Genomic DNA, 237112 nt, shown 5'->3' on the forward strand with positions numbered 1-237112 from the left:
AACATTTAAAAAACGTAATTTTTATTAAAAATTGAATTTGAACCATAAAAATTTAGCCAAAAACCTCAAATTACTAAAGTATGTGTGTACGCTATCTCTAATAAATGTGCCTTAAAAAGCCTTAACTTTTAAATAATAAATTTCAATAAAATAAGTTTATTTGCAAATAGTAAACAGGAAAGTTACTCATACCTTTTTTCTCAAAATAAACTGTTTATCTGCACAACAATATTATGGAAATTAAATTTTTAAATTAAAAAAAATTAAACTACTTTAATTCAAAGTTTGCACAGCAAGCTAACAAAGCAAATATGTTTGTTTTTTGCCAAGTATTTTTTTGGAAGCACCACCCCTGATTTTACAGTGTATCACACTGCTCTTTCCTTACCGACCAGCAGGATCTCCAAAAGGCAGTTGAAAAAATGCATTTTTTGTGTGATTATAATTTATTAGAATTTTTATTGACTTAAGGTAAATATAAATAAAATATTATTCAAGTACAAAGTTATATATACTCATTAATATTATTTGATTCAAGTAAATATATTTCAAAGTGGCGGTGTTTTATTATATCATTTTTTCAATTAAGTACAATTTACTGTTCCTGCTCTATTTCTAAGGGTTCGCAGAGAGCCCAAAAGTACTCTTAACACTCGGTCTTGTAAGGTATATTTTGTGGGCAAGCCTATTTTCGATTGTTTAGCTTGTCCACAAAGTATTGCGAGTCGTTGACGCCGCACTTGCAAGTTTAGAACCTGGCTTTGGACTCGTGGTTTCCTCGTCTTAGAGACCCGGGGATCGAGTACTTGTGGGTACTTTGCAAACCCGGACTTTGCGTCAAACCTTGCCCATGCAACAATTGTTTCTTTGTGTAATTTACGTTTAATCAATGAATTTGGATCACAAACAGTAAATACGTCTTTAACGATAATTGCAGTTGAATTAAACATATTAAGATCAGGGGGTGTTGGGGTTGGGGTACCTTTTAATTATAAAAATATTGTATCTGCATTTTACATGTTTTGTTTTGCTACTATCGTTTTTTGCTCGAAATTACATAAGTCCAGCCTTAAACAAGTAATTTTCGTCACCAATCGCATTCGCGCACGCTCCATTATCCATAACACTCGGTTTCTTTCAATTCAATTTTGCATTTAAACGCTACGTTGCCTTAACTTCAGTCCTTTCGCAGAAAATCTAACCCTTAAATGTATTTAGCTCTTCGCCCGTCGATCTTTCCTTCACATCCCCCGCATGCTGCAGACACTAAACATAAATTCAATACGTACAGTTTCAAATTGGTTGTGGCATTAACTGGTTTAATATAAAAGGTGTATTGTTACGCGCCCGTCTGATCCCATCTGATCCTGGCTTTAAATGCCTTCCTCCCATTATTCCATCCACCTCTAACTACAATTTAACTTCATCTTTGGCCGCATAACCTCGCATTACTTATTTAGCTCCTGTAAATATTAACTGCTTGTGTTTTTCTTATTCTTTTGCCGTTTATAATTTATTTAAATGCACTAAAAGTTGCACGGACCGTCTGTCTATTAAGTCATTTGTTCGGCTCTGTGGTGATCTATCCAGTAATTGTCGATTTTATACCTTCGATAAGCCAATGAATTTGTGTGAAAAATATGTTTCTATTTCGTCATTTGTTTGTTCGTTTTTTTTTTATGCATTATTTGTTGATGGTTCGTATTGCGTTTATAAAATGCCAAAATTTGTGCAAATTTCTAAAACTTTTTATTTTGTCCTTCTCGTATTATACTAAAATATTTTTAACTTTAAAATGTACTTTCTCTTTAGATTAAATTTTTGTTTTCTTTTGTTTCCTTTTTTCTTTTTTTTTCATTTTGCTTCGTTTAAAATATTGCATTTTTATTTTATGTTTTTCTTTTGGAGGCTTTATCCCTGAGTGATTTAATTTCATTTGTTTGTCATTTATTGCAACTTTTTCTTTATAAACTTATTGTTTTATATTTTCTTATTCGATTTAGTGTGTCAAGAGAGAGAAAGAGACCAAGAAAATCGATGGCAAAATAATAACTCCTTGTTTGCTATGAAGGTTGCTTAATTATTTATAAGTTGTCACGTTATTGTTTACAAATTGTCTTTTGGGTTGCCAGCCCACTTCCTTTCGGGCCAACAAAACGCATTAATAATATGCTACCCTCTAGCGTAGTAACTGTATTTAGATTTGCTTAGTTTTGTTTCATTTTCCATTACTTTTTGGCTAATTCATCTCCGCGGTTTACTTTTCTATATGTAATTAGATCTTGTGTCGTGGGTGCTTCATCTCTTGTAGGTGTGTAGTTAAAATATTTGTACTTCACTGCAAGTGTTTCAATTACGTTCCGCACTGTAAACTACTGTAAATCCGAACTGGCTGGCACCGAATCGAAGAAATACACAAGTTTTCGGCACCAATCCGAGAGGTTACTATTCTGATTAAGTACATTTTTGTGAGAGATGATGTGCCGGAAAAAAATAGTTTAGAATGTGAAAAATTCATGGAAATGTCGCTCTGGCTCAAACTCTTTAGAAGTTGCGCTATAAAAAACATGTATTCGGTATTTTAATTGGTAAAAGTTCACATTTTTAGTGTTTTGCCTAGAACCAGAGGTAATTAATAGATGAATGGGGTCTTAGAGCATTAAAATGTGCCTTACTTTGGAATGTGAAACTAATATCCATTCCCATTTGATTAGGAATCAAAAAGAGACTTAAGTTCGAGCTCAGTGGGCCATTTGCGAATTAAGTGATCGAAACAAACAAGGAAAGAAACAAACAAGTTGTTCAGTGTTCGCTTTACAGTATCTGATTCTGATTCTGATTCTGCATCCGTATTTCTATATGTATCTGAGGGTTAGCGTATTTAGTTTGAAGCTTCGTATAACTATACAAGTGGTTGCAATATGCTGCATTGCTATGTATGCTTTTTGGATCTGTTTAATCGTTTACTTTATCGTTAATCTCAAAATGCTTTGTATTTGAACAGTAAATTACGTTGTCACTTGCTCGAAGTGTTTGCACTTTATTTCGGTTATTGTTTTATGCCTTTATTCCTATTCGGTTTTCATATGCTCTCTCTTTTGTATTTATATAAAAAAATATCCTTTTATACAGTTGTGTTTCCGGTTATTGTTGCTGTTGCATATGCAATGCATGTTAATGTTTAGCGGTTCTCTTCGATTGTTGACCCGTGCTATCTGTGATCCTGTGGCTTTTGCTGCTGTATATGTGGCTCTTAACGCTATTTGTGGTTATCAGTTATCATTATCGGTATTGATTGGTAAGCTGGATATAGGTGTACTGTTGGTTATTGCAGTTGCAAGCAATGACGATGGTTGGAAGTTGGGCATGCCAAGATGCAAGTTCGTATTGCGGCTTTCTGTCTAGTGTTTGGTGTGACTCGCGTCGAAGGTTTTCCTTTGAACATTCAAGTTTAAAAGCTTAAGATTACATGACCTCGATTCGGGTTTCCCTCTATGCCTATCGGTAAAATAAAATACAAGACTAGAAGTACAAATTTCGCTTGTAGAGCTTCTTACTTCCTTAAAATGTGCACAATTCAATAAGAATCTCCCCTGAGGTCTCAGGGGAAACACATTTATCATTTAATGTAGTGAACAAAAGCGCCGTGATGGCAACAAAAAGGCAAATCAAAAGGATTATAAATTGCACACATATATAGTAAATCGGTTGCAGGCATATTAACTTATTCTTAGAACAGCTTTCGACCGCCTACGATCGTCTCGTTTGCTTTTTTGTTTATGCAGCGACTACAGATCACAGATCCCCAAAAATAAACGAAAGCGACGTTCAAGCGGCGTTATCTTCCCTTAACATATGCGCATACTAAACTCGAATTTAAATCTGTCATTCTGCTGATTTGTACATTTCGATTGCTATACTTTGCTTGACTGTTTGTGCGAAAATCTCAACTGAAAGAACTAAAGCTAAAGAACTGAAAGTGTCGTGAACAAAATCGTACTAATACTTGCATCCAGTAAGTATAACTCGTGTTTATTGAGGGTTATTGTAATTGGAGTTGGGTGACGCTCAGCAGGACCCCCAGTAAGCTCCCAGCGAATTTCAAAGGCAGCTCGACTGCTCCCGGCCACAGGCAGTCCGATCCGTATACGGATCCCCGCCCACCGCCGCCAGCAGTCCAGCCGCCCCTTATGGCTTGAAATTCGTCTGGGAGTTTACCAGAAGTCCTTGTACGATCCTCAGGAGCCGTGCAGCGCGTTGCTCTGCGCACTGTTGCCGCCGCCACCACCGCCGCCACCTCCGGCGGATCCGTTCACAATTTGCGCCGACACCTCCGACTTGACCCGTCGGGCGATGTGGGAGCGTGTGTGCTTGCGCAAGTGATCCTTGCGATAGAAACCTGCGGATTAGAACAGTAATCGGTTAACAAGGAGCTAACAGGGATTTAATCACGGGCTACTAACCTTTTCCACACTCAATGCACACGTGCTTCTTCTCGCCGGAATGGATGACAATGTGCAGAGTAAGCTGCTCCTTGCGCTTGAAGGACTTCATGCAGATCTGTTGAGATAAATTCGTAGTTTATAACAAATTCAACTGAAAATCGCCCTATTTATTTGCTAACTCCAGTTTTAATAACTTGTTTTTTATGATTGGGTAAGGTACACCCATCGGTAATATTAAGCTTAACTCAATTATAGTTTTAATTGTTCTACAAAAACAAATATTTTTAAAGACATTTTTTAAAACCATTCTTTTAACAAGTTTTGCAAGTTTATCATGGTTTATCTGTTTTGACGACACTTTCATCATTAATCGTAAAATGTGTAAGTACAAATACAAAGAAAAATGGTTTAAACAGATAGAGATGCCAATTGATTTACCATGAAATCAATATCAAATTGGTGTTAATTAATGAAAATATTGATAACAAAATCTCGATCTAATTGAGATAATTTTATAAACAATTAAATTCGTGGAGATCTCTAGTCTGCTTGCTGCTGCACTCACATTGCAAACGTGCGGCCTGTCCGGTATGTGGGATAGCTTGTGCCTGGTCAGGTGGTCCTTCCTCTTCAGCGCCGCATTGCAGATGTCGCAGACGAAGCGCCGCTCCACGGCGTGCGAGATGACGTGCTGCTCGATGAGGCTGCGGTCCGGATAGGCCATCTGGCACTCCGGGCAGCAGTAGAGCGTCGAGCCGTCCAGCGCCTTCGTCTCGCGGATCTCGCCGGGCTTGGGGCGTGGCTTCTTCTCCTTTGGTGGTTTCTTCTTTTTGGTCTTCTTGCCGGTGGCCGTGCCCGTGCCGCCGCTGGCGTTCGTGGTGCCCACGGATCCGGAACTGGACACAGCGCCTGCGCCACCATTGGTTACCGCCCCGTTGGCGTTTCCGTTCACCCCATTGCTGGCGCCGCCGTTCGTTAGCGCCGCTCCGTTGGCGTCCGTCATGTTGGTCATGTGACCGCCGTGGTCCATGCCCACCAGTCCGTTGTGGTGGCCGCCGTTCGCCCCATTGTTGCTGGGCGTCAGGGCCACGCCCCCCAGCGCCAGGCTGGCCAGATTGGTGCCATTCTTGAGGACATCCCCGGTGGACTCCTTCTTAATGGTCTCCGAGTACTTGAGGAAGTGCTGTATGGAGATGGGCAGTGTGGCGGAGAGCAGGTGCGACGAGTAGTCCACCGTGTTGGCCGTGTTGGCGAGCGTCTGCCAGGATTGGTTCACATTCTGCAGGATCTGCTGGTTGAGAACTATGGATAGGGAAAAGAATACATACAAATTGTAGTTCGAAAAATAATTGGACTTACGCAGAGATTTAAAAACAATTTCATAATGGCCTATAGCTCTAATTGATATACAACTAAGTATTTTAAGTGTAAGCTTAAAGTTTCATTTAAATGTTTTTAAATCTCAGGATTTATTTTTAAAGTATCTAATGGCCTGCTCATATTGGTACTTAAATATCGCCCTTAAAATTAAAATTTAAAGAATTTCTCTTAACAAGTTATTGTAAATCTCAGATAGAGCATATAATCTAACATAACAATACATTCATAATTGTTTTTGCATTTTGTTCTTGAATAGTAGATTTGAATATATGACTTAAAGACTTTAAATCAAAAGAAAATCTTAGCTATGTCTACTGTCTTTTGCATAATTCTTTTCTGCCTCGAGAGGGCAAGTGAAAAAAATTATCCGACACAATTTGGGGGCGTGTCAGCTGCCCTACATACATGTGTATATGTGTGTACGTCTGGTTAGTAACACCTTTTTAAAGGTCTGCTCCGGCAGATGGATAGTAGTTTTCACAACACAAAAAATGGGTTATAATTTGATTGTAAGATTATCATATTTCCTTCATATAATTTTGTATCTTTTATATTCTTATACGTTTTACAGACTATTTAATCACTATTAAAAAATCACTAACCAAGCATTTGCTTTTGAAGGCAAATTCATTTATTTCATTTAATTAAGTTAATGTTATGGAAATTGTTTTAATATAATTAATAATTACCGGAGCAGCCAAACCTAACAAATATACGTATAAAATATCTCGAAACTTTGTGACCGGAAAGGGCTGTCTATTCTCAAAAATCCCAGGATAGTAACCATTTACTGCCAAGGACACATTGCCCCCACCCACTCGTTTTAGCGGTGAAAACTTTTCTCCTTTGCAGCGTGCGTAATCAGGATGAGAAAAGCAACATCCACTTGTTTAAGGTGGCTCGGCGTAAAACTGGATGAAAAAGTATGCTATGGTGCCATTATAGCACCCGACCCACCCATACCAGCATGGGGGACAGCAGACAGGCCCAAAAACATTTATAAATAACGAAGCCGAAGGGAGACGCACGACGAGTGATGACTGCGTCCTTGAAATACACATATACCAACCAAACCGAGAGCGCTGTACATACAGCTCAGCTTCCCCGAGCTTCCCACTTTCTAGCCGCCCGCCCCAGCCACGGAACCACCCACCATCCACCACCCGCTACCCACTATTCGCCCACTCAGTCCCCTACTTGCGGGTCGGCGACTCACCTTCTTCCCGGTCACGTTCGATTTTTGGATGGATTTTACCCTTATGATCGGCCGCAGCGGCTGCATTTAGAAAATTCAGATCACCCTGCGGCTGTGAGTACGGTATGGATATATTCTGGCCATATTGCATGTTGTTGGCAGCCGAAACTGAAAAGAGAGAAACTTTTTAAATTAATCTAGGCTTAGATGTGGTGTGGGGGAAAGTGTGGACTTAGGGATAAAAGAGTTTTAGACATTTACACATCGTGAGCACAGCCTTTGGTATAAATTGTGTATATATATATTATATATAGTTTTTGACTTAGGATTAGCTTTTTCACTGCGAATTAATTCGCTTTCAACACAATTCGGCCGCCGCTCTCGCACAACGCACTCTGGCCGACTAACTACAAGCGACTGGGCCTGGCCTGGCCGGAGTTTCCCGATTTGGCGGCTCCGGCTCCTCGTTCCGGCCAATGTCTCCGGCCGGCTCCGAATCGAATCCCATGGCTCAGCTGGCGAGCCGAATAAAGATCGGGTGCCGGCACAAAAACAACACACGGCCGACAAAGTAACGACGCTATGGCACGACATATGTACCTACTATATATGTATATATACAACTGAATAGATATATATATATATACGTCTGTATCTAGGGCCAGTAACGCTGTGCTTGTGTGTACGTAGCAACATTTTCTGCATGTACAAATATTGGGGCGGACTTTGGTTGTGTGTGAACCCCAAATACCGATATAAGCAAGTTAACAGAAATTGGATTTAATGTCTGCTGAAGATTATCACTCATACGCAGGCTATTACACATACGCAGTGTTGGCGTAGTTTTTAACACTACTTATCAAAGTGTTTAATCTATTTATCGCTATCGAAACTAATTTATGCATTTACTGTATGACTATAAACATTAAATTTGTATCTAGTCTTTCTTATATAATAAATGACCGAAACGTAAAAAGGGTTTATTAATAAAAGAACGTATTTGTAAAAACCAAATAAAAGATTTTGTATCGATAAATTTGTATATTTTAAGATATTATTTAAAAAACGTTGTTTTTTTTAAAATAAAAAAACCCAAAATATTTCATATTTAAAGGACTTTTACAAAAGGAAATGAAAAGTAGTTCAAATCAATTATAAACAAATCAGTATGATTCAAATACCCATGTAATATATGTAGTCAATTAATTTTATTTAAAACCCATTGATAAAATTAAATAAATATTTTTTATTTATCATATGAATTTAAAAAAAATTAAATGGTTTGCGGTATGCAATAAGTGTTGTCCAGGCCGTTTGGCAATATCAAATTATTTGTGTTAAATAGTTATAATTTAGAACATAAAAGTTCCACCCTAAGGCCCATAAATATGTATCGGCACCGTAAAGTTAACCACGTTGTTCCTACTCGCCGAACGTGCGTGTGCCTACGAACTGTTGTTGTCTGCTGGCTGTCGTCGCCCCCCCAACCGCCCATCCCCGCCCCTTGCCCACACGCTGCCGTCTGCCAAGGCCAAATTTTCACACACACAAACTCACAAGCACACACAGAGGCACACACGTGTTTTCGGGACCCGACAACGCATACATAGGAAAAAGGAAATTAAAACTGAAACTGAAAATGCCGGCCGCGCACACGCCCGAATGTATGCCATAGGAAAAGCGTTCCCCACTTTTTCGGGCCTTTTCGGCGGGTGTGCACTTTTCCCCCAGATTTCCCGATCCCCCTTCCATACCCTTGAATTTTCCCTGCTTCTTGGTGTTTTCTTAGCCGGGTGCTCAGTTTTATAAATAACATTCTCGGGCTGTTGCCAATTGCCTGTTTTTTTCAGAATGCTCCTGCTTCCTTGAGAAAATACATGGCCCGATTTTCGAATGGAAGGATTCAGGAAGCTGTACTTTATATTTTTTTATATTATTCAAAAAAAAATAGAGTAAGAGTTTTTTTTCTTCGTTTCTTTTTGGTTGACGTGGTGAAATTTATGTGTCCCGGTGCGTGTGGTCTGTGTTAGTCTTAGTCGCTGTATAAATTACCATTCGACCTTGGCCACAACTTAACATATTTTCAAATGCTTTAATTTTTTCGCATAGGCCTTAACCTTTTTGTGGTAGAAAAGCTTCCTAAAATGGTACTTTAATAAATTCGTTGAAGCATGACTGATTTAAATTGAAAACATATGCTTATGTAAATGATTATGCGTAAATGTATAAACAAATTAAAGCCAACCAATAAAAAATTGAGCTTTTTTTTGGTTTTTGCTTATTAATGCAAATATTTTGTACACATAACGTCAATAAATATGACATAAAGCTGCAGATACGCTTGAGTCAGATTGTAGCAAAAGTAGGCTATATCTTTTGTGTCATCCCTTTTTCTATGTAAACTGACATGCCTTATAAAATATTACAACCAAGAAATGCTGGATTTTTAAAATTTTTTTTGAATTTTAAATATTTAAGAAAATTGATTAGAATGAAATTCATGATTTTAAAAATAGTCGCTGAGTTATGACTTAAAAGTCTTGGGAATTTGAGTGTACTTAAAATACAAATAAAATCGTTAATAAAAATTTATATTTTTGGAAATCATAATTAAATTAATAAAACTATACAAATTAAATTGGTTTTAGTGGATTTGTTAAAGCATCACCATCTGAAAACCCCCTTTTGCATCTCATGAATAATTGAAAATTAATCGGTAATCATAGAAAGGGTTCAAAGGCAGCCGGAAAAATCGGCCGAAATGGCCAAAAATACGGAGCCATGGCAACAACAAAGGCGGGTGGTGTGCGTGGATGGCAACCGGCATTCGTGGCATTTCACTTTTCACTTCACTTTCCCATGAACGGGATGACGACAACGACAGGGAAAACAACGTACGGCGTGGAGGAGACGAATATATCGCCGGAATCGGAGCCGGAGTAGCGAGTCAAAGTCGGTGAAGTCGGAAACACGGCCAAACGAGAGTGAGAGAGCGTAGAGAGTGGAGAGAGTTACGGAGAGAGTGGCGGAGAGTGAGAGAGCAAAGTGGGGTTCTGGGCGGATCGTTCGTTCAGCAAAGTGGAACAAAATGGAAAGGAATGCGCCTGGCAGCGATTTGAAAAACATGGCGTTTATCTGTTCCTGTCCATGTCTATGTGTGTCGCTCGGCTCTGTGTGCGTGTGAGAGGGAGAGGCAGTGAAAGCGGTGAGAGCGCCCGCGCAGGAGAGGGAGAGAGTGTCAGAGAGTGAGAGAGCGTGGCGTAGTTGGGAAAACTGCAACCCCTAACGGAGTTGGGCGAAACTTGACCCCAAGTATGAGAGTGAGTGGAAAAGAGAGTGGGGGTGGGAAGTTTAAAGGGTGAGAGAAGTTTTACATCTAAACAAATTTTCGTTTCATTTAGATTAATAAAATAAATCATTGAAATTTGACTTATCCTTATTTGACAAAATAAATCAAAGTAATAGTTATTTATGTTTATTGGATACATCAAATCTCTGTATTTGGTGGGTAATAAACAATTTAAAAAGCACTTTAAGCAAGGCAAATTTCAACCATTCGAACTAAGTAGACAACACAATTTTATATAATTGAGTGATCGATCAAAGTAAATAACATAAAACTATATATTAACGGTAGACATTTTCTTAATGGCAAAATGTTACAGAATGTTTGAGAAACGAATATAGGCACAAAAGTCTCATTTTTGTCAGTGTAGTTATACGAGAGAGAAATTAGGCAAAAGAGAGGGGTACAAAGCCAACGGCGCCATCGGCAGAGTTTAAGTCATCAGCGCCAGAAGGATGAAAAAGAAAAACTCGGAAGCTCAACGGCCGCTTTAAGCCTTAAAGTCAATGGGGGAAACAATGAAATAAATAATCAATGACGGCTAATATTTATTTATCTATACCCATTTAAATGAAAGGGCTTGCTTTTGGGGGTTGGGGTTTGTGTGCCCATCGTAATTGCTTTATCATGCGCACTTTTTTAGTGTTGCATACATCCAGGCAACGATTTGGGGGTGTAACCAGTTATTCACACCCATGAAGCACATACATCTATGTGTTGTGCACATAGGTACATAAGTACGTTCATATGTACATAAAAAATGCAAATGGTTTACGGCTGGGGTGTCTGCTGAACATTAGGGGGACGTTAATAAAGGGCAGAGGAGTGTGTCCTCGACAACAAGATACCCGGTGTCCGCTGAAACTCATAATATTACAGGCTGAAGGGTTAAAGGCATGCAATTAAATGTTAAATGTATATTAAATAATACAGCAAATTGGAGAAATGATACCTATAAAATACTAAAATTTCTTAATCGCATAATATTTATAAATTTGTATTACATATACACAATACAAAATAAAAATGCAAAAGCAGAACTAAAGGTGGTTTCCAGTAAAATGGGATTTAGTTATTTAAATGTTCATATACAGAAAAATAGTTTTTAGAAATCAATTTATTTTTATTTGTTTTCGATCAACTTTTAGAATTTATTTTTTAAATACATTAAACCAATGGGTAAACAACCTAGGAACATGAGCCTTTTAGATATGAAAATTCATCTTGAAAGCTTGTTTGCATAAATTTTTAAAATCTACGTTAAACCATAGCTTAAAATTATAAAAGTGTAGAACAAACGAACATTTGTAGTTAGTTGGTACTCATGGAACGTCTTTCATTTGGATATATTTTCAAATCATTTTTATTTCTGCTTGTTAATTATGTGCTGTTCCGGTTTTTCCAACATCTGAACTCCTTGTAACCATTTCCTCAATATTATCCAGGTATTGATCTGTTTACATTTTAAAACCCATACCCCGAGGGCAACATTGAGGGTCCAGCGATATCTACACCTACTGCTGCATATTTCCTGGTAACCCAATAATGATTTATACAAGCAAACCGACAGAGCAAATTATCGGGTAGGTATCGAAAGATAAACCTCGAGCAGGTCACAGAGTCGCAGGGCAGCGATAATGCAGCTAATAAGCGAGAAAACCAGGAGAATGCAGTAGCTCGAGTACGTGGGACATTTTACCTGGCTGGGATCAGCCGCACACAGTCCACCGAATACCCAGACCCATAGATTACATCCAATCGTATGTATGTGTTGGGAGAGATAAAACACACACACTGGCCAACGCATTTTCCTGTTATAGCAGGTAAAAAATATAAAACGCTAAACTGGAAATATAATGCGTAGCTCCAAAGCTGGGATCAATGAACCTAGCCAATGGAGAGGAGTTTGGGTCTGGGCTTGGTTCTCCACTTTCCAATAAATGCAAGTGGAAAATATCTGTGCAGTTGCCAGGGCAAAAATAAATTATGAAATGCAATTCAAAGGTTTGGGGGTTGCCCTGGGAATCTAATTATGCAAGCAAATGCAACTAATTAGAATTGATAAGAAGAAGGAGCCTGCGGTTAGGGGTAAGTATAGGGGTTATGTATTATATATATCGGGGGTGGGACCGGTCACACCCTGCCACTAAAAAAAAGTTGCAACTTGGCAGGAAGTCAGTGCAATTAAAAAGGCAAAGGCAGGCTCTTGGGGGTTGGGGGTTGTAAACTCACACACACACTCACTCAGCGCACACTCACACACATATATGTATTTAATTGTATTTCTATGTATGTGCTTAAGTAGCTGAAGAGAGCAGCGAAACCCACCCCTACAAAAAAAACAAAGTGAAATGCAGCAAATTCAAAAGTTATTTGAGTTCATTGCATTTTCAAGCCACGCAAAACAACAACAGCCATGGCTCACTTGCACACACACACAATTGCACCCACTTGGGGGTGGGTGGTAATGACTCAAAACATAGAGCGGAATATACTCGTATAAAAAAGAGCGCAAAACAAAAACAACTACGAAAAAATCGTTAAATTCAGCTTTGATGACAGGGTATACTCGTACTCGTACTAAGTCGCTCCACCCCGCCAACCACCAACCCCCAAAAAATTGTAGTGCGGTTTACAAATTGCCTGAAGAAGACGTCTTCGCTGGCCAGAAAGCGAGAATATCATGGATGGGGGTGGAAAACCCGCTTACGCTCACACATGTCTTTATGCGAATGCCAGTAAGTAGATCCAGATGGAAGCCACCTTTCGCTAGCAATTCATGGAAAGTATTGTCAAGTTTCAAGTGGTCGGTTATATGAGAAAATCGAAAATTTCGTTTTTATCCCAAATATTAAACACTAAAATATATGATTATTAATAGGAGCCAGAAAAAAAGCTGTTAGCTTTTAAGAATTCTAAATATACTAGATTTTTATTTGTAATAACAAAAATGACAAATAGAAAAATGCATTGTTTGTTACATTTAAGAGGCGATACTACACTGCTGATTAAATGCTTGTGTATAATTAACAGCTTTGGGTTACTTCTAGTATGTGCATGGTTATTTTTGCTTACTCTTCAAGTAAACATAATCGATTTTTTGGTTTTCGAACGAAGTTTTATTGATTTCCTGCTTTAATTAATGTCATAAACATTGGTTAGGTGTTTGGCAGATGCTCTATATAAAGCAATTGGACAATCAAACATGGGTATATCAACAAACCCCTTGCTGATCTCATAAAAATGTTTTAAGTTGTTTAGGAAGAAATATAACTGTTTTTTTTTTTACAAAGATTATCTTGAGGATGTACCTGTATTTACTCTATAAGACGAATTATTATTTAGCTAGGTGTTTTTTCAGTAATACTTTAGCTCCATCTATTTTATTTACAAATAGGAGAGGCAGATGAAGAAGTAAAAAACTATAGGGTTTGTTTACGTTTATAAATCTTCGCCAGAATATTTACTTTTCAAGCTAAAATTAAGTGTTTAGAAAACAAAGGTTGACAAGGCCAGTAATATAACCATCAAAATAGTGCGTTTTTCCCCAAAACAAGAATCCTGTGTAGGGCATTAGGCGGGGCACAGCCCGACCCCCTCAGCCGCTGCCTCTGCCACCGCCTCTGCCTCTGTCGCTGCTTGAGTGAGAGTGTATACCCCCTGACGCTATGACGCCGGCGTCGCTGCCCGCAGCGGGCGAAAATAAATCGATAAAAATAAAATAAATTTTTAGTGATTATGTTATACAGACACATGTGCATGCATGTGCATGTTTGTGCATGTGGTCGAGATGGTGTGGTGCTGTATGTAGTCTATGGTGTATTGTCTATGGCAGATGCACTTACCGTTGGGCACATTCTGATTAAAGTGATTGCCATTGGTCTGATAGCGCTGCACATGGTTATCGGTGCCGGCCGCTGCCGCTGCGGCTGCTGCATTCGCCGCGGCCGAGGGGGGCGTGCCGAAGGCGCCGGGCGTCTGGGCGTCGAATTTAGCGGCAAACTGGTGGATGCCGGAGAAGGGGCCGCCGAACGCGGAGAAGTTCATCATGTCAGGATCGGGATCGGGGGGTTGCGGCTGTTACTGGAGGGCCTCGAGGGGCCCTTTTTTGTTTGGAAAGATAATCCTCAAAGTCGGTTTTAGCACTATACTCGATCGTTTTTTTGTATTTCTGCACACCGCGAAACGATGACGAAGAGTGGGTGGTGGTGATGGTACTGGTGGTGTGCTTTCTGTTGTTGTTTTCCTGTTCTTCGCCGCCGCTGGTGGGGGTTGGTTTTCTTTTCTTTGCCTCCTTTTTCCCTTGCCACTCTCACACACTAGCACTCGCCATAAACACACACACACACTGGCGCGCGTACGAGCGCACAGTTTTATGCTGTGCTTTGCTTTTTCGGGGGTAGAAAAGCAGAAAAGCGGGCCCAAACACAACACACTCACTCACACTCGCACACGCGGAGAACCACTTTCGGTTTCGATTCTCGATTCTCGCCGCTGGATTCTGATGATTCTCGAACTAAACTCGCAACACAAACACGCACACACACCCCGGCGGAACGGAGCGGAATCGCACTAAAGTCTCGCTTACGATTTCGCTTACGACCGGCTCGTCGAGGCTCCGACATCAAACTAAAAGTAACATTACAACGAGGCGAAAGAAAGCGGAAACACTGGGCCAGGCAAAGCGACGCGGACGCGGACAGCGGCAGCGCTGCGACGCAAATGACAGTGACAGTGCCCAGGGGCAGTGCAGGGTATATCGGTTGGGAGGCCACGACACCCCCTCTCTTCACTTTTTTTAAGGTTTATAGTTTATAGTTTGTCCGGGGGTTAACACTATTCTCACTTTTTACTGTCTCTCCTGTTTAGTTTAACCTGTAGTAAGTAAGTTGTTTATCATATCAGATCAGATAACATCTTAAATTTGTATACATATATCTCAATAAAAAATCTTTTACATTATGAAATAAAAGGTAAAAAGTTGAGTGCAAGTAGTTAACAAAGCTCTTCCAAGTAAAACATCTAAAATGTTGGTAAGAAACGTTTTAAAAATAAATTTAAAATAAAAAAATAATGAAAGATGTAATTTCAATTTATAAATAGTACTCTTTTTTATGTCTACATATGTATCTAAAGGATGTGCGATCTTAGTGAGTCTATTTTTTCTTTTTTTAAGCTTTTTACCATTAATATTGTAATTCATTTACATTAATTGGTTTCAGATAATAAGATTATTCGACAGATCGAATTAAGAGTGATAGCCTGATACCCTTCATTTACTGGGTAGCAACTGGTCGCATACCATCCAACTGCACGACTGCAGCATTCTTACATGTTTGTATTAGTTCGCTGTGTGTTTGTACGATTGTCTGTATGTGCGCCTGTGTGCCGCTTTGAGGGTGGAAGTTTTTCTACTTCTCTGGAAAATGCGCGTTTATTTGTACGTTGTACGTTCCTTACATTTCGCTGCACCGAGCGCCGGGCATATGACACTGGCCCCAGGCCCCTGCTGCCTGCTCCCTAGATTGGCTTGGTCACTTGGCCAGATTGCTGGGCAGAACGTTTATGCGCGATCCGTGCAGGCGAAGTGCAATTTATGCTGGAACTGAGGCCGAGCCTCACAGCCAGACACGCAGCGAGACACGAAATTCGCTGTAAGTTATCAGGATGAAAACCGGTTGGGAGCAAAGCATAAAAACTGGTTTCCAGCGAGAGATGAGCTACTTTTTGTGACCGCCGTCGAGGCAACAACAAATAAAATGACAACGCCAAGCAGGATGACTTTTCGAATATGTGGATTTGGTATTAATCACAAACCAAAAAGGCCATAAAGATTGCACTTTTTTAATGGTAAGAAATCAAATCAATGTAAAATGTTAATTCTAGATCATTTTTGGGCGTCCTGTACTATTTAATTATGGTAAAATTCAGGAGCGATCATACATTTTTATAAGTAAAATAAATTACCCTACAAAATTTGTGTTGTGTTTTCACTCACAAATTATTTCCAGAGATTTCAAAAAAATTGGAGAACTTGAGATAACATATTTACAATTGATACATATAATTGAAAACTATTATAAGTTCAATATTGATTTTGTAAAATGCTAAGAATAGTCCCAATATGCCCCATTAATTTGCAAGTAGTGTATGGACGGATCGGTGCTGACTGTCCACAAGAAAACGCACACACAATGCGCCTTGTATTTTTATTTGGTTTTCCAACTTTTTGGGGTTGTGTGGTATTGCTGTGCACTTATACGTTTACATGTGAATGTCCGTATGTGCTGGCGTATGTACGGTGTGTTTTCAAGTATCTATGTTTGGTTATATGCTTGTGTGCATGTATCTGGATCTGTTTGCCCACGGAGAAGGTAAGGAGAGGGAGAGACGGAGAGAGCGAGAGCGTTCTCGGGCACATTGCTCTCGTTGCATTCAATTCTGCTGTATGTTGTATTAATGAAAGTGAGTCCAGCAAAAGAAAGCAGGCCGTGGCTCAGCTGCATTACGACAAGTTCTGTTTCTGATTCTGATTCTGCCTCTGCTTCTGTTCTCCCCCCTTTGGTTTGCAAGTGTTTTCATGTTTTCCAGACCCATAGCAAAGGGTTCGAGATCGGTAAAAGAACGCCCCCTAAGATTTTCGACCCATTTTCGAAACATTGATCTTAAACTTGATGTTCTCCAACCGATTTTGGGGAATGATAATTATAACACACGCACACATGCATAGATAAAGATTATATATCAATAATGTTAATAAAATAAACTATAAAATAAACTAATTATAATGTATCAGTTTAATTTTTTTAATTTTTTACTGGAAGACTCAAATACTCTATAATTGAAAAATTCAGTTTTATTGATAGAATTTTTCTTGAAAATTAAAATTTTTATTCGAAATTGGACACCTCAAAACAATGCTTTTCATTCGCTACACTTCTACTTCAACTTAAATTATCTAAATTGAGCAAATTTAAGAAGAATCTGAAACATCATGTGCAGGGCACTTGCAAGTCGTTTCAACTGCAATTTAATTTTTATGTGTTAATGCACACATACACGAGCACTTGCATAAATGCCAGTGTGTGCATGTCTGTATGTCTTTCTCATTCTTGTTTTTTCCTGTTGCAGTCTTGTCTTCTACTCGTTTTATTAAGAGGGTTGGAGTTTTTTTACGTTCTCTCACATTCTCCTTGATTCGTCTCTCACTCTCTCGCTCGCTCTCTCTCTCTTTCTCGCCCTCTCTTTCTGCCGCGCTTGAACCTTTGAATGCAATGCTTTGTTTAGCTTGATTTTCGAGCAATTGCAACTGTTACATGTGTTTATCTAGAATTTATATGCACATTTTCCAATTATGAATTATGGCTCAAGCCCAGTGTCGGGGGAATATGCAAAATATCGGATAATGTTCCAAAAACTCGATCACCGGCATATCAAGTATTTAGATACATTGCCACACATACATACATATGAACCGAAAGTACCTGCAGATACATTGTATGTACATATGTACGTATCTATGTACATACATTTGTTAATGTTATGATGTCTGTATGTTTGTGCGTAACTCGTTTCCCCATTCAGCATCCTCCAAAGACCCCATTCCCATCTCACTCGCTCACATCCATCATAAGCATGCAAATCCCCTACTCCTTCAAATCTTCATCTAATACCCTTCTTAAGGCCACAAAAACTCTTTCCTATGTGGCCAAGATAAACCCTATTGCCACTCGCAATAATTGAAAATGTCAAGGACCATCTCTCAATGAGCTTAGGATAAAATAAAAATTCGTTTCTTAATGGCGTTTATTCATTTTATTAATTATCATGAGCTTTTAGTGGGCTGAAAGGCTTACGGCAAAATGTTGGGCGTTGGAAGGGGAATTTAATCTATGATAATTCAAAAGGATAGGCACAGCTTTGCAAAAAAATATTAAGTCCACCTTTCCTATTACACATTTATAAATGTTTATATATGTTCTGTTTATTTTATAAATAGCCATTGTTTTTTGTATACCAATATATTTATGATCCTTGGATCAGTAGAGCACCCCCAACACATAACATTACGGATTACATGTTCCATATTCATATAAGTTAGATTAGGTATGTATAATATTTTGTCCTTATTTTTCTGTGCAATATTTGTACACAATGTAGTTATAAAAGGTAAGAAATAATGACTGTAGAAAACAAGTAGAAACTAAATAACCTAAAAATAATCCATACCAAAGCGATTTTAAGGTTAATATCACAAAAATTATTCAAATGAGTTGTTACTAAGCGCAATCGAATGAATGAGTCAAGCGGAGGCAGGCATTGCAAAATCATAATACATAATACCGACTATATAAATATCAATACTTTCTGTTCTTTAGCTATTTTGAGTAATCAGGATAGAATATTTAACGTTTGAGTTATATGGAAATATAATTTTCTATTTGTAAATGGAGTATATATTGCTATAGCCACGTTAACCTAGCGCAGCCGATAGCAGAGGCTCCCAGGCCCTGTTAGTATCCATATAGAGTTGGTTACACTGCTCGGTCAGAGAGTCGCCGTCATCTAGTATGGTTATTGGAAATAGATCGTTCTGGGAAAGAAATATCCTGCATTAATTCGGAGCGATGAATTCGAAATAAGCAACCTACATTTTTAGACTGCCAAAGTTGCTCTAGCAACCGCAGAAAACGTTGCATTTCCATGCTGCTGGCAAAGAAGATCACCAAATCGTCCAGACTTTCTAAGGGGGCTTCTTGGCAGGAGAACTCTAATATGCACCACCAAGTCTCACTCCGCGAAGTTATCTTAATGCCCGTCATGGCTTTTATGTCCGCACAGGTGAGTATCGCCAAACCGGAGTTCTTTCCGTAAACACTGGTCATTCGTTGCGACTTTTTAGGTGAGGTAGCATCTTCCTTAGAAGCAGCAGGCTCATTTGTGTGTTTGGTGGGGGTGGAGCTTAGCGAGGAATACGATTGCTGAGTGCCACGAGTGGGAGTACTAATGGTGGAGCCCATCTAAAAACATTTTAAAATTTACAAACGATATTTGAATTACATTCATTATTTTAAACCCACAATCATCACTTACCAAGCTGCTGGTTTCAAAAACACTGAGCATTTCATCCTCGATCACCATTTCCTTGTTCTCTGGAACAGTTGCACTGTTATCCGCCTGTTGGCTTATTTGCCGTAAGGGCGCCGAAAAGTCTTCCCGCAGGGTTATCAAATGGTTTTCTGTAACGATCAAAGTGCAACCAAGGGTCTTGTGCTTCTCGTCTTGAACTACAAGCTGAAAGCCAAAAAACAGTTTTTTAAAAGTTTAATTTTAATACTAATTGCATACTTACACTAGTGGCAGATTGCAGAAGGGCCTGCAGCCATTCGGAGGCCACATATTCGTCGGGCGCTGCCATTTGAAGGAGCTCACCCTTCAGCATTATCTCGAAGCAGTGAGGGCGCTCCGATTTCACAGTTCGCTGGGCGCCTTGGCACTCGGCAAGAGCCATGGCCCAGCTGGGAAGCCTCTGGGTGGAATCGTTAAACATATACAATACGCCAGCCCTAAAAAATGTATACGTATTAAATTAAATTAATTTTCTTTGAGTGCTGTAGACTACGAACTTTAGTAGAAAGAATCCTGGTTGCCAATATATCCTTGTGGCTGCTGATGTGCTTGTTGTCTGCTTGAGTCGTCGGTGCATGAGGAACCCCTTGATGGACGGTCCCAGTAGTTCGCTAGGCGATTCGACTCGCATTGCACCACCAGCTGGTACATTAACCACTGCATAGAAGAGCCAGTGCTCAGCTACGCCCACACAACTGTTAGCGCGGACGAAGGCCTGCAATGGGGCCAAATGTTCTAAAGTAAGTTGACCCACTGCGGGCAGAGTGGAGCCACTGCGTCGTGCACACAGCTCCAAATTGGCCACCAGAGATCCGGCTGGATATGGTCCACCTGCCAGCAGAACTTGCTGCATATCTCGCGTGCTGTTGCTGAGCAGAACCGTGTTGCCGAAGGGTCCCATCTGAAATAATTTATAAAATTACGATCGTCTTAATGAAAAACATTAGGTCTCCCTTACCAGTATGACATCCAAGTCCTTGTAGGCTAAGACAAACTTAGCGCACAGATTGTTTCGATCCATACTTGCTACATACAGGGATTTGTCAGTGAGTAGAACAAGCACAGGAGTCATAATGCCATCAACACTGTAGCCCGTGTACAGTTTAAAAACCTATATTTTGAGGGATTAATTAGTTGACAATTACTGGACCTTTTCAAGGTTTTTAATTATAATCTACCTTCATAAGCTGCTCATTTGATTGCTGTAAATTGAGCAAAGATTTCCCCTTGAAAACATCAATAGAGATCTCTCCTATACCAAGTTCAAAATTGGACATGCTGCCTGGCAAATCGTTGTCCAGACTGATTGCGAGTTCCCGGCGCGGTGAATTCGTGCCGCACATCTCAATTTCCATGGCAATCTCTGCATTTAGATCATCTATCAACTCGTAGTTTTTTGGCCGTGCACCCTTTACATAGAGATCAGATCCCGTGTGCCTTTGTTCGGTTCGCAATTTGTCGGCAAAGAAATTATTCTTGCGTATGGAGGTCTCCATGATTTTCTTCTGCGTAACATTGCGAAGGAATCTATTTATCAGCGAGGTTTTGGCCGCCGGAGCTGGCGGCTTCAGCAAATGAGCATAGTCCACATCTGTGTAGTCTACAATGACCAAATCACTGTCCATTGAGCGCTTGTCGTTAGTAGTATCCGTGGTGGTAATGGTTAATATATCGTCAAATTCCTCGCTAAGAATGGTGCTCTTTGAGTCGCGTCCACTACCGCCGCGTCCCGCTTGCAAATAGGTGCTGGGACTGTGGAGGCTCCGGCTCTGGTGAGGATGCTGTTGGTCGTAGTAGCGCGGCGGCTGCAAGGGCTGTCCGCGCCTCTTGAGCGGAGAGGGAAGGTGACGCGAATTACGATCTGCATTGCCCAGCTGTGGGTTCATTGCGATCTGATGGTTGCTGCTTGTGTTGGTATTGGAACTGGGTTCCGATATGGTGGATGAGGAGCAATTCCGGTGAAGCTTACCGGTGGATGGTGCCTGCTGTTGCGGCTTGGGTATTTTTGAACCTGTAATGGGAGCATATTTAAAATTTTTAGTTGTTGGCAAGAATTTTAAAAATAGGTACAGGTACATGACTTTTAGCTTTGTCTGATGTAATTAATAACTTGTCAATCAAATATTTTAAGTGAACTTAGAATACTTGGGTCTTGTTATGCAGTTGTTATAAGTGAACTTAATTAAATGTAAATGTTTTATTGATGTACAATTTAAAAATAAAGCTCAAAATTTTTGATAAAATATCCAAATTTTCTTACCAAAATAATTATCTGTGACTAGCGGCTCGGTTTTTTCTACTGGTGTTCCAGCACTTGTGCTCTCCTTGAAGCTACGAAAGAAATTACTAAACGTCTTGGCAATGGGAGCGTCCAAAAACGATTTCTTGATGTGACTGGCTGCCGGCTCTGCGATGGGAGTGTTCTGCTCCAGCAAACTAGCCACGCTAGTGTGCTGGATGCCGGAGGAGAGTTCCGATTGCGGCTCACCCGTCTCGTAGGATACTCCGGTGTGCTCGAAGACTGTGCTCTCACAATTAATGATAAACTTGCTGCGAAACTCGCCCTGTGCGCTGCCCATTGGGACTGTTTCCTTATCGAATTCCTCTTGGCGGTGCAACATCTGTGACTGTTTTGACTCCATCGGAGAGGCCTCCGTGGAGCTAGCACCATCGTCGTCGTTTTTATGGCGCAATTGCTCGTCTACGTTGTGGACGAATTTCTTAACTGGTTGTGCCTGCTTGCTGCCATCGAGACTCTTGCTGAGGAATGGCTTGGCTTTGAGCGGTGGTGACTCGGCCACTGGCCGCGCTTTGTGCTCAGGAGTTTGCTCCAGCTCCGGGAAACACTCAACGACTGCCTGCAGGTCCTCGGAGCCCTCGGGCACTCCACGTTCTGGCAGCGGCATGGTGAAGATGCTTTTCAGCGAGCCAAAGATCATCTTGCTACTGTTGTCCAGCAACTGGTGCTTGATGTCGTGCACGTTGAACTTCTTCACACGCCCATTGAGATCTTGTTCGAGGATGACGTTCGTTTGCCGTTTAGTTTTCTTCAAGCAGCTCGACTTGGGCTTCTTCTCCTTGTTCCAAACAGACTTAATCTTGGGACTGTCGGCATCTCCAATGTTGGGCTCTGAATAGTAACAGTTGTCACCTAATTTTTGGGATAAATAATGGTGTTATTTTGAATGTTTTTAAAATACAATACATTTGTATTGTTAAGTTGAAAGTTACGTATTCTGTATTCTAATTGACCAGTAACTGATTTACATATTTTAGTTACGGGTTACCACTGGCTTATCTTACCGATTAGGTTGTTGTTGGCGTTGCTCATGCCGATGCAATCGCAGGAGCTGCTCTTAGCCTGCTCGTACTGCTTGCGATTGGCATTGGAGTTCTTGTCCTGCTCGTCGGAGTCCAGGCTGGAGTTGGAGCTGCTGCAGACGCACTTGTAGAGCCGCGGTGGCTCCTCCGGTTTCTCGCCCTTGGGTCCGTACTCAAAGACTCCCGAGGTGTCATAGTGAAGACCTGGTGCCTCGTCCGTGTCATAGATGTTATCGTAGTCCAGCACATCCGAGCAGGCATTCCGGTAGACGTAGTGTCTCTTTCGCCTGGCGCCACCCCCGCCACCAGCCTCGTCACAATCGTCCTCCCGTCCAGCGGCACTGATTTCATTGGGTCCCTCTGGACGCTCACGATCCGGACACCAGGAATATCGTCCTGGAGCGCCGGCCACGCCCGCCGAGTTGGCGAAAGCCAGCTTTCTGCCGTTCTTGTAGGTAATGAAGCCATGCTCAATGTGAATGTTGTCGGTGCGAGTGTTCTTCAATATGTCCTCGTGGAAGGATACTCTCTTCTTGGGGGTTTTGGAGGCGGATGAGGCTTTGTGCACCTTGCGTCGGTACACAATCTTCTCGGTGGTGTCGAATGTGGAGCACTCGCTAATGGTCATCGACTCCTCCGACGGCGCAGTCACATTGGAGTTGGGATCCACTGACACAAGTGGCAGGGGTCGCACGTTCTCCTCGTAGGAGCAGATGGACTCCACCATTATATCGCTGTTCTCCGAGTCCAGGAGTTGGACTCCCGAATCGCTGGGAGTGGTGTCCTCCATGGTGCTGCTATTCAAGCTGGAACTCATTTTGTCATTGCCCAGATTGTTGTTGGGCTTGGGATACAGTGGGGATTCCATGGTCGGTTCAATTTTCGGACTTGTCCAGCGTTAACTTAGCAGTAGTTTACCCTGTTTATTTATCTATGAAAATTTCAAAATTTCGTTATTTGTGTATCTCGGCGTTCTGGCTATTAATCAATATCCACAAGTTGCACAATGCGCCGCAGCAAAATCGCGTCACTGCACAAAGGGAAAATGACCCGTGACCCACCGCCACCCCCTTGTAAAATCGCACCGGAATAAGTTTAAAATTCGTTGTTTTGGTCACTCACCTGCGATTGTATCGCAGGATTCCATGTTACTTTCGGTTGTGATAATTTCTTTTGCCGTTTTTGCCTCTTTCGTGATTTTTCTAAATAGATATTTCGCCACTTTTACATTTTAAAATCGCCAAAAAAAAGACAAAACGCTGGGCAAGTGAAACAATCAATATTTTGACCTTATAGAGTTGCCAACCTTGCGAACAGCTGATTGTGTACCAGTGCTGCCAGACCTGCAAGTGGTTGGCAACGCCGACCGTTACATCGGAGAAAGTTCCGGTTTTCAAATATTTGCATATATTTTTGGCGCATAATAGGTCATTTTAATAAATAATTTTAGAAATTTTTAAAATAAACAAGTAATTAAAAAAACTATAAAAAACTAAATTAACTAATAGTAGTTAAGATATACAAAGATTTAATAGGTAAAAATTTTGCTTCAAAATATAAAAGCTTTAAACAGGAACACTTCGAAAATTACAACCGAAACGTTTGGGAAACCAAAATTCGGAACAACCGATAATACATTTTTTGACATCGGCCGTTGGCGCCCATTTTAGTTATTTCGCGCAGACAAGTTGCTTTTCATATTTCGCAGATATTATTCGCAAATACAGAGTGCACATTTAAATTAATGCCCTTGTCAGTCGGAACGCACATCATTTCCTCTTTGCCATTTCGCTTGCCGGGGTCAGTTGTCAATTTGAAAAGTAGTGTAGGCGAATGCCAATGAAAGCGAATGAAACCTTAGAAATTAATTTATCACACTTTGCAGCACATCACAATCGTCGCGATAACTCTGCCGTTTGTTTATTGGTTTTTGCAGCGGAACGAGTAAAATATAATTCCCGCACAGCACTCGTTAAGTAATCAAATCAAGTTCATTTCCATGCGGACCCAGAAATGAGCAAATTTGGGAAATGACATGGATTGCGGAGCAATGTGTCCCAGAAGAATATTTCTAAAGCCGAAGGTAGTGTGTTCATAATGCAAAGCCCAACTAGCAAAGTGGTTGAGTTCAGGTTCCTTATTGCGGTGGCAATATATTTGCAATCGATCCAGCAGTGCCATTGTGTTCATGGTTTCAGGTAGGTGCGAGTGCGTTTGCCCAGTTTCATCAGATTTACCCCACAAGGCTATTCCATGCTTGCAGAAACAACACGGAGAGCGCCGAGCTGGTCTCCCACTACGAGTCGAGCCTCTCGCTCCCGGACATTCTGCCCATTCCCTCGAAAACCTACGACAAGAACCGGGCTCCAAAGCTCTTGGGCCAGCCCACCGTAGTCTACTTCCATGTCACGGTCCTCTCGCTGGACTCCATCAACGAAGAGTCCATGGTAGGTCATTTTTTTTTCTTTAACGAAACTTTTTCTTACAGAACAAGAAAGGAAGCAAACTTCGGCAAGCCGAAGTTTATATACCCTTGCAGTTGTTACAAATTTACTACATTTCGATTTCTATGCCTATATTACTAAAAACAATGAAGCTGTATCAACTTTGCGCTGTATTTTGCCATCGTTTCTACGGCAGCTATATGATATTGTTGTCCGATTTTAATATAATGAACAAAGACCAAGAACAAAAAAAATAATTAAAAACAAAGTTATAATTTTTTTGAATTATTCTTTCCGATTATTCTTATGGGAGCTATATGATACAGTCGCCCGTTCCGACTTATATACTTTCTGCAATAGAATGACCACTTTTGACAAAGTTTCAAGCAGATAGCTTTAAAAACCTCAGCAAGGGTATAAAAATAGTTCAGACCAATAGATCTCGAAAACAGTGTAATATCAGAAGAGTTCATAGTTCTATTTATAATAACTTACAAAAAAAGTCAAGTGATTTAAATAGTTATGTCCAATAACGTATTTATTATTAAGTTGTATGTATATCAGCACTCATTTTTTTTTTTTAACTTTAACTACAGGCGATTAAAACTGAATTGCTGATTTGTTCAGTTTCGGAACAATATTCACTTGAAACTTTAACCAACTATGACATTAATATTCTAGTCTTTGGCCATCGAAGCTGGTCTACATTCCACGTTATATTACATACCTTTTAATGGGTTTTCCTTTTCCCATAGACCTATGTGACGGACATCTTCCTTGCACAAAGCTGGCGTGATCCTCGCCTGCGGCTGCCGGAGAACATGAGCGAGCAGTATCGCATCCTGGATGTGGACTGGCTGCACAGCATCTGGCGGCCCGATTGCTTCTTCAAGAACGCGAAAAAGGTCACCTTCCATGAGATGAGCATTCCGAATCACTATCTCTGGTTGTATCACGACAAAACGCTGCTCTACATGTCCAAGCTCACTTTGGTCCTGTCGTGCGCCATGAAGTTTGAGTCCTATCCACATGACACTCAAATCTGCTCCATGATGATCGAGAGTTGTAGGTGGAAAAGTGATGTTTCCCTTGTCCTTACCCTGCTAGTCCTTTATTGCTTGAATGTTTCCATTACGCTTCTAGGAAAATACCTATTATGATGGTCGTCATACTAGACTTATAGAGCTTTGATTGACAGTATCCCATACAGTGGAGGATTTGGTATTCATTTGGAACATGACCGATCCACTGGTGGTCAATGCGGAGATTGAGTTGCCACAACTGGACATATCAAATAACTACACGACCGATTGCACCATAGAGTACTCAACTGGTGAGAACAAAATGAAATATTTCATAACAAAATTAAGTCATATTAATGTGCAAGTCAGTTAACAGGACAGTTATAGAGAAAGGAATCACTAACTTTTAAAGGTGTACTATCTAAATTCATTATTTCTACTAATTTTAGGCAACTTCACCTGCCTGGCCATTGTGTTCAATTTGCGACGTCGCCTTGGCTACCATTTGTTCCACACCTATATTCCATCGGCTCTGATCGTGGTCATGTCGTGGATATCGTTTTGGATAAAGCCGGAGGCGATACCAGCCCGCGTTACCCTGGGAGTGACCTCCCTGCTGACCCTGGCCACCCAGAACACGCAGTCGCAACAGTCCCTGCCGCCTGTGTCGTATGTGAAGGCGATAGACGTCTGGATGTCGTCCTGCTCGGTGTTCGTCTTCCTCTCGCTGATGGAGTTTGCGGTGGTCAACAACTTTATGGGACCGGTGGCCACGAAGGCCATGAAGGGCTACTCGGACGAGAACATCAGTGACCTGGACGATCTAAAGGTGAGCTTTGAGAAATGAATAGAGCTATTCCACCGGCTGACGCCTCTTAGTCTGCCCTACAGCATCATCGGGAATCGATTATTGAGCCCCAGTACGACACTTTCTGCCATGGCCATGCCACAGCCATTTATATAGACAAATTCTCGCGCTTTTTCTTCCCGTTTTCGTTCTTTATACTCAATATTGTCTACTGGACAACGTTCCTATGATAGATGGAAAAGTTTCAACGAAGGAATAGAACGTAAACAATAATAATACCAAGCGCATTTGTTTAAAAATGTATATTATCGTTTGTAAGCCACAAATAATTGCATTAAAGTATGTATTGTATTGATTATCATGTAGTGTATAAATAAAGGAAAGCGTTTAATATTATGGTTTAGTTTAAAGGAAGCAATCAAGAAATGCATTTGAATTGCGCAACAAAGGTGGAATAATCTTTGGTAAATTCGCTATAAGCCTATGTGGTTTAGGCTGAAGAATTATATATATAATATATATAAAAAATTATATCAAAAACTTGCGGGCGTGGCTTTTTTCCATTTCATCGTTAATTTATCATATAGTCTGATTTTTGTTTGTTTATATAATCACAAAATTTTATAGTTTCTTTACATTCACATTTACAGATGGATTTCATTCTTTAACTAACGTTTCGCTTGTTGCTTGGCATAATTGTTGCTAACATTTATGTTTATGGGTGCGTGCGATTTCTCAAATCAACTAAGGAAATTCTAAGGTGATAGTTTAGCTATGATATGATGGCAGAGCCACAGATTGAAAATATTAATACGTAGAACTGGAAATATACTGATTTATCCTAAAACACAACTTCTGATAGGCGTACAGAAAAGAATGAAAAGGAAAGATAACGAAGTTCAGCTGTTGAAGAAGAAAGATTTTCGCCAAATTTTCTATTGCAAACAAGCCTGCAACTTTTCAATCCATTCTTGTGCCAGTATTGCATTGATCGCGTAGAAATTATAGGTGCGCTTTGATGTTTTAAGCTAAAATTGAATGAGAAAATATTTATTTTTACTGTGGACTTTAATTTCCCAATTTAGCTTACATCAAAAAATCCCTTGTCATCTACGCCTTTTGCGCCAATTTGTGCAGGTTGTGCGGCAGCTACTGATTGTACCTCAGCCAGTTCTGAAAATGTATTTAACAATTACTTTAGCCTTATCAATGAGTTAATATTTGTAACTACCAATGATGCCCTTGGGAGCGGTATCCTCTGATGTGTCATAGTAACGAAGCTGATGCTTAATCGAGTCCAGGACGAACCAGCGCTGTTTCCATCCTTTGAGCAAGGCGCCACGTTTGTACAAATGTCTATATACATAAGATAAAATAAAGAAACATTAAAATCAGCACCTATATATTTACTAATTGTTTGGATTTTCAAGTTAGGTATCTAGCTTACCTTAATTGAGTGAATAATTATTTAGTTTTATAAACAAAAAAAAAACATTCTAAATAATCAATGATTTAATTTTTTTTACTTATATGTACAAAACTGGTTTTGGTATATTTTTTTCTTGTCGGTGGAATTTTCCTAAGTGACTGTTAATTTCGGTTGAAGCACTTTAAAATAAAAACTCACCCCTCGTGCGTGCGATTTTCGGCAACGTTACTGCTAAACTGGTTGTAGAAGTGATGGCTGGAGGTGCGCGCCGTCGTGGCGGCACTGGAAGCGATGCTGGCCGTGTCGCCCTGCGACATGTTCACATTCGGCGGCCCCACTGCTCCATCGATGGCCTTGTATTTTGTGCAATTCTTCATGGAGTGCTCCGTGCACTTCTCGTGATAGGAGTTTCCGCAGTCCATGCACCGGTAGCCAACTGGCCCCCAGAGCAGCTTGGTGCAGTGGTTGCAATTGGTGGGCGTGGTGTAGGGATGCTTCTCAAATCGATGCGGATGGAAGTACTTGTCCTGGTATCCCGCCAGCCGGCCTTTCATGATAATCTCTAGCGTGGAACGTTTGTGCTGATGCGTCTGCACGAAGATGTTTCCCAACGATGCGTTGCGAGCAGCTGGCTCCAGTTGAGGCACCTCCAGGCTGTTCCACACCTGCAGCCATTTTTGGGGAAGATGACCTCGCTCCGTCTCCGCTTGCTTTACCTCGCTGAGCAGGCAGACGTAAGCATTGGGATTGCACTTCTCCATGTTGTCATAGCCGGCGGTAATGACCATCCGTTTGCCCTTCATCTCGGATAGATCGATTTCGTCATCCACGGTGGTCACCTCCAGATCGTAAGGCGCTCCTTGGGCTAGCTCTTCGTTGGTATAGTAGCTCCATAGATCCAAGGCGGCAACATTATTCTGCGGGCGCAGAGTTATGCCCTTGTCACCCGAATACAGGAAATTATAGAATATAGGCGTCTTGTTGTGCTGTCTTTCGATATAATCGAAGATGGAGTGACCAATGCGATTCAGAGGCGCTGGTGTCCTTTGGCTCCTGATATCTAGCGGATATACATTGCACTCATCGTCGGAGCCGTTGGTTTGCATGCCACCAGCTGAAAAAATATGCTTGGCATTGAGAGATCCCCGCTTGTCCTCCATCGCAGCGATGCCAGAATCCGAGCGCTCAAGTTCGCAATCAAAAAGGAAGGTCCGAAAGCGGCAGGACACAGAATGGTATGCCAGGAATCTCAAATAAAAATCATTAAATTCGAAAGCCATTGGAAATTGGCGCAGCAGCTGGTGAACCACATCCAGAAATTGCAGGAAAGTAGGGGCAAACGCAATATTTGTGTTCGCATGCGAGGGCTTCAGATTACTGCGATGCGCAAATCGATGGCCAAAGGCCAACCACTCTTTCTCTATCAGCACACGAAAACCGTCCAGGGTTCGGTAGTAGGGGTCCAAGCACAGCTGTGCTATTGAACTAAGCTGGGCGGTCACATCGGAGCCATCCTCCAGGGACAACATAACACTGCTCTCCTGCAGATCAATAAGATCCACCACCGCCCCGGACAACTGCATTAGCGAAGAGATCTGCTGCAGCCAATCTGACTGCTCCACCATCTTTGCGAAGCTCTGGCCATCCGCCTCGTTAGTGTTGTGCGATGGCATGCATGCGCGAATCAGCTTCTTAAAGGCGGGCCTCGATTGCCTGATGTCCGGATAGTCCACGGCAATGAAGTCCGCGCAAAAGTCCACATTCATGTTCGACTTGGCCTGAGATTTTTCGCCTGTAAAAATAAATTAAATTATTGGAAGCTTTAAAGCATATGTAGATTAATGATTCAAATAATCGATCCTAGCTCACCCAATGCGTAAAGCCGCATCTTGCGGAAGGCATGTGCCGATGAGTTCTTGGGATTGCCCTTCATTGTTCCGCCCTTGCCTCCTTGACTGGACTTGCTGCCATCACTCACATCTAGATTGTTTTTGTGCTTACGCGACAGTTCCGGCGTAAGCGGCTGTCGATCGTCGGAGGAGCCATGGGTCATCAACGAGCTCATCGAGAGATTCATGCCCGAGTACTGATTGATAGCCAATGGCGTTAGCTTTGGCATCGTGTTGATCAGGGCTAGGAAGTATTTATCCTGCTCGGGATAATGTGTGACATCGTGATGGGCGTTCGTATTGCTTCCAGTGGTGTTTCTTCAGCATTCCGATTACTGATTTGCTGTTGGGCTGGCCACCCCGGATGAGCAGGGCGCCATTCGCATGCCGCCACGTGGGCAATGGTATACGCTGGCCCTTGAAACACCGACCCAGATGCATTATCGCCGCGTCGCTGCACTGCACGGGGGCCACAATTATCGCCGGATAGGAGCGACAGGTCGCATAGCTGGTGTTAACATTGCTAATGCGGAATCCACGCTGAGACTCTGCATCGAAACCGAGTCGCTTCCAGTCCTGTACATAGCTCCTCTCCCGCATTCGTTCGACATCTTTAGTCGTTAGCAATCTGGGCATGGTATTGTTTTGAGTTTCAAACTCGTCCAAATCCTCCAGCTCATCATCGATGGACTGCGTCTCCTGGGCATCTGCTCCACTCCCGTAATCGTAGTCAGGAACCAATTTGCGTTTGGTCGTCTGCTTTTGCTTAAATCCTGCCTTCTTTGCCCCGCGGAGCAGCGTCTTTTTGGCAAAGCCTTTCAGCGTGGAGTATTTTTCCTTCGTTTTCAGCGGTACCACGCCCTGGAGCATTGTGCCGTACGATTGAAATGCGAAGTAATCAAACTCATCGAATGGATGGCGAGCCTTACTTAATATCTTTCTGAAGCTTTCGATCTGCTCAGGGGTAACTTCCGGGTCGAAGGCGACCTTGATCAATTGGAAGCTGCTTGAGCGCAGCTGTAGTCCCTCTGTCAGCGTTTGATCCAGATGGGCCAGGTACAGCACCGATATCTTCTTCTCCTTCAGCATAGAGGCAATCGGAAAGGTGCGCACGATGACCTGCTCGCAGAAGAGTGGATCGCACGGTGATCCCTTGAATACAACACGGTAGTTGGTGAGAAACAGAGCTCCCTCGGCGGGTATCAGGCACTGTGTTTCGTCTTCGCGTCCATCCGGCATGAGGAAACAGCGCAGGTGGTCGGTGACAAGATCCTCCCCTGGTAGAAGACATGGTGTCTGAATCTTAGGCTTCTGTACATGTGGATGACGCTTGGCTTCCAGATAAACCGGTTCCAGGGATTCTATGTGCATGTGCACCACACCAGGCACCATGTCGTGCAGGTTGCGTATGTGTTCGGAGGTAACTCCACCCTCGATACAAACGCAATCAATGAAGCGGGAAATTGTTTTTTCAACCATGACGCCAATTTTCAGTGCATTGTTCTCCTCGAATCCTTCGTCGGAATGTTCACTCAGGCTGTGTGAGCCCATAATACTGTAATTATAAAATTGTTATTCCGAAACATGTTAAGTGGGTGCTTATTTTTAAAGCAATCTTACCTATTGGAAACACTCTGATTTTCCTCCAGACGAAATGCAGGCTTCGGCTTACTGGCGGCATCCACATTTACGTCAAGCGGAATCAGCAGGGAGACCATACGGTTGGCAAAGTGAATCGCCTGGCTGTACAACGTAGACTCCTCCGATTTGGCTAACTCGGTCTTCTTCTCCTCTTCAATGGTGGGACTTTTTCGAAGCTGTTCAGCTGTAATCTCAAGCGCCGTGGGTTCCTCTAGCGGAACCTCGTCCAGCACACAGTTGGCCTCCTTTTGATGCTCGTTCTGACGACGGTGTAGGAGATACAGAGCCTTAATCTGACCCTGGACATCTTGGAAGAATGTGGACTCCCAAAACTGCAGGTTCTTCCATATGGGGTGATCCTGAATCTCTGTGTAGGCGAACTGCACCACTCCAGTGGACAGCTTGCGGCAAAATATTGTGGACATGGGCAGTAGAGCCGCAGCCACTGTGTACTCATCGACTCCAGAGGATTTACGCAACGCCTTGTTCATGAATCGCACAACCAACTCGAACTGCTGATGGTCCAGCACCGCCTTGTTACCATGCACATACCCGAAAAACTCGCGGCAGAGAATCAACCTAGCATCCCTGTGCATTAGGGTGCGCAACACAGCCGGCAGCAGTTTCCTGGCATCTGTAATGCGGTTCTCGAAGATGTACGACACACAGATGCGCAGTACCTCCAGTCGGCGAGCAGAGTTTTGGACATTAGGTCGTACATCTAGGGCATCGGGCAACCTCGGCCCCATCGGAATGATCCGGTGCTGGTTACGCGTCACATGAAAGCGCTGTGGCACTCCGTTCTTGCGTATTCCCTCCTGGATGATTAGTTCCACCTTTTCCGAGCTGATTCGCGGAAAGGCGGGCTGGTGAATTCGTTGGAATGCACCCTCCGGCGGACGTAGGACCTTCTGCGCATAGCTGGTGTGGGCCAGGGTTCCCTCGTTCTCGTACAGAACGCGTCCCAACTCCTGGATATGTGTCAGTATCTGAAAGGTATAAGAAAAATTAATACCAAGATCTTTATTTTAAATGCAAGTTTTACTTACGAGATTCCGATTCTGCGCCTCCGACTTAAGCAGCTCGTTCATCGAGCTGTAAAGCTCGTCCCAGGCATCGGAGGCTCGCCAGGGAGGTCCTCGCTCGTTAACGAATGAGGTGAAGAACATGCTATCCAGCACACGGATAAGAAATTCGCTTTCGATCAGGTCCCGGGCGCCGAGGAAGCCAGCCTTATGGAAGGTGATCACCGGTTTGGGATGAATTCGAATGATAGTCAGGCAGGAGCGATAGCCCTGCAATAGCTGGGCAAAAAGTCGCATGAATATGGCGCGAAGTTCCTTGTCGATCTGGGCGTCAGTCTTGGCCAGAGAAGATGGCCGCTCCGGTATAGGAAATGCCAGATCCGCTTGTGCCAGATTCGGGAACAGGATCATGCTGAGCAGTTCCTGCGTCTGCTCCCACAGAGGTGAGGGGAGTATAGGAACAGGTGGAGTTAGTGACTCGGGAATGGTAACCAGACCGCCATCCAAATCCACAACAATGACGTCCAGCAGATCCGTAATCTCAGTTTGCAGCGAGCTGTGTATGCCCATGATGAACGGAGTCGGTGTGGACAACACTTCCGTAAGTGGGGCTGGCAGAATGGGTATATAAACATGAGTATACCGGAAGGGATACATCAGAGCCACCAAAGCCCTGCAGCTGTCCGTCAAATGCCAATAGCACTTGGACAGAAACAGTATCTTGTTCTCCGTCATCACAGCGCAGAGCAGGATCAGTACATTCTTGATGCCCAGCTGCTTGAAGAGGAAGTGCACACCACTTCCTGTTGTGGGCAGCGATGAGCTCTGCGGCGGCTGAAGTGACTGCTTGTCTCCTGCTCCAATGGAGAAGCGGACCTGCGGGCCTCCCGCTGGAGGAACTTGGATGCAGCCCAGAATATTTCCAATTAGTGTCTCCAAGCCATACGCCAGGTTCTCAATGTACACCGTGTATATGGTACCGAGACAATTCTGTGATTAAGGGAATTTTATAAATCATTGGACTAAGCTTTAAGTTTTTGTCTCACTTTGAAGGTGTCGGCACAGTCCAATCGCGATATAAGCACCAGGCATTTGGGCGCATACATGACGCTGTGGTGGGTAATGGGAGCCGGTGTGGAAGCGATGCCATCCGTGGAGGAGGGGGTGGCCCCCAACAACCTGCTGCTCCCGATGGTCTCATCCTCGTCGTCCACGCTGCGCGTCTGCGTAATAGCCACCGCCTCGTGGAAGCTGAGGCAGGCACAGTAATGCTTATTAGCATCTATGTCCGTCAGCACGGATACAAAGAACTTGGGCTCCTGCTTCTCGTACGATAAACTCCACCCGAGCGGCTGGCAAAACTGGGAAACGATAAGGTAAAGTCAGATATGCGCGTGTGTGGAATGTTGCTGAACGCACCCATTCAATGCCCTCGATAAACGGAGTGTCGGGCCAATCTTTCTCGGGAAAACGTTGCACGATCTTGCCGCAAGTCGGCTGTCCGCACACATTGCTGGCGGTCTCTGTGGGAAAAGTGGAAACAGTCAGGGGAATACTAATTATTACTTAGCATCCTGCAAGTACTCACTCTCTTTATCGTTGTCGTAGCCAACTATGACGAAGTAATCGGCAAGCCGGGACATCTTGCCCAGCACATCGCCGGCCCGACGTCCACGGTCTTATGGAAACTTACTGGCCAAATCTGAGGAATAAGGAATTCAACATGTTTTATTTTGCTTTTTTTTTGTAGCATGGGCCAGCTGCAGATGGCGACTATATGCCAGTGCCGTCATCCAATTTGATATGCTAATTAGGCTCTGTCTTCGTGTTCGGCATAAATGATTAGCTATACGGTCGATCGACGGGCCGAATTGTTTTTGTATTGTCTATAGCTCCGGAGGCGTTTTTCAGGCTTTACGAGTCTACGTCTTTACTCTTTTTTTTTAACCACACCCCGCCACGCAAAGTGGCATAAGTGCGCCGGGAATAAGTCTGGCCAATCTATATATATTCGCACACGCACCTCGCAGCCGCCTGCAGCCAAAATTCCCGCTCACTGTCTACAAATCTAAAGGAATTCGGGCTATAATTATTATTTTTAAGTTTGCATAGAAAAAGATAGATGCAATACACAATAATTGTCACGAATTGTGCAACACTGTTTGCATCAGCTGACGAAAGGTGGCGATAGTTTATTAGCGCTTTATTGAAAGTATCGATAGTTTTTGTCTTCGTGAACGTACTATCGGCGCGTCTTTAAAAGCTTAATCGAAGAATGCAACGAAAAACTTAAGAGATATTTGTTGTAAATATCAAAATTGACTTCTCTACCATTGTTTGCCGAAAGGAGTTAAAAAAGATTAATCTGTTAAATAAAGTAGAAATCCTGAAAATTTTGATCCTTCTTTTATACTCACAAATCTGTAATTTACTTGTTTCCATAAAATTTATTTTGTTAAAATTTTTCGATCTGTACGGTTCCAATGATATTAAAATCAAAAAGAGTTAAATGTGTTTTTAGGATCACAAGAGATATTACCCAATCAATAAAACTAAAAGAAGACTTTGTTGGTGACTTGATTTTCTTTTCAACTTATATATAAATCACGATATCTTTGACATTATGAACTAACGAGATATAAATACATAATAACATTGATGACTAACTCGTGTAAGACGTAACTTATGATAGGTGTTTAGCTGATCTTTACAAACATATTACGTATACGTATCGTATGTACTATTCTGATAGCCGATCATCTTGTATCAAGCATGATTGCCGTTTTCTGTGATATTTGTGTCCGCCGATGGGTTTTGATTGGATTCCTGTGGCGGCATGGTGAGCGAAACTGTGCCCTTATCCGTGTGCTTTATGTGCTCCATTTCGATGTCCGAGCAGTTCTCGGAATTGGATAGTGCTGAGTCCATTGAGGTCACAGTCATGTCCACGGCCTTATCGCTAGTGTTTGTTGACAGCAGTGGCTTCTCAACCGCCGGCTTGTCCTCCGCATCTTCATCGCGTGTGGGGGGCACAAAGCTATTGCTGTTGATATCCTCAATGGCCTTGCGCAACTGTTGAAAAACATAATTTATAAAGTATAATCTTTAAAGTTATCCAACAAATCTTACTTCTTTCAGTCCCACAACGCCCACAAGCCTTCCGATCTTGGTGACATAGGCGTGGTTGATGCCCACCATCGAGAACAGCGAGTGAACCTTGAGTATGGAGGTGCGTTCCACAAGCTGGAACGGCGAGGGATCGATGTGCACATTGGCCTTTTGGAGATCGATGGGTTTCATCATCTCCTCGAGCTCCCATTGCTTCTGATCCTCCGGCGACATGTCAATTACACGTTCCCTGGGCTAGAAGTAAGTTAAAACAATATATATTATCAAGAAGGTTGAAGCCATTATTTATAAGATCTATTCTAGACGTACCAACTGCACCGATTTCGTCTTTTGAATGCTCTTGTTTGAGTTAATTAAGATAGTTACAAAACAGATAGAAAAGAAATTTGTTTTGTTAGGTTAATGGTTAATGGCATAATGATTAGTTGGCGTACTAGTACTGCATATATTTCATTCTCATCTTTTCTATTCCTTCATCATTTACCTACCTCAACTTCCGTTTCTGGACCTGCTGCTTCATCGACATCCTCTATAGAATAGCCAATTTCACTTGATTCTTTGATTTTTATTTTAGTTCGAGTAGGCGAATCTTTTACTCCAACTTCGTTGGCAAACCTTATTTTCGAGCACCTTTTTGGCTCTTGAGGAGATCTATTTACATCTCCAACTTTATTTGTTTTAAATTTAATGCTCGGTGATGGGCTCGAATTATCCCCACTATTTGATATTGCTATTTCCGTGCTTTCCTTTTCGGCAGGCTTATTGTTCAGATTAAAAGATTACTCTTGATAAAAAACATTATTCTTGGCTAAATTACTAGCAACATTTTAGAACTACTTTCAATTGGGATATCATACATTTGCAGAGGGTGTTATAATTTCAGTCAAGCCCATAAGAAATCTGATTTAAAAGTGGTATACCTCTTAAAGATTTTGGTTTAATTCTCTAAAAATCTTTGTTTTAAAAAAAAAAGTGATCAACTAAATAACTTATTTTTGGCGATATTCTAGTAATAATTATATAGTTACTATTCTACTTTTATTTGATCTTTAAGTATCTACAAGTATTTCTTTGTCTTATTCCTTACCAATGTGGTTGCTTCCGTTGAAATAGGGTTTACTTGCTTGCAGATATTAGAGTGGTTTAAGCATATGTAAACATTTCACAAGTTTATGAATGTATGATATGAAAATTGTTAGTAGCTACTTACCAGCATAATTTGATCGGTTACAAAATCCCAATTACTTTGTGCAGACTTGAAATGAGATATTGTACCTCCCGGTTTACATGGTCAACTCGAAAACCAACCCAATTTCTAAGAAGTAGGAAAGACTAATTCACTTACCAGCTGAACCTTTTTGGAAACGCCCGGAGTGCTGGGAGTGCGCGGCACCTCCACCTCAGTGTGGCTGGCGGCCGGGGAGAGGGAGCCCGTTTCCGGATCCGGCTGGACATCCTGGAGCGTGGTGGACTTCTTGAATATGGCCTCGAAGGCCGAGCGGATGCGGAACTCGGAGTTGCCGGTGATCGTGGTGTACGGCGTGATGCTGGGACTGTGGCCCATGGGCTGGGCGTAGGTCTTCAGGTTGAAGGAGTTCGTCTTCTTCAGAATGGACTTCCTTGGCGCCAGCGAACCGTGCATCGTTTCCGCCCGCTTCTTCGGTGGCAGCATTTCATCGTTTGCAATTTGTCGCAGACTGAGAATATCCGGAGCCGGTAGGACCTCGAACCGCGATGGACGTCGCATTTTCAGCTCCACCTCCTGCTTTTTCTTCTCCTCCTCGAGCGCCCGCTCCTGGGCCTCCTTCTGCCACTTCTGGGCCACCTCCATTCGCTTCTCGCGCCCAATGTGCTTCTCGATCATCTTGATCAGCTCGTAACGCTGCACGGATCCCAGCAGGATCATGTTATCCGGACTGTCCACCAGTGGCAGCGATCTCAGCGTCTTGTTCAGCTTGAGGACTTCTTTGAGCTTCTGGTAGGAGATGCCGTGCCATATGTACTTCACATCCCGCACCATAAAGTCCTCCACGAATATGCTGTACATACCGGAACTGGAGGGCAGCAGATCGGGCAGGTACGGCAGCTTCTTAATCAATATAATACTGTCGTATATCGACGGTTGGAGCAACGCCGCCACGGCATTGGCCACCAGCACGGCAATCATCACGGGCACCACATGCGTGATCTGGCCGGTCATCTCGAAAATGATCACGGCCACGGACACCGTGTGCGTCACGGATCCGGAGAAGGCGGCCGCCCCGACGACGGCATAGCCACCGGGCATGATGGGCGACAGTCGGCCGCCGTAGCGGACGCCATGGGGAAATGTCACCGCCATGAACTCGCCCACCAGCCGACCGAAGCCAGCCCCGATCTTGAAAACCGGAATAAACATGCCCGACGGAACTGGTATCGTGGAGGCTATTATGGAGAACATAAACTGCAAAAGGAAGGCGTCTTTAGTGAGTTCGATCTTAGTATATATCATAGTACTTACCGTAAAGAGGGTGTAGATGACCAGGTTTCCAAACACACTGGTGTAGCTGGTTATCCAATGGGTCACCACCGCCGCCTGCTCCACGGTCAGATCATCCCGTGACCACGTGAAGTTGCTGAAGAGCTGCGTCACCTGCTCGTGGGTGCTCAGTTCGCCAGCCAGGAACTGGCCAGTGCCCAGGGGAAACGATATGCTGGAGACCAACAGGGCCAGGAATCCCGGATACAAAAACCGACTAAAAGAAAGAAAATATGAAAGTTTAATATTAAAATTAATATGAGTTATAAATAATAGATAAATTAAACTAAAATACATAAGTACATGATTTGTTGTGCTATTTTAAATAGCCTTTAACCATATTTATTGATCTGTGAATTCTGATCAGAAATGAAGAGACCTTAAGTTATTTTTTAAGTATAAAGACCTTTTCCATCTCAAGAACTCACTTCTTCTGCAGAAACTTATTCATCCGCTTGTTGGATCGCATGAACAGGACGTACCGCCGATGGACCCACACATAAGAGGCGCCACCCAAGCCGCAGACAAGTCTGGAACAGAGTCAAACGATTAAATAATTAAATGACTAATAGACCAGTAACTTACCCAATCAAGGCGAAGACAAAGAGCTCCTGGGGATCGAAGGGGAACTCGGTGGTGAAGTTCGTGAGGAAGAGGGCTCGAACGGTGTCGGCATTTTGGAACCACACGGCCAGCAGTCGAAAGACGGTGGCGCCACAAACCGCCGCGAAGAAGCCACGCCAGTAGTTGCGCACCGCGAAATAGGTGGTGGTGACCTCAATGCTGAAGAGCACACCTGCGGGCGGAGAAGGTCAGAGGTCAGGATTCGCGGAGATCTATTACGAGATACTCACCACCCACAGGTGCTGCAAAACAGGCGCCCACACCCACGGCACAGGCGGCCGCTAACATTTCAGAGTTTCGCGACTCATTCTCATATATGCCTTGGAATGATGTGACAAGTTTACTTAATAATTGTGCTACAATACTTGCTATATGTACGAAAGGACCCTGGGAACATACACGGAGATACAGATGCGGAATGTTATTGATTTTCCAAATTGCACTCAATTTCGCCTCAGCGGCATGTTTGCATGCAGTGTGAGATCAATTCTTATACTTACTTCCTTTCCTAATGGCATACCGCTGCCCAGAGTTGCCGTTAAACCAATTACCTTGGCCACTAGTGTCTTAAATGTGAGATACTCTTTCAATTGAACGCCGCGCAGTATGGTCTTCATTTCGGGTATACCGGAACCTAGACACAGTTTGGTTATGTAGATTTGCATTGATCATACTCGCAGTGGTTTATACTGTATATTTAGTGGTTAGTTTCTGAGGTGTGCAGATAGCAGAATTGCTGGGAGTGTTAGTTGTGGTTCGAGTATTTAACATGTAGACACATGGGGTTCACAGATTGGAGGTGCCAAGTGTGCTTGGAGTGGGCAGCTGCCAGAGTGCAGTGGTACTATGAGTACGTTTAAATCAAAATTAAATAGAAGGACCCTAAGAGTTCTCGTGAAGAAATAGAGTCTATTTCGTCATACAAAACAATCAAGTTTCGTTCATTTCCCTTGCCCTAATCAACCATAGAAGTAAAGTAAGTAAGCACAAAATTCATACAATTTCTACAATTTTGGAAAACCGACGTCAGCTCGAATGGAAGAGTGGCACAATTTAAGGCAATTATTTATTTATTTACTCAAGCAAGCTACGTTTAAAATATTTGTACTAAATAAAACAACTCTACTACATAAGTTAGACTAAGGAAAAGACAGTTATTAGGAGGAAGTGAGATGATGAGAGTGATGAGAAAATGACTTTATGAGGTGTATGATGTATGATAAGACGGACGCTTACCTATACTTTGCGGTGCGATGAGATGGACAAAGCCGGCTGAGAACAATATCAAACAGACCGGCAGTGAGACCCATGCTATGTACTGAACAAAAGGCTGTGACGTCAGATCGCGATACAGCCAAATTCGCGCTAGAGGAATAGAAACGAAACAATGGGTACTAAAAACGAGCTGAAAAATCGATTAATAGCACCATTACCGTTTGTACATATGGATATGCCTTTGTCCATGATGAATGAGAGCAGCGCCATGATGATGCCCAGTAGCGCCAGGAAGACCCAATCCTCGCCCAGCCGGGCCACCGTGTGCTTCCAGATCCATGATGACACTTTCTTCGCCCGGTTCGAGTGTTTGCCTAGCAGTTCCTGAAAATATTTCCCAGCACTGCTGCTTTATAAACCGATACGTTCAGGAGGATCTCAACGAATACATTTCGATCAAGATGAGGCTACAATTCTAATTTACTTAGCCAAATAGGCGTTGATGTTGTATATGGCTTTTCCGCACATACCTTAAACATTTAGTTTTCTCGTTTAGTTTGCATTTAAATAGATCACAAAACCATTATTAACATTGCATTCTATGTGAATGAGAACACGATGCTTTAACGTTCTATTTAATTTTACCTTATTCCTTTGTTTATCTTCCTGCTTTCGTCGCTTTTCGAGTATTTTGAGCTTTCTGGCTTCATCCTTGGCAAATTCTCCTAGATCTTTGGTATAACGACCATACATCTGGGAAGATAAATAGAAAATAAGTCAAGACCTGAACTTTAATATAAAATCGAAAAGGTCAAAATGTGTGTGTATATTTTCTAATTATAATTATGGAAAATGCATATCTTAAAAACCAAACAAAGAAGCTTTTTGTTCTACCTGTGTTGAAAACAAACAATTACATTTGCCTTGAGTATTCTAGACAAATGGTAAGAGAAAAAGAACTGATGACAGAGTAGGAAGTCTACAGACAGATACACTAAAAAAAATTTGAGACGAAATTTCTAAAATTCAACGTTTATATAAGTAGAGATTTACGATTTAGTAAAATATTATAAATTGGTTTTGTTAATAGGGACTTTCTTTGCTTTTCTTTTTGGTTAATATTATAAACAGTTTTATAATTTTTGTATTTAAAACTTATTCGAGTTTTTTTAAAAATAATTTATATGGATGTTTTTTATGTTTACCAGTAATATATTTCTTAAAGAAATTTGCTATTTACCGGTAAATGAGTGCTACCATTTGTCAAGGTGATCTGATATGTCTAACAGCTGAGACTATTTGTGAACCAAATTCTGAATACGTCATTTTCTTGGTCACGAAATAATTTGAGAAAGTGAAAATCTAGAAGTGAAATTTTATAAATTCCTATGCAGAATCTGATTTATTTATGAATTGAAGGGTAAGCCTCAGGGTGATTTTCTTTATGTGTTTGCTTTTGAGGGTCAATGCAAGAGGTTGGTCGTTGCAATGTAGGAAAATAAAAAAATAAATACTATATATTAGTATGGTTATTAAAGATCCTCAATTATTTTTGAACAATCGTTTTGGTTAAGTATTTTAGGAAATGAAACATATTTTCGTTACTTTTGGTTTTCATATTTTTGATTTTTAAGCCTTACGTACTTTTTAATCAAAACCTTAAAAAGTAAAAATAATTAATAATTATAAGATTAATATTTTTAATAACTTTAACTTAGCGTAGGGTTTTTGATTTTGCAAGGTTTTTGATTGAAGTTAGTTAAGGGCAGAGGTGATAAGGTGATACTCTGGCGGAAACCTTTTCGGATCATGATGAATGTGGTTCTAACTGAGAACAATATTTTAAATCAATTTTAGTTCCATTTAAGATTCTTAGGCTTTAATGACAGGTGCATTTTTCCTATTTAATTTCTCAATCGATGATAAAAGTTGAAGGGCCAACGTCAGGGTGAATTTCTTTCAGTGCTTTTGTGCCCCTGGGGGTCTACCGCTGCACCGATGGCCATGGATGCCTTAAGCAGGTGGCCCGTCGGCCACTCACATAGTAGAAGGCCTCGATTTCGATCTCGATCTGGTTCTTGTCTTCGCCGGGCGGATCGATGCTCTGCTTGCGGTGCTGCTCCTTCTGCTTGGCAATGACCTCATCCCAGCGCTGGCGGACGGGCGTGGAGGCGGTGGACTTTTGGGAGCGCTCCTCCTTGCGCTGGTAGTCCTCGCGATTGATCAGCAGCTCCGGCTCGAAGGCGTATTCGCGAATGTACTCATCCTGGTGCGAGTGGCTGTTGTTAAACATGAAGCAAGCGATGCACACGGACGAGTTCCCGTACTCAAAGTCACGATCAAAGTCGCAGACGCAGTTGCAATCACAATCAAATAATCACAATTCGTAGTCACAGTCACAGACACAGTCACAGTCAAACGGATCTGGGTGGCGGCCTTTGACATGCCCGCGGGTGTTGGCCGAATATTTGTGTCGCATCTTGTTTTGCCAATTATTTTTAGTTTTTCGGTTATCTCGGATGCAGTACAAGTTTTCGGATCTCACTGCCAGACGTAATTAGAGGTGGATGCCACTGCCCTTGAGCCCCGTCTCGGGAACACGGCGATTGTAAAATGCATTGCCATTTATTTTTAACATTTCACTCTGGGCCGTGGTCGGTTTACGGTTCGGCCGTTCATATAAATTTGATTTATCGCCTTGATCGAGACCCGGAAAATCTTTACAAATCACCTTAGAACTTTCCCATATATTATCCAATAGTTTGCACTTTTTAATGATTTTCCATTATCTATTGATTTTTGAAATTGCCTGTTTTTCCGACTGCCACCGAGCGTTCTTGTATTGGCGTAAACTTTTTTGAAACTAAACTGACTTGTCGAGCTTTCGGCGCTCTGTGTGGAAAATTATTGAAATTTCTTTTGGCTAGACGCTGCGGCAGGGTAGCACGCTGTGCCGATATTAAAAAATGGCCAACAAGAAAATGAAAAAGTGGCTGAGGGATGTGTAAACAAAATATGAATCTTAAAATTGTTTTTAAGTTCTGACCGTTCGGCAATCAAAAGCAAATACTTTGGTATTTCAAAATGGATCGTAAATTTAATTGCACGATAATGGATTATCAATTTAGGATGTGTTCTTGAAATAACTACATGTGTGTGATTTAAGTGCTTTGTAGGTTTTTTTAATACAGATAATTCTCACCTACGAGTTCCCGGTACGGTCACTCTTTTCCGGCACCCTACTACCTTTAGCAATGGAATATTCGTTGCTTTCTTTAAATATAATAAACACTTTTCGTTATAATCGGATTAAAAATAGCTAATGTCTTTGCTTGTTTTGTCATTCGTACACTGTTTTTGCATTGCTTTTACAAAGGCCCAGATGCGAATAGAAGTGGGAAAATCGCCAGAGACAACTGGCAAGAAAAGCGGCGAGCGAAAGCTTGGAAAACCATTCAGAAATCATAAAAAGTTTTTGTTTTGATCGATGGTTTCACGGCAGATGTTCATTCCAAACGTGTGTGACGAACAAAGTTCAAATAAAACAGTGGATGCTACATTTCGGTGTTATTAAATTTAAAAAAATAAACAATACAAATATCAATTTGATTTTCATCGCCATGTCCACAGTGCGAATGATTGATTTTGAAAATGGTCGAAGTGAATTTTTAAATATTTCACCGGGCTCGTTTTCAATTTATTATTGTTTTTAGCAAATCTTAACAGCTTGTTAAAAACATATGTAACTTAAATATTTTATGACTGCCTCTACGTGAGCAGTTATAAAAATTTTGAAGCTCTTTGCGTCATGAAAAGGGGTAATAATAATAAGAAAGTCGGATAATCAGACTTATTGGTAGTATAATCACGACGATTCGCAGACGTATGCTTATATAAATTACACTCGCGGTTAAGAAATAAGGCCACATAAGCCATAACAATAAAATATATTATGTAATAAGTAAAATTATAAATTTTCAAAATCATAAAAGTCATTTTTACATAATGTTTGTGCTTTTATTTTTTCAACAGCAAAGAAAGAAACATTTGGCCAAAACAATTTTTTGTTTTATGTTTCGTTTTTTATATTTTAACAAAAGTCTATTAAACTTTGACCTTGCAAATGTTATATAAATGAAAAAACTATTTAAGACCAGTAACTAATTACTATTTTTTTCGACCGTTGCTATACAAGTGCCAAAGGAAACGTATGCAAGTGTCTGGGACAGACCTACAGATAAGAATTGTTTGAATTGCGTTACCAACCAGAAAAATGGATTTGCCAATAATAATCATATTCTACTATATATCAGATCTCCAGGTTTGCTTACAAGAGTGTCGATGTATCCGATGGGGTCATCCTCGTCCGAGGAGTCCGAGTCGCGTGCATTCTCGGCTGGCGGCGGACACGGGTAGAAGGCGTGGGACTTGATCTTCGGCTGCCGCTGCACGTGACGCAGCTCCTCCCCGATGGACATGTTGCTGTTGCGCCGCTTTCGCAACTGGCAAATGAACTTCTCGAAGTCCGCCCACTCCGAGTCCACCAGCTCGACGTTCTCCTCGCCAAACTCTTCATCGTGAATGATTCGCTCGACTTTCTGATTACTCCGATCGCGATTGCGATCGCGTTGCCTATCGCCGAAATAAACCATACTGCTGGTGTCAGTTCGAATGGGTTTTTAATGGGTTTATGGCAATTAAACGCGATCGATGGCGCACTATCAAAGATGGGACCGATACGGTTTCGTCACATCCATGCCACAGATATCGTTCATTTCCCGTATTTGAATTCCGTTTGCGAAATATGTGTGAGCCGAGCAGAGTCTTAAATCCAACTGAATAGTGTCATGAGAATAGACCGCTCTGGTCCCGCTTAAACTCAAGATTCCATTAAATTTAGTACACAGACACCGACGCACTCGTCTGGTCTTCCAGCAGTCTCAAGTTTGCGGACGCCTGTCGCCAGATATATAGTTCCCATGTACAACCAGTGACTCTCGAGCGGTCAAAGTTTGCGTGTAAACATCAATAGAATTTCATAAATTTAATAATCTGCGGTCTGGTCAACGGCAAAAAAGTGAAAATGCCAAGCGCTTGGATGACACGAAGTGCGGTGCACAGTGGTCTGGCTCTAGTTTTATTTGATAACACTTTTTCTAGGTACTTTCAACCTTTGACAACATAAAGAGGTACATAATTTGAATTGTCCTTGAAAATCATTTTTACATTTTTCAAATTACTATTATTACTCATTAAATGCATAATTTCGTCTTTTAAAGTTTTAACGAAAATATAGTTTTCCCTTATCTGATCGTCAACTGAGAGCTCATAAGATAATGCATAATTTCTTTCACAATTTTTGCATTGCTCAGCCCACTGTGTCGGATCACTTAAGCCGCATAAATTGCGATTACTTGCTTTAATAGTCTCAATGTGTAGACTAGGCATTGGGTCACATGTCTTCGAGCATCTGTTGGATTTATCACATTTAAGTGTACCGGTTCTTTTAGTCCGTCTGAACTATTTTATATTTGATTATTGTCTTAGTCAATCTACAAGTTGTACCCCCAATTTGCGATAATGATAACCCTAAATAGGTATAGATCGTTAGTCGGGGTGTAAACAGAGTACTCAGACCTTTATCTTAAACTTTCATAACTTTCAGAAAATTGATATGGGAATAGTCATTTAAGAGAGGACAATTTAAAGAGAGTGAAAGCTTATCACGTTCTGTTATATATCAGCGCACTGCTTGGCCAATTAAGCAGTGTTCGACAGAAATCGGGCATTATGTTTCTGTTAGGTTTAAATTTGTCAAAGCGGTTTTAATCTTTTTACTTATAAAAGTCCTTGAGTCCGAATTCAAGGAATAGAAGGGTAAAAAGGACTACTTCAGTGTTGATCTGTTTAAGGGTTAACTTGCAGTCATATAAATAAAGTAAACCTAAAAACATGTGTTCTTAGACTTGTGCATACTTTGCAGAGTTTATTAAAGAATGACTCTTAAAAATATTGAAAATTTGACTATGATGATGATACCATTCAACCATTTTAAATTCTTTGAAAATTTCAATGTGAAAAATAATAGCTCCGATGAATCATACAGTTAAAGGTACGTGCTGTTGCACTTTGTTCGTATAATTTCGTTTAAATCTGGTAAAATCATCGCCAGTTTAAATACAAATCTAAAGTTATGCACCAAGAATTCTATGTAATAAAACTCCTATGATGCCCTTGAATGGAAAGGAAATAATACCTGGAAATACGATCATGGATCATACTCCAATCAATTAACTTTCATATAATAATTCTACCTAAACTTAAGTTTATTCATGGCACAAACAGGTAAAGAGACCAAAATAAATGTGGATGATATGATAATTTACTTACTTTTTTGTGAAGCGACATTTTCGAACTCATATGATAGAAATTAGCAGGTTTGCGATAAAACAAAGTGATCTTGGCTAAAACTGTGTGGCGACTGGGGAGCCAGCATCTCAGACATTGCTAGAAACACCTCCAGAGCCACAAAAACCGCGATAAGGGTCCAAATAGCAACAACACCTGCAGCATTGTGAAAAACAATAAAGGATGGGGCACAAAAGCTACCGAACTTAATTAAAAATTGAATGAAATCTTTGAGCAAATATATCGCTTAGCATCTTGGTATATAAGTATGTGGGCTATTCGCTCATATCCATGGGGAAAAGATAAACACGCAGCGCGTGAGCGCAAATACCACGCTATAAAGATATATAATTTTAGCTAAATAACTTTATGACTTAAGCAGGAAGACATACTTCCATGGCCTATTAAAAATATAATAAAAAGCCAACACCGACATTGTTAAGCACATTTAATCGAGACGTTTTATTCTGGCAAATCCCCAAAACGGTTAACTAATTGAAAGTGATTATTAATAAGCAGTCGATTTTGATGGATGGATCAATATAACGCCGATAAGAAACAGTCAAATCCAGATGGATAATACTTCCTTTTCGGTTATCAGGTGATAAATCGATCGCCAGGTCATTGCCTGCTATAAAACTACAGTGTAATAAATTAAAATTTAAGCAATTCTGACATCTAATTGCAGGCTTAAGAATTTTGTTAAATACTGCTGTCAAAAGATAAGTTCACATATTTTAACATTATTTAGGAATTTAGAAAAGTTACATTCACTGTTGCAATTATCTCAAGGTGCTAATTATAGAGTCTCAACTAATTTTAGATGAAATGGGTTTGCGTTAGATTTATCTGGAAAGGAACGCTTCATCATCAAACATTTAGATATAAAGTACTTTTCAATCTTTAAGCTAGAGCCTTTACGCAGTGGCATTAAATGGCCACACATTATCCTTAAGGTCAATATTATTCCATTTGTATGTTGAGCAACATGTGTCACAGCACATGACAAAAATTAAAAAAAATAAAAGCAAATGAAGTAAAAACAAGCAAATAGTCACATGTTAATCACATGAGCGGAAAAAGTAAAACAAGAAACAAATGTGTAAAAGGCTTAGCGAACTCAATTATACCCTCACGAAAAGTCACTAAAAATCAGGTTCTATTCAGCAATGTTCTCTAAAATAATATCGAACCTATATTCATATATATTAATATATATATTAAATGTTATATTTAATGGATTACTCTTTATACATAGTTGAAGAGTATTTACTGATCAGAATAAGAATCTAAGTTAATCAACTCGGCTGCTGGTGAGGCACTAATACAAATACGATCGAGTAATCCCCCTTGTTAATGACACCAACTGTGACAAGGTTGGAATTGCCAAATCTAAGCGCCATACCGACGTGTTTATGTAAATAAATATTCAGTAGACGGCAATTTATTATCAACCCGGGATTTCCAGTCCACCAATTACGATAAAAAAAATTAATAACAAACAAGTTGGGTCGTTGTAGGTGTTCTAATGCAAACACAATTGTGGGCTTTAAATAGATAAATGTATTTTCCTATTAGCACGGGTATTTACGGCTCTGTTTATAATCGAATATTTGTTTTTTTTTTTTTAGAAAATTCGTTTGGGTGTTACCCCACTTAATAGATTAGCATCCGGCGCTACTTTCGGAAATTGCTGTGGTAAAATAGCAAAGCTTATGCTCATGAATCCGATTGACATTGTAAAACAATCAATCAATTCTCGATCAATAAAATTGTCGTGATAACTGGTAAGTTTTCACGCCACCCCCAATAAACTTTATGGACTAAATTTATAACTTGCGAACACAAGACGTATGAATCACAATAAATTTGAATAAGTGGTGCATCGGTATATTATATTTAAAAAAAATAAAAAATAAATGAAAAATATTCACTTTTCTTAAACGAAGAAACAATTTGCACATATTCATATCCGAAATTTTTTTTGCATTTCTCTAACTATATATATTTTTCCTTTTTCACTGAGTCACAAAAGAGTACCGCAATTCATGAGGTCACAGGGCAGAAATGATTCGTACAAATGAATTGTTTGGTTTTAGATTTTAGAAAATGAAAGATTCTAAAACACATCAATGTTTTTTATATTATTTAGCTTTGAAAATGTGTTTGATCATGCGGATATATATTAACGGCCCAATGCGTCTAACCACAAACAAACATGCCAATAGAGCAGTGAATATAAAACCTCAAAACGATATGGAATGACGGATGTACATTCTGAGACTAAATGAATCTGATAGTTATCTTTATGTAAAATTAGCTATTAACAATCTTAAGTAATGACAATTGAAATCTCTATGATGACTTATAATATCCACTGTATACTGAGTTTTCTTTTATTTAAAAGCTAATGATAAGCTAATATCTGAAAATTTTCAAATCTTTAGTTTTAGGAAATTCCTAATAAAATGAAGCTGTGTGCATAAATCAAACAGTGCTGATTTTTTAAAGAATGTCGATGCATATGCAACCTCATCTGTATTTTATTTAAAATGTTCATCATAAGAAATTCCTTCAGTGAAGTACGTTTCGTTTTAAATAGGGATCAAATTAGTATTAGTTTTAAAATGGACTTGTTTATATTTCGTAAAAATTAAATTTAATACAAATCTGGATTAGGATTAAAACATTTAAGAAGGGCTAAGACCTTAGACACTGAAAAATGGTTTCAGGACCTTCTCAGAATGGACTTCCAATTTCACTTACCAGGGTGTGGGTGTAGCCAAGACCGCCTTCCTCCACGTCTCCGTCCGGCAGAGGACTTCTGTCATGGTGGTGACCCAGGGAGGAGGCATTGGAGTACGTGCGCAGGGGCATTAGTCGGGCTGTGGGCGAGGGAGCGATGAGCAGCTGACCTCCGTTTCTGGTCGTCTTCATCTTTAAGCGGGAGTGATGTGCGACTCGGAAGTGAAATTTCTTGGCGATGGCAGACAATGCAAGCGGTGGGTTTGCATTCGTCACTTTATGAAAGCAAATTCCTTGGGCTCATTTGTGCATTAAATTCAATTATCAGCACCACGACGAAGTCACAAGACCGACTTCCTTTCAATGGCCAGTGGAGTGGAGTTGATCCGCCGATGTGGCCGCGACCAACGATTATTTATGAATATGCTGCTGCTTTTTTAGCAACTGCCGGCGGACTGCGACTTCGACTTGGACTTGGATTTGGACGACGACGTTGTCTGGGAAACTGCTACTGCTACTGCTTCTGATACTACTGATACCGAATCGGATTCCGCTCCCCGACGGCGTTATCTGTGAGATCACTTTTTACTTTTGTCTACTCCGTTGGCCGAATCCGGCTGGCGATAAGGCAGCGCTTAAGAGGTTTATACTTATATGTGTTCCGAACGTTCATTTCAAGTGGCACACTTAAGTGTGTGAAGGCTTAATTAACACCGGCAAAAGCGACGACCCCGACGAAAGGCAAATCGGGAAAATGTATTACAGTTTAATTATCTCCTTATCAAAATGAGTGTTGCCAGGGTGTGTCGGCGATCTGCAACGAATCGGGAATGAATATAAAATATAAACAAACAAAAATAATGGGTTGAGAGTGATATCAGCTAATGAATTTGGCATGGGAGCATGTGTTCCCAACCAGCTATGCAAGCATCTCAACTGATAAGTGGCGCAAAAACGGGCAAAATAATAACAGGTGTATAACAATGTTGTGAGCGGGCGAATAACAACAGCGGTTAATTCAAAGCGTCACGATATAGTAGTGAATGAACATAACAATTTACATATGACTAAGGCTCCATTTGCTATAAGGTTCGATTTTAAGGAAGGCACGTAAAATATTTATTCTAATAATATATATTACGTATTTAAAATGATCCAAATGAAACCGGCGTTACATTTAAACTCGATAAGAATATAAAGTATATTTCCAAGTAAATTCGTTGTAATATTTAATCTCATATATAGGAGGAATAAAATGTATGCAGGGCCTAAAAGCTGGTATTTCAATGTTTGTTTTGATTTCGACTGAACGATAGACCTTATTGTATAGCCTTATCATTGTGGCAAGCTGACACCAAATACTAGAGCAATGTGCAGGAGCATTCTACCGTAAAGTGGATTATGGCGGAATAATTTATGGTGGTTTTATTTTTATATGTACCAACGACCAACTTTTAAGATTTAAAGATTTATTACATTATTTTAATCTTTTGTCACTATTATGGCGCCTATTTTGGCAAATTTATGGGCTTGCGAATATGTAGTGCTTCCACAATCGTCTGGGTTTGGATGAAGGCCCTTAAAACCACAACAGCAAGTAAAAAGTGGACTGTGGCACAGATTTGGTCTTTTTACTTATTAAACAAAATAAATTTAAATAATTTTACTTATACATTGTTTGTTTCGATTGCTTTAACTTGGTTTTTATATTGATCGGCTAAAAGCCAGATAATATTTATTACCAATTTAAATGGGTCTCAAATTATTTAATAGCTTTGTGATTTTTTGATTGGATTTATTCATTGGGACTGTTGATTATAAACCAATTTGTGCTTTGAAAACTGTATAATGAAGTAAAAGCTTGGAATTCTTTTTGAACACTTTTAAGAGGAAGTGATTCGATCCTATTATTGTATTTTTAAACACATATCAATAGTTTAAAAAATTCTCAACATAGCTGAGATACTTTTATAATGGCAAATCTGAGTCAGGCCATTACGGCACGGATTTCGTATACCACTTGAAAAATATATAAACATGAGTGCACATATTTGTTCTAGCAGATAAGAAGAAACCTTATACTCTTAATGGGAAAGACAAATCTTGTTAAAAGCGGAATAGGGCAACCCAGATTGCCTGCTCAAGTTTTGGAATACTTTTTAATGGGACTTTAAGCCAGACCCTTAAAATTAAGCTGTAAGAATTACCATTTATAAGTGCACCCACTTAAGATACATAATTGCAGTGCTAACTGGTTGCTGTGGGCCAAAAATATATCACGGAAAATATTATTCCAAGTCCGTGCAAAAAACTCAAAGCTTGCCAAAAATATACTATTAAAATTATTTTTGCAAACACAACAAAGGCCGAGTAATTCGCCAAACAACAGCATTCGTTGTAGAGCATTTTTACTATATAATTATACATTTTGGACACCTTATATCACCAAAGTATTCCTCATATCGGGGATCTACATAACGTATCTTTGTCAATATTTGCATACAGTTATATATCTTTACTGTAGTAACACACAGGCTTATGTACTCGTTATAAAATCAATTAAAACGGCGCAAAGATGCAAAACAAAAACGTCATGAATGCGAATCCGAATCCAAATGAGAATAATGAGAACACAGATACCGCCCCGTCACCTTTTTTGCGATCCACCTGCTCACACCTGTGGCGCGTGTTTGGCTGCCTTAGTTAGTGTTGTTATTGTTACGGCGGCGATCGCCTGGTTCCACATACCAAGTGGAAGACTTGGGATTGATTGCACTCACTTTGGAACTGACTGATTTCCGATGTTTGCTGGCGTCTCATCGATCGAACTTGGAGCAGAAAGACAGCCCAGACAAACCAGACAACCCAGGCCGACCCAGTAGTAGTAGTCAACTCGGAACCGAATCGCGTATCACAGCGCAGCAATTAGCATGGGCGATATTAGCTGGTCTGGTCGCCGGAATAATATTGTATTGGAATTATTATTGGAGAGCAGCTACCGATGTCAACGCGACCGCTTCGCGCTCTGGCATTGACTGGCGTCGTCGTCGCCGTCGTCGTCGTCGTAGCCACCACTGCTCATTCTCGCTGAATAGGTGGAGGTGGTGTTGGAGCCACTGCTTATCACCCGCAGTCGCGGTCTCGGCCAAGATTAATGACGTCCATATAGTTACAGTATTTCCATATTCGCTCGCTCGCATCGATCAGCTGACTGGGCATCCACATCCAAAAGCACTGCCTGGATTATCCCCAAACGATTGACTTAATTTGGTGGAAAATTTGCCTTCCGTTGGGCACGCTACTAAAAAACAAAAAACAAAAAGAGAGTGGAACCGGGAGCTCTTTACGATTCCGATTCGAAATGCTTATCAGCAACAAGCTCTTTATGGAGCGAAATAAAAATCTGAGTTAGTAAGTCTCTAGATTTGACTCTCGGCGCGTTTATGAATGGGATTTGTTGAGTGTTATAAAAAATCTTCTGAGCTCAGACCACCAACCACCACAAATAAAAAGTAAATATTACTTGAAAATATAGTAAGCCTGAGATTTTTTGTAAACAAAAACATAGGCAACATACATAAGCAGAGGTTAGATCGAGCTATGCGAAAATGTACTGCAAAACCTAAGAATTTTCCTACCAATTTGTGCTAGCCTCAAAATCTCTTTAGATTTCTGTGAAACCCCAGATCAGGGGATTTCTTATTTGCAAGAAAATGAAACTTGCCAAACTTGTTCTTCTGTGTTTTCCCCTGTAAACCGAAAATTCTACTTTTATTAAATCGGCAATCTCTACGCTTGTTGCGTAAAATTAAAATCCGCCTCGCAATAAATAAATCAAGGAACGTGGTCTGTTTATTAGCACCTGGTATATGTATGTATGGAGACAACAGAAGGGTGGAAAATATGACGGGAATGTTCGAAAAACCACAGTATACAGCATTTCAAACATTAAATTATGAATAGAGGCGATAAAATACAACAGAAAAAGTAAATATTTTTAATCAGATTATTATATAAAAATTAGGCTAATAAGGTGGTCAAAAAACAATTATTTTCTACATCAGCAAAAAGGCAGCACTTTTTGCCGGAATAAATTATAGCGAAATTGTTTTATTTGTCTGACGAATTGACAGTTTTTTTTTAACGACACGCGCATCAAGGCCTATCAAATAGAAACAAGTGATTAGCATGATATCATTCCGGTATCTTAAATGGGAAAAAAGCCATAATTAAGTAAATATTTATCGCAAAAAGAAAAGCTGTGCCACAGCGCCTGTCAAAGAGCTGAAGTAACTTTGAAGCCGCCGTCTGCCAAAAACCCCTTTGAGTATAAGTAGGTATATTTAAATACGATTCCATTTTACGAGAACTCATAACTGGCCGCAAGGCAAATAGCTCGGTACTTCGTAATACGTTATCTATTTTCAGCATTCCGTTTATTGGTACAATTATGAGAAATGATCATTGGATCAAAATAGACACGCAAATTTATTGACAGTTCGTTATCTATCGCAACAGAGATACCGAACTGTCAACTGTGTCTTAAAGAAAGTGAAACGATAGATCTATACTATTTAATCTTTGCCCACTAGTAAGTAAGATATCTTTAAATGGAAGCACCGGAGACGAAAAAATACTGTAAAAGCCTAAAAAGTATACAAATTCTTATCCTATCAAGTTATCTTTAACAATCAGCTAAAAATTGTTATCCCCGGCTTTCACGGTATTTGTTCGTCTCCGGGCTATTTTAAGACTAAGAAAATTTTAAATCACTTTTTGCATTCTCTATTGATCCGGAAAAGACTTTAGAGATATCATTACCACACAGCTTGTGACGTGCTAGTGCTAGAAAAGCAAATATTTTGTTTATGCAATTTACAACTTACTTTTTATTGAAATTGTCAATTACTGTGGGCTGAAAATGGTACTATCAAAGGCTTTTAAACAGCTGTGTACTTATAGGAAAGTTAACATGTTCCTCATCTGTATCCACACAATATATTTTATTATTAAGGCCAGTAGCGATAAGTTCATATCCGGGAGCTTTAAACCTATATTCAAGTGAAAAATTTAAAATGATATAAACACACATAGGCAGTACTTTGTTTTATGTAAAAACAAAAGTTTATTTTAGAAAAAACCTAAATTAATAATTGAAACTTAAATATTAGGATTGAAATTTCTAAAGAATAAAGTACTTAAATAAGAGTGTGCTCTTTATTCTTGATGGTTCATTGGCTTACAATCAGAAATGTGGTTTCTAAGTCGGACCAATTGTCTCTGTCGGAAATCTGTTTGATAGTTAAGTGGTTTACGTGGTTGTAATGTTGCCATAGCGGTTTACAGTTTCGGCTTCATCATAAAATTATGAAATACTTGCGTCTACATTAATTTCAATGTAATCGGAACTATGGAAGTTTTCAGATACGTCGCGAAAAGTTACCGCCACCGTTGCCTCCGCCGCCGCCGCCATTGTTGCCCATTCCGCCGCCACCATTACCACCTCCGTTTCCGCCACTGTTGTTTCCATTGGCTCCACCCCGGGTCTTTCCGTCGTAGAACAGCTCAATGTAGCGCGAACCCATCTGCTCTCGGTGGCGCTTCATGGCCACCTGTGAATCCTCGTAGGTGTCGAAGTAGGCATCAGCAGTTCCACTGTGCAGACCCTTTTTGTTGTAGTTGATCCGCACATTAGCGGGCCGAATGGGTTCGAAGAACTGAAATGAAAAATTGGTTTTATTTAAGTGTTAATTGAAAATCTTCAAATCTTTTTCTTTACAACTTATAAAGAAAATACTTTAGTGAATGATATGCTTAATTTTGGTTTTCATTAAACTAAACGTACCTTGAAAACGTCATTTTCAAAGGAAGTGTAGGGAAGTCCTCGCATGTGGATGGTATAATGCTCGGCATCATTGCCCCGGCCTCCGCCGATGGGGCCAAAATTGCCACCGCCTCCAGCGGAGTTGCCACCGCCAAAGTTTGAGCCATTGTTAAAGCCACCACCGCCGCCATTGTTGCCACCCCCGAAGTTGGAGCCACCGTTTCCATTATTGTTGTTACCTCCAAAGTTTCCGAACCCAGAGTTTCCAAAGTTGCCGCTGTTGTTGTTGCGACCGCCACCGATAGGACCAAAATTGCCACCGCCAGTTGACGAGCCAAAGTTGCCTCCGTTATTGAAGCCTCCTCCGCTATTGTTGCCAAAATTGGAGCCGCCATTGTTTCCAAAATTATTATTGCCTCCTGGCGAATCAAAGTTGTTGCCACTGTTGAAGCCTCCGCCGCCGTTGTTGTTGCCGCCGAAGTTCCCGCCTCCGTTGTTGCCGAAGTTTCCAAAGTTTCCTCCGTTACCACCGCCATTATTTCCAAAGTTTCCGGAGTTTCCACCGCCGGCGTTGTTGTTGCCGCCACCAAAGTTGCCGAAATTGCTGGGCCCAGAATTATTTCCGAAATTTCCACTATTTCCTTGGTTGTTTCCAAAATTGCCGGAGTTCATCAAGCTTGGCAGGTTGTTGAAGCCCAGCATATTGTTGGCACCAACACCGAAGTTGCCATTGTTGCCCCAATCTGTTAAAATAAATAAATGAGATTATCTGTAGTAATATATATTCACGTTGTCTCTTTCGTAAGTTATTTATGACTTAACAGCAATCTTACCATTGCGTCCTCCGCCGAAATCATTACCACCTCGATTGGCTCCACGATCACGTATGTCATACGGTCCTGGGCGTCCTCCGACGCCACCGCCGGCGCCTGTGGCCCTTTTCATTTCAGCAATTGAGCTACGGAATATCTCAATATACCTATATGAATCAAAACAGAAAACATTAATTTTAAAAGTTGTAGTTTAAATATGCTAGGGTCGGTGGTGTTTTTCTTTTGATGTTTAACTATTACATATCACAAAATAAAAAAGGAATCCAAAATGAGACAATTGAAAAGATATTGGTTATAAAGACTAATGAAAACAACTCTGTTCAAGGTTATATTATGTTAGATTAAGCACATGCTGGCGCTTAAACAAGTATTAAGAGCCCCACCAGACCCATAGCTATTGGAAATTGTTGCTAATTGGTTTGTCGGTGACTGAAATAGAAATTAGGTATGATAAAAGTAGTTTTATATTTAGTGAATAATCTAAGGAAATTTTGTGTTGTATTTTGCCTTGTGTGTTTCAACAAGTTCACAATTGATTACCACTTTATGTTTTAATTTCAGCTGTTTTGTTGTAGAAGATATGATGAATTAGAAACCCACCTGTGCCCAATTTTTTCCCGATTTCGGCCCAAGGCTTGCTCAGTGTCGTCCTGGCTTTCGAACTGAACAAAAGCTTCCCCAGTTGCACGACCCCTTCTGTCCATAACAAAAAGTATGCCCTCCCGATCCGTTTTGATTTCCAACCCTGCCCATGACGATAACCAACAAAGATTTATACAAATATATAGATTTCATATATATACATTATGCAAGGTTAAGCTTAGATAGAGAAACAACAATACAGAGGTTGATAAATGGTATAGTTAGTTCTTGCATCGCAGAACTTTTGCAGGCTCACGGAGTCAGCAACAGTTGCTTAAATAAAAAATTTATTGCAGTCGAAACACGATCCGCAAAAAAGATGTCAATGTTACAATCGAGATTCCACGACCACAATGTATTACAAAACTCAGCTCCTGTAAATCGTTGAAGTGTGAAGCTCAGTTTAAAAAGGGTGAAATGATGGTAAACCAAGTAAACTGGGTTATATGACCAATGAAATAATGATTTATCGGACAAGCGGACGTGACCGCGTCAACTCTCAGCCGTTGACTTTGGAAGGAGCTGCGTACACCGCTGAACCCATTACACAAATGCAAGGGCCTGCAATTCGTTGCCCGAAAATATGTACTGTTTAGCATGTGTAATTGAATGAAAGGTGTAGATGAAGAGGGACCGTAGGCCATATCTCAAACGAAGTGCAAAAAGAAATACATGCGGTCAACCACTGTCTTTGCTCCTTGTGCCTACCAATACGAAATGGGGGTCGGGGGATGGACACTCACCAGAGAAGAACTCCTCGATCTGCTGCTCGGTGACGGCGTACGGCAGACCTCGAAGCTTAACAACGAAGGCAGTGCCGTGACCGCTGATCTTCCGCATGGCTTCCTTGGCCTCTTTGGGAGTGGCGGTGAAGACTGAAGAAAGAAAATATATATAAGTAAAATCGTAGAAGAAACAACTTTTATTTTGCCTACTGATTGTGTTTTCAGTTGAAAGCTCTAACATGCAAAAACAGTTTTAATGACAACTGCGAATAATAATGATCACAAATGGTCGATGTCAAATTGATAGTCCTCAAAAATACCTATTTTTGTTTATATTTTATTTACACCTGATTAGAAATTAATGGTATGACCAAAAGTAGAAACTATATATGTATTTAAAAAAAAAATTATTACTCTTGAAAGCGACCTTCCTGTTGTATATTCATTTCACCCTAACATTTTCCAAAATGATAAAGGCTTCTTACAAAGCATTATTCCCAATAATATATATAATAAAATAATATTATTTTACCTTCAGACCTCGAAAAAAATCAATTGGCAAAAAAATTATTATTTTTGGCTTTGACAAATTAACGATTGCCAAACTATTGTAAGTAATATCAGACAGACTATGGTGCTGATTGAGACAATAAAAATATATGCAGAGAGACGTAATACAAATCACTACTATCTTTAAACTACCCTACTGCTACGGCTAATTTCAAATACAGTCAGTTGTGTGGCAAACAAACCCTCAATGTAGCGGTGGCCCATGCTGGCCTTGTTCAGCTTCCGCGCCTCCTCGACGTCCTCCTGGGTGGCCACCTCCACGTAAGCCTCGCCGGTGTTCTTGCCGTCAACGCGACTGGTGACCAGGTGGATGCCCGCCGAGCCATTGGTCACGTTCACGTTCTCCAGGAAGTCGAGGATCTCCTTGTGCGTGGCGGACCACGGGAGACCGCGCAGGCGGACGAACTTGGGGCTCTCGCCCACATTCTCGATCTTCACGCTGCCGTCACCGTCGTACTGGTCGTCGTCGTCCTGCTGCTGGCTGCTGTCGTCGTTGAAGTTCTCGCCATTGCCCTGCTGGCCGTAGTTGAACTGCACGTCTGCGTTTGCCATTTTTCAGTCGCTCTTTGTCTGCAAATCGGGATTAACCGGTTGTATCAGTTATCGGATGTGAGTGGGAAAGAGTATGTTCGATCAGTTGACAAGTTCTGAGTAATATAAACTGTGTAAATGCGATTTTTTCAACCGGTGATTCTCAAGTGCGACGCTTGCTTCCTTTTTTTGCATTGCGTACGCCATTTTGATTTCTAGTCACCCCTAATCGCGCATGTCAATTTGCACGGCTTGTACGCAAAATATACGGTTGGAAAAACCACACTTGGTATCAATTTGATTGGTTTACCTTTTTCTGCACTTCCGCAACTTGCTATATCTTCTGTGCTTTATCCAGATAGGCTATTACACACGATTTTTCAGAGAGTTTGCTTTTAAAGAGCACGCGTCAAGATGGTAGAGATGGTGTATTAGCGATGGAACACTTCTTATCGATTGTTTTCTGCGACTATCGATGTCCTGTGTTTGTTATGCCAGTGCTGCCAGTCCCTGACAAATGATAGTTTCCCATCCCTGGCCCGCAGGCGCTGCCAACCGTCTCTCAGATCTGTCATACCCGTGTGAAAAGTAGCAAGAACAAGAAAAGTGAGTCGAGCTGTTACTTAACCAAATTTTTGCAATTAAACAGCATTTTTCTGTCCGAAAACGCAGCCATGTTGAGCATTACGGCCCGCAATCTGGCATGTGCCCTCCGCGGCAGCCTCGTCGGCACATCGTCGCGCGTGGCCGCCGTGCGCTGTCTGCACGGAACCGAGGAATCGGCAGAGGAGTTCGACAAGCGCTACGAGAAGTACTTCAGCCGCGATGGAATCGACGGCTGGGAGATCCGTAAGGGCATGAACGATCTGCTGGGCATGGATCTGGTGCCCAGCCCCAAGATCATCGAGGCCGGTCTACGCGCCACCCGTCGCGTCAACGACATCGCCTTGGCCATCAGGTGGCTGGAGGGATGCAAGGACAAGTGCGGCGACCAGAAGGCCACCCTCTACCCCTACTTGCTGGAGAAGATCACTCCCACGCTGCAGGAGCTGGGTATCCCAACCATCGAGGAGCTGGGCTACGACAAGCCCGAATTGGCCCTGAAGTCCGTGTACGATGCCTAAGCAGAGCACTCTGCTGGACTAGTTTAAATACACAACACACGATAATACACACAGTACAGCGACACTAGCTACCCATCCAATGTATGGTGCGGATGAACATGTTGTTGGATTATTAATAAATGGAGATTGGAGTAAGGCTACCACACCAGCACTTGGTTGTTTCCCTCTTGGTTGCATAACACCAAGGTTAGGGAACTGCAGTTCGGCAGAGATAAACAAAGCAATTGAAACAAATTCGTTTATTGTCCGGCGACTATTTCCACTTGCCGAGTAGCTCGGCCGCCTTGTCCAGGTTCTCCTGCTTCTTGATGAAGCAGTAGCGCACAAAGTCCTCGCCCAGATGCTTGTTGGGCTCGCTGTAGAAGGCGCTGGGCGGAATGCCCTGCAGGCCCATGTTCTTGGTCATCCACTTGGTGAACTTGTAGTCGCGGTGCTTGTCTGGCTCGGAGCTCAGATCGACTTTGTCCGTCAGAGGCGACCAGTCAGCCAGCATAAAGTAGCCGCCCTCGGGAATGGTGGGTCGCATACCGGCATCGGTCAAGAATTTGGCCATGTAGTCTCGTTTCTGCTTAAGTTCGCGCGGCAAGCTGAGGAAGTAGCTCTCCGGCTTGCCCAGACGAGCCAGTTCCACCTCGAAGCTTCGCGCCACGCCCTCCTGCAGGGGCGTGGGACAGGTGTATACCGAGTTTTGGTGCACCATCTGCAGGTTGCGGATCAACTGGGCTGGTCCGTAAGCCCATCCGATCTTCCAGCCGGTCACGGAGAAGGTCTTGCCCGCCGAACCCAAGGTGATGGTACGGTCCCACATGCCCGGCAGTGTGCAGATGCGGATGTGCTCCGCTCCGTCAAAGACAAGCCACTCGTACACCTCATCCGACACGCATAGTACGTTCCACTTGCGGCAAAGTTCGGCAATCCGCTCCAGCTCCTTACGGTTGAAGACCTTTCCAATTGGATTGTGGGGTGTATTCAGGATTATCATCTTGGTTTTCGAGTTAAACAGGCTCTCGAATTCGGCATCGTCCAGCACCCAGTCCGCCGAGCTGATGGGACCCTCCGTTTTGCTCTACAAATGGGGCTTTTAAATATGAGAACTATTCTAAGTTTTCCATGGCTTTTCTCACCAATTTGAGGGGAATAAAGCGGGGCACTCCGCCAGCCATCTTGACCATTGGCTCGTAGCAGTCGAAGAAGGGCTCAATGATTATCACCTCATCGCCAACGTCCACATGGCCCATGATGGTGGAGTAGAGCGCTTCGTAGGCGCCAGAGGTAATCAGGATATCATTGAGGGGATTCAGTTCCTTGTCGACAAGACCGCTGTACAGCTTCGAGAGCGCATTGACCAGCCGGACGTGCCCGTAGCCGCGAGTGTACTGATGCAGGAGAGGATTCTCGTCCTTGCCAATGTCCGCCAGCGCCTGAGTCACGTACTCGGGGGCGGCATCGTCGGGGAATCCCTGGCCCAGATTCAATGGCTTGTATTGCATGGCTAGGGCGATGTACTCGTTCCAGACGCTGGGCGTGCTGCCCTGCAATCTCTTGGGCAGATCGAACTTGTCCATGCTACAGGCGGTTTGCTGCTGGCGCTGGACTTGAAATTGGATCTGAGCCTGCAGGCTTCTCTTGGCGGCGGATAGGGTTAATCGGCAGCTGCGAAGCATCTGAAAGAAGGTGACTTTAGTGACTGATTGCTCCCTTTGCTCTTATCACCGCGTGTCGGTTTATTGAGCGATAAGCACGCACTTTGCCTGTCTGTGTGTCTAATGTTTGATCTTCAATGTAACAATAAAATATCACTGGTTAAATGCAATTGTTGGAATTAAACGCTGGAGCGCAGTGACGTTGCATAATGGCACTGAATTCTGATTAGACTAGCGGAATATCTATATGCGAATACGGGTTTGTTTAAGGCGCTCACACACACTTGCACAATGTAATATGCAAATAAACAAATACGTGGAAAGTACTACTGAAATTGCAAATTACATTGAAATTCACCTAAGAACAGCTGCAATAAACCATACATATCACTGCCAGCTGGTAGCTTGTGAAATAAATATTATTAGAAATTTAATGATAACTTATTCGAACGATAAGTTGAAATTTAACACGATCATTTTTAGTTGCCAGCCTGGACCTTGTCAATAAAGCACATTAATAAAGATTCAAATAGAAACAACAAAATTTGTACTCTAAAATATTTACTATAACTTTAAAACACCTTAGAATATATCTATAAAACTGGAACTCACAAAATAAACAATAGTTTTATTATTTTTTTAGACGGCGGGCAAAGAAGTGTTGGAAAATACACTGAATTTTGGGTACGCGGTTATCGATAGCTGAAACCAGGGGTGCCACTAAAATCACGAACTATCACATCGATAGCGGCTAACTGTCAAAATTCAAATCCAATAACCGTTTTATTAATATAAAAATACTTTTTAGTCAAAAAGGTGTCCTTCTTGAATAATTCTATAAATTAAAAAGACGTACACTTTCGTTTTTCAAAAGTTTATTTATAAAAAATGCTTGTTAATGGTAGTTAATCAAGGGCGAAATCATCGTATAGCTAGTATAATTGACAAATTAATTGATTAATAACATATTAAGCATCCAAACATTTTACATTTTTTTAAGAATAGAATAATCTGTTATGCTATAAAAGAATTAAAGTTTTTTTTTTTTTACCAATATCGATTTCAAATGTTCGTTCTGCAGAGTTTTAACAAAGTAAAGCTACTAAACTTAAATCACAGATAACACTAAAGTGTTTGTTACGATATATGCATGTATATAGATGTGTCTGTTTCTATATATATATATGTCACTATATATGTGTGGTCAAATCGGTTGTTACAGGCCCGCTTTGCCTTCTGATCTCGTACGATTCCTTTGTGTAGAAATCATAGAACGCATAACTGACTTAAGGTTAAGTTAGAAAACCGCTAAAACTAACGAAATTGTGTGTTTGTTGTCTGTGTAATATGGTTGTGTTGCAGTAATTTTTTCCATCTGTTGTAAATGCAACAATAGGCTTAAGTACTACGAAACAAGAGGATGGAGTCCTGATTCGGGTTAGGACTATAAAGTGATCCAATTGTTTCCTCCTTCTCATTCCCTTCTGCTGTGAATGGCACACGTTTTGCGTAACGCGAATGGCAAAAACGAAACTGAGGCTATAGGCCCGGTCTCGGGTTCAATTCCGATCAAGCTTTTTTAAAAATTGTTTACAAAGATTTTGTTCTATTAAAGAAATCTTTACAGCTCAAGGAAATTAAAATCGCATAAACTCTTGTGAATCCGAATAAATTTTTAGAATTCAAATGGCGTTACTTTTCATCGGATTTCAAAATGGAAACCGGGCTTTCTATCCTCTCCCTTTTCTTTTCTTATGTTGATCCTGTGAAGTATTCTTGTGTAGTCTCTAAACGTGCACCTCCGGGCAGTCCTCGTCCTTGATCGATGTGTACTGCACCTTCTTGGCCACGTTGTCAAACACCGGCGTGATCATGTACTTCAACTTGTCACGGCTGACGTAGACGAGCGCCACCAGAAGTCCCAGCAGGATCATGCTGAGCACGATCAGCAGGAAGATCAGAGTGGCCGTGTGTCCGCTGATGTGAGCCTGCGGCTGGATAGACGCCTCGGCTCCTCCGTAGAGCTTTTCCTCCTCGGCGGTGTTCAGGATCGTGGCAGCGGCGGCAATGGCGTCCGCACACTGAGCCATATCCATCTGCAGGAGGTGGGCGGGTGAGGAGTCCACGCGGCCCGGCGAGTGAAAGCACATCAGGCTGTCCTTGTTGCGCACCGTCACCTGGGTGCTGGTTATCCACGTGCGAAAGGGAGCGATGCGGCAGTCGCAGACGAAGGGGTTCAGGTTAAAGTCCACGATCAGGTTGGCCGTGCGGTTGGGGCGTTCCTCCAGCTCGTTGAGCACCCGCAGATCGCTGGGCTTGACGAAGCCGAACTTATTCCGCTCCAGATCGAGGAAGCGCAGGTTGTTCAGGCAACGCACCTCGAAGTTGACGTCACGCAGCTCGTTGTCGCCCAGGTGGAGGTCACGCAGCGAGGGCAGGTCGCAGAAGACATTGCGGTCCTTGAAGTGCGTGATCTCGTTCTGCTCCAGATGGAGCTTCTGCAGCTTCACAAGCTGGCTGTTGACGAAGATGTCGTGCAGATCCTCGCTCAGCTGCGGCGAACTGTTGTCCTCGAAGGCATCGGTAAGATGGAGACTCTGCAGGTTTATGAAGTTTGAGAAGACGCGCGGATGGTGATGGTTCACTTCATCGTCGAACCGCGAGATGCTTAGATTGTTGTGGTTGAGGATCAGACGTTCCACACGCGGCACATGATGGTAGCTCTTGCCGCGAATCTCGCGGATGTGGTTGCTGCTCATGTCCACGATGCGCAGCTGCTTGTAGTCGTTGATGCTGCCGAAGACGTTCCACGGCAACTCGGCAATCCGGTTGCCCGTGAAGATGAGCACCTCGACCTGCTCGGGCATGAACTCCAGCACACTGGTGTTCCGCAGTCCAGCGTTCGTGCAGTTCACAACGTACTGCTGTTCGCTCTCGTACAACTCCTTGCCGCAGCTGCATGCCGCAGGGAAGTTGGGTCCGCAGGTGGACGAACTCTCGCCCAGGACTCCTCCTGCTCCCAGCGCCAGGCCGATGGTCGCGATGACGACGCCCAGCACCAGTCTTCTCAGTTCGGTGGGATGCATGTCTCCGGGATTTGGTGTCTGCAATTAATACAACACATACAAAAATGTTATAAAATAATGCTCTATTTGATTTCATTTTATATCAAATAGATTAATTTGGTATTGCTTTTCAACAAGAAAAACGTATTTAGGTCTAAATAGTGTATTGGTTTTTCTTAAACGACAATTGTAAATTAATTTATTCCTCAAAGCATCGTAGAGGTTTTGCTTGTGTGCGATAGTAAAATGGTTTATTGGATTCTAATGCATTTTAAAGTGGCGCACAAGCCGCAGAGACCGACTAAATTTGTACAGCTACCTGCCAGCAATAGCCACGGTGTAGACCCCCTCTCTCCGAATTACTGAACGGGCAGCTTATTTATGCTCCACAAGTTGCAGATTTATGTGCTTATGAAAACCGGAGCACTGTGCCACACCTCAACGGCAAGGGTATCTCTCCTCGTTCTCCGCGCCCATCTTAATCATCGGCCCACGCGGTGTATGGGTAATTTCTGTTCAGTGGCCAACTTTTCGGCGTTGGGAGCACAACAAACGCCAGAAGGGCACTCCGGCGAGCTGGGGTAGTCATCCAACCGCAGCAGGAGCAGAAACTGAAGGAGCCGCCGTAAACCTGATTATTTTTCGGCTTTTATTGCTATTTGTTTAGTGCGAGCGAGTGTGTGTGTTTATGAGTGAGTTTATTAGAGAATTCGGGGGTGGTGTGCGAAATGCCCAAGACCGGAGTGGAAACACTTAGAGGAGACAGAGAACCAAATTTTAATTTGCCAATATTTACCCACACTAAAAAATAACTGATGCTTAAAATGAAATTGGTCTGTTAAAAACAGAGACTTAATTAAATGGTTTACTCTTAGTACCTATAAATTAAATGTCCGAAGACTACGTTTTTTGTTATATTAAATTCAAGACTAAATGACCGAAGACTAAGCATTTGTATAGATAAATAAACAATACAGAAAGTGTATTTACGGGAAAACAATAAAGGTCATCATCAATTAATCAATGTGTACACAAAAAAGTTTTGAAACCAATTAGTACCATTTACAACTAGTGTTGCTCCGAAATTTAAACCGGACTGTTTTTAAAGCCGATTTAATTGGTGCAGTTTGATTTGAAAAAGCTGATGGCTTGGCAACCCCGAAGGATCTGAAAGAGAATAGCCAAAATGGAGCCCCTATCCTGGCGTGAATGGGATCTCGCCATCTGCCCATTCATCTCCTTGTTAGGAGGGTGCTTCCAATTGGACTCTGCTGTTGTTGAACGAAGCGCCTGACCAAGGGTCACTCGATGCTAATGAGCGCATCAAATTCCAGCCAGGGAAAATTGAAAACTAACGGCGTTTTAATGGGCCCAGCTGGACGCCACCAACTCTGCTCCTCTGGAGTCCACTCAATTATCTCGACTGGCAATTACGTTGCCTGTTTCCGAGAGTATGTTTATGATGGTTAGGTAAATGCAAATTAACTTTACAAATTTTCAAATATTTATCCACCACAAATCAGAAATATTTACTAATTAGAGCAATATAAGTGGAGTGTGGAATTGGATAAGAATTCGGGTAATGTTTAGTTTTCCTCTTTGGATGCAAACAATTCAGCCACAAACATTTCAGCCTTCTCGTTTAGCCAAGGTAAAAGTGAGAAACAAAGGGCCTAAACAAAGCACAAAGCTGTACTACACTTGAATCTGCCGCTGAAAGTAAACGCTGGATGTATGAAAGTGTGCATGTGAGTCACTTCCGGTTTGTCGGACTAACAAGCGGCCACACTTTTCACCTCCTTCCCCTCTGCAGTTTTACTTTAATTTCAACTTTTATGTCTTTGTTGTTGTTTGCTTTGTGTGTTTACTGTTGCAATAACATACACCTCGAAGGAACCTCCCCACTTCCCCACCTACACCTTCACCACCCCCATCTCCAACCCATTCCAAGCCCCCCCCAACCGTAATTCCCCCGGCCATTCCACTGCAATAATAAGGCAACCAAACAACATTTGTTCTTTCTTTACTGCACTCGGTTCGCTTCTCGTTGGAATTTATGCATGCGCGTAAAATAATAATAATACAGAAAAGAAACAGCAGCAGCCAGCAACAACAAAGGCAAGCAACTACAATAATATAATATGTATGTAGCCAGCGCAAGCAAAATAATAACGGTGAACATTTTTGTGTGTGTCTTTATACTCTTACGAAAGGTATATTTTATTTACAAAAAAAGTGTTTGAACTGACAAAAAAATTATATAATGGGGACGGGAGATTGCTATTTTTAAAAGCAACAACATTCTGAATAGTTTTTATAGGTTAATTTCTACTTTATTAATATTAAACAGGTATATTCTGAAAGTGTCTGATAATATATACATATATATATGTACGTTAAAAAGCTTTTACTTATATTTATATCCATTATTTCTAATTAATTAGTTTCATTTTGTGAACAGTTCGACAATAAATTTAATTATAAACCTAGCCTTCACAAATTATGTTCCTAAAGATATATCAATTGTTTAAAAAATACATATAAAAATATATATTTTTTAAAATAATAAACCGAAATATTTATAGGGGAGCACTTTCTTTGCACGGATTCAGGCAACTATACTTTTGTACTTAACAATTATATTCCGCCGCAGTATGCCATTTTACGTTCTGAAATCAACATTTCTTGGAAATTCAAAGCAATCTGCAAAGGTATGCTATATTTCGGTTTGCGAAACCAACATTACCATTCTTGTTTGTTAATATTTTTCGAGTTTTTTTACGTGCTTTGCATTCGCATGACTCCCGCTCTAATTCCACCTCTGTCCCTCTCGTATTTTAATTCGTTAGTGGTGAAGTGCCAGGCACTTGGCAGTTGCAACACAAAGGAGGAGCAGGACGAACAGGAGGAGCAGGACATGGCCGGAGCAGGTGGAGTAGCAATGACGAATATGGGAGTGGAATTAAAGGTGGTCCCTCAATTGGCAATGCACGGTGCAAGCATTGCATGCTTTGTATGCGTTCATTTGTGGTTGACTTTGTGTACATGGATATGGTTGTATGGTCTAATTAGAGCATAACTGTATGGCGGTATATGAAGAGATGCGGACGCGGCGGAATGGTGTCAGAACATTCCAGAGGGAAGCTAAATGCAGCTTATGCCAACTAATGAAAGCCAATTAGGTCCACTTTCGACCATCCCCCTCCAATTTCCCCTATCACCATCATTTAACATTTGATGAACACAAATTGTATCTATGCGTTTTCACAGGTTTTGCTTTGTTCTGCCCTTGATTGAGAATTTAGTGTGCATTTCGGTGCTATTGAGGGAGGTTTGCCTAGCTGTATCTTTATTATTATTAAATTTAAGAGTCAAATTTATCATTTTATAAATTTTCCATCGGATTAAATTTAATTAATAAATAAAACCAACTAATTATGATGAAATATGGATCTAGTCAGTTGGATGTGTTCAAGTTCTTAACGTTTTTAATTATAGGTACAATTAAAACAGAATTTACTTTATGCAGGGAAGGGTAATACATTTGGTAGTTAGCTTTGTTACATTATAAAAACTGTGATTAATTAGGCTCCTGTCCCCCATAAGGTATTGTTGTAATTTGTAACGTCGTACAACTTAAATATAAAACTACTTTTTACAACCAGTTCTTAACTTTTCACCTTGAACATGCTAAACCATTTCTAGTTTAACTAAAATACTGCAACGCTCTGCTTAAGCTCCTCATTAAATAATCCCCCGACCGTTCAGGATCCCCTTAAAATTGTTGAGCAGATGTCTCCATTATCGCAGCTCTGCTCAATCGGATGCTGTGGCCAAGGCTCTTACCGTTTCTCGCACTGAAAGGCGACGCCACGCCCCCACTTTTGGGGTGGGGCGTGGTGTCCTTGGGAGTTTCGCCAGTCAAATTTCATTGTTGGCACAACTCGTTGCATACTTTCGGGCAACACTTGCGAATGAAAAGCTCTTCAGAGTGAATTTCGCAGCTGCAACTCGCATCCAACTGGGTAAATGGCAGGAGGACGAGGGGAGGAGCAGGAGGAGAAGAGGAGGCGGTGGTGAAGTGCTGCTCGCCCCGCTCTGCCAACTGCATTACGGAAATCCTAATGCGGCCAACAAGCGTTTAATGTCCTGCCCGGCAGTCATTAAGCGGCAGTGAGAAATGTTGAAATGTTTAAAAGCTTTTCGCCAACTCTAGCTCCAGCTCCAGGTCCTCTGCCAGCACCCGAAAATGGCCATCTAACTGTTCTTTGGCTGGCAATAAATTTTCGCGGGTTTGCCAGCAGTTTTTAAGTAGGCGACTGGTCTTCCAGTGAGCAAACACTAATCTAACATCAAGGTTGCGAGTCGTAGCTGCAAGAAACTTAAGTGAGCAGGGAAAATGTATTCAAAGAGTTTTTCGTTACACTTATTGTTTAGTGAAATATAGGATTTCAAAACGTATACCCTTAAACTAAAAAAAGGCTTTTAGTTCCTTACCCATTTAATCACTCTTAAAATGAAAATGTTGTGCTGGTTTAGTGATTCCATTAGTAAGTAATTAAAGTGTTAAAAGGGGGTTTAATTTGCATACACATCTAATTGTTATTACATCATTATAATTATCATTCATATTTTGATACAAACATATCAATCAGTGAGTGGTAGTGACAAACTTTTAACTAATTTGCTGATTTATTTCTCCCAGTGTGGTGCTGAATTACGGAAGAGACCGTGGTTTTCTTTCGGGGTTGTTTATGCCCCTATTGACTGCCCGCGGAGCGAGACGCGTGTAAGTAGGCAACACTTGTCGAGGTTCCGCCCTTGGCCATATCTCCCCACCTTAAGCTTCCCTTTTGGCCATGTTCATTGTCAACCTGCTGGCGGTTGCTCAGATGGTGGCACTCGCTTTTGAGGACCGCGCTCTCCTTGCCAATGCAATTAAACGCAACTGCAGTCCCGGCATGGTTTACTATCCTGTCCCGTCCTGTCCGCATGAAACTCAATTAGGAAAGTTCACCAGGAGCGGAAGAGCGGAAAAAGGAGGAGGATGGGCGGAGCAGAAAGGTCGAGGAAGAGTGCCCGCCACAATATGAAATTGGTGCACGTTGGCTTCATAATTTCATTATGAGTGCGCCGTGCGAGGTGCAAAATATACGAGTCTGGCAGAGCACGGGAGCCACAATGGAGGGGAACTCCATGAGCGTGGCAGGATCACCATTGCTTCTTGGTCAGAGCCTTCGCATCCGCTTGGACTATGTAATTAGCAGACAGCTAATTGCACTTCAATGGCCAAGTAAGTGGGAGCTCTCCCTCTTTCGGAGCTGGAAAGTCTGCGAAGTTTTTCACACGCCAAAACGGAAAGTTGCGGGGTAAATGTAAAGGAAATGTGAAAGTTGGCCAAGAGTGTGAATTGTGGCTTTGCGGTCTTTTAAAGACACACTCATGCACCACTGGCAATATGGCAATGGGGCATGTGGGCGGAGCAGACTCCAGGTTTATGATGTGGTTAACCAGGTGCAGGCGAGCGGCTTGGGGGCGTGAAAAGTAGGTGTACGATAGGTCATTAGGTGAGTGGGGTCAATAGCGGTGAAGCCGGGAGAATGGGGATAATGGCATAAACCTGTGGCCAGCACGTGTTTTGCAAGCTGCTATATAAAGTGCATTTCGGAGGAAGTTTCCCTTTGGCACTTAAAATGTTTTTTCTTGTGTATAAGTTTCTACTTGCTTTAACTATTATCCAGAATATCCAAAGGGTGCTCAGTTAGTTTGCATTTCAAGGTCCTGATTACAAAAATTAGCTTTACCTCGAAAATTCAAATTAAATTAATTGTTGCTGTTTTAAAAAATATTAACTTATAAAACTAACTCAAAGAATTCTTTACATCTCAATTGAAAGTTAAGAAGTTGCATTTGCCATTGGTCTGAGTTTAAAACTGAAATCCAATTCAAATTGGAAACTGGAATTAAGTGCAAGTAGAAAAGCACACACACGGCTACATCCATCGAACGCATAGAGATGCAGATGTACAAATATCCAAAACGAAACACGTTGACCAATACATATAACCAGGCAGAAAATTGCACGTGTTGCCAACAAGAGCTAAAGCCACAACAACAACAACAGCGAGGCAACAACATTTCAAGCGGCATTTGCAATCCGTTCTCGAACAGCATTTATAGCATCAGCAGCTCCGGTCCCTTTTTCGTCGTCCTAACAAGAATTGCTGTCAAAAATCCATTGAATGCAGCACTACACTTAAATTCAAATTTAGTATAGTCAAAAGTAAGCAACCTAAGTGGTTTTCCATAAGTTTTTTTGTAAGAATAAGGCAAAAACAATCTCGCTTAAAAACAATTATTAACCATTTTTAATGTTAATAAAAATTATTATACTTTAGCGCCATTTACAATAAGACAGAACACCATGGGAAATTATGTATAAAAATTAAATTTTACCAAAAACATATGTTTATTTAAGAAATGTTTATGTTGATATATATAATTTATATATATAATTTTGAAAAATGTTTTAATACAGAATGTGTATCAAAAATAATTGGTTACAAATTGGTTAAAGAAACTTTTTCTAAGAACTAGAAAACAAGTAATCGAAAGTATTTTGAGTGCATAAAGGGAATGTGGCAAGATAGAGTGAGAATGGGCATTCGACAATTACGAATTGCAGGGCTTGGCCAGATACCATCCACAGCCCTCCTAACATACCCCCTCCCCTTTGTTTTGCAAATTTATGCGACAAAAGCCGCGGCCAAGCCGCGCCCGAAACGCGTCCAAAACGCGCCCAACTAGCACGACACTTGCAAATTGCATTAAAAGCGGTCGCATTCAAATCGCACAGCGCCTACCGCCAAAGCCACACCCCTTTTCCGCCCCCAAAGCGTATGACGTATTTCTTTTCGCTTTTGTGTTTTTCCCTTGTTTTGTTTAAGCTTTTTTTTTAGCCCTTGTGCTACAAAGTTTTTGTTTGCATATATTTTGGGGCTGGTTTTTGTAATTTTGGTTTTTATTTGTCAAATGGAGGAGTGTCGTAAAAACCTCAGTTGGTAGTGTAAAGCACTGAATTCATAAAACTTTTTGTTCGACTTATTGCCTAGGATTCGAAGGCTTTGACTGTTCAAAACGACGTGAAAATGTGTTTAATAAAACCCAAATATCCAGGTTATTGTAATGTAAAATACAGCATAAATTCCTGTCCAACTGTAGTTTGTTGGAAACTGACTAGAAAATACAATCAAATTTCAGTAATAAGCTAATGAAGGCATTGCGAATTGATGTATTCCTGTTTCAAATATATAAATTATATATAAGAGTGTAAAATCGTATTCGACTTCCTTTTACAATACTCACGCATTAGCCTGTAAGCTAAGAAAATATACAGATTACTATATAGTTGTTTTGGTGATTCACAAAATATTAGTATTTGGAATCCGATTAAATATTTACGAATTATCGTATAAATAACATCAGTCTTATGCCCCAAGACATTCAAAGACCTAAATAATCAATGACCTAAAGCTTAATATGTTTAGGAAATATTTGTCAAAATCAAGCTAAATTCGATTCGCAAAATGTTTGCTTTAAGTATTAAAAAGCATAGCTTTTAACTTTGCGAATACAAACAATTTATTTTCATTGATAAACAAATTCTTGAGATTTATGCAGCTATTCAAATAATGTTCTTTAATCACTGCTAAGTACGTTTTTGCGGTTGCATCAACTTTCCACTTAACGTGCAAAAGTTGCTTTTGTTTTCGTTTTCCGCTTTCACTTTTGGGATCAATCCAATTTGTGAAACACTTTTCGCGTAAACAAAACCACGAATAAAGCTGCAAGGCACACGCTTTGCTTCATTGAATCTGTCCCTCCCGATTTTCCTCGCTTTTCTGACCATCACTTTCAACGGAAACTTTTCAACGCGCTCTTTGTCTCGTTTTCCTCGCTTTTTGGTCGATCAACTTTATGCTGTGGCCCAAACTGAAACCGAAAAAAGAAACCTAAAAATCTATAAACTGTTTTTCGACAGGCAATGGAATTGGGGGAAAGGGAGTTTGTGACATCGAGTTTGGCTTTCCAATTCAATATTTTCGATTTCATCGTTGACGGGAAATGTGTTTCGTTATTTTTCCTATATTTTTTTTTATTCCCACGTAAACTCAGACTTGGCCAACAATTTGGTGGCATAAAAACTGCGAATGAATGAATTTTAAATAAACGCAGGCTCGACCCAAAGCTAAAGCTTTTCTTATGGTCTGGGAATGTTTTGCATTGGAAATTCTATGGGACCTCCGTGAGGAGTTGGGGAAATGTAAATCTACAAAATTTGTTTTTTTATTCCGCCCCTTCAGTTTTTGCCTGCTTTCTTTGCCGCTGTTTTTGTTGCTCAACTTTTTACTGGCCTGGCTTTTGACTTGGACTCTTAGCGGTGTAGGCTGGGGGTGGTGGGATGGAGGTATGGAGGGGGGTTGGACGCAGACATGGCCAAGCTGTTTGTTTCCAATTAGAGTCGCCGGGCACCATGGCAGCACCTAGGGGCCGTATGATAATTGGATTGCCATGCATGGAGGACACACCCGTGTCCTTTTCTACACAGCAGAAAAAGTTATAATTAACAATCAAATTAATGGCTTTAATTAAAAAACATTAAAAACTTGTTCCTGCCTTTGCAACTGATTAGTTTGTCTTTGTATTTTTTTATTTGACTTTTAGTTTTACCAATTAGACTCAATTAGGCAACAAAAAAATCGTCTGTAATTCCAACGTTTTCTTTTACTAGTATTTCGGTAGACTGAGAAAAATAAAGTACATAAATGAAGACTTACAAATGATTAGGAAGATATAATAGATTTGTTATTATTTAATTCAACTAAGCATTAACCATCCCATTATTAACAGTAAACAAAAGATATTACCATAAAAATAATAATTTGGTAGATCCAGAGAATAAGTATCATATTTGTATATAATCAATAAAATTGAGATCAGTTGTTAAATTAATGAGGCTCCTAAAAATTCAGTAAAATAAAAACGGAGTAGGAGGTTTTCTAGAAAAATTCGATCCAACAATTTTAATTAAAAAATTGTTTATTTTAAATTTCACTTTTTTTTCATTGTGTAGAAAACTGAGGGAAAGAGAGATAGAGCTGTACAAGGCTGAATGGTTCCTGTTTTTCTGCTTCTCGCTTCTCAGCTGGTTCTCAGCTTACCGTTGGCTGTTGGCTGTTTGCTGTTTGCTGTTTGCTTGTGCTTTAACAGATAAATGGACAGCCCCGTGAGGCAGCAGACGGAGATGGCGAATAAACGGCAACAACTACATACATAGCTGCAAGGAGCCAGGGGGGAAAGGAGGGGCCAGGGGGAGAACCCGGCAGCAAGAGGCAGACAACAAAGAACCGTCAACAGTTGACAAGTGGCTGGCAAGGAGTGGCCAAAAGGGGCGGGGGCGGGGAAAGGGCAGAGAAGGGCTACAAAAACTGTAGCACGCTTTCGAGAGCAGCGGAAAGTGGGCAGCGAGCGGTAGAGATGAGTGGGGGCTATAAATAGTTGCAGGCGCCTTGGGACTAAGAACTATGCCAAAGGATCCAAGCGAGGGGGGAGGGGGTTGCGGAAGGGTTGGGACACAGGGTTAGAGAGGTCAGCGTTTGGGCTCAACAGTTGGTCGAGGTACAAAGTGGGAAGAAAAGCGAACAAATGTGAACGATAAATTAAAGTGCCTTGAATATTGAGATTATATTACCCAGAATACAAGAAGCTTGTAAAACCATAATTATTATTACAAAAACGTATTATTTTTGTATTACACCTTGTTTTACTTTTGGCTATTCAATAAAGTAGTCTTTATTTGATTGATAACAAGAAAGGAAAGCTAACTTCGGGCGGAGCCGAAGTTGATATACTCTTTCACAATATTCTGTAAATTATATTGGTTGACCATAAAACCCATAAAAAATCCCAACTTCCTAACTTTACAAACACTAAAGTTCCAATCGTTCAGTTATATTGCAGCTATAGGATATAGCCGGCCATAACTTTACCAAATATAATCCGATTTCTAAGTGGCATACCTCTAAAGACTTGTGGTTGGATTCTCTAAAAATCTGCATTCAAAATTTTCATTTTAGCGATGACCGACTTTTTGAGCCATTTTCATGTTGGTTATTTTTAAGTTTCCGATGAGTTGCCCAAAAGTGACCCACAATTGGACTCCTAGATTCCATAACTTTACCAAATATAATCCGATTTCAAAGTGGCATACCTCTAAAGACTTGTGGTTGGATTCTCTAAAAATCTACATTCAAAATTTTCATTTTAGCGAATACCGACTTTTTGACCCATTTTCATGTTGGTTATTTCTAAGTTTCAGATGAGTTGCCCAAAAGTGACCCACAATTGGACTCCTAGATTACATAACTTCACCAAATATAATCCGATTTCAAAGTGGCATACCTCTAAAGACTTGTGGTTGGATTCTCTAAAAATCTGCATTCAAAATTTTCATTTTAGCGAATACCGACTTTTTGACCCATTTTCATGCTGGTTATTTCTAAGTTTCCGATGAGTTACCCAAAATTGGACTCCTAGATTCCATAACTTTACCAAATATAATCCGATTTCAAAGTGGCGTACCTCTAAAGACTTGTGGTTGGATTCTCTAAAAATCTGCATTCAAAATTTTCATTTTAGCGTTGACCGACTTTTTGACCCATTTTCATGTTGGTTATGTCTAAGTTTCAGATGAGTTGCCCAAAGGTGACCCACAATTGGACTTCTAGATTCCATAACTTTACCAAATATAATCCGATTTCAAAGAGGCATACCTCTAAAGACTTGTGGTTGGATTCTCTAAAAATCTGCATTCAAAATTTTAATTTTAGCGACGACCGACTTTTTGACCCATTTTCATGTTGGTTATTTCTAAGTTTCCGATGAGTTACCCAAAATTGGACTCCTAGATTCCATAACTTTACCAAATATAATCCGATTTCAAAGTGGCGTACCTCTAAAGACTTGTGGTTGGATTCTCTAAAAATCTGCATTCAAAATTTTCATTTTAGCGACGACCGACTTTTTGACCCATTTTCATGTTGGTTATTTCTAAGTTTCAGATGAGTTGCCCAAAAGTGACCCACAATTGGACTCCTAGATTACATAACTTCACCAAATATAATCCGATTTCAAAGTGGCATACCTCTAAAGACTTGTGGTTGGATTCTCTAAAAATCTGCATTCAAAATTTTCATTTTAGCGATGACCGACTTTTTGACCCATTTTCATGTTGGTTATTTCTAAGTTTCCGATGAGTTGCCCAAAAGTGACCCAAAATTGGACTCCTAGATTCCATAACTTTACCAAATATAATCCGATTTCAAAGAGGCATACCTCTAAAGACTTGTGGTTGGATTCTCTAAAAATTTGCATTCAAAATTTTCATTTTAGTGACGACCGACTTTTTGACCCATTTTTATGTTGGTTATTTCTAAGTTTCCGATGAGTTGCCCAAAAGTGACCCACAATTGGACTCCTAGATTACATAACTTCACCAAATATAATCCGATTTCAAAGTGGCATACCTCTAAAGACTTGTGGTTGGATTCTCTAAAAATCTGCATTCAAAATTTTCATTTTAGCGATGACCGACTTTTTGACCCATTTTCATGTTGGTTATTTCTAAGTTTCCGATGAGTTACCCAAAATTGGACTCCTAGATTCCATAACTTTACCAAATATGATCCCATTTCAAAGTGGCGTACCTCTAAAGACTTGTGGTTGGATTCTCTAAAAATCTGCATTCAAAATTTTCATTTTAGCGTTGATAGATTTTTTGACCCATTTTCATGTTGGTTATTTTTAAGTTTCCGATGAGTTACCCAAAATTGGACTCTTAGATTCCATAACTTTACCAAATATAATCCGATTTCAAAGAGGCATACCTCTAAAGACTTGTGGTTGGATTCTCTAAAAATCTGCATTCAAAATTTTCATTTTAGCGTTGACTTTACAAACACCAAAGTTAGGCATTTCCAATCTTCCTAACTCAAAAAACACCAAAGTTATAGCCTAGTTTGCGTAGAAACGGACAGACGAACGGACAGGCGGGCATAGCTAGATCGACTCTCCTGGTGATCCTGATCAAGAATATATATACTTTATAGAGTCGGAAATGTCTCCTTCACTGCGTTGCAAACTTTTGACTGAAATTAAAATACCCTCTGCAAGGGTATAAAAATGTCGGATTATGATCCGACCCATAAAAAGTTCAATGAAAGTTTATTGCGAATAGCGGAGCCAAATGATTTAAAGCAAACATCAGTGCTTTATCAATTCCAGAGGTCCTAGTTGTTGATTACTTTCCTAAACATTCTGTTTAGTGATGGAAAAGCTTTATCTCCTGGTTAAGGTTTTCCACTGATGGAAAATACCCGCCAGCGCTAAGAGTACCGGAACCGTATAGAAAAACACAGGTACCCAAGCCACAGCGACAAGGTAATTTAGCTCACAGCCACGAAGCAGACTCAACAAACAGGCAAAAGGCCGGTGCATTGTTGCGGCAAAATCAACACAAGCACAAGCACCCCGTCAGACAGTGCGTATGTGGAATATGACCAACATTGCGTATGCAGAATATTAACGACGATGTTTACTTGCACTGCTCGTGGCTTCACTGTGGTTAGATGGCAAACACAGCGATTTTCCGGAAAATCCACCATGCTTTATCTATATTTTCTATGATACATTTCCTACAAACAGAAAAAAGACTGCATTTTATTGAATAATAAACAAGCGTTTTTATGGCCACATCGCCTTTTAATTATGCAAATTAATTTTTAACGTTTTTGTAGTTTTTCAGTAAACGAAATGTTAAAAATGCTGATAAAACTAAAGGGAGATTGAGGTTGGGCTAAAATTAATGCCCATGAAAGACTTTAAGTGTTACAACTTCTTTAAACGTTTGCCATCCTAAAAGATTTAAACTACCTCCATTAGACTTTTCCAAGCCCAATAGAAAAGCCGACTTTTTGGATGTTAATTTGCAAGAAGGTCAAAGGAAACTCATAAGAGCTCTACAACATCAAAGCAAGAGGCTCAGATAAAGGGCAGATCAAAAAAAGTAATAGTAATAAAAGAAAGCAGATAAGCGACAAAACCGAGCCAGTGAAATGAGAAGGTAGCAAAAGCAAAAACGCAGCAAAGTACCTGAAGAGCAGATAAGTAACAAAGCACAGCACAATCGCAATAACCCAGAGTATTACAAATGACTGCAAAGGCCAGAGGTTAGCAACAACGTATACAACCGCAGTGGAGGAACGGTTGAGACCATAAAGAAATGAGAGAAACTATTCCAAAGTCATTTGGCAAGCGTTGAAGGACGCTGGAGAGGTCGGAGGTTGGGGGTCGGAAAAGGGCAGGCCAAATGTAATGGTAATGTCAATGGGCAGGGCAGTTGCTCAGATGAAAGGAGCAAGAAGTGTTTATTGCAAAACAAACCAGCAACAGCTTCACAAAACAACAATAAGTGTCGGCAAAAACAAACGTAAAATATTTGCCTGCAACGGTAAAGAAAGTGGGAAAGTGTTAAATGGAATGGAAATGGAAATAAATCGGCACTTTAAAGAAACCCCAAAATGTATGGAGAACAAAAATATCATATTTAGGTATTCAAATAACTTTAATACAAGATTTTATTTAATCACAATATATATTCAAATTCTTGTAGAATTATCAATATTATTAAATGTTAATAATGCTTAATTATGTTAGCTCTGTTCAGCGATGTAAATAATCTGGGCATGACTCTTTTAATAGGTTGGGCACTAGCTTTATGAGTTTTCTGGACTTGAAACTTCGCTTTTTCCTCTTTTTCATTTTCAAACACTTTTCCCTTTCCACTATTGTTGCACTTTGTTTGCACTATCCCCTTAAGGGACTTGGCCTGCGCCATCATCGTCTTCATCGTTGGTCACCCGTTGGCCTCGTTAAGTTTTTGACAGGCCAACTAATTTCAGGGCAAAAAGGACCAAAAGTGGCCCGAGGACAGTGAAGGGCGAGCGCGAAGTGACACTTTTTCACCCCTTCCGACTCGACTTCAACTGGAGGCCAATCAATCTTGGACCCGGAGTGCTGGCAGGCAGTTCAAGTGCCGGCCAAACCCGGTTCACTTCATCTTCATTCGTTTGGGCAATTGCCCGGCTGTCTCCTCTTCCCTCTCCGTTCTTGCCTCCTTTAAACTGCGAGTATTTTCCCTCTTTCGTCCTTTTGGGGCGTCCTAACGACAATTGCAAATATGTTGCAATTTCCCGGTTTTGGGGCCAATGGTCGAAGGTTGCTTTTCCTGTTGCTGGTTTGCTTCTCCTCTCTCCATCTCCATCTCTATCTTCATCTTCCTCTTCGCTATTTCCTTTTTCTACTCCTCATCCCTGACAGGACATGGCAGGCTGAGCAGAGCCAGAGGACCTCCAAAATGTGTTGCAACTGCCTTTGCCTCCGCCGCCTCATTTCAGATTTTGGGCTCCATTCCGCTTCTGCTGCCATGAAGATTGATCACAGTTGGCCAAACTTTTTGTAGCCCCGCCTGCAATTTTTATTTCCGCCACCGCCTGCTACACCCCCGCCCCCTGCGCCTGTCGTTTAATATGAAAAATTGCGCGCAAATATTTGCAAACGTTGCACAGCAGGGTAAAAAGGGAAAAGGAGCCTCGTCTGGCTATCCTAATTGTGAGAATTTGTCAGTTTTGTTGCCGGGGTCAGATATTAATCGTTTGCCAAGCAAACTATTTTTTTGCCGGGAATTTCCATTTGTGGGAAATGGTACTGTGAGAATGACGTAAATTGAGCGCAAAAAAATATGTGTGGAAATTGTAAATTAAATTAAAGTATTTAAATAAATTGTAGTTTTATTTCGGTTGATGTGGACTTTGGTTACCATATATTAGCCATTGCTTGCATAATAAAAAGTTCTTAATCATATAGGTATATGACAAACAATTATAAAAATTGTATTGTTTATGAAGGACAAAATAATAAACTTTAAGCAACTAAAATTTTAAGTACAGTGGAAGGAACCTTTAATATTGTCGCGTGTAATGAATATATTACTCATTAATTAAATAGAATTAATGTGTACAATTTAAAACGGATTCAGATTATAAAAGAACAAATCCCTTTTCCTCGTTTTTTTAACCCTTTCAGCATTTCTAGGAACTCTTTGAAGCTTAAGCTACATCAAGGGGATCAAGTCCAAAGAGCATTGGGGAATAAAATAGCAGTGAAGATTAACCGGAGTAGCTTACCGTTTTCAAATGCACTTAACGAGAGCACGAAATCCCATTGCTAGTTGTTAACTCGGCTTCATTTGCCGCAGCCTTAAATACTCTTCGCGATTCACTTTTCGCCCCGAGAAAAAAACGGATAATAAAAACATTAAAGAAGACACAGAAAAATAAACAGAAAGCGAAACCCGAAGCCATTTCAAAAGAAGCGAAAAGCAGCGCAGAGAATCCATAAAATCTAACATTAATTCCTTCATTTTGTGCTCAACAACAGCGAAAGTTAGCAAAGCAGGCAAGGCCAAATGGAAAAGGAGGCGGATGGAAGGATAAGTTGAAAGTGGCAAGAGGCAAAAAGAATCTTTAGCCCAAGTTTTTCGCATTTTCTTCCTCTCGATTTTAACGTTTTGCTTAAGCCTCGAGGGAATCGGCGAGGAAAGGGGGCGTGTCATGGCCTAACGCTCGACTGCAATTTGCCAAACGCGCAAGGATGGCGAATCGAGAAATTGGCCTTAGACCAGCAGGAATGATGGGAATTTTCGAGCGCGACAAGTTTGCAGGAGCTATAAGGGAATCTATATCCATAGATACATGTACAGCGGAAAAAATTTTATGAAAGACATAGTTTAAATTAAAAATGCAATTCTGATCCCGTTTTTCTGAAACATTGAAGAATGTATAAAACAATATATTTTATTTGTTTAAAAATGCAGTATTGTCTTATAAATATTTTTTCGTCTAATAATCATTATTTGCTAAAGGTCAGAAATGAGTTTCCACATTAATATTTTTGTTAAAATAATAATTCCAAATTGGTTAAGAGTCCCGTTTTGACCAAAATTAGACCACCCCTGCAATGGTCTAAAGCAATCAAAATTACAATGCAATATAACTAAAACCTTTAAGTAATATTAATATTTTCGGTGTACGTATATATAGGTTCTTGTTGAGCGGTTTATCTCTGGCTTTAAAAATGAAAATTGAAAATTGCTTGAATTGCATTTCGCTCTCGTTTTGATGAGAATCCTCTGGGGGTTCGAAAAGGGCGAAATGGTAGGTGGATTCCCCCCTTTTGAACTATGAGGATGGTTAGGCAAACATCTGCTGCTACTCGTTGCAATGCTCCATCTTTTTTGGTAGTGCCGAAGGCAACGCGGCGTATGAGCATCTTCGAGATCTCTTGAGTTTCACACTGCTTGGAGACTGACAAAAGTTGGAGTGCCATGTTTGTTATGAAATCCCCTCTGATGCCGTCTTGTCCCACCACTATTGCCCTTTTCTTAAGCCTTACCCTATGCCCCTTTAGTTAAAATCCCGTTTAATTAAACCATTAAGTCTGGCATGGCCTTTAGTAAGAGTTTTCCACATTTGTGTTTGCTTCCCACGCCAAGATGAAGAGGCAATGCATAGCCAGACGGGGATTGCCTTTGGTTTAATGAGCAAATGCTCCACGCTCACCGAAAAGTTGTGTAATTGAAATTGCGGATGTGGCGAGGGTAAGCACTGCAAATGACTTTCTGTTTGCAGTTTTCGCTTTTTGTTGCGCCCTCTGTTTTTAACTTAGTTTTGTTTTCGCGCTGCATTTCAAACTTACCTCAAATGATTTATTTATTTGCTGGCTGCACTGATTTGTTTGGAATTCACTTAGGCGCCAAAAGTTCTGCAATGGAAATAATAGAGAAAAGTTTATTATCGGGTTATGACGAACAGAGGGTAATAGTTTTAAAGGATTAAAAAAATGTGGTAATGTTCATTCTGTTGGCAGTTTTACAACAAAATGTATGTTATGGCTAAAATTTGCGTTTAAAATTAACAAAAATTTCTGATTATATATTGGGCAATAAGGGCAGTAAAAATAAAGCATTATAAAATGGAATTATTAATAAAAACAAAAATGTCAACTAAATCACATTTAATTTAATTAAAGCGCATTAAAAAACATTTAGTTTTTCTTTTTGATTCAAGCCCAAATTCTATGAAAATCAAATTAATCATTAAAAAGAATTTAGTTCAAATGCTTGTTTTTGTGCACCTTGTTTTACATTGTCTAAAGCCTGCCATCATTAAGTGAAATTAAACAAATTTTCTATTTTGGTGGTGCCAATTTGACTAGTTCCCACTCTCGGCAGGCACTTGTCAAGGCGCTTAATTATATCCTCGATAGATGGTCCAATGGCTTTGTCACATTCTGATGACCACCTCGAGTACCTCCAACGCTTTGAGTGCATAAATCTCTGGGCAATCCCTTCAACTGCAGCAGTGACAAGCTTGGGTTGGTCAAAAGGCAGGCGACTAAGCACAAACTGGGCCCCCGAGCAGTTTCCATTGTCTGTGGGCCACATGACGTATGCGCAATATGCCCGTCAACTCGACTGAGCACTTAATTTAAAGCTGCTTTCATCAACAGTTCTCAGGTCTGGTGCTCAATTTCTGACTAACAGCAAACAAAATAAAACTCCAAGTTCACCAGCAGACAATCCCACGCCTAGTCCTCCTTCCTGTCTGCATTTAATTATGGCTTTACACTGGCAGCCAGACAGATGGACAATTAGTGCCGGCCATGAATTATGAGCTCTCGGCTTTTATTTTATTTTTTGCCCCTCGTCGGGTTAAGTAAATCATGGTCAGCAGGATTCGGACTCGGGGCTCATAAAATCACTTTAAACAATAGCTGGTGAGCGGGCAAAGGGGGATCGGGGGTTGACTATAGCAGGGCCAACAAATGTGTAGTTAACTATTATGGCTGCCAGGAGTCGGAACGTATGCCGAGCATAACTGAACTTTTGTGCTTCATTTCCGTTTCCGGTTGCGACTGCACATATGCAAAGCATACTCGGGAAAGGGAGGGGTTGGAGGGTACGGCGGCATATGGATAATGGCAAAACGTGCCGAAAGCCAAAAAGTTTATGAGCAGAAAAGACAACGTCAGGAGCGGGGGCGTCTAGTGAGGAGGCGTGGCCCCAAGAGCAGCTCGTTTGTTTTGACTTTCAATTGGAATGCTTTCCTCCAGGCCCCAGGCTCCTTTGCCTACTGTGTTGCTCCTGCTTTTTTTTTTGTCTGCCATCTTTTCTTCCGCCATGGGAGAACTTTTAGCAATTTGTTTGGCGCTGCTTGGATCGCTTGTGAAAGCTTCATTTATGCAAATATTAATGCAAATACAGCGTAGTGCTGGAGAAGAATGCGGACAAACACAATGATCTAATCTATTGCTTCATTATTTGAGTTTATTTCAACGGCTTTAAAAAGAGAACCTAAGTATATTATTATATTATTTTTTCGTTAGTTATGAATTGGTTTAAACTTAAATTAAATTCTTTTCAATTTTGTTGTTAAAAGTAAAAGCGCTTAAAAAAAATGTTAAACTTAAAAATCGTATCCCAAATATTTAAATTTGTAATCAAATATGATAATATTTCAATAGATTTCCACCAACCAGAATCCATATTTATCTTGCTTACAGGAATTTGTCGGATACAACACTAAAAATATTTGTAAAACAGAAAAAGTAAGGAAATAGGATAAACATAAATGAAAAGAAAAAGGTTTAGAGACAATATGGACAAAAAAACACACAGTCCAAAAGGGCGTTTCTATAGCATCAAATTGAAGTCTTCTTCCACAGCAGTTTCTTGTCCTGTTCAATCTTCTATTTGTCCATCTTGTTAACCTTTCTCTTTACCCTTTTCTCCGCCCCCATTGTGCTGCTTGTCAAGATAAAACTTAACTAAGCTCAACCCAGTCGACTGTTTGGCCCAATCTCTCATAAAGAAGTCTGAGAAAACAAGGCCAAAACTGAGAATTGTTTTGGCCTTAAAATTGTGGGTCAATTGTCGTTGTTGTTCGTATTTCACATTGCTTTATCTGCTGCCAGTCCTGCATTTTTCGATATTGTATGCACATTTCCATGGTATTTTATGTGACAGGCAAAGCAACTATGAAATGGGAAAAGTTTTGCATTTGCCATTCAGCCCTTATTTTTCCTTAAAGACTATACATGTGACAGTTGGTAAACATAAATCTGGGAAAAGGGATAAATGACAAAGTGCAAATTTGCTCTAAATAAATTATCAATTTTTGGGGCAAATTAAATTTTCAGGTTTCGTTAGAGATCCTTTAAAAAACAATTGTTGGAAATAGAATTTATGACCTTAGCATGAGGAATTTAATCGAGCGTGAAATAGAGTAGAGTAGACGTAAAATTTCTTCTTATACTTTAAAGATCAAAGAGAAGTAGAAGCTAATTACCTTGTAAGTTCAGCATTTTGAAAAACTAAGGGAACTCAATAGAAATGAGTGGAGAAAATAAGTCCAAAGCTTAAGGAAATCTTTCTGTTTTGAACACATCTCAACTGTTTGTCATCAGGCTCTCTCCATGGAATAAAAAGCTGATTGGAAGAACAAAACTCATTTTCTCGACTTCTAATTCTGAACAAAAATTCCCAGTAGCTGGGTGTCAAAATCAGGCCGCATTGGATTCCTTGTCCTCCCATTTCTCCCTTCTGGCTTGAAACAGGAGAAAGGCGCCGACAACAATGAATGGATATATCTGCAGCTGACATGTGTATAACAGAAAGGGAGGGAAGGCAGCACGTAAGACAGGGACAGAGACAGAGACAGAGTCAGACACTCTGACATCGTGTTCCATCAACCGCACAACAAAAGACAATAACAACAGTCCCTGCAGAAGCAACAAAAGCATCAACAATAACCCGTTGAAGATGGAGATGAAGAAGGATTTATTGTCGGTGGACCGAGGGCATCGTAATGCACATTTGGGGGTCTAAGGCCTTCAGGAGTTGGTCGATGTCAGAAGTCTTGGGTATCAAAAGATTAAATCAAATTGGAGATCCCGAGGGCAAGAGGAACATAAAAATGTTGCCTACATTTTAGCGTCACTGCAAGAGATGGAAATGGCAATGCTAAATTCGTAAAAGAATTTATAAAGTGTATATACGAAATAAATTTAAATAATTTTATACAAATTTGATTCCACTTCCATAACTAAAATGTTATATTAAAGAAATCTTTTATTATTATTATATTCATCTAATGGCCAAGATTGCTCTAACTCAATCATTGCTTAAATGCTCATAAGTTGTAGGACCATTTTCTTGATACGTAAAGGTAGAGTGCTCCGGGTATGCGCTTTTCACCCACATATTTACATACTCAGACATCTAATTCCGACAAATTCAAATTTGCCAACTCATCATCCAAATCTCGCTCCTTATCTGCTTTCCTCTTCCTTTTTCCTTTTAGCCTATCCATAGGGGATTACTCCGCTTGCGGGCTGCCATTCAATTAAGTCATCATCGCCATGCATCTTGGCAGCATTTAACACGCAAGCAACTCCACCCTGCCACCCAAAACCACCCAGCGTCATCCGCTTAACCCCATAGCCACTTGTCGAACATGATAAATTTGTGGGAAAATGCCAGTTGGTCCCGTACAAAAAAAGGAAGGGGTGGGGGGGGATACATTTCGTGACTTTCTTTCCATCCCTTTTAAATGTTATTGCATTTTTAGCACCACCCATTCCCCCCGCGAGCTGCGTTAATTTTGCGCCAGCTGTCAAATGTCAAAATGTCAAGTGAAACAAAATTTTCGCATCATGAGAAATGCATGTCAGAGTCACACAAAGTCTCCATGGAGCGCGAGGGGGGAAGTGTGGGATGAGTGGGGTTGGCAAAACTAAGCGTCAGTCTGTTTTGCCCCCCCCTTTTCCAGTTGCCACCCTCCGGAACCGCCAATGAAGTGGTTGCCTGGCTGGAATCGTTATCGAGTTACCCAGTCGGAGCTCGCTCCATCATCATCATCATCATCATCATCAAACGGAGTGTGGAAGGGATGGTAGGGAGCTAGGAAGGGTTAAGTGGGGTTAAGGGAAGGGCTTGGGGGGAGAGGTCGGGGGCAGGCGGTTGAGCAGCATCAACATCATGATAATGCCCATTATTAGCAGTGGCAAAGCATTTGCATGCATTTTAGAATTTGTATATTCCGCCAACGCTGCTGCTTATTACACTTTGCAACATCCAATGGGATTTATGTAATAGAACTTATATTAAAATTATTATTAATTTAATATTTAGGTTGCCTTTTAATATTAATACGTCAGAATTTTTTGGTGCCAATGAACGGAAAGATAGTTTAACTTTGTCACTAAATTAATTAAATAATTTTATTTAATAAAACAGTAATCTATTGGTACAAAAATTAATTAGAAATGGAAGCCAGAGTACGAATCTGGGGTTAAACTTAAACCCCGTTCTTGTTGATTAGTGTCATGACTAGAAAGGGGAAAAGTTGCGTGTCAGTGGTGCGTTGTGCATCTGTGGCGGCACAGACTCAGCCGCAGACAACGGCCCACGAAAACAGCTACCACTCTGCCAGGCCCTGCTCTTTTCTCCCCCCTTGAATCCCCGAATCGGAACCGATTTATGCGCACATTATAAGCAATTACACGGCCAAGCCAGCTGGGAACTGGCAACTGGCATCAGTTCCAATGCCACTTCTGTGCACATTCACAGCCAAGGCTACAGCCACATCCCCATCAACTCCCATATCCATTTCGATAACTATTTCGGGCGCTAATTGAATCAGCGACTCTTGACGGGAGTATCCCACCTCCCCGGAGGTTAGGCCATGATTTGATTTGCCGCTCAAGTGTTCCATAAAAGAAGCCACTGCCAGACTCTGGATATGAATATGCATGAGCATTAGGGTGCAGCCTTACCAGGTAAAATTAGACAAATTATGGACATTACGAGTGTACTTAACCAGCTAATGTTGGAATGGTTTGTACTCATTGTATGTTTTAAAAGTATAAATAGAGATTAAATTCAGAACCTTTAAAGTTTTATTGAAAACGTCAAAATCTATTGGCTAAAGTCGGCTAACCCTACGTATGAGTGATGCCCTCAAGTAAACAAACATTCTGTTATGACTAATGTACATATTAGTACATCTGCCTACGTAAACCTTGATCAAGTCGGCCTGTGTGCGGTTTGTGTGCCATCCGACACTTTGAGTGCCGACAGGCCCAGGGCCAAATCAATGCAAATGGGAATGGGAATGGGAATGGAAACGACAGGCCATATCGTCCTCCATACTTACCTCAGTCTCTGACTTGATCCCTGTCGCAGGCATTTCAATTGGGAGGTGGTATAATTAAATTTCACCTGCCTTGGGCCGTGCGAAGGTAGTCAACGACTTAATGGAGTCGGATCTGCATGAAATTGCTCATCAAACGTTTTGCCGGAGGAAGATCCACTTAATGCTCTTAGGACCAAATCTCAGCTTTGGGCTGAGGCTTAAATGGATTTCCGTATAGCCATGTCCGGCTAATTGCAGCAACTTAACTCCACCCACAGTTAAGTACCTTTCAATATGTTTGTGGGGCAGAGTCATATTACTTTCCAATTATTCAATCATGCAAACGAAAAGGCAAAATGTCAAAGGTAAATATCAAAAGCCAAAGGGAAAGTAACCACAATAGTTTAAAGAGAGAAAATACAATATGAAATTAATAAAGTTCAAGCGCTTGGTAAGGAAAACCTCAAGTAATAACCAAAGGGCTCGTTAAAAAGACAATATGCTTAAATAAGAATGTAAAATACTCTTTTGCAACGCAGGTATTAATTTATTTTATTATTTAATAGTAAGGGTAAAAGGATAAGCTTGTTAAAACAGGAAAATAGCAGTTTACGAACTAGATAAAAACTTATTTATTTGGGATATTTTAGAAATGCAAGTATTTTGTTTATAAAATGTTCATAGCACATTTGTACATAAAGAATAATATTAAATAAATTAAATTAGTTTATCAAACAACGCAATCTTGCGGGCTTTTTTCTATTACAGAGTATTCAAAACGGGTCGAATGTTAACTTAACTCGGAAACTTAATTAATTTCGTATGCCTCGACGCAATGGTTTTTTCCATTTGAAGCTCTTCTGGCTTCTTTTTTTTTGTTTTCCTTTCTTTTTTGACATCTCTTCTTGTGATATTGACGTGGAAGAAACTGGCCTGAGGAGTGGGTGGAAAAGTGGAGGGCAAAAAGTGCTGGGAGTCGAGAATAATCAACGCACTCATTGAGAAATGCAGCGCGACATTTCCGCTGCCGCTGGCAAGGCGAAAACGAGTCGGAATAAAAAGGGGGAGGTGGGTGATTCCGCTGGATTCTGCTTCATGGATGTCGCCCTGAAGGTGTCGCCCACGACTGCCGTCCACCTCTTCCCCTCTCTCATCCACTTGTTATCCCTCCAACTGTCTCTGATTCGCCCCTTTACCTTACAACCTCTATATGTATATGTACCTATACCATCCCCTCCCACCCCGCTTTCATGGTCTGTGCTTTGTGCCTTGGGCGGCGTGTCGGCTGCGTGATTTATGTCACACGAAATGCAAATACATGAGTAAACATGCAAGTCCCGGCACGTACAAATATACACATCCCCATATGTATGTGTATACAAGCCCACTCGGAAAAAACTTTTGCGCCAATTCCAGTTTTTGTATATCAAGTAACAAATCAAGTAATTCCTAATTTCTTTTGTGGCAAGTTAAAGTTTTTCGCATTTGTTTTTTTAGCTTAATTTTCCTTATTAAGATTTGAATGTAAAATTGAGGGCTAAAACAGCTGCTTTCAACAGTTTCAGAAATCAATGCTTAAATAAGAACTTTTGAAAATGAAAGATGTTTAAAAATTTAAATTACCATAGTGTTTTTTTGTGTGCATGAATAGAGAATCATCCATATGCATTCCCACATATATTTATATAGTGGGAATGGTTATGGAAATGCGGATCGGAGTGGAAATGGGAATGGGAATGAGAATGAGAGTTGGTCTATGTGGCCGTCTAACACAAAGTGGAGACCAAAACATTTCACGTTCCTCAAATAAACTGCACACGAGCGGATTAGAAGGGGGCTGGCGGACGGAAGATTGTCGGGCATTTTGACAGTTGGCAGAACATTCTTTCTAATAAATTTATGCGGCATGCGATATGCACTGGGATAGGGGTCTTGGGGGACAGGGGGCAGCCCCCCGAGATTCGGGAGGCAGACAAGTGAAATTTAACTGTTATACATGCGTTGCTAAGGATGCGACATAAAGGCACATTGTTTGTAAATTTCTTGCAGCCACTTGTTAGTACAAAATTGCTGGTAAATATTTACTAGTTCAATTTACAAATTGTTAAGTTTGCGTTGAATAATTTAATAATCTATTTTGCAAAACAATGTCAACTTGATCGTGTGTATATTTAAAACAATATACACATATTAAATAAAGTTCACACAAAAATATATGATACAGTTATTAGCTGACTTAACAAATTTTGATATTAAATTGAAAATCAGAAATATACGAAGTTTTTTTTTAAGGGTATATATTTTTCTAAACCAATGGTATACAATTTTTTTTAATGTTTGTTTATTTATTATCCAGACACATTAATTATTAAAAAAGTTTTGATAATATTTTTACAAAGCGCTATCAGCGTTTAAAAGCACGTGTGCATAAAATGACTTATTGAAAACACGCCAAGTGAAAAAACATTAATTGGATTTAATCACTTGATTAAAACACATTAACCAACGGCAGCGCGCAAGTCAAAGAATGAAATTATAATTAACAGGTATTCTGATTGATTTTGGTGCACTTGCAACAATGTGTATAAAATTGTTATGCAATTTAAAATTACTTCAATGCATATTTATACATTCTGAACTGAGTTTAACCGCGTGTGTACATGCACAAGTATAAACCCACATACACTCATACATATAACATATGGCCAAGTGTTATAATCTACTAATGAGCGCAACAAAATGTAAATCAAACATTTGACTTTAATGCATTTTTAATGTGCTCAGCTGATGCGAAACGTTCGGTTGGATAAATGAATGAATGAATGAGTGGCTGCCTGATTGATGGCGACATTTTAATGAGGCCCATTGGCAATTCGCTCTAAATTCGCATTATGCAACCGAACTTGCACCTGTTTCATCTCCATACCCGCTTGAAGGCTACCTTTTTCTGCTTCTGCTCTCACATGCATCGCTGCCCCAGAATTTGGTTCAATAATTTTTCAAAGCTCGCAGCAACAAGAATTTGTAGCGAACGTCGGCGCCTTTTTTGAAAACTGATAACAATCTAGTTGCTAGCTGTTTTCCCTCTCTTTCTGAAACCCTCTATCTCGCTTTTGGCCGGCGAATGAAAGGTGCGCCGAAATGAAAGGGGCGAGTGAAATGCAGAGGTGGAAATAAGACAAGACAAACAAAGTCAGACAGTGGAAAAATGCTGAGGTGGCCCCACAGCACGAACACATAAACACCAAGTAATCGTTGCCGCACATGCATCTACACTGCGATACGAAAATATCAAAATTGAAAAGGTATTTAAAGAAAATGTTTGTGAAAAATGGTTATTCAATTAATAAACTTCTGTTGTACTAACTCCAAAAAAAGAAATTCAAACAAGATTACCTCGAATATTCTTTAAATTAACATCTAAACAAGAAAGGAAAGCTAACTTCGGGCGGAGCCGAAGTTGATATACCCTTGCAGAATACTCTGTAAATTATATTCTCCAAAATTATTCATATGATGCATTCTTAATACTCAAAAAAAAACCCAACTTCCTAACTTTAAAAACATCAAAGTTATGGCTTTTCCAATCGTTCAGTTATATGGCAGCTATGGGATATAGTCGGCCGATCCTTATGAAATTTTGTAGGTCGGATTAATTGGCCAAATAAAAACCCATAGAAGTCCCAACTTCCTAACTTAACAAACAGCAGAGTTATGGCATTTCCGATCAATCAGTTATATGGCGCTATAGGATATAGTCGGCCGATCCTTATGAAATTTGGTAAGTCGGATTGATTGGCCAAATATAAAACCCATAGAAAATCCCAACTTCCTAACTTTACAAACACCAAAGTTATGGCATTTCCGATCGTTCAGTTATATGGCAGCTATAGGATATAGTCGGCCGATCCCGGCCATTCCGACTTATATACTGCGTGCAAAGGAAAGAAGGGTGTGTGCAAAGTTTCAATTCGATATCTTTAAAACTGAGAGACTAGTTCGCGTAGAAACAGACAGACGGACAGACAGACGGACAGACAGACGGACAGACAGACGGACAGACAGACGGACAGACGGACAGACGGACATGGCTATATCAACTCAGGAGGTGATCCTGATCAAGAATATATATACTTTATAGGGTCGGAGATGTCTCCTTCACTGCGTTGCACACTTTTGACCAAAATTATAATACCCTCTGCAAGGGTATAAAAATATGTATTTCTTAGTTTTCGGTACAAACCCAGAAGTGTGATTATAACGTATACTTTATTTCGTGAGTTTGATTCGAAGAAAATGTGGATATGTGGAAAACAGGGAGAAGGAAGTATTTTTAATCGATCTAACCACATGAATCCGAGGGAATCTTTAAGGTGAAAACAAATTATACTGAATTGAATTCAAATTCTGGATTTAAGTTGTTTTTTTTAATTAATTGGCTACCTTTTGAACCAATTATGTTTTTTAAGGCAGATTTGCTTGGACTGGACAAAACACCTGTTATGCACTATTAGTTATTTAGTTAGATTTTTACATGCTTACACCTTATATTTTTCAGTGCAGTCCCGTTGTTTGTGTTGTTGTGGCTGTTGCTGCCTCGCTTTTGTGCGGTTGTGTGACGAAGAGCGAGCTGCAACATAAAGCAAATCGTGTCAATGACATTTGGTGACACACACACCAATGCACGACGACGCATACAGATATACATATATATCTAAAGGTAGATTCATGTGCGTGGGCCAGAGGAGGAGGCAAGATAAAATGCTAGAAGAATGGAAAAGAAAGGCCGATACAAGAAATTGCTTTACAGCAACAACAAAAACATCAGGGGCTCTGGTTTTCTTGTCTAACCATTTAAGTGGGCGTATGTATGTTGCGCCTGTCACAGGGAAAAGGGAGCAGGTCGGATGGAGGGGAATATCGCAGGGACCAAAGAACATAATTTACGGTTAGCTCTGCTTCGCGGTTGCTATTAATAGAATCGCTTTTGGGGTCATTAAGTTGCTGTTGTTGCTCGCTCGCTATAGCTAAAGTTATTGCTTTTGTTGTTGCACTTTGGTGTTTAGTCGGAAAATTAATGCAGGTGGGGGAGATAAGGGGGCGGTGGTACACGGAAAAGCATGATTCCATTTGCTGATTGAATTTAGGTCAATAAGTAAGACTTCTGGTCCAGATTCTAAAATCGTTTGCCTATCCTATTTTTATTTTTATCTAATATATAACAGTTAAAGAAGATAAGCTAAGTTCAACATTTTAATTCCATCAAATTTGTAAATAAATTTATAACATTAAATCTCGATATTATATTTATAAAATCGTTTTTAAAACCTTTATCTGCCTATGGCGTAAAACTCCACTTAAATTAAAATACTAAAAATTCGCTCTGTGTAAAATGCGACAGAGATCAAACACTCATTTATCTTTTATACATATACATATGTGTTCTGCTAATTTATTTGATTGCATTTAACTTAGCGTGGGATAAGATGACACATTTTTATTGCTGATCGTGTGGACATTATTAATATCACAATATGTAAGACTAGGGATTTTTATATTTATTAGTTCTACATATCCCAATAAAACTTAAAAATAAATATTTTCGAGAACTGACCCAATTATTTTTTATTTCAACTAGGTCAGCTATAAAGATCACAGAGAACCATTATAAAGTGTGTAGAAGTATTTAATAAACTTAACGCAATTTAAAAGCGTATTATTATTGTGTACCCATTATCCTATCCATTTACCAATATTTGTCTTTCGTGATTGGATTTGTTACTGTAGCCTATTGATCACTTTTAATTAACTAAGCAAATAAGTATCCCATGACGATATGTAGCCAAATGCTTCAATCAATTCAAGTCCGTTACCATTAATGGCATTGTCATTCACTTTTTGTCCTGTCAATTTTCGCTTCCATTTCAATTATTTTTTATGCCAGCTCGCATCGATCCGGCCAGCTCGGACCGAAATGCAAACAGAATTGCACGAATACGCATCCGCCCCGTAGCCCCAGTCTTTCCTATTGGCCGGAATATATAATGCGGAACAATTCAATTTCGAATTTTTTCTTGTTTGTTCCTAGCTCCCCTTTTTTGCCTGTTGCCATATAATTTTATTTTGTGCTCTCTTACAGTTTTACCCCCCTTTTTTTTGGTGGCCATTTAGCTGACCACAGTGGTTGCCTCCTATCGAGCTACCCACCTCAAATAGCATTTAAAGTTAAAAGCCATGAAAATCAACACATAACAAACCCAAATCGAGGTAGGGAAAAAGTTTTGCGGCTTTGCGGAAATTGTAATTTAAAACTACGCCTCTGTGGTATTGTTCTCCTTCGTTCAGTTGTTGTTGTGGCCACTTTAGTAATTTATTCACTTGGTCCATATATATTTAATTTCATTACTAGGGATTTTTTTCATTGTTAGCGTCATTGAGAGTTCATAGAATAGCATTTCAAACATATAAATGAAATGCAAATAAAGCGCGAACCAGAAGGGCAGACGGAGGCAGAAAGTAGCGCTAATCAACAGGCGGCATAATAAACAAAGAAAAAATATTTTTAAATGGATGGCTCGACTACAAATTTCGCTTCATTTTTACAAAAAAAAACATTTTTTATTTCATTTATTGAATTTATTGTTAACTGAAAACGTTTAATGAATGTGGGTATAAAATTAAATGAAAAGCAAAAAGTACAACTTCAAATGGTTACCTCAAGGCTTCTAAAATTACTATGAGTTTGCGTTAAATTTAAAACTGAAAGTCTTTAAAATAATTTCAAAGCGTCCAATATCGTTTAATTTTACGTCTGCTGGTGGTAATGACATGATATTTCAATACTGAACTTAATCATTCATCAGGCGATTCCAATTCTCTTTATGAAATAAATGCAGTCCGATGACATCCCATCCGGTTATGCAATCAGGTATTGCAGGTAGCACAACCTTCGCTAGCTCATATGCCGCAATTAAAGTGCACTTCACTTCACATAGGGTATACGCAAAAAACAAACAAATAAATGCATTTAACACAGATGTAGTTCAGCCACAGACGACATTTAAACTACTTTTTACGCTAAATATATATTTTTGTATACCCGCAAATACGAACGTATGGCCCATATGAGATTTAAAGCTTTAAAACTGAGTATAACTGTTGGAAATTGTGGATACGACTGGCTTTTCCGCTTGCAATTTGACAATTTTTAGCACCAATTACCAATGTCATTCGTCACTCTTGTTGGATGGAAAACTGGAGGGGGGGTACGAAATTTGCTTTTACTGTTGTCGCCGTCTCACTTCTTCTCGTTCCACCTCTCTCTGTCTCTCCCGTTTGCTCCCTTGTCTGGCTTGAGCTTATTTAAGCATTCTGCTTATATATTATTTCTGTTGCGGACAAACTCGGCCAACTGACAGCCGACAAGGCAATGTGTCAACCCAAAGAGCCAAGAAAGAAGGAGGCAGAACGAGGCGAAACAGAATAAAGAAGCAGCCCAAAAAGAAAAGCCTGATGAAAATCTGGGAGCTCTGGAGTCTGGACGCAGTTTCTAGTGCTTTTTCTCATACCTGAGGTTTCTTGGTGGCAGCCAAAAGTTGACAACTTCTTTTCAGTTAGCGGTGACTCCTGAAATTAGTTTGGCCTTAAATATGCAAACTTGCAAATGGAATGGAATGGAAATTGGACAAGAGACAGTGGAGAAGTTCGGGTCAAAAGGAAATGGCCTGAATGAAATTTGTAGCCGAAGAAAATACATAAATTTAAAAACGTAGTTTCCTTTGGTTGGGGAAACTAAAAAAAAAGTTGTCCATATAATTAAATGTGTGTTTGTTAAGGAAGCTTCGAAAAAAGTTTAAGTTTTCTTTAAGATATTATTTATTTATTTTATTTACGATACAAATGTATTTAAGATCTTTATAACTTAATTTGAATTTTTCATAAGTTTTTTTTGTTTTTGTAAAATTTAAGTTTTAAAATGTAACACATAGATAGAGTCACGGTTATTTTATATACTTCTTTTTGCTATGTGTGTCTGTTTTGGTTTTTGTAAGGATTGGTGAAAAACAAATTATTTTTGGATAATCTAAAAACAATGAAGACTATCTAAAAATCAGTGGTTTCTCATCAATCTTTACAATACCAAAAACAAAAACGGACATACATATCAAACATGTATTCCATCATTTTTCGTGACTTTAGCTCAGCACTTGACAACCAATTCGCCAGCTTTGTAGGAGGCCAAATCAACTACAATTCATCACCAACTGGATGACATAAAAGCACTCTGCTATATCCACCGAATACCGCCAATACCATTCCCCCTTTGGTCTGTGGAAAGTTTCCCTACCAGCGAACTTTGGTCTGCATAATTAATGAATTTACACATGCATAATTATAATTACTAGCAGCCAACAGCGACTAACTGCCAACTAACTTTGGTAGGGGATGTGGAGGGGGCGTGATGCTTAATGAAGTCAGATTGCTCTGAGTAAACAACAGTAACAAAAAACAACAAGAACAACTTCATCGAAAATTCAAACCAATTGGCAATTTGTGAGCCAGCTTTTTGTACTGAAAACCCCAAGCCCCTTTTTTTTGCAATGAGACCATGTTAATTAGCTGTTTGTTGGCTAGGGAGGAGCGGGTCTGGTTTTAAGGGCGTGTAACTGTATAAAATTGCATCAAAATTGTTCAAACAGGGCCCAGTCGAACAACAACGAAAACAGCAGAAGCGGAAGAGGAGCACTGAAAAAAAATATTTCCATTTCAGACCTGACTTTATACAAGTGCCATTTATTCTAAAAATTGTGAATGTACATGTAAAATATTTTAATGCAATTTAAAAACCGCTCCGATAATTTTATATATATGAAAATTATAGAGTATTTAGTTTACGTATTACTGCATTTACAGGACTTTTTTTAAATAAAACATTATTTTCTGTGTAGAAACATTGAACTTAGTCACGCCCCGTTCCGCCCCTTTTTTGACCTAGCTTGATTACTGAATAATTGAGTGCTGCGTATAATGAAATTCGTATTCAAAATTCGTCGTCATTCAGTTGCCGCCGTTGAATCAGAATCAGACTAAATGTTTGCCGAGCCAAGGGGCTGATGGAGGGGGTGGAAGTGGGTGTGTGTAAGAGTGGGTGGTAGGAGGCAGGGGCTTTCAAAAGGTGAGTAAGTGCGTTTGTGTGTGCGTTCCTGTGTCTGTGTTTGGTTTGCGTAGCCGACTTGCATACGTAATGCTCTTCCTCCCTTTCACCAACTCCCCAACGCTTTGCCTACCCTCTGTTGCCATGAAACCGCCCCCTCGCCCTCATCATCGCAACATCATTCAACGCTTTTATAGCCATTCAACTTGACGCATCCGTTTTGGCCAAACTTTTTGGCCTGGGCCGCAGCTGAATGGGCCACGAGGCCATGAGCCAAGTTCCACGAACTGCTGTTGCTGCTAACGAGTGGGTGGTTTAAGAGGTTTTATTCTTCAAAGCAGATAAATATTCCAAGAAACAGAGAATTATTTAAATCGGAATTTATATGAATTAGCGTTTATTAGCTACTAGAAAAGATTTGGTATTAGGACATTGTTTGGAATTTATATTATTCTCTTGTCGTGTGTTTTAAAAGTCGTAAATCATGGCTTAGGCCTACATTTTCAAGTAAAGTTAAACATGGATTATGGGAAAACAATTGCCTTAAGCTCAAAAAGAAAAGATTGTGTTATTGTAGTACAGTTAATTTTCGACTTTACCTAATACGTATATTTAATGTTACAAGACGAAAACATTACTTCTAAAATGAGCTATATTTTAAAGCAGAACAAAAGAAATATATATGTAAGTAGTAAAACATAACAAAAGAAAAAAGTATATATGTAAGTAGTAAGCCCTAAGATGATTTTCTCTAAATTTCCTGAAAACCACTGCTGTCATTTTTGAACGATATTTCCCAAAATATTTTGAGCATAGTTAGACATAACTTTCGTAGAAACGTACAGCTTAATACTTATACAACAGGCGAAATATCTTATACATTAAAGACCACATTAATAGCATACTTTAGGCCACCCTCGCAGGGGGCTTAAAGGGAACTGCAGCATGGAACTTGGGGCAGGGGCAAGGGAATAGGAATAGGAGTAGGAGCTGAACCAGGAGCGGAACCAGGACTGCGGAGCTGGCAAGGCTCTATCCACCGAGCTCCAACAACGAACGACTAACAAGCCGCGTTCGCTTCATTATGTGGGCTCTCCTCCGTATTACCGCGTTTATGTCACTTTTCACTTTCTCACTCGTTGACTGTCTTTTTTCCATCTGACCCTCCCTTTCGCACTGCCAACGCTGGTGTGTCATTTCGCTTGGTTCATATAAATTGTTTTGGGATTTAGTCGCACGATTTTCCTGCCTCTCCCCGCGTCACTGCCCCTCCACCGGTTCCATTGCCAATCCCCAGACTCGGCTCACAGCTCCGGCTCATTATTGTAGTCGGTTCGTTTCTGTTCTTTGTTTAATGACATCATTCTATATGAAAAATTGTAGTTGCATACAGAATGGAATACGGAAAGGGACCGGGAAGAAGGATAGGGACGGGTAAGCCCTGACAAAATTATAAAGTTGAGCAATGATTAATGTCGGTTCCACTTCCCTTGCTTCCTATCACGCATATATCGCCTGCGTAATAATCCTTGTCATGAAATATTTCGTCAGGGACATGAACATTGCTTCATAAAATCCAAAAAAGTTAAAAGAGACAGAAAGAGAAACAAAGTTCTTCGTTTTTATATTTTTTGGAAGCAAGTCCGGAGTCACGTTTCTCAAAGGAAAGCGTATGAAAGGCAAATGAAAAGGCCAGGGAAAACGACAGATAAGCGTTTGGGGGATCACAAATTAAATGTGCCGCCAGAAAAAAGCTGAACATGTTCCACATTATTTGGAAAACCAAAGAAACAATAAATAAATCAAAGGGTTCATACAAATTACTCTATTTTAGCTAGTTGTCCCAAAATATATGATATTTTTCAATTAATTTTTTATAACAAATAGTGCTTAAAACTTCGGCTTAATCAAAAGCCACAGGCTTAAATTAAAACTATCCTTCCACGCTCACTCCATTTTGTATTACCCCATTTACATTGACATAAATCCCTAATCTAGATTGCCTTTAAAGGCACGTAGTAAAACCCTTTAGTGGTAATGTCCTCACACTCTAATATAGATATGAATCCCAAGTCATTAACCACAAAATGGTGATGAGGACGATGATGAGGCCAGGTTCTAACCACACACATCTTGCCCATATCGCCTTTTCGCTAAATTTGAGTACCACAACAACTGAAATAAACCTACCCGAGCGGGAAATTCTTTAGTTTCCCTTTAGAGAAATCTCCGGCACACATTGACAGGACTCTTGGCCAATATTTGCTAAGAGCCGTGCAAACAGGGTGCCGCGTGCATTGTGTGCACATTAAATACCGCATAAATTAAATTAATTGCCAAAGTTTATTTTTCATTGCCCAAACGAGGCTAAAAGAGGAAGAGAGACGGCGAGTATGTAATCACTTTTCATTGTGTGCCAATCTTCGCAAAAAGTTTTCAGCACTTAGCTATGCAAGGGGGGAAATTTTCCGTGTGGCATCTTGCGGTGGCATAATTAAAATTTAAATGGCTTCAAAGTAAGCATTCGCCTATATAACACCCTTTTATAACCATCAACCTCGCCATTTTACTTTTCTGCCAATAAGTGGCAACCCTAGCGGCAACCGACAGCGTGTAACGGTAAAATACAAATGTCAAACTCTGGAGCAGCTGCCTTTTGTCTGAAATTCTAATACTGGGTTTATGCGCAGCCCAGTTGATGAAATTGTGATTTTACGTTTTGGAAACAGACAATTTACAACAAACTGCAAGCAATCTATGAATTCACGAATTTCATCGCATAAGCGCTGTTTATGAGAAGAGTTTCGTTTTCTCCGGAATTTTCATGAAAATCCATGCTAAAGGAAAATTTCCCCAGTCTGCAGTCGAATTAATTGTTCCCCTGGTAAAAAGGGGAACCAAAAAAGAGGGTGAGAGGGTGTTCAGTTAACAAACATCTAACTGTCTTTTTGGCAACTTTACTCTCCCACTGGGTACAATTAAAAATTATGTTTATATTTATTTCCTCTCCCTTTTCTGTTAGCCATTAAAAGGACACTCGAAAAAAGACGAATAAACAAACTACGGGATGGAAACGGAAATGAAAATACAAAATGGCCGTCAATGTTGACAGCTGACATTGCAGGGGGTTGGATTTCCTTTAGTTTACAGACACAGCGAAGGGTTGCATATGTTTTTAATTAAACTATGTACTTATATGAATACCCTTTTTCGCAAAAGACCTACCTTTAATGATGAGTGGATCGTGTCATAGGTGCTAAAAGAAAAAAAGAATACTAGGTCTCATTAATATGATTATTTAGTTGTATATTAAAGATTCAAATTTTAAATTCATTCAACTAGCCTACACCTGCTGAACATATTTTGTTTAATTCTATCGAACCGATGAAATTATACATATCCGCCTTGGTTAAGCAATTTAGCTGTTTAAGGTCTCAAATTAATGTGATTATCATATAATAACATGAAACTTCGGTTTCGGTTGAAGGGGGCCGTGATGTTTTTCATTCGAAATGCTTTTGTTTTCACTTTTTCATGTTCTTGCTTTTCAGCGAAAAATCGGCAACTACATGAAAAACGCATAAGCCCAGATCTCCATTCTCAGTTCCTGCCTTTAGTCCGCGACCCGCTCGAAGAGCTCTTTCCACGTTGTTGCTATTGTTATTCCTGCTGGCCATTTCACTGTTTTTGACCAGAGGAAGCGGGAGGGCAACAGCGAGCGAACGAGACAGGCAATGCGGGACAGCGGTAACGACACCAATATGCATTTATACGAGGCATCGGTTGCAGATGCGAAAACATCAGCGTACAGAAAAAGAAACAGAAACACTGCGAAAATACAACAGACAGCGAAACAAAAACAAAAAGAGATCTCGAAAAAAGACCAAAATACAATGCGAATGTTTGCTTTGGGGGTCCGAGGAGTGGGTGCAATGTTATGAGGGGTGTCTACGAAGTTCTATAAGCTGCGCTTTATAACTCATATGGGCTTGTTATGTGCCATGTTATCGTCTTGTTGTTGTACGCATTTGTCTTGATACTCAACTCGTTTTTTTGCCTCCTTTTTTGGCTTTTTAATATGGATGTTCAGGCAGGGTATGAAAAAGGACATACGAGATTATTTGTAGAGGGCCTAACCAGTACTAGTTAGTTATTATAATTCCTAACTGTTAATTCTTATTGATAAACTCGAGAATAGCTAATGACTGGTAAATATTTATATAAATACCATCTTTTTAAAGCTATAAAATGTATTAGTCTCAGAAGCAATAGTGAACCAATCAAGTGAATTAATATTCACTGCCTTTCCTGTTGATAAACGATCGCATGCCAATTATCGATCGATTGATCACCTCCTTTTTATAACAGGGCAATGGCCAGTCCATCTATGGTTCACGTCCTCCTCCTTTTCGAGGAGTGGGCGGTAGGGAGAGGAGCAGCAGAACGGGAGCGGAGCAGACAGGGAAAAATGCTGTTAAACAAGTTTTGGGATTTTTCAGTTCTCGTATTTTTTTTTGTCCAAGCTTGCAGTCTGTCGAGTGCGTGCCTTATGGCTGGCATGGGAATGAGAATTGGTTTTAACGTTCTCCTCTTTTTTCGCCACTTTTTTTCCCCATTTTTTATTTTGCAGTTCTGTCTGGGAGTAAACAAAGTGCGGAGGCACTTAATAAGCAAAGTGTTTGCCATGCATCAGCAACAGAAACTCGTTTATGTAACACTCCTGACAACTTGTACTGCCTTATCGATATTACTAAATTAAAACTCCTCAAGCCATGAAAACGTTCAGTGTAGGTAAGAAGGTGCCAACTTGTCATCAGCAAACGATGTTGGCCAAAGTTTTCCTCCCGAATTCAATTTGAGATGCGACAGCAACGGCAAACAAATTGAAGCTGCCCCAAAGCGACGAAAAAGTCGAACTCAAATCTGGAGGGGAAGAATGAACTTCTCGGGTGTTTCGCTTCAGAGATTGCCGACTTGCTGGGTAAAGTTTTATGGCATCCCGCTGCCCTTCACCCTCGTGCTTCGTAAATTACGTTACGTATACGCAACGTTGGCAAACACATAAAGTATTCACATTATGAATATAGAAAGAAGTAAACGCAGTAAATTAGGTGAAAAATTCAATAATTTTGCCAACCAAATGGGGACAGCAAACACGGAGGGGAGTGTAAACGATCTGAGTGTTTGAGGTTTGTGCCCTTGAGTGGAAACTCAAGAGGGTAAACATTCTGAAGGATGCCGATAGCATAAACATTATGTAATGAGAAAAACATTAGGAGTGGACTATTATGGCTGTAATGGACGTTGAGACTTAGGGAATTTAATTTAAAATTTGGTAATTTCATTTTGTTAAAGTTTTTAATTTGAAAACACAGATTTATTTGGATTTTTCTTAACTACTTTTAAAGTCAGAGCAAAAATGCAGTTAGCTATCAATTATCCATTAAACTTTTTTACTATCAATTTCATCCGGCTAACCGCTTAATCTTTATCACATTGTTCTTGCAGATACAAAATTCAGAAGGGAACTATCCACTAAGTTGCCACAACTTTTGGCCTCCTGCCAGCCGTAATTGGCCTGGCTAGCATGAAAGCGGCAAGCAGGCAACACCCAAAACAAAATTACACAATTAATAAGAGCAGCCAACAAACCAGAACACCAGGAAAGCAAGACAAACAACAACAGCACAAAATAACCACAACATTTAAGGCAAAAATCTGCACTTAAGAAAAGGGCCAAAAGAGGAAAAGGGTTGGGGAATTGGGTCCAGAGAAGTGAATGCGTGGGAAAGTAAGCATATTCCGCTTCTCCTGCCCAATCTTGACTCCTATCCGAAAAGCGACTCAAAAATTAATCAGGCGAACATAATGCAACGAAGCCAGATGAGGCAAAGGAATGCGATAAAAACGAAATGCGGATCTTCAATGTATTGCCGGGCATATATAGATAATGAAATACGAGGTCCCCGCAAGACCAAATCAACCGCAGCCCACTACGCTCTCCCAGTCCCGGAATAAAGTTTCTCTCCTTCCCCAATCCCTCCCTGCCCCATCATTTCATCCTGGCCCGAGGGCAGACAGGCCAAAATAATGGAGCCAATGGCCATGGAACAGAACAACAGAATCTACAGTAAAAGCACCCAAAAATGGTTAACAAAGCAAAACATAAACAAAATTATTTGCGAATTCGTAATACCCTGAAGGTATGACCGGGCAATACTGAAAATTAAATGGTAAACAGACGAATAGTGATGTTGATACACTACGCTTTAATATTCTGTTACAATTGGCAATGTAAATAAATAGTGTTCCTTGTTTTTCAGTACATTAATTTGCTTAATTTAAGTATATACTTCTAAAATTAAATAAAAGCATATACACTTTAAGTGCTTTATGTCTTAGGCATTGAGTTTATTTAAATCTTAATTAATTACCCATTTTGTGATGAATTTAGAGCCTTAAGATAAGGTTTTGATACTAATTTAATATATTTGAACTATTTTAAGAGTTAAGTTATATTCTTTACGATGTCTTTTGTCAATATCAAATGGATTTCCAGTATTAACTCAAGAAGCTCAAGTCCATGTTCAGAAGATTCATTTCCCCTTTGCCAAATAGTTCAAGTACTGCTTGGCGAAAGAGTAGAGGCAAACAAATAAAGTAACCAAAAGACCACGAAGACAAGGACGACAAGGAAAAAGCTCATAACCGAGGTCCTGGTGCTTGGCATTTTTGGGCAGCAGCTGCCAGACAATGCCACGCCCCCGCCTAAGCACATATGTGAGAGGGGGGGTTGTGAAACTCAAGTCTGGAAAATATAGAGTTGGGGGAAAAGCAGGGGGCTCAAGTGCAATGCCTGCCCTGGGGGCGAAAAGAACAAGATATGGCCATAGACGAGCGCCCGACTTTCTTATCTGGGCGGGGAGAGTTTTTTCTTTCTCCCGGCTCTCTCGTTTGTTTTTCCCAGCGCATGGAATTGCAAACATTTTCCCCGAGTCATCTCAAGAGTGGAAAATGGGCAAAAAATAAAATAATAAAACGGAAATACTTCGCTCTTCAGCCAATACTCATTAGATTTGTGCAAATACTTTGCTGGCACCGCCTTGGCCCCCTCCTTTTACTAATGATGGCTTCCCCTTCCCAATTTTAAAAGTAATTCCAATGCTTACGCAATTTTTCATTTCGCGCTCGCTGCGCAAATAAATCAGAAAATTCCCAGTTTTTTTTAACGAGCCACCAACATTTTTGGCTTGCTTTCTTTCCTTCGTTGGGAAAGTTGTGCTCTGGGAGTGACCTGCAATGTTAAGGCAAATAAATCGTTCAAGCTTTCAGTTTCCGTTCCGATCGAATGTAATCAATGCCGAGCACTTCACATTTCAAATATGTTTGCCATTACCCGACGTATTTAAGGGGAGTTGAGGGGGACTTTGACTAATAAGTTGCTCTTTTGAAGCCAAAAGTCAATGAGTGAAATTCAATAAGCAACGTTAAAGATTGGTGTGGCATTGAATAAGCTTGCAGAATTTATAAAATACACATTGACAGGTGGCAGTTTAAAGTTTATTTACTACGGCAGTTAATCTTAAAAAAATTTTAGTTTTAAAGATAATGTTAACCAATGATCAAAATCATAGGAAAAAAATAACCCTTTAAAAGTGTTTGTATCGAAGTCCCACAGAGACTCACACTCACTAAGATTTTAATTCATAAAAATGAATTTAAATATCATACTGCTGACTTGATTTGTGATTTACCTATTTAAGTGGGCATTAAATATAAATCCTTGGTAATTGTATCATTGTATCTGTTTCTGATTACATTGATTTGTAGATTGCGACTTGTAGCATCTACTTGGGAATTAGTTCCCAACTGTCCTGAAGACAAAACCATTACAATTTCCCATGCCTGCACAATTCTCTGCTCGACATTCTTCTTTCGGCTCAGTGAATAATCCTGTTAACATGGTTTTCATCCCCACTGCCGTCTTCCGCATTTGGAATTCAATAATTTCCATTTGTTTGCTACATGGTTGCCCTGCTTGGCATACTCTCCTCAATTAGCTACCCTCCACCCATGGAGTTGCACGAAATGTGCTCACATTTGGCCACAAATTAAACTAAACCCACTTATGGCAGCTGCCTTGTTTGCTCCTCTGCGCCTTCGGCAATGCGAAATCTATGGATAATGAAGGGGATTCGGGATGGTTGGGGTAGGGAAATAGTGGGGAAGAGTTATAGTGGAGGTATACACGAGGTGGAATGGCAGCTAAAGGCGAATGCATTCGAGGCCCCAGCTTTGTATTTGCCACTCGCAATCAATTGCCACAATTTGTGTTGATATACGGGTAGCCTGTACTCTCGATCTGGCACTACCTCTTCCCACCCACTTTGCAGCCTGCTTTTCTCACCCCTTCCTTTCCCATTGAACCGAAGAAATTTCCCATCAAATTGTGAAAAAATCAAACTATTTTAAAAATCCCATTCAGATTGATTTTCATCACTATAAAATGCTTTTCCGACCTGTCGTGATTCCTCTCCATCAATGCTCCAGTAACTTTTTTCGATGCTGCCCTTGTTGTATTTATTTAAAACTCAAATCGAATTGCAATTAAAGGCAGCCAACATGGCTATATTTATAGGGCATCCACATCGTGGCCAACTTCTGGAGCGGGGCCAAAAGTTCAGTTAACAAAAATAGTTTGAAGGCTGCTCAAACTGGAAGAGAACACTAAAAATATCTATGGTAGTGCAAACACGTTCATGTTGAACTTAAATGAATAATAAGTAAGTATACATTGGACATCTAGTTAATTTTTTCTGAAATGTAAAATTAGTTTCAATTCAACACTAGATGAGGTTGTATTAAATCTAAACTTGGTTACATTTCGAAATTTGTATATAATGCTTGCATTTAACTTGATTAATTTCAGAATTCATGAGGTGTTTCTTCTAATTCGTCAATTCATTTCAGATATTCTGCCAGCATTCGCAGGTTTGAACTTAATAAAATCTCAGCCATAAGCCTTTTCCCATGAACATTTTCCCGTAATTAATTCACAACCCACTGGCTCCCTTTCCCCCGAGAGTTTCACTTAAACATGGCCGCAGTAAATTGCTTTACAAATTGCAACAGTTTATGCCTAATTATATTTAAATTTGACAGGCCATTGGCTTTGTCTTTGATGGGGCGAATAGGGCGCCAATGACCTTACCCCTCGTCCTTCGGCCGCCCAAAAGTCAAGATGTCGGCCACGCCCACCTTCCAACGAAATCGCAGCCCAGCCCCCTACAAAGACAGACGGAAATTGGAAGGTGGCAACAGCAGCTGATAGCTGTAATCCGACGAGCTTAGACCACCCCAAACCACCTCAGAGAAACCCTACTTCTCATTTTTTCCAGACCCGTCGGAAGGAGAATGGCCCGGCAGTAATTCACACAATAAGCCGCAGACAGGCAGCTAAGGGAAAAAAAAAACAAATTTAATGGCGGGAATCAGGGGCATTAGCAGAAGAAATACTCATTAAAATATTGTAAACAAATTGGGGAAATTTGGAATGGAAAATGAAGTGAGTTTTTTGTTTTGAATTATAGTATATACTTTATTATTAAACAAAAATTATAATTAACAAGAGTTGTGTGTTTATTATTATTCATTACTTATTATTATAATATTTACAAAACATGTTTTATAAACGGATAAGTTTCTTAAAACTTAAAGTTTTTATTACTTCATTTACAGTTATATACTTTGTTTATAACTTATTTAATTTTAAATTCTAGTAAAACCAAGAAGCTTTTGATACCGTAGAAAATTTCAGGTATAAATACATGATGGAGAAAGCAGAACGGGCAGAAATGAGAAAAGAAAATTTCCAGAAGCTGGCAGCTTGTGGCACGTTCCACCCACACATGCACAGGCTCACGCACACACCTGAGAGAAGCTAAAGAGGTGCGGGCAGACTTGTGGCATGCCTCAAAGGCAAATGTGGCTCAGACAAAAACGCAGAGAGAGACATTTCGGCATGCCAAAGCAAAAGATGGGTTCAAAAATGTAAAATAAAAAAGTACTCCACACACTGGAACTTTGCTAGCTCACCTCTTTAACACGTAAGCGACAATTACGGTGCTGCAGTTGCAGTTGCAAGATACAGATACATCAGCAACAGCGGCCAGCAAAATGGAGAGAAAAATCAACCCGTGAGTCATAAATTCGCTTCGACGCCTCCACGTTTTTATTTTTGCTTTTTTTTGCAGACGCACAAGGGGGAAATGCAGCCAGCCAGACGAGGGGAAAGATAATTTTAATGTATGCGGCGTGGCTTACACAATGTATCTGAGAGATACAAAACAATTAAAGGCAGCCGGCAATCGCTTTAATTGTGATTTTATGGAAATATTTGCCAAGCCCCGAGATTCTTATACGTTTTCTCTGTCGATTGAATACAATTTTCGAGCCAGACTTAACTCGCTTTATGGAATATTTATTCGGCTTACAGAGTACATCCTTTTCTGACTCATCCTCGTCAAGGAGTTTTTGAACATTCTTTATTTTTGTTGCAAATATTTTCTACATGAAATCAGCATCAGTTTAGCAGGGAGCGGCAAATGTAGCTGTTTATTGTGCTGGTTGGCTCGTTTTACCCCTTCAATTCTTACACATTTGCCGCACTTGCAATTTACTTGAAATTGTCTTCAAAGGAACATAACAATAGCAGCTGCGTAACTGCCCCCGCTTCTAAACTTTTAGTTGCTGTAGTTGCAGATTGCAGCTTGTGATCAAGTTGCAGCACGCTTATCCTTTGACAGACTTTGATTGGCAGGAAACTGAGAAAATTGTACAAGCGTTTTGCTCCTTACAATGAGTGAAACAAATCGTTTTTAATTGTATCAACTGTTGGGTGTCGGAAGATACCAAACAATTAAGTTATTTTCTGTCTTGTATAATACCATTATTTTGTAATGCTATTAAAAAGGTTTGTGTATGTAGGATAAAAATTTTAATTTAAACTTGTAAATAATTTATTTTTCATTGGGTTAGTTGATGAAGTGATATTTAATATTTACATAATAATATAGAAGTTGGTTTTTACCAGTTAATTTAAAAAGTTATCAACATCTGTTTAAAGGAGAATGTCTTAAATTTATGAAAATAAAATTATGCTTTTGCATTTAAGAAAAATATTTGTCTAAAAAACAGTTAGAAAAACAGTTTTTATAATTGGATACATTTTCTTTGGCAAATTGAATTGATTTGAAAAGTTAAAATTGTTTGAGTGCATATGCACTGTGTTTAATTAGTGATATAAAATTTGCTTGTTTTTAGACAGCTGGATATTTTCCTTCAATTTCTTCTTACAAAGGGATTCCGTCTTGAAATACAGAATTTTTGGCAATTTAATTAAAGTTCTCAGATATTTCTGGTTTTTACTCTGGGGCAATCAGTGCACCCACCTGACCAGGGTTTTATCCGCAATTGACCAGTTTCAGGCAGACAGTATTGCAATTACAACCAGTGACCATGCCACAAGCTAAGCAAATATCTCAAAACAAAGAGAACAATTTTTGTATCTCTGTTTTAACCACAGAAAATAAAATTCGTCCCCAATCTTTCACCCCTTCTCTGGCTATTTTGGCAGAGTCAAAAGTCGAAAGTTATCCTCCCATAAATATAAATGTATCTGTTTGCCATTTTTGTGAATACTGGCTTGGCTTAACATATGTCCGGCATGCGAAATAATTAAAGAAAATATTCTTTGTTTTTCTTTCATTGGCTTTGCGACTTAGGGGGGGAAAGCAGATCATGAACATTTGCCCCGAAATAAACTTCCATTCAATTTGATTAAAGGCGAAAAGGACATGGACTTCCTTCCTAGTCAGGGCAATAAAACATAACAAGTTGTCACAAGTGTGACACTGATTGAAATTATAAACTGTCACCAGCAGGGACATTCCTCAGATGCGTAGATACACACATGCGAGTGGGTGTCGTTCCATGTATATTATTAGAGATTTTTGCATACAAATTATGCGAAAGTCTGTCTCCTGGCAACTCCAGCAAATGTATTTCAAATATTTGCCCGGTGAAAGTGTTGACAATTCGGGGACGAGGGGTGGATAAAATAGGACGAACGTGGGGAGTACGAGTTCGGGGCCTGGACAAAGTTTTAGCCTGCTGCTGTGCGATAGAAAAAATATTGTTGCGCATTAGGTCTGGCTTGCAAGGATAGTTGGCAGTTTCAGTCCCAGTTCTAGTGGCAGATGCACTGGAGCCCATGCGAACTTCATATTTACCCCACATCTCCCTTTCTCCGACAGTATAAACTTTTAATTTGTGCGTAGCTAGCGAAAGTATATGAAAAATGGCATAAAAACAAAAGTTTCATATAAAAGGAGATGCATGGATGCAGGTTTATGGAAAAGGGGAAAGGAGAAAGGGACAGTAGCCAGTAATTGAGGCAAACTGTGAAATACGAGTACATAAAGACTCTGCAAAAGCAGGCCAAACAAATTATAAAGGCAGGAGCGATAGGGAAATATTGGGGTAGATCAGGAACAAGGATTCAAAGATAATTATGTAAGTGCGTAAAAGGGTAAAGACTTTCTCCGAAGCTAAAGTATATAATATCCTTATAGTGAGGATGAAATTGTATATCCCAAATATCTTTACACACAAATTTTAAGTCGTCTGCAAAGATACTAGAATCACTTGAGTCAAGTTTTTTACTTGCCCAGTAAATTCTAATTTACGTTACTTTTCTTGTTCCCTTATTGATTTGTTATTGATTAGGCAATAAATAATTCATGGAACAAAAGCCAAATTTTCTACAGCAAACAATAAACAAATCATGTTTCCAAAAAAGAAGACCTGAAAAAGAGGAAATAAGTGTAACGAGAAAGAAGTGTGCAAGCAAGTAAACTAAATTTCAATTAGTGAGTGCCGCCCATAAAAAAGGCTGAAGAAGGGCTTCTGGGGAGGAGAAAGAAGCTCTGCCAAAAAAACAACTCGTCTGCTATATTCCACCAAAGTTGGCTTCGGCTTAAAGTTGACAATTAAAAACTTTTTTGGAGCTTTTTGTGTTTTGTCGTTGTTTCCTTTTGTTGTTGTTTTGCCTTTGCTATCAGTTGTTATTGCTTCGTCTTGTCTAAATTAGTTTTTAATACCCTTAAGGAGGGTTCAATTGAGAATTTAAATATTTCTTTTAGAAATTTTTTTTAAGACAAACAGATAAAATTTAGTATTATATAGTTGTGTACAAAAAGATATGTCGATACCAAAAGATTATAGCCTACTAAATTTTTTGAGAAAATTTTAACATGGCTAAGTTTTTATAACTTTTTTGAAGATTCCATGATTCAAGATACATTTGTATCTGCCACAGAAACGAAATTGGCATAGCCTTAGAATAAGTAAATTTATAGCAAATTTAAATAGAACTGTAAGCGTATTCAAACATCGGCTTGGAAAAGTTATTCGGGCTTAACTTTTTTTTGTTAACATAGAGAGACAAAGTTTGGCAAAAGCAAAACTGTGCAAATTAGTTTAGTTTACTGGTATTTTGTTGTTGCTTTGAAATGATTTACATTGCTGGGCTTCAGAGTCAAATTGGAGTTGTCTTCGGTTCTGGTTGGCAAAGTGAAGAATTGAAGAATGCCTCAACAAGTTGTTGGTGTTTTTTTGGTGGTGGGGAGCGTAGCGGGAATGGGGAGTATGGTGAAAAGATTCTCCGATCGAATTAAAGTAACTTTTAACATGCGACATAAGCCAGTTTGCAACGTCGACGTCGACGGCGGCAGAGAAAGCCGCTACATGTGGGCGGACACACACAGATACACACGCACACCAATGCAGAACTCACCTCGGCCAAAACGCTGCGACTGCGCTGCTTCTGCTGCGACAGCTCCAAACTGGTTTTTTTATATGCTATATATATATATATATAGTATTTCTGGCTTAGCTTCTCTTCTCGTCGATATGTGCGTGTATATGTGCTACTTTGGTATTTCTCCTCTTTTTTTTCCAATATATATGCTTTTTTATGGCGTTGCGAAACACTCGAGTAGGCTTTTGCTGTGCCTGCTGTTGCTGTTGTTGTTTTTGGCCTGTGGGTTCTGTTGGCCCATATGAGACAAGCATTCAATTAAGCCCCACAATTGGCCAGCAAACAAAAGAAATCACACAAATAAACACTGATTCACTGTTTGACCCATACGAGCACAGATAACCTGTGCGCTTCACTTGTCGCGCGCGCGTTTTTCTTCGGCTTTTCGTCGAGCGTGGGCGTAAGCGGGCAGGGGGGGGGGCGGCGGCGGCGGCGGTGACGGGACGGTGGGCGGGGCAGAACGGACCGCCGTGCGGTTAACTTATGGGTTCGAAGTTCGAAGCTCGTAGTAGCAATTCACCAGCAATTTCACCAGACGACAACAGCGCGCACACATCCGCACAGCACAAAGTTTATAAACAAACTGAAACTGAAGCCGAGCAGCGACGCCGAGCGCCAATGCCAGCGGCGACGCGGCAGAGGGGCGGCAGAGGGGCATCGGCGGCGACAGAGCGGCCTCCACAATGGCAGCCGGCTCCAAACAGGTTCGGTGGGAGCAAAGCAACTCGAACTTGTTCGATGGGGTGATGAGGCGGAGTTGGAGGTGATGTTACCTATTCTGAACTGCATATAATTGATATTAAAAATAGTTTTATTTAATTGAAAAATCAAGCTTAATTTTAAGGTAATATGTGTCACATTTACAGATACATCTAGCGGGGGTCAAAACAAGGAAATTATCATTGACATATCCAAAATTGATGAGCAATTGAATGTATTTTATATTAATAAACTATTATTAGTCACAACACAAATAAAATCAGTAATAATTTTAAAGTAGAAAAAAACATTAGTGTTTTTTTAAATCCATTTTTTATCATTTAAATTTGTTAAATCTTTTAATACAATAATACACTGTACATAAATGAGCGTGAACCATAAACTGGGCCTTGAAATATCCAATTTTCGTAAGATGGTAAAGGTTATAGATTATAAAGTGTAGACTTGTTGATATTAAAATTAGTCTTTAAAAGTTCCAAGTATTTTTTATAACTTGATAAATAAAAAGACATATCAATTACATGCAATTTCAAACTATTCATACGGCCCTCGATTTTGTATGAGTCTACCAACCTGTTTGAGTTCGAAGAGTGGCGTTACACTCTCGGGACCACATGCCCATAATGCGAAATACAAGTTTAAATAAAAAGGTAACGAGGATTTAAGAATGGATGCGATCGAACATATTTGATTTTTCGAAAAAAAACAGCTACCGATTTAAGTGCCAAAAGCTTTCCCTTTTTTTCTTTTAACGCAGCCTTTCATACCATTTACATTTCATTTTCATTTTTCTTCGTCGCTTGATTGTTTGTTGATGTCTTGTCATTGAGTTTTTTTTTATTTTTTCTTTTTTGCTGCTGCTGACGTTGCTTCTGTCACCGATGTTGTTGTTGCTGTCGTCGTAGCTAAGTCAATTTTAAGGTTTATTTGAATTTCATTTTTCCTACTTTTTCGTTTACGTATTTTCGCTTTTTTACTTTGTGTTTGCTTGTTGCTGTTGATATTTTTAGTGTTTTATGTAAATTTTTAAGGCGCTGTTGAAGCCATGGTTTCTCCCTCATCCCCCCCTTTCCTCCCTCTAACCATCTAGCGCGCTAACATAGTTGCTAATGAGGTTGGCTTTATGCCCGACCATACTTATTGGTTTTCCAAGTTTTTTTGCAGCCTCGCCCCCGCATCCTTTATCCTTCTCGCCTGTTGCTTGTGTTTGCTGCAAACTAATAACAAATTAATTTCGATTTGCATTATTCATGCTCCGCCTAACACTCACAATTGGTAGTGCACAGCACACACGCATGCACACTGACAAATAAATTAGCATTTTCGGCTGGGATAAACCGATTTAACACGAAATTTGCAATTACCTCACTTGGAAATCCGCTTTGGTTTAAAATCAAATTCGTATCGAATTCCCATATTTTATAACCTCTTTCACCGTGATAAATAAATAGACGAGTTTCCCTAAACTTAACTATTTTAACTCTGAGTTTCTGCTGCTTACTATTAAGATTATTTGTGTAAGCTGTGTTGGTAATTGGATTTGGGAAACTCAAATTTTTATTTAATTTATCTATTAATGTCCGCCTGAACTCGAAAATTTTCATTGATCGGATATCCGACTTAATTCGGATTTAACTAAGTCTCCTTTCCTTTTTTGTCGTTCTTGCCTTTAGCGGGCAATCAGCAAAAACAACAGGAAGGTGAGAGAAGAAAGTCTGACAACCCCGACTCCCTCCCATAAAACCTCCATCCTTTCAGTACCGTTAATGACGATGCCACACACGTGTCTCTGCCTCTCTGCCTTGTGTGATTGTGAGGATGTGTGTGAGGAGGATGCAGCTGAGCTCCAGTAGAATGCACTCATGCAGCTTGATTGGCCTCCTCGTTTAACCGCCCAACCTCCTTCTTTTACCACCCCTTAACTTCCTTTCTCCTCGCTACATTCAATGACATTCAAAGCTAAGGAAGAAAAACAGGTGGGGCATTAACTGAGTGAGCGGTAGAAAATAACATCCTGTTCTTTATTTTTTACTATTTTTTGCCTTGCTAAATAAATGGGTTAGTATTACCAAGGACACCTGAGATACAGGGAAAATGCAGGAGGAAGAGGCCTTTGCAAAAGTGCAATAGTAGACATAGCAACTGTAGTAGCGGTGAGAAATTTGCCAAGGGAAAAGACATTTTAATATAAAAGTGTGGAAAACCTAGGTAGAATTTTAAATGAAATAATAAAGGAACCATTAGAGAAGGAGATTTCTATAACAAAAGAGTAATTGAAAAAAAAATTTGAGCAATAAAACTGACATTCGGCTTGCCAAAGTTTATATACCCTAGCAGCTTCACGATTTCTGAAAGGGGTTAGATCATACAAATGACAAAAATCGACCCAAAAATAAAAACCGAGATTTAAACATTGACTTTAAGAGGTTTAAACCACAATCATTTAGAAGTATTCCACATCAAATCGTAAGAAAAGTTATGGGCTTAGAAGTGCAGGCTTTAGGTCACTTTTCAGCAAAGCCATTTCTCGTTAATTTGGAAAAATTTTTGAAAAATTGAATCCAAAATCAATCCAATTTGAATACACATGCTTTTTGAGAATAAGCACACAGTCATTTAGAGATCTGCCACTTTGAAATCGGATGTCTGTAATAAAAGTTATGGGCTTGGAAGTGCAGTTTTTGGACACTTTTCTGCAAAGCTATTTTTTTTAAATTTGGAAAGGGGTAACATCATTAAAAATGACGAAAAATCGACCCAAAAATATAAACCAAGATTTGAACACAGATTTTTAGAGAATTTAGGTACAATCATTTAGAAGTATGCCTTTTTGAAATCGGATGACTATAAGAAAAGTTATGGGCTTGGAAATGCAGTTTTTGGACACTTTTCTGAAAAGCCATTTTTTGTTAATTTGGAAAGGGGTAACATCATTAAAAATTATGAAAAATCGACCCCAAAATTCAAACGAATTTGAATACACACACTTTTTGAGAATGAAACCACAATCATTTAGAGATATGCCACTTTAAAATCGGATAACTGTAGGAAAAGTTATGGGCTGTACTTCTACAGGTTTTAAGTCACTTTTCTGCAAAGCCATTTCTAGAAAATTTGTAAAGGGGTGACACTATAAAAATGACGATAATCGACATCCAAAAATAGAAAAAAAAATTAAATTTTTTTGCAAAGTTTTATCAAAACAGCTATCCGCAGGGTAATAAGAAGCTGAAGAAAATATTTTGATGAGAAAAATTAGATATGTGAATACATTTAGAAATCAATTGAAGTTTTATAAAAGGCTGCCCTAACTTTTCTCATTATTCTCTTACATATCCCACATACATAAATAAAATCTTTTTAAGCAACCACTTTGACTTTTGTCAAATGGTTTGGACAATACACATATGAAATGGCTTGACTCGCTGTTGTTGCCTTTAGCAATCCATTTAAATTAGCTGTCATTATTTATGGACACTGCCCCGTGCCTCCTATCAAAACCTCCAGTCCCCGCTGTTGTCGCACATTTGTGGGCTAATTAGTTGGGCCGCAGTTCGGAGCCAAGTCTGGAATTATTGTAGTGCCGGCTAACTGATAAAGCTTTGCCCCCTGCCCACAAAATGCTATCATCATCATCGATGGCGCCGCAACTGTCAGTGCAGTTCGGGCCATGATTTATGCCTGGATTTACCGAGGGGGGGCCTCAAAATAAACATTTCGGCCCAAACGGAACTGAACCGAAAACCAGACAAAGCCAAACAAAACTATTGCTAATGAGGTCCGCAGTGCGCGAGGCAAATAAATTCAGAAGGGAGCTGACCCCTGACCTCCGCACTTACATTCACGCATTCAACGCTCGGCTGAAGTTTCACCCCTTGTTTTTCCCGCCCAAAAAAAGGCTCCTTCGCTAATGACCAAAAGCGGATTTCGCATTGCAGGCAATTATTATTTCTTGTTCCTTCTTTTTTTTAAACATAAATTAAACTAAGCCGCTCAAGTGGTGACCCCACAAAGCACCCACAACCCCTTCTTACCTTTTCCAAAAAAAAGAACCCCCAAAAAGTGTGTAAAGCCCAGTGAAGCGTTTCAGTTTTGTACATTTCTTGATTCACGGCTAATGCGAGGATATCAAATTTAATTTTGCGTAATTAATGTCGCCCCAACTTCCATTCTCAACCCTTTTTCCTCGGGCCAGACTTGACCGAGGTCCGAAACATGACCAAAAGAAAATTCATTAATATGATTTAGGCCCACAGGATAAACAACAACAACATCAGGCCTAAAAACATCCAAAATAAACCGACAAACAAGAACGGAAAAAGCGAAAATGATTTTGTATTTATGTTTTGGGTCCCTCATCGTGCATGACTGAGCCAAGGAATACGAGAGTTTACGGGAATGAAACCCTTTTGCAAAAGTCTGGCAAAAAAGTGTAAACTGAAGGAAGAACAACTGACGAGGAAAAAGGAGACGATAAATGTGGAGGGAGGATATTGTGAAAGTGGAAAACAGAAATTTGAAAAAGTTTGTCACCTACAAGTCGTTAGGGTTCGTCAAAATGAACACTTCGACTTCGAAAACACACTTTCTTAGGATAATGACTTCAAGATTCAGCCATCAGAAATTTAAATTAATAAAATGACAAAGCATAAAAATATATTTTTAAGCAAGTTATCCTTGTTTTTGCATTCTTAACATTTTTTTTTAAAAATAAAATTGTTTATTTATTTATGAAAGCAAGTTTACTGATTATCCGCTTGGGACACGGAGCACAGTCGTTTTTGGCTGCAAAAATTCATATTTTACGAAATTAAATTGGTAGTTATAATACGTGTTGCTTTCATTTTGTTTAAATATTGAAAATTAAAATTTTTGAATATGATAAGCACACCAATTATTAATTGCGGCTGGATGCATGTTTACACAACAGAGATGTTATTGATGCCTGACTGAATTCCAGCAAACTTGGTTATCCAAAAACGTGGTTAGTTTTTGTGAAGTTAGGGTAACGCATCGAAAAGGTTTTAATCAGCACGTGGCATGCATCCTGCGTGGGCGTGCGGATGGCTTGTTGTTTTGGTGTTTGGTTTTCTATCCGCTCGGTTGCGAATATTGCCTGCTCTGGCCAGACTCAGTCGCGCTTTTCTCATTTTCTCGACTGCCTGGCAGCCTTGTTTATTTGCATTTGCTGCGGCGATGGATTTATGAGCGAAGCCATTGAACTTGCGGCTTGCTATCGCTCACTATACCTTTACTGGGTCCCCACACTACTGGGCTATCACTCCGTGCCTCCTTAGATGTGTGTGTGTGTGGCCCGCAAACAAATATGCCAGCGGCACGCACATAGCCTAAGCCACTCACTGGGGCTATAACACCCACAGCCACGCCCCCTCACACTTGGTTGAATCCTCTACATCCAAGCGCCCCATCAAACGGCACACCCCTTTTGGCCAGCTCGACCCCTCGGTCTGGCCAATTTTGACATTTGCGTTTTGACGCAAGCGGCGTATACGCAATTTCTGACTCTGACTCTTTAAGTCCTGTTTCAGCTCACGCTGCTGACCACGTGACCAGAAAATTGTTATCGCTCGCATTCCCCTTCACATGGCCAAAAGTTTCCAATTCGAAATATAGACACGGATATGTTATACGTTGGCTGTAAAATACACCACGTTCCATAACTAACAAATTTCTTAAATACTTTACATATGCATGCGCCAGGAATTTAAAATCTTACAATCTGGACAAGAAGAAAAAATATTGTTAAACACGGCATTAAACCCATTGCCATATTCCAGATTTCATAAATAGGGAATTGTGAACCAGTTCAAGGTTAACTTTGCACTTAACCAAATCATTAAATATTATATGAGCGATATAATCTGAAAAGAAACATGATAGACAAATAAATACACACTTCAGGCTATTCACAACAAACTAGTATTCTTCCTGCGGATATTACGATCATATGGCACACCTCCCATCCTATCATCGCATCGATTATGAAACGCACTTTGTGTACACACTATGGATGCGTGCGATTCCTCATATTTCATAGCTTGACCTCCCTTTCTTTGGCAACCACCGGCCAAAATAAATAGTTTGTTTCTGTTTGCTGTTGCTGTTGCTTTTGTATTTATTTTTATGACTAAAAATGTTTGCACGTACAAACGGAGAGACGGGCAGAGCTGGCCGCCCTCTAATACTATAACCAATATAAATGTCATTTATGTTTTGGACACTTTTTGGTAGCAGCAGTCGCAGTCGGGTGGGTTGAATGGGAGATGAAGCAGCATGAAGGGCCCTTTGAGTGGAGTCCAAAAAAATCTAGTAGAAAGTGAAATTCTGTCATGGTCAGCGATACAAAAACCGCAGCGAATCGAGGATTCGGGATGTGAATGGGAGAGGTAAACTAGGATCAAAAAATACTTGAAACTCACAAGCACGCAAACAGGATATATGCAGGATGCACAGAGTGCTGTCTCCATCCGTGGGTATCAGTATCTCTAAATTTAAGTTTATTTGTATCCCTATCTCTACGTGAATACAAATGCTGTGGTGGAGTGTGATAACCATCACAATCCACACACATGAAAGAGTGATAGCACCACTTAGTGGCACTTAAGGATATGCAAAAGCTGTAAGGACTTCCGCTTACGTTTCGCTCAGGATACTCCAACTGAGTTAGAGCAAAGCTGAAGTTGTCCTGAGCTGGCTATTTTGCCCACTTGCCTTTTGGTCTGAAAATGTATGGGATCTTGTAAGCTTATCTGCAATTTGTGGTGAGAATGTACCTCAATAAAGATTCCTTTTAATTAGGTCTGGAAAATGGTTACTTATTTAATTATTCTATTACTTTGTTTTTTTATGGTAGAATGAGATTACATTTCTCTAGCTAAATTTCTTTTAAGTAACTTGTTTGACAAAAACAAATATAAAACAGCCTTTTCATGATTGAGCTTAAACAATTAAAATATTGTTTAAAAACTGTCAGGCATCCATTTAGATGAAAATTACCTGATATAAAATCAATTTATCTCTCTAACCGTTTTGGCCAATGTAAACATGGAATCAATTCAGGACTCTACGTGCCTATCCTTAAACTATTCAGACGCAATATTAATGGACAAGAAAATCCTGTCTCATCCATCTCAGCTTTTCCATTTCCAACTCAGGAGAAGACAGTCTTCCATTTACTCCATGTGGAGTCCTTGACACGCGGAGAGATTCGACATTCCCACAACCACCCGCCTTCAAGGAAGCTCGTTTCAACTTCCGGTCTCCTGATGCTCCTCCTTCCATAGTTGGCAATAAAAGCGGAAGGCGTCACTTTCCAAATGGCGTCATGCTGCTTTGAGCTTTGTTTTCCGCCCCCTCCTCTGTTTATGTATTTTTATTTATGCTCTTTTCGCGTTGCTTCTATTATTGCATTAGCTGAAGAGGAGTTTGAGTTTGGGGGTCCTTGTTCCTTTTGTTATTTGTTGTTTTCCATGTTATTTTATATTATCTTTATATGAATTGCGGCTTCTCCGAACCCTTCTCATTTTCCCGATATTATATTTTTTTTATTATGCATGTCGCGTGTGCTGCCGCAAAGACGGAAAACAATATTTATTTATTTCAACCCTTTTCGTTCGGTGGGAAATTTAATGGGGATGACACTGGCCCCCTTTAATACACCATAAATATGGCAGCGATTTTCTTAACAATTCATTTAACCCCCTTCCCTCATGGTTCATTTTTAACCTTCGTCAAGAAGTAAATTGGAGTCTCAGGTCACGGTTTCAAACTTCCTTCATTTAGCAGCCCAACCAGTTATATTCAACCATTAATACATAAATCAATTTAATTCTCTATTTCGCCTACATTTGACTCTCTCTTTCGACTTCTTTCGGTTCATTTGTTTTGTTTTCTGTCAACTTTGTGATGGCGCATTTGTTGGGTTTATCTAGCTTTTGGTGTGATTTTATTTGATTTATTTTTGGTGCCAACTAAACTGAATCATGCAAAATATGGCACATTCAACTCTACTTGCCATCGAAATATTTTAAATGGTCAGTGCAGAAAAAATAGCATTTTATGCTGTCACCAAAGTGATTTAAAATACTACGATTGCATAGGCTTAAAATCAGTAAACATGCCACAGGCGAGAATATTATAAAATAAATATTTTCAACACTTTTTGACGAATGCATCAGACTAGAATTACTATTAATATAAATATACTTAAGCTCTAACAAAAATATTTAGTCCAATTCAAAAAAATGTAATCACCGATTAGTTTAGTTTTTAAATAAATTCATAGAAAATCAAAAATTATACGCAATCAAAAAACATTTAAAATTTTAAATAAGCTTTACAAGTTTTTCATTTTGTATTCTCTCATCCCAATTAATATTCCCTTAGTGGTTTTCTTGCCTACAATTTAAAGAGTAAGGATTGGGCGCGCAAAAATAAATTCAAATTGAGTGGAACCAGACTGCAATCACTAGCCGTACTCTTCTAACTTACAGCCCTGGTTCGAAATTTTCGAACGAACCCCAGTGCCATTGACTTCGAAAATTCGTATTTAACGGACCAAATTACACTATACTACAACATTTTAGAGACGTTCGTAGTTTAACAAGTCGAAAATAGTTGAGTTTGTGAATAATGTTTTGCTTAATGGAGTTTTGTTTTAAATTTTCCTATGTTAAGTTAAAATTGGTATGTATTAAAATGAAATATTTAGGAAACACGTTGCGTATCATATTTGTGGATTCATATTAACACTCCCAGAAAGCAGCCTGATTTGGTTTGACACAGAATTGGCCAAAACAATGCAAGAAAATTGGCAATTACCTTCACTTTCTCGCTCTCCTTGCCTTTTCCTTTCCCTCGCTGGCAATTTGCATGGCCAGCAGAGTTTTAGTGTCCACTCAGCTCGTCTGGCCACTGCCGGCGATCGGATTTGCGCATATATCAATCGGGGCGGGCACGGCACATACGCTCGATTCGATGCCCACCGGCATCGCCGCCACACTGATCGTGGGCAGGCAGCGCAGGTAGCCGATCGCGATTGCCGGCTCTCGACTCTAGACTCTCGAGTCTCGACTCTCGATTCTCGATGGGTTAAAAGGCCCGCTCCGGCCGGCGGGTCGAGTCAGTCTGCCCCTGGCCTGGCCCTTTATCGGGACGCATTTTCCGAGCGTTGCAGCTGAGCAGGTGCAGGTGGTTACCCCCCGCGGGCACCGTGACGTACAGCGATGAGAGTGAAGAGGGAGCGGCCGGGCCCGCTGCGCTGGCTGCGCCACCTGCTCGACGAGCTCCTGGTGCGAATCCTCAGTCTGAGCCTCTTCCGCGTCAAGAGCAAGCCGCCTGCTGCAAGCTTTTCCGGGTTGGATTCTTCTTCCGTTACCAAATATGTGCCTATTCCGAGGGTTAAGGGCCTGCCAGTAGTCGGTACCCTTCTGGATCTAATCGCCGCCGGAGGAGCCACGCAGTAAATCCATAAAGTTTTGATTCCTAAAAATAAAAACAACATCTTATAACAATTCGTGCTAAAAAATATATAATACAGTTGAACTTTTAAAGCGCGATAAATTTGTTTATACCGGACTATTTCAATGTTATAAAAAACAGTCTGCACTTGCAGAATTTCGCGCAATTTTATTATACCTCGCAAGAGAAAAAAAGTGATTTCTTTTGGACTATTTACCTCTAAAAATAGTGATTTCAACTCAATTCTAATATATGTGCATACTGAATTATAAAACGATTTGAAAGTGGAAACGGGACTTCGAGTCTTAGAATTTATTATAGATGTATTTCAATCCGCATATATTGCTACATAAGACATTTTTTTAGTGAAAAGTGATTTAATATTAAAGAATTGAAATCAAAATGATAAAAACTAAGACCAAGATATTTCGGATCAAATAAAATCGTTTCAGACACTGATAACTTTAAAAAGTGCTATGTTTAAAAATGCATAGTATATGTAGATAAGTAAAGCTGCAGAGGATCCTTACTATACCGATCATTTCCTTCTCCTGCATAGCCTTCATAAGTACATCGATGCCCGGCACCGGCAGTATGGACCCATCTTCCGGGAGCGACTGGGCGGCACCCAAGATGCAGTGTTCGTATCGTCAGCGAATCTGATGCGTGGAGTCTTCCAGCACGAGGGTCAGTATCCGCAGCATCCGCTGCCGGATGCCTGGACTCTGTATAACCAGCAGCATGCCTGCCAACGTGGATTGTTCTTCATGTAAGTGGAGTGGACCAAATGAGTCCGTTGAATTGCAAATGAGGAGTCTACAAAACAGATCTCCGTTCTCTTCTTCGATGGGAGTAGGGAGGGCGCCGAGTGGCTGCACAACCGACGCATACTTAATCGCCTGCTGCTCAACGGAAATTTGAATTGGATGGACGTGCATATTGAGAGCTGTACCAGACGGATGGTGGAGCAGTGGAGAAGTCGCACCGCTGAGGTTGCGGCGATTCTGCCTGAGGAGGGTGGCGAGATCCGAAGCTACGAACTTCCCCTTCTGGAGCAGCAGCTCTACCGCTGGTCTATAGAAGGTGAGAGGCTATGGATTGATAATTAGATACATGGGGTTCCGTATAAAGTCCGATAATATGTCTGCAATATCGCCTAAAGCCGCAAAACTTGTATACAAAAATTCGTTTTTTAATTAATGGTATTCCATTACATTTACCCCAACGATATTTTCCTTTATAACTTTCTAGATTTTCATCATTATTTTTTTATATAAATCTTTAATGAATTTCTAATTATAAGTTTAAGAAACCCAATGAACTTATATTGAAATACAAACTCGTGGGAATCTTAATTGATACCTATTGCATTATCTGGTGATATTATTCCTTTGCAAAAATAAACATAATTTAAATACTATACCTGTCCACAGTACTGTGCTGCATAATGTTTGGCACCAGCATCCTCACCTGCCCCAAAATTCAGTCCGCCCTGGATCACTTTACCCAGATCGTACACAAGGTTTTCGAGCATAGCTCGCGGCTGATGACATTTCCGCCACGATTGGCTCAGATGCTGCGCCTGCCAATCTGGCGCGATTTCGAGGCCAATGTGGATGAGGTCCTGCGCGAAGGAGCTGCCATTATTGATTACTGCATCGGAGTGCAGCAGGATCAAAAGCAACCGCATGAGGATGCCCTCTTTCAGCGTCTGCAGGCGGCAGAAGTGCCAGGCGAGATGATCAAGCGGATATTTGTGGACCTGGTCATTGCAGCAGGTGACACGGTACGGCAGAGTGGGCAAAATAAAGTCAAAACCAATTACTAATTCGAGTTCTACATCCACCAGACTGCTTTCAGCAGCCAGTGGGCTTTGTTTGCCCTTTCCCAGGAGCCGCTGCTCCAGAAACGCTTGGCCAGAGAGCAATCTACCCATGATTCTCGACTGCTGCACGGCCTGATCAAGGAGTCCCTGCGTCTGTACCCCGTGGCTCCCTTCATTGGTCGCTATCTGCCACAGGATGCGCAATTGGGCGGACACTTTATCGAAAAAGATGTGGGTAAAAGTAGTTTGCTGAAGGGCAAATTTAATCTCTTACCCTTCCTCTTTCAGACAATGGTGCTGCTCTCCCTGTACACGGCAGGTCGCGATCCGGCACACTTTGAGCAGCCTAATCGGGTGCTGCCGGAGCGCTGGTGCATCGGCCAGTCAGAGCAAGTGCACCAGTCCCATGGAAGCCTGCCTTTCGCCATTGGCCAGCGGTCTTGCATCGGCCGCCGTGTGGCACTCAAGCAGCTTCACTCCCTGCTGGGCCGCTGTGTCTCCCAGTTCGAAATGAGATGCCTCAATGAGCAGCCCGTCGACAGCGTACTCCGAATGGTCACCGTGCCCGATCAGACGTTGCGATTGGCCCTTCGGCCGCGAACCGAGTGATACAGTCATACACGCATTAACATAATCATAACAATAACAGTAATCGTAATCGTAATCGTAGTTTCTTTAGATTTATAAAAATATATAAATGTCACCTTTAGTAATCTATCTAGTAAAAACTTGAAATTAGGAAAACAGGGCCTGCAGCAATGTGTAGACTAGCAGCATAGTGCCCAAAACTGATAGCCCCACGATTGGGGAACCCCATAATAGTTGCCCAAGAATTAGGACAGAGGCGATTGTAATCAGAACGGGAATAGAGCCTAACGATCGTAGGCAAACACGCGGAGGAACCAAGCTCTCACATATGTCCACTTGGCCGGAACTTTTGTCGAACCACTGCTCCGTCATGGGGGCGTACAGGAGTTGCCTCGCTACCTTTCCACAGTAATCTTCACGAGCGTAGAATGCTTGTATCTTGCTGCCATACTGAAATAAATATAAAACGATTAATGAAGTCTTAAATTGTATTTTATTAAACCTTACCCTCTTGTTAATCTTGTCAGAGATGAAGTGCAGGATCCTCACCAGCGATCTCACTTCATTGGTCTGTATAGGCAAATTTGCGGGATCGATGGTGGCATGCATGTTAGATGCATTGAGGGACATTTGGTGCGGGTTAAGCTTAGAGGTGTCCAAAGAGTCGCTGGAGTCGAAAAAGCTGAAATTTTGTACCGTTGTTGAGGCAGGCGGACATGGTTCCTGAGGCAGGTTCTCATGCATTGAAAGGTTGGCTTGATCCACCTGGTAAATATTCGAAGATCTTATGTGAAAGCAAATTCTGCAATTTAACCAACAAAACTTACATTGAACGTTTGACAGAAGGCGTCGATGCATTGACGCAGAACCTCCGGAATACGACTAAACTCGCGCAGAGTCACTTCATCCTGTGTGCACTCACGGAAAAGCTTGTTTAAGAAGTTCTTTAGGAATCCCTCAGAGCGCTGTTTCTCAGCAATTTCGTTTCGCAACGATGCAATGTCCCTCAGCACCGAGTTTCGAGCCATGCTGATAAGAAAGAGAAAGCTTTCCATCTGAATCTGCATGGGATGACTAAACAGCTTGGCCGAATTTGTGCTAACCACATGATTCCACTGAGAGCCTGGTGAAAAGGATTTGCTAAAAAATAAATAATTATGAATTACTATGTTTTTCTTGATCCAACTACTGTAACCTACTTCATTATGTTGACCTGCCTTTGCGGCGAGTCGAATCCATAGGCATTGCCCGCATGTAGACGCTCGAAACGCTGCAACCGCTCTACTAAATCATGTTGGGCGAACATTGTGGCCAGGCGATATAACATGAAGGCATTTCGATAGACGGTGTAATCCAAGCGACCAAAGTGCGGCAGCAGCTGCATGAATATGTTGGTGTACATAATCAGATTATCGATAATAAATCCATCAAAGCAGGACAAGATGGGCGGCCTGTAGGCAAGACTTGGTCTAAAAAGAAAGAAATATGTTTATGTTCTGAATTCATTATAGATTTATAAGTTCAAACGTACGTCTTGTTGTTCAGAGCTGCCAAGGTGTACCTCCACGGTTGGATGTAACTGAGCCAAAGCTCCAACACCACCATTAGCGAGCTGTCAAGGGGCCAACGATCGATCAAACCGCACAAAAATGCGTAGATTCTAGCTTTTACCATGCTTAACGAAACCTTGCGAAGAGCGCTGAGTGACGTGTGATCCTGCTGCGCCCCATTTGCAAAGAAGTGGACCTGTTTTACCAAGGTGCGTACGCCGCGCACAAAATCGCTACTGGGCAGGTGGTGCTCCGACTCGATGTCATAGCGCAGCCAGATGTCCACAAAGAAGTGGAGAACACTCTCCGATCGCCAGGCGTAGGCCCTGTTTGCGCTGGCATTTGGGCTGCCGGACTGTGGAGAGATGTTCCCGCTGCCACCACTGGAATTCGGACTACCGCCTCCTCCGGACACGTTTCCACCGTTGCGAAAGGAGCTGGGAATCTTAATGTAGCGCGGCTGCCTTTGAGGCTGCAATGCCTGGGCAGGAAGCGGCTGGGGAGCCTTAACGCCGCTACTAAAATGTACGGGTTCTATCCGGGCATCGGGGATGAGGGGCAGGAAGTTATTGAGATACTCGGACACCAGCTTTAGATAAATGGTCTTGCTGCGCACGTTGTGGATCTGCATGGCAATGGGATTAATCGAGTGCAGCGGCTGCAGAGCGTACAGCACAAAGTGGATCACGTAGAAGTCGAAGGCGTTTAGCGAGAGCGTGGCCACCTGATGTTTCATTGAGTCGATATTGATGAGTTCCGCATAGAACCTGGGATTTTGGCCAGAATGCAGCATGCTAACGAACTTGGCCTGAAAAAGGAATATTTAGACGAGGCACAACTAGACCTAGAACCACATCTCACAGGCAGCATATTGATGTCCAACTCAAACTTGCACTGGTCCAGGAGCAAACGGTGGCAGAGATGCATCCAAGGGCCACAAACGCTGAAAAACTGGTGCAGCGTCTGGAAGTGCAGTGGATTGTTCTCCAAGGTCGTCGTCCGCAGTCCCCAGCCCAAAGGATTGCCATTGATCCCGAAGATTGAGTGCACGATGTGGGGGAATAACTCCTGGATCTGGCGCAGGGAGCAGCGATCGAACAAGATGGTCAGCTCATGCAGGCGATCCAGCAAAGGCAAACTGAGCACCGTCAACAGGCGGCTCTGAAATGTGCAGTCGTTTTAGACAAATTGGATACGAATAATCAGCACTACTCACGCTTAGGCTTTCTGGCGGCATTGTCTGCGACATGGCGTGTTCGTAGATGTAGCAATGGCCTTAAATTACGAATAAATATAACGTTAAATCTTAAAAACCGCTGCCGGCGTGCTGTAAACAAAAACCTTTTGTCGTGTTGCCGGACCTGCCAGAAACCGTGACGTTTTGCAGTGCTGCCATATCGGCCAATTAAATATAAGGGGTATTTGTAGAAAGAAGAACATAAATTAATTTCACGTATCACAAGTATGGTTTGATTTTCAAAATATAAAATATATTGGTTTATAAACGTATCTAGGTACATACATATATGTACCTCTAACTTTACCTGAGCTAGGTTAATATGGACTGAAATAAATTAATTGCCCTATACCAAAATATTAATTTGATATAATGCAATGAATTTAAGACAAACTAATTTCACTTCCTTCGTACGTCACCTGAATTTTTTGGCTTAAATATTTCCATAACCAAAATTATTTGCCACTGAAATTCAGCTGCAGTACATGTAACTTTATAGTTGGGTAATATGGATATTGATAATGGATAAATAATAATAATTAATAAATTTTTAAGGGCTTTATGTGGAAGAGGTGGAAACAGGGTATAATTATACTTGTGCATTTTTACGCGTTCCAACTATGGTCACACTTTCGACCGGCGTTTTGTTTTGCTGCAGATTTTTGTGTTTATTTTCGTTATTCTGCAATTGTAAAAACTAACTATGAAGCGTAGGAGTCAAACGCAGACTCAACAAGCCACTCCGGCCAGTAACAATACGAAGGACAAGACTGGAGCCCTCACGGTAGCCCAGCTGAACTCCGATGTCATTTGGCAGGTGGGTGCTCCACTGGACGAATATTTTAATGCGGATTATAACCATTGAATAACTTATTCACAGCTGGCATCGCAGTACTGGACCCCAGACACAAAGGCGGATCACCTGCCATATAGTGCCAAGATCATTGACCGCATCTACAACGAGGAGATCGGCGGAGGCGGTGGCCACAGTGCGCGCCGGATTAACATGCTGGAATTCAGTCAGTACTTGGAACAGTATCTGTGGCCACATTACCAGCGAGAAACCGCTACCCATGCCCACCTCATGTCCATCGTGATAATGGCCAACGAAAAGTTTCGGGAGCGCGTCGAGGTGTGGACCGTGTTCGAGAAACTGCCGGATCAGTATCCAGCCTTCTTCCGCCACGTGCTGGAGAGCTGTTTGCCTGAAAAAAAGGCCAAAGAGGCCAGCAGCACGTTGAGAGAGCGAACAGCCCTATTGATGTTCATTAACCACTGTTTCAACAGCATGGAGATCGAGCTGTGCCGCGAACAGGCAAAGCGGTTGGTCTCCCTGTCCATGTGGCACTGCCTGCAGCCGCGTAAGTCCCTTTAGAACCTTTTTAATCGTATGAAACTTTACCAAAATGTACCTTATTTGTACTACATTTTTTTAGGGCGCCGCGAGCAGGAGCTTCGTGATGTGCCCGAGTGGCGAAAGTACTGGAAGCGCCTTCTCAAGAAAGAAAAGGATAGCAAACCCGAGGTCCTCTGGGAAAGGCACTTTATGCAAAACCTTATCATCGACTTCCTGCACATCCTCGAAGGCATTCCTGCCGATGGCGAAGTCGCCTCTAATGTGGTTCATTACTGCGAGCGCTTCCTGGAGTTTATTATTGACCTGGAGGCTCTACTGCCAACGCGTCGCTTCTTTAATACAGTTCTGGACGACTGCCATCTTATTGTGCGGGCTCTTCTATCGCCTCTTGTTCGTCGCGAGGAGGGAAAACTGTTCGGGCAGGTAGGTGTCAGACTTCTCTTTTAATTACAATCTCGTACAGCATAAATAGGTTAAGTTTAAGTACAAATCTCAATGTTAGACATTGCTAAACTACAAAAACACTTAAATTAGTGTGGACGGTGGCTTATTAGTAGTCGTTGCCGTTCATGTAGTGCAACTCATCGCCCCAGTCATTCGCTGAGGGTGGCTCGTTGTAGCAACATGTCTTTTTCAGCAGGAAGGTCACATGCCGCTGTCGCAGCACGCAGATATAGAGTAGCAGCGGTGTCTGCAGGGCGTTGACCACGATGTGGGCATATAACAGACCCTCCAGCTGCAGCCAAGACATTATGAGGAACAGCCAGGCTATCGACATTACCAAAAGCATCAGCGAGAACATGATGAAGCTTTAAGAAAAAGAGATGTTTTAATATTCAGAAAAAATTTAAAAAGGCATTGAATGACTCACTTGGCCTTCAGCTTGTGTGCAATGCGACCGTAGACTGTCCTTCGGTTGATCAGCTTCCTTGTGGTAACATAGAAGAATATGTTTACCAAAATGATGCAAGCAATGGGAGCAAAAAATATGCAGATGGCAAGCCAGCCGATGGTCTCCTGTTCGCCTACCATCTGCTCTCGTTTATAGGACTCTGCGTCCAAGAAGAAATGAGAAAAGACAGCTAATACAGCCATCGTTGCCGTGCATCCCCAGGCGTAGGCAGAATAGTAGCAGTACTTCTTCCCATCCGTAACCCGCAGGAAAACGTTTCTCGAACGAAAACTTTTCCAGATGTAAAATCCAAAACTATTTAGCCAGAAAAAGGCTGCGAGCAGGCTGAAGCACATGATTATGTCCGCAACAATGAAGCTAACATGGCTTGTCAGCTCCGTGAAGATGCGTACCAGGTCCGCCGCCTGACTAACCATCAGGCACATGGCTATCGTTGTCACAATGTTACCCACCAAATCTCTGCTAAATGTATGTAAAATTAACGCATGAAGGGAGTCGAATTCAGCACCATTGCTCACCTCAGTGTTGGCAGTATAAAGTAGACGATAGCGATGATCAACAGAATGATAAGCGAAATCCCATGGAATATGGGGTTCAAGATCTTGCGGAGAAGAAAGTTGGAATCACTCCATTTGATCTCTTTCCGAGCCAAGCAGATCTTGGCAAATAAAACTTGTTTTTCACCAGTGCTGGAGGTAGCCTAAAAATGGATTCTATGATTATTTTAGCAATTTAATTGCACCGCGGCCACTCCTACTCTATCGATGCAGTACAATCCATTATCGTAGTCGTGGTATAGAGGCTCCATAGTGTCGGCAATGTCCTCCTCATAATCTGACTGTATTCCATGACGCTCCTCGCTCTCATGCTCAGCATTTGTGAAATGCCTTAGCTTGCCATCTTCCAGTAGCACTAGCTTATCAGAGCTCTTGAAAATGTAAAAGTATTTATAAGTATCTATAAAACCTGAATAATAGGCCTTGGACTCACCCCATCATAATGGTATATGGGCCACATCTGCATGGATCCGCAGTTGGGAATGCCAATGACGAACTTGAAAAGAACGGCCGTGTTTTGCTTCCCTCCATTGCTAGTGAACACTGGGTGGAAGTAGTCTGCAAATGAAACCCAAAGATATAAAGTAAACATAAAGCGTAGCTAATCATTAAGACACTTCGAGTTCTTGCCGCCTTTGTTGGTTTCGTGGATCAGAGGAGGGGAGCCAGAATTTCCTTTCAGATATAAAAATATTTGTTGCACTTCAAGGTGAAGAACGTGATCTCTGCAATGCATCTTCATCAGCTGTTTTAGCTGTGTTTTGCAATTCGTGCGGATTTGTTCTCCTACAGTTGCCGCAGATGGGATGCACTTTTGTTCCATTCAGGCCTTTGATATGTTAATCATATTTAAGCACACGAAATTAGATCGCATGTGTTGATTATGTGCCGTGCTTTAATCTTTAATCTTACTCAAATCCCAACAATTAAAAATCTCGTGATGTCATTTCTATGCGTTTAGTTGCCTGGCAATGATTCAACTTTTCTATATAGTAACATATTTATGTGTCACTTAAATGGCCAATCCACCCTTGGTAATGTTTTATTCAGTACTATAATTTTTATTTAGTCACTATGGCGCTTTTTGTTTTATTTTTGGTTTTTTTTTCAAGCCCAGCTGAATAGGTAATATTTATCAATATCAAGAGAAATAAGGTTCTAGTACGAGAGAAGCTATAGTCTGGCTGTCAGTAGTCAGAAGCTTTTGTTTTGTATTTTTGTGTATTATATTTAAATCATATTTATTTTTACATAAATCTAACTATTTTAATTTAGAGTACCTTGCTAATGGGTTTTCCGGCTCATTTCCTTTTTGTAAAGATGAAATAGACTTAATGGAAATCCCCCATAAAGTGCCTACTTTAAAAATTAAACAGAAGCATGCCCCAAGGCATAAATCATATTTCTCAACATGATTTAGGGTCACTCACAGTTTGTGTTGAGAATTTGTTTGGGGAAGTCAGTGAGTGGGGATGCATTTGTAGCTGCTGGCTGCGTTCCACTGATCCACTGATAGCGAACAAATGGGCCATTTACTGTTGGGCATACATATGTTGCATGTCAGAAGGGAAAATCTATAAAGTTGAATGGCCAACAAACTCCGGTGTGGTTGTTATGGTAACTTTTTCGAGGGGTCAGGAGTTTTCCGCCTGGCCAGCTGTTGGACTCACCCGTTTTGTTGACCTGCTGGCACTCGCCGTCCACGTGTATCTCGAATTTCTCGCAGCATTTGTTGACCAAAACAATTTGAGGATCGAATGATACCTTTGATGGTGATCCCCCACTAGTGACATGACTGGTTACCAGTAGTGGGCGTAAAATAAGGAGAAATATAGAGAGCAGGGGAATCAGTAGAGCGGAGCAACTGCTTTTTTTTGCATGTTGGCCAGCTGCAAAATGCGCGCCAAGCATTTTTACGAGCATCTTTTGCTAAGTAACACAGACACAGATACAGATACAAATACACGAGTAGGTGACCGTTGTCGTTGTTGTTTATGTGGATCTGCGATTGTTAAGAAATGCGTCATCAAGATGCCGGCTGTGAGCCAAGATCATGACTTGCATGCCAGAATTTAGGTAAGGCGACACTTTTCCGTACAAAAACACACCCAAAAAGGCACTTCAGTCTGGGATTCAGATTCACAGTCAGTTAATAAACAATGCGCGCTTTACTTCCTCTTTAAACAACATTTGTATTCAAATCGAAATGAAAATTGAAGAAGAAACATCAACCGATTCGAAGCGACGACAAAAAGCGAATGACTCTTTGTTGCTTGCTCTTAACATCTAGTCACTAAGGCGGCGAGAGCGTGGAGAGTTGGGAGAGTAGCGCTCAACCCCCACCAAAACGCTCCCTCTCGCTCTGTAAACTGGTAAGAACGCTATAGTTGAATGCCCCGACTTAGGGGTACCCAATAATCACTGTACCCTCTAAACTCGATTTAAACCATTTTTGGTATATGGGTAAGATTTTTAAAAACCTATTACGCCATAAAAAAGAATTTTTTCCTATCAAAAAATGTTACTGCTACTGTTTGGGAATACACATATTTTACTTCATGAAATTCAGTTATTCAAATGAACGTCTTCACAGGCAAAAGATCATAGATGTAATTGCAGATCAAGAAGAAATAAATAATAATAGTTTTTAGGTAATTTAAGGTAAATATTTAAGACTGGCACGGGCCTATGAAACTTTAGAGGACCTCCCTGTTACATTCTTTGCCAGAAACATAGGCTATCCTTTTACTCAACGAGGGTATACAAAGTTGAAGCAAGGCTTTAAATGCACTTCCTCTCTCTCTCGTTCCCTCTCCATGCTCTCTTGTTAAAATTGAGCGACGGAAATTATCAATTGGAGCAAGTAGTCAGTACAAGTAAAGCAGGAACTGGCACAGTCTGCCTGTGTGGGTATGCAATGGCTTTGTTCGCTCCCCTAGCACTCTCTAGAGTTCTCACTTCCTATACATTTCCAGGATGTGACTAGATGATGTGACGAGATAAGATGCAGCTGTATGCATTATCCTCATGACGCGTGCCTTGTCATCACACTTGTCCTCTCGCACCTCCACAAACACACAATTGGAAGGGGAAGAGCAAAGAGACGGAGTTCGTCTTTAAAGATTTCCTTCTTGTCAAAAGTTAGCCAACAACACCCTTCAGCTAACCTTCACCACAGATTGAACACACGCATGTATTGGTTTTCAGGGAAAGTCCCCCCTCCCCCCGTAAGGACTTCCGCTCACCTGGCTCGCCTAATTAGCACTCTCTTGCACAGACACGCTTACTATTAGTTTGTGTGCCAGTATTAGTGGACTTGCCCAAACTGATGACGTATCAACCTTTTGGGGCAGACCAACCGGCTTTCGTCTTACTTTGAATACCTGTAGTGCAGCTGAAACTAAGAGAAGAAGAGAATAAAATAGAGAGAATCACTTAATGTTCCCGTGAGTATAGAATTCACGAGGGCAGGTAGGAAAACATCAAAACACGTTCCATTCAATGCACGCCTTTGGGGAAGCGAACAGGTGCGGATCAGCGAATATGAGGGTTAAGTCTAGTAAAAATCCAATTTAACCTTTTCTAAAACCAATTATAATTTAAATTTGTCTTCTTTCAATCTTAAGCACTTGTTTACTATTTTTTCTTTATAACAAATTTAATTGGATACTTCTAGCTACTGGATATGCTGAAGTTCTACACCCGGTTCGAGATCAACGACGTCACCGGCAGCTCTCTCACCGATCACGACATGACCCAGCTGCACTACAAGAAGATCACCTCGTTGCAGCGGGCGGTGTTCGCCAAGTTTCCCAGCCTACGAGTTTTTGCTCTGTCCAATGTAGCCACAGTAGATAACCGGGAGTCGTTGGAGCAGCACTTCGGTGGGTTAGACGGCAAGGGACTCCTCCAGATCGCTACGTTCCTGAATTTGGTACCCGAAGAGGTGGCGGCACCCTTGGACTGGCATCGTGTGGATGAGCAATTTCTGCGCGAGCTGCTAATAACGCGACACGAGCGGCGTTGCTCGCAGCTGGAGGCACTTAATGAGATGCCCCTGTATCCCACAGAGCAGATCATCTGGGATGAAAACGTGGTGCCCTCGGAATATTATACCGGAGAGAGCTGTTTGGCACTGCCCAAGCTTAATCTACAGTTCCTGACCCTTCATGATTATCTGCTTCGAAACTTTAATCTTTTCCGCTTGGAGTCCACCTATGAAATCCGGCAGGACATTGAGGATGCCGTGAGCCGCATGTTGCCCTGGCAGTCGGAGGATGGTGATGTTGTCTTTGGAGGCTGGGCAAGAATGGCCCTACCCATAGCCAGCTTTGCGGTTGTCGAGGTGGCCAAGCCTCATCTCGGTGAAAAGAAGCCTTCGAGAGTACGTGCGGATGTGGGGGTGACACTGTCCGTACGTCGAGAGATCAAGGCAGAATGGGAGAACCTACGAAAGCACGACGTCTGCTTTCTGATAACCGTGAAGCCAACGCAGCCATATGGCACCAAGTACAAACACCGAGAGCCATTTATTCCGCAGGTCGGTTTGGTTAGTGTGCGTGGGTGCGAGGTGGAGGGAATGCTGGATGCCAATGGACGGGTCATAGAAGATGGTCCGGAGCCAAGGCCTCAGTTGCCAGGCGAGCAGCGTTGTTATCGCGTGTGGCTGGACTCTAATCAATACCGTTTGGATATGGACGATCTGCAGGAGGTAAGTATCAGGAGGCGGTGTTCCTAACCATATCACATTTAATACCCTCTTAATTCAGGGTGCCGACGATGTGTACGAAAGCTTCAACATCCTGATGCGTCGCAAGCCAAAGGAGAATAACTTCAAGGCCGTGTTAGAAACCATCCGTCATCTAATGAACACAGAATGTGTGGTTCCGCCTTGGCTGCACGACATCCTCCTGGGCTATGGGGATCCTGGAGCTGCCCACTATAGTAACATGTCCAATCAGGAGCGCAGTCTCGAGTTCAACGATACCTTCTTGGACTACAAGCATTTGGAGGCCAGTTTTCCCAGCTACAATTTGAAATGTGAGGTATCAGAAGAAAAGCGCCTACCGCCCTATCGACTTATATTTGAGGATGTGCCTATCCATAAGGAAAGCGATGAAGACGAGAGTGAAGACAAGGTTGAGCAGGAATTGACCAAATCAATTGTGGTGCAGCCATATAAATACGAGGCTAGGGGACCTTATCCCAGTGATAAGCCCAAGCAGTGAGTATATCAATTCTTCAAATTTGGTTTTTAACTGAATTGAACCTGTTTAACTTTCCCATATTTTTCAGAAACTCTATCCCATTTACTCCCACTCAAGTCGAAGCCATTCGAGCAGGAATGCAACCAGGGCTGACACTGGTGGTGGGTCCTCCTGGCACGGGTAAAACCGATGTAGCCGTGCAAATTATATCGAATATTTACCACAACCACCCCAACCAGCGCACACTGATTGTGACCCACTCCAATCAGGCGCTGAATCAATTGTTCGAAAAGATCATGGCTCTGGACATCGATGAGCGACATCTGCTACGTCTCGGTCACGGAGAAGAGGCCTTAGAAACAGAGAAAGACTACAGTCGCTATGGACGAGTCAACTATGTGTTGGCCAAACGCATGGACTTGCTTAGCCAGGTGCAGCGCCTGCAGGAGGCGCTCGGCGTGAGTGGGGACAACGCTTACACCTGTGAGACTGCCGGCTACTTTTACCTTTACAATGTAATGGCGCGCTGGGAGAAGTTCCAGAGCCAAATGAGCGTGCACAGAGACGAGGCAGATGCAGAGAAACTGAGATCCGTATTTGCGAAGGAGTTTCCCTTTAGCAAATTCTTCGCGGATGCTCCACAGCCTTTGTTTAAGGGTGCGAATTATGAGGAGCTCCTGGACACAGCCTGCTCCAACTTCCGATACATCTCGGACATTTTTAACGAATTGGAGGAATTCCGCGCCTTCGAACTGCTGCGCACAGGTCTGGATAGATCTAAATATCTGCTCGTCAAGGAGGCAAAGATCATTGCAATGACTTGTACGCATGCGGCACTAAAACGTAAAGAACTGGTCAACCTCGGTTTTCGCTATGACAACATCCTCATGGAAGAATCGGCCCAGATCCTAGAGATTGAGACGTTCATTCCCTTGCTGCTGCAGAATCCGCTAGATGGACTAAACCGTCTAAAACGTTGGATCATGATCGGGGATCATCATCAGCTGCCGCCCGTGATTAAGAACATGGCCTTCCAGAAGTACTCCAACATGGAGCAGAGCTTGTTTACCAGACTCGTGCGGCTCGGGGTTCCAACTGTAGATCTGGATGGACAGGGTCGTGCCCGGGCTAGCATCTGCTCGCTGTACAAGTGGCGCTACAAGAAGCTAGAAGATCTGCAGCACATTTTTGAGCGGGATGAGTACAAAAAGGCAAATGCGGGCTTTTCCCACGACTACCAGCTTATCAATGTGGAGGACTTCAAGGGCGTGGGTGAAAGCGAGCCCAATCCATACTTCTATCAGGTGAGCAGCCATTTTACTTGTATTTACTTTGTATTTAATTAAGTTCTTAACATAATTAACTCAAAAAAAAAACCCTAGAATCTTGCTGAGGCGGAGTACATTGTTGCCGTCTACACGTACATGCGCCTGCTGGGCTATCCCGCGGATAAGATCTCTATACTGACTACTTACAACGGTCAGAAGCATCTCATTCGCGACGTTATCAACGCTCGCTGTGGGAACAATCCGCTCATCGGTTGGCCGCACAAGATCACCACCGTCGATAAGTACCAGGGCCAGCAGAACGACTACATTCTTATATCTTTAGTGCGCACCAAGGCGGTGGGACATTTGCGAGATGTGCGACGTCTGGTAGTGGCCATGAGTCGTGCACGTCTTGGCCTTTATGTATTTGGGAGAGTCTCTCTATTCAAGAACTGTCTGGAACTCCAGCAGACTTTTAAACTGGTAAGATAAAAATGTGTATTTTATGGACTTCAGTAGATACTAATTTTTTTTTTTACAGCTCACACAGCGACCTCTAAAGCTAAGTCTGGTCCCAGATGACAGCTACCCCACTGATCGATTAGCCAGTGCAGATGTGGCTAGTAAAGCTATAAAAACTGTGGAAAACATGTCCGAAATGGCGCAATTCGTCTACGAGCGTTATATGGCCAAAATGGAAGACCTCAAGGGCACTCTGCCTACCGAAGAAGAGCTGCTCGCCATGCGTAACCAGCTACCCCAGGAAGACGAGGACAATGTTGCCGAGGAAGCTACCGAGGAGCCGCCAGAGAAAAGGGCAGCCAAAGAAGCGCCCGTGTCAACGAAGAAGACATCAGAAGCCTTTAAGCCCACGCCCATTCTAAACGAGATAAACGAAGAGATGGATCAAAGCGAACCGGTTGAACAGGTTGAAAATGCCGAAGAGCCAACCAAGGATTCTGTCGAAGCTACAGAGTCCTAGTTGTAGTTATGTTGCTCAAATAATTTAATTTCAATAAGTTCCAACAATGTTTATGTGACAAATGCAAAACGCATAAACCACACACCATAAATTTCCGTCTACTTCTTGGGTGCGGTTATGCCCTCCAGCTGAGCCTTCAGCTGGGCGTTGGTCTTCTTTAGGAAGGTTATCTCCTCGGTAAACTTCTTCTCCTCGGAAGCTCGCAGCTCGGCATTGCGCCGCTCGGCTTGCTCCTGCTTCAGCTTCATGTCTGCGATGATCTCCTCGAGCGCCTCTTTGTCCAGTTCAAGCGTCTTGACCCGATCACGAAGCATTTCTTTTTCTTCGTGCGCCTGCAAAGCTTTGCGCATGCCGAAAGCCACGGAGCTGCAGTAGAGCGTTTCGTAAGCCTCCATGGACATGGCGATCTCGTCGCGTATGCGCAGTAGCAGCAGGCCGCGCTCCGAGCAGTTGATGGTCACCTGGCGAATAATCTCGTCTGCAAGGCAGTAATGTTTATGATAGCTAGAAAACGGGAAAGATCTGATCTTACCAAAACACTGTGAGTAAAGTTCGCGGCGCACGGGACAGATGCCCGTTTCGCGCGCCTGAGTCTGCTGCAGCCTAGTGTCTAGCATCTCCTGCAGATTTATTACATCCTGGCGTGTGGCTGGAGTGCTGGACACGGACTGCTGCCATAATTGGCCATCCTCTTCCCAGCAGCGAGGTGGTAGAATTGAATTCAGTATTTCCTCGGTCTCCCTTTTTGAATCTAGCAAAGCGCCCGCAGTTTGAGGCCTTTTCATCTCTATCTCCGTGAGCGGAGCGCCACCCTTCTTGTCCGGGTGCTTAACTACCAGCACCGGATTGTTGTAGCGCACCAGGGTCTGAAACTGACCCACACTGGTTATGTCTAGCTCCTCCATTTCGCCGATATTCCTTTCTTTTAATTTAAAACTCAAGAAATATATATAATCTAAACTTGTGTGTGCTTCGGAATATCGACAGGTTTGTTCAACGATTCTGTTGATTGGAAAATCGGAAATGCCTGTGCTGCGAAAAATTCCTGGGGGTGCGAGTTTATTATTCTTGCGCCGGTTAGCAACCTTCTGGCACTGGGCAACGCCTCGAATTTTGTTTATTGATGTAGCAAATATCAACAGGTTGGAAAACTCAGTTTAAAGGAATTTTCACCATTTTAATTTCGATGGAATTACGCTCCCATAGTGACGGTTATTTGATTCAGGTTCTTTTATATAGGCTTTAGAGATTTGATATTAAAGTTCTGATTAGTCAGTTAAAGTAGATTTCCCCGACCAAAGTAAATAATGCTTTAATTTTACAAGCCTTAAGTTCTATTGCTGCATTAATTTAATTGTTTCACCAACAATTTTCAATTTCTTTGTCCAATCTCCTCCAGTTAAGTAGAGCAATTAAACTTCGTTTTACTTATTTGTATAATATGTTTAATGTAAATGCAAACACAATGAGTTTCTGTCTCCGTTCTTGAGGATTCGAACAGCGGTCAAAAGTAACTTAGTTCGTTGCACGTTTCCAATTCTCTCCAACTTAAAATATGAACTTATGAGTATGAGCAAGTTTGGCTAATTAAACTAGGATCTAAATAACTAAATGTTAGCGACACAACTAAACGTAGTACGGAATTGGAAGAGCAAATAATTTAGTCTTTTTAGTGGAACTTAGGCTTTATACGCATTTGATCGCCATTAAAACTAATATCGCGGAAGTATTCGAGTGGACTGAACTGTATAGATGCAGATGTAGATGTACATTAGTAACTCTTACATATTCATATCGTTTCATTACGGCTAGACATTGTCAATATATAATAGTACATATATATTATTGTCATTATTTATGCGGGAAAATTTCCTCTATGGGTTCTTGTAGTTCTGTTTCTGCTCCTGGCTCTCTATCCTGGTTACTTGAGTTCTGGATAAGCGCTGGCTTACCAGATACAACTACGCTATGTATATACGCTCTTGCTATAAGTAATTGCATGTGCTATTTACGTGTCTAGATTATTGTTGGTGTAAACGCAACGGCGAACTCAAAGATGCAACAGAACAGATTCGGTTTAAATCAACCACGGCAAGGTTTGTCTTCTACACAGATACACAGCTACTACATAATTTACACATCTTTTGGGCCTCAGCTCCCATTCAGGCTTAGATCAACTCGGCCACGGCATCATCTCCGTCCCGAATAGGTGCCTGGAAAGTGGATCCTGTGAACTCGTACAGCTGCAAAGTTAGCAAACAAGTTTTAGTTTTATACTTTTGTTGTTATTCCTGATTACTCACCGATGGCGCGCGATTGTTCCGCAGCGTGGCATAGTCCGCAAACTCATGCATGTGGGGATCGACACGGGCCAGCAGCAAACCAGCACCACCCACTCCTCCGGCACTAGCACCACCACCACTGCGCATTGAACCACCGCCGGCTCCACCGCCGCCAGTTAGGCGATTCTGATTATTACGCGGCTGAATGGTGGCATATGTGTTGTCCACTGACTGACCCACGTGATGGACCTGCTCGAGTGAGCTGCGATGGTCCATGTGGCCCGGCGCCTCAGAATTCGAAATGTGATCAGGCTCTGAGAAGACCTGCATGGTCAGCTCCTGCTCCTCATACAGTTTCAGTTTTCTAGGAGAAAAATTAATCTGATATCAAAACTATTTCCATGCCCGCCTAATATAGTCACTTACTGTTCAATCCATAGCGGATTTTCGGTGGTGTTCAGGTCCTCGATAATCTGTTTCTTGATCAGGGCCTCCTTGCGACGAGTCTCCACAGGCACAGACAGATTCCAGTGCTTCAGGCAACAGCAAAGGACAATGAAGCTAATGACGCCCACAAAAAGGACGATGACCAGGGCCACCAGTCCAGCCACAGCTAGATCAAACTCATCTTGAACAATGGCTATGTAGGCGGGCACCACGTTTTCAATGGCAAAGCCGGCATAATAATCCTAAAATACAATAAATATTTGGTAAAATAATAAAATGGAAGTTAACTTTAAAGAAACCACCTTTAGATAATCGTAGTTCCTGTCGATATCCTTTAGTATTTCATCAACGGGAGCTATCTGCTGACTCTGGGGGTCCACGGCATGGAAGTAGAGATCACACCAATCCATGCGGATGCGGCCAATAGAGTCCAAATGAAAACGTATCTCGTCCACAATGATGCGATGCTGGGTTGCATTACGTAACTCGGCTATGATCTCCTCTTGCTCCTGATAGACTTCTTCCGGCGGACGTGAAAGGATTACACGGACTAACTGAGTGCCATCAAAGACCCAGATCTACATTAAATAAAACAATAATTATAATCAAGCTTTTATCAAGAAAAGCAACCTCTTGTAGTATATTTTTTTTTTGAGTACTTACATTAACTTTTGTGCTAGCTGATCTCTGGGGTTGCTCCAGTTCTCGGGCCACAATTTCCAGTTCGAATCGATCCTGGTTGTACTCAGCCATTATTGTGTTGGCTGTGATACTGCCGTCCTGCGAGATGGCAAACGGACTAGGAACAATCGAGCCGGTGGCTTTGGTGGCTCCAAACTTATATAGATTTGAAGCGATGATCATAAACTCAATCTTGGCATTCTTTCCCTGATCTGCATCAGTTGCATTAACCAACGCAATAGTTGCGCCCATCTTGGCATTAGCATTTACTCCAGCATAGTAGACGGGCTTCTGGAACACGGGAGGATTATCGTTCACATCAAGCACTGTGATGGCAACCTTTGCGACAGTGTTGTCCCGATTTAAGGTTTTGATCGAGAAGGAGGCGCGTTCCTCTTCTGAGATGTGTAAGTCCGCCTTGATGCTGGCCAGGATGTACAAAGTGTACACATCCGTTTCTTCGCGATCAAGACTTTTGTTAGTGTAAATATCACCCGTCAATTTGTCGACATAAAAGGCACCATCCTCATTGCCCAACAGCATGTAGTAGAAGATGTCCCGGTTGTGCTTGCTCCTCGAGGCAGCTTGAATGTGTCCAATTTTCACATCTCGACCGCTGTTCTCATTGATTGACACCTTATACGGATTAGAGGCATCAGGGAACTCCGGACGATTTTCGTTGGCATCAACAATACTAACGCTGAGCAGACGTAGCGATTCGAAAGGAGGATTACCCGCATCCCGGGCCACAAGGATAATGTCGTAGCTATCGAATAATGTAAGCATTATAAGAGTTTCTTCCTAAAACTAAACTACACTTACTTGGCTCGGTTCTTGCGGTTCAGCTGCGTCCTGGCTCGCAGTTCCCCAGTCACCTCATCGATCTTAAACTCCCCGGTCTGCTGCTCGTTTCGGTTGTTCACCTGAAGGTGGTAGCTAATCTTACCGTTCTCCTCCGTATCATTATCTATTGCCCTAACGGTGAGCAGTAGATAATCCGGTTCAACTATATCTCCGGGTATCTCAATGGTGGCATTGGACAATGCGGGTATAATAAACTCCGGCTTGTGACGATTTACTCTTAGCACTGTGATGATCGCTTTGGCTGTGCTTTCCATCGTGCCCGATCCCTGGGTGTCGCGTGCTGAAATGGTCAACTCGTAGGCGCCATGTTTCCCGGACAAACTCTGCGCCGGATAAACAATGCCCGACTGGGCATCGAGCTTAAAGAGGGCCAATTCATTGCCAGCCGTGATAATGTAGCGTACATCTCCATACAGGCCCTCATCCTGGTCGATGGCTTGCACTTGCAGCAAGGCGGCCGGTGGTTGATAGGCGGCATTCTCCGCCACCGTGGAGTTGTACACATCCCGCGTAAAAACGGGAGCATTATCATTGACATCCAAAATATTGATGTGGATCTTAAGATGGTATAGATATTTAAAATACATATTATCATTATTAATACAACTCCGGTATCTGAAGTTAATCGAATATTCTACTCACCGTTGCCGTGGCTGATTTCTGGACAGTGGCAGGAGCCTTATCCTGGGCCACAACTGACAGCGTGAGCTCCTTAATCTGCTCGCGATCAAGAATAGAGGCATTGGCCACCATCACATTGCCAGTATAGGCATCAATGCTAAAGTATTTGTTATTTTCCCCGATTAGCGTGTATGTGATTTCTCCAAAGACGCCCACATCTCCATCTTGGGCCTCCACTTTTCCCGCCACAGTGCCTCGAGGTGAGTTCTCCGTTACATTGAAGTAGTAATCGAATTGAGAGAACTTTGGGTCGTTATCGTTTAGGTTAATAATATCCACTACCACGTCAGCGGTTGCTGTCAAGGCGGGCACACCCGTATCACTGACGGTGGCCAGGAATTTAACCTCCTTAATTGCCTCGTAATCGAGTCGGGCAATTGTGTAGATCACACCGCTGGTCTGGTTAATGGCAAAATAGTCATTTGCACTAATATTGAACTCTCCAATGCTAGAATCCTCATCGGTGGCCTGCAGAGTGGTCAGTACGGTGCCCACCGGCTGCTCCTCCACCATCTGCAGCTTGATCTGTGGCTGCTCCACACTCCATGGTGCATTAAAGCGCTAAATAATAAATTTGTTTAAAATTATTTGTGGCTTTTGAAACAAAGTCAAATTTAATGGCTTAAAATTTAAGATAAATTTCTACCCATTCCTTTTATCTCCTCGTCGGAAGAATGCTCAATGAGCTATCCTACACCAAGCTTAAGCTGCTTTTCATCAATGTCTTTGCCATATTGCACAGTGCCACCTATTTAAATGTATATCGCTTATATGCAGACTTGAAAAACGTTAAAGCTGGTGTTGATGGCTCTAATGAGGAGATATGGATCAGGGAGATCTTCACTTTCCTCATCAGTGGTCTTATAGTGGTGCGCTTTTTTCTATGTTTTGTCGGATTGGCTTCGAACATTGTAGCCATGTAAGTGAATTAGCTAAAATGGTTTCCCTAAATTTAGAATTTTATTCACTGCTATTTCAGATACCCCATTCTAACCAACTCCCAGGCTGAGATGCTTATGCCCACCATCATAGTGCAGGCCATTGACAATGTCATCCTTAATCTCTACGAGATTATTTTGGGCTATGGCAGTTTGTGCTATCTGTATCCTGATAGTACGGCTATTTTTATCTTTTTTCTTTTTAAAATGGGAGTCAAGATTGGCTGCAGCATCTCTGCCTTGTATTTATAATAAGCTACATTTTGTTGTATAAACTTCTTTATGCAATCAATTTTCTTCTTAGAAACATTTATTCGGATCAGCATAATCACTTGGCCACTCTAGTCACCTTCAACGAGGAATCGCACAGCTTGGGACCAGACAGTGTGGATGAAGTGGAGTTGGCAAACCAAAATTTTTATGTTTCTTAGCTATTTGTCTTTTTTTGATAGAATCCAATTGAATAATCAATGGCTCAAAATATTAATCTAAATGTAATTGTTGGATTAATCCTAAGTTAATTTATCTCTTCTAAATGCAAATATCTCTGCTACTTACCGGTGGAATCTTGTTGACATCAATGATCTGGATGATTAGCAAACCGCGACCCTAAAAAACAGAAAGTTTTTAATAGCAAATTAAGGATTACCAAGTGAAATCCATACCTGCTGGACATTTGGAGCTGTGCTGTCCGTGACCAGTACATTGATCCTCATGACGGCAAAAAGATTGCGATCCAACTGCTTGTTGACCGAAACCTTTCCGTTTCTGGCAATCGCAAAGTACTCCTTGAATTGATCATAATGTGGCAGCTCCTTACCCTCCTTATCGATTGCGGTTATGTCATCGGTGGCTGCGAACTCCAACGCATTATGGCTGGCAACATCCGGATCAAGGGCGATTAATGTGTACACCAGTTGGCCGGGAGGGGCATCCGCACGTACTTCAGCGTGCTGGGTGGCCGGTACGAAGTACGGATCTTTATCATTACTATTCTGCACATTTATGGTCAGAGTGGCGGTTCCCGTGAGACTTGGCGTTCCCAGATCAGAGGCCTGAACCTGCAGCTGATAGGTGTTGCGGCGATCAAAGTCCAGTTTCCGGGAGACGAACACCTCGCCGGTCCGTTCGTCGATGCCAAAGTCATCGAAGCTGCCCTGCTGAATGCGGTATCGCAGTTCAGCATTCTTGCCCGTGTCCAAATCGGTGGCATGCACCCGCTCCACGCTCGTTCCAATCTCAGAGTTCTCCTCGACCACAGCACTGTAGCTCTGCTGCTCGAAACTGGGCACATGGTTGTTAACATCCCGCACCGTGATGTTCACCCCGCAGTGGGCCGTGAACAGTCCATCGTTGGCCTCCACAACGAAGATGAGCTGATCGCTGTTCAAATTGGTCACATCCAGAGTTGCGTTCGGCCTAATGCTGATCTGACCAGTCTCGCGATCAATGTCAAAGATGCCCTCAACCTGCTCGGAGCCCCGGATTCTGTAGCTAATTCTGGACATGGTGTCCGCATCCCGTGCCTTGACGATCAACGGGGAATCAAAAACCACAGCACCCTCATCCACACTGGCCCTGTACAGCGGACTCTCGCAGACGGGCGGAGAGTCGTTGGCATCCGTCACGGAGATTCGGAGGGACACAACTGAAGCCGAACCACGACCATTGTCATCGGTGGCCTGCAGAGATATATGAAAATTTAATTTTAAAAAATACTTTTAGCGGCCTAATTTACCAAGCTTTGAATTTGTAAATATTCACTTAGTTTATCATTAATTGAAATTAAATAATTTATGTACATACATATATAATTAAATTATTTAGTACTTTTAAGCTGTCAATTATTCGCTGTACTAGTGAAAATTATAAATAATATTTGTATACCATAATTCATTTATTCAGCAAGTAGTCATAATTATTATAGAACTCACATCTTTATGCAAATAGAAAAGATTAAAAATGTGCGCTCAATTCAAGGGGTGTTTATTACAAACAAGTGGCTGAAAAATATTCTGTGTTTACGTTTTAAAAACATAAAATGCGGATAATTAGTTGATGGGAGAAATTTAAATTGCCCCACTGCTACAGACTTTTATTTATTCAACCCGTTCACTGTTCAAAGTTCCCAAAACAGTAACTTCATTATAACTTTTAAATATTTTATATATATTAACGAAACAAATAATTTTTTATTTAATTTTCCGGGTTTTCATCAGTCTTAAGGTGTCCTTAATGATGTATCGTGATATTTCATGACCGCGTGCCTGAATTTTAATCCGCTTTTGTTATTTATTATCCACATGTTAAAGAAGAATCGGCCCACGTCAAAGTCTCCCACATGATTTTTCCTACCAAGCTACGCACATAAAAACCTTGCGACCCGCACACGAAGATTGAGACAGTCACTCACCTTGTATGACAAGAAGTACGTGGTCTCCGATTCGTAGTCCAGACACGTCTGCGGTGCCTTGTCGTCATTAGCAGTCGCTGCGGAAACTCCAGATGGAGCTGCGTGTGGAACTGGAGCTGATAGAGGAACCGATGATGCCGGCTCCTCTGGCGCCTGGGTGATTAACGTGTACTGGACGGTGGGCTCGGTGCCAATCTCCCTGGGAGCCGCCTCCATGGACAGCATTTCCAGGTGACCCTCGCCGTCCTCCTCATCATTCTCATCCTCGTGCAGATCACGTCGCTCGCGTCTGTTGCTTTCCCCCTCGCCATGGCAATTGGCGAGGCTAATAACACCTGTCTGTTCGTTGACATGGAAGAGTTCGGCGCCGGTTCCGGATAGGCTGTAGCGAATGCCGGAGTCACCGTAACTGCCGGAGTCCACATCCCGGGCCGTTATGGTGGCTATGTACTGGCCCGGAAGTGCCGCCTCCGAAACGGATGCAGAGTAGCTCTCCTGCTCAAAAACCGGCTTATTGTCATTGGCATCGAGCACGCTCACCGTAATCGTTGCCGTGGAGGAGAGCCGTGGACTGGTGTCCGTCTCCTCGGCCACCACCAGCACGATAAATTTGCGCTGGTTGGGATTCTCGTAGTCCAGAGTGCCGTTCGCTACGCGAATGTTTACTTGCGAGTAGCCGGTGACGAGCTTTGGTTCCACGTCAAACACTCCGGATACGTCGTCCAAGTGCAGGGCAAACTTCGAGTTAATGCCCACATCAGCATCGCTGACGCTCATGTCCAGGGCGAGGGGTGTGCCGGGTGGCGTGTTCTCCAACAAGGATACGGAGTACTCCTTATGGTTGAACACCGGCGGCGAGTCATTTACATCCCTTATGGTCACCGTTGCCTTGGCCGTAGCACTCGTCAGTGGATCATCACTGGGAACTCCATTCACAAGCTCCCGGGCACGAATCACCAGCGAGATTATGCCCGTGGAATCCTCCAGAGCTTCCCGATCAAGCGGTTTGGCCGTGCGCAGTTCTCCGGATTGAGCGTCCAGCAGGAAGTAATCATTGGGATCTGTAAAGGGAAATAAGTAAAAGGATTTATATAGTTTAGTTATTGCAAATTTGAGAACCTCTTAGCTATTCATAAAACAGTGACTCACTCGTTCGCAGATCATAGACAATCTTCCTTGGTTCACCCGTGTCTCCATCCCGAGCATGGACAGTAAGAACCAAGGTGTTAATGGGACTGTCCTCATCGATCACCGTGGAAAGGGAGCCCTGAAATACGGGCGGTTTATCCTGGACATCCTTCACTCTGGCCTCGAATGTGGTTTGGGTCTTGTGCGGCCCATCGGTGGCTTCGATCTGGAAGTGGTAGACCATCCGCTGGTTGTAGTTCAGAGTGTCATTGAGCACAACTGCTGCTTCCAGAACGGTGGCCTCTCGCTTAATCACATGCAGTCGGAATCTGTTTGTGAATCAATGGCTTAGTTGTACATTTTTGCTGTTTATGTATTTTGTATAGCGACTTACTTGCTACAAGCTTCTGGACTTTGCTGCTGCGGCAAACATTTCAAGTCAAGACTGTCTCCGGCTATATCCCGGTCCTTAACAAGGATCTTATCAAAGATGGTTGTTCCCACCGCAGCATCTTCGTTAACATCGGCCTCGTAAGGGGTCTGCAGAAGGATGCATAAAAGTATTAATAAATTAATATAGGATGCAAATCAAATGGTTTACTCACATTCTGAAACTCTGGCGGATTATCGTTGAGGTCAAGAATAATGAAAGTGATAGGCACTTCCACCACATTATCCCGCTCCGACTCTCCCTCCGGATCAACGCGATCCCTGATCGACACCAGGAACTTCAAGGTATCCTTCTCTTCACGATCCAGTGGTTTAATCAGCGTAATATTTCCGGAAACTGGGTCAACGCTAAAGTGATCTGCACCGATGGCGCCGTACGTGACGGGACTGCCCTCCGGATCATAGGCTTCTAGCCGGAAAACTACAGTGCCCACAGTGACATTCTCATACAGAATTATGTTGTTCAGGGTCTGCGTGAATACTGGAGGCAGATTTGTCTCTCCTGGTTGAGAAAATGAAAAGAAAATATACATGACATTGGGTTTTTTTTTTGAGGAATTTCTGCGTGGTGCTCACCCTTGGCCAGGCTCAGGCTCAGGCAGATCATTAATAGCCCCAGAGGGAGCTTCATTTTGGTGTCTGCAAAAAAAAAACAAATAAACGTAAATTGTTTGTTTAATTTTTTAGTGGCGGCGAAAAGTGGAAGCAATAATCTTAAACAAACAAGTTGTGTTTGGGAGACAAATTGGAGACGTAAAAATCGTAAAAAAAAAACTGCATAAAGTCGAAGTTTTCAGTGCTCTTATCAGATATTGAAACAACCTTCACAATTTAATGACAAATATATTTTAAGTTGTTTAAATTCAATTAAAATATATTCGTTCAGAGAGAAGAATTCGTGGCATAAGAGTTTTAAGCTCGTAAAGGATATTAAATCTTATTTCCTCGTGTAAAATAACGATTTTTACCTATTTCCCTATTATGAGCAGTCGAGCAGAGTATATTAAAATCCGTTATCATACTTTGGGGTCTGGTATATTGTTATTTGATTTTTTTTCGGCTTTGTGCTTGTTTTTGTTTTTCGTCATTTGGTGGCATAAACAAACAATAAAGATAAATTAAATTTCATTTTGTGCTGAAAATTCAATTAGCTGACAATGCACACGGGCCAGTAAGAGCGTGACAACGATGATGCGGATAATGGTGGTGGTGGTGGTGGTGGTGGGGCTATGGCTGCTGATGATGATGATGATGGCTATAACAACATAACGTTGTTGATGACAAGCAGCAACAAGAACAACAACAATAAGAGGCAACAAGCAACATTGTGGCAAATTGTGCACTTTAACTGCGGGCTGGGGGGTGGTTGGCCAACAGGGGAGGGGGTTCCGAGCCCGGGAATCGCCCGAAGGCGCCAACATTCCTGATGCGTCCGTCCATTTGTCCGGCACGCACCACCTAACCAAGAACCAGCATTGCGAGCTCCTGCACCAGAGGGGCACATATCTGGCAACCAGCAGCCGGGCCAGCCAGGCGATGACCACACAACCAGCCGAAGGAACACGAAAACACTTGGAAAATTCTGCCCACTCACTGCCAATTTTACAAATTATCAAATAACCTACAAATTCTTACTAAAAAATAAACAAATTTTAAATTATTTAAAGAGAAAATGCCTAAGAAAGAACTAAATACATATTGAAGCCTTTTTGTACTTATTAACATTTTTATATTAAATACAATAACAAATGTTTGTAGTCGTGGTAATGCAATTATTGTTTTGAACTCATTAATTGAGATTTTGTCAAAATGTTTTAATAAATGGATTTTAACTTGGTATAAAGAGATATTTTGGTTTCTAATTTGAATTAATGTGTGGCTATACAATTTTCTGACATTTTTGTCAGTGCATAAGCAGGAGCAGCAGCAAACAAAAGCGAGAACCAAAACCAGGCAGAGCCAATTAGTTATGCATAAAAGCTCGACTAAATATTTTCAGTTTGGACCATGTTTTGTATGGGTTTATTTGCTTACAACACTGGCCAAGAGCCTAAATGGGCAGCACGAGCACAAACACATACCTTCAAATAGTAAGTATGCTTGTCTGGCTGAGTTGGGTCCATAAATTTACCTACAAGCGTTTTGCAGTCGCCCTGTACTGACCATAAACTGAACATTTTAGGGTTAAGCGGGTTTGTTTTCGGGTCTGCTGAGGGTTTGCCGGGCTCGGACTTAAACTTATTCCCCCGTTGTCACGACTCGGTCCGTCCCTTAATCCCCACAGCAGGCCAAAAGTTCATACGTGAACTCGGAATACTCTAATGGCGAATAAACTGCGGACCACCAAAATATTTATTTTTGCTTGTGCATCGGTGTGGTGAGGTGTAACTTTTGAACTTTTGAAAAAATAGCTTATCAGAGCAGAAATCAATTTATTTAGTTAGTATCCAAAAAAGTGAATTTAACAAAAATTTATTATACAAATTTCCCTTACTTTAACCATTTCTTTTTAAATTGGTGGATTTGCTATTTCTAAACACTTTCAAAACTGTTATGAATAATTCTTTTCTTTTAAACTATTTTTTTTAATTTTTTGTATCCTATTCCTGTAATAGTAATATTTATGTTTTAACTGATAGCCCCTATAGTTTATATACCCTTTACTCGAGTTCGATTTAAATTCAATTCTTAGTTCAACTGGTTGCCACAATACGAAAGCACACGTCGTCGCCTTTCCCCTTTCTATCCCCCTGTCACTGTTAATAAATCGTTTGGGGTTTGTATATATTTGGTTTCAAATTATGTTCTAAATGGCTCGGTTGGCAGTTAAGCTTAGATCCGTTGATCAACACTATACATTGCGAATTTATGGATATTTAAATCATGTTACCCCAAGCCGAATAGATTCCTAGCCATTGTGCGTTAATCTATGGGGATTATGAGCTCAATCCACAGACCAGGCGATGTGCAATGGCTTCCATTGTCTCCACGTGAGCCAGGAAGTAATGATTTTCACTTGAGATTTTAGACATTAGGTTGTTACATAAATGCATGTAAATTTTCTTGCACACAAATATGGAGAAAATTGTTCGGTACGAAATAATTGCCAGAACTAGGTGATTTAGTTCTGGCAATTATTTCGAACCGAAAAATCTGAAGTTTAAAATTCAATCAAATATGCATATATGGGTGTACATAAATATATACAATTGTTTGCATTACTCTAGACTCCCTTTAAACCGGTTTGTTATTTATGATTTATTTTCATTTTTGGGTTTTTTTCTGAGTATTTGGGAATTAAGCTGAAAGCAAACTTTCACAGAAAGAAAAGTATTCTTCTTGATGTATTTAAAGACTTACATATTTTAAGAACAAGTCAGTTACTTATTAACAGATGCACTGGATTAAAGTATTTGCTGATTTTCAACATTGTGAACAAAGTTAAATGCGATTTCCACCAATTTTCCGGCTCTGCTGAGCTCAAAAGATTCCCCCCACACCGCTAATAAACCGCAATCTCCTGGCAATACATTTTTTGGTTATTTTCCAGGCAACTCTCGCTCGCTGTGTCAATATTATATCACAGCCATTAAGGCTCCATCCACATATATGTACATATATATACCCACACGTATATAGACACGAGTTCGCTGGAGCATAACCAATATCAATCATACGGTAAATTTATATTGCATTTACGTATTTTCCTTTTCATGTTTGTCAATCCAGAGTCAACCTGTTGATGATTCAAGCCTTTCCAGAGGTGGCAGCCACAATCCATCCCCGGGGTCATGTCGCCTGCACCAATTGCTTTCTCGTGGCATCATAAAAAACCATGTGTACCCTGAGTAAAATTTACTTTTTACTTCAGGGGCAGCTGTGTTGGAGTGCACAGCAGTTTGGCAATCCTTCGAGCAGATTGCCTCCACCTTTGGGTCTCATCCATCCCTTTTTCGGGCATGTCAAACATAATAAATCATATTTATTTAAAATACATTTTGCTTAGCCATCTTGGGTTATGTCCTCTGTTGTCCTGGCCCCATTCTTTTCGGAGTGGCAATAATAATTGAATTACGTGCGCTCCAAGGACTCTGTCCCTTGGTACGTTCCACGCTTTTTGCCCATCATCCGATTAGGACTAATGCTTAAAACTTGTTAGTGCTCGACTGTTGCGCGGTTTTTGTCACTAATCCAGTGAATCCCCCTACGACTGTGACTGGCTGGCGAAATTGACACTTGACTCCGCCGGATCAGTAACTTTTTCCCCCCTACTCGCACTTGTCAAAACAAATACTTTAACCACCCGGATGAACCCGCTTTGAGAAAAAAAGTTTATACGAGAATTCGGGATGGGGTAAGTTAATTTTTTACAAACAAATAATACGGTCCCATTAAGTCCACTATATTGTAAGTGTGATAAAGAGTAGAGCTGTATAATCTAACCAAATTTATTAAATTTGATTTTTATATGTCAGTAAATTTTCAAGTAAATTAATATTTTTATTAAAAAACATATGAAATCGGTTATAAAATTTTTGGCTTATGGCATTTATATATTACAAAATTGGAAATACCATTTTTATAAAACTTTGGGTTCTAGTGTATCTCATCAATGTTTCATCTTCGGCATCGTTATTCTTTTTATCTGATTTCAGCCCTCGCTGACATAATAAAAATGTCAAACTCCGTATGCTGTCGCTTGTAATACATTTTATTCATAAAATGTTCTTTTTATGATTTCAGATGGCTGTTGCTAGCTTTGTTCAACCTATCTGACTCTCGTTTACCATCTATCTTTTTCTTTTTTCAGCTGTGTGTGTGTGCATTTGTTACGGCTGCCGGTGATGATGATGACGATATCCCAATCGGGGGAGGAGAGGGGTTCCCAAAGTGCTCCACTTAAGTATGCTATGTAAATCACCTGTGCGAGTGCCGCCTTACCGTCTTACCTTACCTCACCTTTCCCATCAGGTGACAGCCCCTCCCTCAGCCAACGTTCCTGTCAGTGGCGTCATTTTCTTCATGTCTTGCAGTTTACTTGGCCCAAAGCGTCGCCGGCGAAAAACCTTTGCCAGGGATTCTATTTTAACGGCATTATCTTCAGTTGTCGCCTGGCCTTATCTTACCTTCCACCCCGCCCCTCCCACCGCTCACAGCTCCTTGGAGATGCCTCAACATTTTTCGTTCGCATTTAAATTGCTCTTTTTTATTTGCGCCTTCTGTCCCCATTTTTGTTGGTGTGGGTGGGGTTTTCCCTCTTAATTTATTCATAAGCCTGATGGCGCTGGTTGGGCGGCTAAGGGGGGTGTTCTACTTCTTGAGTGGGCCAACATCATTACTATTACTCATGCAAGGCACACATACACACACACACCAACACAAACAAACAAACCGACACACATTCACGTGCGTGTTCCATCGTAACTCAAAGTTGTCCTGTCCGTGTTTGTTTAGGAACCATCCCCATGCTCGAAAGTCAAAGTTTCCTCTTTCTTCGGGTTTGTTTTTATTATTTTTTGCTAAGCAATTTTCACATTCACCTGACTTGCCACGCCCCCCATTTTCCAACTCCCGATTTGTGCCACCTCGCATCGTTCATCGTCCCTTCACAGTTTCACAGATTTGCGCTGTATAATTATGCCTAGCCCAGGCCCCACACAATTTATATAAGCCAGGAACGGTGCGTTTCGAAAGTGTAAACTCAAAATACGGAACGAAAATCATGACACCATATTGGTCAGCAAACAAACTATTTTATAGGAACATCAATTTATCAGGGATTTTATTACATACATTAAATTTATATTACATAAAATAACATTGAATAAATGACTGACAGATGAATTTCGAATCATTTATAATTTTTAAGGGTGTCAGCTATTTTACTTTTAAATACAATTTTATTACAAAATCAAGTTATTCCTACAAATTTCGTATTTGATTAAATTCTCAACCAGTATTATGGTGACGTAACGTGCTGTTTTCCTACGAGACTTTCTCATTTCGTATTCAAAACACTTGTGACAGTTTAACAAATTTGGAATTTAAATTGCACTTGCACTTAACTAAGGAGGGATTGGGATCGGGCCCGAAAGTGAGGCCATTGCTACGAAGGGAAAACGCGACGACTGTGGCACCTGTTGGGGCAAACACACAAGCTCATATCCCTCCTACACATGTAGGAACGCGCGTGTGAGTCTATAAATCTGTTGCCTTAATCGTTATCGTCGAGGATGCTGGTTTTTATTATGAGCGAGTCGCTTAATTTCCACAATCCCCCGCAATTATGAAAGACAAACGGGATGAGCGAGGTGAGCGGGCCAAACGTGCCAAATCCGCATCCTTCCAAGGGGCAGGAGACCTCCCAAAAACTTCGGGTCTTAAGGAACAAAGCCAGAAAGCAAGCGAGTTCGAGTTCGAGTTATTATCAAGTTTCTTCTTCAGCTGTTTGCCTTGGCGCTTCAGTTGTTTTTTGTGTTGCTCCTTTTGGCAGGATTACCATTGTTGTTTTTCCCACGAGTATTAAGTGGCAGACCACCCAGGCACACCCACACTCCTGCAGCAAGGACAGGTGGGGACTCGAACTTAAAATTACGGCTCTGAAATGAAATTAAAATGGTTTTCTTTTCTCGTTTTCCACCCAAAGCTGCTTGGTGCGGTAGTTTGTTATTGTCTGTCTGCATATTGAGGAACGTTAAACAGTCCGCCCACGAAACCCATCCGCCCACTTGGCCAAGTTTAAATTGGTTTTATGTTAAAGCCAAATGAGTACAGCTCGGGGGCCGAGGTCCAGGCCACGCCAGAATGAGAGCTTTGGGGTTGGGCTCCAACCACCACCACGGCACCGTTTCCAGTTGAGCATCAGGAAATGAAATTTCTTGCGAATTCCTCTTATTTTTTACCCTCCTTTTTTTTGTACTCCTCTTTCGTGCGGAAAACGACGGGGTCGTGGTGGTGGGAAAGTGCCGTCGAGAGGCAGATTTCCCAGCACTTGACGAGCGGCCGCTCAAGGAGTTTGACTGCTTGTCAAACACAGCCAAATGTTTTGATATATTTCATACACTTGACAATCAGCTCGAGGGATGGCGAAATGGTGGGGGTTGAGGGTAGGCCAAGATGAGAGCATTTCAAATAAATGACCCGTAATGTATTAGTTGGCCTGACCTTGAAAGAACACATCGACGAATACTTAACCCACTACAGAATTCTAAAAATTGTTCTGAGAGGTTATTCTTTTTCAATCAATTGACAAAAAAAAATTTTTTTATATTTCGAAATCAGTATAAAAGTTTTAACACGCTGCTAAGGAATTGTGTTTTGTTTTTTGAGCATATTTAAACTAACCATCAGTCTTTCTAGACACGTGTGTTTGCTAACATCAGTAGAATCTTACTTCCTAGTTTGCAATGTTAGTATTTAACATTGAGAAAACCTCAAGAACATTTTTGTAGAAGTAAAAGTTCAACAAAAATATAACTTTTTTAACACCATTTAATTTTGTACGTATTTATCGGAACCTAGTTGACATCGCAGGGTTAATTGTTTGTTTGTTTTCTGCCAGGCTTCAATACAACGTTTTTTTCCTCAAAGAACAACAATTTTTCTTTATTTTTCTGTATTTGTTCTAAACTCATTGTTCTCTTGGGGTAAAAGCGCTGGAAAATGTGTGGGCGAAGGAAGGGGAGGAAAACTGTGTGCCGCTTAGATTTCGGAGCTTTGTTTTGGGATTTTCTCAGCTCTCTTTTGCCACTTTAATAGCAATACCATTATCAGCACAGCACAGGAAAACCTGTGACAATAGCTAAAGTAAAACCTACGGCAAGTCGTTGGTAACTTGGTGCTCTTGTCTGTGTACAGAAACCAACCTGTTACAAAACATTCAACCAAAAGCAAAACACCTACAATATCAACAATACCGACAACAACTATTACGTCCACAGCAACAATACTTAGAGGAATAAAAGCAACAGGAACAGGAGCAACAACATGCAATAGTCATCCCATTAATGCAATGCATTTATTATGCATATGAGACCGAATTTACTGCGTGCATAAAGCCTTTTGAAGGTGAAAACAGGACTTGCTTGTGGGCAAATATATGGTTTGTGTTTATCTGCTCCTTTTTGAATTTATCTGGTCCTCAAAAGGCCATTGGGGAGCCAGGCTTGTTAATTATAAGTTCGTTTACCAAAAAAAAAGTTTTTATATATCAAATATTTTAGAAAAGACTATAGCCTTAATGTTGAAAAACATATTTTATTTGAAAAAATGTTAATAAAAATCAACAAAAGCTTTTATTTAATGATCCTCTTTTCGGATAATATCAATATATCATTATAATATCATTATTTGTATATTTACAACTTTAATTACATTTGGTATTAGGAACCACACACTTGAACATGCCGAACGGGGTAATTACTATCAATGAATATAGACAATTTTGCTCGTCTCCTGGCACGTTAATCGTATTATATTCCCCCTGCCTCATCGATAATCGAGTGCTATCATTTCGATTGCAGTTGGCCAACCCTACTCGACAATTTCCCTGCGAATTTAACCCCTCACGCGCTTCAAGTGGCCATTCATTATGGCCCTTAAACCAGACATTGCAGCGTGGCGAGGCCTAAAGCATTGCCCCGTTAGATGGCCAATTGATGGGCTGGGTTGGGTTGGGCCGTGTTTGGTTGGTAGGACTGCAATACGAGCCAGGCCGGGATGTAAGCTTAGGCATTATAATATAGTACCTGGCACGGCACTCGGGCTCGGGCTCTTGGCCTGTCTGTATAACCTTCTCTGGAATGGAGCAGGAGCTCAATGCACGTTCCGGGAGAAAGCACTTAAAATATCTGCGCACGCATGACTGATGATGACTACTTAGGGCCTGGCAGGATTTTCCATAGCTCCCTTCGCACAGGTGAGCGCAAAAGCTTATAAGTATTTTATATTTTACGGAATTGTTTGTTGTACGTGCCTTAAAGGCCACCCACATAATCGCAAGGCCTTCAACTTTTCACTCCTCACTGCCGGTGAAATTATCGAACATCGAGGGGCAAACATCAAACATGGCATTACAGAAACGGCCGAAAGACATCAGCATTTAATTGCCCCTAATGCGCCGGCAATGGCAAATGCAAACATGCCACAAGTGACGTGGCAAGCAATACACATATATTACATACGTATTTAAATGCATGTGCAGATATGTATCTTATGGCTTTTCCTGGCTGCCATTGACTGCAGTTCAATTATGTCTGACAACGACTGCATAATTATCGTAACGTACACAATGAAAATCATGACGATGTGGCCCAGAAAAACAAGGCTTAAATTGAACATCACCTTAATTAAATCAGTCCATCACACCGCTTACATTCATTAGTTTTGAACTCTGGCCAATTAGTTTAGATTAATTAAAGTTAGGCATTAGTCAAATGTGGTTAAGGACCAAGTTAATGTCAATTAATCATACATACGTAATATCTTTAAGCAAGCTAATGCATCAATTGCATTTTTGGCTTAAAAAGCATTCACACGCAATTTTTTACTTAAGCCAAAAAAAATTTTCAACTCAGCAAACCTTGTGTTTCGACTTTGTGAAAAACCTACATATGGTAAAATCAACAATTTTTTCCCCGACTTTCGTTGTCTGAGGTCAGCTGAGAGAAACCACGTATATATGATCCACTACAGCTCACTACGTGACCCTGACTCCATAAAGAGAATTTTTGCTTAACATAAGAAGAAAAACAAACAAGCCCGAATGAAAACAAACAGGAACTAAAGAAAAAACTAAATCCGCAAGAATAACAATAACGTTCAGTCGAGACACGGGTTCTATCACTTTCGTCGGCGCATCGTGTTTGTCTGACTGCTATTGTGACTTGAGTTACTTCATTTTGTGACTTTTTACCAATTTGTCTGATTTGCTTTTTGTCCCATTCATCTTTTCATTTCCCCCTTATGCTTGTCACAATGGGAAAAGCACGAGAAAAAGATTGGCAGAGGAAAACAGTTAAGCGCATTTGATGCTTCAAAAGCTCCAAGAAAGTCAGAAAATATTAAGTATGCGACTTGTTGATACGTTGTTATAAACACGAATTTTTCTTAAAAAAAGATGGTAATATAATCCCATTTTTTAAATAATTATAAAATATACATTTTAGACATTCTTTCAGAAACGTATATACATTTTCCTTTGTGAAGGAATCTCTCATAAACTAAATTTATTATTACAGTTATTCTGAAAGCCAGAAATTCAAAATTTTGCCTATATATATACTATTCTTTCCCAAAACAACATACTTCTTAAATTAATTTGCCTTCTTCAAAAAGCATCTTCATTTGCAATATAAGGTGTAATCGACAATATAATCAGAACTTTTTTGGAATGAAAAATAAATTGTAAGTTATAAGTTTTCGTTTAAGAATTAAAAAAAACTTTTCACGTATTTTTTAAGCTTATTTAATTTTACAACATATGATTATCTCATATACCCAAATCATTGCTTTCTCATACCCTGTAGAAAATTTCACAATAAATATTATGCTACTAAAGCTCTAAGAGAATTACATGACAGCAGCTCCACAATAGCAACAACAACTCCCGACGACATCTTGTCCTGCTCTTCATACATACCCTCCCAAAAAAAAAAAAAACAAGAGAGGGGAAGTGGTTGGAAAAAAGTATAAAGAAAGGAAAGAAATAAGCGTTATTATCGTTATTACGTGAGCAAAATACATACACACAGCGGCATCTAAGTAAAAATAACAACAACTACAGCAGTAAGCAGAACTATATATTAACAAACAATAACAAAAACCAGACGATGGGAAAAATGGAGGAAGGGAGCTTTATAAAGATGCCGATGACGAGGACGTCGAAAAAGGAGCAAACTACAAAGTCACCAAAGTGCAAGTGGAAGTGGGTGAAAAAAAAGGAAGGAAGATGCTCTGGTAACGTCAAGCTTGGAAGTGATTTCAGGGAGCACTTATACCACTTCTATATATTTTACTGCTCATATGAGTATAAACACATATATATTTATATCTACACATATATATACGAAACTAAATGGACACACGTACGTCGCCTTGGACGTGAAGTGCACTTATCAACAAAAAAAAGGGGGTCAAAATAAATTTGCGCTGAAGATGTGATAGAAAATAATAGTAAAACTGAGAGACAAGTATAAATAAAATACATGATTTATTTTACCCACACTATGTGTACTACCAAAATTGATTTGTAACTGCATAAAGGCAAATAAATCAATGGAAAATGACGGCTAAATTAGGCGGACACGTGTGGGAAATAAATAAAGGAAAAATATATAGTTTGTGGAAAAGGTTAAAAGTGACACAAACAAATACGTTTGAGTAGCGAAAGGCTTAATTGTAATCAACATTGGCACCAAATGAAATTAAAAATCCCTTGTATCAACAATTCCACAAGTAAAAACGCTGAATATTTCATTTCATAACATTTGTAATTGTTGACTTGTATACAAATTATAAAAAGGAATTACTTTAAATATCTCAGACGAGATAACAAATTAAATTGTAATAATAAAATTAACTTCTCCATCTCGAAATCCATTCGTAAACCCTTTTGGAGGCCATTAAATAGATTCCATGGGATCTGAATCGAATTTTATACCGCCGCTTGTTGTCCTATTCAAATTACGGCGGATTTGCAGCCGCCAGTCAACATATGGCCAACAAACGCCCTCCGACGGCTGACTTCCTTTGTGGGCATCAATGGGCTCCAAAAGCAGTATGGGGGTGAACATGGCAAATGCCATTGGATTTGAGCTGCTTATGCTGGGGATTTAGTTATAAATTCCCTGGTAAAGCGGGCCGAGATCGCTCCCCGTCGCTCTTTGCGAATTGAAATTTAATGCAAATGTAAATGTTGCAAAAACGAGGGGAAACAGAATCAGATTATTTGTAGCACACATTTGGGGGCCCTCCACTTGAGTGGGCGCAGCACAGCCTTGCGAGTTGCAACCCTTTCAGCAACTGCGCCATCCAAATCCAAATACACAGCTATTCAGATTTACATACAATTTTAATATGTTTTTATATGGATTTTATATATTTTCAATTTACGTTTTTTGTCTGTATTTCAATTTGATTTAATTTACACAAAAAAGGGGAGATCCTGCAGCTTATGTAAAGAGCTAAGGTTGGGCTGTTAAGCCGTTGTTTATTTTATTTTTGGGTGCGTCTTGTTTGAAGTTGACACAGTGTTTCGAAAAACAATGAAATATGCGCAACAAATACGCAAATAATGACAATATCCGACCAGCCAGAAGAAAAAATCTGTTACAATATTGAAACATTTTATGGGTAAAAAAATGGGAGTACTGACATCCTCCATTCACTACCGCACTTTAGTCTGCAATCATCTCCTCTGCAGACACTCGCCATAAAAAATGTGAACAGATACACGATGCACCCATACATCGACGCGAGCGTTACGTCCCTTTTCAGATTTCGTGGAAAGCTTTGGTCCCTGTTTTATTTTTTGGCTTTTACCCAATGCGCGACACTTAAAGGGCTTTAAAAACAAATTTATCTGCCATTTCCTCAAATGCCACCGGCTCAGCAGCCAACAGCAGACGCATCCTCCTCGACGATCTCATCCTGCGTCCAGGATTCAAGTTGCCTCCAACCAATCTCGCTTGCTTCCTCCTCTCATCAGAGACAATTGCATTTGCTGCAGAAAGGGGGAGTACTTCTGAAGGCATAGACACACTCAAATATTGATTTATCGAGTTGCTCACATGCTTTTCCCATATGTCCTGCCAGAACCTCCTATTTCCTTTGGACTCCTTTGTCCTGTGTTTCTCTTCTCCTTCCGCAAACAATAAAAAATGCTGCAATATGGGAAGGGGATGACAGGGGTGTGGAAATTCGCAACCGAATCACTTCAGGTTAACCTCAAGTCGTTCACACCTCCCTTTTTTCCTTTTTTTCTCACTGGCATAGTAAAAACTTTAAGTCTAATGACTTTTATAGATACTTCACATTAAATCCCTCTCCATCTCCTTTTCCCGACTTCACAATCTGCCTTTTTCCTGTGTGTGTGGTTGGATTTGGCCAATGAACTTGATTGTGGCAACAGAGTCTTAGTCGGGGATTGACACAACTCAAGTGGAAGAGGAGCCATCAGCACAAAAGGCCAAAAAGCTCATAATGCATTAAGCTCTCGTTTGGTGAAGGATGGGTTGCAGAAGCAGGAAAAGGATCTGAAAATGTACGAGCAGTAGGGGTAAGGCTAGCTAGTATAAGTGTTCTTATATTTTATTGGCCTCTTCCTTTATTGGATAGTATTTGATTATGCTTGATTACAGTTTATGCTTTATGACCTGCTTATTAGAGTATTATCTGGTAGTTAGATTGGAAAGATAAAGAAAAGCCGTCTTAGAACGAGAGTAAATTTAATAGAACTTAAAGGAAGCCTAATTTGTTATTATTTTGCATTTCGAGATAGTGTTTATATGAATTCGAAGTCAAATTAAGTATCTTAGGAGTTCATTATTATACAAATGAAATTCCATTGCCAATTCACTAAGATTTCTTTTATTTAAGTTTCAATTATTTCAGAATCGCAAGTAGTCAACGTTTTTTTTTTTATTTCTTATTTCTTACCCATTTATCATCGACAATGACGCTGCTGCAAAAGGACTCCCAGGACGAATTCTTACTTTGTTCCTTAACTGCGGGGAAACTGCAGTCTCCGAAGAGCAGAGGACAATGCAGCTTACTGACCACACCCCCAGGAAACAGAATAAAATCACCTCATATATATACATATATCCACTGAGCTTTATTACACACTTTTGGCACCAAGGAAACCCCCAACTGCCTCTCTCTCTTTCGCAATAAAATGGGCATAAGAAGACTACAAATTGCCAGAGGGTATATAAGAAGAGGTCTTGAACAAAAGTGGCACAACTTTATTGGCAAACAGAATGAATTCTTTAAATTGTCGCTTGGGTTGTGTACATTCTACACCAAAGGGAACCCACCTGATATCACTTACACAGTGTTTATCCATTTAAAAGCCTTGTTTAATTACAATGACGAACAATTGACAGCTTTTAATGAGACAAAAACACTGTGCAAATTGCGAGTAAAACATTTCGTTCTCATTCGCATTCCAACTTTTATGGCCTTCGATGGATGATGGGATTGCTTTGGCCGTTATACTCACAATAACCTCTCCTTTCTGGCCTTACCCCCTGACTTAGCCAGAAATTAATGGCCTAAAGGGAGAGGACGTGGGAGGACTCTTTATGGACTGCCAAATGGGGAGCAAGTGTAAACGAATGGAAGGAAAAGTAAAACAAATTCCAACTGCTTTTTACGGCAAATGGAAATGGAATTGGAATCAGAGTTAAAATCCGAATCGGAAGTGCAGCTGCCTAGGGATTAGAATTGCAAATTAGTTGGGGAAATTACTAAGGAGAATTAGATAATTAAAAGGAGATTGATGAGCTCAAGTTGGTTGGGTACACAAATATCTCAAGCATATTAGATCGACTTAGCTTAAAATTCTTCAATGGGCTTTACTATTTTTGAGCAATAAGTTCAATTTTTGAATGCAGTTTTTAGTTTTAGTAAATCGAAGTAAATTTGTCATTAAATACTGTATTATAGCACTTTGCGAGCACTTTCCACATAGTCAATTATGCTATCAATGACTAGAAGGAAATCAAATTAAATTATAATTACAAATATTTAGATGACTTCCCCTTTTGATCAAATTATATTTCATCCTTAAGGAATGTATTTGACGCTGGTATGGAAAAAACCGAAAAGTTGCAACTCAATTGGCTCCAAATTGTTAGCCAACTTGTGCATCTCAAGGCAAGCTGGTAAAAGTGCATAATTCTATAAAAGGCACACAAATTGAAACACAAACACAAGCTGGAGAGACTCCCAACTTGGCTGCCCTCCTCCGTAGTCAGTAAAAGAAAAGTTGGGCCGGCAGTCTGTGAGTTTCTATTAAAAATATTGTCAACTCAATACTGGCGGAGTAAGTGCAAGTAAGCGGGGATAAGGAAGTGGGCTGACTCTGAGTTGATTGTTGTAAACAAAGTTTTCATAAAGAATTTCCCCAACGTTACAGGAAAAAAAGGAAACCAAAAAAAAAAAAAAAAAAAAGGAAGCCGACAAATTGGCGAAACCTCCAAAAAGAATCACAACACAAGGCAACCCAGCCAGCTGCGGTTGGTGGCACAACAAATAAATTGACAATCCCCCACCGCCATTTACCCAGCCCAATCCCCCCCGTGTCTGAGCCACTCGTTATCATAGTTATGGTTGAGCCTTTAGCCGCAACCAGGCAACGATGAATGCTGCGGTTTATCCGGAAAACGGCAGGAGCAGCGGGCCAGGACCAAGGTGTTAGGCTGAGGCATAGAATCGGTAAAATCGCATGCTGCCGTTGGCTTTGCCATATACAGATGCCATGGCTCCTCCTGCGGTTGTTTCTGCCACAAATTAAAATGTGGTCGCGCTTAAATTCCCTCTCAAAATTTATTGTTTGCCGCCAGCTTGGCAAGGAGCCCAAGGAACAGGAACAAAGCCAACCAGTCAGCCAGAAATAGGCAAATAAGTTAAATGCTTTCTGGGCCAAATATTTATTGGCAACGAATGGGAACAAGTGCGAATGAGATCATGGAATGGTTTATGGACATTTTACTTCTATACTTATTTCTAGGGACATTTTACTTCTATTTGAAATATGCAAATATTTGTGCATTTTATTGAAACTTAACAATATACATTTCCAGTTTTAAAAAAAATAGTTTGAATAACTAACATTAAATCAGGTTTTTACTAAAACTGAAATAATTTCAAACGAATCCAATTACATTTAATTGTGACGCGGACTGGATTTACTCTTTTGTCTCTTTTTAAATAGATTTAAAATTCTTTTTGATGCAATCGTATCACACTGATACATTTTTTATGCCGCACATTAGTCAAACTGCCCAACAAAGTTATGAAATCTTTGCCGCTGGCATAATAAAAAACGTAAAAAAAAAAAGGAAATCTCCTATCCAACAGACAACACAAAAATGGCTGCCAAGGATAATGCGTTGCAAATGTCGACGACAATAAAAAGGATAATGCGACAAGTTGAAAACGAGCCAAAAGGCGACCGAATGACCGCCATTTCTGCCCAGAAAAGTTTTCACAAAGTGCAAACAATAAGAGGAAAAAAAAACCTTGTAAAAACATGAAACAGAAAGTTGAAAGCATTTAATGAGTTTATTGAACCAATTGCACAAGTTGCAAGTTGTTAGTTGCGAGTTGCATGTTGCGTCATTGAGTTTTGCAGAAAGCCAAAGAAATCCTGGCTTTGCCCTTCTCCTCTTGCCAACTGATTCTGGGCAGAAAAGCGCTTCCTTATCTTTCAGTTAAGAATAAATTAAAGCTTAAGTTACGGGCAGACTACGAGTTTTTGTGTGATTTGCCGGCTCTTAGAACTAATTCAGCCCCAGCTTCCAATCCAAAGCCAACTGCAATTCTTCTTGACCATTCGTCTTGGCCATTTTGCCCATATCCGTCCTAACGTCGCCAGGGTCAACAGTGCTGGCAAACGAAATTGCGGCAGACAGAAGTCATTTAAGGAGAATTTATGGGATTTTAACTGACATTTAAACAGTCGCCAAGAAACAGGGACAGATAGCCCGGGGAAATGAAGAGGAGCAACGGGTGGGGTGTACGGGAACTTGTCGACCAAGATTAGCGACTACTGTGCAACAAAATGTTATGGACAGGGCCGAATAACGAACGACTCAGTCGCCAGAGATCCAGGGATATGAAGAGAAGAAACGTCCCAAAAGGAGCAAAGCGAGAAAAATGAAATGTAATTACATTTGAAAATGGAAAGAGGGAAATGCAGAGGAAAAATGTAAACGACGGTCAGTCCAAGAACCATCTGGAGCCAATGGCCAGTTTCGGGGCGGTGCTAGCGAGCAAAAATCTCTGCAACATTTTCTTGTAATTAACTTCATGAAGATGTTCTCTCTTTAGGGGAAATGAAAAAGGAACCGAATGAAAAGAGCTCTGTTGACAGCTCAGCTTGAATAAAGATGTCTGAACGAAAGGGGAAAAAAGCAGGGAAAAAGAATGCTTACATTTATTTACCCACTTAAGGGAACTTATAATAACTGGGCAATAAACAAATCAACATTTTTAAAAACAAATGCGGGGTATAAATAGTCATGGAAACAAATAAATTACTAATCACCTTGTTTTAATGCGGAATCAAACAAAATATTCGATAACTATGATATCAAAGAAACATTGTTTGCCCATTTGTTTTAATTATTTAACATGACGCTTAATAGTTTATTTTGTTTTGTACACACAAATTACATTTCGGCGTTTTCAGATTTTAGCTCGGGGCAAATGTGTCATTGGGGAACTCTGCTTTAATTAAAGCCCTCATTTTAGGTTCCTAAAAAAATACATGATGAAATAAATAAATCCCAACCTTTATTAATAACATATAAGAGGTTTAATTTGTCGAAATTGATTCCAAACTTATTTTCTCATCTTTCTGGAAGTCAAAGTATGCATTTATAAAGGTAATTAAGGTAAAGCGAAGGTCAAATCAAATAATTTATGCAAGAGTGACCTCCTTATATTTCATAATTCACTTATGTAAGCCGTTTGAAAATATCCTTACCTTTAATACTGTTTAACACTTCAAACGTTTCTGTAAAGAATCAAGAAAGATATAATTAGTTGATTACAGTTTTATGTATAAGTTTTACGTTTAAGAAATTGGAAAGTTTGCAAGTGGAAAAGTTTAAAGTCAAAGCAAATGCTTGAAAAAGTTTATAAATACTTTAGAAGTGCCTCTTTTATGAGCTTTTAATTCAAATGGCTATTAGCAAGATTTAATTCGTCTCAACAATATTATCCTTTATGCTTTAATAATAAATACGCCTTTAAACAAAAAGATCCTTAAGACTTTATAAAAGCAAAAAACTAATGGCAAGTGAATAAAAGTACTTTTGTCGAAATAAGGTGTATAACTTAATTGACTGGAGCTCATAAAAAGTTCTGAGAGTTACTTCAAAGTTACATATTTTCATTCGCAAATATTCTGATTAAACTACATATATATTCAGATGCATGCATATTATACATATGAGCATCATTTTATGTAAAAAATCAACTTGAACTCAACAAGGTCGACCCCAATTTGATGCCCCCAGCAAAGTGTGAATAAAGGGGGTTTTTATAGGCAAGAGGGCTGGGGAAAACAGCGGGCTCGGAAACTGCCAAACCGAAAAATTTGCAACCACAATTTCTGTCTGTGATTTGCTGCTCTCCAGTGCGTTTTAGCATAATTCCATAATTTTTCAAAAATGTGTGGCATTCAGAGGGGCTATCCCAGAAACAATTTACTCGTTATACAGATTCTCTTCTCTTCTCCCATCCCCATCTATAGTTTTGTATTTTTTAACTGCACTTCTGAGTTTCTTCTTCTTGGCAGCAGTAGAAAACTGTGGCAACAGTAATCGAAAAGTTAATTCTCCGAAAAACAAGGTAATTAGTGTAGCAGTGCCCATAAAACCCAAGCGAATGTGCAAAAATAACGAGAAAAGTTTAAAAAGTGTTCAACAAAACGGCGATAGAAAAGGAGGAGAGGGGGAAGGGCGTAAAAAAAAGGGTCTGAAAAAAGTAGAAACAAGAACTACGAAGTGGGGAAAAGTGTGGCATTGTTGGTTGCAACTAGGCAAAGGCAAACACGACGTAATGAATGGCTCCGACTTGTTGGGAACAGGCTAGGGGTACAGGTGTACTTGTACAGTTAAGGGCCCCCAGGTAAAACTATAGTTTCAGCCGCAGCTCCAAATAAGGGTAACCAACCAACAACTGAAAGATCTCGTTAGGTGTTGCCAAGGTTCCCAAGTATGCAATGAGTGCATAAAATGTTGGATTCGTTACTGATTCCATGTCAAGGTTTAATTTGCTTTCATTTTCTTTTGGCGAGTTAAATTTGGCTTTTCAAACCTATTCAATAGTCCTCCTTACAGTCGCTTTTGAACTCAACACAGAAGTAAAAATATTGCATATTGTTAAAGAGAGATTTGCATATCTATCTTAAATATTTTTTGTTTTGGTTCAAAAACATAAATTCAAGTGGAATAAAACACAAATTTTAAAATATCTAATACCTAAAAAATAAATTATATTTAAAGATTTCACTACACGTCTTTTTTATACACTGTTTTCTTTCTTTCTTTGACCGATGGTATCAAAGTAATCGAATTATTCAATTAAGTCCCAGCCAAAACCATATTGGCTGCGAATCTGTATAACTTCGGCCCCAGATAGAGCCACTCTTTTGGACCACTCACATGCACGAGCACCCAATTAATTAATAAACAAAACTTTTCGCAATACCCTTCGAGTGCTGCATCCACACACGCGCGCAGTGAAACAACTTTTTGCCGACTGTCGTTTGTTATGCCAAAAACTTGAGTTCGCCTACCGCACATGCAGGAAACCCTTTACCTTCCCCTCCAGCACATTTTCCACCCACCGCCTCTAGTTGCGCCTAATGACAAACATGAAGTTTTTGCCACCACATCAATCAAAAGTTTTTCATCAACGTCATCAGAGTTATCACCATGGCCGCAGGCGGCACTCAGATAAAAACAAACACCCACAATCACACCCAGAAATATAGAAACAACAACGACAACAACAGCAATAACACGCCACTGCCAACACCCAGAGACATGTTGACAAACAAGAACAACACAAGCTAGCCAAGAAGACAATAATGGCAAAAAGAGCAAACTGCCAAAAGCGGGAAAAACTTAAATTATGAACGGACAAGCGGTGAACACGCGGCGTATACGTAATTTTCCACGGTCTTGTGGCGGCTGCTAAATGTCTGCATAATTTATGGATTTAAGAGCAACAACATCGACCGCAGCAGCCACCACAACGAGCAGTTGAAACCGAAGAAGAACAGGAATGGTGGGATTGCTGATGCTCTCGCACCTTAAATAAGAGAAATGGCCGCCATAAAATGCCAACAGGAATAGCAAAGTGGAAGTGGAACGATCAGGGGGAAATATCATCAGCCGACCAACTAAATAACTCAAATAAAATGCCTTGAATTCCGCACAAATCTTTTTAACTTGCTCCAACGGTATGATGGAGAATGATGCTGTTGCACATAGACACTGGTAGAAACAGAAACTGTTGAAAGTCTCAGATCAAATATATCATTATTAAACCAGTTTCACATTTAAATTTGAATAATACAAAATATTTGCAGCGGTCGAAATCATACGCATTTCATTTAAATGTGTATTAAGAAAACAGGTCAATTAAATAAAATTAATTGGAAAGAACATAAATATAATAAATTTCATATCGTTTAGTTGTACATAAAGTTTTATTTTAAGTTTATTTTATCAGTTAAATATATTTTTGGTAGCCCCTTTAATATTTTCCAGTGTAATATTGATAGACCAAGCGCACTTAATCTTCTTTATAGGACCGAGTAAAAAATATATAAGATGAAGAGGCAGAAGGTCGGACATAGCCAGAGAAGCAAACATAATCAGCTTCATCATCAGTGCGGTGGCAAGTGGGAGGGTGGAAGGTGGAGGTTACTGAGGTGGCAGATTGCCACACCTTCGCCTATACGACGTGGCCATGTCATGAATCAGACTCAGCCGGAGGAGGGGCAGGGGTGGGTTGGGGTACTGCTGTCACCATCAACATCTTCATCTTGCTCTTATTCTTCCCAACATCTTCATCTTTCAAATGCGTTTAATTATGTCAAAGTAGGAACCTTTTTTTTCTGCTTTCTTTTCGACATGGCTTTCTACCTTCTCGCTTTTCTTGATACTGTCCTCTGGGAAACACCCACGAATGGATAGTCACCTTACAGAAATAAAGCAGTAGGAAAGTGTAGGAAACAGATAAATATATGTAGATGCTCTTCAAGTTTGGCTCGCCAAACCTCGTATTAAAGCCATGTGTAAGATGTGTCATTTCCATTTTATTTTCATCGCAACCCCCCGCACAATCCCAACGTATCGCTTTTTGCATTTGTTTCATTTGTGCGACGTTTCACATTAAGCCTGACAGTCGGGCTTTTGTGCATAATCGTGATGCCGTTAGCTCCGGCTTTAGTCCTGTTCTCCGGCTCCAACTCTGGTCCTGCTTTCTGGCTCTGTCCCTTCATTTCCTTTAGTTCTTCCCTTAGAAACCAGCCCCGACCCCGCCAGTCATTCTGCCTGCTGATGGAAATAAGCTACCAATTACTAAAGTGTTTCACTCTAAAGCCGTTGCAGTTGTTGTTGCTTCTGATTTTGCTTCGGTCGCTGCTTTTGATTCTGTAACTTCCTTTCTGCTACAAAATTCCTTCAACTGCTGATCTGGACTTGAACATGGACATGGAAATGGACTAAACTTCTGAACGTTTGCATTGGTCGGAGCTACAGGCAAAATAACAACGAAGCTGGACATTCTGAAGTGCAAGAAATGAATAAAATTGAAACGTACATACTCATTCTGGCTTTTATATAACCAGTACTTTGAACATCGAATTCATAACTATCCTTAGGGTGTGCAGTAAAAAGAATGGTGTTGGTAATTTAAGATAATCTTTAAATATATTGATTGACTTGTTTGTTGCGACCAAACTTAAAAGTATCTTAAAAGAAGACATAGATTAGGTTTATACATTTTAGTATAAACTGTTCCTTAAATATGACTAACTTTAGCATCTTTATACGAAATGTTTTAAAGTATAAATTTTGCTTTTAGACTCCATTATCTAGTCGTGATATCATTTCTTATTGAAAATACAGAAAGCGTGCTCGGACTCAACATCCGTAAAAACGACCCACTTTCTCGTCACGTTCAGTTTTTTTTTATCTAGATAATAACTTATATCAAGATACCATTATTTCCGGAAAGTTCACGGCTTTAACATCTATGTTTAAAAAATGATTATAAATTATTTCAATATTGTTAAAGTCTCACAAAGTGATTCGGCCCACTAATTAGTGCTAAGAACATCGTGGAGCATTATTCGAATCAAACTTTCCCTTTGCTCTCATGTGATGGCTTTTTCAATTTTTATTCAAGCGCATATACGCACACACACTAGTGTGTCCATCATCATTTTAGCATTGCAGATTTAATTTCGTCAAAGTGGAAAAGTCAACCGAAAGGTCGCCGACGGCAGACTACGCACCAATGAGTGCCACACCAAAACACTCTGATTCCTACCGCTCTGAACCCCTCAAAACGAACACTCCGGGCCAAATTCGCTTCATGCATATGCGTGTGACCCACAGATGGTAGCAGGACTAAGGATAGCAGCAACAACCAGGACGAAAGCAAACATAAGGCGACAAAGAACTTTGAATAGTCGCGGTGGGTTGATAGAACAATTTTAAAAATTATTAGAAAACTCTTTAATTTTTGAGCTTTTATTTAAATCCCAGTCACAACACAGATATAATTTAAAGTATTTTGATGAAAACAAATATACTGACTAACGAGAGCGGAAAATGAAAACCAACTAATTGAATTACATTTTACGGCCCTTGAGAACTGCATTTTTAGAAATTCCTCAAATAAATAAATGAAAAGCTTTAGATTAGTTCAGCATAATACATAATATCTAATAAAATCACCACTCTTTTTACACTAGTGTACAAACAAATCTATAATATTATATTTTTAATATTTTTTACTTTTAACGAGCATTACATTGCCTAACAATTTTAGTTAATTAGTTAATTTAAATCTGTGTAAAAGTGTTGTAAAGCCCAAGCGTTAATAGTATATCAATTTACAATCGAGCTTCGGCCCAATAGATAACACCTTGAAGTTTTCACTTAACCCTCGCCTCAGACCCAAACTTGAATACTAATGACATTTGCTATCTGTTCATTTGTCTTTGCTGTTTTCCATTTTTTTTGCGTTCGGAGCTTGTCAAAGGGTTAAACGCCAGAGATGGAGAAGGAGACAGCGACAGCTGCTTACTCGCTCTAACTAACCGTACTCGACACGTTCCACTTGGCTGGGTCAATATGCTGGCGGATTTGCTGTGCCCTGTAATTAAACACTCTTTCTGGGGGGGGAAATCGAAAGGGGAAGTAAATTCTTGTGATTGTGAGCTAAAGGTGAATGTCTTCCCTTCGCACCGCTAATTCCCCTACCCATCTACGTCTACAAGTTTATTCACCGAAATTAATGAGTATCTTTGAGTGGGCACCCGAGTTCATTCCTCTCATCGAGTAGACCAACTTTAAAGACCCAATTCAGTCATCTAACGTTTATTTCGGTCCACAGAACGGAGCTCCCAATTTTCCTGTCATTCCCATTTAATTGACAACTGTTGGCTTTCTGCTTAATTGAACTGATGCTTAATCTAGCTCCCATCGCTTTCGCAGCCCAAAACTCAAGCACACACACTCACATCGTTTGTTTTATTTGCGGGAGCCTGCTAAACAAATAAATAAATCAAGATATAAGCAAAGAAACACTCGGGATCCCAAATGGATTCAAAATAGTTGCAGTCCATCCGTGAAGCTGTCGACTTCGTGCCGGTCATAAAGTGAAGAATCCACTTGCCAAGTTGAGCACTCGAGGACCTCTGGTGTGGGCAGTGCATAAATTTTATAAATACATTTTCAGCAGCACATCACTCATGGTCAGTCCAAACAGGACCAAACTGCAGTCATATAGTACCCATTAAATTTTGGTTGAAAAGGTATTTTAAATTTTAAAAGATCTTCGTTTCGACATACCTTGTAAAATTTATAATATAGTATTTCTTATATGAATGCAATACATTAAATGAAAACTATCAATGCAGGAATATACAAATATTACAATATGTATTTTTTAATATCAAGCTATATTTTCGAACTGATTGTAACCAAGGTGCTTTAGTCTAAACATTCTCTGCTGAATCGAGAAACGAACTTACTTTTGTAATTTAAATAGTTTCTTATGGAATGATTTGATTCTAAAATATGTAGTTCCATCATACAAGGAGATATCTCTGTAGTCGTTACATTTGCCAAAAACAAAAGCTCACTTATTTTTGTTCATTTCGAGAGAAATGAATTCATACAACAGAAGTAATCTCTGGAATTTTTCGGACATGATATCTCCGCCTGGACCCACATTGAACACATCGTCGGCATCAGCATCAATGTCAGAGGGGTTGCACAAAATGCATTTTGAATATTTATGAAACATGTCATGCCGACACCCCCTTCGATCAAATGCGTACAGCATAGTCATCATTCAAAATAATCGAGCCAACGTGTTTCTGTCTTGAGGATAGGCAATTCATGAATATGGAAAAGAGCCTATAACACAAACGCATCCTGGGCAGCTTAATAACAAAGTGTCAACTTCAACAGAATTGCCTTGAAAATTTGCTGGAAAAGTCTCTGACCTCGTTTGCCCTGATTGCCTTGTTAGCAATTCTGTTGTGGCTACTAAAGGGCTTTGAGTTTATCCAATTTATTAGAAAACTATTTGCAATCCCGGACAACAAAACGTGATCATCGAAAAGTTGTAGGGATTGCGAAAATTTTCGGCGTAAACAATTATTGAGAACTATGCTGTTTTATTGTTTGAATCGAACCGGTATTCAGAGAGCAACACTCTACTTTTTTAACAAAAACAAAGAAAAACGTAAGTTTTCTGGCATTTAACCATTAAACCACCAATAGACTTTTATAAATAATTCTGAACTAATGCAACAAAAAAACATTTTTTGGGTACCATTATCACTGATTTACAGACCATTTCAAAATTATTTAAAATGGGTTAAGCACTTAAAGTCCCTGAATATATTTCTAAATTCACAGCCCATTTCACTCCAGTTGTACATCTGATGGTAGTGCAATTCAAAATACATTTATAAAACAGGGAATTAAGTGAACAATAATCAAATCCATAGAAACGGTGTAATCTAAAAATGCATCTCCACTTGATGGGCTATTTTCAATTAAGTATTAGAGGGACAAAATAAATTCAATTAGATGCAATGCCATAGATTTGCTTTTATTGATGTTTCTTATTTTTGCATTTTGTTGAAACCATGGAACGAAAGATTTATGGAGTAAATCAATAAATGCAATTGACAGGGAATTCGAGTGAGGCGGAGAATCCAGAAAATGAACTATGGCACAAATGTACATATATCCCCGTACGCTGCCCACTTTTGTTGCTGCCGACAAAACCCAAAAAGAGTCCGACAAACTAATTCAATCTTTGCCGCTTGTCCACGTTTATCACTGATTTTTCGTGACACCCACCCCCCAATCCCAATGCCCCTGTCAGTGTTTTACAGCGAAAAGGGGGTGAAGAGTCCATTTGTGTGAATTGCATTTTTATTTGTATAGAATTTTCATAGCGAGCTCCTCCTGACATTCACACATGTCCCTGTCCTCTGGCAGGATATTCGACTTTCCAGGGGGGCTGTGGATGTGAATGTGGATGTGGATGGCGGCACGAGGCGGGCGTTGTCTCGTGTTGCTTTGACAGTTTTTTGGCAAACTGCCAGACGGGCCGAGCGAGCCACCGGCAATGGAGTGCACTCATCGAGAACAAAAGGGATAGCAATTGGGAATAGTTTGAAGTACGGGATACCCTCTAATTAAAAACAATGGCAACCAATGGAAAAATAAAGCTGTTTAACAATTGTTTGGAACGACTAATGCAACTCATTTACTGATTTTATTAAATTATCGCAAAACATAAGAACCTTTCAAATGAATGCAATAACTAATAGGTAAGTCTATTCTGTCTAACAAATAATAAACAGTTTATACAACTCCCCAATTTTTGTAAACATAAATTATCATAATTAATTAAATTCAAACTCATTTCTATTCAACAGTGACTAATCATCTATCACAAATCATAAACAGATGTCAATAAAACAACACCATGCTAAATTAACAAATTGATTTCAACTTTCGGTTACCATTATGAAATCATGAAAGCAAGCTTAATTCAACATTTACAGGATACACTACAAACAGAATACTGGGGTATCAGATACAAGGCTATGTCCGAGTTACATACATATACCGATATAGGTGGAGATAGAGAGATTGGGATAAAGCAAACAATGCGTGCGGAAAATTTAGCACGCTCTACGTGCCATGGCGGCAAATAAAAAATTGAAGTAAATTTGGCAACTGGCTACAGAGTCGTTAGAAGGACGTTTTGGGCTGCCAGGGAAATCCCTGGCGTCACTATTCGGCCCCTACCGAACCCTCTTCCCCTCGGACTACAATGAAATCCGCTCAAACCAAGGCCCCAACTCAAGTTCAGCAGTGCGGCAATGCAGTTGAAAGGACTGGCCGAAAGAGACAGGGGGACAGTCAGACATAAAGTCCTCCTGCAGACGGCAGACATCCTGTCGCCAGGCTATCGCCATTTCTTTTTTCAGCTGCTGCGTATTCAGATGCAGCTTAGGCCATTAGCGCCCGTGTTCTTCGATTGGTAAGAACACAAGAAAGCCATTGGGATTTCGGTGTAAATTTGGTCAACTACGAATTGGCACGAGTTTTTTTTTAACAAGTATTAAAACCTTCTCCATTATCAAATTTGTTCTTGGAAAATCACTTGAGCTTATTATTTTTAAGCAATTTATTATAAACGGAGATGAGTTTCCGGAAAAAATTGATATAAATTGAATTGAATTGTCTTAAAATAATAAAAGTATTTGTGGATAAATATTAAAACTTTACTTCAATTTAAGAAACATTTGCAACTTACATAACTGGGCAAATGATTCAAGATTTAAAGCGTGGGGGCCTCAACTAGCCGCAGTGCCAGCAGCGACAACGTATACGCACCGTTGGACAACGGCGGCAGCACCAACAGCAACAACAGCAATTGGCCAACGAGTCTAATGAATGCCCAACTATGGCCAGCTGGGCCACAGCCAACCCACTAACCTGGCTCGAACCGAAGCAGGAGGAAATATACATTATGGTGGCGGGAAAAGCGTGGCCCAAGCAACTTATTAATATGCAGAGCCAGCCAGCAGGTGTCTTTGCTACCGTTTTATGCCACAATTTGCGCCACGTGCGGCTGCTGCTGCCACTGCTTTTCCTGCTGCTGACAAGGCTTTAATAATGCTGCCACTCGGCTGCGTTCGCCTGGCTGCCAAAACGATTTCTTTGCTCAGCTGCAGCTCGAAATTAACAATTCGTAGCTCATTTTTATGCCAGCAGGGTGGGCGAAAATCCAAGGGACGGGGGACCACTTGCAGCGACAATTAGTTGAGTTATTGGCAGCAAGTTGGTCCTGTGTAAACCCCTCTCCAGCCCAAACTTCTCTCAGACCGAGTAATTTTGTAGCCTGACAAACAGCAAGCACAGAAGCAACGCTCAAAAGGAAATGTTAGGTTTTTTCAGGCTGAGTATTAGGTTAACCTAAATATTTTTAAAAGTATAAACCACTGCATTTCATATATCTTTGAAGATAGAGAGGTACAATTTTTAAAAAGTTCAATAATAAAACCGAATAACTTTAATATTATTTTTAGCATATGTTAGTTTTCAAACTATTTCAATTAACTTTTATATTGGTAAAAGGAATATCTTCACTGAAACTATAATTATCTTTAAGTAAATACAAATACAAATTTTTAATATTTATTTAGCGTGCCAAAATGCCCTTGCCCCATATTTTCGACACTGTATTAATCATTTCCCTTAGGTGTTTTCTGGTATATTTTTAGCCCCCGCATGTGGGTTGATGATCGGCTTGTTAGCTGTTCACCCCAAACCCCCGTCCCTTACCTCAAACTCAATCCACTTTAATTTAAGGACACAGTTAGGCAAAGGATTCGAGGCAGTCGCTGTCAACGCATAGTTGTTGGCAAGGACAACGGCAGGCGAGGAGGCGGAATCAGCAGGTTTAGAAGTTGCAGTAACCACAGCAGCAACCTCCACCCACGGACGGATGCTCATATGCTCAGTTCCTCTGACAGGTCAGAATACCTGGCCACAGGCCAACTGCACACTGGACCCGTCTCTTCTGGTTGGCCAGTCAGCCGGCACAAGGACTTGCAACATGCCACAATGGCAGGAGGAGGAGCAACGAGTAGGATCTAAGGCACATGATGAGCACTAAGCAAAAGTAGCAGTATTAGGAGCAAAATCAGAAGGAGGAGCTGCAATCCCAGCAATCCACAAATTGACTGCTGAACATGTCAAGTGATTGAAGCCTTCCTCGAACTCTTAACGACGAGGACGAATTGTGTGTCCGTTGCCATGTATCCATTCAGTTTCCGGTTCAGGATGAGAAGTCAAATCGTATCAAATGCTGCACTAAGCCAACTCATCCAATTTGTATTGTCTAAAATCTGATTTGACCTTAAAGTGGCTTTCTTTTTTAAATAAAGAAAGTTGTATTCATAAATAAGAAAATATAGTTACAAAAACAAATGGACTACTCAATTTTTTTTGTTCAACTAAAAATGTTTTTTGTAATTTGTTTTAAAAAATCTTTTTAATTCTTTCTGTTGTGGGTAGTACGAGTATATACGTTGAAATGTATATAAATCGGTTGGCCGAAGTTTGTTTCTCTTCTGGTTTTTCAATTACTTTTAAAGGCAACAGTTTAAATGGATATGGACAAACTAAAACATCTAATCACAAACTGTTTTGTTATCCACAGCCTCAACGACATTTTCATTAGGTTTGCTTTCTACGGTTGTGTGCGTATACGTAACGCAATTTGATGAGCAACTTATTGCACATACGCAGTGGTGAACGGTCCTCCGCCTTCATCCTGGCATTTCCCACGATTCGTTTTTGTTTTTTTTTCTGTGTTTTTTGTTGCCTTTTTTTGGTAGTCACGGCTGTGTCTGACATTTCTTGATGTAACCTTTTTTTTTGTCGAGCAGGGGAATGAACTGGTGGTGGTATTCAACTCTGACGGTAACTGCGACTGTAACTTGCACCGTTTGGCAGAAGCAGCAACGGCGGTGGCAGAAGAGGAAGCTATAAACCTGCTCAATGCACAAGGTTTCGCAGCCGAGGGAAATGTCAACGAAAGCTACAAAAATGCAAAATACATTGGCAAAAAAGAGAGGATACCCATAAAAAAAAGGGGGGAAATGTAAAGAAGAATTCACGCCAAATGAAATCTGCAACGAGTCTGACGCATTTAACTGTCAGTTTGTCTTAGCGAATCGGTCGTAGGATACGCCGTCGTCATGTCTCATTGTGCTGCCTGCCCCTTCTATTCCGGCGAAAAAGGAGAAGCCAAGGATCCAGACGACAGAAGGGCGAGGCAGGATGGTTATCCAACCGAGGAGAGGCGAAACGCAATGCGCGTAAAATAAACAAATTTCCGCAGACGACACTCAACTATGCAAACAGTAATTGGAGCAGGCAGCGGGCGGGCGGAGACAAGTCGAAGAGTTGAGAGATGCTGGTGGGTGGCGTAAGCACAGGTAAAAACTTTACCCACAACCAAAAACTGAAACTGAAATTCAACGAAATAAAACAACAACAATCACGGCAAGCTACAAGTTCAGTATAGGGGCCGTGGAAATCCAGAGATATCCTGTAAAATTGTTTATGGTATAAAAGAAAATATTTTAGAGCTAGTTTTTTAATGTAACTATCCAAAGTTTTCAAAATATATTATTCGTATAGTTTAAGGCCACAAACCATTTGTATGTTGTCATGCGATAACACTTCGAGGATATCTTCTTGAAAATTCAATATCTACCATCTTAATATTTACAGGGTATGCGCATGGAAACCGTAACTCAAAGCTAACGTGGGTGAAGGCAACGGATGGCGGCAGCAGGTCGCTAGGATCCACAGGATTCACGGTGGATTCATATAACGCAAGACAGTTGGCGGTAGAGAAAGAGACGGAGAGGTACCAAAAAAAAAAAAAACAAAACGAAAGGGTAGCGGTTGTGGGCCAGCGAGAGAAATGTTTCTGCAAATGCAATATTGTTATGCTGTAATGGTATAAAATGTATGCATATGTTTTACACAGGATACAGGATGCTGCAAACGAGACATGACCGAGGAAAGGAAAGCTGCTGGAGCAGGGGACTACAGGGTTGCAAAGAAAAAGGATCACGGGAAGGCAGGAAGCCGCCGCTTTTTGGCCTCCGTTCTCGGAAAATTAAAGAAAACAACATAGCGAAATTCGCTTACGGAAAAGAATTCCAGCAATGAGAGAACAAAGAGAAAAATGAAGACGAGAATGAAAATTGAATGAGAAACACAATTCCCATTTTGTGAAATAGATCCGATTACTTTCGCTTGGATTGAAGAAAGACACCTTAAACAAAAATTCAGCAAAATTTAGACTTTTAATTTTTGAAATAAAATGCTCCAAAAGGATAAAACATGAAGACTTTCTTGTCTGTAACGTTAAATTCTCTTTTGATTTAAACTATTGTCAAAATGTATTTTTTTTCTTATCAGACAATTCTAAATGTACTATTTTCTAGTGAAAAGAGTTTTTTGCAAAGTAAAAGCAACTCGTTAGTCTTATCTTACAAATTGAAAGAGACTAAGAAAGATAGCGAGCGAACTGAAAATGCAAAATCCAATCTAGCCAGCCTAATTAAAAAGCCCGACAACAAACTCAATCACTGAACGCTTGTCGGGGTCTCATTACTTTGTCTTTGTTTTGACCCTTTTGCTGTTCTTTGTTTAAATTTTTTCTTTTCAATTTTTTCTTAAACACAAACAAAGCCAAAAAGGCCGAAATAACTGAAACTGTTAACTATGCTAATTGACACAGAACAAACTGCAGCAAGAGTGTGGGCACCAAGTTTAAAGTCAATCAAACCATGATAATAATTTACAAGTTTTTCTTTTTGGGCCAATAATCTTTCTGGAAAACTTATAACCGTCATTAAAATAAGGTTCAAATATTACTATTAACCCTAAAGTTATTGTTTTATGTCTAGAAAATGTCACCGATTATTTTCATTATATATTCGACTTTTAAACTCGTAATTAAATTCATTTTTTATTTGCTGTGATAATATTTTAAAAGAAATAAACTAAAAGAGAAAAAATGTGAATTTAAGAGGGACAAAAACAGATTCTAACAATTGCTTTTGTGTTGCTTTTAAATTATACAAAAATTAAACAAAAAAATTACATTTTGTTTGCATTTTAAAGCAATTCTACAAAAATAACATTTCGACAAATTTCTTGGAAACATCTGTTTGTGACAATTGATAATATAAAATTCATGGAAACTAGATCTAGATACCTCAATCAAAAATTTGACTTCCCCTGAAAAAAATATTTATTTTCTCTTTCTTCAACAAAAAAGCCGGAAAATAAATTTCTTCAATGGGTTATAACCTATTATTGATTGAGGTAAAAAAGACCGGCTTAAACATCGTACTGGTGTGCATAATTTTGTTTCTGCTACTTTTGCAACACTACCGAGAGCCTGTTGAATCCAAGGAGGAAATCCAGCCGCCCCTAGAAGGCAAGCAGGAGAAAAGAGGGCTGTTCGTGAACACGTCACAATGCCAGATAATCTCCATGGATCCGCTTTCGCCCATCGCGATGTACCATATGACGCACATGCCCATTTACTGGTGCTACATGATAAGGCTGATGGTGCCGAAATCTAAAGGCGGTCGAAATTACCTATATTTGGCCGCAAATCGGAGAAAACTTTGGGAGAAGATCGAAGTACGAAGGATAAGCGAAATCTCCTGCGCCTACAAACGCTTTGTGCGAAAGAACGACTTTGACAATAAGTACTTGGAATCGAACGTCTTTCGCTTCAGCAGGTGGCGTAATTTCACCGAGGTAAAGTCGGGAAATATAACTCTGCGGGTCTGGTGCTGGTTGGACTATGGCCGTCTAGTGTATCATGACGTCCTGATGTTTCTTCCAATGCCAGAAACGCCGAAAAGTAAGCCTGCAAAGTTGGAAACCGTCAAGGGCCTTTCCGTTTTGATCCTGGGCATCGACTCCATTTCCCATATGCACTACCAACGTTACTTTACGTAAGTATTTGCTTTTAAATGTATTGCGTTGAATGTATTTAGACAAAGCGCCACCAAATAACTTTCCTACGAAGACATTAATATTTTAATTTAGAAAACTCTTATAAAAGTTATTTTTAAACAGAAACCTAGTTTGCTGACTCCAACCAAATAAAGCAATAATGTTTCCGTCTTTACAGTCGAGTAATGGACTTCTTGGATCGACTGCCGCACACCGAGCTGTGGGGCTACAATCGCGTCGGGGAAAACTCATATCCGAATCTGATGCCCCTGCTGAGCGGTCAGAGTGTGGATGAACTGGAGGCTTTGAGCGGATGCTTTGGGGCAAATCAAATGGCAAACTACGACCGATGCCACCTTCTGTGGCACGAATTCAAGGCGGCTGGTTATGCAACAATATTTGGCGAGGACTCACGCGTTGGTGGCACCTTTACCTATGCAAAACCCGGTTTTAAGCGTAGGCCAACCGACTTTTATCTGCGCAGTGTGATGAACGAGATCCACAAGAATACCAAATATGTGGCGCGGGGACCAGATGAGATCACCTGCAGTGGCGATCGAGTTTACCACCATGTTCTGTACGACTTCATCTATAGATTGCTGCCGCATATGCAGGCGAGATGTTTCGATAGTGGATTTTTTGCCTTGTTTTGGCAGACGATGGGCGTACATGATTATTTTCAGTATGGCGAACAGACGGACCTGCAGTACTATCTGATCCTGCGAGCGCTGGAAAGGCGCAAAATCCTAGAAAGAACCTTGGTCCTGCTTTTGTCCGATCATGGCCTTCGTTTTGGTCCTTTTGTGAAAACCTTCCAGGGCATGAGAGAGACCTCGCTGCCAACGATGGTGGCTATATACCCGCGGTGGCTAGAACACCGATTTCCGCTGGCTGTGGCAAATCTTCGCACCAACGCTAAACGCCTGGTGACCACATACGATATCCATGAGACCCTCAAGGATGTGGTGAACCTGGAAAACATCGGCGACGAGCGGATTCGCAACCGTACTTTGCGATTGCGAAACAATCACAATGTCTCTCTATTTCTGCCCATTCCCGAAGAGCGAAGCTGCTTCTCCGCCCGCATACCGCTGCATTTCTGCGAATGCGATGGATTCATTAAGATACCGTGGAATATCCGCAGCATTCATCGGATTGCTCAGTTTGCCGTGGCGAGTATCAATAAGCTGCTGCTACCCTATAAGCAGTGTCAGCAACTGGAGCTGCTTAAAGTGGAGGATGCCTACCTGCGAAAACAGCAAGAAGTCATTCTCGAAACGATCACCGTGCGTCTGGTGACCGAGCCGGGAAACGGTCACTTCGATGCCACCGTTCTTTCCAAGAACGACAGCTCACTGCAAGGAGCTATAACGCGGACGGACCGATACAGGGAACAATCCTTTTGCGCCCGAGAAGAGCCCATCGAGATCTACTGCTACTGTCCCTAAACTCCCCTTTATTATTAACTTCTATTCGCAAAAATATCAGTTATCAAAACATAAAAAAGAAAATACATAATTAATTTTAATATTTTCCTTTTTTTGTAGTTAGGCCTCTAATATTATTTGATGATTTTAATTAATTTGAATTCAATCCAAAACATTTAAAGACTATTACTGATGTTGTTGACAAAGCTACATATATGTACATATTGTGTAAACAATAAATGTAATTGTGAACGAGAAGCCTACCAAATCCACATCATTGACGCATAAAAACCACAACCTATGGCTCAGTAGTCCATAGAATCAATTACAATTAATATGCAGGTAAATTTGTTTACACAATGGGAAATTGTGGAAAAAAGAACTGTTGCAGCAAGAACCAGGGAAAGCCAAAGTAGCTGGCATTAGGATAAATGGCCAGCAAATGTGTTTAGATTTCTCTTAATTTCATTTACCGCACATAAACACCCATGCACTTAACCAAAGCTGTTTTTGCGACAAACTGTCAACAGATGGCGCCGCTGTGTCTTACCAAGCATGCATCATGCTGGATATGAGAGCGTGACACAAAAAGTAAATCCGAAAAAACACTAGCAAAAAGTTATATTCATAAAAAGATAGTTTAAGATGAGATATTAAGTACTATGTATAATGATTGAAACTTGATGACTTCGGCTTTCCTTATTTTGCTCTTGTGAGAAATCGACAAAAAAAATTAATTTCGTGAATCGGGCTTAAAGTGATTTTCTCGTTTGCGAAAGACGATTTGATTTGCTCACGTGAGCACCTCTAATGTGAACGCCAGCAAAGACAGACAGGGACAGAGCGACTGGCACACATATGGCGGGCATAAACATTTGTCGTCGCTCTGCTGTAATTAATAATAATTTGCATTCACAGTTTGCAGTTCAGCGCCCCGTGCGAGATTTCATTTTAATTAAATTATGTGCAGCCTTGTCAGCGTGTGCGGGTGCCTGTGTCCATGTGGTGCCTGCTCGACGGTTGAGGAGGCGTGGCTACTACAAGATAAAGCGTGGAAGTGGGCGGTGGTTGGGTGGTGGGTGGCTCCCGATGTTGGCTTCCACTTGCAACATGCAGCATGCATAAATTATTAGCGCTATCTGTTGTCATTTAAGGTTCGCCTTAGTTTAGATAAATTCAGTTAAGTTACGCGTGTTTGTGTGCGCTTGAAACACCCGCAATAATGGGAAAAACAATGAGTCCAACCACGATAACCATGTTATCAGCTGCCACAACAAGCATTCAAGTACTGGGGCGGGTAAACTATGGCAAACAAAAGTTGGCAACCTGCATGAGTGATAGCGTGAAATTATTTTGTTCTAACTTTTGATTAAATTTGTCTCAATTATGCATTATTTAGTCAACAGTGGAACTATTTTCGGATAGCAGTGATTACGTAGTTATTACCACATCATTAAGGGCTTATTTTCAATTACCAAGTTTGTTGTAAATATCAGTTTATTTTACAATTAATTATATCCTTAATTAGTATACATTGATCCTTGTTGAAGAAGTTTGCCTAAACCATATCCAGATTAAAAAAAACATTACAATTTTAACATTAAATTAGATTTTAGTACGCTCACAAATTAAAGGTAACTCCTTAATTATATGTATATTATATGTATATTAACTACCACAACATGTTACATATTAACAATTTTATGGTCAGTTGCAACACTATTATTCTGCACCACTAACAACCCTATCATTCATATATACTGCATAGCGCAACATGTCGTATACTTAATATCACGCATACGAACCGTTGACGGTTATAGCATCAGAGAGCGCAAACTTAATTTTGGAAAATGGGTGAATCGGTGCTAAGGGGCGGGGAAAACGAGAAAGGACCTTACCGAACGGGTTAGAGAGTTAGAGGGTAGCTGGACTCGTGGCAAATGCCATTAAGAGCTTTTGACCAGAACGCACCGTAAATCAAGTCACTTTAATTCAATAACAAGTTCCCCAGAGTGGCCCAGAGGTTCCAATAGCCCACAGAAACCGTTTCACCCCTTGATGGCCCCTACATCCAGCGCGATGTGCAGATGTTGCCATTTGGTTTCGGGCCCGGGCCGTGGACATTGATTTCGTTTATCTGCGATGCCAAATTATTCATTTGGACCACAGACAGCCACATAGACAAAGAGGACGATACACATTCAGAGAGAGATAGAAACAATATTGGTTAGCCCAAGCTCTTTGCTGGCCAAGTAATTTGGCACAATTTGATTTCGAGCTTGGACCAAAAACAATCGATGCAAACTTTGGCTGCCTTTTGGCATTTCGAATTGTCTTCGATGTAATTCAAATGTTTTTCTTTGAGGTTGCTGCTTGTGTTGCCATTTAATTTCCATTCGATATAAATGCCTATTCAACCTTGAACAAGTTTACACAATGCTAAATAATTTAGACAACGACAATAGCGACGACAACAACAAGTAACAACGGCCGAGAAAACTTTCAAACTCTGCTCAAGTGTCAAGCAATTGTTGAATTTATGTTTTGCATTTTCCCTCTTAGATTTATTTGCTATGCAAATCTCAAGCACAATTAATAGCAATTATGGATCATTGAAAGAGGGAAATGGAACGGGGATAAAAGGAAGTCGAAGAAGGACGACGACAAATTTCGTTTTTATTTGAACATTTTCTTGCATAATTACTGTTATTTATTGTGCGAGTATTTCTTACTTACTTCCCAATTGAGATTTATTGCTATGAAATGTTTTGTCATCTGCTCTGCTCAGTATAAAATTGAATAAATCATGAGATTGTCAATTCATTGTAATAATTTTGAGAGTCTGAATATTGATTATATTGATGAAAAATTCTTCTTTAATAAGTATCTGTTTGATTTGCCTGATTTGATGATAACTCAATTTAAATATGTTAGTATTTCTGTGTAACTTATTTGAATTTGTAACATATGTGATTAAAAGTTGCAAAATGTGGAAAAGCTGGATTGACATGGATTCACTTTTCACTTCACAAAGCTTTGTTGTTTAATGTCTTTATAATTGCATCTTTACAACTTCTCCTGCATTTAATATTAAATTGAATTCGGAGCACTAATACATTCTCCTTTCAGAACACTAAATGTTGACCAATTGTGGTTGGAACAGACAAACTTGACTTCTGTTGAGACAAACACATGTGTGTGGATTATGATTTAAGCAACCACATTGCCAGAAGCAACTGCACCACAAAAGCCCACCAAAAAGGACGCGTTTCCCAGCATTTAGTCCCAACGTTTCCCTTTTTCCGCATCTCTTCGTCCATTATGGTTTTGCCTAATCGCACTGTCATTGTGTTAACCGCATTTCATTTATTTGCCGCATAGCATTTAATGACCAAATCAGGGGGTGGAAATGCGCGGGTTAAACATCGGGTGTTGGCATAGCAGCGATAAGAATGCTGCCACAGAGTCTATACTAATGCATTTTCCATCGCATATTTCATTATCAATTTGCATTGGAATCAATTTTCGTTGGGTAGTGAAATGTGGCCAATACCCGAAAACCAATCGCATTTAGCTGGTTTGCATAGTTTGTGGGCATCATTCGAGCTCTAAACATATCATAGAACCAATACCAAAATTTCGAACAATGTTTGGCTTCTACATTGCCCTGTCTGAACTGAACGGATGCATTTTAACTGATTAGATTTATCAAATGGTCGACGTTGAGGGGATGGGATCGATCGGACAAGAAGACTTGACCGCAGACAAGTTCTGTATCTGGCACATGCCAAACTATTGGTCACTGAGTGATTGGACACGGAGGCAAAAGCTTATGGAGAGCTCACAAGAACTTTCTTGCAAGATATTTTATTTATAATTTTGTTTTATTTGGTTTTTGATAGTTTTGTACTTACATCTGTTGTTTTGTAGAATCTGCAATAAAAAGAAAAAAGATAAGAATCTTTTAATTCATTTAAAGACAAAACACGTTTCCCCAAATTAAAATAGGAGTATGTTCCCTTGCTTAACTTCAAATTAAAGTGCATGCCTTAATATGCTTTCAATATCTATATCAATATGACCTAATCCTAAACCCCTCCTTAGAACGGTTAGCTCCAGTTACCTACTTACAACCATGTGTGACACCAACAACAATATCCACTCAGCCCCACTCCAAGCCCACATCTAAGCTTATAGAGTACATACATACTACTGACAATACCAAAATCTATAAACTATTGAATTGCAAATTGCGTATAACGTCAAATGACAACTTTTGCAATGTAAATTAACAGCCAACCAAACTGTGCAAAAGAGCTAAAATCGAAAAAATCAGCAAAAAGAGAAAGGAAGATTTTAGAACAACGTGAATGGAAGAGCATGGTCATTGCTGGCCCATCACCGCCCACTTTGCCACCCCCGATTGCTTTCAGTGGAGGAGAATTGTGCTATGAAATAATCCGCAACGACAAATATGCGCGCTGTTTTATGTGTGTGTTGTGTGTTATATCCATGTTTATGCGAGTGTTGTTGTGTGCCTGTTAGTGTGTGTGTGCGGCGTGGCCAGTTGGTTAGCCAAGTATCGCACAAAAAGCCGTGTGCTGTGCAAGTATTTTGTATTTTCGGAGCCAGTTACCCAGACGCCAACAACAATAGCAGTAACTGCCACAGCAGCCACTGGCAAACCACACACATAAACCGGTTCAACGAAATTCCAGACAGCAGCCGTCGTCGCCAAAAGAGCAAAAGAGCGCCAGTCTCAGTTTCAGCCGCTGTCTCTTTCTCGGACCCTGATTCTGCCCCAGTCTCCGATTCAGTCCCCATCGAAGACCCCAAGACATGGCCAGCAGCAGCAGCCGGCACTAAATGTCAAGCGAGTGAACGGATTCCAGTTGAGGTTGCTACCCAAAGTGGGAGTGGAGTGGAGTGGCGAAAAAAGAGGTACCAATGCAGCAGAAAAACAAGAGAGAACGCTATAGTCGGGTGCCCCGACTATCAGATACCCGTTACTCAGGTAAAGGGAGTGCGAGGGAGATGGAAATAGAAACTTTGATCACGCATAACTTTTTAACGAATGGTCCGATTTGAAAAATTTCTTCTACATTTCGATAGGTATTGATAAACACAATAAAACTGCATTTTTTCTTTTCCGAAATATTTAAATTTTTAAAATCGTATATAAGCGATTGTGGGCGTTAAAGGGGGCGTGGCACCATTTTGAAACAAACTTGCGCTGCGTAGGAACTTCTAAAATCTACATGCAAAATATTAGTTTCCAGATCTTTCATACGGACAGACAGACAGACAGACAGACGGACAGACAGACGGACAGACGGACAGACGGACAGACGGTAATCGTCGGCTAGTGATCCTGATCAAGAATATATATACTTTATAGGGTCGGAAACGCTTCCTTCTAGCTGTTACATACTTTTGCACGAATATAATATACCCTTTTACTCTACGAGTAACGGGTATAATAATGATCAGAAAATTAGCTTCATTACCTTCAATACAGGTTATCCCATTTTATATCTTTCTTTACAATATATTTAATAGTACTAATTTCCTAAATCATTAAATAGCACTTTAGAGATGTGTTGTTTTCAGTGTAGAATTGCAACTGTGCAAAAAATAAAAGCAGACAAAATCACAGCAGGAAAATAATCACATGGAAAGAGAACGCTTAGAAACCAGCGCCACAGAACTCTATCAACGATTATGAGTGAAGAATGAATATCCTCTTAATAAATAATCTAAAAATAAAATCTAGATGAACATGTCGATAAATTGGGGTTGAATAGTTTCTTTTGTCTGGTCAACTTTTCGTTTTAATCTTAAATGCTAAAGAAATATTTTATAAAGCATATATAAACGAAAATCTAACGATTCCAAATGACATGCTCATAAAGCTCATACAATTAAAATGAACCTGCCAATCAAAATACTCTTGATAAGTTTTTTTTATTTTTATAAAATTTGAAAGAACTATACGAAGACATACGGAAGACCCTGACAATGAACTGAAATGTAATGCTCTTATCTAAATCTCAAATTACTATGTATGCCAAATCATATTTCAATATCCTTAATGGATCTTTAATGGAACGTGGATGTATTCGACAAAAAGGAAAGATTAATAAAAACCGGCATACGCAGGCAAGTACTTACTGGCTTACATATATCAGTTATATAATCACGTTTTTTCTCTCTTTCTTCAAAGCCGGCGACAACTCCGAACGGATGGCGACGGCAAATTTGTTGTAATCAATATGAACTGGCGTCTGGCGGCTGCCTCAGATAACTCCACATATACACAAACCCGCCAACAGGCCATAAACGAAGGAGTGTGTGTGTGTGTGTGTGGAAAAACAGATTTGTGAAAAATGCGGAAAATGGCAAGAAATGAAATCGATGGATCCACAATCCACAGCAGGAACCATTGCGTTATATTGCAAAATATAAATGAACAGTGGGGGCAAGGGAAATGGGAGTTGCCATCTTGTGTGTGTGTGTATTACATGCGTCAGCCATTATGATAAATCGCACCTTTTATTGCAGCATCAGCGCCTTGGTAACTGATTCATAAAGGGCGCCTAGGGCAGGTTTGAGTTTTAGTTGGTTTTTGCCGGATTTTTTGGATTTAGCCAAATCGTTAAAGCAATAGAAAAACAGGTACCATGTTAAAGCGAGATGGGTGCAGCAAAAGGAAATATAGAGAGTGCGCTAACATGACATCATTTGATGATGTCGCTTTTCCTCAACCTCGGCGGCATTTTCTTCTTTTTTTGCTGTCGTTTATCCATATCCCCTCTTTCCCCTCCTACAAATTTTCTGTGTACGTTGCTGCAATTACGAATACATATTTTTGATAGACTTGCTTAAGCCAAGCAAAAAATGTGATAAACGACCTGCTAAAAGGAGGAAAAGCGCGGGGATAAGGGGATTGTTCAGCGCAAGTGGAGCAATTTTTATAACAGAAACCCACATATCTACATAAATTCCACGAGGAATTTAGCGCAAACAAAGTGACTCTAAAGCAAAGCGGTGTACTCAAGATAAGTTCAAGAAAATCCAAGGGGAAATACTTATAAGTAGATTGAAAGGGTTGCCAAGAAGTCTTTTCCGAACAAGATCACTTGACTTTGAATATAGTTCTTCCTGAGTTAAGTGTTTTATTGCACTTCAGACTGTTGTATGTCATGTAGCACTTAAAGTGAAATTTTGGAATCCTATGCCTATAAATGCTCATAAATAATTAAAGTAGAATTTAAAAATAAAAAAAGATTGATAAATATTACAGAATATTAAACATTAAAAACTTAAACAAAAAATACGTGCTTTTAGTCGTTCCCATTCACTCCAAATCACTCCAAATAAAGTTTCAAGGGAAAATTAAAAATGCATTTTGCTTGAATTTCTAACAATATTTTTCGTCAACTTTGTTGACATTGGAACATGTGAGAATTCGAAAGTTTCGGCAACGAACCGCTCCATGATGCATGACGAAAAACCCCACCCACCATTATACCCCCGATTAACCCAACCGAACAGAATTCGGTGCAACCTCCTCCCCATCAATATGTTACCTCAAAATGTTTTTTGCCGTCGCACTGCCCCATTAAACATTCATCATTTTCCATGGCCATTCGTCATCAATGCGTGGAAAAGTTAACGCCAGGAGACGAGGAGTGAAAATGTTTTTTTTGGATGGATGGAGGAATGAGGGTAATGGGGAAGTGCAGCAGGGCCGAAGAACTACAAAAAAACAGAGATATTAAAAGACAGACATCGGTCAGCGAGGGCCAGTACAGACACACACAAATAGGGTAAACCTCTCAGTTCGCTGACACACTCGCACAAATCCGCAAACATTTATCGAAATATTTCACACGCATTCGAGCCGAAGAAATGTGTGGTAACAGCACAAACAATTACAAAACAACAAAGACTTTTTGCTGTGGTTGAAGCTTTAACACACTTGGAGATTTGAAACATAAAAACATTAAATTTTGTTACATATAATTTTATGTTAAATTGCATAATAAATTTACAAATTGTATGTATATTGTTTTATAGCCAAATTTAGCAGCTTGCTTTTTTGCCACCCATATAAAATTAGATTTTACAGATTTTTGTTGTGTACGCCTGATTAAATACAACAATAAACATTTTCAAAATACAGTTTGGTAGAGCTTATTTACAACTAAAATATATTGTATAAGCCGCTCAATTTAATTTTTTTATTTACCAGCTATACTTTATTTAAAGAATACCGAATTTTTAGAATTTCTTTAAGTCTCCAACCAAGGGTATAAAAATACCAGCTAACAGCGAAACACGAAAACCAAACACCGATAAAGTGCATTGAAAATCTGCAGCTGAGAACTGAAGTGAAGTGAAAGCCACAAACTGCACTGGAAAAACCCTTCTCTCTGAAAGTTGCATTTGGACACAGAGAAATGTGGGTTCCCAGTGTCAAGCTCAAAACTTATGGACATGCACCTGTGAATAAGGTCAATAGAGCTATGGAAGAAATGGCTTAGGTAAAACACGATAGACAAGAAGTAAACCTCAGAAATTCACTGGTCCAATGTCACACCAAGAAATTGTTGCTTTTTTTGTTACCGGTATTTTATTTGCTTTTGTTGTTAGCACCAGCATCAGAAATCAAAGCTCTACTTTTGCCTGACCCATTCATTACCATAAAAAGTGGGGGGCGAACCGGGAGAAGAAGGAGGTGGAGCAGCGGAAACAGGTTCCATCATCATTGCAGAACAAGAATATTCATTGGGATCTCCGGGGGACAGCGAAAGTGGTGCCATAGAAAGTTGGCTCGACTCTGAGTTGTTTTGTTGCTTAGCCGACGCACGAAAGCACCCAATCACGCAGGCCGAGAACTTTTTAATTAGGCACTAAACTGCAACTGTCACGAGATCCTTTGGACTTTTTTTTGCTTATGAAAGAGCAGCACTCATTATCCTGGTGATTAATAAGCAAAACACGACAGGTAAGGTTTTGCGAAACCCATACAAAGGACTTAGGGTGTTTCCCGTTTCCTATATGAAAATGATTTATTCAAAATAAATGCAAGAACTTTCAACAGATTACAGAGAACCTTAAAAAAATATTAGATAAGATATGCGTGCGATTTTTAGATAATCGTGATTATCTGCCAAATATTTGCTTAATTATAATATAAAGTGATATAAAATATGGTCTGCAATTTTAGATGAATACAAAAAAATTCCCTGGAACAATAAAAAATTATATTTAATGTGAAAGACTTAAACCAGTTTATAATTTGTTTCACAAACTAAAATTCCCCTCTTAATATTTAATTATTTTTTTTCCTTCTATTCAAATGCAATTCTTTTATTATGTATACCTCATTTGTTATCCCTTTCTTTGAATGATTTCTCCCATTATAGAGTATTACCCTGCTTGGCATTATCCATCCCAAATACCACCTGTCACGCTTTGAACGATCAAGTAACTGACTGACAGTTGGCTAACTAGAGCAAGTCGGTGACTGAAAAATGCCCATCAGGCAGGGAAGAAGAATTCGAAAAAAAAACTGTTTGAAAAGTGCAAAAAGTGCTGAGCCCAAGATGAAAGTTTAACAACATTTAGCTGAGCAGGCACAAAGTTGGCAGGCGGGCAAGGATACGAAAAAAAGGGAGACAAAAGTGGAGAGGAGATGGTGGGGGTAGAGTCTGGCAATGGGGGTGGAGGACTGGTACTCGGAGCTGACTGAATGGGATCAAACAATTCGCTAGTTTACACCTTGGACTCATTTAATTATATTCATTGTAAAAGTCCAAGTCTCTCATTAGTCGCTCCCTCATTACGACACCGCCTCCCTCTAAATTCTATCCCTCTCTCTTTTTCTTCCTTGGCCATAACAACAACCAGTTGGCAAAGTTTTGTGAAATTTCTTGAACAAGTGACCCATAAGTTTGGCCAGCCATCAGTAAGGCAGGCAGCCGTAGAAACCAGGGAAGGCAGTCCCCTGCAGAAAACTCTCCCATTTCCTTTCTGGGAAGAAAACCCCACCGTCAGCCGACTGCCCCTCTTTCAATCCTCCGCCTCGTTGCCTAATGAATATGCTGCCCTAGGGCCAACTCAGGGCGTCTCGGCAACGTTTACTTAGCAAACTCAAACGGTGTTGGCGTATCCGTGGCTCTAATTGCTTTGTTAGACACCGTTGGGGCAAAATATGATGGGCCGGGGAGGAGTTGTAGAGAGAGTACTCTGTCTGAGAGAGTTGGTGGCAAAGTTTTCTTGCCGCAGGAGATTTTATTTTTCGTGTGAGTCTGTAATTTTATCATAGATGGGGTATGATACCTTGAAGTAAAAAATGTAATTAGCAACAGGTATTAAAATGGTTTGTCCTAAAAATACAAATGGTAACCAAATAGCTGATGGTTTGCATTTTAATTGGATTTGCTGCATAATTTAAAAACTAACCACTTTGATCAACAAGTTTGATAAACATTTTTTAGATTTTTTAGAACTATCTAATCTGGAACAACTTGTCAATCAACCCTCGGGGGGAGGCTATGGGCTTGGCTATCCATCTATCCGACCGGACCCGCACAAGTCTGAGCCCCGAGGCTGGCAATTATAAATACTCTTCCACGCTGCGATGGTGTTTAACAGGGAAACATCGCAGGACATTTCACTAATCTCCAGGACAGCAGCAAGTCCATGTCAACGCGGGAAAAGTTGTGGATGCGGAAAAGCGGGGGATGATGACAGGAACTGGGAGCTGGGCTGGGCTTTTGCCCCAGGCAATCAAACTTCGACTTCATTTGACAACTTTAATAGAGTCCGAGGCCAAGCAGCAGTTTGGAAAAGTTGCTTATTGCATTACCGCTGACCGTTGACTGAACTTTGTATTACATAACTACTATGTTGGCTCAACTTCACCATCCTCTCCCCCTTTCCCAAGCTCCACCGTTTTCCCCACGGCAAGGCCACTGGCCATTGTCACTCATAAATGTTAAACAAATTGTGTGGACCCAAGCCTTAGTGACACACACTATACAATACTCTTTTTCAAAGTCATGAAAACTATGACATAAAATAAAAATTCTTATTTGTAATTATTTCAATATAAATTGATAAATATCATCTTATGGTTTTGCTATTTTTTGCATCAATGCATGGACTTTAATATATAGCATATTTTTTCAATTTATTTAGTACATTTTATTTAGTAAGTTAAATCAAAAAAGTAAGTTTGAACAACAACTTTTATTCCGCCAAATATATTGCGAAAAGTAACTGTAAATGTTGATTTTTATTGTAAATTATATTCTTGATATGTTTTTTTAAAAATGTTACAGAAACGCATCTCTGCTTTAGGGCATCCCTTTCATTATTTTACAAAATGTCTCTTTACTCTTCGCTAATCTTTTTTTTTGGAAATTTTAGTTGAAAACTTGTTTGGTCGTTATATGTGAAGTGGCCTTCCCACCACCCACCGACTAGACCAACTGATGCGACATGTTGGCTTACCGCTAATTGTAAGTGAAATTAGCGGTTTTTGTTGTTGCTAATGAAAATTGTTTGAGCCGAGAACTTTGCATCATTTGTGGGGGCAGACGTTCTAAGGGCTCGGAAAAACTTTACCCAAGAGACCGAGAATGGGAAACGGATGCTCAGCGAGCGATTAATCGGATTTCGTGTAATTCCAATCAAAGTTTGGCTCACGTTATGCGCATAATTAAAAATTACTTTTCTTCGCTCGGCTTTCATTGGTTTTTCCTTTTGGTTCCCCTTTTTTTTACAAGCAATGTCGCCATATGTCCAGGCCACGCCCAGGCATGACGCCCCCGTTTTCCCTGCATTTTTGCCCGATTCTCGTAACATCTTCGACGAGAAGTGAAATTAATGGCTTTTCTATTATTTTGCACAAAGTTTCGAAGCGCATTTGACGTTGATTGCATTTTTTGCGCTTTCCATGGACGAACATTATGGGGGGAGTGGCAGGGGCAGCTCCAAAATGGCTTCCACCAGCGGAATCACAGCTGCTGGCAAGCTTGATTAAAAATTTAGTGAGTGTGCGGGCGTATTAGTGTGTATCTATGTGAGTGCCGCTGATGCCAAAGCCGGGCAATTTGCCTGTTTCTCATCCACGGATTCCCATTAACCGGATAAAAAGAAGGAGTGTGGGCGGAGGAGGAAGAGGAGGACTGGGTTTTAGTGGCCAGAAATTGCAGCCACTCTCCGTGGCGTAGTCCATCATAGCCGCATATGTTCCTGCGACTGTCTCTAGTTTATAGTTTGATTTATGTGCTCCAAGGTGCGGAGGATCATAAATCCCGATAAGAAATTCTTCAAATTGCTTTTGGCACAAATACGCTGCGGTAAATTGCAAAAAAAAAAAGGACGTGGCAAAAAAAGGGAACTAACTTAAATGTGATTAGAAATTACAATTTAATTTTCAGAAGCTGTAAGATAACTCAAATAATGAGTAAAACTGAGAAAATGGTTACTAATAATAGTAAAAGTGACAGCCTCAAATAAATAAGCATAGTCCTGAACGTTTGTAGAATTTACATTTTTTTAGGAACTATTTTTACACGACAAAAAAAAACCCTTCATCAGTTTCCTTGCAAGATAAGCTTATTTTACAAGCCTATTATATCTAACCGGTCATCAAGTTTCATATCTGATCTCCACAGCCTATTCAAAATGAATGGTGGAGTGAGGAGGTAGGGAAAACAGGCCAGACATGCTCTCAAACTATAAGAGAGAGGGAGAAAAGCGTTAAGTTGCACAAAATGAACTTCCTTCCTGAGCTGTCTTCCTGTCGCGGCTGAATGGCCGACTTCCACTAGCCACTATCCGCCCAACACCCGTTCCCCGTCTACAGCAAGTTTGGAACAACACCCCTTTCTAAGCGTAACCGCCCTTTTGGCTGCTAAAAGTTTTTCGGGTGCAATCCCAGACGGTCCGGTCAAAAACCTCAACGCGCCAAAAGAACCAACTAAAATTGAACCCAGGAAAACTTTAAGCTTACTTTATCCTTTACATACAGAGCTGTCCGTCTCGACGCCGTCGAACAATACAAATGGCTAGAAATCGTTGCGGCCCAGACAGGATTCCCTTGGCCAAAAAAACCAAACCAGTTAATTTCTAAATTGTGAACAGTACCAGAAAGTGCGACAGACCCCAGGGGACCTAGCTTTGTGTGTAGTATATTCGAAATGATTGGGTTAGTGATAGTTGGGGGTGTTTGATCCTGAGATCATAGGTGCGAAGAATCATAAAACATGGTCTTAAGCACTTATTATTCCATTAAAGTTTTTTAATTAAATATTTTCTTTGTTATCAAAATAAGTTATTACAATTTTGTTATTTAAATATTTTCTTTATTATCAAAGAATGATTAATAATATAGTTTCCTGATAAGCTCTTTCAATTCTATAATAATGGTATTACGTGGTAGGAAGAACCAAATTTTATATACCACAATTTTTTTTTAATTTTTAACATACGCCTAAAGGACGTATTTATAGTCCCTCAGGGATAAGTTATTTTTAAAATATTTTTTACTGCTGATTTAAACCTAAATAAAACCCCCATTCGTGCACGCTTTTAATCACGCTGCCATCTTTGGGCCAGGCAATGGTCTGCCTTGATTTGAAACGCCGCAACTAGTTCAAAACTACACAACGCGGCTGCACCACAGCCACTACCACTGAACCATGCTTTGCCAAGTGCGCTCGGAAGCAGACCGGCTTTGGTTTTTGGGCTGGGAATCGCAATTGTGGGCGGAAAGGGGAGTGGCTAAAAGGGGAACACTGAATAGTGTAGGCCAAGAACAACAATGGCAGCTGGCCACAGAAGCCGATGGACTGGTCAGCTTCGAAGTCGCGGAGAGTCGGAGTCAGTGCTCTAGCGTCGACATTGCCAAAGCATAAAACTTGTTTCTGTCTAAACATGGAACCCGCCAGCGGCACCCAAGTCCCCGCAGCCAGACCCAATCCCCACCGCCCCCTTTTAGAGGCCCGGTTGCAAGCCAGTCTGAAATATCTTCCGGCTTGCGCTGCCAACAACAACAACTGAGATAGAGACAGAAGCAGTTTGGACACAGTTCCGTCGGCGGCTTGGGCAAGTTTCCCATTGTTAAAAGGTTTCCCGAAAAAAAAAGAAACAGCCGATTTTCCAACTCTCGCTCCTCGGCTTGCAACAAACAACAACATTTTTCCCATTGTTGGGGCCTGCATTAATATTGTGATTTGGAAATTACGAAATTCTCCAGTGGCGGATAAAATTGAAGTAAGCCGGGGAATATTGCGGCTGATCTATTGTTGCTGTTGCTGCTGAATCTGCGATAAAATTCACTTAAAAGACTAGGGACAAAGGGGTTAAATGCGGGTTGACAAGAAGAAAACAATGTGCCCGAAAATTAAATAAAAGTCGTGTTTGTGTTTATGTTGTTAACGGATTTAGATTAAAACTTATAAATAAACCGTGACTCCAAAAGATATTCAAAATTATTAATAAATAAAGAATACATTTATCAATTAATTATTTTTGTTTATTTTTCACATTTCTTCTTCATAATTTCACCTTCCAATCAAAACATCATTAACTTTTACGAGCATAAACAACAAATATATTAACACAAACATTTGCCGCATAATCACATTGGTTTTGCGAACTAACATATATGTGTAACACCCATCAACTCGAAACACTCATTTGGTAAATTAACAAAAGATTGAACTCTCGAAGGAATTTGGATGGCTAAAGTTCATTGCCATGGGATTTGCAGAGTCTTAAATTAGGTTTATGGACCATTAAAAGATCATCAAGCAAGCGGAGATGAATCAATTTTTGGCAATGACTCAAATCAAGTTTGCGAAATGCTCTCAAATTTGGGTTACATTGCGACCCCACCAGGTGCTAACCCAAAAGCCCAATTAACCGCTTGACTTGCCTTGCGCTTCCAGCTTTACTTGGGCCCCCCACTTTAAAAAACATCCAAACAAAAACCCGTACTCCAACAGACAACCGGGGAGCAATTGGATGTTTTTGTGCTTTGATGAGCAGAAAGCGATGCCCTGTGTTAATGCCGAAGGGGTAGGACGGGGGGCGGAGGGCAAGGGGGATTTGCAGAGGCGCTTGGCAGAACAACGATGGATGACGACCCATAAAAATACAAGATCCCGTCCCGGAATCGGGGAAAGGGGCAGGCAGTAACCAAGCTACCAAACACCGCGGCAGGTGGGCGGTGGGGGTATTGCTGGGATGTGAAAACGAAACAATATGTAATTTCTACGCAAAAATGTTTTCTCATGGCCCGGCGGACTGCGGAGGGCGTGACACAACAGCAACAACACGAAGGAGAAAGGCGAAGTACCAGAAGAATGGCAGCACAACATTGACGTTGATGTACTCACTATATACAGTATGGAATGCGCTTAAAGAATCTTCTGACATGCAGTCAATATAGTAAATAACCGAAGTTGATAAATAATTATTCCGTGGAAGAAAACTATTGTGGTTAAATAAAGACAAACTCTAGTGAGCCACTTAGGTTTTTAACGTCTTGAGATCTTATCTTTTGTACGTTGATCTACATGATTAAACAAACAACATCAATATTCGAAACGATTGCATCAAATTGTTAAGGCTGGTGAGGAAAGGTTCTTCTAAGCTTAAATATATAATACTTGAGTAAATACTTTAGATTTATCACCTCTATACAGGTGGGGGCACCTATCGAGTATTCTCTGTACCCTCAAAGTTGACTTACCCACTGCTGATGTTTCTGTTTTTTTGGGGGGTGGAGAAAGAAAGAATTTCGGTGACCCGGGTTTGGCGGCTGCGACGGCCTCCGCCGGCTGATGACGCTGGAATGTGGCCACCAAGGCTCCTCTTCGTTGGTTCTGCTGACGTCGCTGTTGCGTTTTGTTTTTATCTGGTTTTTTTGCCTCCTCCAATGCCGGCTTAGTTGTTGTTTTTTGGCTTTTTCTCTGGCCTTTTGCTTTTGCCTCTGCTGCTGACAAAGGTGATGGCAATTTGTTGCTGTTTGCTCTTCTTCGACTTCGCACCTCGCAAACTGCCGTTATTCATTGACGAAGGGCAAAAACAAACACACACATGAGAAGAGAAGAGAGAGAAAAACACAAACACTGAATATTTCAGCAATTCAATCATTCACATATTTTTTTGTTGCTATTTAGCAATTATGAACGAATTATCTCACGGTCAACTGGTTTTTGGTTTTTTTATTGTATTATACGATTCGAAATTCGAATTGATGGAAATGCAAATAAACGCGCTGTGAGAAAAGAACATTTTCCGGGCCAAAGCAAAAGGAAAAAGAAAATTCAAAACGGCACGCGACGCACGTACTTAATTACTTCATGTGTGTGCCTACAAGTGTGTGCAACAGCAACAACAACTATAAACTCAATGCCAGAGAGCCACCCACACGAACTGAAAAGTCAAACGGACAAATTGAATTTCGGCCTGCAATTTACGCTTTTAATTAAATCATTAAAAAGGGGGCACAAAGATTACGATTACGCCATTATACACCACACAGAAAATAAAGTAGCTTCAAATCAAATCAAAATTTAAAGATCAAATTTAATTTGATTTAATGAATTGTAAATGTAATGTATGTAAATGTAGTATTTTCTGATAAACGAAGGTCAAGTTCAAATCTCACTGCCGCCGAAAAATTGTATTTTTGTGTTCTAAAAAATTTACCAGCAACTTTTTGTTGCGTGTAGTAGCAACAGTTGCAGTGTTTGTGTTTTGTTGCTCAAAAATGTAATTACGCACTCCAATGCAAATGCAATCGACAGCAAATTACATATTTGTAATGGTTTGCAATTGAACTGCTTTTAAAATTGAATAGCAATTAAATTTTTGCTTCGCAAACACGCACACAAACAGAGCCCAAAAAAAACCAGACGGACCACTACACACACTCACACAATCGCTGTTGCGCCGACGCAACCGCGATGCAGAACTTTTTTTCCTCTTCTTCCCTTGGGTTTACCTTTGGCTATTATCTATTTTAGCATAATTTCGTTCACACACTAGCTTTTGTTTGCATTGAAAATTAGCCGCGGCGGCTGTAATGCTGTAATTAAACAATGCGGTATTTCGAAACACACGCTGAGAATGATCAACAACACCAACACAAGCATAAGCGCGCCCTTCTCGTCGCACACACTTTTATTTAACACGTAAACAACAACGCCGCAACGCCGACGCAACTTATTTTTCCGGCAGCGACGCGTCCGCACACGACCGCTCACGTTCCGTTCCGAAGAGAGAAATTGTTTTGAAAATCAGAATCACTTGTTGCACTCTTTGCCGAGAGTGGGCCCATGGCGAAAATACCACGCAAAAGTTGTAAAAGTATGGTATTTTTTCTGAACTTTCGTACGGTAGCACTCTCTGTTGACTGTTAACCGTTTATGGTAATTCATAATACGTTAAAACTTATAAATATTTAATATAACTTTCTTATAAATAAAATGGAAAAAATACCATACAATAACATGATTTTTTTATGTTTTGGGTTTTCTTTTAAGTGGACATAAACAATAATTTCAATATTTAGAATATCATATATAATAATTCTATATCTAATAGGTCTACTTGCAGGGGTTACTTAGTAAATAATAATAAGTATGAGGTAATAAAGTTATTCTATTAATTTATGGAAATTGGCTAAATCCTTGCAGAGAGCAACAAGTGCTCCCCTCGATTTTCAGTTAACAGTAGTGTTACGTTTGGACTTAACATGAGCATGCCGGTGGTCTCCAGGACTCCGTTGTTCGCCTCCCTCAAGTTGAACGGCGTCGAGCATATGGCAAACCGGCGGCTCACAACATCCCGTAACACGCGGATCTCGCCGCGCACGCGCCTCTTGGCACTGCCAGGAAAGTGGCTCGTCCCGCTCCAGGCCAGCTCCAGCTTCTGCTGACCGTTGTGCTCCCGGAAAACCATCCGCGTGTGGATATTGGGCAGGAGTTGCAGCACAAGCTTCATGTCCGCGGCGACTATTTTGGCCAGGTGGTTTAGGTCTGCCATCACCGGATAGCCACTGTGGACATGAAGCAAGGCGTTGTTGGGGCAATCGTCCACAATAAGTGCAATGCTTTTCAAACTCCACTAATGCGATGGCCTCCCGCACCCGCTCAAACGCCGCCATGATCTGCATGGCCGTAAATGTACTTTTCTTCTATATACATAGGTAAATAACTATATTTAAGTACATATGCATGAGTTTTAGATATTTGGGGCTACTTACCACTTCGGTGTAAGCAACCTGTTTCACGGACCCGTCATCTGAGGTTCCCATCATTATTAGCGTGTGTCCCGGCGTCGGCTGGGTGCGTAAATTCTTTAATTAAATTGTTAAAAAAAAATACACAAGAGACTTGGAACACAACCCAGTCAGGTGTATGACGTCTACCATCAGGTAAAAACACCTGCCGTGATCCTTTAAACGATTTACGCCGTCCAAGTTTTTAAGGATCCCGCTTGGGCGGAGCGGATCATCCACCTGTGGGAGGTGCTTTTCCACCTGGGCGCGCAGGTGCGGCATGGCAAAGAATTTAAGGCTGAAGAGGTCCTTTATATAAAAAACACAAGTATGGTCACTTAAAAACTTTGAACAACGGCGTCAAAACTGTATGACCACATTGGAGAAAACGCAGAAAGTCCCGTAACGCCATTCGAAATTGGCCAGAAAGCGCCTATATTTGCGTTAAACCCAAAGGTGGTCACACTGCCTGGACCTGAAATCTGTGTGTCGCGAAATTCTCCGTTCCGCCGCATTTTCCGCGAGAAAAAAGTGACGACGACGGGAGCCGGGGGTGGGGGGCAGGTCGCCGCGATCAGTTTTTCGTGGAAAGTGATCGAATACACCAGTTTTCCCGTCGCGTGTGTTACCCATGTGCAAAATACAGTGCTGCCAGACCGTCAAACTGAACTTTACCGGTTTTCCCCAATTTCTCAGTTTTCCGAACTCGGCCACCAGCGTGAGGCCCCCAAAAGTTGCGCCCCGCTCCCCCACACCCGCCACGACCATGGGAGACCCTCAGAAAAGCGTAGGAAACGCTCCCAAGCCTCCCGACCCGAAATCGACCCTCAAGACGACCCTCCCAATCCCGGCGTTGCCAGCCTCCCCATCCCGGCGTTGCCATTTCACTGTAAGCTACAGTCCTAACAGATGTTAATAAGCAGCCTGTAACCATAATTCTGTTAATATTTAACTATTTTGGCTACAAAATGGTGCTATCACTGCTCACCAAGTTGGTTGAGAACTTAGCTTTGAAAAACTTCCCTGCAGCGCCTCTATCGCAGACATTATGCGTTATGTTGTACATAATATCCGCTTGTGGCGCTCCGAATATGCTGTATATAATATCCGCCTGTGTCGCACCAAGAATGTTGTATATAACATCCGCCTGTGTCGCACCATGTATGTTGCATATAATATCCACTGGTGTCGCAACAAGTAAAAAAAAAAATAGGTCGTTAACTGTTAACGCTTTTCCAAAACTCTGGCTTTTTTATGAGCACTTCAAATTCATCCAATATAGGAAGCTTTAGTTTAACTGTTTCCCGTCCATTTTATTATTAATATATTGCTGAAAAAGAATTACTCCCACGCATTAATAAAACATTCAGAGATTGTAATTTTTTTTTTAACAAATTCTTTATATTTGCTTGCGTTTTTAAATTTTTTTGTTCTTTTTGTATGTTTTTTTCTTTGTTTTTTCATTAATAAAACTTTGTTTTAAGTTGTTCTTTTGTTTGTTTGTTGTTTTTGCGGTTTTTGTATATAAATAATAATACTTATGGCTAGTAATATAGTAAACGTTTTTCGATTTTTCATCAATTTTGTAGTGCTGCAGCAAATGCTGCATCGTCTTTAGGCCAAAACGTAAATTTTGTTAATTGATCTGGTTTATGTTGTTTTTCAATAAGTTCCAAACTGCCGTTTGTTGTTGTTCGTTTTGACGCTGTTGTTGTGTGGTGTGTGGAATCGAAAAACTGCAACAATTGCAACTAACAAAGCTAAAGTTACGCTAATATAGAATTCTTGTTTTGCTTCCGTTTCAAACTTACTTGGCTAGGAGTTCGCTGCTCTGCCTTACGACTAACAATATTTACACTTACAAAAATTTTCTAATAGTTTTGCTTGCTCATTTGTCATAATCATTGTTCTGCCTTTTCTTACAAAATTTCTTTATAGATTGCAATTAATTTGTGTGTCCTCGATTGCTTGTGTGGGGAAGGGAGGCGGAGGGGAGGTGAGGGGGAATAGGACCAATGATTAGGGATATATGTATGTTCACAACCTGAGCATAATTAGCATTTAAGATCCCCCTTGTTCCCTCCCCCGTTTCGTCGATTCAATACTGCTTGGAATTGCTAGTGGGCGCCAGCAGGCGACGCGACCAGCACGCCGCCATCCGCTGAGGATCCGTTGTCGTCGTCGTCGTCATCGTTTTCGTCCTCGTCGTCATCGTCTACAACTGATACTAACTGCCGACCATGATGTGGGCCGGCTGCTCCAGCTCGTTGTCGTGCAGGCGGGATGCGGCCACCACCTGGCCGCCCAGTCCGCTCTTGAACAGATCCTCGGAGCTGAGCTTGCAGCTGGGCACCAGCTCGGTGAACTCCGATCCCAGGCCGAACTCCATGTCCAGGAATCCGTACTCCCAGGTATTGGCGCCCGCCGACACATTCGAGCTAATGCTGCTCACATACGACGAGGTCAGCGAGTGGGTGGCCGACGAGATGGTGGACAGGGTGGTGAAGGTGGCAGTGGTGGAGCTGCTGCCGCACGAGCTGCTGTTCCCGCTGTTCGCCTGAACGGTGGTGAAGCTGCCACTGAAGGCCAACGTGGAGCCCGACGATGAGCTGGAACTGCTGGCGGGCACTGAAACAACCGGCACCGCTGTGGGCGTGGCCGCCGCCGGCAGTATGCTAAACAGATCGTTGTTGTTCAGCGGATCCAGCGCCGACTGCGAACTCAGGCTGAGCACCGAGCTCCAGTTGATGGATCGCGTGGAGTCATCGTCCGCATAGCCCGAATCGCTGGTATCGCAGTTGTTGCTGCTTGCAACAGGGGCAAGTGGCGTGCTGGCACTGCTGCTCGAAGTATTCCCACTACTGCTGCTCATCACCGTCGAGGAACTGGTGTTGTTGTGGTTGCTACTGCTGCTGGTGGCGGGGGAACTGCTGACGTTGCTGTTGCTCAGGGTTGCTGCTGCTCCTCCGCTTGCCGCTGCTGCTGCCGCCGAAGCTGCTGCCGCTGCTGCTGTGGTGGTGGGGCAGGCGGGAAAGGGCGTGGCTCGACCGGATTGCAACTCCCGAAAGGGATAGTGATCGTAGGGATGCAAACTACTGCTGCCGTTTGCCGACGTCGCTGTTGTCGCTGAGGAGTTGTTGGTGTTGCCGCTGGCATTGCTGCTTGTTGCACCCGCCGATGTATCACAGTTGCTGGGCTGCGTGCTGAAGACGCCCGCTCCCGCTGCCACGCCCCTGTAGGCGGGCTGGCTCTCCAAACGCTCATGGTAGCCATGCGGTTGGCTGGGCGGCTGTTGTTGCTGTTGCTGCTGGGGCTGGAAACTCAGTTGCTGGTAGTGGTCCATGTTGGCCAAGCGGGCACAGTTCAAAACGGGCGCATAGTCCATCTGTTGCTGCTGCTGCTGCTGCTGCTGGGGATGTGGATGCAGTGGAGCTGGCGGGGATTGCTGCTGTTGTTGTTGCTGGTAGGCTGGGTGGTATTGTGCCGCTTGAGCCGCCGCCGCTGCTGCCGCGGCTGCTGCTGCCGCCGCCTGCTGGTGATGCTGCTGCGCCGCCTGGTGCAACTCCTTGGCCTCCGCCTCGATCTCGCGATCGATCCGCTTCAACGTGTTGCAGATGAGCACAGAGCGGTACAGCGACTGCTCGGACACCTGGCGGAAGCGGGAGAGCTTGAACATGGACAGATTGCGTATCTTCAGTCGCGTGTCCTTGTAGCAACTCCTGTTGGCACTGCACCAGCCACCGGCTCTGCCATCACAGCAGCGCTTGAGGGGCAGGCCATGGAGTGGCAGGCCGGCAAATGGAACCACGGGCGCCGACGAGGGCGGTGGACTGATGGGTGATCCTCCGGCGGCACCGGATGCCCCACTACTGCAGCCCAGATCCAGATACGACTTTCCGTTCTCGGCACAACGTATCGTTTGCTGTGGCGCCGCTGGTGGGGAATAGGCTCCTCCGTTGGTCGCCTCATAGAACTGCTGGGCTGCCACGCCCACCGAGGGATTGGCCGGACCCGGACTGCCGCCCGCCGTCGCCCACTGAGGTGGTGCAAAGCCACGCGCCTGTTGCGGCGTGGGCGGGGATTGGGTCATGTGCTGGGGTCCTCCGGTCCGCGAGCAATTCTGCTGCGGGAATGGCTCCGAGTAGTAGTTGGGCTGCCTGCTTCCATAGCCAGGGGCGTAGCTCCTCTGCTGCTGCGGATGCTGTTGCTGCTGCTGCTGGGCGAGTTGTTGCTGCTGCTGGGGATGTGGTTGCTGCTGGGACAGTTGCTGCTGCTGCTGCTGCTGGTGGGGATGAGGCGGCAGTTGGTGCGGAAGAGGGTGCGGGTGCGGCACAAAGGTATGATAGCGCATGGGACAATAGGTCGGGATGATGCTCTCCTCCTCCTCGTAGTCGTCCTCAAAGTCATCATCGTCGTCGTCCAGCTCATCGGCGCTGAGCAGAGTGGTGGCCAGCGTGGATCGGGTGGCGATGCTGCCCCACGGATCACTGGGCACCGCCACGGCCTGCAGCTTGGAGATGCAGTCAACGGGTTCGGCGGATCCATTGGATCCGGACACCGCCGATGGGGTCGTGGACCCATTGCCCGTCCAGGGCTCACAGGGCACGGCCGAGGCGGCCACCACTTCCAACCGGGCGATGCTGTCCTCCGGAATCGCCGCACTCGCCGTCGGCGGCAGTGGAACCTCCGCTTGGCTCTTCAGGGCGGCGACGGCGGTAGTAACTTCATGACCATTGCTAATACTTGGCTCCGTTGGCTTCATGGCATCCATGGATGCGTCCAACACAATGTGGTTGTTGTTGGACTCGACAGCTGGCTCCGTTGGCGATTGCTGTTGCTGCTGCTCCTCGAGCGATTCCAGGTAGTTGTTGTTGCTGATGGCCCACTTGTTGGCCTTGACGGGGGGCGGGGCACAGTTGCCCGTGTAGGTGGTGTTGGCATCCTTGCTGTCGAAGGTCAGCTCATGCTTCCGCTTGGTGGCGGCTGTTGCTTGAAGACCCATCGCGGAATTCACCTGCAATCGGAGAGAATATAAAATACATTTAGTGATTTGCCGCCGAAATGAAAAGCAAGTTACAAAAGGAGTTGAAAAGGGAACAAGGATACAAGTGTACAGAGAGAAATATTTTTGGTAAGCCAAAAAAAACCTTATGAAATCCTTGTAATTATTGAACCGCAAAAGATTAGCTAACTTTCACTTAAATAACCTTGTTTCAATTTCAAAAATTTAAGATCGAATCGTTCTTAAATATTTTCCATTATTCATAAATTTCGATTCGCTTTTTCCTTCTGTGCATCATAAATTTCCTCACGGTTCGCACGAGCCAACAAAGGACACACACAGCCAGCTAAAAACTTATCAAGAAAATGGAAGTCAGGCAGGGACGTGAACTCCCCCTTTCGCCCACTCAACCACCCACCTCACCACCCCCGTTCCTTCCACCCGCACCCGCACTCCCACTGCCACCCACTCGAGCCATGAAAATGAAATGGAAAATGCCAGCCAGGCAACAACAACAGTCAAGCCAGGCCAAGTCGAGGCTGTCTGTCCGTCAGTCCGCCACCCAACCCCCACCCACCCCCACCCCCTCTCGACTGCCTGGCATTGCTCATCGACGCTGCTCGAAATCTTCTTAAAATAAAACGCACAGAGGCGGAAAGGGAGGGCGGTACCCCGAGAATCGTGTGGGCTGCGACTATAGTCGCCATAGTCTTCCCATTCTGAATGCTCTTCTTCTGCTGGCTTTTTCCCATCAACTTCCGCCACATTTATTGTGGGCCTTCTCTCTCCTTTTCTTTTTTGAAAACTATTTTTGGGATTTCGAGTTCTGCTCCAGCCATGATTTTGGATCAACATTGGAACGGAACAATGCTAGAAAAGAATTTCCCGGAAGACTATGTGCCCCAAAAATACATTGCAAAGAACTAAAACATTGTAAGCTTTAGTTTACCTTAATAATTGATTAGGCGAAAATAAATGTATACAAATTGCTGATCATGGGTTTTATTATATAAGTTTTGACTGCTATTTAAATGCGTACTTGAATAATAATCTTGAATAAGTTTTAAACTCAAATACATAATAAGAAACTGGATACAATTTATAAATTATAAATACAAGTTATGACTTAAGTTTTCTTGGTTTTATAAATATGTTCAATGATCTTGAGATAATATAAGTACATGTTTACATTCCTCGCACCTCAAATGCATTTCTTAAGCGGAGATCAAACTTGAGCTTAAATAAGCTCAATCTGCCAACTGCAAACGGTCACCACCCTTCGACTTGCGTGTATATCTATAGATCGCTGAATCATGCTGGGTATTTCCAACTCACATCTTGCCGAAATCTCCCTTTTTTAAGAGTTGCCACCCTCCGATTGCCGGCAATCTGCCCAACTTCAGTGCCCTTCGCCGCGACTTTCCCTACTGAGTTTTGAACATCTGTGCGTACGTCGAGCGAGGAACGGCCTTTGTCATATCCATATATCCATATATCCATAAGGGTTGCCATATGCTCGCATATTTGCCAGTGCTGCTGCTTACGAAGTTGCTGCTGCAGTTGCCTTGAGCATTGGGGGAATATAATACGAGCCGGGACGGTAGAATTCTGGTGCCACAGAACAGCACAGAACTGAACAGAACCCGAACCAGAGGGTGAGTTTTCGTTTCGTTTTCGGTCCGCTGTTCTCTGTGTGTTATCGTCATCGAGGTCGGTCGTCGTCGTCGTCGCTGAGTCGCATGTGTTTCGCATTTTTCTACCCCCGTACCCTGCCCCTGCCCCTGCCCCTGCCCCTGCCCCTGCCCCTTGCCCCGTTTCCCTTGTTTGCCTCTGCCTGTCTGCCTCCGAGTTTGCCACTGCCGCATGTCTCATCATCGCATTTCATCCCTCGTTTCGTGTACTCGTTCGCGTCTGCAGCTGTATTTTCGGTGTTATTTTTGGTATAGGGGCTGGAGCGAGTCTAGACATGCTGGCCCATCGCTGCGGACAGATTCGCCCTTTTGGGAACACAAGCAACGTCTTTGGCCGCAGCGAGAAGTTCCCTTCTCGAAATGGAATTATCGGTTGCTCCATGCCCACAACCAATTCCCATTCCCGGGCTTAACTGACTGACTGACTCATTCTTATCATCGTCGTTTTAAAGGCGAGGCGCGCACTTATTGCTCATTGTTCTGTTGACAACTGGTCGTATGTGTAATGCGACCGAAGCTCGTTGCGCATACGCCGTGTGCGCTTAAAAGCTGCGCTAAAAACCAATCAGCTAAAAAGCTCCCCCCCCTGCCAAACCCCAATCAAATCAAATCAAATCGCATCAACAGAGCTTCGCAACGGGAAAACCAAAACGAACATCAACATCAACCTCCATACAACAACAAAAAAAAGAAAACTTTCTACGCTAATTTTCGTTCGAATGGAGAAATGCTGGCCATCATTATAAGCCGCAACAGCAACAGCAACAACATTTATACAATGCTGGCCATCATCTTGGGACTGGGACTGGCTGACTGGCTGACTAGCTGACTATCTGGCTGGCTCACAGCCTGATGATGATGATTTTCGAGCTGCGTTCGCTGGCAATGTTGCTGGAAGTTGAATTTTATTGCCACACCAACATCACTCAGGCAGTTTGAAGCGGCAACAGCAACCAGGCACCGCAGCAACACAAAAGCAGTCTCCCGTCAAGCGTTCGTTGCTTTTTACCCACCAGCAACATATACAGCAACAGCAATAGCAGCAATAGCAGCATTTTACGCTTCGCCAGCAACTCGTTTCAGCTGGCACTGGCAGCGGACTGAAAACTGAAAAGCAGGAGGAGCAGTTGGCGGAGCGAGGGGCTGGGGCGGGGGCGAGGGGCGAGGGGCATGGGTCTCCGGCTCCGACTGGCTCCAAATTGACGGCCCGAGTCTAAAGCTCGCACGCAGCGTCGCTGCAGTTGCTGTGCTGTTGCTGTTGCTGTTGCTGCAGTAACAACAAGCAACAACAGCAACATCGTCGCTACCTTCAAATTCCACAATATTCAAGTTTCAGGTTATGAGCCAACCAAGCAACCAGGCAGCCAGTCAGCCAACGAACAGAAACCAACCCAACCTGAGAGCCGGAGCCAGTCATCGTCGACGGCGGCAACAGCAATAGCAACAACAGCAACAACATCGGCAACTCGAAACGAAATGTTTGCCCGAAAGCCAGAGCCAAGAGCTAAGAGCCAGAGCCCGGGACAATGGCAACAACAACGAAACGTCGTCGTTCGCTGGGGTTTACTGTGGGTCGGAAATGAGCTAAAAATGGTTTCCATATTGGTAGCCATCAGTAAAGGTTCAATACTAAAGAAAAAGTCAATAATACCCTTAGATCAGGCAGTCCGTAGCTATAACCTTTTGCTCTTGTTTTTGGAAATGCTCGAGTTGAGTCATCAGCTGATAATACCAACTGCTTACGCCACAGTACATATACTAAAACCAATTATAATATAATATTCATTTCATTCAACTAATCTTTATACTGAATATTACTGCTTTATTTCAAGCATTAAGTTTTAATTTAATTGATAGATGTCATTTAAAATGTTTACCTAACTTTATTTTTAACTCACTAATAGCAAATGCTAGTGAAATACCTCTAATGACAAACATATTAAGGTGTTATTTTATTAAAACTTTATATTTAAATTCTTTTTTAAGACTCAATCTAATGAACTTTCAATAATCATTTAGTTTTGGTATTTTCTGCATTATCCTAAACTTTACACCGGTACCCTCATTTTTCCTTCATTAAACCCCATTCCACGCCACTGTGCTCGAGAGTCGACTTCCAAGCATTTAAGTCGGTCGCCGTTGTCGATGTCGCTACCTCCAGTGCCTGCCTGACTTCGACTTCGTCTTCGGCTCTGACTATGACTATGACTCTGGGTTTAACTCTGGGCTGTGGGCTCTAACTCTGGCTCTGACTGTGACTCTGGCCCGATCCACTCCGGTCGGAGCGGGTCTGCTCTGGTCTGGGGCCCCACTTTGAATTCTTCGGCTGGGGCGCACAACACAACGTGCGATACCAGTGAAACGAGCGGCGCACAAAAAAAAAAAAACGTCAAGAAAAAATAACATGTAGAAGCAAAAAGCCGAGTTTCGGTTTTCGAACTGGGTTTTGGTTTGGGTTTGGGTTTGGGTTTAAGCCGCGATCTCTGCCAAAGCAATTTAAGTGTACGAGCCAAAGAGGAAGAAGAAACTTTGGGAACATAAAAAAGAGCGCGCGGCCCGAAGACGGCGATGAGGCATAATAAAAAAAATTACCAGCGGGCTGGAGTTCAACGGAGTAGAAGTAGAAGAGGAAGAAAGGCAGCGGTCTGCTCATCATAATAAAAATGAATTGAATTGAAGACGCACCAGTACCAGCAGCAGCACCATCACCACACCACCCGATCTCCCACTCTTCTTTCTCGCGCTCTTTTAGCTCCTTAGTTGGTGGATGTGGATGTGGATTTGGATGTGGATGGGAAGAAGCTCGAGATGACGCCGATATGGTGGCCTGTCTCTCGGTGTTTCCCATGCTGGCTTAGTTATTTTTCCCTCCCTCATGGTGAAAACTTTGAATGCAAACACCCACAACAATAACAGAGCGCTTGGCGAGCTATTTGCTTATAGCGGCACATGACGATGTGGGAACGGAAAGATTTCCGAACCCGGCTTCCCAGTACGCTTGAACTTCCATAACTCGACGACCCATAGCTATTTAGCATTTGTAGCAATTGAGTTTTACAAACTATGCAAAATTATTATTATAAAATATTTATGAAAAATATTAGACCTAGAAAGTTTTTATTATTTTTACGAGTGATTCAGCTTGAGTTTCTTAGTCTTAATAGGTTTAAGCCCTAAAAATTCGATAGTTATCTTATAAGTTGTGATATAGTCTAACTATATCTAATGAGTAACACCATAAGGGAATAAATATTTAAACCAAATTATAAAGAAATATGTAAAGGGGACAAAACTATAACGAAATCGAATCCGTATAAATTGTGCGATATCCTAAAAAGACTGCTACAATTCAGTAGTTATATAAAGTTAGCTGATCAAAACATAAAGCAAGGTTGGGCTAAGGCAATGGATTGGGGGATGTGGGTTGCGTTGTGTGAGGCAGACTTTTTTGATGTGCGCATATTTTGCGTCGGCCATTTCATGTTGCCGCACCACGGAGTTCGCCGCACGACTGACAGACACAAAACCCCCGATTCCGATTCCGATTCCGAGTTCGAGTCCGAGTCCCCCGTGTCGATGTGGGACCGCCGATTGGCAGCAGAGGAGGAGTCAGGACAGGGGGGGGGAGGGCGGCAGAGGCAGGAAGCCACGGCGTCGGCGGCGTCGTCGACCAAATCAGCTGTTTTTGGCGAATTAGAGCAATTTTCAATGCGCGCCGCTTGCTGTTTCCTCGGGTTTTTTTTTTTTTTTTTGCGGCTTTTTGTTGTTGCGCTTCATGTCGAAGATTTATAAGCAGCGACGCCGACAGCGAAGTTGGCATCGCAATTGGTGACATTGAAAATTTGCAAGGCATCTCTCGCTCTTCCCACTTTGCGTACGTGTGTGTTTGCAAAATGGGGGAACAGCTGACAGCATACATTACCCACATGCGAGGAGGCCAAAAGCAATGGCGCCCAATTTCGGGGGAAGCCCCCCGGTTAAGAATGGAGACTTTTGGTCAATGAACCGTACCTCCCAACCTCTCATCCTTCCAGGCAAAGGCAACTCAGCTGTTTACGCGATGTGCAGAGCCCGGCATTTCGTGAAACGTGAGTCGAGACCCTCACAAATCCCAATTCCATCCCATATCCCATCCCATTGTAAGCCGCTCAAGGGTCGCTCGAGCATTCTACCTAAGGTCGAGGACCATAATCCCCGAAAAGGATGCAGCGCATTAGACACGCCAGTGGGTTCGGGTTCGATTTCGGTTTTCTAGGACTGCAGCACTTTCCTTCTACCTGACCAACCGAGGCGATCCATCAATATGACATTGCGACTGTCGAGACTTTAAGGACGAATTCGACTGTGATTGAACCTTTCCTAAGTGGCGGGGGGAAACTAAATGGGAATGCAATTGCCTGGAAATCAACCTGTTGGTCGATTGATAGCCCAGCTAATAAGAATTCGTTAGAAAGGGGGTTTAGATAGGTACCATACGATGGTGGGAACTTAATCTGATAGAAGATGTATTCAACCAAACCCAAAAACACATCTTATGTGCCCTCCCAAAACCTAAGTTTCTTAGAAATGAATGTTTTCAAAATGATTTTACATATTAAGATAAACATAGCTTAATTTCTAGTAGCCTAAAATGGAAAATGCAACTTCCTTTTTTAAATACGTTGTGCTTTACGGATATCAGCCTAATATAAACCTAACTAAGTAGGCTCACATCTTTTTAAAATTATCTTCCACACTATAATAGAACCTAATTTCGTTTGAGATCCCATATATCATATATTTTATATTTGAAAGATATGTCTTTTAATCATACTTCTATCTCTATATCTTCTCTATCTCATCGATCTCTACTGCTATCTGGTACTATCTCAATAATCATATAACCTTCTGCTCCTCGCCTTGAAAGGGGGATCCCCCAAAGATGCTTCCCGGAACTTTAGCTAGTCCATATACTGATACCGTGCTTACTGATAACCGATGATCATAACTGTTGAGATGATGATCGGTCCCAATGCGAAATTTCTGCCGTGCGGATCTTATCACCCCGACCAGCTGATAAGACAAGAGAACGAGAGCGAGGAGAGTGGCGAGAGTTGAGCCAGGGCATTGCGTCAAGTGCGCTAATCGCTGGCTCCGAATCGGAACCAGGGCTACAGCTACAGAGCCAACAGCAACAACAATTGCCGTTAACAATTGTCGGAGCGACAGCACACTGCGCAAATTGCACGTCGCGCAGTGTACGAAGCAACAAAAACAACACACAGCACAGCAGCTATCAAGGCGTACGTACGTCCGTACGTACATTCACCAAGCCGCTTGGTAAACACAAAATTACAGCAACAAAAAATACTATGGAAAAAACTGTCGGTATAAATATATGTATGTATATACCGAAATATACACACAGCCCCAACCAACAAAGACTCCATTCCACATCACATACAAACATACATATGTACATCCACATTCAATGTTGCTGACTCGACTCACCGCATACATACAGACACACCTTTATATGTATGAGCGAGAGAGCAGAGCCGAACGACCGACACACGAAGTACAGTCGCACAGTTAAAAATAAACGGGGGAGGGAGACGGCAAGAGAGAGCAGAAGAGGCAGGCAAAGAGAGCGAGCGAGGGTAAAACAACAAAGCAAATGCTGGTAAATAATGATGATGGAACCAGTGTGCTGTATATGTGCACATGTATGTGTATACTGCACAGTAAAATTTCATGTATTAAAATCGTTTGTTCGTCTATATGCATGTACGCTGTACAGGGTAAGAGCTGCCATCGCTGCCTCTGTGTGGTTGTTGTTGCTGTTGTTGATAGCGAGGGACGTAATATCGCAACTTTTGCCGTTCCAAGCGAACGTTCGTTCGTTCGTTCGAGTTTAATTTTGTAGTACGTAGCAGGAAAAAAAGAAACGACGAAAAATAAATGATGGCGGCAACAACAACAGCAGCAACTGACGACGACTGACTTGGCAGTGTTGCGTTCCGATTTTTGTTGAAAATATTTTTGTTTCTTTTGCGTTTCGAAAACACTTAAAAAGCTGACTAAGAGATTGAAGCGAAGGAGGAAGAAGAGGAGGAGTCTCAAAGCGACCGTTTTTCTAGTGCGTTTCGCTTAGAATGGCAAAAATCTCAATGGGGACGACGAATCCCACCCCAAAACCCATCATAACCCCACTTTCAGTAGTGTGGTGAGTGGTAAGTACGGCCTCGCACGCTCGATTTAGCGAAGGTTGCCTTGTAGCTCTGCTGGCGTGGTGGGATAACGGATGTTGGATATTTCGTCGGATGTCGGACAACGGTCGCAGCGTAACGCGCGCAAATTCACGTAGTTTGAATCGGTTTCGGATTTGGACTCGCCAGCGCAACGTCACAAAGCTAACGGATCGAATCAAGGTTTGCCCCTGGCATTTTCCTATGGCATATTGCATGAGGCAATCGAAATGAGAAGGGAGTTTTAAAGTATCTTGGAATGCAGATGACTTTATAGCAAATCTGCAGGTTGGTTTATCAAGCAATAGTTTTTAAAGCTACTATATTATACTAAATAGTCTTAATATTAATATAATGAAGAGTCATTTATAGAAAACTAAACCTGTTTTTACTTGTGATCTGATCAAAAAATTGTATTCATTTGATTTCGATCACATAATATATTTCAAAATTTCGAAAGATATTTGAGATTATTCTATGTTTACTTCAAACATATCCCGAAAGATGAATTACAAAAAATCATAAAAGTGATCTTATAAATGTACAATCTAATCCATTACGCTGCTTTGGTGTTAATCCATTTTATAACAATCTCAGTTGATCTTCAAGTTTATCCTGTATCGCGCAACACAATCTACGTGTCCTTTATTTAACGGTTCCATGGCTAACGCTCTTTAAGGGCTGCCTTGCCGCTTTAACCCATGTCCGCCCACGAGCGCCCAGCCGTGACTATGACGCCAACTCCCGGACTCCCGTACTCCTATATTCCGGATCTACTTCGATACGGCCGCCCACACATACAGACAACCTTCCCCCGTTGGCAGTCCCCCTTATAGCACCCCAAACTGTTTATAAAATAACCTTATTTTGCACATACACACAGACTTTCAGCGTGCTAGTGTGTGTAAGCTCCATCAGCGGCAAGGGGGTTGGGTGATTCTTCCTCTTTCATAGCCACCCTCTCTGTTTTTCCGTCTCTCTTTGGCACTTTATGCCTGACATTATTATAATATTATATTCTTTATAATAATGGGTTGGCAGCACTGGCAGCCGAAAACCACCTACAGCCATATACCAGTCACCCTTCACACCACCCCTCCTATATCCTTCGCCTCATCTCTAACCCCTCTCATCGAGTCGAGTTGGCGACCCTGCGCAGTAAAGTCGAGCCGGCTTTTCTCTATCGTACGACCCTCCACACTCCGATATCCCCCTTATAAAACCAACCCAAACCACCCACTATGGATACTCCTCGTGTTGGGTGTGGTGAGATATGCCGTGTGACGTATAAAAGCTAAAAACGTTGGCAAATATAATGAAATTGGGTGAAATGCTATGCCACCCACCGTACCCCCCATTAACCCCCCAAGTTCTGGCATAATAAAGCCTACCAACAGGACGAGGAATACGATGGGTTATGGGTGGATTGATGGTGGTGGTGCTGCGCTGCTGTCAGAGCTGGTGGTGGTGGTTTTGGGCCATCCACTAGTATGAAAACCACTTTTCCAATTGCACGTACACCACTACGTGGGCTGGGTAACAGAGAAAGAGACTGCGGAAGAGAGAAAGAGAGATGGAATGCTTCCTACCACTCCACCTTCCCCCTTTTTTCCCATTTCCAGTTGTTGTTTTTGTTGTTGTGTGGGTGGTTGGGCGGTTGTCAGAGAGTACAGCAATGAGAGAAATGAAAATGGAAGCGAGGACAGGACGAACAACAATGCACAGAGGAAAAATACAATATTTTTGAAACTTAAAGAAATGTAGTGATGTATGGCCAATGGTACGAGGAGCATTACTCCTTTTTTTTGCCAGTGTGATTGAGTGGGTGGTGAATTGGGGTGTACCATGTAGTGGTGGGCTAGCCCTGCTCTGTCGCTGCCGCTGCTCTGCTCACGATAACTTTAATTTGGCTTAATGGAAATTTTCGCTGGCGCTCTCGTTGTGCTGTTATCCTTAAGCAAACTCACGGATGCTGTGTCCCGACTCGCTCTTCATCTCTGACACCCCCTCTTAGTTTCCCAACTGGCCATCGTCCATGGTCCATGGTCCCTGGGTCCGCGTGTTAAGTAGGTGACGCAACCGCAAATTTGCGGCTGGCGATTTAATAATGCTAATGGTGTGCGTGTGCAAGTGCATTGGTAGTTGGCCGTTGCACGTGTAGTTGTTGTTGCTCTGGACCGTCTGTGAGTCACGTCATCATCACGGACGTCGTCGTCATCGTCGAACCATTTACGTCGTCGCCAGCCGGTAATTCCCCGAACCCGTAGCCATAGCCATAGCCATAGCCATTGCCATAGCCATCCCCCTTAGGTGGTGCAAACAAGTGCAAGTGATGCGCATTCATTGATAAGATTTCGTGCCACAACTCGCCGCTTCCAGCTGTCTTTGTATGTTGCCCGTGGTTATGTGTGGGCATACATTAAGCCAAGTCAAGACCGCGTTGCCATATAAGCTCTGTGCGAGCAAATCGGTCAACCTGGGGACCCAAAGAGCTAGTATATGGACCACTTGCCACGCTCTCTGTTGTGGTCAAACAGCTGGTAGCGTCACAACTTGCAATGTCATTAGCGATAAGCACGAGTTCTGAAATCGCTAGCGATCTACCTTCAAATCCCTTAGCTAGCCAACCTGAGGTTTGTTGAACCCACTTCTTACGATAGGCTCTTATCTTGGGCTCTGAACTTAACCCTCGTCCAATCGAAAGTCATTAACAGGGGGGCTCGGTTTTATGGTGCTAATACAACAACTGAAATATTAATTAATGGGGACTACCAATAGATATTAAAAATGTGCAATGATAAAGTGTTTTACAAAAGTTCACAGTATAGGTGACGTATATCTTGATTGCGATTTGGAGGCTAGGAAATAAGTTCAAAACGATTTATTTTCAAGGTAACAAAAAAGGTTATTAACCAGAATATAAGTAACTATTTTGATTAATTGTATGACTCTGTATTAACGCTAATACTAGCTTCTTATTAATCCCCCGTTTTATTCTATTCAGGTAAGTCACCATCAACTAAAGTTGGATTCTTTTCTGTTTCACCTGCGGGGCACAAGTCGTGACTGGGACTCAAATTGCTCATGCGACGTGGTGCCAGCCGCGTCCCCTTCCTTGGCAACCTTTTGTTTACATTTTTAGAAGACTGGCACCACAACAAACGAAAGGAGAAGAAAAGAAATACCAACTCCTCCTTTTTTTTATTTGATTATACATTCTTCATTGAGCAATTTGCGTTTTCGTGTTGCACTTGACCCAAGGAGCCGGCAACAAGTTAAGATGCGAGGGCAAATTAAGGGAGCCAGAGCATCCAAGGATAATGGTATTAATGGAGCAAGCACACACATACACACCCTCCGATACGGGGTTTAAGCCCCCCGAAGGCTTTTATTTTATGGCTGCCCCAGACACCAGACATGTGTGTGCGTATCCTTCGCTCGCTCACACACCCATGCAAATATAGCAGCGCGGCTGCAACCAAAGCGTAACCAAAACCAAACCAACCAAGTCGCGATTTTCATTCATAAAATCGAAGAGCCAAAGAAAATGGGCAACGAAGGAGGCTGCTGGTGCTGCGCAGCCGGCGTCGCTGCCTCTGCTACCAATAACTCAAAAGGCGCGCGCATTTCAGCGCACTTGTGTTAATGTATCTGAAAGTGAAATCACCAAAGGCGGCCGCCTCCTATATCCATGTATCCGTGCCATGCCGGTCCGGCGCCAACTCCAAACTATTATTTGCCAGGCCACGCGGCCAGTGCCTCTGCTTTTGTCCTCTGCCTCAGCTGACGTCGCTGCCGGCGGCCTCTGCCTGCTCAATTAAGTGAATTAAGTCTCGTGCCGGAATTTGCACCACCCCAAAAACCCCAAACGAGCAGGCAAAACGACGAAGAGGAACGAAAACAACAACATCAGCGCACATAACCATAAAGAACAATTAAAAAAGCAGAACAAGAAAGGAATAAAGATAAGGCGCAAAGAATCAAGACTGCAACGAATGGGAAATGCCCTTTGGCTTGGAAAAAGGTAAACAATCGATGGAAAGGTGCGAGATGCATTTATCAAAATGGATTATTGTGTAATAGAGAAAGGTGCCGGGCAGGGTTTTATAATGGTACTTCCTCTTGAAACTCCAACTTCCTCAAGTCAAAACTGCACTCGAGGAAACAAAGGTATTTACAAAGCATTGCTCGAAGGTTGGACCCATCTTGTTTGAGGTTCTTCTTTATATTGGTTAGAGCTAAACGTTTTATAATTCATCAGAATGAATGTGTTCTTCGTAAGATGATTTTTTACATTATATCAGTATTTATATCAGTATTCCCTAACTTAAAGCCGTTTAAAGTCTTACTATATGTGTTATTCATGGATATATCTTAATAATGTTGGATAAACAAAGTAAAATTGTTTACTTCTATAAATCTAACTAGTTTTAGAACATAAGTAAAAGAATCTAACAAATTTGAATTTCGAATGAATTTTTAAACTCTTTTTCGAGTATTTTACAGTATATTTATGTGGTTCCACCAACTGACCGGCAAATTCCTCATGACCTAAGCGCATTGTACAACTTTTCTTTACTGTCGAAAGAACTAAGAAATTAATATGAGCTGCTCCGCTGCCGCCAACGAAAGAGAAAACGTAAACAGAGCACTGACGCTGACGCCGACGGCGACGCCGAAAAGTTTGTTGCTGTTTTCTGCGGGGGAGCAGAAGTAGTGGAGGAGGGGGCGAAAGATGGAGGGGATGGAGGGGACGGTGGGCGGGCAGAGAGAGCAAGCATGAGGGAGAGCCGAAAAAGAGCGTTTGCATGTAATTAATTAAACGGCCCCAAAAGTCAGCTGTCTGCTGCCGCTGTCCAATTGTTGCGTTGCATTAGACGCAGCGCAGCGGCTTAGCCGGCGACAGTGACGCGACTGAGACGCCGACTGAGACGTTGACGCGGGCTGCGGCTATTTAGCATATTGTGCGAATGTGTGCCAATAGATGGCGCTGCATGATGACTGCCCTGGTCACCAAGTGCGAGGGAGAAGGACGGCCAGATTCAGGCAGTTGTTACTGCACTGTAAAACAGTCAAGAGTTCATACTTAGATATAGAAATATCACAATTACCAGTATCAGAAACACAACTCTTTTTATAACACACAAATAATTTTTTATAAAATAAAATGCAAAAAGTAAACAACTTCATCCCAAAATGTTATTGTCAAATATTATGTTAGTAACACATATTTAAGCAAATTAAGAAATTTAATCAAAGTTGGGAAATTTTTCTAAATTACCTACCTCTATTTAAAATAAAAAAGCAAGACAATTTTGAATAAAGAATTGAATTCCGAAAAAGGTATTGAAATTAAACTTGCCGTATATTTTATTAATATGTTTTAGTTAATGGTTTTAACCACTACCAACTTGGAGTCATCTCATTTCTTGCCGTGTTTTGGCAGTTGTATGGGGTTAAAGGGGGCACTGGCCAGCCTGCTGGCTGCACGTGCAACTTGTGCATTGTTTACATTGCTGAATGGCAGCAGCCACCGAGAGCGGGCATTGTTGCTGTTCTTGGGTTCGCTGCCATGTCCCTTTGTTGTTGATAACCGTCCTTACTCCTCGACTCGACTCCCATTATCCTCCACCTAAGTTTGCATGTCATGCCCAGAGCAACACTACCACCACCATAACAATCCACCACCCACTGAGGCAAACACCCGCCCACGCATTGCCAATAAGCTGGCATAAACCACATGTTGAAGCTACGCGCATTTGGCGAGGCGCCGCTGCAGGTGTGGTATGCCACCTGAGAGATTCCCCAATTGGCGAAGGCGCCACCTCAAAAGTCGTCTTATCAATCCTAAGACGAACTGAACTTGCGGCAAGTTCAAGTTGCTGATAAGTCAGTACGAGGAATTGGTACTGGCACTGGGGCTTTATCTTATTTACAACTCAGCTTTTGGCCGGGGTTTCCCGAAAATATATTATAATGGTTAGGGAATGTATTTTGTATTCTCTTAGCAAATCTATGGAACATATCCATTCAAATATATATTTCTATACATTAGTTTAGATCATCAGTAAATCAGGTAACATGAAACACTGTAAACTATAGATTAAGATATTGAATAGAGACGATGTTACGTCTAACAAATTATTAAAAGTAATTTTAAAAATTTACGTTAAGAGTTATTGAAAATTCTTTATTTTGAAATGTTCACAATCATTAGTAATCGCAGCTACCAACTTTTAATCTATTATGACTTTGTACAACCAGAAGAGCCTTTTAACACCGCATTGACTATACCAATATCGCCTTTTATAGTAAGACCCAAGATTTAACTTATCTTGGAAGATCCCGAAAAATCCAGAATTACTTATAAATATTTGGGAAGGGATTCAAATTCTTAAAGGACGTTCGAGACTCACCTCAGTGCACATTTTCGGCTGGGCCGTTCTCAGTTTCACAACGTTTATATCCAAATAGATGGAAAACGAAAAAAAAGGTATCGCGTTGGAGTTTATGTTCAGGGCGGTACTACGATCCCTGTCAGTCATTCACTGGGCGGCGTGGGCGATCAGAGGGCGGCCAGCAGGTGTCCCGAAGGGAAGCGGGACGAGCAGGCGTAGGAGCGACCCAAAGCGGCATCACAGTACTTGGACGACATGGCTGGCACTATCTGTTTTGTTCTCCAACTAATAATGGTTTTGTCACTATTTTAAATATTACTTCTCAGTTGGTTGTATTTCACACATTAAAACGGTCTGCACTTTTTCCGGGAAAACAGTGTTTCGAGTTGATAACTTTGAATTACGCGCGCTGGCGAACGTCGCTGGGTTTACGTCGTTTTCGAATTGGAGCTGGCAGGCGGGCACGGAGCGATTGAGCGACGTGGACCTCTCAGCGCCGTGCTAAAATCACAAATAAAACGCTCGGCGCTCAAGAAACATTCAGCAGGCAGCAACGGCCACGCATACTAGTGCAAGTAAATGCACCCCTGTACAAGCACTCTGAGTCTCGGCGTAGGTGCGAGCTAGACAGCTATATACGGCTATCCCGCTCTCTCGACGCGCACTTATGTAAAAAGCATTGAAACCGAACGAGTTTCTGGATAGCAGCGGGGGTGAGGGAGAGAGCAGCGGGAAGAGGGCGAGAGCGAACACACACAATACAGGGGCATTGCCAGCTGTGTGTGGGGCCGAGCGGTGTTGCCAGCCACCAGTTTCAGCCCAGCAACGCAAAGCAGAAATCCCAACAACGAAATATCCAACAACGAACTACGAATAACGAACTACGAACAGCGAAGCGAAACGTTGTGCAAACCAAAAGCAAACCAAACCAGGCGCTTTGGCCCGCCGGTTCGATTGTGGGAGCGGGTATTCAAAAGATACAAGCAACCGTTGCGGCGTTGCCAGAGCGTGCGGATGGATTTGAAAGTCGATTGGGTTTTTGACATTTCGGTTAGCGATTTGGGGATTTTTTCAAAATATTCAGGATTGACAAGGTGCAATTTCGTATGTGCAGATACTCTAATAGCGACTATGTTGATTTCAAGTACTTGTATTAGCTTTTAATTAACACAGTACTGTATGACTAATATTGCAACAATTTATGTGGTTGCTTCAATAATGGTCATATGTTAAAAAATTTCGATTATCAGTAAACATTTGTAGACATTAAAAGTAATTGCGTGATTTTAACTCAAAAGTACAAGTTCTCGGGAAAATTGATCATTTTGCTTTTTCAGGTTTCCCCTACTTAATATATGTACATGCATTCATATAAAGGTTTTCAAATATAAGAATGTATTGTATTTAAAGCCTAGTCCAATAGTACTGGTATCCTTACAAATAAATTTATTAGTATCTAGACAGGGTCATATCATATCCAGTAATTTTCCCGAGCCCGCCAGGCAGTAAGTCTCATGACCAAACAAAACCAAACGATACCAAACCGAAACAAGTCAATTCCGGCCATATGGCAACCCTGTGGCGCACAAGCGCTGACTAACAGTCTACACCAATACCACCATCGTCGTATCTCTCGTCCGGTGTGTGTGTGCGTGTATCTGTGTGTCAGTCTTGCTTGTCAGTTGGGATTTCGTTTCGTTTCGTATCGGGTCGTTCGTTTTCGTTTATATAAAGGTACATTTCCACATGGGCACATGAATGTGCGAGTGTATCTGTGTGTGAGAGGTATGCGGCGAAGGCAGCGACAAAGCAAACTGAGCTAAAGCGACTGAAACGTTCGCCTCGCTGCGAAAAGCAAAACTGAACTCGAGTTGCTGTTTCGTTGTTTCGCTGGCGACGTCGGCGTCGTCTCTCCCCGTCTTTCTCCCCCTTCTTTTTTGTTGTTGCTGGAACATTTTTGTTTATTTCAGCGGTGCGCTCGTATCTGTATCTCAGATGTTGGCTGACTGGTTCGCTTCGCACACTGGCAGTCGTATCTGTATCTGCCAGGTACTTTTTGCCCGCTTCGTGTGCGCTCTGTGCTATTTTATGCGCTATTGCCAAGATTGCTGTGCGAATTTCGCCTTGAAACATTTTTTTGTTTTTTTCTGCTTTTCGCCGAGCTTATCTCTTTTGGCCCAAAAAGTCGCTAAAAAATACAACTGCATATGGCCAGGCCAGAAAGCGCGCGCCACTTCTAATTCGCCTGGCCAAAGCGAACTCTTGATTGAAGGTCAGCGCAGGAGAAGTCGGCAGACCGTCGCAGGCTGCGGACCAACGCTGACTGATTGTTTTCGAGCTGCTGGCTCGGCAAATGGAATGGCAGTGCCACCAAACTGAAAACCGAAAAACCCAACCAAAATCCAACCCAACCCAACCAATTTTGCGTCGCATATTTTGCCGTATCCTGCTCCGCTGCTTCCGTCTCTGCCGCGTCTCAGTCGCTGATGTCATTACTTCGAGGCGAGCGGGAAATGGGGTTTATTTTTTATTCCCCAATCAACATCAAAGGTGGTCGTAGTCCGGGTTCTGTTCCAGCTGATGACGGACATGCAACTGGTCGAGGGCTATCGCTATCGGTTGTCGTTGAAGATACAATGGGTCTCACAAGGGAGTGCTGACTGTACCACTGGGGTTTTGATCAATGATCGACGCAGGGTTCCACCATGTTATGTTGGAAACTTTGGATGGGTTATTTACTCTATAATATTAAAAATTTAAAATATGTTGCTTACACTTTAAAATAATCTTTACGACCGAGCTAATGTAACAACAATCATTCCAATGAAAATTTTTAAAATGTAGATTGACTATATCTCTAACGTATGAATTCTTAAGAACTTATTTTACATAAGTCGTAAAGAATACTTAAATAGACTTAAAACGACTATTTTGAGATCCTTTATATTCTAGTCCGTAATATCGTTGATGGTTTCTTGCATTTTCCGCAGCATACTTTTGGATCGATCGATCAGTGCAAGTGGAATACAGAACTGGAACAAAGCACACCCGATTCCAGATATTTATTTCCTGAGTATCGCTATGCCGGGAGTTCCGTTTCTGTGCCACTTTGCTTGTTTAGTTTAATTCGTGACGCGATGCGGAGCAGCAAATAAATCAAAACATCGGTGTGGAGGGGGTAGGGTGATAAAAAATCGCTTTTCACGTGAGAGTAAAAGCTCCAAATGCTGCGCCGTTGACGGTGACGTCGACGTTGCTGTTACAATGCCGCTGGCAGCGCAGTTGGCGATTTGAATATGTTATGATGTTGATGTTGCATGTTGGCCCGCGTCGCCAACTGGTTTTATTTTTATTCTCTATTTCAATTGCGTCTACTTCCGAGTTCAATGCAAGCGGCTTTGGCTTCGGCAGAGGCGTCGACAGAGCCAGTGGCAGAGGCAAAAGCAGCGACGTTGCGCAACCGCCCACACGCGCTGCGGCTGCCGTTAGCTTTTCAAAATATGTGTATGTGCGTGTGTTTTGTCGAGGCTGCGTCGTGCAAATATTTTGCCAGCGTTCGCTATTCACACATATGTCAGTGGCCCAGAGGCTGCGCCACCCCCTGAGGAAACCCCAAACCCCTCTCCCCGAGCCACTGAACCACCACCCCCTCCAAACGTGTCCCATTGAAAGCTAGCCGGCACTCACTCACTGGCAAACAACACACATGTTGCTTCGGTTTAGATTTAGACGAGTTTTGAATGCTGAATAAATGGCCCGAGTGGCTAAAGGAGGAGGAGGACTTTTCAACACCACCACCATTGTACTAGCAACTGCTGCAACATCCACGGCAGCAACATCGCAGCACCGCAGCAACAATAGCGATCGTGTTGCAAAAACAGGTGTCCGCTTTGCATAGTCTTGTTTGGTTTTCATTGCCCGGAAAGCTCTGAGTATGGTTAACTGGGAAGTTATCGATATAGTTAAGTTATATCTATCTATTTTTGATGATTTTTCGTGGAACTCTGTTAAATTACCATACATATTTTCGTGTTTTGAATAATAATAGTAATTGAGAGAAATTAGACATAATATGGACAATATGCTACATGCTTTTACATATAAAACTATTATTATATTACTTTAATTTTTTGTTTATTTGAAAACTAGAAACAAATGTATTAAATTCATTATCGAGTTGATTACGTTACTATTAAAGTTAAAGACTAAACATTTAATTTTTTGCATACGAGGTCTCCTTATCTTGGTAAAAATTCATCCTACTTCAGATAATCGTTAATAAATAGCGATAGGCCAAGCTTTTAAATAACAATTAAGGAAATCAGAATACAATTTTAATGTGTTATTTATTAATTTGGTTTAGGCATTTATCTCTACAGTCCCCATCCTATTTTAATAAAGTTATTCGATACTGGAAAAGGCTTTTGCTTTGCCAATTATCAATTAATACATTTTTACTGATAGTAAATTACGCAATGCAATATTGGTTTTAATAACGAAACTGAGTAGGTATGTTATATGAACCTTTTGCTGATTTAAATTGCCTACGCAATTTCTTTTATGTAAACTGTAAAAATAATAAACTGGGTTGTTTTATTTCTACCATTTAATTACTTTTATCCTTTTGAGTTTCTCCTTTTTAAAAGGATTCATTACCAAATTATTGCTTGCATCATCATCACAGAATCTCAAATGGGCATGTGGGGACTTCATGCAACTCATTCGCAAACGAAGCTAAATAAAAGAAACGCGGAGCGAATGAGCGAGCGACGTTCAGTAATCGAATCAATTCAACGCCAATTATACAATCTGTCAACAGGAGCAGTGCAGGAGCAAAGGAGGAGCAGCCTGCTGGTGTGAACTCCCCGAACCGACGACCCTGACCGATAGCATCGCGCGCAACCTGCTGATAAGAAAACGTTCGAACGGGAAGCATTCGCCGCCGTTGTGCCAGGAACAATAATCAGCGACAGACAACTAGTCTTCACTGAGGAAAATGGGAAACAATTAGTGCGCAAGAAACAAAAGCCGGATGAATGCTTCTTTATTTAAATTGTATTTCTGCAGGAACATCCACAACTGTCCCCTCCCACAGGTTACTAATAAAGTTAACGTTTCAAGATTTCAAAACTTAGAGCGCTTAGATTTCCTTTTGGCCATATATCAAAAGTAGTAAAATTGTATAGTGATAGTAGTTTAGTAAAGGAAACATAGAATACATATTTTAAAAAACTTTAAACACTTGCAATATAAGCTGCGATTCTAGAAAACAAGATCGTGTGTGGATTAAAAAGTTTAAATAAATTAAGAGCTAATTTAAGACTAGAATCAAGAACTAGAATGAATTCTTAGCAGCTGCTTTTTCCCACAGTGTCCAAAAGACGTGCATCAAATCTAAAGAGAACACGTTCCTTGGCGATTCTGCACTTGTTCGCTCGCCCGCGAACCTATCGTCATCGGCCGATCCGATGCGATCCATTCATTTCCGCTTTGGCCAGAGTTTGTTGTTGCTTCGTGTTGGCAACAACAACATTGAAAACAACAACAACAACCTCTGCTACAAAGGCGACCATTCGGAACCGCCGAGCGAGAAACTATTGCACCTGATTGCCTTGAAAAGCGAGCAAAACCAAAGTGGCAGCCATAAACAAAAGCGATCCGTTCGCGGCGAATTCAAAGTTTGCTTACGGATCGTTTCGCCGCAAAAAAGAGAGTTCTAATTTACTTCCTGCTCTCTTCCTCTTGCCACGAAACTACTAAAAACTTAAAAACCCAGCTGACGACAAGTTTTCGAATCGAAACTCAATTGTTGTTGCTGCTGGCTGGAAATTGCAGAGAAATTCCTTTGGCTTAATTAGCCTCTTTCGTTCGAGGCGAAAATATTTTCAAATGAGAAACGCACAGGCCGCCAAGAAAGCGGCACAACAACAGCAACAATAACAGCAACAACAAGATGAGTAGCAGAGAGAAAGAGTGTGGAACGGCAGGCAAAAACAACTCTGAGCTCAGAGCACAAATGAAACCAGTTTAGTTCATTTCGTTTCGTTTCGTTCATTAATTCAAAATTTCCATTTGAAACTTTTTTCCCTCTTCTGTTGTTGCTTCTTCTTCCTCTGCTTTATTTTGTGTGTGCGCTGTGCTCTTCTCTGTTGTTGTGCTGTCGTTGCTCATCCCCGATTCCCAACCGACCCCTCCCGCTTCCATCCCCACCACCCTCCACACAGCCCAACGCCATCGTCATAATCAGAGTTTTAACATTTTATGTACAGTGTGCACTGGCGGCACTCGCTAAGAAATACCCCTTACAGAAAATAAATTCAAGCTAAATTCGACTGTGGATATTTCTTATTTTGTATAATTTGATCTCCTTTAAGACTTAATAAATTTTGATAACTTCATTTTAAAATTATTTTAGAATTGAATTTGTATTATTAAATCCAGTTAATGATGTCAATCAACAAAATAAATGTTTATGTGTAAAAACACTTATGTTTGAAATTAATTCTAAGATCTAGTCTTTATTCAGAATAATATTTTATATACGATAGGATTGCTCCACTTGGGATTGAATTATTTATCTTAGGAATCTACATAGATCAGGTTGTAACTGTGAAATGTATCTACAAGATACTTTTCTTTACCAAGCACTACAAACTGTATTTATACACTCCCCCACACACAGCCGCCTCATACATAGAGCAGGAGCAAGAGAGCGAGGGCCGAAGAGCAAAGCTCGTTTTCGTTGCGCTGCCGAACCGAAGTTCGTTCGTTCTCTCCCACAATCGCAATGCTTGACTCACACCGCTCCACCGACCGCCTGCTATATACACATAACCTACAAAAATATATAGCCCGTACATATACGTCGGATTGTATGTGCGCTGGCTGCTCGGCGATATTTGTGCGGCGCATCGTGTGCGCTGTCAGAGGCAAATGGCTTGATGGCCGTTCGTTCGTTGGCATGCCCGGGAGGAGACGGGGGCGGACGAGGAACGGAGCGGAGCGGGTAGCGGGACATTGCAGGCTGGTTGGCAGACAGGCGGCATAACATCAGCAGAGGCAGCAGCAACACAAGTGCACAGAGTTGCCAAGCGCTCGGCCAAACGAAACGGCATTGAACCCACAACCTGGGTCTTACCGAGTAGATTGCGGCATTTGAATGATTTCCGAGTAACTATACAATTGAGATTATATTGCTATTCTATAGTTTCCAATAAATTTAATAAGTAACAAAATTAAATCTTTAAGAATACCCCTTTAAAGAGTCGGCAATAGATAGCTATCATTTTGTAAGCACTTTTTAACTACATTATTTTTCATTGTAAAAAGTTCTGACAATGATTTAAATAAAAAAATTTTTAACAAAATTGTACAAAGATTTTGAGATGTGTAGTCAAATTTCCAATTTAATCAAGCATCTACATAATTATTTATTTATTTTTTATAAAAAACATTATATGGCGTTATAGCATTATTTAGCGGAATTCCTTTGCGTACCCAGCCACCCTGGCAACCCTGGCTGACGTAGTATCGGGTTTTATATGTACATGCGCTGACGCTGTCACGGCCTCTGCCGTTTCCCTTCCTTTCCCTCCCTCGACTCATTGCCTCTCATCCCCCACTCATTCTCGATTCGTTCATTTCGACCGTCCCATCGTTGCTTAGTCCCATCAGACCGTCGAACTGTGGGACTGTGGGACTGAACGACCGACCGACCGTCGTTCGCCTCGGCGCGTCGTATGTGGGAACGAAATAATACCTATAAAAAAAATTCTTTTTCCCTCGGTTTTTTGCCCCTGCCAGTGCCGTACTGCTTCTTCTTCTGGCTCCGGCTCTGGGTACAGCGACAACGAAAAAGAGAAAGACTTGTGGGTAGAAAACCAACAAAGTACGACTATAAAGTACGACAACGATGGGGAACGTGGAGCACGGGGAAGGCGGAGGCGGAGGCGGAGAGTGAGGGTTGAGGGTTGAGGCGAACAGAAAAATTTAAGATGCTTTTGCTGAAGCGAACCAAGATCTGTTGGCTGCGGGACTGCGGACCCGAGCTCGAGCTCTGTTAGAAACATGTTGAAATGAAATTGCTGAACGGCGAGTTGAGCTGAGTTGAGTGTCAGGTCGGAGCGACCGACCGACCGAAGGAAGGAAATAAAGAAAGAGGCCCCTGCGTAATGGTCTCTGCCACTGCTGCTGCCTCGGTCGCTGTTGCTGTTGCTGCTGCTACTGCGGGGGTGGGCAAATGTTTGGCAGCATTTTTGTATTAAAATTTTATGCGAGTGTGTGGCGGTGGCGGCTTTTGGTTGTTTTTTTGTTGCTGGTTGTCGCCGTCGCATCCGAGAAACTTTGAACATGTTCGGTGCTGGTGCTGCTGTGCTTTGCTGTGCTGTTGTTGTTGCCTGTGCTAGTTACTCGAAATATCAGCAAAAAGGAGGTTTAACCGATACGACCGAAGCTTTAAATACCCTTGCGAGATCCAGTTCAGCCACTTTTTACAGGATGATATTAAGTCATTCAGTACCGTAGCAACTCAGTTATTTAAATCCCTATAAATGAAGCTGGTATTTGTAATTGCTCTTAATAAACCATTGTGCATCATGGGACTTTCCCATAAGAAACTGTAGGGTCATACTGTTTGGTCTTCAAACGCAAGATTTAGCTTTGGTCACTTTCAGAATAACTATACTTGTTAGTATGTAGATTTGCTTTTGCTTTTTTAGATCCTACATTTGAACAATCTTACATCATCGACCCCAATAAGAGTGCACCCCAATATATCCTAGAATATTAGATGGTACGAATATCTACATTTTAAAGGGATAATAGAGCTTGAAAACATTTGTAAATGTTGGTTTAATGTAATGCAATTAGTCAATGTGTATACATTTTTAAAAATAGTGTTCATCAGTTCAGATGGATTAGAGACAAAGGACTTTTTACCCACCAGGGACTTGATTCTTCCCCTGGCCTCAATATTAACCTTAGACCTAATTTATACATTAGAGCAGTTATCTGTGTCATCAAAGAAGAGGACAAATATAATATTGATATGTTTTCAAACTTTTGGTTGAAATTGTAACACCCTCTCCACGGGTTAGGGTAGAAAAGTGCTGCAGGTTTGGCGGATTTCAGTGTGGATATGTTGCTGTGTGGATGGCGATGTGAATGTGGAACGCCGCGCCGAAACAGAGCGAACGGAATGGATGCGATGCCAGCCAGGGACGCAGTTGGGGACAGAGGGGGGCAGGAGGAGACAGACACGGAGATGTTGGATGCTGATGCCGTTGATGCCGATGAAGACGCAGATTCAGATTCGGGCCCCAAAGACTAGAGCGACCAGCTGTTGGCCTTGTGCTCGGCGCACTGTTGTTGGCATTATTTTTGGAGACTCGCTCGCTCTCTCCATCGCCTCGCCTCTGCGGACTGGATGATGACTCGATGCGATTGAGTAAAACTTATCCAAACAACAACAGAGGCATTAATAATGTTTGTGTTCGACGGCGCTGGCTATTTTTGCCCGACCGCTTGAAGGAATTGCGACTGTCGAAATGATCGGTTCCGTGGGTACATATGAACTCTTCTCCTGGGGCCGCCGCACCATTGATAACTGAGATCAGGTGCAGCCTGGAATCGAGATGGCCTCAAATTGGTAATCTTGGGGTTTCCCATTGGTTGATTGGCGCTGCATTCGTTCCTTTATTAGATTAAGTGTTCTTTCATTTGGTTTCTGGGTCATCGGTATGAGAATCACAAGAATAGATCTTCATATTTTTACCGAATTGGTTGGAATTTTCTGACTTAAGGGCGAATGTTTTAGGTGGATATCAAATTGTTTGCTTGACTATGTTTTATATTGTGATATTAAAAAAATTAAAAGATTGGTCTATTAAATATAATTTTCTATGTTTTTCTAATATCGTATTACTTTTAAATTATCCATTTTTAATAGAAATAGATAAGTTAAAAGATTGTTTAAATCATGCAAAAACAATAATTCCGAGGAAATTTAAACATTTTTAGTACACAAACTAATTACACCGGAAATTAATCAGGGCAATTATCTAATATTGAAATGAGAATTACTGTTTGCATAGGCTGAACTTAAAATGCATTGAATCGCATGATCTTCTCGAAAAGAAGGTATGTGTTTAAGCTCCTTAGTATTCAGTTTGTTTTGCGAATGCTGGTGTTTTTCATTGCTACTCTTCTAATGCCAGTTTCAATTTCCGAAAGTTCGCATTGCTGCCACCCACCTAGCATGATTCTTTTCCTCCCCTGTCCACTTGCATCCTGTCGCCCCCTTCAGGGCAATCTCTCTATCCCTGCCAATTCCCATGCCCCGTCCGAGTTGTCCCTGTCGGATTAGAGTTTTGGCCAGGCCAAAAGCTGGTTACGTTCAGTTCAGTTCGTTTCGGTCCGTGGTGCCGGGGGAAGTATGAAGGGGGACGCTTAGAGCATCAATGCAACTTCAGTTTTATGATTTTCCCACTGAAAAATGTACTTTTTGCTAGGTTGTGGATATAAACAACAGGTAGAGGACTTATAACAGTCTCGTAAAAGTATTTGTCTAACGTTAATAAGCCCATTAAAATATGTGTTAGTTACTTTTAAATGACTTTTTCGCGAAGTTTTTCTTGTTTAGTAAGGCTTAAAAGTGGAAATAAAGCCCAATATGTTTCTACTGCTAAATCGCTCCGAAAATCTATATTTTTTGAGTAGCTCGGGAAGGTTTAGTTTATGAGTTATCAAACTTTTTTTATATATAGGAACTAATTTTAATGAAAAAATAGAAACAACTCAGGAAAACAATAATAAAAATAGAGATAACCTTGCATAAATGGAAAATCAAAAAATGGTTTCCTAGTATTTTTGACTTAATTTTTTTTTTAAGTGCATTTGGCAATTGGGAAATGGGAAATAGAGAGGGAGTGGGCGCTTGATTGCAGCTCCATGACCGCGCCACTCGAAGGAAGAAATGCGATTGCCGATTCGGGTTATAATGGATTTCGACAGTCCAAGAGTTGGGCGCCAGCAGCGCTGCCGACGTTGACGTCGCAGCTGCAGCGCTGCAATCAGTTTGCTGTTCCTTTTACGCTTATTAGTTTAATTTGCCGCTGCCAGGGATTGTGGATGCTGCTGCTTCCACGGTTGTTGTTGAGTTTTTATTAAGATTTTTTTCTTTTTTTGCTTATGGCATGCAACATGCTGCTGGCTTTGAAGTTCTTCGGCGACTGACGCGAGCGCTCTCTTCGAGGCGACTCCAAACAAGTTCGAATTCGCGACGTTGCAAGGTGCATTTGCCCCAATCCCGAAACGGGTGAGACTGTGTGTGTGTGTGGGTCGGCCGGAGATTGTGTGCGGGCGATTTGCATATATGCAAAACACTTGGCAGCGCCAAAAATCTGAGACTGCGACTGGGCAGACTCACATGTTGCATTCGCCTTTAATTTATGCCGATTGTCCGCCATCTCGCTCTGACTGCTGGCTAGTGCTTTCCGTCTATCCACCTCGCTCTGTCGCAGCTCTTCGACTTGCAGCTCTGCGTTTACAGTTAGAGCTATCAATGTCATCGCTTGACAGTCAGGCGGACAGGTAGCGCCACCATCACATGTCACATAAGCTACAGTGGGCGCTCGGAAGTAGAATACAAGTGAGTTATGGATTATATTTTAGAAATATGAAGCTGGGATTCCTATAATTTCCACTTGGTATTATAGGCCCCATTAAACAATCAAGAAGCGGGAATTACGTGTTATCAAAAGCTATCAAAATGTAATTATGTACTTAGTAGTATTGTCTTGTAAATAGTTCATACAAACTTCTTAAGCTGAAAAGTATAACCGATAAGAATGACAATATTATTTTCGGCTTATTTAAGCTTAATTAAGAAGTTGAAAAAATAACTTGTTATTACTTTAAGTAAGGTTGGTTTGACGACAATTCAAAAGCTGCTGTAAGTTTATTTAGTTATTTTGTATCACCCCCGCAAATACTTCAAACAAGGTTCCAACAAGTTTTATGAAGTCAAATGAAGACCTTTGCATTGGAGAAGTTTTGGCCAAATAAAAACACTCGAATGGCAAGAGCTTCTAATTTGCGAGCGACCACTGTGCCGTTTATCTGTCTATGTCGCTATGGCAGGGGTAAGAGGGTAGGAAGTTGAAGGTCGTTCGTTCTCCCTGTCACACACACACACATTCTCGGCCGTACTCATATTTATTTATTACTTTTTATGTTGTTTTAATGACGCCGACGACGTCTGCTCTACTTCATCTGTTTCTCTGCCGGCGTCGCTGTCGCTGCCTCTCCTTCGAGCCAACTATTGGCATCTCTGTCGCTCGCCCGCGATTATTTTCGGGTTATTAAACCAACCGCAACAACTCAGACGGCAAACAACAACAACACACACTTGCAGTTTTTGAATTGCTGATTAATTTTATTGCTTGTTGTAATGATAAATTCGTTTTTTTGTCGGTTTTTGTTTTGATCACTTGCTTCGCCGCTTTTCACGTGACTCTGGTCGCTCTGCCGCAGTCTCTGCCAACGACGCTGTCGCTTCCAACTGCTCTGCCGCTGCGCTGCTCTTTGCCTTTTGGTCTCCGTCGTTTCCTCTGCCGTCTATAATTTATTAATTGTGCTCAGAACGTGAAACGCTGTCGTCGCCTTTTTTGTTTTGATACGCCACTTCGTACGGCCAAAGGGTTGAGTGGCCAGAGGGGGTGGTGTTTTTGAGGGATGGGACGAAGGAGTGGAGCAAGTCTTGTTGTTTTTGCCGTTGCCATTGCACTTGGCTAAAGACCCCCCTCTTCGTATGGAGGGGAACCCTTTGGACTTTGTGGACATGTCAACTCAGATTCAGGCTGCATGATGCTGCACTGTAGTTTTCGTGACGGAAAGACACATCCACATTAGCAGAGCTTTGGCAGATGATTAACAATCGCTTAATTAGTTAGTGTTACGGTAATCGCTCGATGGTTAGAAGCCTTCAAAAAGTTCATAGCAAATATTGGATGTATGCAATCTTAAAAGAGAAACTTTATTCCACTGGTCGAATAGCCAGCCACATTCTTTTAAAATGTGGGTAATAGAGAAGAGAAAAGTGACTAATTTTGCATAATTTCAATTCAATACTAAGTCAATATGTTCAAAATGTTAAAATATGTATATTTATGCAATGCTTTTTATAATGTGTATGAATCTCGAATATTGATAAATGATTGGAATGATTGTACACTTTGGCTTATTTGTAAATAATAAAGTAAATGCTTGAGCATTTTCGCCATGCATTTCAATACCGTCAATAACAGTATGTGATAATTGGACCTACGGAATCTGGGGCACTTGAGTTCTTCTTTTTTCTTGACCCATTTGTATTCCCTATGCGATCTGCTTTTGTTGTCGTAATTGGAATCGCACTTTCATTCTCGTTCGCTCACCCGGCGGTTTGGTTCATTCATTCCCATTCGATTGTCATTTATTAGGGGCCGATCATTACGTAGACATTTGTGTTTGACAATTTGAATGGGTTTTCTCACGCTAAGCAGCGCTGCCGACGTCGACGCTGATGTTGGCGCCGCATTGTCTTTCATTTCACTCACTCATTCAATTTTCATGCCTCTTTCTGGCCGCCGATTGTTTGTTTGCTTCCGTCTGCCTTATTTTTTACTGCGCTGCTCTTTTTTTTCATTCATATTTATTAAGCTAATAATATAAGTCAAATCGAAATTATTTATGACACCCGGCATCGAACGTGAGTGTGAATGTGAATGCGACTAGACCCTACCCCAATCAGCTTTTGTTTTGATCGTTATGTAAATGGCTGAGAGATGATTTTTATTGTTTTTATTGCCACTGAATAATCGGTGTGGGTTGATAGTGGTTCTCGCGTGCCGGCATGTGTGACTCGTAGTAAATATTTGGCTTTGAAAAAGTGCTCAATGAATGCCACGGACAGCTGATCTAATCGCAAATGCTATTTATTAAAAGAGTTCCCGTGTTTGTGAGTCATTTTCAGTCTGATATCTTAAGATTACATTTTAATAAATTTACAAAACAAGTTCAGATTATGCTTTACCGACGGCATAACCTCTTAAAATCTTTTTGCAAAACATTGCCCACTATTCTATTAAGAGCTGAGGGGTTCAAGGTGTATGAGATTTCGCATGTAATCAAGCTGACGGATGATAAACTTAGCGATTTTTTTGTTGTAGCTTTCTTTTGAGTTACACTAACCAAATTAACACTCACTCCGAACACAAGCTCAAAATCATTATGGATCTGTCATTTTGTTTTCTATTTCCCCTTGTGGCGCTGTTTCGCACAACATAAAAAGGATTGCGGGGATTCCCTATGCTAAGTGCCAAAAAAGAAAATTCGCTGCCCATTCCACACCAAAAAAAGTAGCGGCATTTTGCCGCTTTCATGTATTTCCTCTTGATTAGAAACTGCAAAGCAAAACAAAAACCGGAAAAAGGGTTATTTTTTATTGCTCTCCGTGTGTCACTGTGTGTGTGTATAAGTGCCTGTGTTTACTTCTTAACTTTCGGCGATTCCCTTGCTTTTTTTCTTTCTTTTTTATTATTATTATTGTCGCCGGCTTGGGTCGACTGCGCTGTCGGCGTCGCGAGCTTTTAGCATTTTTAAATTGACGTTTATTATGCGCGCTGCCTTCCTTGTTGCCTTATTTTTATTATTTTTCTTTTATTTTTGTGTGTGCCTTGTGTACTCAACATTGTTTTTGTATCTCTCTCCTTGCGGCGTTGGCGTTGACTGCACTGCGACCGCGATGTCGACGTCGGCAGCGCTGCCCAGTGCCGTTTCTTTAGTTTGTTTTGGTTTTTAATTTAATCGTTTTTGTGGCTGCTCTTTGTTGTTGTTGTAGTTGTCGTTAAATGTGCTTAGCACGTGCTGCCAGCCTACCTCCATCCCTCTTACTCTTGCAGTGGTTATTGTTGACTTTTGCTTTTTGCTTTTGCTTTTGCCCTTTTGTGTCTGTGCTCTTGATGCTTATTAGCGAGTGGCATTCCACTCACTCTTTCAGCCAGTCACTCACCCCCTTTAAACCCCTCCCCAACCCCCTCTCTCTCTATCACTCACTCCCATTCATTCATGACGGCAGGTTGCCTCTGCTGTGCCGTCGCTTAGAAACAAGTGGCCAATAAATTATGGCCAGCCGCAAGAGCAAGAAGAAGAGCAGCGGCAGAGGCAGCACTGTCCATTATTATTGTCCATTGAAAGCGTAATGGTAAATACGCATAATACCGTTATACAGTCCAACTTCACTATACTACAATACACATTCATTCCCATATATGACATTCGAAATACACACTTTAAAACAATGAAATAAACTAAACCTCGAATGAAACTAATATTTTCAAAGTTAACATTTAACATGGATTTACGTATAAAGTTAGAACATATACCAAATTTGGCATATGGAAAAATTCTGACGATTGAACCAATTCATAAAATTTTTAAATTAAAACTAAATAGAATATGGAACTACTATTTGTATTTAATCCTTAACTTAGGGATGAGCCCCATCCATTGAATAACGTCTAAAACTAAATCACATTCCTGATGTGCTTGTGAGAAAACGTGCAAGTTAAAACTTTTTATACTCGTATTTAACCAGTTTAAGTTCTCCGTTTCAATCTTCTACGGTAAAAATCAAAAAAAGGGAGCATTGAAGAAACCTTTAATAAACAGTTCCTATAATAATAACCACTTTTAATGTTCTATAAACAATAACATAATAATATTTTAAATGAATCTACAATTCAAAGTCTGAATTCCGTATTCGAGGTTCGAGTTAGAGATGTTCGCCTGTATTTATAGCCCTGAAAAAAGGGTTTGTCCGCCGCCGGCTGCTGCCCCTTTCCGCGTGATTGTATGTGTGTGTGTCTGTGCCTTTTTTATGATACGGAAACTGACCTAAGGTATGCGACGGGCATTTGCATGGGACCGATAATGAAAATGAGTTGCTGGGGTGCCGTACCCGCCCCCCGCCCACAAAGAAGCGGAACAAGCGCAAGTCATGATGCTATTATTATACAACGTTCGGACGATGGTACGTCACTGTGTCAAGGACAAGTGGATTCCTTTACAGGAGAGTGTGTATATGTGTGTGTGCGTAAGTTGGTAAGAGGGGAGCGGTAAAGTGGTATTTATTGTTGATTTACCGTTTTACGACCTCTGCTCTGGTTAACCATTAATGTGTAGCGCGAGCGAATCTGTTGACTTTTAAACAGCAGACTTTCTAAGAGGTACCTTGGTAATTCATAGTTTGATTTCTACAAACTTAGGGGAACCAAGAAAGTTAAAACAATCGGCTAGATATCTTACCGCTTATAAGTTAAGAAAAGTGAATAACCAATAAAATCGCTTTAACGGGCCAAATATTAATCGCGTTGTTAATGTAAAGTTTATAAAATAGTTGAAAACCACTTGAAACTGATAAGATTCAAAAAAAGAAATAGCGAATGTAAAATAATATTTCAGAAGAAAATAATGTGCCATTTCAACCTTATTTGCTTGAATTGGATAAATATTTTTTGAATTCGTACATGTACACAATAAATAGTTTAAACATCTTGCAAGAGTTTTTCTGCCGGAATAAACCGTTTGCAAAAACTTTAAAACTAAGTATTTATATTTTTCTGTAAACCTACAATATTATATTATTATTGACATGGAATACACTCGTTTATGTAAGGCTACCTGACAAATTCTGAGCATCATACAATTTTTTGAAGTCAGCATTTCTGCCATCGTCAAACCCTTTTAGCCAATTGTGGGTCAAGTTTATTTCAATAAATTTCTTTCCCCCTTTGTGTTTTATTTGTAGGAAAACTTCGAGCAGATGCCTGCAACGAATCTTAAATGCCAATGCACTTTACAGGCCCCCAGCCAACCGCACCACCCCCCAGGCGATAGCCCAACCCCGACGACGCATATGACATTTTTGCAGTTTTTGTTTTGCTCGCCGGCTTCTACGCCTCCTCCTTTCGACGGCACCCACCCACCCCCCACCGTCCACCGCTCCTTCACGTCGTCCATCATCACAAAAACTTTCATTTAATTGCTACAAGCGGTAGAAATAAAGAAAGAAAACAAAGAGAGAGAAAAAAACCTTGCTGTTGCTGGCTTTTGTTTACTTGGCTTCGATTGCGAAAAAGGGGCTCGGAGAGGGGGGTTGAGGTTTAAAGGCCCCAACTTGGGAATGGAAATCGAATCGGAATTGAGCATTGAGAATCGGGGAAGTCGGGGGAAATGGCTAGCTGACGACGCGTGCTGTGCGTGCCTACTACGAATGCCCCACATGGATATGCGTGCTGCTCCGTTGGAGGCCCCTCCCCTCCTCCGTGACCCCCCTCGTCACGCCCCTGACCAATCCATTGAGCATTTCCCGGCCGAAGCCAAATGGCTTTTCAATTGGATTCGCCGGTAAACGGCAAAAGAAACACGCGCACAAAACATAAATGCCGATAGAAGAAACTTAAGAATCAAAACAAAGATTGCGAATGCACCTCAGATGGCAGAGGCACATGTACTCATATGCAATCATACACGGCAATAAATATTTTGATGCTGGATATTGATTATATAGTTTTAGTGTTATACTTTTAATGTCCTTCTTATCAAGAAAGATTTGTTTTACCTATCCATAAGTACTTCATTATTTAAGGTGATTATGTTGCCAAATTAAATTTAAACCTTTTATAACCGTGAATATATTTATAGATTTTTTATTTTAAGCAAGAATTTTTTAAGGCAAATAAATTTAAGTTTCTTACCAATCATGCTTTATTTGGTCGAAATGGGTATTTAAGACATTTACTATTTTACTAATAAAAAATATCAGCATATTATTTGATTATGTATTGAACAAATATACATTGCTAATACTTATCATGAAATGTTTATTAGGGTTTTAAATATAATTTATCTGTTTTAAACTTCGATTTTTAGAGAGGTAATCGATCTCAAAACACAACTTAAGGTCATGGAATGCATATTAAAATACAAATTTGGGCAATTCGATAATAACAGAGTGTTCAGTTCAGTGCAAATATTGATAATTCAAAGATGAAACAATGACAATAAGAAATCGCTGGCCACTATCATTGAACAATATCATGGGCGGTACTTAAAGCTTATCTTATCTCGATCTACTCACATTGGATTCGGTCCACATTTTCATAGTTTCCTGCAGGGTCTCGAGGAGGTAATCTCGGCTGGCGTTGATTTAAATTTGGCGCCTTTTTCTGAGTCGCTGTTTGTTGTGGGTTCGACGGTGTGCTTCAGCCCCAGCTCCACATTTTTGCGGGATTGGGGGGGTGGGGCGACTCGATCGCCGGTCCAAGAACAATTCACTATTGCACACACAAAACACACACTCACTGGCACACACACAGACCTCTTGTTCGATGCTTTTGCTGCCGCTGTTCAACTGAGGAAAATGGGAAAAATGGCTGTGGAAAATTTACGTAGTTTTTGCTCGGGCTCTGTGGCTTTGGCCGAGCGCCTTTGGCGTCGTCGTCGCTGGTCGCTTGGCGTCTTGTTGTGCGAAGTGCAGAGTTCGTACTGAACGCTTTCGGCCAGGCCAAAACCACTCGACAGCCGGGCGGCCAGAGTTGTCGCCGCCGAAACTGGAAAACTCTCTGAGCGCTGGCAACCCTGCCACATGCGCACACATCGCGCGCTTTGTTGTTGCCAGCTTTTCCGCCTCGCATTTTCGTATTTTCAGTTGCGCTGTGGAAAGCCGCCAGGCTGGGACAAAAGCGGGCGAAAGCCACAGGCCCAATCCCAATCCCTTGATGCTCCGAATATCACCTAACATCCCTTCCCTCCACAACTCCTCTTTTCCATCATTTCCTGAACTATTTTGGTGGGCCCGACCAACAAACAAAGGCAACTCGACTTGGCTCGTTTCGATTCGGCTTGATATTGAAGAGTTCGGTTTGCTTTGGTTTGGTTTAGTCGCTTTGCTCGTTTTCATAAAGTCGATAATTGTGATTGGCACCTAACGGTTTCTAATCGATGCCCAGCAATTGTATCGATAGTATTGCACTTCTGTTGCTAACATGGGATCGATATTTTTGTAATGGACAAAATATAAACTTCTTTATAGAGATCAAAATATTTATCCACCAAAAATAGATTATAAGCTCACCTAAAGCAACAAAATGGATGATTTTCTAAAATAATTTTGATTTTGAATGTTGGCGGTTACGCAATGTTTTCGAAGCTTGCACAGTACTCATACGCCTCGTTGTCCATTTCCAAAGTTCAGAATAACTTTAGTTTAATTTATATTAGTTCGATAATTCAAAATAATAAGATTTAAGAATTTATGTTGACAATAAATATATTTTGCAAGAATCGCCAATATTAGCTGAGTGTCAATTGGCGGCAACTCTGCGTATGATTGATATTCTTAAGTGTCATACATATATAAGCTCTTAGTATAGTTTGAAGGGGAATATTTAAGTTTAAGAGCTATACTAGATAAGATCAATAAACAAATTTTTAACATTATAAGGGTGTTAAGTGTATTAAATAATTTTTTCTATAATATATAAGGAATAATATAAGGTAGTTGGAGATATGCTTGACTAATTAATAACAATTATTATGTTCAAAAAAATTATAGTTCTTAAACATAAATGAATTGTTATTGGGTGATAAAATGTTATTTATTTGTTAAGAAAACCATTTGAATCAAATCAGTTCAAAGCCGATCGTAAGTGCTCATATTATATTTATTTATTACGAGGGCTGGAGCCGTAACGCCGCACCTGATCTCGACGATTCTTATCAGCTGCTGGCGAGTCAGGTGCTTTTCGGAGCGCAGCGACCACAGTGCCGAACGACCTTTTGCTGACTGATAAAAGTGGGTGGTTCGGGTGGCGAGGCGTCGGCTTAGGCATCCCATCCGCTCCCCGTTCCCTCTCCCTCCCTCGCTCTCTGTCTCTGTCTCTCACTCTCTGACCCCGCTGACTGCTGATTGCTTTGCTTGCTTCGCTGCACACTCACACACACAGAGAGGGTGGGGGAGAGGAAGAAGGAGTGGGAGTGGGAGAGAGCTGGGTGGCTCTTTGTTTTGGCCAAGTTCTCCCACAGTTACCAACCAACCTCTACCTCTACCTCCCTCTCTCATTCTCTTTCTCTCCCTCTATATATATCTATCTTGTGCGAGAGCCAAGCCGAAGAGCGAGCCGAAGTTTTGCTGCCAAGGCAAAAACTAAAGCCAGATTTCTGGCTCTGCCACTGCCTCTGCTGCTGCTGCTGCCTCTGCTAGCGGAAAACTCCTGGTCCAAAGGCAGCCAAAACAACCGTCGAC

General features: G+C 41.2%; 18 protein-coding genes across 42 annotated transcripts; 6 read left to right on the forward strand and 12 right to left on the reverse strand.

The window, feature by feature from the left end:
• Positions 1-3191: 3191 nt before the first annotated feature.
• On the reverse strand, positions 3192-15785 carry LOC108045476 (transcription factor che-1). Of its 2 annotated transcripts, none has more exons than XM_017124808.2 (6): positions 15699-15785; positions 14212-15241; positions 7081-7188; positions 5011-5747; positions 4464-4560; positions 3192-4399 (listed from the first exon to the last, which is right to left on the reverse strand). In XM_017124808.2, the coding sequence occupies exons 2-6, from the start codon at positions 14414-14416 to the stop codon at positions 4239-4241; spliced, it is 1308 nt and encodes a 435-aa protein (XP_016980297.1). In that variant the 5' UTR covers positions 14417-15241; positions 15699-15785; the 3' UTR covers positions 3192-4238. The 2 variants fall into 2 exon arrangements, with proteins under 2 accessions (XP_016980297.1, XP_016980296.1); XM_017124807.2 differs by having other exon boundaries at positions 7042-7188.
• A 2985-nt stretch (positions 15786-18770) lies between these two features.
• Positions 18771-24112, reverse strand: LOC108045475. The gene is made up of 10 exons (XM_017124806.2): positions 23939-24112; positions 22799-23747; positions 21756-22646; positions 20674-21506; positions 20454-20606; positions 19993-20396; positions 19719-19932; positions 19460-19660; positions 19018-19386; positions 18771-18959 (listed from the first exon to the last, which is right to left on the reverse strand). Exons 2-10 carry the CDS (start codon positions 23682-23684, stop codon positions 18840-18842), a joined length of 4071 nt encoding a protein of 1356 aa, XP_016980295.1. The 5' UTR covers positions 23685-23747; positions 23939-24112; the 3' UTR covers positions 18771-18839.
• A 453-nt stretch (positions 24113-24565) lies between these two features.
• On the forward strand, positions 24566-27451 carry LOC108045477 (glycine receptor subunit alpha-4). Of its 2 annotated transcripts, none has more exons than XM_017124809.2 (7): positions 24566-24616; positions 24702-25014; positions 25080-25263; positions 26016-26325; positions 26459-26593; positions 26732-27111; positions 27162-27451. In XM_017124809.2, the coding sequence occupies exons 2-7, from the start codon at positions 24914-24916 to the stop codon at positions 27318-27320; spliced, it is 1269 nt and encodes a 422-aa protein (XP_016980298.1). In that variant the 5' UTR covers positions 24566-24616; positions 24702-24913; the 3' UTR covers positions 27321-27451. The 2 variants fall into 2 exon arrangements, with proteins under 2 accessions (XP_016980298.1, XP_016980299.1); XM_017124810.2 differs by having other exon boundaries at positions 27174-27451.
• Positions 27431-35214, reverse strand: LOC108045474 (myotubularin-related protein 13). Its single transcript, XM_017124805.2, is given in 12 exon segments — positions 27431-28118; positions 28181-28263; positions 28322-28446; positions 28718-30311; positions 30389-30725; positions 30727-31963; positions 32029-33038; positions 33099-34064; positions 34121-34435; positions 34494-34597; positions 34663-34776; positions 35098-35214. Coding segments are annotated over 11 exon segments (5919 nt in total). The 5' UTR covers positions 34718-34776; positions 35098-35214; the 3' UTR covers positions 27431-28025.
• A 424-nt stretch (positions 35215-35638) lies between these two features.
• On the reverse strand, positions 35639-52790 carry LOC108045508 (chloride channel protein 2). 14 transcript variants are annotated; one of them, XM_044458911.1, is made up of 17 exons: positions 52494-52785; positions 49735-50527; positions 41206-41313; positions 40779-40944; positions 40582-40710; positions 39846-39979; positions 39576-39732; positions 39307-39517; positions 39150-39251; positions 38704-38938; positions 37549-38646; positions 37414-37458; positions 37291-37326; positions 36692-36961; positions 36513-36542; positions 36204-36437; positions 35639-36146 (listed from the first exon to the last, which is right to left on the reverse strand). In XM_044458911.1, the coding sequence occupies exons 2-17, from the start codon at positions 49903-49905 to the stop codon at positions 35841-35843; spliced, it is 3432 nt and encodes a 1143-aa protein (XP_044314846.1). In that variant the 5' UTR covers positions 49906-50527; positions 52494-52785; the 3' UTR covers positions 35639-35840. The 14 variants fall into 14 exon arrangements, 13 of the variants coding, with proteins under 13 accessions (XP_044314846.1, XP_044314847.1, XP_044314848.1 ...); XM_044458912.1 differs by having other exon boundaries at positions 52365-52785; XM_044458913.1 differs by lacking the exon at positions 52494-52785 and having other exon boundaries at positions 40779-40963; positions 49735-49847.
• Positions 52791-54903: 2113 nt separating this feature from the next.
• On the reverse strand, positions 54904-59282 carry LOC108037044 (heterogeneous nuclear ribonucleoprotein F). Its single transcript, XM_017113478.2, has 7 exons — positions 59149-59282; positions 58490-58877; positions 57756-57887; positions 56971-57115; positions 56371-56516; positions 55559-56280; positions 54904-55430 (listed from the first exon to the last, which is right to left on the reverse strand). Exons 2-7 carry the CDS (start codon positions 58857-58859, stop codon positions 55134-55136), a joined length of 1812 nt encoding a protein of 603 aa, XP_016968967.1. The 5' UTR covers positions 58860-58877; positions 59149-59282; the 3' UTR covers positions 54904-55133.
• A 46-nt stretch (positions 59283-59328) lies between these two features.
• LOC108037042 (cytochrome c oxidase subunit 5A, mitochondrial) lies at positions 59329-60113 on the forward strand. Its single transcript, XM_017113477.2, has 2 exons — positions 59329-59444; positions 59511-60113. The coding sequence occupies exon 2, from the start codon at positions 59513-59515 to the stop codon at positions 59960-59962; it is 450 nt and encodes a 149-aa protein (XP_016968966.1). The 5' UTR covers positions 59329-59444; positions 59511-59512; the 3' UTR covers positions 59963-60113.
• Positions 60114-60186: 73 nt separating this feature from the next.
• LOC108037041 (kynurenine aminotransferase) lies at positions 60187-62284 on the reverse strand. Of its 3 annotated transcripts, none has more exons than XM_044458894.1 (3): positions 62218-62284; positions 61087-61626; positions 60187-61028 (listed from the first exon to the last, which is right to left on the reverse strand). In XM_044458894.1, the coding sequence occupies exons 2-3, from the start codon at positions 61624-61626 to the stop codon at positions 60216-60218; spliced, it is 1353 nt and encodes a 450-aa protein (XP_044314829.1). In that variant the 5' UTR covers positions 62218-62284; the 3' UTR covers positions 60187-60215. The 3 variants fall into 3 exon arrangements, with proteins under 3 accessions (XP_044314829.1, XP_044314830.1, XP_016968965.1); XM_044458895.1 differs by having other exon boundaries at positions 62187-62234; XM_017113476.2 differs by lacking the exon at positions 62218-62284 and adding an exon at positions 61709-61905.
• A 179-nt stretch (positions 62285-62463) lies between these two features.
• Positions 62464-110631, reverse strand: LOC108037040 (trophoblast glycoprotein). 3 transcript variants are annotated; one of them, XM_044459076.1, is made up of 4 exons: positions 110050-110631; positions 99420-99450; positions 81543-81608; positions 62464-64709 (listed from the first exon to the last, which is right to left on the reverse strand). In XM_044459076.1, the coding sequence occupies exon 4, from the start codon at positions 64689-64691 to the stop codon at positions 63393-63395; it is 1299 nt and encodes a 432-aa protein (XP_044315011.1). In that variant the 5' UTR covers positions 64692-64709; positions 81543-81608; positions 99420-99450; positions 110050-110631; the 3' UTR covers positions 62464-63392. The 3 variants fall into 3 exon arrangements, with proteins under 3 accessions (XP_044315011.1, XP_044315012.1, XP_044315013.1); XM_044459077.1 differs by having other exon boundaries at positions 99420-99469; XM_044459078.1 differs by lacking the exon at positions 99420-99450.
• Positions 110632-119951: 9320 nt separating this feature from the next.
• LOC108037039 (cytochrome P450 315a1, mitochondrial) lies at positions 119952-122804 on the forward strand. The gene is made up of 6 exons (XM_017113475.2): positions 119952-120274; positions 120833-121042; positions 121130-121356; positions 121707-122059; positions 122123-122329; positions 122387-122804. The coding sequence occupies exons 1-6, from the start codon at positions 120039-120041 to the stop codon at positions 122705-122707; spliced, it is 1554 nt and encodes a 517-aa protein (XP_016968964.2). The 5' UTR covers positions 119952-120038; the 3' UTR covers positions 122708-122804.
• On the reverse strand, positions 122751-125596 carry LOC108037038 (sphingomyelin phosphodiesterase 4). The gene is made up of 7 exons (XM_017113474.2): positions 125453-125596; positions 125098-125397; positions 124218-125044; positions 123886-124155; positions 123514-123826; positions 123194-123451; positions 122751-123136 (listed from the first exon to the last, which is right to left on the reverse strand). Exons 1-7 carry the CDS (start codon positions 125483-125485, stop codon positions 122834-122836), a joined length of 2304 nt encoding a protein of 767 aa, XP_016968963.1. The 5' UTR covers positions 125486-125596; the 3' UTR covers positions 122751-122833.
• A 513-nt stretch (positions 125597-126109) lies between these two features.
• On the forward strand, positions 126110-135848 carry LOC108037032 (RNA helicase aquarius). Of its 2 annotated transcripts, XM_017113465.2 has the most exons (8): positions 126110-126290; positions 126354-126834; positions 126910-127253; positions 131977-133011; positions 133070-133524; positions 133596-134811; positions 134890-135258; positions 135317-135848. In XM_017113465.2, the coding sequence occupies exons 1-8, from the start codon at positions 126177-126179 to the stop codon at positions 135755-135757; spliced, it is 4455 nt and encodes a 1484-aa protein (XP_016968954.2). In that variant the 5' UTR covers positions 126110-126176; the 3' UTR covers positions 135758-135848. The 2 variants fall into 2 exon arrangements, with proteins under 2 accessions (XP_016968954.2, XP_016968955.2); XM_017113466.2 differs by lacking the exons at positions 126110-126290; positions 126354-126834; positions 126910-127253 and adding an exon at positions 131809-131827.
• On the reverse strand, positions 127261-130546 carry LOC108037034 (probable G-protein coupled receptor Mth-like 5). 2 transcript variants are annotated; one of them, XM_017113468.2, is made up of 6 exons: positions 129971-130546; positions 128734-128858; positions 128501-128671; positions 128262-128443; positions 127702-128202; positions 127261-127639 (listed from the first exon to the last, which is right to left on the reverse strand). In XM_017113468.2, the coding sequence occupies exons 1-6, from the start codon at positions 130221-130223 to the stop codon at positions 127381-127383; spliced, it is 1491 nt and encodes a 496-aa protein (XP_016968957.2). In that variant the 5' UTR covers positions 130224-130546; the 3' UTR covers positions 127261-127380. The 2 variants fall into 2 exon arrangements, with proteins under 2 accessions (XP_016968957.2, XP_016968956.2); XM_017113467.2 differs by having other exon boundaries at positions 127702-128205.
• Positions 135764-136759, reverse strand: LOC108037035 (putative inner dynein arm light chain, axonemal). Its single transcript, XM_017113469.2, has 2 exons — positions 136290-136759; positions 135764-136235 (listed from the first exon to the last, which is right to left on the reverse strand). The coding sequence occupies exons 1-2, from the start codon at positions 136660-136662 to the stop codon at positions 135856-135858; spliced, it is 753 nt and encodes a 250-aa protein (XP_016968958.1). The 5' UTR covers positions 136663-136759; the 3' UTR covers positions 135764-135855.
• Positions 136760-137185: 426 nt separating this feature from the next.
• Positions 137186-196465, reverse strand: LOC108037036 (cadherin-87A). Of its 2 annotated transcripts, XM_044458855.1 has the most exons (18): positions 196173-196465; positions 194916-195221; positions 183055-183073; positions 163355-163384; positions 146218-146280; positions 145797-146143; positions 145586-145731; positions 145213-145520; positions 144064-145124; positions 142316-143332; positions 142209-142259; positions 140674-141273; positions 139990-140588; positions 139150-139933; positions 138789-139064; positions 138466-138728; positions 138061-138403; positions 137186-138000 (listed from the first exon to the last, which is right to left on the reverse strand). In XM_044458855.1, exons 5-18 carry the CDS (start codon positions 146270-146272, stop codon positions 137926-137928), a joined length of 5925 nt encoding a protein of 1974 aa, XP_044314790.1. In that variant the 5' UTR covers positions 146273-146280; positions 163355-163384; positions 183055-183073; positions 194916-195221; positions 196173-196465; the 3' UTR covers positions 137186-137925. The 2 variants fall into 2 exon arrangements, with proteins under 2 accessions (XP_044314790.1, XP_044314791.1); XM_044458856.1 differs by lacking the exon at positions 183055-183073.
• LOC108037037 lies at positions 141326-142186 on the forward strand. Of its 2 annotated transcripts, XM_017113472.2 has the most exons (3): positions 141326-141631; positions 141692-141892; positions 141955-142178. In XM_017113472.2, the coding sequence occupies exons 1-3, from the start codon at positions 141387-141389 to the stop codon at positions 142079-142081; spliced, it is 573 nt and encodes a 190-aa protein (XP_016968961.2). In that variant the 5' UTR covers positions 141326-141386; the 3' UTR covers positions 142082-142178. The 2 variants fall into 2 exon arrangements, with proteins under 2 accessions (XP_016968961.2, XP_016968962.2); XM_017113473.2 differs by lacking the exon at positions 141692-141892 and having other exon boundaries at positions 141955-142186.
• Positions 177003-179296, forward strand: LOC108037031. The gene is made up of 2 exons (XM_017113464.2): positions 177003-177712; positions 177892-179296. The coding sequence occupies exons 1-2, from the start codon at positions 177042-177044 to the stop codon at positions 179159-179161; spliced, it is 1941 nt and encodes a 646-aa protein (XP_016968953.2). The 5' UTR covers positions 177003-177041; the 3' UTR covers positions 179162-179296.
• A 3063-nt stretch (positions 196466-199528) lies between the features above and the next one.
• Positions 199529-235331, reverse strand: LOC108053739 (transcription factor mef2A). 2 transcript variants are annotated; one of them, XM_044459177.1, is made up of 2 exons: positions 234947-235331; positions 199529-202464 (listed from the first exon to the last, which is right to left on the reverse strand). In XM_044459177.1, exons 1-2 carry the CDS (start codon positions 234968-234970, stop codon positions 199678-199680), a joined length of 2811 nt encoding a protein of 936 aa, XP_044315112.1. In that variant the 5' UTR covers positions 234971-235331; the 3' UTR covers positions 199529-199677. The 2 variants fall into 2 exon arrangements, with proteins under 2 accessions (XP_044315112.1, XP_016991945.2); XM_017136456.2 differs by lacking the exon at positions 234947-235331 and adding an exon at positions 216787-217308.
• Positions 235332-237112: the final 1781 nt, after the last annotated feature.

Source organism: Drosophila rhopaloa, unplaced genomic scaffold, assembly GCF_018152115.1.
Source record: "Drosophila rhopaloa isolate 14029-0021.01 unplaced genomic scaffold, ASM1815211v1 contig_178, whole genome shotgun sequence".
Classification (NCBI taxonomy): domain Eukaryota; kingdom Metazoa; phylum Arthropoda; class Insecta; order Diptera; family Drosophilidae; genus Drosophila; species Drosophila rhopaloa.

Bases quoted from the DNA above. Each gene is read 5' to 3' on its own strand.
- LOC108045476 (XM_017124807.2), bottom strand. From the start codon at position 14,416: ATGATGAACTTCTCCGCGTTCGGCGGCCCCTTCTCCGGCATCCACCAG. The intron at 7,189-14,211 runs GTAAGTGCATCT...CTCTCTTTTCAG, and splicing joins TAATCAGAATGTGCCCAACG to TTTCGGCTGCCAACAACATG. The intron at 4,561-5,010 runs GTGAGTGCAGCA...TTATCTCAACAG, and splicing joins ACAGGCCGCACGTTTGCAAT to ATCTGCATGAAGTCCTTCAA.
- LOC108045475 (XM_017124806.2), bottom strand. From the start codon at position 23,684: ATGGAATCCCCACTGTATCCCAAGCCCAACAACAATCTGGGCAATGAC. The intron at 19,933-19,992 runs GTTCGTAGTCTA...TACATTTTTTAG, and splicing joins CCAGGATTCTTTCTACTAAA to GGCTGGCGTATTGTATATGT. The intron at 19,661-19,718 runs GTAAGTATGCAA...TTTGGCTTTCAG, and splicing joins TTCTGCAATCTGCCACTAGT to CTTGTAGTTCAAGACGAGAA.
- LOC108045477 (XM_017124809.2), top strand. From the start codon at position 24,914: ATGCAAAGCCCAACTAGCAAAGTGGTTGAGTTCAGGTTCCTTATTGCG. The intron at 25,264-26,015 runs GTAGGTCATTTT...CTTTTCCCATAG, and splicing joins CCATCAACGAAGAGTCCATG to ACCTATGTGACGGACATCTT. The intron at 26,594-26,731 runs GTGAGAACAAAA...TACTAATTTTAG, and splicing joins CACCATAGAGTACTCAACTG to GCAACTTCACCTGCCTGGCC.
- LOC108045508 (XM_017124855.2), bottom strand. From the start codon at position 45,212: ATGGTTTATTTCGGCGATAGGCAACGCGATCGCAATCGCGATCGGAGT. The intron at 39,980-40,581 runs GTAAGCGTCCGT...AACTGTGTCTAG, and splicing joins CATCGCACCGCAAAGTATAG to GTTCCGGTATACCCGAAATG. The intron at 36,147-36,203 runs GTAAGATTTGTT...GTTTTTCAACAG, and splicing joins GCGTTGTGGGACTGAAAGAA to TTGCGCAAGGCCATTGAGGA.
- LOC108037044 (XM_017113478.2), bottom strand. From the start codon at position 58,859: ATGGCAAACGCAGACGTGCAGTTCAACTACGGCCAGCAGGGCAATGGC. The intron at 57,116-57,755 runs GTGAGTGTCCAT...CGTCATGGGCAG, and splicing joins GATCGAGGAGTTCTTCTCTG to GGTTGGAAATCAAAACGGAT. The intron at 55,431-55,558 runs GTACGTTTAGTT...TTTTCATTTCAG, and splicing joins TTGAAAATGACGTTTTCAAG to TTCTTCGAACCCATTCGGCC.
- LOC108037042 (XM_017113477.2), top strand. From the start codon at position 59,513: ATGTTGAGCATTACGGCCCGCAATCTGGCATGTGCCCTCCGCGGCAGC.
- LOC108037041 (XM_044458894.1), bottom strand. From the start codon at position 61,626: ATGCTTCGCAGCTGCCGATTAACCCTATCCGCCGCCAAGAGAAGCCTG. The intron at 61,029-61,086 runs GTGAGAAAAGCC...CCCCATTTGTAG, and splicing joins GCTTTATTCCCCTCAAATTG to AGCAAAACGGAGGGTCCCAT.
- LOC108037040 (XM_044459078.1), bottom strand. From the start codon at position 64,691: ATGCATCCCACCGAACTGAGAAGACTGGTGCTGGGCGTCGTCATCGCG.
- LOC108037039 (XM_017113475.2), top strand. From the start codon at position 120,039: ATGAGAGTGAAGAGGGAGCGGCCGGGCCCGCTGCGCTGGCTGCGCCAC. The intron at 122,060-122,122 runs GTACGGCAGAGT...TACATCCACCAG, and splicing joins TCATTGCAGCAGGTGACACG to ACTGCTTTCAGCAGCCAGTG. The intron at 122,330-122,386 runs GTGGGTAAAAGT...TTCCTCTTTCAG, and splicing joins GACACTTTATCGAAAAAGAT to ACAATGGTGCTGCTCTCCCT.
- LOC108037038 (XM_017113474.2), bottom strand. From the start codon at position 125,485: ATGTCGCAGACAATGCCGCCAGAAAGCCTAAGC. The intron at 125,398-125,452 runs GTGAGTAGTGCT...TGCACATTTCAG, and splicing joins TGCCGCCAGAAAGCCTAAGC to AGCCGCCTGTTGACGGTGCT. The intron at 124,156-124,217 runs GTACGTTTGAAC...CTTTCTTTTTAG, and splicing joins GCAGCTCTGAACAACAAGAC to ACCAAGTCTTGCCTACAGGC.
- LOC108037032 (XM_017113465.2), top strand. From the start codon at position 126,177: ATGAAGCGTAGGAGTCAAACGCAGACTCAACAAGCCACTCCGGCCAGT. The intron at 126,291-126,353 runs GTGGGTGCTCCA...ACTTATTCACAG, and splicing joins ACTCCGATGTCATTTGGCAG to CTGGCATCGCAGTACTGGAC. The intron at 126,835-126,909 runs GTAAGTCCCTTT...ACATTTTTTTAG, and splicing joins GTGGCACTGCCTGCAGCCGC to GGCGCCGCGAGCAGGAGCTT.
- LOC108037034 (XM_017113467.2), bottom strand. From the start codon at position 130,223: ATGCTCGTAAAAATGCTTGGCGCGCATTTTGCAGCTGGCCAACATGCA. The intron at 128,859-129,970 runs GTGAGTCCAACA...TTTCATTTGCAG, and splicing joins CCAGCAGGTCAACAAAACGG to ACTACTTCCACCCAGTGTTC. The intron at 127,640-127,701 runs GTGAGTCATTCA...TTTTTCTTAAAG, and splicing joins GCACACAAGCTGAAGGCCAA to CTTCATCATGTTCTCGCTGA.
- LOC108037035 (XM_017113469.2), bottom strand. From the start codon at position 136,662: ATGGAGGAGCTAGACATAACCAGTGTGGGTCAGTTTCAGACCCTGGTG. The intron at 136,236-136,289 runs GTAAGATCAGAT...ACTGCCTTGCAG, and splicing joins ACTTTACTCACAGTGTTTTG to ACGAGATTATTCGCCAGGTG.
- LOC108037037 (XM_017113472.2), top strand. From the start codon at position 141,387: ATGCTCAATGAGCTATCCTACACCAAGCTTAAGCTGCTTTTCATCAAT. The intron at 141,632-141,691 runs GTAAGTGAATTA...CTGCTATTTCAG, and splicing joins GCTTCGAACATTGTAGCCAT to ATACCCCATTCTAACCAACT. The intron at 141,893-141,954 runs GTATTTATAATA...TTTTCTTCTTAG, and splicing joins GGCTGCAGCATCTCTGCCTT to AAACATTTATTCGGATCAGC.
- LOC108037036 (XM_044458856.1), bottom strand. From the start codon at position 146,272: ATGAAGCTCCCTCTGGGGCTATTAATGATCTGCCTGAGCCTGAGCCTG. The intron at 146,144-146,217 runs GTGAGCACCACG...TTTCTCAACCAG, and splicing joins GAGCCTGAGCCTGGCCAAGG to GAGAGACAAATCTGCCTCCA. The intron at 141,274-142,208 runs GTAAGTAGCAGA...TTTATTATTTAG, and splicing joins ATGTCAACAAGATTCCACCG to CGCTTTAATGCACCATGGAG.
- LOC108037031 (XM_017113464.2), top strand. From the start codon at position 177,042: ATGGGTTATAACCTATTATTGATTGAGGTAAAAAAGACCGGCTTAAAC. The intron at 177,713-177,891 runs GTAAGTATTTGC...CCGTCTTTACAG, and splicing joins CACTACCAACGTTACTTTAC to TCGAGTAATGGACTTCTTGG.
- LOC108053739 (XM_017136456.2), bottom strand. From the start codon at position 216,915: ATGACTGACAGGGATCGTAGTACCGCCCTGAACATAAACTCCAACGCG. The intron at 202,465-216,786 runs GTGAGTCTCGAA...CTCCGATTGCAG, and splicing joins AGCCGAAAATGTGCACTGAG to GTGAATTCCGCGATGGGTCT.